The sequence below is a fragment of the Mytilus edulis genome, chromosome 8 (assembly GCF_963676685.1).
Source record: "Mytilus edulis chromosome 8, xbMytEdul2.2, whole genome shotgun sequence".
Taxonomy (NCBI): Eukaryota; Metazoa; Mollusca; class Bivalvia; order Mytilida; family Mytilidae; genus Mytilus; species Mytilus edulis.
Genome location: NC_092351.1, coordinates 75,986,633 through 76,274,990, shown reverse-complemented (window position 1 = coordinate 76,274,990; position 288,358 = coordinate 75,986,633). Strand labels below are relative to the sequence as shown.

The 288,358-nt window shown below is 32.7% G+C and overlaps 11 protein-coding genes and 1 long non-coding RNA gene across 45 annotated transcripts in view; 5 read left to right on the top strand and 7 right to left on the bottom strand.

Annotated features, from left to right (window-relative positions):
• Positions 1 to 2,861: 2,861 nt before the first annotated feature.
• LOC139486275 (uncharacterized) lies at positions 2,862 to 4,698 on the bottom strand. The gene is made up of 3 exons (XR_011655536.1): positions 4,563 to 4,698; positions 3,643 to 3,774; positions 2,862 to 2,989 (listed from the first exon to the last, which is right to left on the bottom strand). It is a non-coding gene; the product is annotated as an uncharacterized lncRNA (long non-coding RNA).
• Positions 4,699 to 13,194: 8,496 nt separating this feature from the next.
• On the bottom strand, positions 13,195 to 17,867 carry LOC139487112 (complement C1q-like protein 4). Its single transcript, XM_071272106.1, has 3 exons — positions 17,673 to 17,867; positions 16,371 to 16,442; positions 13,195 to 13,886 (listed from the first exon to the last, which is right to left on the bottom strand). Exons 1-3 carry the CDS (start codon positions 17,815 to 17,817, stop codon positions 13,501 to 13,503), a joined length of 603 nt encoding a protein of 200 aa, XP_071128207.1. The 5' UTR covers positions 17,818 to 17,867; the 3' UTR covers positions 13,195 to 13,500.
• A 2,271-nt stretch (positions 17,868 to 20,138) lies between these two features.
• LOC139486309 (complement C1q-like protein 4) lies at positions 20,139 to 23,090 on the bottom strand. Of its 2 annotated transcripts, none has more exons than XM_071271157.1 (3): positions 22,914 to 23,090; positions 22,036 to 22,119; positions 20,139 to 20,623 (listed from the first exon to the last, which is right to left on the bottom strand). In XM_071271157.1, the coding sequence occupies exons 1-3, from the start codon at positions 23,041 to 23,043 to the stop codon at positions 20,229 to 20,231; spliced, it is 609 nt and encodes a 202-aa protein (XP_071127258.1). In that variant the 5' UTR covers positions 23,044 to 23,090; the 3' UTR covers positions 20,139 to 20,228. The 2 variants fall into 2 exon arrangements, with proteins under 2 accessions (XP_071127258.1, XP_071127259.1); XM_071271158.1 differs by having other exon boundaries at positions 20,139 to 20,620.
• A 2,021-nt stretch (positions 23,091 to 25,111) lies between these two features.
• LOC139486308 (tubulin beta chain-like) lies at positions 25,112 to 35,784 on the bottom strand. The gene is made up of 7 exons (XM_071271156.1): positions 35,507 to 35,784; positions 28,980 to 29,088; positions 28,161 to 28,271; positions 27,384 to 27,836; positions 26,866 to 27,108; positions 25,968 to 26,153; positions 25,112 to 25,483 (listed from the first exon to the last, which is right to left on the bottom strand). The coding sequence occupies exons 1-7, from the start codon at positions 35,561 to 35,563 to the stop codon at positions 25,302 to 25,304; spliced, it is 1,341 nt and encodes a 446-aa protein (XP_071127257.1). The 5' UTR covers positions 35,564 to 35,784; the 3' UTR covers positions 25,112 to 25,301.
• Positions 35,785 to 49,777: 13,993 nt separating this feature from the next.
• On the top strand, positions 49,778 to 52,120 carry LOC139484360 (uncharacterized). The gene has a single exon (XM_071268097.1). The coding sequence runs from the start codon at positions 49,778 to 49,780 to the stop codon at positions 52,118 to 52,120; it is 2,343 nt and encodes a 780-aa protein (XP_071124198.1).
• Positions 52,121 to 52,437: 317 nt separating this feature from the next.
• LOC139486304 (phosphoglycerate kinase 1-like) lies at positions 52,438 to 69,433 on the top strand. The gene is made up of 12 exons (XM_071271148.1): positions 52,438 to 52,615; positions 55,661 to 55,711; positions 57,350 to 57,502; positions 58,261 to 58,405; positions 59,126 to 59,229; positions 61,403 to 61,522; positions 61,876 to 61,990; positions 62,951 to 63,130; positions 65,291 to 65,367; positions 66,182 to 66,282; positions 68,284 to 68,382; positions 68,851 to 69,433. Exons 1-12 carry the CDS (start codon positions 52,554 to 52,556, stop codon positions 68,889 to 68,891), a joined length of 1,248 nt encoding a protein of 415 aa, XP_071127249.1. The 5' UTR covers positions 52,438 to 52,553; the 3' UTR covers positions 68,892 to 69,433.
• A 16,629-nt stretch (positions 69,434 to 86,062) lies between these two features.
• Positions 86,063 to 101,266, top strand: LOC139486306 (uncharacterized). The gene is made up of 4 exons (XM_071271152.1): positions 86,063 to 86,312; positions 97,795 to 97,864; positions 100,211 to 100,256; positions 100,907 to 101,266. The coding sequence occupies exons 1-4, from the start codon at positions 86,159 to 86,161 to the stop codon at positions 101,162 to 101,164; spliced, it is 528 nt and encodes a 175-aa protein (XP_071127253.1). The 5' UTR covers positions 86,063 to 86,158; the 3' UTR covers positions 101,165 to 101,266.
• Positions 101,267 to 103,034: 1,768 nt separating this feature from the next.
• LOC139486305 (uncharacterized G-patch domain protein DDB_G0278987-like) lies at positions 103,035 to 130,950 on the bottom strand. 2 transcript variants are annotated; one of them, XM_071271151.1, is made up of 2 exons: positions 130,946 to 130,950; positions 103,035 to 103,862 (listed from the first exon to the last, which is right to left on the bottom strand). In XM_071271151.1, the coding sequence occupies exon 2, from the start codon at positions 103,836 to 103,838 to the stop codon at positions 103,221 to 103,223; it is 618 nt and encodes a 205-aa protein (XP_071127252.1). In that variant the 5' UTR covers positions 103,839 to 103,862; positions 130,946 to 130,950; the 3' UTR covers positions 103,035 to 103,220. The 2 variants fall into 2 exon arrangements, with proteins under 2 accessions (XP_071127252.1, XP_071127250.1); XM_071271149.1 differs by lacking the exon at positions 130,946 to 130,950 and adding an exon at positions 110,372 to 110,483.
• On the bottom strand, positions 120,346 to 135,266 carry LOC139486307 (trafficking protein particle complex subunit 2-like). Of its 3 annotated transcripts, none has more exons than XM_071271155.1 (5): positions 135,248 to 135,266; positions 127,254 to 127,387; positions 125,755 to 125,902; positions 123,843 to 123,928; positions 120,346 to 120,472 (listed from the first exon to the last, which is right to left on the bottom strand). In XM_071271155.1, exons 2-5 carry the CDS (start codon positions 127,347 to 127,349, stop codon positions 120,374 to 120,376), a joined length of 429 nt encoding a protein of 142 aa, XP_071127256.1. In that variant the 5' UTR covers positions 127,350 to 127,387; positions 135,248 to 135,266; the 3' UTR covers positions 120,346 to 120,373. The 3 variants fall into 3 exon arrangements, with proteins under 3 accessions (XP_071127256.1, XP_071127254.1, XP_071127255.1); XM_071271153.1 differs by lacking the exon at positions 135,248 to 135,266 and adding an exon at positions 129,109 to 129,202; XM_071271154.1 differs by lacking the exon at positions 135,248 to 135,266 and adding an exon at positions 129,083 to 129,154.
• Positions 129,369 to 184,894, top strand: LOC139486302 (pericentriolar material 1 protein-like). 29 transcript variants are annotated; one of them, XM_071271130.1, is made up of 38 exons: positions 129,369 to 129,491; positions 131,978 to 132,143; positions 135,096 to 135,332; positions 137,582 to 137,767; positions 138,312 to 138,410; positions 139,978 to 140,073; positions 140,992 to 141,111; positions 142,415 to 142,549; positions 144,484 to 144,579; positions 145,303 to 145,390; positions 146,096 to 146,277; positions 147,080 to 147,296; positions 148,275 to 148,410; positions 149,139 to 149,294; positions 149,520 to 149,678; positions 150,297 to 150,503; positions 151,338 to 151,458; positions 151,884 to 152,007; positions 152,461 to 152,638; positions 153,857 to 153,981; positions 154,725 to 154,880; positions 155,775 to 155,839; positions 156,263 to 156,401; positions 159,200 to 159,719; positions 160,993 to 161,054; positions 162,027 to 162,207; positions 163,178 to 163,412; positions 163,783 to 163,887; positions 168,010 to 168,201; positions 170,579 to 170,740; positions 172,814 to 173,046; positions 173,464 to 173,617; positions 174,216 to 174,380; positions 174,905 to 175,038; positions 177,629 to 177,863; positions 178,833 to 178,892; positions 179,500 to 179,620; positions 182,166 to 184,894. In XM_071271130.1, the coding sequence occupies exons 2-38, from the start codon at positions 131,994 to 131,996 to the stop codon at positions 182,183 to 182,185; spliced, it is 5,751 nt and encodes a 1,916-aa protein (XP_071127231.1). In that variant the 5' UTR covers positions 129,369 to 129,491; positions 131,978 to 131,993; the 3' UTR covers positions 182,186 to 184,894. The 29 variants fall into 29 exon arrangements, with proteins under 29 accessions (XP_071127231.1, XP_071127232.1, XP_071127227.1 ...); XM_071271131.1 differs by having other exon boundaries at positions 179,500 to 179,636; XM_071271126.1 differs by having other exon boundaries at positions 170,579 to 170,752.
• Positions 184,895 to 191,551: 6,657 nt separating this feature from the next.
• LOC139486301 (uncharacterized) lies at positions 191,552 to 256,775 on the bottom strand. Of its 2 annotated transcripts, XM_071271116.1 has the most exons (11): positions 245,918 to 246,114; positions 243,467 to 243,617; positions 214,574 to 215,232; positions 212,567 to 212,828; positions 211,268 to 211,774; positions 209,621 to 209,727; positions 199,780 to 201,027; positions 198,632 to 198,662; positions 196,633 to 196,905; positions 194,705 to 194,732; positions 191,552 to 191,935 (listed from the first exon to the last, which is right to left on the bottom strand). In XM_071271116.1, exons 1-9 carry the CDS (start codon positions 246,017 to 246,019, stop codon positions 196,790 to 196,792), a joined length of 3,183 nt encoding a protein of 1,060 aa, XP_071127217.1. In that variant the 5' UTR covers positions 246,020 to 246,114; the 3' UTR covers positions 191,552 to 191,935; positions 194,705 to 194,732; positions 196,633 to 196,789. The 2 variants fall into 2 exon arrangements, with proteins under 2 accessions (XP_071127217.1, XP_071127216.1); XM_071271115.1 differs by lacking the exons at positions 191,552 to 191,935; positions 194,705 to 194,732; positions 196,633 to 196,905; positions 198,632 to 198,662 and adding exons at positions 249,389 to 249,700; positions 250,192 to 250,284; positions 256,482 to 256,775 and having other exon boundaries at positions 199,624 to 201,027; positions 245,918 to 246,121.
• A 14,451-nt stretch (positions 256,776 to 271,226) lies between these two features.
• LOC139486300 (protein mono-ADP-ribosyltransferase PARP15-like) overlaps positions 271,227 to 288,358 on the top strand; it is an 18,137-nt gene continuing 1,005 nt past the window's right edge. The window contains exons 1-10 of the mRNA XM_071271113.1: positions 271,227 to 271,307; positions 273,023 to 273,126; positions 276,434 to 276,507; positions 277,181 to 277,408; positions 278,793 to 279,014; positions 279,550 to 279,595; positions 280,572 to 280,654; positions 282,495 to 282,731; positions 283,437 to 283,661; positions 287,393 to 288,050. Coding sequence (XP_071127214.1) covers positions 273,030 to 273,126; positions 276,434 to 276,507; positions 277,181 to 277,408; positions 278,793 to 279,014; positions 279,550 to 279,595; positions 280,572 to 280,654; positions 282,495 to 282,731; positions 283,437 to 283,661; positions 287,393 to 288,050 — 1,870 coding nt within the window. The 5' untranslated portion in view covers positions 271,227 to 271,307; positions 273,023 to 273,029. The remainder of the gene's footprint in view (positions 271,308 to 273,022; positions 273,127 to 276,433; positions 276,508 to 277,180; positions 277,409 to 278,792; positions 279,015 to 279,549; positions 279,596 to 280,571; positions 280,655 to 282,494; positions 282,732 to 283,436; positions 283,662 to 287,392; positions 288,051 to 288,358) is intronic.

Below are 288,358 nucleotides of genomic sequence, written 5' to 3'. Positions count from 1 at the left end.
TACATATGATATAACATCACTATATACCAATCTCAGATTTGAAGAAATCACAGAAGCATTACAAAAAGCGCTTGATGAACATGACAAAATTGAATATTCTATAACAAAACCTACCAACAATTTTTTGATTGAAATAACAAAACTCATCCTTTCCAATAATGAATTTACCTTTCATGGAAAGTCATATCGCCAAATCATTGGAGCATCATTGGAGCATCAATGGGAGCAACAGCTTCCCCTGAAATATGTGACATTGCTATTTACAATCACATAAACTCAATCCTTAAAAACTCTCCAATCTCTGAAAAAATAATTTTTCATAAAAGAATGAGAGATGATGGACTTCTAATGGTGAAAGCAAAAGAGTCTGAAATTGACTTTGTGTTTGAAAATGCAAATAAACAACATGACCTGCTAAAGTTCACTTACGAATGCAATAAACAGTCCATAAAATTTCTAGACCTAGAAATCTTCAAGGGCGAACGCTTCAAAAATATTGGTGTTTTAGACCTGAAATGTTTTACAAAGAAAACTGAAAAATTCCAATATCTTCATAAAAACTCAAACCATCCCATCTCAAACTTTAAATCTTTTATTAAAGGCGAAGGCATTCGCATACTTAGAAACAACAACAATGAAAGTGAATTTCAAACCAGAAAAAATCTCTTTATTGAAAAACTGTTAATAAGAGGATATAAACGGAAATTGGTAGAACAAATTCTATCAAAAATCAAATTCCAAGACAGGCAAATTAAATTAAAGAAAAAGAACAAAGTTGAAAATAAATACAATGTATCATTCATTACAAATTATCATCCTCAAGCAGAAAAACTTCAAAAAGTATTCAGGAAATACTGGCATCTTATTAAAACAGATTCTACAATAGGTGCTAAATTCCATAAAAACCTATCAATAGGTTTCAAAAGAAACAGAAACATTGGTGAATTAGTTAAACGAACTATAAAATAATTTATCTAAACCTCACAGTTCCTACTAAACATTTAACTGTGCGGAACTAATTAATGACCATCATGTAAACAACACATGTAAAATGATATTCTTCTGAGGACAAATTCGTACTCTGAAACGCTTAATTAATTAATTCAACATTGGTTGAAAAAGTTAAGAAAAACAAAAAACAAATCAAAAAGTGGAATTATTAAAAACACAATTCAGAAACGGTTTAAAATATTTAGAATTAAAAAAAAATCAATAAATAAATAAATTAAAGTAAAATAGTAATAAAAAAGAAATAAATCAAAAATCAAAAATAAACAAATCAAAACAAATCAAAACAAAAACAATAGGGGTGGTCTCTGATGAAGGTTTCCCTGGAATAAAAACATTTCCGAAATAACCCGAAACATTGCGTACATAGCACAGTATCAATGTAAGGCCAGAGATATGATTCGCACCTAAATGGGTGGATATTGGATCAATTTCTATGAAATTAAGGCCAGAGATATGATTCGCACCTAAATGGGTGGATATTGGATCAATTTCTATGAAACATCCCAACTTTAGTCTTGGTAGATAGGCTAAACACGCGTGCTTGACATATCAGTTCCAGCAATTTAGCTTTGAAGTAATTGTATTTGTGACTGTTAGTGTATTATGTATTACACAAACGGTGGTACATTATTTTTTTAATTATCAATCTGATGGTCATTTTGGTCGGAAAGATAAAAAAAAAAAAGAGAGAGAGAGAGGAAAGATACCACAGGGATATAAAAACTCAAACGACTTTTAAATCTCTCTGGGCTACCATTGCCTCGTTTAAAATATGTTTGCTGATCCCAGACATTTGTTGAGCAATTCAGTTGTAGAAATTTAACAAATAACACTTATCCAATTACATAATTTTATGAACGTCCTATGACGTTGCTCTGTACTTATACATCCCGTCATTGTGTTATTGTATTATGTTAAGTTTGTGTATTCTTGTCTTTCATTTTTACTTATATGCTTTATCTGTGATAAGTATTATAGCACAATGTTAACTGCTGCATTATTGACATTTTTACCTAATATTACGTACTAAGTTAAGTTTTGCTTCTTGTACTGCACACAAGAATTAACTTAAGGATATAACTTGTACTATCAACCATACACATGTGACTTCACGATATAACTTGTTTTATCCTTCATACAATGGAAGTGACGTCAGAATTTAACTTGTACTATCCATCATACACAAGACGTGACATCAGAATATAACTTGTTCTATCTACTTGTTCTATCTACTATACACAAGAAGTGACAAAAGGATATAACTCATACTATCCATCATACACATGAGACTTCACGATATAACTTGTTTTATCCTTTATACAATGGAAGTGACATCAGGATTTAACTTGTACTATCCATCATACACAAGACGTGACGTCAGAATATAACTCGTTATATCTACCATACACAAGAAGTGACTTAAGGCATAACTTGTACATCAGACAGGCTTCAGCTATCTTTTTTTTATCGCGTTTTTGAATTGAAAAAGATAGCTGAAGCCTGTCTGATGTACAAGTTATGCCTTAAGTCACTTCTTGTGTATGGTAGATATAACGAGTTATATTCTGACGTCACGTCTTGTGTATGATGGATAGTACAAGTTAAATCCTGATGTCACTTCCATATATATCTATCGTTCTACGAAAAAAATAGGTATGTTTCCACAAAAACTATTCTAAATAAAACACATGCAGAAATTTCAGTGAAAAACTAAATAAAAAATATGCGTTTTTTGATAAATTATTTCGAAATTGATTATGTATGTCTACAGTACTATTTTTCAATCAATTGCACTTTAAAATACATGTTCGTTTACATTTTTATCATTAGTTGTTATAGCCATATAACTTACATGGTGGCGGTGTCGTTACCGGAGTAGGTGTACAACAAAATCTGTTACCACAGCAGCCGTTTGTATCTTTGGTACCATCACAGGTTTCCCCTTCACTCATACATGTAGAGCCATCAGGACATGTGTCTAGGAATAAAATAGAACACGATGAAAAGTAGTCTTACAGCAGAGAATGATTAGAGATGAAACAAAACATTACTTTATCTAAATTCATATTTTGGAGAAACAGAGATATCAAAATTACAGAAAAAGAAAATGAAGAAAATAACAAGATTTAGCAAAAACATCAGTCATCTAAAGCTATACTCAAATTAAAAGATTGAAAACAAAAGCTAAATCATAAACTGAGATGTACTCAATTGTAACACATAGAATATCAAGTCCCTATCTATATGGAACACTGTTTAAGTGGTATTTTTAATTTTGATGAAATACTTTAAAATAAGTCATAATTTGTGACGAGCGGCTTTGTTAATATAGAATGAAATTATCAGAATGGTATATTTTAAAATGAGGAATAAGACAGTTATTTTCCGGTCTGTCAGTTGATTGATATAGTCGAGCGTTTATTGCAGCAGTTTTTATGGACTGTTTTGCAATCATCTTTTGAAAATTTGGACGATATAGAATATCTTCAATATGAATAGTCTTTACGCGTATGTACACAGCTTTTTTGTCTGACATTTGTATTAATGGCAAGCATAAAGACCCTGACAATAGTTATGGCAGTCGGTTAAATTTACGACGATGATAATAACTGAAATAAATTCGTTACTTACCTGTACATTTACAACATGCCTTCCCACACTTGCACCTAACAGATAGTTTTTCCACCTCGCCTCCTGAGGAAGGACATGTATTCGAGTCTGAACAATATCCGCCTTGTTTGGTACATCCAAAGTTTCGTTTGCCTATAATTTTATAAGAAATAAGTTTGAAAATCGATATAAGCACGATATGAAAAAGGTCTACTTTTCTTCAAACCCTATACTACAAAAATCTTTAACAGATATTATATATAATTGTTTAACATATCAACTTTTTTAACTATATATTCAGGATAACGACGAGAAGAAAGTCGACGAAAAATCAAACAACAATCCAAAATGCACAAATCATTTCACAGAAAAATAAGAATTGAAAAGCACAAATCCACAAGTCATCAAATAAAACAAGATCAATAAATTTTAAATATCGTCCAGTGCTTCACATTTCTGTTGAAAATGTAAATACTGCAATGTGCTTGTGTTTTCGCCCCCAAAAAAGGATGATGATAAATAGTTAATCTCAATAAATCAATTTGACGTTTCAGAATCTAATGCATCAATTTATCATAAAAGGAAACACATGCCTGCTTATAATGAAACGTGTATGGGCTTTTCCTAATTTGAGAAGACCGTACGGTGACCTATAGTTATACATATATATCTTTGTCGTTGGTTTTTCATAAAGATGTCTCATTAACAATCATACTATATCTTCTTTTTTATTTCAAAGGAGTATGTGGTGTACTTATGTGAAACATTTGTGTACTTCATATTTGTTTTTAAAAACCGTGTCATACTTGATATAAATTAACCATTATGCTTGTTTTTTCAATTCATTTCCAATACAATTTATTTAACCTCTGTCCACTTTGACAATCATTTTTCATATTAATTTATAATTATTACAAACTCATAAAAAAATAAACACTTACCATGCTTACATTGAATAATTGATATTGCCAGAACCAAAACGAGTAGAACAGTTTTTAGCATGTTTGCTATCTAAGAGGTAATTCAGAGATAGCATGAAACAACGACGATGATAGCTTTAAATCGGGTCGGGTCAATGGACCAATGAAGAAATGGTGTTGCATTATGGGAGGTGCATTGTTGTGGGTTTTTGATTGGCCCATATGAAGTTAACGTGGGAGTTCTATGATACTGACGAATGTGTTTAACAACCCCCAAATACGTACGTTTGTCTTTGACTTCTAAAGAAAAAGTAATATAGCATGTAAATATACTTATAATAGCAACATAATCATGTCCTAAAAAAACCATTACCGTGCTTGAATTAGTTTTGTTTTTAAGCAACAGATGTTAGTTCTTAAAAAAGGCCCATATGAGGTTAACGTGGGAGTTCCATGATACTGACGAATGTGTTTAACAACCCCTAAATACGTACGTTTGTCTTTGACTTCTAAAGAAAGAGTAATATAGCATGTAAATATACTTATAATAGCAACATAATCATGTCCTTAAAAAAACCATTACCGTGCTTGAATTAGTTTTGTTTTAAGCAACAGATGTTATTGCTAAAAAAACAACTATGAAAAGTCAATCTATTTCATTTTACATGTACAAGTATGGTTAGATATACTTGTTATATCATACTAAATTTATTAAGTGAAAAATTCAACGAATAAACAAAATAGGCATGGTGATATGTTAGCAGATGTATAAATAAATTAATTAAAATGAAACGGCACACGGAAAAGGGTAAGTGCAATTCGCCGTTTCAGAATCTAATGAATCCTGGGTAATATTTTCAAAAAATTGTTCACCAAAACGTCGTAATTGGTTAAAAATATCATAAACAATGGAACTTGAACCAATGACGTGACATTATTTAATTGGGGTACGAACAATGAACTTACCCATGTTCCTTTAGTTTCTGAAAAGCCGAATAGGTCAGTTCTAGTAAAATATGAGTTGAGAATAAATTTAAAAACTCAAAGCTCTTTGACTGAAATTGTTTATGATGTCTTTATCTAAATTTTAATCAAACTGTTCGCTATTTATATTCGTAGCGTAGTCTAAATTGTATAAATATAAAATTTATATTCGTGCCTAATGACCCTCTCTGGCCGGGTGGTCTAAGTAATTCAACACCGACGTTGTACCTCAAGTTCGCACGCCGCACGTTGCATATCTGCTCGACTCAAATCTTAACAGACAAAGATTGTCAGTATTTTCTGTCGATGGTCGATGGTTCTCTCTGGGCACTCCGGCTTCCTCCATCAATACAAAGCGACCGCCAACAAATAACCGTCAGTGCTGGAAGTGGCGTTAAACACTCATCAATCAATCAATTCATGTGCCTCAGTAGAAAAACATCATAAATCAATACAATAATAAAAATTATTTACAGTCTATCCGTGTTGTTTATTCTTTAGTTTTCTATGATGTGTCATGTGTACTATTGTTTGTCTGTTTGTCTTTTTTCATTTTTAGCCGTGGCGTTGTCAGTTTATTTTCGATTTATGAGTTTGACTGTCCCTCTGGTATCTTTCGTCCTTCTTTTTTAATTATATATTGATAATAAATGTATAAACAAACTCATTTAGTTCATTTTGTGTTCACGCAATAGTGAATCTAAGTCTGTGATTACATTGAATATCTGTATAACATGTTTTTAGAATACGTATTTTTAAAATGAATTTCGATAAAAGATTTATTCTAACTAGTCGGTACAATCGAGATTGCAAATTTGTTTAGCCATTATGAGCTCTTCTGTGATAATAACTATGAAGGTTGTAGACATATATATTTAAGCAGAAATCATTTCACATAGTATTCAAATACTTGAACTGCATGCACTACATCTTAGTTTTTGATTTATTTTCAAATAAAAGTTTTGTCACTACTTAAGATACTAAATCAAAATTCTAAATCCAATATTTCTTATCCACGAGTCCGGTTAGGCAACAACAAGCGTTAGATCTCAATCTACCTCTATGTAACAGACGAAAGTCGCCATTTTGAAGTTAAAAACAATTTTGATTTGTGATTTCTTTGATGATCAACGAATAAATACATCGTTCTGCCAGAACAATCTTTATCATGTTCATAACTTGATAACCATTTATCCCACTGGGTCGATGCCACTGTAAGTGAGCGTTTCGTTCCCGAGGGTATCACCAACGCAGTGGTCAGCACTTCGGTGTTGACATAAATATCAATTATATGGTCATTTTTTATAAATTTTCTGTTACAAATTTTTTTTTAAAACTGAGGATTTTCTGATCCCAGGAATATATTAACTTAGCCGTATTTGGCACAACTTTTTGAAATTTTTGGTCCTCAATGCTCTCAAACTTTGTACCTTTTTTGCTTTAAAACTATTTTGATCTGAGCGTCACTGATAAGTCTTATATAGACAAAACGCGCGTCTGGCGTATCAAGTTATAAGCCTGGTATCTTTGATAACTATTCATAAACAAACCCAAAGAACAATCGTTATTTAAATCACGATGACAGGAAACCCGATTTCTTTTAATACAAAACAGTTTTTATTCTAAATATCTATGTTCAAATTTTTCATTCTACGTTCTGGTTCAAAATGAAACTGCTCATTTTAAATCGAATCATTATCTTATAATGTTTAGGATACTTGTATATTGATATGATATATATAGCGGGACGGCTACAGTGCAGGCGATTTGGTGTCACGATATCTTAGTAGCATGGGTTCGAATCCGGGCGAGGGAAGAACAAACAATTTGCGAAAGCAAATTTACAGATCTAACATTGTTGGGTTGATGTTTAGACGAGTTATATATAGATAGATATACTCATTTTATATCAACTCTTCGCTTCAAAGAGTTTTTATATGTTTCTTCTTTAAAGAAGAAGCAAACATCATTATTACTAAGGAAGATAAACTCTTCGCTTGCTATGACCAATTTTGAAGTTCATGACCGTTTGCAATCTGGTAGTTTTGATACAATGAAGTCTTATTTGATTCCTTTCCTTTGTATTTGTTATATTTAAGTTATGTTCTTCTCATATATTACATGATGGTATAATACTAAACCCCTAATGAGAGGGATTGTGCTCATATGATGAAGACATAATCTATCAATTATTTTAATTGAGGTCTGGAACTTGCATGTCAGTAACTGCTAGTAGTCCTTTGTTAATTTACGTACCATTTTCATTTTGTTTAAGTTCATTATTACCTATTCTTACATAGGGCTCGGACTTGGTTTAAACTAAGTTTTACTATGCGTATTGTTGTGAGTTTTTTTTTTTACATTGGCTGAGGTATAAGTGGGTTGAGATCTCAAAAAACATATTTAAAAAACGCCGTATATTTACGTCTGTTCTAAGTCCGGAGCCTTTGGTCTTTGTAAGTCTTGTTTTTAATTTGAGTTTCTTTTATATATTTTTGGAGGTAAGTATGACGTCCATTATCACTGAACTAGTATACATTTTTGTTTAGGGGCCAGCTGAAGCACGCCTCCGGGTGCGAAATTTTCACGCTGCATTGAAGACTCATTGGTGGCCGTCGGCTGGTATTTCTCTTTGGTCGGGTTGTTTTCTGTTTTACACATTCCCAATTTCCATTCTCAATTTTATTGTGATGAAACAAGGTCAAAACATACACACCATATTTATTTTTGAAATGAGGCAGGATTGGAGATATTTTAACTTTAGTCATATTATGTATCAAATCGTAAACAGATTCAAAAATAAAAAGTAAGGCATAACATAGCTGTGTCTATTTTGTTGTAAAATTTCAAATAGATAAAAATCATTGCTAAATTTTTTTCAGGCAATATTGGAATTATCTATAACTCTATTTGTTATGCCCCCGCGACAAAATGTCGAGGGGCAGATTAATTTGCCCCTGTCCGTCCGTTTGCAGTCCGATGTAGACATTATTTGTCCGGCAATCTCCTCCTACAGTTTTGAAGGTAAAACTTCAATATTTTGTAGGATGTTTAAACACATAATGAAGTTGTGTATGGCCACACTATTAACTTTTTTTCAAATATTCTGAAAATGACCGGTTTTACTTGATACAAGCTGCATAAAAATATCATGATTTGTCTGTCTAACTCTTACAGCCTGCAGTTCTTGAGATACAGCTAACATATTTTGTAGAAAGTTCTTACACGTAAAGGAGATGCATGACCATAGTTAAATGATTTCTGAAAATGACTAGAAGTTTGACTTAGTAAGTTTTTGTTTACGAACTGCATAACGAGATAATGTTTTGTCAGGCTATCTCCTCCTACAGTTACATCATCATACATAGTGTTGAATTCATAATTCATATGGTCAGGCTGGGCATCATTTATGTCTTACAGAACGCGTAACAATTTCAAGTGGAATGTCAACATCATTGTATGTCAAATCTAAAATTTGAGGTACTATATTCTTGTATATTGCAGAACAGAAAGGGGACAATGTCCATATCTAATTGTTTGTAGCTTAATTTTATTCCTATTTGTGTTCAAATTGAACGAATTCGTTTGGTCTTCATGCTTAAATAAGGCAGCTCACTTAAACTTATTTCTCCTCTTTTCTGTTGTTTGGTGTCTCGTCAAACATTGTGCAATACTTACAACTCCAATCATATACTAAAACATAGGGACATAAAGTAAACTATAAAAGACGTTTTGACATCCGTAAACACATTTCGAAATCAAGATAAAACGACACCTCCATAAAACACATTTTTACCTTTCAGCTTTCGTGATGATGATGATGATGATGATGATGATGATGATAAGAGTTTTTAATGACCTTGAATGGCTATACAGCCCTCGCACGATCGGTTTCAGCTTTCAGACCTCATGATGAGACTTTTTTGCCTTTTTCAAATTTGATTGATACTAAAAAGTTGCTAAAACATGGCTTGAACGTTAAAGCTGAACGTAAATACCACGTGATCTATTTACATGTCTTTTAGTTTCCTTTAATGTTAGAGATCAAACGGTTACCATCTACAAACAAATATATGCTCTTTAGATCTTAATTGAAAAAAAAAACATTACGTTTGGTTTATTTTTTGTTGCGCATGAACTGATTATGGGGCATGGATGGATACCCTATGTCCTTTGTTTTACTATTACAAGTATTCTGTTTTCTTTACATATTAAGAGATGAAGTGATCATCTTCAATTGTCATCATCTACAAACACAACCTGTGCTACTAAGATCTTCATTGCGGAAAACAAAATATGTATACATAACTTAACAATGCAACATGTTTGTATTTATCATGCATGTGTATATATTTAAACATTATCAAGTTTGTTGCATTTTTTTTTTATTGCGAACATAATTTTATCTAAATATTAATCTATTTAATACTGAAGATAAATAAAAAGCAAAATGTGTAATACAGATAAGCGTCGAATTGTATTTATCCAAAAAATACCCTGATACTAAATTTCCTAAACAGTGCTAAATTTCTTTTAAGCAGAGTGTCAAAATGCTTGTTGCCTGAGTGTCATGTTATTATAATGTGTGCTCGTCCTTTTTTCTTGAATGTGTCATCATCGAATGAAACTGGACACCAAAGTTGTAATTTTTATGAGCAGCCCGGTGGTCAGTCCTACAAGAACAGGGTATGTTTGTTTGATATTTAGTTGCTTAACATCCAGTGTGAAATATTTCATGTCTGTTCCAAACGATTATATAGATATAAGAAGATGTGATATTAGTGCCAATAAGACAACTCTTAATTAAGGTCCCAAATTCTAAAAAGTAAAACAGTTTAGGTCAAATTACGACCATCAACACAGAACACTGGCTAACATCGAACAGCAAGCTATAAAGGGCTAAACAGTAACTAGTGTGAAATCATTAAACAGTAACACACACATTCAATTTACTCCAAGACAGAAATTGACTAGTTTTAGTTTAAACATATTTATTTATAGTGGATTGGGAAACAAGTTTTGCAACTTATAGTAATCCCTTTGACGTTTGACGTTGACGCGTCACACAATAACTTTTTATTTTAAAAAAAAGTTACCTTAAGCTCATTTAAAAGACAATGAAAGAGGGACGAAAGATACCAGAGGGACAGTCAAACTCATAAATCGGAAATAAAAGAGGGACGAAAGATACCAAAGGGACAGTCAAACTCATAAATCTAAAACAAACTGACAATGCCATGGCTAAAAATGAAAAAGACAAACAGAAAAACAATAGTACACATGACACAACATAGAAAACTAAAGAATAAACAACACGAACCCCACCAAAAACTAGGGGTGATCTCATGTGCTCCGGAAGGGTAAGCAGATCCTGCTCCACATGTGGCACCCGTCGTGTTGCTTATGTGATTACAAATCCGGTAAATAGTCTAATTCGGTAGGTCACATTCATGAAAGGGAAGGAGATTGTAGTTACGACGTAAGGAACATATCCGATATCATTTGTGAAACGGTTATTCCATAACGGTCAACTCGTGATGGCGTCCGTAAAATTTACGAAGAGATGATTTCGACTTCACCATTTGGAACTCTTAATTCAATAGCTTCCCTGTGAGCAACAACCCTCTATCAAGAAAATCATGAAAGGAAATGTAAGCACGGGAATTTTGTATCAATTGGACAATATTTACACCGTATGCAGGTATTGCTGGAATGTTGCTATTTAGAAATGGAAAGTTCACAATTGGAAAGCTTTTTTGTCGTAAAGCTTTGTTTTCAATCGACCCTCATTGTCAATTTTCTAGATATAAGTCAAAATATGAGGCCGACTTAACTGTATCTGTTGTATCCTTTATCTCTAGTTCAATGAGGTAGATGCGTCTGACATAGTCACCAAATTTTGAATTATTTTGTGAAAGAACACCATCTATATAGCGGAAAGTAGAGTTAAAGGATATTGCTAACTTCTTATTTTTCTTCCTAAGAAGTTCCTGTATGAAGTCAGCCTCATTATTATAAAGAAACAAGTCGGCAGGAAGAGGGGCACAATTCGTTCCCATTGGAATGACGATAGTCTGTTAAAAACAAGTCCTCCGAACGTAACAAATATGTTGTCAATCTATAAATCAAGCATCTTGATAATGTCAGTATTAGATAATTTTTTTGTTTTAATCAGAGTGATCCTTTACAAAGTCGGATTTATCCCTTCCAAAGACAAGATACTTGTATCTTTGTTGGCCATTCTTTTTAATGAAACAAATACCAACTCTTTCAATTTGTCTTTTAGTTTGGAATGAGGAATACTTGTTTAAAGTGTAAAAAAGTCAAATGTTTTACTACTTTTACAAAATAAAAGATCTTTGGAATTTTGAAGTATCCACATCTGACATCTGATTCACACCACCTCTAGAATAGTCACTTTCACAATAACTTTGAAGCCCGTCTTTGATTGCTGATAAAATGGATGTTAATAATTTAGAAAGAGGTTTCGTGGAGCATTTGGATGACCCAGCAATATACCGTTGTTTGTAGGGACACTTAAGCTATATATTGTCATTTTAATATCCTGTGTTGTTTGTCGTTGAAGTAAGATGTTCGTTGTAGGTCTGCGGTTTGTATGTTGTGTCGATTATTATATTTTTTGGTTGTGCGTTTCTCTGTTATGAATGTTCTTATATTTGTGTGTGTATTTGTGTGTGCTGTATTTCTGTCATGTAGTGTGTTAGTGATATTTTTAACACTGTCATAAAGCGGGAGTTTGCCATGCCATTAAACCAGGTTTAACCCATCATTTTTTCTTTACGGTTGTTATCAAATAGATCGTTTCTATATGTGGTGACGTTTGTTTTTGTTACCCTTCAGTGTTCCTGTTGTTACTTACCTCTATATAGTTGATGTGCTTCCCTCAGTTTTAGTTTGTAACACGGGTATTTTTTCTATCAATAGATTTAAAACTTTTGAACACCGCTATACTATTGTTGCCTTTTACTACATTATTAAAATTATTAAGAACGGCAAATGACTATTTCAGTAACATCAACATATTTTAACTCTTCTATGGTTTTTTGTTTTTTTCTTTCTTAAAGTATATTTTTGTTGATCATATAGTATAGGTACCAATGCATACGATCCTACTGCAAAATGTTGTTTCTAAGAAAATATCATAACTATTTTATATGTAAACTCGTCATAGATACCAAGATTAAATTTTGTATTTCACCAGACGCGCGTTTCGTCTCAGAAGACTCATCAATGACATTGCCTTTTGAAAATATAGTTTTTAAAACAATTGCATGAATTAGTTTGAAATATGTCGTCACGAAGAGAAGTTCCTTTTTTACAGTTTATTTCTTTATTGTTCTAATGACAATTCGTCACACCTAAGACTTACATGATTAAAACAGAGTCTTGGTCCCAGTCTACATAATATATTCAAAACTATTTTTAATTAGTTATTGCATTCTACACATTTTTAAATCTTACATTTTCATATGAGTATCATATGAGTATCATTTTATAAATCATATCATGTAGATTCCATGATTATTCAGCGATTTTGAATAATCACTTAATTTATTATTACTTTATATAATTTTATAATCCATTAAAATCTAAGGAATCATTCTACAAATTCCCAGAAATGATTTTTAAGATTATCAATAATGCAAAATTTCTCTCTTTTGGTAGAAATGTATCAAATTAATCATAGATGTATTACCTGCTGTGGAATTTTGTTTAGCAGTGATGATGCATTACAATGTATCCGCGTCAATAAGGTGTATTGTATGAACAAGACAAATTGCAGTTACAAATAAACGCCAAGCTGTCTTAATTTCTAGTAATTGATTATTTATTTTAGTTTCCAATCAGATTGTTTCTTTAACTCACTAACATCTGATACACAAAGTACAAATGTAATTTTATCAAGTATTACAATGATTTATATTTCTGAAACAGAAACCACAGTGTCACTTATTTATAATGAAATAAGAAAGCCAGAAAAAGAAGAATAATCATTTGCATTCAGATGTTCTGATGCGGAACCAAGATGTCGGACCCAAACTTGATCACCGACGCTCAAGTAGATAACAACATTCAGTGTGGAGGATGCGTAGCCAGGAACGGGAGCTAAAAGTTGTCCCAAATTCTGACCATTCTTGACCATTTCGCAATGAACACCATAATTATCCATTGAATATATAGTTGTTGAGAATTGATACAATCCAGAAACCGGAGCTGTAAAATGTCCCTGAAGCGAGTCGTAACCATTTCCGTGATTTTCATGAACATGCTCAAACTCTATAGTCTGCTGCGCTCCTAGGGTCCCACTTGGTTTCCTCCTCGCATAGAACCCAATTCCATCTGTAAAAAATAATATGTTAAGTTCGTTTCGTTCTTTTCCTAAAACAAAATAATATGTTGTTAAGTTCGTTCCGTTCTTTTTTGTTCTTTTCCTTAAACAATGTTATGGATCTCTGAACATAGTTCATCCTCCCATTGATTGTAATGCATTTTTAATAGTAAAAAAAGCAAAAGTAAAATTGAATTAAAAAAAAATTGCACCGCATCAAACATGAAATGCATTTAACTGCCATTATTATTTGAATAAAATATGTTCGTCCCAGGACAATCCATCAGTGCTTTTTCTTTTGAGAGCCATAATAACATGCCAATGGTAGGATTTGAATCTTGAATAAATGACGAAGGCTTATTTCTACCCTACTTTGATTTTGGTCAAAACACTGCTGGCACTTGCAAACATTTCTTTTCCACATGTTTTAATTATGTCAATATATATGCAACTAAAAGGACTACGTAAATGGGTCCTACTAAAATGCGCTCCCGGGTGAAGAAAAAGCGCCCGGGGAAAAGAAAAAGCGCAAGGGGAAGACAAAATAGCGCCCGGGGAAAAGAAAAGCGCCCGGGGAAGAAAATTAGTGCCCGGAGAATTATATAGATATGTTATTGGCATGAGACAACTTTGTGTCCGGCGATGAAATAAGTTATGCACATTGATTTTTTTTTTAATTTTAGACAAGTAATTTGAAAATTAAAATAATAGACATTTGTAATAAAACACAAAAACAAGTATAAATGTTTCAATTTTAACAATAATATATGAATATTTCGAAAGACAGATAATAATTGATCAAAGTTTATGCGAAAGATTTTAAATGTAAGACATCAAAATACATGTTTTTTCAAAAACGATATCAAAATGAAAAATGTAAAAAAAATTAAATTACACAGATAAATATTAATCTAATCAAAATTAAAAGAGTTACACATAATAAATCAGCAAATAAAGCAGAACTATACATGTACCGTAGGTAAAGGGGCACTTGCTACGAGATATATGAAAAACCTAATATATTATTTTTTTGGCTCACTTAGTAATGAAATACAAATAATGAAATAATAATTCCTTTTTAGTAGCCAATAAGGTTCAATTTTGTCAAAATAAACACAAAAAAACTTGATTATTACTTATTCACTTGCAAGTGAATAACTCGTCCTCATTGAATACTATAGATACATAGAATACATAGAATATTTCAACAGCACGTGTTTGTTTAATCTATTTATATCTATATTCAGGGGCGGATGCAGGAATTTTCGAAAGGGGGGGGTGCTAACCCAGGGCAAAGGGGGGGTGCAGGGGGTGCAAAACATATGTCCCGATACAAATGCATTGATCGGCAAAAATAAAGGGGGTGCGCACCCCCGGAACCCCCCCCCCCCCCCCCTGGATCCGCCACTGATATTTATGTTTGCATCGCTTATATGGTCATCGGATGACTATAGAGGTCAACTCGATAAATTATTAGATGGCGTATAGACTAAAATTCACATGAAACGAAGCTACGTATTGTCATGCCTGTGCCTTGTTTATTGTTTTATTTAGACTTTTTAATAGTTTGGATATATGTTTTACATAGTTATAAATCAAATATGAGAATTCTATTAGAATCTGTGAACATGAATTTGACAGCTAGTGCCCCTTTAAAACAATAGGATAAAAAGCAGGAGTTTGGTTTAAATTTAATACTAAGCATTAAAACCCTGATAAGCATTGCCATTAAAACAGTTGTAGTTTTATAAAAAGATATCATATATTTTCATCAGCATCTGCATAAAAAAAAAGGTGTTCACCATGCAGTTGCTAAAATATTAGACCTCAGGCACTGATTATTTTTAAGTAACAAAGTAAACGTTTTGATCGAAGACAATATCATTCATGATTACTCTATATACTCTCATTTATATTTATTAACTTATTTATATACAATTTTAAAATCTAAAATGCAAAAGTGCAACAACCAGTACTTTATATGTAGCGCGATTGTACATATCCCAATTTATATAACGGACAAAAGAAGCACTGATTTTTTTTTTATGGAGAAAATTTATTGTTATATAATATAATCATTTTATTCTCACGGGCTAATTTTTCTTCCCCGGGCGCTTTTTCTTTTCCCCGGGAGCTTTTTCTTTTCCCGTGCGCTCTCGGGCGCTTTTAAGTAGGACCGAATTATATAGTAAACATTTCAAGGAAAACAATAGTCAGAATACTAAGAAAGAAATACCCCATATAATAATTGGGAATTATATTCCTAGACCGCAAACAAACAGAATTAATTGTGGTCTGATGCCTTATGTGTATTAAGTTTTATTTCAGCCTTCTAATTAATTTCTCATGTATTTCTAATTCATCTATGCAATGGGGAGCATAGATTTAACCTACATGAAGAAATATTTTCGAGACTCAAGTTCTTTTTCTAGTTTGGTTATGTTTACTAGAGAATTGGTTTGCTGGGGGTCATTATTAAGAATATATTTACTTACCTGATAGTTGTCTTTTATTCTTAGCGGAATCAAGTTCCCTTTTCAAATTCATATTTTCAGCTTCTAAATTCTCTATAAATATATTAAAAAAAAAAAGAAGATGTAAATTTATTAAAGACATATTATATAAAATAGTCTTTCAGGTTTATATTCCTTATTGGGCAATTGTCACTGTTAGGACTACTTAAAAAGCTTTTCGACACAGTGTTTGACTACGAATCGATGGAACCTGAATATCCCACGAAATATAAAACTAGAAATAAGATTATTTTCATATAATTCACCTTGTTGGTATATTTTAATGAATCATTTTATGTAAAATGATACAAATGGAAAACATAAATAAAATTCATTATCTCTATAACTTTATATTAGAGCAATGAACTCAGATCCAAATAAGACACCGTGTCTTAACTTTAAATCTAATGTATCTGTTTAATCTTTATATGTCCGCTATCTATAATGATCGACCGATTAACTATTATTATCATCTATAAACTGTGATTATATACTTACTAGTTATAAATTCATATTTTCAAAAATAGATTTGATTTATCTCCCCTTGGCCTGAGTTGATACAATGTATACGAATGTATGAACTAGAACCAAAAAAAATTAGTTGTAATTCTTTTAATCTAAACTGAAGTAATAAAAATTTGAAAAGCAATAACAATAATTCAGTATTGTTTTGTAATATTAAACATGAACTATATTAATGATTATCTCGTTTTTGTTCATTTTTCTAATTTCTAACATTTAAAAGAATTTCAAATATGTTGATCTGCTTATACAATGGTTTTCTGGAATCAATAGTTCTTCAAGTGGGGAATTGTATGGTCAAATAAAAAAAACATATTTGCAGTACAAGCCTATCTTCTACGATTCGGATTTTCCTATCGAAGGTCGGTGGTTTGATGCTACTGTCCTACAATTGAGAGGTTTAGCGCTATAAAACCAGGTTCAACCCACCATTTTCTACATTTGAAAATGCATGTTCCAAGTCAGGAATATGACAGTTGTTGTCCATTCGTTTGATGTGTTTTATCATTTGATTTTGCCATTTGATTAGGAACCTTTCGTTCTGAATTTTCCTCGGAGATAAGTATTTTTGTGATTTTACTTTTTTCTTAGACAAAATTGTGTATACCTAATTATCACATTCAATTTACTCCAAGGCAGAAATTGACTCGTTTACTGTCATATATTGCAACATAAAGGTCAATAGGAAAGTATTTTAGTAAAAACATCACGCTGTTGCATATATAAAACTCTTTATAACCGATAAAAAAAAATACAACATACCATATTTAGAATGAAGATCATTAAAGTCATGCCTTAAAGTGCCGAGTTCTTTCATAATAAAGTCCACTTTAGACGTTTCTGATGACTCTCCATTTACAATTTCAACGGAATAGCTCACTGTTAAAATAATCCATAAAAACATCATATCCAGGTTTGATTCCTCCTTTAATCCACAGGTCTTTTATTGCGGTTATTCTTATCACGTCTTTGACATAGTTATTCATTATCTATTTACGCTTCCGAAATTGGCATATATATATATATATTAATGTGACGTCTGTTAAAATTCATATCTTTTTTGGACATTAGGAGCTTTACCTATGGTATAAAGACACTTCCGTTGTTGAAGACCATATTCATGTGGACCTATATATATATTGTATCGTTTTCTTTAATTTGCGTCGTTGGGCTTCTGTTTCGTTGAAATGTACCCCGTGCCTCCTCTAATTCATAGTAAAAACACATACAGAGTTCAAGGCAAGTTAAAAGTACATTGTTATGCGTTTACTTTTCTACATTGGCTAGAGGTATAGGGGAGGGTTGAGATCACAAAAAAACATGTTTAACCCCACCGCATGTTTGCCCCTGTCCCAAGTCAGGAGTCTCTGGCCTTTGTTAGTCTTGTATTACTTTTTACTTTAGTTTCTTGCGTATAATTTGGAGTTAAGTATGGCGTTCATTATCCTTGAACTAGTACTAGTATATATTTTTATTATGGGGCCAGCTGAAGGACGCCTCCGGGTGCAGGAATTTCTCGCTGCATTGATGACCTATTGGTGACCTTCTGCTGTTGTCTGTTATATGGTCGGGTTGTCTCTTTAACACATTCCCCATTTCATTCTCAACTTTATATACTGCGAATTAAATTACTTAAAATTACTTACATCAACAAATTTATGTATTCTATATATCCTCCTCAGGATTTGATGATAGTGGGAAAGGGGGTTGGCTCCGCAAAAACGAATAAGGGGGTCACATTTTGACAAATAATTTGCTGAAATTTTACTTTATTTATAACATACGACTTTTAGGGGGTTGGGGCGCCAACGTCTGAATCCGCGCCTGCTCTCTAAGTATCGAATGTGCTATCAAATGTACCACGTTGACGCGTCACACAATAACTTTTTATTTTAAAATATACGAAATGAATATCTGTCCTTACCTCCAGGTTTAAATAAAAAATAGGCATTTTTTAAATGATTTTTGAGATTTTAAATCTTACACGAATTCCAATTATATTAATTAGATCGTTGGTTTCCTTGTTTGAATGGTATTACACTAGTCATTTTTCGGGCCCTTTATAGCTTACTGTTCAGTGTGAGCCAAGACTCTGTGTTGAAGATCGTACTTTGACCTATAATGGTTTATTCATATAGATTGTGACTTGGATGGAGAGTTGTCTCATTGGCACTCATACAACATCTTATATCTATATATGTATCTATCAACACTTCAATTAGTAAATTAAATGATGTCCATTGTCCAACGAATATCTTTTTTCTTCATTATAGCGGTAAATTCATTCAATTCAGACTTGATCAGACCAAAATAACCGTTTCAGACTGATATCTTGCTATTAGTGTTATTCATGAAAACCACACGTAGTTTTAGCGGAAACGCGGTCATATGCAAAGTGGTGGGTCGACTTGGTTTTGAAAAAGAAAACAATTATAGGTCAAGACATAAAAATTGTATATGACGATCAGAAGGCAACTTTTTATACCCCCATTTTTAAGGTGGACCGGATATGAAAAAAATGAGTCCGCCCGATAATTCTTCCGTCACACTTTTATATCAGCTATCTCTCCTGAACCTTTTTTAAGAATCTTACTAAAAATGTTCTTTTGAACCTGACATTTCGTATTTTCGTCCGAATAATTTGTGTGATAAGCAATCCCCTTTAGCTAATTCCTACGATTAAATGAAATACTCTCAAAAATTTCACTACAAAATCTGTTTTTTCCCGATTTTTGTTTTGTGTATAATTTTTCCATGGTTAATGTTTGTCAATATATTTGTTTGTTTCTATAGTGACTTTAAGATGATAACAAATTTAAAGAATCAAATCGGCGCAAATGAAAGATTGAAACTTTTTAAAATCGGCACAAATGTTGAAAATCTATTTTTGACGGGTTTTTTTTACCTAATATACATGTCTGTTTATTTTGTTCACGTATCGTTGTCATTATAATTGAATCTGATGCGATTGTCATACAAGTAATAGTTTAGCTGGCACTAAAACCAGGTATAACCTGCCATTTTCTACAAAAGAAAATGCCTGTACCAAATTAGGAATATGACAGTTGTTATCCATTCGTTTGATGTGTTTGAGCTTTTGATATTGCCATTTGCGACAAGATAATATAAGAAAATTTATTCTGATTTGACATAAGTTAAATATGCAACACAAGATCTAATTAGCTTTTCACCGAATATAAAAATAAAAAAAACCTGTGCGAAAAATAGTGCTGTTTTGGATTTTATATACGTATATATCCTATATCTTTAAATATCAGCATATTCTGACTGTTTTACTGTCCTCCTTTATAATACTTTTTATACTGAAATAAGAAATCCTGAAAAAGTTGAATAATCGCTTGCAAATAGCTGCTGTGGTGTTGCGGTAAAATGTCGAACCCAAACCATGTCGCCGACATTTAAATAAATGACCACGTTTAGTGTAGATGTTGAGTAATGACGAGCTGCGACAAGTTGACCAATATTCTGACCATTCTTGACCATTTCACAGTGAATGCCGTTATCGCTGCCAGCTAAAATTGTCGTTGAGAATTCATACAATCCCGAAATAGGCGCTATAAAGTGTCCGTGACGGGGGTCGTAACCGTTTCCGTGATTTTCGTGGACATGATCAAATTCTATAGTCTGTTGGACTCCTAGGACTCCATTTTGCCTTCTTCTTGCGTAGAACCCAATGGTTGTTTCGCTTCCTGCTGAAAAATAATTATTGATTATTGGTGTTAAACGCCACTTTCAGCACTATTGTCTGATTTGTCACTATTATCAATATATCAATAATAAGTCATTTTTATAAATTACCTGTTTACAAAACTTTTAACTTTTCGAAAAACTAAGGATTTTCTTATCCCAGGCATTAGCCGTATTTGGCACAACTTTTTGGAACTTTGAATCCTCAATGCTCTTCAACTTTGTACTTGTTTGGCTTTATAAATATTTTGATATGAGCATCACTGATAAGTCTTATGTAGTAGACGAAACACGCGTCTGGCGTACTAAATTATAATCCTGGTACCTTTGATAACTATTAAGACGGCCATATTTTGTTCTGAAGGAAGTCGGGGTGCCCTGAGAGAACCACCAACATCTGCGGGAAAACTGACTAACAACCTCAGTGTGAACCCATACATAAAGTTGATTTTAGATATAAGAAGATTTGGTATGAGTACCAATGAGAAAACTCTCCATCCAAGTCACAATTTATAAAAGTAAACCATTTTATGTCAAGGTACTGTAGCCTTCATCACGGAGCCTTGGCTCACACCGAACAGCAAGCTATAAAGAGCCCCAAACATTACTAGTGTAAAACCATTCAAACGGGAAAACCAACGGTATAATCTAAAACGAGAAACATTTATGAACCACATCAACAAATGACAACTGCAGTACTGAACGTCAGATTTCTGACTTTTTAAATGTTTCAATGGTACCAAACGGCCTTCTTTCTTATCTGAAACAATAGTGTAACATCACAACATAGAAAGACACACTTGTTCGATTTCTAAATCATTCTTTCATTTTTGGAATTCACATCAGTTGCTTACATTACAGGACTCTTATTTGAAAATAATAGCACATTTCCTTATTTCTATTCTGTATTATTACTTTTTGTCAACTTTTAACTGTTCTGTCTATGCGAGAGGTTCTATAAACGCTATTACAACGACAGATACAATAGGATTATAATCTGAGTAGGAGGCTAGGTGCGTCATTTCTCCATTTCTGTATTCTGTATTTTTTTTATGTCGTTTTCTCTATTCTTTGTATCTTTGACCCATAATCTCTTTTTGTATTTTAGCATCGCTTTATTCTCTATTCTTTGTTTTTGTTTTATTTGCACATTTTTCTGTAGGTTTAGTCCATTTCTCGATTCTGTAAACTAAATACATTTTGAAATCGTGAACGATACTTCCATACACTGTTGTATCTGTCGTACCAATTTCAATCAATGCGGTTACTTTTTATGTATCTTGTACTAACGACATCCAAACCATGCAGGTACAAAAGTTGTTTTATATATATTGCTCATGATTGTGAGTTTCATGGGAAAAGGGCGGATCACGTGGACGAATTCATACATTTTCAGATAAAGATTCTATTTATTTACCATTAGTATTTCCAAGCAGCAGTCGTTTACTTTTAACTGAAGCAAGTTCCCTTTTCAAATTGGTATTTTCTGCTTCTAATCTTTCTGAAAATTTAACATATATATAGTGTAATAAAAGATGTGAGCGTAGCATTTGTCAATGCTCTTCAACTATTTAATATTTGTTTGGCTTTACAAATATTTTGATAAGAGCGTCACTGATGAGTCTTATGTAGAAGAAACGCCCGTCTGGCGTACTAAACTATAATTCTGGTACCTTGAATAACTTTTTTATATGTCTTACAAAAACAGCTGTTTGACAAATATTTGATTCTTCATAAAAAAAAACACTGATGAGTCTTATGTAGAAGACATGCGCGTCTGGCGTACTAAATTATAATTCTGGTACCTTGAATAACTTTTTTATATGTCTTACAAAAACAGCTGTTTTACAAATATTTGATTCTTCATAAAAAACATGTTTTTGCAAAATATCTTAGCTTATATCTAATATAACGAGGCGTTATGCGGTTTGTGCAGATTTTTAAATACTTAATGCAAAATATTATACTAATGAATAATAGTCTGATTTTATCTGAAGATTCGTATTTAGCGCATTTATAACTATTTTTCTTATTTCCTAACTCGGGATCAGAAGGCGAGAAAGTGTTCTTCTCAAACCTTTCATTTTCCAGATGTTTTAGCGGGTATCAGGAGTCATGACACCTTATGAAGCCACATAATTATATGATAAACACATTAACGTTTTACAAACATCCGTTCAAACGTTGGTTAACTTGACCACTCCTTTTCAAAATCCTGGATCCGCACCTGGAACCTGTGATTTGAGAACATTTCCGGTAGATCATCGGCAAAAAATTTATACAAAAACTGCTTACCATATTTCACTTGAAAATCATGCCTTAAACTGTCAAGTTCTTTCATAACAAAGTCAAATTTAGATGTTTCTGAAGGCAAAGAAGTGGCAACGAAGCAGCACACTGTCAAAATACTCCAGAATAACAGCATAATTTTTATTCAGGACTGGTTCCTATTGTACACAGGCCTGTTATGACAATAAATCTTATCACTTCTTTGACATAGTTATTTATTATCTATTCGCTTCCAAGTTGGTATATACTTTGACGTCTGCTAAATTTATTCACAAAGAGAGGCAAAAGATAGCAAATGGACTGTCATGCTACTCTCTTGTGGAGAGTTGTCTTATTGGCAATCATACCTCATCTTCTTTTTTAAATTCAAACTCATAAGTGGAAAATGAATAAATAACGCCACGACTCAAAAAGAAAAAAAGAATAACTGACAAACAATGGTACACTAAACGCAACAAAGAAAACTAAAGACTGAACAACATGAACCCAACAAAAACTGGGAATATTCTCAGGTACACCAGAAGGGCAAACAGTTCCTGCTCAACTTTTAAATATAACTAGACAGACGTTTATATAATAAGAACAATGAAACAAATGTAGAATACGCGTCATGAGACAGAAGTAGGATAAGTGCAATGAGGCAGACGTAGAATAAGCGTCACGAGACAGATTTGTGTTACTCTTAATATGCTTGTATTATTTGCCGCTTGGTGTTAAGCGTAAATAAACTGGAGACCGTTAATAGTTTTTCGATGCTCAAATATAACAAACCTTATTAGAAGATACGAATCTAGTTAAAAAGTGGTGTCACTGCACTCCTCCCTGAAGTAACTGTATTATAACAAAGTCAATGTAGGAGTTCCTTTAAGATGTAATGGTGTCTGGTAGACACAAATGATGCCCTCGCAGATCAGTGTTATTTTAAAATGAAAAAATCTAAGCATGGAGCAGAAAGGTTCACTATATGGTTCACTATATGAGGAGTTGTCTCATTGGCAATCATACCACATCTTCTTTTTTATGTAAGTATTCTAAAAATTATCAAATAAAATTGAGAAAGGAAATGGGGAATGTGTCAAAGCAACAACAACCCGACCATAGAGCAGACAACAGCCGAAGGGTCTTCAATTTAGCGAGAAACTCCCGCACCCGTAGGCGTCCTTCAGTTGGCCCCTTAAAAATGTATACTAGTACAGTGATAATGGACGTCATACTAAACTCCGAATTATACATATGAAACTAAAAAAGTTCAACTATCTCCAAAAAGAGCAATTATTTACAAAAAAATCACAACTCTGACCATAATATGCAAACCTTCGATTTATGTACAAACAGTTCAACTATGAAAAACATTTAAAAACAAAACAGTGAACAAAATTTTATTTTTAGTATGATTTTAAAGATGTTAATCCTTGAAATGTTTTCGTATGATAAAAAGGTATCATTTACAAGAATTAGTTGAGTTGATCAACTTTTCGACAAAGAATATGGCTATGCAAATGATAGTGATATTATACCCATAGCAACAGATAAAAACCGAATCATGACTTTCCGGATACCTTTTAAAAAAATAATTTTCGAACTAAATCCTCCTTTCGGCTTCGAAAATGTTTGCCTCGGTCAGGAGTGTATATACATAATACATATACTTTTTTTTTAAATGCGTACATGTAGATAATGAGGTTTTATCATCACGTGGTTATATCATTTGATGTACATTAAAGTAGGAAATGTCGTGATATCTGATTTCAAAGAAAACTTCACAAATAAACAGAAAACATAATAAAATTGGTAAAAAGACAGATAGACAATCACAATCATGTGTGATTCTTGGAAAGATGGAAACATGACTTTTGATTTGATCACACAGATTAATCGGCCATCATCGGGTGAATCCGCTATCATGTTAGATGATGGTACGGAATCGGCCGAGTTGTGACGAATGCCACTCAGTTCTTCCTTTCTTATTTTTTTAGTCCTGTCTAACGTATTTGAAATACTGCGGATTCATTATAATTCGTGGAATACCAATTTTCGTGGATTGAGAGTGTATAGGTTCATTAAATTTACATTCAACCAAGTACACATTTTCTATATGCTGTTTGTATGCAAATTTGGTGGAAAACACGAAATTCACAGTCAAAATCGAAAATAAAGTGCATTAGGAATAGGATAATATATTGATTACAAAGATAAACAAAGAATGTTATCGTGTAACTTTATTCAGCAGAAAATGTCAAAATTTTATACCCAATATTGCCCTGACGTCCTGCTTAATAAAATAAATAAATGCTTCCTAAGTTGTATACATTATTAAATGTGTTGGAACTGATTGTCAACGAATTTCTCGTTTATGGACGGAATTTATAAATAATTTAATTGTCAATTTATCCCTTATTGTGCTTCTTCTTCGCCTTCTTCTTCCTCGAACTCTCCTTCCTCTTCCGCTGTTGCATCTTGGTATTGCTGATATTCGGATACCAAGTCGTTCATGTTGGATTCTGCTTCTGTGAACTCCATTTCGTCCATACCCTCACCAGTGTACCAATGCAAGAAAGCTTTACGACGGAACATGGCTGAAAATGAAACCAGTAAATAATAAATAATGTAATGATTGGTGAAAAGTTCTAAAAAATGAAAATTGTTATATTCCTATGTTGGGTCTTCAGGTTATCGGGACTGCTCACAATTAATCTCTGATGTCGGAAAAGTGGAACATATTTGAGCTATTATTGATTAGGTTATTTGTCGTCTGCCATTGCAGTAGCATGGTCATGTAATAAAAATTGATTTGAAGAATAGTTTATTCGTCAACTCGTTACCTGCCTTACTAGTATGCTGACTTACACCTTTTACAATTAGTTTGCATCTAAAATATGCATTTTCCTATATGAGCAAGTCTTCCGTTTTCACGTGTGCAAATATTTGTTGTTGGTTTTTTTTATTGCGATCAGTATGTTTTTCTCCTTCTTTTAATGCAGCCTTTCTTCAATATCTCTTTAAAATTGGTAAGTAAATAACGATAGTTACATGGTTACCGCAATATTTTCTTAGACTTACCAGTAAACTGTTCTGAGACACGCTTGAATAATTCCTGAATGGCTGTTGTGTTTCCAACGAATGTGGCAGACATCTTAAGACCACGTGGTGGAATATCACAAACTGCTGTCTTGACGTTGTTTGGAATCCATTCAACGAAGTAACTGCTGTTCTTGTTTTGTACATTCAACATTTGTTCATCAACCTCTGTAATAAATATTCTATATGTCAGAGAAGTATTTATTAGCCTTATGGTTTTGCTAAAGATGGTGTGTCTTATGTATTTCAAAGGAAAACCAATTCAGTTTCGCGGATACTTTATTTCGCGTATATGTCTTTCTAGTCGACTTTGCAGCGACTGGTCTGGTTTTTGCGAATTTTTCTTACATATTTACTTATTAGAAACGGTTTTCCATGTATTCGCGACGAATATTATTATATTATTATTAATATTATATTCATGTTATTGTCTACTTGCGAATGTCGCGAAAATAAATCGCTCGAAAAAAATAGTTGGTGTACATTATTTTTTCACGAAATACATTTCAGGTGTATTAAATGATAAGCCTGGTATCTTAGGTGGGTTTCTTTTTATAATTTTTCTATGCTATATTGTTGTTTTCTAAATAACCAGTAAGAAATATGTCCTGCATAATCAAGACGTTTGCGATTCTAACATCATGATTAAATCTGAAAAGGATACGTATGCATGCACAATACTAAACAAGTAAACACATCTTATTCAATTCGCCGTTTCAGAATTTTATGCATTCATATTTCCACAAAGAGTACACCAAAAACATTGTGATTGGTTTAAAACGTTCTAGATAAACAATGGAAATTAAACCAATGACGTGAAGTAATTTTCATTTCGGTGTATAAACAATGAGATTAATCATAGTTCTTTTGATTCAATTACCTTTCATTGACATTCTTCCTCTGAAGAGGGCACTGACTGTGAGGTATCTGCCGTGACGTGGATCGCATGCTGCCATCATGTTCTTGGCATCAAAGATCTGTTGGGTAAGTTCCGGTACTGTTAGTGCACGGTACTGTTGGCTACCACGAGATGTTAAAGGTGCAAATCCGGGCATGAAGAAGTGAAGACGAGGGAAGGGTACCATATTGACGGCTATTTTCCTGAGATCGGCATTAAGTTGACCTGAAATAGGGAAAGATTTAAATTCAAAGGTTTATTTTTCAGTAAACAAAGTAAAAGTTTAAAGTAGTTATGTTTCTGTTTACCAAAATTTGGAACTAAGTTTAGAAGGTAAATGATCATCGTGACTGATTTGAAAAATTTGATGCTATTTATATGTAACACTATTTCGTTTTTCGTGAAATTATTTTTAAGTTCTGAAATAATATGTGTTAATTAAAGATGATTTCATGAATTTGTTGTTTAATAATAACAAAACTAATCATAAAGCAATGTACCTGGGAATCTAAGACAAGTTGTTACACCAGACATGGTTGCGGAGATGAGATGGTTAAGATCACCATATGTTGGTGTTGTTAGTTTCAATGTACGGAAGCAGATGTCATACAGAGCCTCGTTATCGATACAGTATGTTTCGTCTGTGTTTTCGACCAACTGATGTACGGAGAGGGTTGCATTGTAAGGTTCTACGACAGTGTCTGATACTTTGGGTGATGGTACAACGGAGAAAGTGTTCATTATTCTGTCTGGGTATTCCTCACGGATTTTGCTAATCAATAGTGTTCCCATTCCAGCGCCAGTGCCGCCACCTAGTGAGTGAGTAAGTTGGAATCCCTGAACACAGTCACAGCTTTCTGCCTCTTTACGTACAACATCTAGAGCAGAGTCAATAAGTTCAGCGCCTTCTGTGTAATGTCCTTTTGCCCAATTGTTACCTGCACCGCTCTGTCCTGTAAAAGAAGTTTTACTGTTAAAAACTGTTATTTTTAATTAGAACCCAGAGAACTCTTTTTGTCATAAAATTTTTTGTCAAACATCCAAACATTCTATCCACACTGATCTGTGTCCACACTTGTTAAAATTAGAAAATACTTATTCTAACTGAAATCATGTTTTTGTTTGGATTTGAACAAAAGCAAACATATTAATCCATTATAAAGGTTTTCAGTTATTTAACTGTGATTGAATAAATACCATTGAAATGAAAAGATGAAATACCAAAATTTCTAATTTTCCAAATTTCAACAGTGTAATTTAAGGGTTGTATATCTTACCGAACACAAAATTGTCTGGTCTGAAGATTTGTCCAAAAGGTCCTGATCTGACGGAGTCCATAGTTCCTGGTTCCAAATCAATAAGAATACTTCTGGGTACATATTTGCCTCCTGTAAAAGAAAACAAATATACATGTACCAAATGCGACATACCGACCGGCTAAGTTTTCAACGTATGTGATTCTTTTGCTTGATTCCTGATTTGAATAGAGGTTAAGTTGTGTGTAGACAGGAGTAAGTTAAATTAAAAAAAAAACGTTTCATAGCACTGTCTCGGACTTTTTAAAAAGAGAAAACACTATGAATTCAGAGGCGGATTTAGGGGGGGCAGGGGGCCCGGGCCCCCCCCTTTTTGGGAAAAAAATTTGGTTGCTTATATAGGGAATCATTGAAGCGTGACAGGAGCGAGCCCCCTCTTAGGTCAGTCAGTGGGCCCCCACTTATGTAAATTTCTGTATCCGCCACTGATGATCGGAGCTGCTATAAATACGTTCTATAGACCAACATGGTTTCTTTTATAGGGCAAGGATTTAAGATTAAACATATCCTAAATTAAATGTCAATGTTACATCATTATGATTATCATTGATGTTGTTGTATGTTGACATTGTTGTTGTTGTATGTTGACATTGTTGTTGTTGTTTTTGTTGATGTTGTTGTTTGAAACAGTTGGATTATCGCCCTTTTATTTCAAAATTTTATCTACTTTTTTTTCATTTTGAAATACATGTAAAATACGCAAATAATAGCTAAAAGACGAAATTGTAAATGCTTAAACACAAACTGGATGTTAAAAAAAAATCTACAAATAAAACTTACCTGTAGCCTCGTTATAATATACATTGATTCTTTCTAACTGTAAATCTGAGTCACCATGATATGTTCCTGTGGGGTCTATTCCATGTTCGTCTGATATTACTTCCCAAAACTGAAGAAAAATGAAAAAAGAATAAAGTTAAAGTCTGAAATATTTAAACATGTGTGTCCTGTAATAAACTTGAAAATGGAAATGGTGAATATGTCAAAGAGACAATAACTCGATGAATGATTTTAAAAAAAAACAGCCGAAGGCCACCAATGGTCGTAAACACATAAAAAAACGCACCCGGAGGTGGGCCTAAGCTGGCTCCATTACAAAAATGTGTACCAGTTCAGTGAAAAATAATGAATGATAAATATGAAGGGCGTTTTTATGATTTTTCTACTTGCATGTCCTGATACAATTTTATTTTAGAGTATTTTAAAATTTCAAGGGATAAGATTAATGTTTCATTTTGGACTTTATATTTCAAAAATTTCCATCGTTCAATACTAATTTTGTTTTAAATAAAAGTCTTAAAGGTTTTGAAACGTGTATTTTGAGTATTTTTAATGCTTTGAAACAAATGAGTAGAATATTTGATATGCTTTTCGCTTCGGTTATAAATCTATGGATTGCGCTTCATGTACAAAGTCGGGAATGAGACAATTGATTTCCGTTCTTTTGATAAAAGACTTTCCATTGGAGTCGGTATTTTTTCTATTTTCCATTTTCCTTCGTGCTTCTGTCTAAAGGTGCACATCACCGTTTTACATTATGATAAAAACATAATATCAAAATATAGGTAAAGATTTTGAATTGTATTAAAATTTAATGCTAATTGGCTCCTAATCTTAAAGGTCGTCAATTTGATGACGAATATCCTATAATATTGATAAATGCATTTATTTTAAATGAATTGAAATTTGATATCATGTACAATCTTTGCCCTTACATGTCCTGCCATTGTATGTTTTTAATGTTTTTGGTACAATATAAGATAGTTAGTCATATCAGGTGTCCAAGTATATGTCATGGAATATTTTAAATTGTCAGGTATATTTTAATTTGTCATCGAGTGAAGGAAATAAATGTTAAATTAAATTGGGGGGATTTTTTTATGGATAGATTTCTTAAATTCCTTTGCTGATCTCAGCATAAATTTACAATTATATGAGGGTTTGGATGGGGATAAATGAATAAAGAAAAATCCCCTAAAAAAATGAAGATTAGAGAATAACGGGCAAAAAAAAATGAAGATTATAGAAAAAGGGGTTAATTTTTAGAAGATTAGAGAAAAAAAGGGTTATTTTTCTAAAGATTAGAGAAAAAAGGGGTGAAAGTTAAATGTTTACAGAATAACAGAACCCCCCATCCCGGCAGACCCTCTTATATAACATTTTGGATTACTATCATATTTAGTACTTCAATATTATCTATAGATTTTTTTCAACTATTCATCAGTACCAAATATGAAATCAATGTAAAAGTAAACTAATCTTTTAAAACACAGTAAACAATGAATGTTTTATTATGAAGTGTTCATTTCAAACTTTGTCAAATGCAACTTTCGATCAAAGCTTGATGTTCCTTTATGAATAAGTTATCACCAAGAGATAAAGGGTACGAAATTTTATTGTCCAATTGATTTATTGATTTTTGGTTGTTGAACGTCAGTGGAAAATATTTCATTAATGTTCATGAAGATATTCTTGGACACATTTTGTGTCTGATGCATGAAAATATAATGCTTATATAAAATGAATGAGACGACAACAGAAGGACTCATCAAAACTAAAAAACGTTAAGTGTTCAAAAGACAGGCTTAAGCAACTCCGAACTCTCAGGTAACGAGAGCATTAATTTAAATACAATCAAAGAATTAAAGTCAACCAAAGAATTAAAAATATCTGCCATAACATCATAAGCAGATGCATTAATCGCAACCTTATTTCGCCTCTCTCTAAATGTTTTTTCAAGAAAACAATTTTTTGAAGAAAAGCAATAACAGACAGGCGTAAAGAAGAGAAATTGGTGAGCAATATAATTTTCAACGAAACTTGATTGACGCGTTGTTTTATTAACTATTACAATAATGTATTGTATTTCGTAGAGATACTCTTAAAATTCATCATTATATGTTCAAATCGCTTAAGAAACTTTCAGTCGGTATTTGAGCGAACCGGCATTGTTTACGGAGATTAAAGTTTATTATACTTGTATATCCGTTGCTATGTATATTTCTATTTCTCACGTTGATTTAAACCTTAAATCTTTTCAATCACCCAATACCCTACTATCTGTATATTTGTACTTAATAAAAATGCACCCCAAGCATACAAACTGATCTGTTATCTTATTATAAGCAAACAATAAAAAATTAAAGAGCGTCTTTGACGGTCTATCACTATATATCAGTTGTCGTTGTTTGCTGACCCCTTATCACGTGATCTGACACGCCATTGTTTGCTTTGTTTACCTATATGCATCATCCATCTACCGCTTAAATTCAGAGACAGGTAAAAACATGCAATTCCTGACGCAGCCGATAGATGATTTCAAAAATAGACAATTTAATGCAACATTCATGGTGCGCGTGTCGCTAGACGAACTAAAAGTTGGATGCTCGTCCTTTACCTAGTACACTTCTGAGTAGTGCGTTCTGATTTCTGATGCGTTTATCACCTTACACTTTCAAACCACTCAGTGATTCTTATGTACTTTTCTGTTGTATAGAACATGTGTTTTGCAAATTTTTTATTTTCATTTTTGGTACCCAAACGCCGCGAATCAGAAGAAAAGAAAAAGAAATTCTATTTTTCAAGTCAAATTAAAAACTGACGTCATCAATCTCAGTCATCAATAGCAATTTTATTTTATTTTTCTTCCCTTTTAACAAAATTGAAAGAAGTAATAATTTTCTTACTTAAACATTTAGATACGTTTAAAGTGTCCAAATAAGTTCTCACACCTAGTAATCATTAAATACACCTTCAAATTATATGTATTATCATTAAGCTTTGGTTCTATTAAACAGAAAGTGGCGTATATTAGATTGTGACAGATCCGTAATCTCTGGTCTTTATGTTATTCCCTGGTCTTTATGTTATTCATACCCACCTGGACAGAAAATGGCCGGCCTTTTGAACTGTCAAATTAAGGATTTATGTCTCTTAATGGGTATTATAGATTAATGACATTTTTTAAAGAAAATATGCAACAAATATTAAACTGATAACCGCCCTTTGAAAGGAAAGATTGCAATCTATGGACTAGATCATTTTTTACCAATGTTTGTGAACGCGAATATTTAAGCTGAAACAATAAAGAAACATTTAAGACTTTCTACGTTACATTTTAATCAATACTAGTTTTTGAATTTTCTATCTTTCTTTTGTAGAAGATAACGCTTCCTCTAGCAAACGCTATCGGAAATGGATATCACTACTGGATATGGTATCCGTATTTATTACATACGGATGTGTGTTTCTTCAAACTATACCAAAAGCATTCTGACGAATGTTATTCCGGAAGAGCGCTTAGCATTGGATTCGTGCGTAAAGGAATGTTCAGAATATTTTATGTTACAGAAGAAAGATTTAAATACTGGGTGTTATCAAATGCAAATGACATCAACCCATACGTATAGTAGATACATGATACAAAAAAAAACATATCGCCTTCTTAAAACAAATGCGACCCTCCATTTCCTATTCTTAGTATATCTTGAAATCAAAAAGCTAGATGATTACTTGGATTCAAAATCAATTTCAATTGCTAAGTATTTCGTCACCTTATTATTGTCTTTTTTTTTATTTCAGAATATATATACAGGTTTTCTCTAAAGCTGTCTTTATTCAATTATTTAAAAATGTATGAATTGTTCTTTGCGCAAATCGTTGAAACAGAACTAATAAAGCGAGTAGGTTTACCCACAAACTTGGTATTTAAAATCCCATTCAAACGGTTACAAATCTCTATTCAAATGATTCGTTACTGTATCTAGATGTCCGATGATAACGGTATAGTTTTGTACAATTGTTGCTACGAGGTTGGAATGAACCCGTATCAGACCAAAATATCAACACCTAGTTTTTGTTTGTGTCCATGATGAAGAAAAAAAGATTTATTGGTTTTATTGTGTAGATAATGTACAAAAAATAACATGTCATGAATTAACAAAATATGGCACACAAAATAAAACGGACAAAGTTGCTTATATTTGAACTTTGAACTTTGGTGGCTAGTTGTCTCATTCGCAATCGCTATTTTATTTAAAAAGAAAACGCGTGTTATTAACGGAAGAACGCAGGCTTTCAAATTGTTTTAAGTATTCCAGATAAAGGTAATTTAAGAAAACTAAGTCAGACGGACGAAATTTACAGTGCTTGTTTCAAAGACGTATGGTCCTCCTATAAGTAATATTAATGCTCCGTCTTATACATTGCGTTGTTTAAAAATAACCAAGTTGGTCTTGTTCTTTCGTTCTAATTAAAGTCAGTAGTAAATTATTCTTTGAGTAAATATGAATAACATTTGTGGACGCACGAAACAAGGACATATACATTCCATGTATTTATCTAAATGCTCATTTAAATACATTGCGTTGTTTTAACTATAAGTAGGTCTTGTTATTCCGTTCTAATAAAAGTCAGCAGTAAATTATTTACTGTAAATCTATTGGCAAAAAATAAACAAAGAGTATCAATGTATCGTACATTCTTTCACCCATGAAACTACTATTTTATTTACTTGACACATACTGTACCAATAAGATAAGGAATTTGTGTTTAAATTGGTTTTAAATTTAATCTCAATTATTAAACATTGGCTTTCCTTTTTAATTCATCTCAGATAATATTGTGAAAGCTTAAAATCTTCTGTTGTATTAGTTTCTTTTAGTATTGTTTCAAACGTGCTTGTCGGAGGTTTCAGTTATCAAATATATAGACCTCTAACCCTATCAGGATTTTATAAGATCTTTGAGAATTCTGATCTGTCATTCTTGTTTGTTTACAACTTATTTACGTCTAGATAGAACTCATTCGGATCTGATGATCGAGTTCGGAACAGCTATAGACAAGTCATCCTTTTACGAAGATTTGATCATTTAACAATACATTGCATGTGACAAAACATAATAAAAATTCATTTAGAACTTGAAACAACACCCATTCAAGCTCGAACTATTAAGCGTTAGCGTAAAACAAAGAATTGCTTTCGTTTAGTTGGTATTCTTATCTAAATGTGTTCCTACTGTAACAAATATCAGGACACAAATGCATTTGCTGAAGGATGAACATGTAATTTTAATTCAGGGAGGTTCTTAAATTGAAATGCTAGACTTGACAAATTAAAAAACTCAATCTCCTGAAGCAATGATTATACTTTTGATTGGTTTTGTCTATTTTCCCGTTTTATTTGAAGTTCTTCATATCTTTCTACATTTCTAGTCCTCCAAACTCCTGGATGTAGTTCATGGTCTCATGATTAACCAAGGACGGAGTACATGGCGTTTAAATAAACTATTGACAAAAACTCTTTCGTAAAAACGAACGACTATAAACAAAATCTACTTTTGTTGAAAATAAATTTCTTAATTAATTTTCAATGATATATTTAAACCATTTGTAAATTATTCTATCTCTATAGCGATAAGTCGCAACACAAAATGATGCACTCTGATATTTTATCGATTTGTGAATTTTCAATGGTGTAATTATACTGCTTGTAAACGTTCAACTCGAATTCACTTCAAATCATTCATAATACATGTCTATTTAACTTCTCTTCGTTAAAGATTTAAAAGGGGTGAAATTTGATATACTAATTTAGATCAATGCAGTTGACAATAGCATTTAAATAGATGCATTCCACTGGGTACAGGGGTAAAGAAAAACAATACAAATTTATCATTCGTCGTTACCAAGGGAAGATATTATTGCTTAAAGATTACAAAAGTATTTTTGTTTACTTATCTGTTTCATTGCACAACTGTTTATTTTTCGTTTGATCAAAAAGAGAAAGGCGAAATTTAAAAAAAGAAAAAGATAAGTTTCATCACCGCTTCAAGTTATGCATATAAAACGGACAAATCAATATCAGAAACTGTATTATTTAGCTGTAAATTCTAGAGTTTTATCTTATTATTTATTTGTCTGATTGTCCTTTTGTCTTTTTTCTAATTTATAAGTTATCTAATTCATTATACTGAAAAATGATTTCTTAATGTTAAAACTTTGCATATTTAATCAGTCACTAGTAACTGTTTAACGTAGAAGATGCTTTATCGGGCAGAAATATAGATTTCAATGATTGTATTTGTGATTGAAATTGATGAACTAATATTCAATTAAAATACTAATGTTAAGATCGCATTACGTATTTTCTAAGTGTTTTTTTTATATATATATCTAAGGATTTCAAACTACTATATTAGCATCCTTTAGAAAAGACAGTCCACAATAATGTCAACAGAAAACAAACTTACTTGACAAAGAAAAATAAATTTACTTCTAATTTAATAAACTTATTAGATGTACTGTACCTTAGCACCAATTTGGTTACCACACTGACCAGCTTGCATATGAACAATTTCCCTCATTTTGTCTGTAATTTATTTGTGGTTACGGAAAATATCCTTCAATATAGGCTCTTAGCCCTTCGTTTCAGTTCTATGTGTATCTTACAAACTAAAATTTTAATTTATCAATTTATATTAAAATCAGGGTTGCTTTACTGTTATTCCTCCGCGAACTAGTCCTCCCTTAAAACAATATTTGTATTGTTACTCGGACCACGTGTCTTTGTTGAATTTGTTATCATTAAATAAAATTTAAATGGTTCCTGTATAAAAGATATAACGGGTGTTTTGTTTGACAAAGACAAATGATGGACGAAAGATTTGACAAGAATAATCAGGTTGCAAACAATACACCCTGTCAACACATCATCAAATTTACCCGGTAACGAACAATTCACTTCTCAACATGACAAACGGTTTCTGTGTATATTCCGTCGTCACATAAAATACTTATAATATACTTTAGTTATATAAGTAATTTGAAACTTGAATTCTTTCTTAATATTGATATAGGTATGGTTTACTTTTGGAAACGCTACTTTTTTTGGGGTGTCTTTTATACAAGTGCAAAAGGTCTGATGACGGGTAGATACAAATAAGATATACATTTGTGTAGTTGTGAACAGTTCAATTTCGCACGTTATATAAATAAACTCATCATCGATGCAAAGATTAAAATATGGTACACCAGACTCATCAGTTACGCTCGATCCAAAAAATTTAAACTGGCCAAATATAGTTTGAAGTTAAAGAGCATTTAGTACCTAAAAAAATCACTATATGACTAAAATAGTCATTGACGAACTCTGAGACTAAGTTTTCTATAACAGTACAGATAGTTTTAATTATACCATTTTTCTATAGATCATTTAAATTACCAGAATTATGCGTTCCCTTGTATAGTGTCTCGTGGCTTGATCTGATATAAAGCAAAGGCGAACAAAAAATAAAGGTTTCCAAAATAAGGGCAAAAGAAATAAATTATACAAAAACGAAGAGACAAACAATAGTACATAACTTTTTTTTTATATTTTTTCTGTTTGTTAAGGCGATGGATAACTGATAGAAATATGTATTTCATAAATTTTTGTTTGGTATCAAGATCATAATCGCCTTTGGTATAAGGAAGTTGTGAATACTTTTAACTAATAGAAAAACAAAGGAAATGGGGTATCTATCCACGACACAAAATCAGTACAACCACAAGAAGCAAAAGAAGAGCGCTTTTATTGCAGTTCTTCATCCCAATGATACAGTGAGGCCTTCAACAAGACTATAAACAATCAGATTTCAGAACCAAACTCCAAGCGAAGCATTACATTTTAAAAGAAATAACCAGACAACCACTGACGATTAATGCTTTTGAATGTGGATATATGATTGAATGGAAACCCCCTTTATCCTGGGTTGGACCCCCTTTTAAAATATAGCTGGATCCGCTACTGCTTTGTTGTGTCAGGTGCTTTTTGTTCCTATTTTATCCAAGAATAAAGGTTTAAGCCAGTTAACGGGTTAAAACAATGTACAAAGAGATAAGGTAGTACACGGCATCCACAAGAGAAATGACAAATGTATGGTGGCGGAAAAGATGTTTTTGGTGTATGCTTCCACTGTTTAACGTATTGCTTCACGACGACGAGAAACTAGTTTTTTAAGTTCTTGCTTTACTGTAGGAATACGATGTTTAGAATTATATGGCTACAAATGTTTTGTAAATATTGCAATGTACATTTGCCAATTTCAATACATGCAGGGGTGGCTTTATAAATATTTTGTTTCCTTACACACAAATTTGGCAAGTAGTTCGTACAAAAATTGATGTTTTCTTCAAACTTGACCAAACATGTGAACTTTATGAATCAGGGTATAGAATGTAGCCATCTAAAACTGGTTATCAAATCATCAAAATGACTGGTACCTATTCAAACGTTGGGGGTAGTTGCTGTGGCGATCTAGCTACAACAAAATGTTTAAAACAAATAAATTGTATACAGTAACGATTTGACAATGTCTATCTTTATTCGCCATCCTACAGTCCTTGCATTAAAACAAATAGTTGGAATTTAACACTTTATCGCGATGCATCTCCATTTATCCTTTAATAAAAGAATCATGGCACTGTGTATTAAACCCTACTCATCGATGCTTCACACCTTTTGTGTTCTATGTATACACTTTATGTGCTCCTTTGTATTCTATGTATACACTTTATGTGCGTACTAATTATCTTTATGTAAAGTTTAACTAGCACCTTTAAGTAAATTCTTATCTAGTTTTGTAAATAAATTATCAAATTGTCCAGCTAACATGTAAATACAAATAAAAATTATTTGCTGTTAACATAACTAATAAACAAACACACTGACACGATTCTAAAGCTGTTGATGGCACTTAAGATGAAAATCAAACTTCATGAAGATATGATTAAAATTAAAATTGTCAAAATAAGAATTTCTGCTTCGTTAGCCAATTGTGACTAACGCATTTAGATCGGTACTGATCGACTTAATGGTAGAGGTTATGATAAAACTGTTGTAACTTTTTCGATGAACTACCTTTTCTATTTTAACTATAATATAGAACTCACTCTGTGTTTTTGTTAGATGTATTTCTATTTGTATCCATTTAATGACGGTCAAACCTTTTCAACTAATTTTTATAATTCGTTCTTATGTTGTACTGTTACACCACTGTTTAAGGTTAGGGGAAGGTTGTGATCCCGCAACATGTTTAACCCCTCCACATTCTGTATGTATGTGTCTGTCCCAAGTCAGGAGCCCGTAATTCAGTGGTTGTCTTTTGCTGATGTGTTACAAATTTGTTTTTCGTTCATTTTTTTGTACATACATTAGGCCGTTAGTTTTCTCGTTTGAATTGTTTTACATTAGTCATTTCGGGGCATTTTATAGCTGACTATACGGTATGGCATTTGCTCATTGTAGAAGGCCGTATGGTACCTATAGTTGTTGATTTCTCTCGGTTAGTTGGTCTGTTGTGGAGAGTTGTCTAGCTCATTGGCAATCATACCACAAGTTCTTTTTTTTTCTATAATACAGAGTAACTCAGAAGTATTGTTTTACAAGTCGACCTAAAAATGACAGAAAAAGCTAAAATCATAAACGTAACAATATAATTCAAAGAGTCACCTGAGATCATCTTATTTTCAGAAGCTTAAATGATCTTTATAAATTACTCCTTGTATATATTTTCGTTTTTTTTTATATATATATATAAGCTTTGTATTTTTAAATGGTTTGTACAAGCACTGGGTCGATATTACTGCGGGTGCGTGGACGGATTGGGGATATCAGACACACACCCCTTTCCCCTTTTGCATACATGACCGCCGCCAGATTTAGGAAGTTTTTGTTTTAACTGCATGTTTAATTCTACAGTCAAAACGCGCGTATAACGTACTAAATTAGTGGCATTATTAACCTACAGAGTACACAGAGTATTATTCGCTCAACACGGCCCTTGTTTCAATATTGATTTTGAAGATTCCACCTTAAAATACTAACTTTTACGGTAACTATGGAAATTTGTATGATACATGACATAAAGAGTACTCTCGTGTATTATAGAAAAGAAAAGAGTGAGAATAATTAAAATAACCTGAAGCTAAACTAAAATAAAACGATGGAATACTCTCCTGCTTTGCATCTTTGTATAGAAAACAGAGGCGGATTTAGGGGGAGGGGCCCGGGCCCCCCTTTTTCAGAAAAATTTTGGTTGGTTATATAAGGAATCACTGAAGCGTGACGGAATCGGCCCCACCCCCACAGGCAGTCAGTGGGCCCCCTCTTATGAACATTTCTAGACCCGCCACTGGAAAAAAATTGGAAAACTGACCATGCAAATGAATATTAAAGTGGCTACTTCAGAGTCAAGTTAAATGCATCGAGTTCTATCTCAAAATAATTTTTAACTTTTCAAAATATAATATATTTTATTAGATCACACAGAGTGAAACATGCAAGTCAATTGAAGAGAAGTAGAAATACATGTATGCGATTAGAGATCCATTACTGAAATTGATATGGCGTGTCGATAAACTTTTTATTTGATGAAATAAGCATCTAAATAACTTTGATCAAAAAGGTGAAGTGTCAAGTCACACATCCCCAACCACGCAAACATATCAGATTTAACTCTTAAATTCTTTGTAAATGTAATCTTGATAATAAATGAAGTATTAAGTAATTATATACTGATAACACCATCTTAAAGCCCAAATATTTTCCCGTTATCGTTCGCTGTTGAAGACTTTGCATTGGATACTTATTTATTTCTCTATTGTTGATTTTTAATGTATTTATTTTCACGGTTTCAGAAAATTTGGTATGAATGTCATCATAGACACATACACAACGAAAATTGGAAAAATTATTTTCCTAACACCACTTTTATTGCACCAGATGCGCATCTCGACAAGTATCTTCAGTGATTTTCGAGGCCATTATATTGAATATCTAAATGCTAACACAAATGTTGAAGATAAGATTGAAACCAAAAATGACCTAACGTGTAGACAAATCCGGACAAGAAATCAGAGCTTTGCATGAGGGAGATATATTTTAAGCCAAATATGAAATGTGTGATGATATGGTATAGTTCAACAACTTGTCATAATGTTTTACCCAATTTGTTCACTAAATGTATATATGGCAAGTTACAAAAACTAGGAAAAAGTTCAGAACACTAGCGTTTAACATATCAACCAAGTAAAAGACATAAGGCAACCACATGAAATCCAAATAACTGCTTAGATGGGCGCGTCGACAGAGTAAGAGGTTTTTCTTGCTATGTATGCATTTGTTTATGTGTTACATATTTGTTTTTCGTTCATTTTTTTACATAAATAAGGCCGTTAGTTTTCTCGTTTGAATTGTTTTACGTTGTCTTATCGGGGCCTTTTATAGCTGACTATGCGGTAAGGACTTTGTTCATTGTTGAAAGCCGTACAGTGACCTATAGTTGTTTATGTCTGTTTCATTTTGGTCTTTTGTGGATAGTTGTCTCATTGGCAATCATACCACATCTTCTTTTTTATAAGTGGTTTCTCTTGCTATGTATGCATGCTATGCTTCTCTGGAGTATTTCAGCTAATTTTACATACAAGCTATCTGTTAAGTAAGTATTTGACACATCGAAAAATCCTGATCCTGTTTGAACAAAAGTGAATTGAAAATATTTGTTGGACGGACGGACGGACGGGAGGACTAAAAAGGTGAAATCGTATCATATACATATAATTGATATGCACTTCTTGCTACTACGATGTGAAAATAAGACTGAGCAGTTATAAGTCTGATTTATTATCATTATGTAACAAGCTTAAAATCCAACAATCTCTTTTTTTCAGTTTTACGTCACCTCTATATGTTTCTTTTTATTTGACAACAATTACCTATGGCGACTTAATAGTCAAACACTGACGAAAATAATACATTCCTCTGTTATATATTGTTCTGGACCTCAGTACATGCATTAGTGTGTAACCTTAACATAAAGTACTCGGCAACGCCGCGTTTCGTGATTTCCCCTACTTAACACTGCACATTAATCGTAAAACAACTTAATCACGTCAAAAAAGTACTCTTTTACACAATTTAAAAATCTCACAAGATAAATATCATTCATTTCATTTAGCCAAAGGGGTACATCACTTAAAACCTGTATAGATAAATTAACATTCGTTTTATTTTACCAAAGCGGTCTGTTTGATTAGCCAATGTCCCACTCATCAATTGATAGGCAACAATGGTATGATTTAAATAATAATTTTCCTTTCATTTAATCACTAACACTTCTGTGCATTAAATCAATATTGAAAATAAAATGCGTTATCTACAGAAGGGGTCTATCACCAAGCGATATGTCCTTGACATTGCAACCTGCAAAACTTATGACGCTTCATGTTCATTTGTCTATTCGTATAGTCTCGATCATCCATTAATCTTGTTCAAAATATATTGTTATGCCCCATTTATGGGCATTATGTTTTCTGGTCTGTGTGTCCAATCGTACGTCCCTCCGTCCGTTCGTTCGTTCTTTCGTTTTCAGGAGGGGTCTATCACCAAGCTTTATGGCTGTCCTTGACAATGATACGTTAGTACTGCCTATATATGTTGATTTCTATTGCTTACTTTTGTAAAGATTTTTGCTTGCAAGATATTAGCTGAATAGATAAGAAGATGTAGTAATGAGACAACTCTCCATCCAAGTCACAATTTATAAGAGTATACCATTATAAGTCAAAATACGGGCTCACATCGAACAGCAAGATATAAAGGGCCCCCAAATGACTAGTGTAAAACCATTCAAACAGGAAAACCAACTGTCTAATCTATATAAAAAAAAGTTTTTTTCCGGAGATTTTTGGTTGTGTAGTTTTGTCCTGTAATATTTTCGTTTCAGCATTAAAAGAAGAGTCGAAAGATACGAAAGTGGCATTTAAACTTATAAATAGTGGAAAGATACCAATATGACGAAGGGGTCATCAAAATTAATAACAAGTCATAGACTCTGATACCAGATATACAAAAGGGGGGAACCATTTATAATTGACAACACGGTAAGAGCTTCATTCCTTTTTGAAAGCAGTACAGTGACCTATAGTTGTTAACTTCTGTGTCATTTGGTCTCTTGTGAAGAGTTGTCTCATAGGCAATTACACAATATCTACTTTTTCTTATATCATCATAGATATCAGGATTAAAATTGTGTACGCCAGACTACAAAAGACTCACAACTGGCACTCGAATAAAAATGCTATTCAAAACTTTAAGGTATAAAGTTGGAAGAGCATTATGAACCAAACTTTTATTTATCAATCCAATTTTCCTTAATCATTTCATCTTTTTTCATTACTCACTTATTGCCTCTATTGTGTGGATTCAAAAAAAAAGGAAAGTTGGGTGTAATATACTTAAACATAATCGTACTATATGATCATATATCAAATGTGGATGTATTATAATATGGACCATGATTTGTCAAATATATAAAGTTCATAAATGTCATATGGGATTTTTTTTCCCAATATTACGGCTTCAGATCGGTACTCTCCTAAACAAGATCAAAAGTGTAACTTGTCTGTTAAATTGGCAAGTAAAATTCAAGTGGAATTAGCACATCTTTGTGTAATCTAAAATGAGGCTCTTATAATTCTCAATAATATCTGAGCCTTTATTGACAAACTGTCAAAATTTTAGATTCTCTTTAGGAATTTAGAGTCTTCTTCGTTTGTCATATTCTTTTTTGAGATTTAAATCTTTATACAAAATAAATAATTATGAACATAAAACAAACTAAATTGAAGTAAATATTAAGAAGTATATCAACTTAGTGGTGATAGTATAATTTATTGAAGATTGTTTGAAGTGGGTTCATCAAATACTGTTATGTCAAACAGATTATAGTGTAGACTTGTCTCGTTCAGAATTACTTTGAATTTCATTTGTAGTGATCACATTGTTGCCCTTTTTATCACATAGTTGCCCTCTCTATATCTCTTAATTATTTGAGACGTTGAGTTGTAGTCTCGTTTAAAAATTGGTAGTTATCAAATAGTCCGTTTCCATGTATGTTGGTGTTTGTTTTTGAACTATTTTTTAAGATTGTCATATCAGAGGGAGGTTTGATAAAACATAAAACCAGGTTCAATTCCCACCATTTTTTAGCTCATCTCATCACACTTTGCGTCCGGCGTCTGTCGTCGTCCGTCGTCGTCGTAGTCTGTCGTCGTTAACTTTTACAAAAATCTTCTCCTCTGAAACTACTGGGCCAAATTCAACCATACTTGGCCACAATCAATATTGGGGTATTTAGTTTAGAAAAAAATGTCCGGTGACCCGGCTAACCAGCCAAGATGGCCGCCATGGCTAAAAATAGAACATACGGGTAAAATGTAGACCTTTTCACCATCGTATGTGACGTCATTTTCATAATTTAATGCGTTGAGGCCTGGACTGAGTCGGGTGTGTCTATTCTGTGTTGGTCATTCATTATATATTCGTGTTTGTTTTATGTAATGAGTTAATACTTCAGTTTCATTATGTATATCTGTTATATTCATTTGATAAAATTTACTGTTTGCAATAGCACTAATTGTTCTAAATAATAAGGATGTTCCTATCCAAAGCATAAAAACTTAGCCGTATTTGACACAACCTTTTTCTACTTTTGATCTTCAGTGCTGTACAACTTTGTACTTTTTTTCGCTTTTCGATCTTTTATATCTTGGCGTCACTGGTGAGTCTTGTGTGGACGAGGCGAGTTTTTGGCGTATTAAATTTTAAACCTGATGCTTTTTGTTATTCATTAATCATGTGTTTCTTTGTCTAATACGTTTTCTTATTTATTTGTATTGTAGTCCTGTAATATTATGTTGTCATTTCTATGTTATATTTAACATTGCCATTAAAGTGCGAGGTTTGGCATGCCACAAAACCAGGTTCAACCCACCATTTTTTCCTTTAAAAATGTCCTGTACCAAGTCAGGAATATGGCCATTGTTATATTATAGTTCGTTTCTGTGTGTGTTACAATTTAACGTTGCGTCGTTTGTTTTCTCTTATTTTTTAGTGTAAATTGACATTGCGATAAGACGTGTCACGGTACTTGTCTATCCCAAATTCATGTATTTGGTTTTGATGTTATATTTGTTATTCTCGTGGGATTTTGTCTGATGATTGGTCCGTTTCTGTGTGTGTTAGTTTCATTGTAGTGATGTGTCGTTGTTCTCCTCTTATATTTATGCGTTTCCCTCAGTTTTAGTTTGTAACCCCGATTTTGTTTTTTGTCCATGGATTTATGAGTTTGAACAGCGGTATACTACTGTTGCCTTTATTTGGCTTATATCTCTGAAACCAAAGTATTAAGAGCAAATCTGACCCGAAGTAAAATTGTTTATCAGGTTAACATCTATCTGCCCTGAAATTTTTAGATGAATCGGACAACCCGTTGTTGAGTTGCTGTCCCTGAATTGGTAATTTTAAGGAAATTTTGCCATTTTCGGTTATTATCTTGAATATTGTTATAGATAGAGATAAACTGTAAACAGCAATAATGTTCAGCAAAGTAATATCTACAAAAAAATCAACATGACCCCATGGTCAGTTGACCCCTTTACGAGTTATTGCCCTTTTTAGTGAATTTTTAACCATTTTTAGTAATTTTTTGTAATCTTTTACAATTATCTTCTCCTCTGAAACTACTGGGCAAAATTTAACCATACTTGGCTACAATTATCATTGGTATCTAGTTTTAAAAATGTGTCCGATTACCTGGCCAACCAACCAAGATGGCTGTCATGGCTAAAAATAGAACATAGGGGTAAAATGTAGATTTTGGCTTATATCTATGGAACTAAAGCATATAGAGCAAACTGAAATAGGATCAAATTGTTCGTTAGGTCAAGGTCTATCTGCCCTGAAATTTTCAGACCAATCAGGCAACCTGTTGTTGGGTTGCTGCCCTTAAATTGGTAATTTTAAGAAAAAAATTGCAGCTTTTGGTTAAAATATCTTTAATATTATTATAGATAGAGATAAACTGTAAACAGCAATAATGTACAGCAAAGTAAAACCTACAAATAAGTCTCCATAATCAAAATGGTCAATTGACCTCTTAAGGAGTTTTGTAAATTTTGTAAATTTTTACAAACGCATTTTATCTACTGGGTTAGATTCATAGGTTCATTAGATAGAGATAATTGTAAGCAGAAAGAATGTTCAGTAAGGTACATATAAGATCTACAAACGTATCACCATCACCAAAACTTAATTTTGTCATGAATCCATCTGTTTCCTTCGTTTATGATATGCGATATGCGCAAAGACCAAGGTGAGCGACACATGCTCTTTAGAGCCTCTTGTTTTCTTATAATGTCCTGTATCTAGTTAGGAATATGGCAGTTGTTATCAATAATTCGTTTCTATGTATGTTGGCGTTTGTTTTTGTACCTGTTCAGTGTTTCTGCTGTTCCTTTGTTTTCCTCTTATAGTTGATGTGTTTCCCTCGGTTTTGGTTTGTGACCAGGATTTGTTTTCGCTTAATCGATTTACCACTATTAAACAGCGGTATACTATTGTTGCCTTTATTTGACGTATACCATATCTTGAATTTTATTCATATACATTTCGCAACAATTTGATAGAAAGAAAAAAGTATTTTAACTGCGTTATATTTGTGAAATGAGACGATATATCAGGCAAGTAAAGTCTGACCTCTGTATAATTGAAAAACATGATCTTTAGTAAACGCGGTCGATATTTAACTGGACAATTTTGACAAAAAACATGGTGCCAATTTTACGTGACGGCGACTATAGATAACCATGGGACAATATTCTATACAGTAAAAAAACAAACAACTTTCAAGCTCATCACATGAGCATCATATGACATAAAACATTAAAATGAGGTCCCGATGATGTGTAGAGGCAAGTTCGGATTTAACGAAGTGAAATTATTACATTAGTATAAAATCCAATTTGATTGTGATTTTTATTGGTCATCGACATTTGTTGCTTATTTTTTCTGTTCTCTTTTAGAAGTATGGTGGGTTACATTCCACGACAAGCCCCGGCTAAACCACAACCCCGTACTCTAGTATTAGTGTATGAGTCGACATCATGCATCAAAGGCGGGTGTGTACTGGTCATGAACCACAAGAACAATGTATCATCTCACAAATATAAGTAACGTTCCTGAAATTCTATGGAGGATATTGCAACTTCTTTGTGGTGTATTTAGCGACAGTATATATGACTGTTAGCCAGGTGTATATAGAATACAATTGCAATAGCGGTGAATATATTTTGAAAGTGCTTTCCAAATCAAGTTGTGTATCTATTTCTTCTTTGAGGGTGCAGGTTTTTTTACGACTGGTTGTCTAAGTAGGTAAAGAGGGAATGGACATTCTGAAATTTTTGTTATATTTTGCGTTCTCCAGCTAAGAGAGGATATATATATATATATATATAACTCGTCTAAACATCAACCCAACAATGTTAGATCTGTAAATTTGCTTTCGCAAATTTTTGGTTCTTCCCTCGCCGGGATTCGAACCCATGCTACTGTGATATCGTGACAGCAAATCGCCTGCACTATATACGGAGTCAAGAAGAAGTGTTTATAAGTTACAATGATTTTATTATTGAAGAAAGCGAGACAATAAATGTTTCTTGTTAAATATATTCGCACAGAACTTTACAAGATGAAAATACACTGAAAAGCGTAAAATCAAGACACTATGGCCTCAACTATTTTGTTTACTATTTTTATCATGTTTATATACACTGTATCTAAGATCGAGCAGTGATTTAGTTTGGTAAAACAAACACCACGGTAGGCCTATATACACTGGTCCACAAAACGCAACTTTCACTCGGATCATCCGGGGATCATTTACTATATTTGATAATACTCTTTCAATTCGACGTATCAGTGTATGTTCATTTCTTTGTTATTGTCATGTATATTTCCTTATGTCAATTCCATAAATGTCTTTCTAATATTTGCTAACAGTCTTTTTCATGAGTTTAATGACTAATCAGTGGGATTATGTGTAACAAAAAGCGAATTATATTTTATCAAATAAGTAATATAAGATACTTGAAAAACATCTGATCAAACACTTTCAAGAGACGCTACTGAATTTAACAACTAAATTAGGATTTTTAAAACTCTTAAAGAATTTCGTTGTTTTAGGTCAAAATACGGGTATAAACTAAAAACAAGTCCTTTCCGATTTGCCAACTCTAAACCAACCAAAGTCGAGATAAATACAAAAAAATGTTCAGTTAAATATGTCACACACATTGAAGTCTTCAAAGAATAAACAGAATTAAATAAAATATGCACAAGCAATATATATAAATCTGCACAATAATTGTTTGTTTCAAAATGTAAGAGAGATAACTTTACATTTTCGGCGAACAAAATGAACAAAAATAAAAGTACTCACGTACTGTTAACTCGAATAAAGCCAAGATCAGATGACTGACGAACAAATCATTTAGAGTTCCATCTCCCTGTAGCTTACTAGAAGAAAGCAACATTTAAAACAATACCGTACTTAACATGATTCGATTCAGTCAGTTGAATAAGTACTTTGTACACAAAGAGTAGAAAGGGGCAACTGGTTTGTGCGTGTATTTTATACAATGTAAATTATAGCAATATCTTTATTTGTCTGTAAGAATTGTTCTTTAGAACATCACAGAAGCACATTATAGTTCGCTTAGACGAATTTGTAGTGTATCCTTGAACTTTTAAAAAGGGTGAGTGGTTACATGTAAAGAGGGAAGGAAGAGTGAGCCTTACTTATGCTATTCTGCTTTTAAAGACGTGTTTAGGCTACATGCGATAAACTGAAATATTGTCCTCATTCTGGAATTATGTTTGGAGAAGGTTCATTGTTAAAATTGTCTGTATATAAACAATATTTCACAAATGAATACTATGAAATTTTGTCCTGGTAAAGGGAGACTATTTTTGTGTGTATAGATACAATATTTTATAGACATATTATCATGAAATTTTGTCTCATCAATAGGAGGTTATCAATGGAAATTAAATACAAGTATTGAATAAGGATATTAAAATTCTTCTGGAACTCTAAAACACCGTTGAAAAAGATCTGCTGATATAGTATATTCAAGTACTATTAGAGTTAGTACATCAACACGTCTGGATGTTCTGTACATTACCGTTAATATATCGATACAGTATAATGTTCAGCGTACAATGTAATATATTAACAATTGATTAATTATCTATGCAAAGGACAATTTACGATAAGGCCTGTTTTTGGCCCCCTATTTTCTCATTTTTCAAATTCTGTTTTGGAAGGCTACTTATTATGTTAAAACATTCCCTAAGGTTTAAAGTTTGTTTGGATAATTATAGAACTTCAAAACCACTAATTTTTGCAACCGTGAGTGAGGCGAGGGGGGTTAACTTTCTGTTATTCAAATATTGTAATAATTATTCATTTTGCAGGAGATTTTACAACAAATTTTTATTTTTTTAGTGACCCAGGATTTTTTTTTATTCCAATGTCATGAGAACTGTTTTTGCTGTCTAAATCGCCATATTTTTGTCCGGGTCACGTAGGCGCACGCTATCAAATTTTAAGAAATGATGGCCAAAAATCGTTATTTTCCCTTCTTTTGACGTTTTTGATGCCTTTTTACCCGCTAACCTCATCCATTTTCTGAAACTTTAATGGTTTTGAAGTTCATCAAAACAAACTTCAAACCTAAGGGAATATTTTAACGTGATAAGTAGCTTTCAAAAACAAAATTTAGAAAATGAGAAAATAGGGGGACCAAAACGTGCCGTATCGTACCTTGTCCTTTGAACTTTTATCAAATTAAATTTTTTTAAATAATTTGTGATAAGAAGTACAAGCTTTACAAAATGATTCCAGTTATAAATTCGATCTAAAATATGCCTTCTGCATGCTCACGTATACTATGTTTTAATATAATTTCTTAAAGAAATATTTCCATGGATTTTCTTTCACAGTGAACTTATTCGTCCCCCAAGAATATGTGCAGTATTGTCATGGACAGAATTTCATAGTGAAATATTGTCCAGAAGGAGGTGACAAAATTTCATTAACAAAAAAATGTTGTCCTGGACAATATTTCATTGTAAAATAGTGTCTGTAGATAAAATGTTATCTGAAATTCTGTCCAAGTCCACAATTAAAAATATTTTGGTTTGCCCAAACCCTACCCAAGGTTGAGACAGTGGGTAGGTAGGTAGTCTTTTTCTTTTTTTTCTTTTTTGTTTAAGAAATTGAAGTATCCGATGTTTATAAGTCTTCATGCCTATCTGATTAAAAAAAAACTTCTTCAAATCAGGACAATAAAAGAATTTGAGTAGGCAGCTTTTTTCTGGGTAGGTGAACTTTCAGTAGATCCCCTCCCCTTTTTATCGAAGTTCGCCTCAGTGAAATATGATCTGACCTAAGAACAGAACATATTGCTAAATTAAAAACAAATTTATAAACCTGTTTTCTTTCATCTATCACTTTCAGCTGAACGGACACATCTGTCGGGAATTTAGCGCGAATATATACATGTTAACGTTGCTACCTGACTTATGTATTTATGACGTTACTTATATAGCAATGGCTAGTTTAGAATAAACACGATCTATACACAACGCATTTTATCTACTTTACACAACATTTATGGTGCCGTGACTGTCGGAAACAATGGAATCGAAGTTAAAAGCAGTACGTAGAGGACACAGAGGGCAAGTTACAAAGTTATTCAAGAAATTCGATGAGATTGAAAAGAATTCGGACTTAGACAAAGACGATGTGAAACTAATTTCGGATGCAGTTGAACAGAAACAGAAGACTATCGTGGATTTGAATGAAAAGATACTGGATTTAACGTCGGAGGAGGATGTAGAGGAGGAAATTCAAGAGTCTGATGAGTATATGTTTAATTTAGAGTCCAAACTTCGGAAAATTAGAAAAATATATTCTGATTCTATTTCTCAAAATGTCGCATCAACGTCTCTAGATCCAAATGCAAATAGTTTTATGCCATCTTACCCCACAAATTCATCGCTTACCAATGCCAATGTTATACGCAGCAATGAAACTGAAATTAATGTACAGCCAACCAATTTTGATAACTTCCGCTCTATGCAAAATACCCATCGTGACTTGCAGTCTACAAATAACTTGTACAACCAAGGCTTTTCTTCAGTATCAAATAGCAGTCAAAATCACAGATTACCTAAACTTGATTTACCGCACTTTGATGGGGAAATTTTACAATGGCAAACATTTTGGGATTCCTATGAATCAACTATTCATTTCAACAGTACTTTGACCGAGATACAGAAATTTAGTTACTTGAAGGCCCAACTCCATGGCCATGCCGCCCAAACTATTGAAGGTTTCGCACTGACAAATGCCAATTACACCACTGCCGTTAATTTGCTCAAAGAGCGTTTTGGATCGCCTCAAAAGATTATTCATGCCTACATGAAAGCTTTAATGGATCTTCCTTCACCGTCAAATGATTTAAACAGCCTAAGGAGGTACGGAGACCACCTAGAAACGTACGTAAGAGGTCTTGAATGTTTGGGTCAAACACAAGAAATGTATGGCGCGCTATTAGTACCTATAATTATTAGTAAACTACCAGTAGAAACGAGAAAAAGTATTGCCCGTGAATATGATAGCGATCATATAACTCTAAACAACCTCAGAAAAGCCATCACAAAAGAAGCGAGAATTCTTGAAGCGGGACAATTTACCGACCGCGAAGGTTTACATACTACCGCAACATTTCTGACCGAAGCTCGCAATAAAACTCAGCGAAATTTCAATACAAACAATCCACGTTTCAATGACAAAAAACGTCCTTGCATCTACTGCACTGGTATACATTTTCCGGGAGATTGCACGATAATTTCTGACGTGAATGAAAGACTGAACATCGTAAAGCAAAAGAAAAAATGTTTCAACTGTCTAGGAAACCACGGTGTTGCCGAGTGTAAATCGCGTAACCGATGTAAGAAATGTAACAAGAAACATCACACCAGTATTTGCGGGGAACAAGCTACAGATGGAAAAGGACAGGACAGCAAGGAAAAATCAACCGTTGTAAGCTTGGTAAAAACAGGAGAACCAGAAACTGCAGTAATGTATACCTCACAACACACAAGCGTTTTATTGAAAACCGCTATCGCACCAATATCATACGGGAAACAGATCACAGAAGCTAGTATTTTATTTGACGAAGGTGCCCAACGTTCATTCATCACTCAGAGCATAGCAGACAAATTACAGATAAGACCAAGCGGAAGGGACATAATTGAACTGTCAGCTTTTGGAGACAAGGAGAAGAATATACGCCATTTGGATACAGCAAACGTTCAACTACATACTGACAAAGGTGATATTTTAAGCATTAATGCATTGATTGTTCCAGATATTGCAGTCCCACTTCAAAACCAGACGAAATACTTTACACGCAATTTGCCATACTTGAAAAATTTAAAGCTCGCACATCCGGTAAATAACGATGATAGCTTTGAAATTTCACTCTTGATAGGAGCCGATTATTATTGGGATATAGTTCAAGATCACGTGATTAGAGGGAATGGACCTACAGCCGTAGCATCAAAAATTGGTTACTTGTTATCTGGACCGGTAATAAGAAACGGAGAGAAATCCTTGACTTCATCAGTTCTTCTGAATGTTACTTCACACCATGCAGAGGAAAGCGAGATCGAGAAATTCTGGAATCTAGAATCGTTAGGAATACGTTTACCACAACAGGACGATGAGGAGAGTTTTGTAAAGACTTATCAACAAGACTGTATCAAATTTGAAAACGAACGTTATTCTGCCAAGTTGCCATGGAAACTGGATCATCCGGATCGCCCTATACTGTACCCGCTCGAAATCCGAACAAACATTAACAATTTAGATGACAAAAATGATGATACTTCAACAGAGAGATTGACACGAGTTCTACCAAAACGAGAGACATCTGTTCGAGCTCGACTACCCAAAAGTGATAGACTTCGTTAAAAGTGAATTTAATAAGTGAATTATTTGAATTTGTTTTAGAAAGACATTTTAATTATTTAATTTTCAGAAATATCTATTCGATTGACATTTAAAGTAATTAATAATTTCATATTTTAACTTTTGCCGGCCCCGAGAATGTCGGGAATTTAGCGCGAATATATACATGTTAACGTTGCTACCTGACTTATGTATTTATGACGTTACTTATATAGCAATGGCTAGTTTAGAATAAACACGATCTATACACAACGCATTTTATCTACTTTACACAACAACATCAGCTCTCAATACACGCTTTTTAAAAGCAACTTGTTTCTGACGGGAAAAAGTAGAGTTGTCTTTCTTGCACTGAATCTTTAATTTGGAAGGTTTCGCCGGCTTACAAGAAAGAAAAAGGAAAGATTGTTTGTCAACCTTACTGAGAAATACTAAAATGGCATTGAACAAACTCGCTATAGATGCATTGGACCTTAAAGATAAACGTGTGTTGATGCGGTAAGCGTTTACAAAATTAATTGTTATGCACAGATCATTCAATGGGAAATGACCTGTCCTTGACATTTGTCAAAGTGAAAGTCGAAGAAATTACAAATTTTCCGCGAACGTCGGTGAAAACGTATAAAATATACGTATTTTGTAAACAATTATGAGTCTAATATGAGACAAAGTTCAAACTGTCATAAAGGCTGAATTGGCTTGCTTTGATGTGACTGTCAAGCCAAATCGTTTTAGAAATATACCCCCCCCCCTTTTGTGGGAAAACTTGGGTTGATTTTTTAGGGACTCACTTAGGGACGATAAGAGCAGGCCCCCTCAATGGCAGTCATTGCCTTTTGATCCCTAACCCTTATGAAAATTTCTGTATCTGCCACATATAATTCATTTTGTACACTGGCGGATCAAGAAATTTTCATAAGTGGGGGCTCACTGACTGTCTAAGAGGGGGCCCACTCCATTAACACATCAGTGATTCCCTATATAAGCATCCAAATCCCCCCCCCCCTTGCCCCCCTAAATCCACCTCTGTTGTAATGGGGCCACAATTAAAAATATTTTGGTTTGTCTAAACCCTACCCAAAGTTTGAGACAGTCTTCTTTATATACAGAAAAACATCAACTGGTTGATAGGTAGTATGGGTAGGTAGGTAGGCATTTTCTTTTTTGTTTTTTTCAAAAAGAGAAATTGAAGTATCAGGTGTTTATTAGTCTTCATGTCTATCTGCTTAGAAAAAAAACTTCTTCAAATCAGGACAATAAAATAATTTGAGTAGGCAGCTTTTTTCTGGGTAGGTAGCATTTGGGCAAACAAACCTATTCTTTTTTATGGCCTGGGGGACTAGTAAAATGATGCTTGGTCTCAATTGTTTTCATCCATGAAGTTCGTAAGTTTCTGCAGAGGTTATCCATATCCACATCATTTATTTTTAATTTTAAAGTTTTTTTTTCTTTCAAAGTGAGGCTTGAAGCTACATGTACTGATGTAGCTTATGAACTTTTGACAAACAGTGCAGTAATTGGGGTTGAAAAATTATGTTACAGCTAACTAGCCCAGGACTTATTGACAGCAGGATTTTACTAGCCCTGTTCGAAGAACTGCTAGCCCATCAAAACTGACCTGCTAGCCATGTATGCCTTACAAATCAGAGTTTGCTGCATAATACAGGGTGGGTGTCATGTTTTGAAGGGGACATTATACACTGTATTTAACTAGTTCATTTTTATCCGTTGTAGTACTATGGGTCTTTAAGGGGGCTCGCGGGTCTAAATCAATTTTTTTATTTAATATAGGATTTCTCTATATTTTTCTATAAATGAACTTTATCTTATACCTAATAGAAAAATAAAAAAAAAGTAATGGGGTCACCGTTCATTTAAGCTCCCAATCTGCCTTCGAAAGAAGCATACATTTTTGTTAATGTCCCTTTTTTCTGTTGAGTTAATAGCAGAAATAGCGGTAATATCGAAATTAAAAAAATAACTAAATTGCAGAAAACATGTTCATTTGTTTTATCGTGTGAAACAAGTGGTTTAATTATTATATTTGTTGTCCACACATATAAGGGAGACCTTTTATTGGCGTGCTCGGGAAAACACTGGCAATATTCGCAGAACATGGTCTCAGATTTTTCATCCTGCCGCCACAGCCGACCTTGTCCAGGGGAATCTTTCTGTCCATGTCACTAGATATGTTCTTTCCGCTTTTCCCGATCGTATTTTACATTTTTTTCTGGATGAATTTTCAGCCACATTAGTACCCCTTCATCTACCGATTTTTGCTTTGAAATTGACCAAGTTCCTGGTGTGCCCGTTCTAAAATATTTTGAAATATTTTGCTGTATTGTTTCGTGTTCAACAGTTGTCCGACAAGACCAATACATAATAACCGGCATCGTTAATTGAAAATCTCGACAGAAGCAATGTTCAATACCCCCTGTACTGAAAAATCGATATTGAAAGTGTGAGATATTGCTATCAATAGATGATACCTGGCCACCCTGAGTCATTTGTTTTATTTTTAAAACATGTAACTGTACAACAGGGCCTAGCTGCTATCAATATATATATATGTAGCCGCTAGGCTAGCTAAACTTTCAATAATCATAAATCTGCGTAGCCCTAAGTAGCCGCTACGATATTGAACACATCCCTAGACCTGTACAAACCAGTTCAAATGCTTTGAATCCCAGATGACGTAATTGAATCTGATTGGCTAAGATAGAATAGGGATGAAGGGATTTCCACTATCTATTTTGGAAACGCCAAGAATTTTTGTTACGAGTCCGTCGGGCATATTAGGTTAAAAGTTTTGATTGCCCGAGGCGTAAATGCTCTAGTCCCGGGCGTCGGGCTAGTTGATTTTTTAACCCCTGAGTAATTGCAGTGAGGAACACCTGTGAATTCTATTTGCTCTAGACTATTTATAAACCACTTGAAAGGAAGCAAGACAGCTCTCCCCAACTTTCTCTAAACTCTCTCCACTTCCTACAAACTCCAATATTAAAATGAAAAAGAGTGTAATCTTGCTGTATATAGGCCAACTCACCCTACTAGTTATAAGTTTAATACTGATGAAATCTTACAAAGCCAATCAATTGACCTTGAAGCTACTACATGTATTTTGGTAAGGGGATATTCAATGTGACTTGTTTGTATAGTACATTTAATTGCTTTATGACACAGTCACTGTCATGAAAGTCTATTAAAAGAATCATGTACATCCTAAAAAAATCTAAATTACAATGCAAGCCTATATTTCATGCATTTGGTTTCTTGTACACCTGTATTGTTCTAGAACCCATGTTAAAAACCTCAATTGTTTCTCTAAATAATTAGAGAGTTGTTTACCCGAAATTGTTGTCCACATTAAGTAGTCCTTAAACAGACAGACACAAATTAATTTTGTAGGTCATATTGAGAAAGTTCTACTGTTTAAGCCATACATTATACAAAATGTTAATTATTTTAATGAGTCATTTGCAGCCTAGAGAAATGTAAAAAAGGTAGAGCATTAATTTAACTCATTATGATTTATTTTTACAGTGTTGATTTTAATGTTCCATTGAAAGAAGGAAAAGTTACAAACACACAGAGGTAATATATCATTATAAAAGATGTAGAAAGAGTGTTCAAAATGTTGCCACTACAGTAAAAGCAAGATGATTTTACTTAAGGTGATACCCAACACTTTCACTAAAATTAATTTGGTTGTTTAATTTTAATAAAATTTTGACAAAGTATTTAATTTGACCCTTTGACAAAAATATAAAAATTTCAAAAATTTTGAACCAACCCTTTTGTCAGAAAAATTACACTGGTTATATAGCAGTTTGACAAACACCAATTTTGATCATTGAGAAGCTAAATATTCCATTAACAACACAACGTAATTAAACATGTTAAAACGTTTAGCTTACTTTACAGAGTTATCTCCATGTAGTGTTAGGTACCACCTTAATGTTAAGATTTTACATAATTATCACATTGGTACTTTGGTGAATGTGGATTATAATATATCAAGCAATTTACAATATGTATACCCAAACTACAACTGTATAGAGATAATTATATTTATTTCAATACAATTACATAAATAAATAATATAAAATAAAACAATAAAGACAACAACACCCATCAATTATCGCATATAACAGTTTATTCTGGTCGACATGTTTCGCCAACAAGGGTGGCATCTTCAGGACAATATTATACATGAAATCAAACAGTGAAGTACAAATTTTGCGGTTGTGTTGTTCGCCGAAAGTAACATAACAATAGATATAAATAGAAAGTGAAAGTAAAATAAGAATCTAGTATAGTTAAAAGTGAAAGTTGGTCAATAAAGTTATTAACAATGTGGTTAGCTGCTATTCTTACATGTCTATGTAGTTGTTCTCATGGAGGTTTCTAGTGGTAATATTGTAGAAATGATGAAAGTAGATCATAAAATGTCACTTCATTTCCAAATTGGACAAAATCCCACTGGCCATCCCATACCAATTCAACTGGCTTTGCTCCGAGGGAGGTACTGCTTCTAATTGCGTCGGTAATAGGGTAAGTGTATGATCGCTGCAATTTTGGGAATTGTAAATCTAGGTAGATTCGTTCATAAAGTTTACTTGCTTATAAAGTGTCCGTGGATCAAGCTTTTCTTTATAAATATGTTTTTATGGTTTATGTTGTTCATTTTATTTCTGGTTCCTTCCTTTTTTTACTACGTAAAATGCCTAGTATTCCGAATTATTTTGAATTTGTGTACTTATGTATGGTATGTTGATTTTCAGTGATGGACTGCTTCTTATTTGTATGTTTCTGTGGTTGCTACTGTTTCCAAATCTCTAACATTAAATAATGTACAAAAGTAGATAAAGGAATTCACAATTGATCAATCTTAAAAATTCAATTTGTTATTGACCTCCTTATTACATGTAATTAGTTTACATAGTTCATTTAGTTCTGTGCATTTATTTGGAATTCATTAAATCATGAAAAACTTCAACGTTGGTCAATTTCTATTATGAAATGAAATACATTGTAACCTACAGTTATCAAAAGCTGAACAATTAAAAAGCACAACACATTGTTTTTATGAAGTTTAAAAATACTTCTTCTGGTGTAGATCAATGTAATTCAAGGGTATTTATACACTTATAAAACTTGCAAACTTCAATTAAAACAGTCATACTCTTCATTCTCTTGACAATTGTGACATTATTTATTATTTACATGTAGAATAACAGCGGCTTTACCAACTATAAAATATGCCCTGGACAATGGTGCTAAGTCTGTTGTATTGATGAGCCATCTTGGGCGACCTGACGGCAGAAAACAAGACAAATATTCTATGGCACCTGTCAAGGGAGAATTAGACAAACTTCTTTCGAAGTAAGTATTAGATATATGATAAATTTTGTTGTTGGTTTGCTGTCCCTTTGCAAAAGTTGTAAGTGTGAGATGAGTCTGGTTGTAAGATTGCTGTTGGAAAAATAAGTAATTAAATTTCATAGGAAGGGAGAGGGAATGGTGCCAGTAGACATGTTTAATCCAACTCCATTATGTATGTGACTGTCCAAAATCAGGAGCCTTAAATTCAGTGGATGTCGTTTGCTGCTAGAAATCATACTTGTTTTTGGTTTGTTGTTTTGTGCTTAAATTAGGCTTTTTTGAATTGTTTTACTTTGTTCATTTTTTAGCCTTTTAAAGCTTGCATAATGTATGGATTTTGCTTATTGCTAAAGCACATACACTTACCTATACCAGTAGTTGTAAACTTCATTGGTCTGTGTGGGATTTGCTATCGTAACAGATCTTTTTATATTTATGAGGAAAAATTGTAAATTAGCTACAAATAGTAAAAAGATTATAAATACCAGTACAATGTAATGTGTTGATTAAAAGATATAAGTTCATCACATAATGTATAATGCATATGAAAAGTAGGTTTACCTGTAGATTATTCTATATATATACATTTATATATATATTTGACTGATTTCCCATTTTATCTTTAAGTGAATTTGAGTTGTCTCCCTTTCTTTTTCAGACCAGTGACATTTTTCTATCAGACTGTTGGACCAAAGATTGACTCAGGGACAGTGTTATTATTTGTTTATAAATTTAAATTATTTCCCTTTCTTTTACAGACCCGTAACATTTTTATCAGACTGTGTTGGACCAGAGGTTGAGGCAGCTTGTGCCAGCCCTGCCCCAGGGACAGTGTTGTTACTTGAGAATCTCAGATTTCATGTGGAAGAAGAAGGAAAAGGAGTAGATTCTGAAGGGAACAAGGTATACACAGTCAAATAGTATTATAAAATTTCTTTAATACTGAGGATTACTTTTATTTAATAAACATGTGGTCCGTTTGATCTCAGTTCTTCATTGGTCAAAATTCAATTATGCTGTCAAACTTTCTTGTTATCCTCTGAATTATGTACTGTGACATCTGGACAGTTAAATTTTAAATATTTAAAACGCTTGGCATGCCTTGCGTTTTAAATTAGAAAAATTTCAACTGTCTCATGAGGATTATCCATTGTGACTGTTAGTTTTACCCCAAAAATACTTGGTAGTCTAAAAAGTAAAAACAAATTTTTTTTTTATAAATTTTTAAACCAAATTTAAGACAAATTAAGACAGGATTTTTATGATAGTAAAAGATTTTTTGCATACAGAAGTAAAGAAACACACAAGAAACTATTGAGAAAAAACCTGCTCCCAATGCAAGAGAGATAACTCATGTTAAACTAAACAAAACATTTTAACATTTGTATAGTAGGAAGGGGCGTGTAAATAACTCTTGTTAATCTGAACAAAACTTTGTTACATTTGTGAAAAGAGGGGGGAACAACTTATCTTTTCATTCATTCATTTAAAACAGTATATATATATTCAATTAATATTTGGTGCATTTTATTTTAGAATATAGAATGGGAATCTTTGCATGTCCATTTATACAGTTTCTGTTTTATTGTGGGTAACTCAGTGTTTTCCATTATTTATTTATAGATAAAAGCAGACAAGGCAGCAGTAGACGCATTCAGAGCCTCATTATCAAAGTTGGGAGATGTTTATGTAAATGATGCTTTTGGTACTGCCCACAGAGCACATAGGTAAGAAGGGCAAAACAGTAAGTCTTAGGCTGTGTTCACATTGACCTAAACTCAGTAGTGTGTTAGTGTAACTCACACGTAAACAAAACACAATTACGTTCCCATTGATAAAACTCAACGTTTACATGCAGTGTAAATCATGTTTTGTCTACATGCAGTTGATAGTCAATGTAGGCCTTGTGTAGGTTAAGTTGTACACAAAACTAGATATTTAGAACATTATTTTTACCATATCTAAGGGAGAAACGATTTTTTGATAAAATTGATATTTAGAACAATTATTAATGAAGTTCTTTACAATATTTGTCTAAACTTGATATATAATTTAATTTGTTATAAAAAAAACTTTAGGTAGCTTTATTAACCCCTTATCAAGACTCAAAGTATCATCATTGCCGAACACATAATTCATTTGAAAAGGTCTTACCAAATCTACTGGATGTACACCTAAATATTTGCCACTGGTCTGTACTCAAACAACGATTCACTCATTAATGCATTATTATTGTTTGTCTAGTATCTCGGATCAATTAAAATACTGGTCTGTACTTAAACAACGTTTCACTGATATATGCATTGCTGAAAAAAGTGAGGTAATTTGTTTTGTCTGTCTTTTATCTCAGATCCTTTAAAATACACTTAGAAATAATAATAAAAAAAGCATTACCCCCTCTCTTTGCCAAATACTCCTTGGAAAAAAAACCATTGAAACAAAAACAAATAATAGAAATGTATGATCATCGACTGGACGTACACAGAAATATTTGCCACTGGTCTTTACTCAAACAACGATTCACTCATAAATGCATGACTGAAAAAAGTGAGGTAAATTGTTTTGTTTGTCTAGTATCTCAGATCCGTTTAGATACGCTTAGAAATAATAATAAAACAACATTACCCCTCCCTTTGCTTAATACTCCTTAGAGAAGAAATACCATTTGAATCAAGCAGAAAAGATAGAAATGTAGCATGTGTAGTGATCCTTAACATCTCAATCCTTTTTCTTCGTCTGTAAGCAGGCTGCTGCAGCATACTTGTCTAATCCGTAGTCGAGACATCTTTAGTATCTTTAAACTACTGCAAATCATCAAAATTGCTATTATAAAGGAGCAACCACTTAAGTTAAAAAAAGGGGGGTTAAATTTTTTTTCTGAGTCAGAATTATTTTCACGCGAATGCTTTTATTCAGTTTTTTCAATGCTAGCAATCAAACTTTTTTTTTCAATATTTTAAAGCAATTTATTGAATTATCTGTAATGACCAAAATTAGCTGGACATGGTTACGGATTTTTCAAATTTCAACATGAAATTGAAGGACCTCATAAAACACTATAATAAATGGGAAAATTCTTGATTCAGAATATTATTTTTCCATCTGTATGATTAGAATTTCCTTTTTTTTTATCGAATTCGGTGACAGAATATTCAAGGAAAAATCCATCCCCCCCTTTTTTTAAAGTCAAATGGTTGTTCCCTAACTGCTAGAAAAGTTGTCCGAAAAACTTGCATTCAGTTCTACGTAATGAACATTTAAATGACATATAGTTTAAAAGTGTGAACATATCTTATGTACAGGTAATTAAACAAGGTAGATGTGAACAAATTTAATGTGAAACCAGTGTACATTACATTAAACTAATTGTACATGGTGTTTGGTGTGAACACGGCCTTACAAGGATTAACTCATATATGTTTATATTTTAATTATTTTATGTCCCCACCATAGGCAACTTGGGCAATAAGTGTTTCATCTTTACCTTCATCTTTCCCTTTCATTTTTGTTGAACACTTTTACTCAAGTTTGCTTCTGACATACAAGTTATATGAAAATTATACACAATGCTATTAAACCAAAAATGGTGTCCGTCTGTCATTTCTTTTTTTGTTTCCTTGCACTGACTTATGTTTTCATCATGTAAATTTAATCAAACTTTTACATAATGCTAAAAACAAAAACTTGCAGACAGAGTTCAAATTTGGGAAGTGAGTCACTTAACCTTTTAGAGTTCTCCCTCTTTAAACTTGAAAAATTGTATTTTTATCCGTTTCTGCACTCAAACAGAGTTATTTTAATACCGGTGGTAAAATTAAAGATAAAATACTTGAACAAGCAAAAGGAACTCAGAAAATGAATAGTTTTTGTAAAATTATTATTTTTTTTATTCCATTACAGTTCTATGGTTGGATGTCAGTTAGCACAGAGAGCATCAGGATTCTTGTTGAAGAAAGAGTTGACTTACTTCGCCAAGGCATTAGTCAGTCCTGAGAGACCATTCCTAGCTATTCTTGGAGGGTAAGTCTAGAGAGACCATTCCTAGCTATTCTTGGAGGGTAAGTCTAGAGAGACCATTCCCAGCTATTCTTGAAGGGGAAATTCTTAGAGACCTTTCCTAGCTATTCTCGGAGGGTAAGTCTAGAGAGCCCATTTCTAGCTATTCTTGGAGGGTAAGTCTAGAGAGACCATACCTAGCTATTCTGGGGGGGGGGGGGGGGGCGGTAAACCAGAGAGAACAACTCAAAAAGTTGAACCAAGGACTCAAGATTACAAAATAAATTTTCAAAGGGGAAAGGGGGAATTGTTTAGAATTTTCATTAATTCAAATTATTTTAACTTCTTGAGTTATGAAGATATATCTTGTTTTTCAGAGCCAAGGTAGCAGATAAGATTCAGTTGATAGAAAACATGTTGGATACAGTAAACGAGATGATCATCGGAGGAGGCATGGCTTTTACCTTTCTCAAAGTCCTCAATAATATGGAGGTATGATAAAGTATAAATATCTAACACATTTTTATCGAGTATGTGACATTTATGTTTTGAAAATTAGTCATAGATTTTGCAGTTGTTTGTATTAATATTTAGAATCAGTTTGTGATTACTGTTTTTCAGACAACAATAACTTTGTCAACCCTTCATGTATTTTTATTTTATTAAGGACAGCAGCTTGCTTATGACTAAGGCCATAAAAAAAGAATAGGTCTGTTTGCCCAAACCCTACCTACCCAGAAAAAAGATGCCTACTCAAATTCTTTTATTGTCCTGATTTGAAAAAGTTTTTTTTTAATCAGATAGGCATGAAGACAAATAAACATTGGATACTTCAATTTCTTTAAAAAAGAATAAAAAAAAAAATGCCTACCTACCTATCCACTGTCTCAACCTTGAGTAGGGTTTGGGCAAACCAAAATATTTGCAATTGTGGCCTAAAATACAGCACATAGCAAAATTTTATTTTAAAATATTTATTTTCATTTTCCCATATTTTACTGATAAATGGACAGATGCCAAACCCTTACAAATTTATATGCAAGATATAAAAATAAACTCATAGTAGATACAAGGCTTTAAAAAAATGTACACCAGAAGGGAGTTTTATATATAAAGACTCATCAGTGACACTCTATTCAAAAAAGTTTAAAAGGTCAAATAAAGTACTATTTTGAGTAAGAATGATGGATGAGGAGGCATGGCATTAACTTTTTTTCATAATTCTGTTTTAACTGTCTGTACAGAATTTAAAAATTGTGAAAATTCAAAGGCTGGGCAAAATAATTACTCAGAAAAAAAAATTTGTGTTTGGGCCAGATTTTCCCAAGACTAAACTTAAATGGAAAGATTGAATAAGGCACAAATCTGAAGCATGCACAGTGCAATTAAAAAAATTAAAAAAAGGCATGTATTACAGGCAACTCTGAAATGATATTATTGACCTTATTTTAGATTGGTTCCTCCCTGTATGATGAGGAAGGTGCTAAGATTGTACAAAAACTAGTAGATAAAGCCAAGGCTAACAATGTTACCATTACCTTACCAGTAGATGTAGTAACAGGGGACAAGTTTGCTGAAAATGCTGCTGTGGGATCAGCCACAGTAGAATCTGGTATCCCTGCAGGAAGTATGGTAAGGTTTAAGAAGGGATGGTCACAGTAGAATCTTGTATCCATGCTAGATGTATGGTAACAGTTTAGTTAAGTTCCAATAGGACAGGTCACACTAAAATCTGGTATAAGTTAACTTAATGAAGGTATGGTTATGTTTGATGAAATTCCTGTTTATGCAGAACATACTTGTTTTGTGCAGACTTCAAACCATTTTTATGGCCCTGCAACAAAGTTGTCGGTGCCATATAGTTTTACTCTTGTCCGTCATCCCGTCATTCCGAAATTCCGTAATTCCGTCATTCTGTCATTCCGCAACAAACCATTATACAGAGTTTTTTTCTAAATGCCTTCAGATATTGGGCTGATTTCTTGTGTGTGAGTTAACCATCATGAGTTAGGGATCAAGTTTAAGATTTGTTCCGCTCCACTAATTTTTGCCGAAATTACGGGCTTTGGACTTTGAGAAATTGTTGAAAATCACAGTTATACCAGGGCTTCCAAAAAACATTTGAGCCAGCCGGACATTTTATATCTGATCCCGATTTTAATCCCTTAAGACTAAGTCACAATTATGGTAATCAGATGGCCATTCCAATGATAATGACATTAGATTAAAAAACGATTTTAAACTTTACTTTGTTTTGTATGTTTGGATGTAAACTGTTAAATTGGCAGTGCATCATTCAAAGTGTGCACTTCAGCGTGCTCATATCTGCCATAGACTCTTTATTTGTGCAAAATGACATGTCAAAAACTTCATTTTCGTTTTGAAAATCACGTTTTTCTAAAACCGGATGTTGACTTGACAATGGTAAAACATGGACCGTAAACGGATACGTAAAATCCGTGTACGTTTGCAAAGCATGACTGAGTGAAGAAGCTCTTTCCACGTTATTTCTTCAACAAAATGCTTGAAATGAACGTTAAGATACAGGTATCAATGATAATTTTAGCATTTTGAAGAAATAAAGGGTGCATAATTAAATTTCTCACCTTTGCAAATGCGCACACGCGTTCTAGTTCATTCGACGTATTTCTGACGATTTTTCATTTAAACCTTTTAATTTTTTTGTATCAAATCATGTAGTTAAACTAATTTCTTATAATTTTAATCTTTGGACTAAATCAATGAGCTACAAACCACTGAAATGTAAGAAAATAGTTGTGAATAGACCGATCAATTTATACGATGTCCGGTACTGAACATAGTTTACCTGTCAACTGAACAGGTAGATATCACCTGTCCAACAACTAATTAGCCTTGATTAAAATTAGAAAGTATTGAAGTAGGGGTTGTTTTGATAGTAATTAATCATCATGTCACTTTTATGACCGGAAATGTGTAGATGTTAAAGGCAAAAGGTTGGGTCAAAAAGATCGTGACTTATGTTAAAATGACCGAAAAAGCCTTGAAAACTAAAATGTATATGACCGTTTCATGCTTTGCCCAGCCGGACTTTTACCGGACATTAATCAAATGTCCGGAATATATGACCGTTTTGGAAGCCCTGAGTTATACGTACTTTTTTTCTAAACGCCTTCAGATATGGGGCTGATTTTTGGTAAGAGAGTTAACTATGATGAGTTACGGATCAAGTTTAAGTTTCGTTACCCTCCACTAATTTTTTACCAAAATTACCAGCTTTGGACTTTGAGAAATTGTTGAAAATCACAGTTATACACACTTTTTTCTAAACACTTTCAGATATTTGGCTGATTTTTGGTATGTGAGTTAACCATGATGAGTTATAGGTCAAGCTTTAGTTTGGTTCCGCTCCGCTAATTTTCGCTGAAATTTCGGGCTTTGGACTTTGATAAATTATTGAAAATCACAGTTATACGGATTTTTTCTCTATTCCCCTCCAGATTTTGAGCTGATTTTTGATATATGAGACTACCTATATGTTTTTGTCCACATGTGTTTATATTTTTCAACTTTTTGGACGGGGCCATTCCTGTCGCTTTGACACATCTACTTTTTACTTTTTTTATCCATACTCACACTTATACTTTAAAATGCAGTAGTTGAAGTTTATTTTGCAAGGTCTTGAAATGACTGCAGCAAGTTTTTTTTTTTTATTTATATTTATACAGTAGATTGGGTTTACTTGATACTTACCTGACCAACATATAAATAGATTTCTACATCAATAAAATAAAGTGAATTTCTTTGTTTTAGGGACTTGATGTTGGAGAGAAATCTATAGCAATGTTCTCTGAAGTGATAGGTAGAGCAAAAACAATTGTATGGAATGGGTATGTATTGTTTCAATTAACTATAACCTTTACTGAATATTTTTATGCCCCACCTACGATAGTAGAGGGGCATTATGTTTTCTGGTCTGTGCGTCCGTTCGTCCGTCTGTCTGTCTGTCTGTCTGTCTGTCTGTCCGTTCGTTCGTTCGTCTGTCTGTCCCGCTTCAGGTTGAAGTTTTTGGTCAAGGTAGTTTTTGATGAAGTTGAAGTCCAATCAACTTGAAACTTAGTACACATGTTCCCTATGATATGATCTTTCTAATTTTAATGCCAAATTAGAGTTTTTACCCCAATGTCACGGTCCACTGAACATGGAAAATAATAGTGCGAGTGGGGCATTCGTGTACTGGGGACACATTCTTGTTTTTAATCAATTACTTTAAAGAGATTATTTAAAACATTTTGTTTTACCTTGCTTGCAAGTTTTTCTTGTTCTTGACAAAGAGGAGTTCAAGATTAGGGTTATTTCTTCATGTTAATTGGTGTGTGTGTAGTATTTACTATGTATAAGATTTTGGAACATTTCTTGCTTGAAATTAAATTTGATTATAGAGCGTCAAATGTGTGTGATCTTAAAATACTATTGTATTATTAATATTCTATTTGATTGACTAAAACATACATAAAGTTAGTATCTAGGAAAGGTGCTTTGTAAATTTGGTGATCACCTTGAGAGATACTATTTATTAAAATTTCACTTATATTAAATTTTCAAAAAAGTATTTGACACCAAACCATAATTGAGGTTAAAAGTGCCTTTACCAGGTCCCAAGTTCATAAAACTTGGAAAATAATATGTTTGTTTTCATTTCAGACCACCGGGTGTATTTGAGTTTCCCAACTTTAGTAAAGGTACCAAATCTATGATGGATGCTGTTGTCAAGGCAACACAAGGGGGAGCCACAAGTATCATTGGTAAGATCACCTAAGAAAATCTAGTACTATTGTCAATGTGATAGGTGTGCAAATATAACCAAATCTTTATATAATATTAAAGGGAATTAATTTGCTGAAAATTATCTGCCCCTTTTAAGAATATGACTTTTATACATAGATTAGGGCTATTCAATTAAAATGTATGTGGGAGGGTAGGAAGGGACTTTCAAAATATCCCTACAACCAAGATCCATGTTTTCGATAATTTTGCATATTGGTTATAGACAAATACTGAAGAAAGACACATGACCCACATTCAATAATTAAACTTGCCTTGTTTCCCTCCCACATACATTTTAATGGAGTAGCCCTAATTTAGACATTACATGTACTGCAATATATATTTATTGAAACCAAAAATTGGACTGTGTCAGGTTCTCAATTAAAAAAACTTGGGTTCCTATTTTTAGTAGTGATTTTTTTCATAAAATGTTTCCATTCACATTATTTATGCATTCAACTTTACCACCGGTCAGGAATTTGCAATAATAAATGCATGCATTAATTTCTGAATATACAATATTTGAGTGTCCCTTATAAACAGAACTCTGTAACAATTTTATTTTCTCTGCTTTTTCAAATATTGTTTCCCAATATTGATTTTTCATTTTGAAAATGATATGAATTTGAAAATATAAATTAAGAAATAATTCCTTCATGTCATGCTCTATGCTCATTTTAACATGGGTAGGCATTATATTTGTCGATATTTTACACTGAATGTTATTCAAATATAATGCCTACCCATGTTAAAATGAGCATAGAGATTAGAGCATGACATGAAGGAATTATTTCGATTCTAATAGGACAAATACAGTATTTTTATAGGTCTAAGCGTACGAAATTACTGTAAAAATGTTTGGCTGTTCCCGTTTCCTCCTCGAGTAGTCTGTGCAATGCATTTCATATTTGATAATTTTAAAAACTACGAGCAGGATAAATATATGTTATTTCATAAAAATATATTATAAAAGTTTATGTTAAATGCCTAAATGTATATATTTTAAAGGATAACGATGGAAATAACGTTAATTTTAACTATAAGTTTGTGCGCATGTGTCAAACCTATTTTGTGCTCATTAGAAGACAGCTTTGTTTACAAAGCGTAATAAGGACGTCATATTAGAATTATATAATAGAATTGTATTGATATCATAAAATATGAAATTCAGGAAATTGAAATAATTTCCAATTTAACTTAAAATTGAATGAGTTTGGAAGTCAGAGAGTTTTTTTTAATAAGATTTTTATAATAATTGCAGCTTATCTTGAGTCATCACTTTATGAAGTTATTCTTTAAAACTTTGTTATTTCAAGATTATTTATAATCTAATAAAAATTTGAAACAAATATAGCATACAAGCTTTTTCAGTGAAATTATTACATTCGTTAAAAGACAATGACAAAAAAAATTGAATTACTTCCCTTTGATTAACATCTCCTGCACAAACAGTTTGAATTAAATGCTGATTCTCAAATAAGAAATGTAAAATGGTATAGTGATGCAATATTAGTTTCATTAATTCATCTTTTTATATTCAAATGTAATTATTTTTACAATATTTCAGATTAAGCTTTGTGATACTTCTAATTACCTCCCTTATATTGTATAAATTTTGAAATCAGATTTAAAACTACAAATATTTTTATAAACCCAAAATATATTTCAAATTCAGAGGTACAGATCAAAGCTAAGCAGGATAGATTTAATGTCCCAATAATGGGCATTTTGTTTTTTGGTCTGTTTGTCTGTTGTTTAGGTTAAAGTTTTTGGTCAAGGTAGTTTTTGATGAAGTTGGGAGTCCAATAAACTTGAAACTTAGAACATATCTTCCCTATTGTATGATCTTTCTAATTTTAATGCTACATTAGAAGTTAATGCCAATTTCATGAAGAGTGCTAGTATGGCATCTATGTACTATGGACTTATTCTTGTCTTTTACAAATAATTGTAAGCAAATATTTTGTATCTTTTTTCAGGCGGTGGTGACACTGCTACATGTGCAGCTAAATACAACACAGAAGATAAAGTCAGTCATGTTAGTACTGGAGGGGGAGCTAGCTTAGAATTGTTAGAAGGTGAGATTAAAAGTGATTTCAAATTTAAGATTCTGAAGTTTTTAAATTTGAAAAAAAGCTACAAACTGATGAAAATAACCAAATAATTGCATTTGAAAAAAATAGAATCATAATCCAACAGACTGAACGTGAATAAAATACAAATAACTGCAAAACCTCAATTTAAACACAAACTGCTTAAGATAAAAGCCTTGATCAAAAGGAATTATTTGCACATTCAGATATCAATATAAGATACTCTGAAAGGCAAGTATATCCTGTTGCATATTTTTGAACGGAAATAGAATTATAGATGTAATAAGTTTTGAATATACCTTAAAAAATGTAAAGTAATCTGATATTTATTGTGAGATAACACAATTGATATGGAGTAACAATTGATATGGAGTAAAATGAAAACAAATTTAATTGTTTTTTTTATGATCCATGATGTATTAAAGACTAAATAACTTAACGTCTTTTTTGCAGGTAAAGTTTTACCAGGTGTAGCAGCATTATCAGACGCATAATAGAAGTGAACAAATCCTATATAGAAACTTTAAACTAATTTGTGTACTTTGTAAATCTGTATTGATGGTAGGGATGATTTTAAAGTAAAACATGATAAGTGCTAAGAAAAAGATATAGTTTTCATATTTATTTCACATTCTCCAGTATTTTTGTTATTTTTTTTGTTGTTATGATATGATTTTTTCAATTCCTCATACATGAGTTTTGTTTCTTTTTTTCCTATTCTATTGTAATTCTTTCTTAAGTTCTGTTTCATCTGTGATAAAAAAAAAAAAAAAAAAAGTTTAGAAACTTTTCCTATTTTCACTCGCTATATTTAATTCAATGAGAAATTTTTGTTTTTGTTTTTCAAAACAGTTTATTTATTACTTTAACCATTTTTAATATCCCATCAAAATTCAAAGTTTATTCAATCATAGTCAAACTTAACAATACAAGAAATATTTACGAAGAAGATTGTTATTTATTAACTGCTTGTTATCCATTAACATATATTAGCTGTGCTTGTTGAAAAAAAAGTTAATAAAACTGACATTTTTTTTTGTTCTATTGTTCAACTTTATTAATCCCTCATGAGTCAGTTTATTCTCATGATTGTTATGATTGGCCTACATTTTCCTGTCTGTATTTTTTTGAATTACTGAGGGTATCAATTTTCGGGTATTGAGCAAAATCTGTTCATTGAAAGTTTGAATTCATGGTTTACTAATGCTTGTACGGTTGTACCAAAAATTTCCAATAAAATAAAATGAAATGAACCAGTCTATTTGGTTGAAGTTGTTAGGATAGTTTGTTTTTATCTAGCTTGATGGAGTCAAAAAGCATGACATAGGTATGCTGTTTCCGGCGACGGCAGCATCAACAATGTATTAGAGTGTGATTAGGTCTAGTTTATGGTGAACCACTAGTATTGTCAAAGATATTTGGTATGCAGTTGTATGAGTACTGGCACATCTCATTACCATGGAGATTATTTGGCCCCACCCCCTTAGTTATGGTCTACCGACTTTGAAATTTCGCTTATTTTTCATGTATTAGTTTGTGATTAGGTCAGTTTATGAGGAACCAATAGTGATAAGTAAATGGTATTTGGTATGCCGTTGTATAATCATTGAAATCTCATTTCCATGGATATTATTTTGCCCCATCCCCTCAGTCATGGTCTATAAACTTTGAAATGTTTGCTTAGTTTTCATATATTAGATTGTGATTAGGGCAGTTTATGGGGAACCACTAGTGGTAAGTAAATGATAATTGGTATGCAGTTGCATAAACATGGAGATTATTTGGCCCCTCCCCCTCAGTCATGGTCTATTGACTTTGAAACTTTTGCTTAGTTTTCATGTTCTAGTTTGTGATTAGGTCGGTTGATGGAGAAGCACTAGTGCTTCACAAGTGAAAAACTTGTCAATGATATATGGTATGCAGTTGTATTAGAATTGGCACCTCTCATTTCCATGGAGATTATTTGACACCAACCCCTCAGTTATTGTTTATTGCTTAGTTTACATGTACCATATTAGTTTGTGTTTAGGTTTGTTTAAAGGGTTATGTATAGTCAATGGTATTTGGTATGCAGTTTTATTAGCATTGGCACATATCATTTCCATGGAGATGTTTTAGCCATTTACCTTCAGTTATGGTTCTTTGACTTTGAATATTTGCAAAACTTACAGTTTTTAAAAAGTGTTGCTATTTTATTTTCAACATTTGCATTATCAAAATTACAAAAGAGCAAGACATATCCCTGTGATAACAGTTTATTATATAAACTTGAAACGTTTGTTCACTGTTTGTTATGAAGTAAACTGTTTCATAAACTTGAGAATGGAAATATATATGCCATATGTCTGTTTTGAGCAATATTGGATGGCTGCCTGAATATTGAAATAAGCTTTAGGCATATCTAGATATAAGAAGATGTGGTATGAATGACAATGAGTAAACTCCCCATCAAAGTCACAATTTGTAAAAGTAAGCCATTATAGGTCAAAGTATTTTCTTTAACACGGAGCATTGACTCACAACGAACACCAAGCTACATGTATAAAGGCCGCAAAATTAACTAACTTAATTAGAAAAAACCAACAGTCTAATCTATATAAAAAACATGAAACACCTATGAGTATGGACCACAAACAAACGACAACCACTGAACGTCAGGTTTCTGACTTAGGACAGCTGCAAACAAATGCAGTGGGTTTAAATGTTATAAAATATCTCTTGAAATGGCTTAACTCAATCAAAAGACATATTAACACAAGTGAACATACCCTGTTGAATAAATTTGATCTATGACACAACTATATACAAAATAAATAAAATAACCTTGAACCAAATGCCGCCAAATAGAATAATGTACACAAGTAGGACTGTTTCCATATACATGTATAAAAGCACCTCTTATGCCACTCGTCTTCATTACTGATACATTAACTAATTGATTAATTGGTGTTTCAGCACTATTAGTTATTTTATAGCAATCAGTTTTCATTGGTGGAGGCAACCTGAGAGAACCACTGATGTTTTGCAGGAAAATGAATCATCTTTAAAAAATAGCAGTGGAAAGCACCTCCCAGATGCTTGGTTTAGACTCCCAATATTATTATTGACGGGGTAACTTAACTACTTGGATCACTCGGCTACTCTTTATCATTACAGACATTTTCAAAACATATGTAGCCTAAGACCTCAAATTAATGATTCATTATTTATTGTTATGTTCATTTTTAAGATGTCATGACAAAATAGAAGATACATGTTAAAAAGGAAACACATGTCAAAATAGTATTAGGTAAAAATGAGTTGTGACAACAATTTCAATAGAATATAAGAATGTTTCAATGATCCCCAATTTTAAACAAATTTTATTTCACTCGGAAGATAATGAGTCTACAATATTTGTTTGGGGGGTAAATGTTTTGATAATATATATCTATGTATTTTATATTTTGATATTTTTAAATACTATGCATGAAAACACCATTTTAGGGCAGACATTTCAATACGGACATAACTCCTGGAATGAAAAATTATCACTTTTGTTTGAATTCATCCAAGACGGTGCTGATATTTGTCTACTCCTAAACTCCTTTTCTCCTTATTACAATACATGTAACTGCCTGGTGGTTGTTTCTGGATCCCTGGAGACTCAAGTCTTTGTTTTTGTTTTGTTTTTATTTAAAACGATGCGCTGATTGGTTCTTGTGCATTTATATTGCCTCGTCTTAGTCAGATAACCATTCATGTCAAAAGGGGTCTGTTGTCAACTAATATAAACTTTTCAAAGATCTTCTCTCAATCTATACTACATCAATTTTTATACAGCCAAATTTGGCAGGAGTGATCTTTAAAGCGTGTAGATTATAGCCCATTATCCAACATGTCTAAAATGGAACAAAAAAGTCAACTGCAATAAAAGTCTTTTAAAAAATCTTTAAAATCTTAAAAGACACAGAAAATCTGTTGGAATAGCAGTACATGTACTTTCCATTTTTAGTAATTTTGAATAGCTATAAAAATGTCTATAAAGCTAAGCTTTCATATAGTTTGTCTTTCGAAAAGTCTTCTTTATTCTTAAAAATCAGACATTATTTGAATTTAAACAACTTATATTCACTAAAATATATGTAAAATAATAATAAAATGCAAGGACTTATAAGGTGTCAGACCACCAATTACTCCCTCCAATTTAGAACGTATGTAAAAATAGTCCTACTTTGACACAAAATAGTGCTTTTGATGTCATTGTTTACTTAAACTAACCAACAAATTTGCAGAAATGAAACTTTTGGTGAAAGGGAAATATATTTAGACCATTTTGAGCCAAAATTCACTTGTCTATGAGTTTGCATTAAAAATTCAGGATTAATGCGCTACATAGTACACTAATTTAAGATTTCCAGAAAACCGGGAGTTATTTTGGTAGTACCTGTCTTTTCAAAATCAGAAATTTGTTACAAGACTTTAAACATTGGTTGAAAATTGGCATGTAGGAAGGTGATACATGTACAATTCAGGATATACCTGGTTTCCTTGAAGTTAAACTTAAGGTAAAATATTTAGAAAGCTGTGAAAATTGCAAAATTTGGTTGAACAGATAGGGATTTTTAATTGGTGGTCTGACACCTATAACTAACATAGTCCTTGTACGGTGTTTTTTTTCAATGGGAGATAACCTAACACATTCTTCAAATAAAGACTTTTTGAAAAAAAAAATGATTATCTCCCATGGAAACGTATTGAGATTTCATATTGTATATATATATAGGGTCATAGTCATAAACATGATATAGAAGTCATTTTATTTTTTAAAAGAAATTCGTCTTTGGGCGTTTTTCAATAATAGCTTGAATTTCAGACCTAAAAATGGAAAATCAACTTGTCTAAAATTTACTTTCAAGAGTTATTTTGAACACAGGGACTCGGTTAGCAGATTAAAATTTTGTAAATCAATGTTTTTAATTTATTTTGTATTATTTTCTGTCTATTTGTATTACTATATTAACGTATTTAACGTTGCCATCACTATTTGGGCGTATGACATTTGCGCCGATTTTGAAAATTTTCATTCTTTCATTTGCGCCGATTTCATTTTTTCATTTGCGCCGATTTTATTTTTTCTCCTAATTGGATTTACAGGTAAGTTACAGGTAAGTTAATACTTTTACATGGGCTGAGCACAGAGTATAAAGACAAATTTAGTGACATTGGTAAATGGCTATCCCATTTTTTCGGGTTACCATTCCTTCCCCCAAATGAAATCAATGACTGTTTTACGTTTGACAATATGTCTGACTTTCCTTCTGATGAAAAATCTCTTACATTCTTAGCCTACAGACTAAGTACATATATATGCACACTGGAATGCTATCCATCTCATTTCCGAGCAGCTGCACCCCAACTTATATGTTTTTACAGATTTTATCAAGAAAATCCAGGCCGTAACGTATGATTTGAATGTATTCCGTTTTAATGGATTTGAATCCTTCATTTGAGCATTTACACAGTGCTTTTTTCTTAGGTTTTTACTTCTTGATTTCAAAGTATGTAAATATATAGCTTTTATATTGATTTGTCTTGCTCGAAACCCTACTTCCACCTCCCCGTAGTGAGCAGAGGACAACAGTTATATACATGTTACGATTGACAATTCATAACAGTTGTACAACTGGCTTACGGACGAGGTTGATAAATGGTAAATAAAAGAGGGACGAAAGATTCCAGAGTGATAGTCAAACTCATAAATCGACAATAAACTGACGACGCCATGGCTAAAAATGAAAAGGACAAACAGACAAACATTAGTACACATAACACAACATAGAAAACTAAAGAATAAACAACTATAACATGACTGGGATAGAGAGTTGTCTCATTGGCACTCATACCGCATCTTCTTATATCTTTTCACCTGTAATTTACCTGTAAAATAATCGGCGCAAATGAAAAAAAAATCGGCGCAAATGAAAGAAAAAATCGGCGCAAATGAAATGCAGATCGGCGCAAATGCAAAACGCCGCACTATTTCTTTGTTTTCTGGCAATGTGCAGTTTACTATCCATATACTGAAAAAACCTAAATAGGTTTTTTCAGTATATGGATATGGATAGTAAGCTACACATTGCCAGAAAACAAAGAAATAGTGATGGCAACGTTAAATACGTTAATATAGTAATACAAATAGACAGGAAATAATAAAAAATAAATTAAAAACATTGATTTACAAAATTTTAATCTGCTATTAATAAACCGAGTCCCTGTGATTTTGAATACCTCTATTATAGACCTGTTTGTAAACAAAAAGTGCAATCTAAAATACTCTTTAAAATAATATTATTTTCATAATTTATGTACTGTTTCGTAGGGGACATTTGTCCACTACGAAACTGCTTCTAAACACACACCTTATTGCTATTTTAAATGTCTCCATTCCAGTTTGTTTTACTTTATCAGAGACATATAATACAATTGTATTATATGTCTCTGACTTTATATACTAGAAAGATCTCATTTTTAGCTCACCTGGCCTAAATGCCAAGTGAGCTTTTCTCATCACTTGGCGTCCGTCGTCCGTCGTCGTCGCCCGTCGTCGTCAGTAACTTTTACAAAAATCTTCTCCTCTGAAACTACTGGACCAAATTTAATCAAAAAATCTGACATGGGGTTAATTTGTTTATTAATTCAAGATCTAGCTGCCCTGAAATTTTCAGACAAATTGGACAATCGGTTGTTGGGTTGCTGTCCCTGAATTGGCAATAATTTTAAGGAAAATTTGCAGTTTTTGGTTAATATCTTGAATATTATTATAGATAGAGATAAACTGTAAACAGCAATAATGATCAGCAAAGTAAGATCTACACATAAGTCAACATGACCGAAATGGTCAGTTGACCTCTTAAGGAGATATTGCCCTTTATAGTAATTTTTTACCAATTTTTCGTAAATTTTTGTAATCTTTTACTCAGGAATCAATATCTTATCAATCCCTCTAAAAATAGACTTCTTTGCTTAAACATGTTCAATCTAAATTCAATGTAGTGACTGCACAAAAAATTACTTGTAAAAATCAAACACATTTTTTTTAAAGTGGCTGGGACAAGAATTCACATTTTATTGAAAAACTCCCTTTTATGTGTGTGAAGAAAAAAGTGACAAGAGGTTAAAGGGCGATGCCACTCTCCAACATCATAGTTTTTCTGTCGTCTCTCAAACTTTATAAAAAAAAAATCCGACAACCCTATGAGTCTTATCGTATAAAAAGGGACAAGTTCACAGCAATATGATAACGTTCGAAACAAATTCTGTCAACGGAAATCTCAATTTGAAGCGATAAAGACATGCACGTATTTTTATTAAGGAAATAAACCAGTCAAACTTCTTCTTTTGTAGAACTCGTCAAAAGTGCTAAAGAAAGACGAGGACCACCTCCGGGTGCGGGATTTTCTCGCTGCATTGAAGACCCCTTGATGGCCTTCGCCGGCTGTCATCTACTCTTTTGGTCGGGTTGTTGTCTCTTTCATATGTTCCCCATTTCAGACCACTCTCAATTTTAGATTGTATGATTATACAATATATGATTATGAATCGTTTTACATTGTCATTTCGAGGCCTTTTATAGCTGACTATGCGGTATGGGCTTTGCTCATTGTTGAAGGCCGTACGATGACCTATAGTTGTTAACTTCTGTGTCATTTTGGCCCACAGTCTCTTGTGGACAGTTGTCTCATTGGCAATCATATCACATCTTCTTTTTTATATTAACCCCACCACATTATGTATGTATGATGTCGTTTGTTGCTGTGTCCGGTTCATTTTTTAATGTATACATTAATTAGCCGTTATTTTCCTCGTTTGAATAGTTTTACATTTTTGATTGTTGGGCCTTTTATAGCTGATAATGGAATGTGAGCTTTGCTCATTGTTGAAGGCCGTACGGTGATTTATAGCTGTGAATTTCGCGGTCAGTGTCATTTTGTATCTTGTGGAGTATTATCTCATTGGAAATCATACTACATCTTTATAATTATGACAGTTCAATTGATATAAGGTCAATGACAGTTACAAAATACATTTTAATAAAATCATTGGTTTAATGTAAAACAAAAAACTTGAAAAAGAAAGTATGTCATTCATGAGTTTTATCTTTATTAATTATTCAAACGGTAAAAAAAACTTTGCAACTATAGACCACGGAAAGTCGATCCCAACCCCCGCCAATTTTGAAGACAGAAATAACGAAGACATATAAATAAAGACCGGCTATAAAATGAAGTTATAAAATCAATCTCATTCATGAACTGTAATATGAGCACATATTAGAATGATCTTTAACGAACTAACAAATGCGAAAATTATATAACATGCACCCAGATAACTTACAAACCGTATTAGATAATACAGTTTTAAAAATAGTTTCTATTTTCTTTTCTTTGTGTCAGTCGTATAGAATACTATTATGATCTTAGTACTTGCCTACTAATATAAACGTCTTTCACTATTCATTTCCGTATTTTGGTCCGTTTTCAACCAATGTTTTTTAAAGTCAAATATTCCATAAGTAATTTTGACTTACTGGTATATACATTGTATATAAATGTGATAATTTAATTATATTATTAAATTAAAGGGGGTTCGGTTTACATCAAAGCGTTTAATCATCTGTACGATCAAAATATAATTTTTGGTCTAGTTTTTTTTTAATGAAACGAGACCAAACAAGCAACTTTTTTGTATGTTTTTTAATTTTTTATTTAAATCACATCTTACTGGGGAGCAATGTGGTCTGTATTTTTTTTTTAGGTCAAATATTTCAAAACCTGTTTATTATTTGAATTGTAATTAATGTACACAAGTTGGTGACCTGATATGTTAGAAATTATTTGAAATATTCACAAAAACTATTTGAGGACTCATTTTAAAATAATATATGTTTATCTTATAAAGACGACGACTTTGTTATGCTTATTTTGCCCTTTCTGTCGGAAGTGTTTTGTTTTTACTTTGCATGCTGTATTTTTCTAAAGCTTTGAGCACCAACTTTATTCATGTATATTAGCATCATGTATACATGTTTTTTTTTCTTTTACAAATTGTGACATGGATGGAGATTTGTCTCATTGGCACTCATACCACATTTTCTTTTATCTAGAGTAATATGGTTACGATAGGCGAGAAACAAGTTTGTTTGTCGTGTTAAAAGCAAGCATTTCATTTGGGGGGGGGGGGGGGATGTCAAACGAGTGGTGTGCTCTTTAGTCCTGGATGTGCAAACTAAAAGCTCCCTTGTTGCATGTGTTTGAACGTTTTTCGCTATTGCATGAATGTGCATGTGACTATAATTACAGTTTGTATAAAGTAGTCTCAGGTGTGTCTTTTGTTTCGTTTTAATATCAAACATATCCAGGGGCGGATCCAGCCATTTTAAAAAGGGGGGGTTCCTAACCCAGGACAAAGGGGGTGGGTTCTAATTACATGTCCCCATTCAAATGCATTGATCGTCCAAAAAAAGGGGGGTTCCAACCCCCGGAACCCCCCCTCTGGATCCGCGCCTGATATCATTCTTTTTCTTTCTTTCTTGTTTGAGTCAACTTGATTGTGTGCAAGTGTCTTTTGTTTATCTTGTAAATTCATTCAATCATTAAAAAAAGAAAACTCAATTGATATATATATATATATATATATATATACTGCAATAAAAAAAATATGTATATTTGTATACATATATGCAAACTAACCATACCTAAGTACATTGAAGTTATTTTTATAATGAAATTTGAAAATTTTCACACACTGTTTGCATTCAATAAACATTTAAATGTTTTATTATCGGAAACTTTGGTCCAATATTATGCCGCGGAAAATTAACGTTTTATGAGGTTATATATTATAACGATTTTATCAATGAAAAATTGTCAAGTTTGGTGCACATATTACACTTAATGAATGAGATCGATTTTATAACTTCTTTTTATAGTCGGTCTTTATATGTCTTCGGTATTTCTGTCTTCCCAATTGATGGAGGTTGGGTTCGACTTTCCGTGTTCTAGTCGCAAAGTTTTTGACCGTTTGAATAATTAAATAAAAATAACAATCATGAATGACATACTTTCTTTCATATTAAACCATGGAAATAATATATTTGACAATACTTCCATGTTTAAACCAACGATTTGATTATTTTATAAATGATCATCAAGTAAGTACAATAATTTATCTTTTTTTTAAAAGTTGAAATCAGATATGATGCGAGTTTTTTACAAATGCAATACCATGCAGAACTGGATCTTTAGTGGCCTTCACATATGTGTTACCCAATTATGCACGTGGGATATTTTGTGGCCTTCAAATATGTGTTACCCAAACGGGATCTTTTGTGGCCTTCCCATATTATGTGTGTTACCCAACCATGCATGATCTCTTGTAGCCTTCACAAATATGTGTTACCAAAACGGTTTCTCACATTGTGGAGATTATGTTAATTTCCTACCAGAGGGTGGATCCAGCTCCAGGGAAAGGTTTTAATGATACAGTGAGCGAAGTTTGTTTGCCGATTTAAAACACCCTTTATAAAGTGCAGCTCTTACATTTGTTTTATTGAGTGTTTCACGAAAATCGTTGATACAAATCAAATTTTCATAATCGACAGTGAATATACTTTTAGGTAATGGTACATGTAGGTAGATCATGTTTTAATAAATTGCGTGTGAAGGCGTGAACTATAATTATCATTATAGTAAAGGAGTAGGTCCGGTAAGGGTCGATTTTGGCCTCAAATTTCAGGTTCATCTAACGAACGTTTTTGACACTTTTTTTTATCGTGGACTTAAGACAAGGAATTACTTTTTTATGTTATGTCACATGCTATAAATATATTGTGTAATGGCAATAAAGATTTGAATTGAATTTAATTTAATGCAATAAGTACACCGAGATACAAAGGTTTCTAAATAACTAAAATGGAAATATGTGCACCCTAAAAGCTCTATAAAAAAGGTATCATATACACGCAAATTACTAATTTTGATACTCGAAAATTAGATAATATAAGAGAATAACTATCAACAATCGATTGACTCGTAAAGTCCAGTGACAAATATTACATTATTTAAAATAATTTAATGGCAATGAGGAGATACCAAAAGATTAATAAAACAAGAATGTATCCCCAGTACACGGATGTCCCATCCTCCCTATCATTTTCTATGTTCACTGGACCGAGAAAATGGGGAAATATCTCTAATTAGGCATTAAAATTAGAAAAATCATATCATTGAGAACATGTGTTATAAGATTCAAGTTGATTGAACTTTAACTTCATCAAAAACTACCTCGACCAAACACTTTAACCTGAAGCGGGACAGACGAACGAACGAATGGACGGACGCACGGACTAGAAAACATAATGCCCATAAATGCGGCATAAAAATACATCTTGTTATCAAATATAAGTAAAAAGGGGGAATCTGCGTTGTAAAAATAAATGGATCTGTAACAAATTATTGTTCGACCGACACTTTACGTTCAGTGACAAATTTGACATGTACTTTACATTTTGAATTCAGAATCTTCACATGCTATCAATGGCATCATGTGTTGCTTATTTCTATACTCAGGGCGTCCAGGATTCGTGGAAAGACGAAACGTACATGTGGATAATGGCAGATACATTACCGAGCATAGCGAGACAAAAACCCCAAAATCGATCAGAAGGAGAGGGCGTACTCTACATCCGATTTTTTTTAGACTGAGTCATATTTGTATTGTTCTAGATCTACTGGAGAACATCGAGGGTGGGTATTTATACAAGTTTTGTTATCATAAATATTTGTATACAAAGTCCTATAAAATCCGGTGTTTTCGTTTAATATTATAATTATACTTTTTCGATTTTACTCTATATTTTGTGATACTTTTTATAATGTTTTCCCGCAAACAATTCCTTTTAATTTTGACTCGAGTCTGGTGATTGGGTTCGTTTTATAAATCGACGCTCCATTATTGTTTGAAGGCTCTCTTAGTTCAGCTACAAAAGCTATGTTCCCCTACAATTCTATTTTTTCAATTTCTTGTAGAGACTTTGTGTCACGAAATAATGGACATCATTGAATTGTCGTCAGTACACGGATTTAACAATTCCTACAATTCTGAAATTGTTAAATCCGACCCCAGGAAATGAAACAGGTGATACATAATAATAATTATAATATTATTTAAAGTGGTTTTACTTCATTTGAACGGCAATATTTTTTAAAGTTTTTTCTCCACAATTAAAAGCAGGATATTATAAGTACCGGGCCACGTCCACTTGTATGTTTGTCCATCTGATGAGTTAAGCCTTTTTCAACTGATTTTTATAGTTCGTTCTTATGTTGTACTGTTATACCACTGTCCCAGGTTAGGGGGAGGGTTGGGATCCCGCTAACATGTTTAACCCCGCCACATTATTTATGTATGTGTCTGTCCCAAGTCAGGAGCCTGTAATTCAGTGGTTGTCGTTTGTTTATGTGTTACATATTTGATTTTCGTTCATTTTTTTACATAAATAAGGCCGTTAGTTTTCTCGTTTGAATTGTTTTAAATTGTCTTATCGGGTCCTTTTATAGCTGACTATGCGGTATGGGCTTTGCTCATTGTTGAAGGCCGTACGGTGACCTATAGTTGTTAATGTCTGTGTCATTTTGGTCTTTGTGGATAGTTGTCTCATTGGCAATCATACCACATCTTCTTTTTTATATTAAATCATGTTGTTTTTCAGAAATAAATTCATAATAATTATAATTCCTGGAAAAGTATGTATGAGTAGGGTTTCCACCCACACTTACATATAAAGTAATTTATTGTTACCTGGGTCAACTATTTGAGATTTTGTGCACTTTTTACTATACATACCGGAAGTACATCTATTTTGGGTAAGAGAGGCGTAACAGTAAGTTTTCAAAGTGCATATATATATATATAAATTATCAATTATGAAAATGTTCGTAATGGTTCTACCATAAAATTGCAACAAAAACAGTGGAGAAAAAACTTTAAAAAATATTGCCGTTCAAATGAAGTAAAACCACTTTAAATAATAATATAATTATTATTATGTATCACCTGTTATATTTCCTGGGGTCGGAAAGTATAGAGGTAACAAAAAATTGGCACACTACCGACTACTTAAAGTCATATGAAACGAGTGGCCGGTAAAAATTATGCTAATCCAGGTCTTGAACCAATGCATACAAATATCATAAACTTAGTCTTCTGTGCACGATTTTATCATATTTTTTTTTCGCATTAATTTCGAATAATTGTCTTTTTTTTTCAATTGGCCAGTGTTGTGAAAATATAGCAGGTAGTTAAAATTCGTGTTTTAAAGCCGAAGTTTAACGATTGTCGCCCGTTGGTGAACAATTAACAAAGAAGCATGGATATTGAACACGTGTTTAACATGCATGTACAATCAGATAATAGATTATTTCAGTGACCGATCCATGTGTATTGCGACCAGCGGAAAGGGTCACACTAAGGTCACTTTGCATACGGAAAATGTGTCGGCGAATTGCTTCCTGGAAGCAAGAAATTCAAAAATAAACTTCTGATAATTGTGGAAAAATTCATGAATTTTCATCAGAAAAAAAGTATATGTACATAAGTTCAATAATAAAAACTATCCATTTTGTTAAAAAAAAACCCAACATATGCATCATTTTTTTTTAATTTGAGGTTTCATATGGCTTTAAAGTCTTTTGTAATAAATATAGTTAAATGTAGTCGCACTATCTGGGCATGAATAAATAGTAGACTGTATAGGGTTCTGGATAGTTTTATTATTCAATGAAGCATCAAAAGAAACCCTGTAATATAATATTACATTTAATAACAATGTATATAAATCAATTCTTTTAAAACATGTATTATATCAATCTGATAAATTTACGTAATATGTACATGTGTACTCAAAATAATTAACCAATTTACTGTAAAATACGTCACAGTTCATGAAATTACCAAAATGTGCAATTAACCTTATCTAATCAAAATATAACTTTCTGTGACATCCGAAACAGAATTTAACTTGTCAGAAAAGCAAAATAGAAACATAGTTTCTCATTTAACAAAACATTATAATATACGAATTAGCCGTTAAAACTATAAACAAACAGTCTAAGCAAAATAAGCATTAATTAAGCCAATACCAAAAAGCAGTTAACTAATAAAGCCAAGCTAAGCTAAACAAAGCAAAATAACTAAGCTAATAAAATAATAAGCAACTACAAATGAACACTCATTCTTACCTCGTATGAGGTACAAAGGTTATGCCTCTACGTATATCTACATCATATGCAGAACTCTGTCAAATACCTGTATAACAAATACTAAATTATAGTTACTATGCACAGACTTATAAAGTACTTAAAATCTATCTATCGGAGACAAAAATATTATAAAGACTCGGAAAAGTATTTATCAAGTTAACATTTTACTCATTTACTCTCGGACTCATTCTGCTCAAATATTCGGCATTCAATACGTTTATATTTACTCTATTTATTTCCAGGCTTAAATTATGTAGCTCAAATGTAAACCAATCATGTGCCTGTCATAAAAGTTACGTTAACCTTTTAAATAGTTTACAACATTCATTCACCAATCACACGATACACATTCTTACTACGAATTCATGCTAAAATGGAAAGTTACTCATGCGTGAAATACTGATTAATCCGGTAATAAAATTACAATGAAAGTAAGATAAAGACAGAATATCCAAAGAGATAAGTAAGCAAACTGACCTGAAATAATCGTGGAATTCCTCCAATACAAATAGTACAAAATATGAAACAGCAAATAAAGTATATGAAACGTCTGTTCGGTTTGAACATCAATCCACAATTAAATATAGACTCAATAGAAATAAACCGCCAAAAGATATATAACCAATGAAATAGCAGAAAGTGTGCGGTCAAATCAAGCGTAAAACACTGACCATCAGAATAGTAGAAGTGAGTAACAATCAAGGCCGAACTAGTCAATCGTCAAAGTCCGTGAATATAAAATACGAATAGCACAACTCATAATTAATTACAATCCGTAATTAATCTATTTGAAAACGAAAACACAAATATGAATTAGGAATTAAATCATCTTTATTAAAAGCAAATTCAAATCGGAAATAAAATATACATTACAAAATCATAACGGTATTTATTCAATCGTGAATAAATACACGCTAGCACATATAGTTCCTATTTGTTTTTATATGAACAAATATGTGTATTTGACAAATACAAAGAAACTCAACATTCATAACATTGCACCATTGGCATTATAATATACACAAAAGTATTAGTCCAAAGTTCTTAATTACAACTTCTTCAAGAAGAAAATCAATTTATTTACTTGAGATATGGATGAACGGCTAAGATGATACCTTGCCTGTTCACAATCAGAAAAAATCCTTAACGTTTATAATTAAATAACTCATACTTTTTTTAACGTTGAGTCAAGCCAGAAGAGTGTTTGATTAACAAAAACTTATACAACAGCTGGTCAAACAAAAAAGAACCTCAAGTATTCTATTAGCCAAAGTTACACAATAATGTTTAAAAATAGCCACAGTTACACAATAAGTTTAAACCAGGGACTTTCTGTAATAATATCGAGAGACATCATAGACTTTGTAATATGTGTGATAAACAAGTAATTGAAGATGAATATCATTTTATTTTAGTATGTGAAAAGTATAATGAACTTCGAAAGAAATTTATCAAACCTTATTATTGGAGAAAACCTTCTAATTTTAAACTCATACAACTGCTATCTGTTCATTATGTAAAGGAACTTAACAATTTAGGGAAGTTTTTGTCTAATTGTTTCAATGTAAATATATTTCACTGATGTAATTGAATATTTGTAATATTTATATTCTATAAGCTGTATTGCTTACGAATAAAAAGATTATTATTATTCTATACTAGAAGTCCCTGTTTAAATATAGCTATACAATGTATAATAACAATCTTCTGGGTAATCCACTGGATTTTGTTATGAAGTTTTCATTTCAACAATTTCCTTGCGATTTTCTTATACTCTCTTTTATCTACCAACAAAAGTGCATCTTCTAGCTGTATTCCAGACCCATTGGTGACCTTAGGCTGTTGTCTGCTCTTTTGTCGAGTTGTTGTCTCTTTTACATATTCCCCATTTTCATTCTCGTCTATATATAGACATTGGTGGTTTTTTGTGTCTTCTTGTAGAAGAAAAAGATTCGTTTATACCAATCACCATACATCGGGAGAATCCGCTAGCCTGGGGTCCTGGCTTATCTTGTGCGCACAGCTTAGCTAGATATCGGACCGGAATACCAGGCTAGAGAATCCGCTCGTTACGCTATTCTACGGAAACTACTGAAGTTGATTGGAGAGTCGATCATATTTACGATTGGTCAGAAGGATACAAAGATATTTGGGAATGGTGCACGAGTCTATAGGAAAGAATTATAGTTGATGTTTCAACTAGAAATAGATAGAAGACACATACATTATAAATTGTCGATCGTTTGAATATAAAACGCGATGCCCTTGACCCCGATACATATTTTTTTATTATGTGGCTGAGTGGTCTAAGTAACTCCTATTGTTATCACTAGCCAGTCAACACTGAGGTTGTGAGTTTGAACCCCGCTCCTGCGGATGCACTCGACTCCAATCTTACTAGGATTGTCAGTTTTCCAATCAAAGCCTCGGTGGTTTTCTCAGGACAGTACCGGGCTTCATCCACCAATCATTGAAAATCTGACCGCCACGAAATAGCCTAAATAAGGTGCTCAAAATTGGTGTTAAAACACCAAAAATCAAATCAATCAAATCATAATTATTTATCAATAATGATATTAAAAAAAACGCGACCAAAAGAATTTTCATCCTTTGCGATTAAAAAAAAACGCGAAGAAAAGAATTTTCATCCTTTGCGTAACTCTTGTATACATTTAACACAAACCATCTGTCCTACCCAACCCATGATATCTGCAGGGAAAAAAAAGAAGAAATGAAAAACCCCACTTGCAGCATTTTTTAATTATTTGTTTTTAATTTTCTAGCTCTTTTATTAGCCATGAGTGCACATGTGAAAGCGATGCAAATGAAAATAAGTCAATATTGATTAGAATATTAACCATATCATGATTGATAATCGATTTAAAAATAAAAATATGCGGAATCTAAAGGATTTAATAGTTAAAGGCGAATATTATTTCCTCGGTCGCTGGTTCAAAAACATATATTATTTAATTCTATTGCAATTTGTCCTACTTTCAAATAAACAAAATAAGTAACATTACTAATATTGAACTTTTTCCAGTGATCTGTGACTATAAATACAGCAGCAATTAGTTATATACTATTATATTATATTTTTGTATTTACAATTCTTGTTCTTTTTCTCTTTTTGTATTATGTTTTACTTATTCACTTTAGTCTCGTTTAAAATAAATAAAACAAAAATGTTTAGAACGGGAATACTTAAAATAATCTTAATAATTTTCAACCTTCTAACCGTGACCTACTTTTCCCTACGAGATTGTCAGGGCAACCTACATTCATTACGTATATTATATGATGGATTCCCACAGTTGTGTCACCTGTACACGTGACACAAATACACCACTAGTGTTCAAATAAATGTTATCTCTTGGCCTACTTATTGTAAGGTTCATAAGTCTAAATCGGATCCCGAATAAAAAGTCGAATTGATTTGTAAAAAGTGATTGGCACAAAACATGGCCGGATCAGATTTAAAGAAATACGTTCTTCCAACATGGATTTTAAATTGGTTTTATTTAACTGCAATTGTGTGCACCTGGGATGCATCTTTTATTTTATGTCGACCTCATAGTTTACCGGGTGGTGCATGGAATGCACTCTGGTACTTATGTAAGTAAAGAATTATTTTTTTTAATTCATTTATTTGTTTATTTATTTCTATGCATTTATTACAAATCATTTGCACGTGATTATTTCGTTTATTTATTTATTTATGTGTTTATTTATTTATTTATTTCTATGTTACAAGATTGATCGTTTATATAAATATACAGTGTTAATTTCCATTGTTTAACCCAAGTGTACATTTTAGATAAATAAATTGAATGAAAACTACGGTTCCTTATTTGTGCATTGGGATTAAAAATTCGTATGTATCATTAGTTTCATTTGTTTACAACTCGGTCTTGTATTGTTCTGGACGTACTATTGCAAATATTCAATAATTTTATGACTGTATCATGTGTTTCTATAAGTTTACCATAGTACTATCATATTGTTGGGTTAAAAATTAATGGTTAACCCTAGTTTTTAGTGTTTTAATGTCTAATCCTACCGTTTTGATTACCTTGACGTCAAGTCAGGAGTCTCTGGTTTTTGTTAGTCTTGTATGTTTTTAATTGTAAGTTTATTTTATGATTTGGAGTTTGAACTGGTACACATTTTGTTAAGGGCCATCTGAAGCCCGCCTCTGGGCGAGGGATTTTCTCGCGCTTTGTTGAAGATATTAAAAAGAAGATGTGGTATGATTGCCAATGAGACAACTATCCACAAAAGACCAAAATGACACAGACATTAACAACTATAGGTCACCGTACCGTACGGCCTTCAACAATGAGCAAAGCCCATACCGCATAGTCAGCTATGAGGACCCATTAGAGGCCTTTGACTGCTTTCTGCTCTTTTGACATGGTAACTGTCTCTTTTACACAGTTCCACATTTCCATTCTCAATTTTTAAGAATGTTTGGTTAAGAGGAAACTAAATCGTTTAATTTTCGAGAATATCAAGTAAGCAAATTTTTTGCTTCAGTAGCATCGTGTGCTGCCAGTTGTGATAAATAATGCAAAACGTTTCATTCATTTTACCTTAGATTTCATTTCATGGACATGTAGGTATGGATAGTCTGCTTTTACATCATAAAAATTCACACAGAAGGTATACGCATATCAATAAACTGAACTCAATGCTAAGAACCTTTAAAGTACACTTAGACAGAGAGCTCAATTTAGTGAAACACTTTGTTAAGTTGGTCACATTTAACTTGAAATATCACTGTCTGTTACCAAACTGCACCGAGATCCTGAAAAAAAATATGTGCAATTTAAGTCTATTAAAAGAAGAATTCAATGGAAGTAAATAAGCTGATTACTGAAATAAATGTAGAATATGTCTATTTACCACAGATGCCCCTGCTGGTGAAAAAAATTAGTAAACTTCCACATATAGATGCAGGATTCGCCTTTATTTGACCGTTTTGTGACCATAAGCATTGTGAATAAGTTTCAAAGCAATTGGTTGAAGCAAATTAAAGTTAATGAACGGAAACAATAGATTTAGCAGTTTTCCTATCTTAAGGCTCCGGGTTGACATTTTTATCATTGGTACTTGTACCACAACTTTTTACATCTAAAAACTCATGAACAGTGACGCCATCGGGACCCAATATCGAACTTAATAGATCTGTGTTATGGGGTAATGTGAATCGCGTATAAGGTTCCTAACATTTGATTGAGTCAGACTTATTTAAGAGAAAGGAAACGAAAGAGTCAGCACTTCTTATGTTTTTAAAGGGACATGATAACTCTTGAACGGTAAAAGTGACACTTAAAAATTTCAAATTTGATTTTGTGTTGAGGTGGGGATCCCCCTTACATGTTCAACCCCGCCTTATTCGGTATGTATGTGCCTGTGGTAAGTCAGGAGCCTGTAATTCAATGAATGTCGTTTTTTATATGTTATATACTTGTTTTTCGATCATTTTTTGTACATAAATTTGTTCGTTTATTTTCTCGTTTGAATATTGTTTTACAATGTCATTTCAGTGCCTTTTATTGCTGACTATATGCGGTATTGACTTTTCTCATTGTTGAAAGCTGTATATGACCTATAGTTGTTAGTGTTTGTGTCATCTGGTCTTTTGTGGAGAGTTCTTATTGGCACTCATGCCAAATAAGGGGGGGGGGGGGGGTTTGGATCCCGCTAACATGTTTAACCTCGCCTTATTTTATATGCACGTGCCTATCTTATTTTTCGTTTATTATTTGTACATAAATTAGACCGTTTGTTTTCTCGTTTGAATTGTTTTACATTGTCATGTCGGTGCCTTTAATAGGTGACTTTGCGGTATGAACCTTGCCCATTGTTGAAGACCGTGTGGTGACCTAGGCTACATTGTATAATTGTTAATTTATGTGTCATTTAGTCTCTTGTGGAGAGTTCTCATTGGCACACATGCACCAGCTTTATTTATATATTGTGTATAAGTTTTGTAGTATTTGGTTGAGGCAAACTAAAGTTAGAAGAGCGGAACCCGTTTTTAATGACGTTCGGGACAGACGGACTAATGTAACTTTTTATGCCCCTAAAGCATGGCGCCAACACAGAAGTTCTGACTATTGTGCTGGTGATACACATCCCACTAGCACTGTCATTAACACATGAACACATAATTTTATTATAAAATATTCAATCATACTTTTGATTTCATTATTTTTGGCCGAATGATTATATGCATGCCCTTCACAATGAGTGAATGAGTATCAAATTTGACAAATTTATTGTACATAATTATACATTTTATTATATTTTATAACTTTTTTTCCAACTAATTAAAGCTTACCAACTTATTGATCATCACGTTCCTTTATATGTCTTTTAACATTCTGTTTTGAACCAAAATGATTTGTTACATATACCTCACATGTATTTCTTTCAAATCTGACATGAGTAAAAAGCAATTAAATAAAATTCAGTCGAACTTGATAATAAATGTGCAATCAAATATATATGCAAGTCGTCAACTGGTCAAGTGGTCGTTAGCCATATAAAGACTATAAACAACATGTCCTAATTGGGTGATTTTAAAACTTCTAGCATAGGCGGATCAAGGGGAGGGGGACCTTTCGTTGGAAAAATTGCCCCCTTAGGACAAGTTCTGGATCCGCCACTGTCTAGGCATATTTACGTAAATCAGTGATTAGTAAAGGGGAAAAAAAACAAAACAAAACGACTGAATTAAACAAAAGGATGTTCGATGTACTGTATACTTCGGTTTGTTTTAAAAATCTATACGATGCTTTATTTTTATCTAGTTTTCTTATCAAAATAATTAAAATGAGAAGATAAATACCTTATAGCTTCCTTTACCGTCGATGCTAAAAATGTTAATGTTATAAAATAATTTTAGCGTCTTTGACCTACTTTACCTTTTTATTCGGAGACTTGCGGTTATCTTCCTTTGTGTTCAACGGGAACATTAGAATGATCTAGAATAGAACCCAGATGGAACCAAGAAGTTGGGTTGCCTTAACCAAACAACCCGGATGTTGAACCAGTTACCATGGTTTCGAACCAAAGAACCAAGGTTCAGAACCAGAAAACCCAGATGGAACCAAGGTTTAGAACCAGAATGCCCGGATATAACCTAATTGCATTCGGAATTCTCATGACTTTTTATACCTTCAATGTATTTTCCAAATCATTTATTTATTTAGTATATTTATATATAATTTTACATGATTATTTCGTTTATAAAAAAAAAATATATATCTAATATTCATATATACATATATGCAATGAGTAAATATATTTGTACACTTTTTTTTTCTTGTATTATATATATGGACACATAATTTACATATATATTTTTTACGGGACAAAACGTGATATCTGATAAGTATAATTATATGAAACAAACAACACAAGCACCCATACATTTTGTATTTCAAAAGAACGCAGATAATTTAAATAGAAATGAAAGTTATGTAAAAGTGTATAAGTAAATATTAAAACTTATTTTGGATGTTATAATATTCAAGAGGTGGCCGCGGGACTACGGACGGTGTCCGGGATAATTCTTATTTTTAATTGGAAAGATTTTTTTAAGAGGCGGCAGCGGGTCTACGATGCCAGGGGAAAATCCTTATTTTTCTTATTTTTATTCGGTAAGAATTTTTCTTTGAAGAGGCGGCAGCAGGTCTCCGATGCCAGGGAAATCCTTATTGGGAGGACCTGTAAGAATATCATATGCAAATTGGATTTAGTACATATCAAGATGAAAAGTTATAAGAAAATGTACATAAGAAAATATCACATGCAAATATTAAAATTAAAAACAACAATCAGCTTGACTTGAGAATACAAGGTTTCTTTACTGAGTTATAAATTGCGTAGAATGGCTGCTTTTTATTTATTTTTGTTTTTCAGTTTTTTTGTAAACAACTGATTTTATGTTCGAGGACATTTACTAAGTTGTCATGCTGCATCTTGTATATCAAGAATTGTGTGTTTTTATGATCCCTTCATTGCCGTGGTCCTAAAGGAGGGTCGTATTGGGGGTATACAGGATAGAATATCAGTTGGTAATTCTTCATTTGCGAAACAAAACACAAAGTTTGGTCGTAGCTAAAACATAGACAAAACAAACATAAGCAAAACTCGACAATAATAGAGGACAAAAATATGAAAACTATTGAAAAGTAGATAAAGAAAATAAAGAATTGAAAATAATAGAGCGCATAATGATAATAACAAAGAATAGTGGGCAGCTTAGATAAAAAGGATAGAAAAAATGGCTAAAAAGATAATATATATTTTCAGAAATTAAGGACCCTCTTAAAAAAGGACTCTAAAGGACGGTCAGAATGTAACTATGTTCGGGTTGCTTGTCTTCTTTTCACTCAACAGTCTACTTTTATTCTGGATATCTTATACAAATTTTTATCCTTATCCTTTTATCTTGACCACAAACCAGGAAGTAATTAAAACTAAGTCCTCTGTATAAACTCGGTTATAAGTACACATGTTTTAAAACTAAATACCTGTATTTTACAGTTGTTATTTATTTTGTAACTTTGTTTCTGTAGAAACTTACACGGAGGACGAAACACTCGCCCCCACTGTATGTCCTTTTAAATGTTAATCAATATTGTCAGATAACATTACTGTTAAGTTCTTAATCAATTTTCGAATTTGCATTTGAAAATTATCATGTCAAGTACGTGTAGGGTTTTTTAAAAGGTCATGCCTTATTAAATCATATCCCTCATTTAATAATGTAAATAAATTAAACATGAAAAAATAAGAAATACTATTTATTTACATTTATTTGTGATGCCGTTCCGTGCAATTCTTTAATTATTTTAATTTCATCCTGAATTAACATGAAATGATTGCCACTGGACATATGAAACAAACTTATTAAACATGAACAATAAAATGAAGAGATATTAATGTTTTTTTTGGTTTTTTTTACTTTACAATGTTTGTTTTACTGTTTTATTTCTTTCTTTATTGTACTTTCGTCTGAATTAGCATGAAATAATTGCCACTGGACATATTTTAAAAACAAACTCATTCAACATGAAAAAATAAAATGAAGAAATATTAATGTTATTTTTTTTTACTTTTCTATGTTTGTGTTGTTGTTTAGTTTCATTCTTTATTGTACTTTCGTCTGAATTAACATGAAATACTTGCCACTGGACATATTAAACAAACAATAATCAATCAATAAATCTACCTTGTTTAAACAATCAAACCATTTTCGGTAGCTCAAGGCAAGAATTTATATATAAGGATATTACTATATACAAATCCTTGCTCAAGGTCAAGACATTCTCCCAATTTCATTCAAAATGTATTTTTCATTCCTTGTTTATCAATCACACTGGTAATTTTATAGAAATTAAATAATTGTTGACAAGGCCAAAATATTAAGGTTGACATCAATACACTATTGTATGTTTATGTAACGATAAATTTTTAATGTCCTTTAAATTCTCCAACCTAGATTTTTTTATCGCTTTATTATTTAATAATTAATTACTAAACTCTAGATCATATTTGAAACCGCAACTGTAGCGGTTATGCATATTAAAACTTTTTTTATAAAGTTTGAATCTTATGCATCTTTTTACTATCTTTTGGTTTGTAGATAAATTTGAAAACTTACTGCTAGCGAGTTGCTGCTAGCTTGAGTCTATCAGAATTACTTAGCCAAATCACAGCGACTCGGTTAGCAGCTTAACATTTTTGTGTGTCAATGTTTTTCAAATGGTTTCAGGGGTGGATCCAGCCATTTTAAAAAGGGGGGTTACCAACCCAGAGTAAAGGGGGGGGGGGGGGGGTTCCAGCTATATGCTCCCATTCAAATGCATTGATCTGCCAAAAAAAATAAGCTAGATATATTTATCCTACTCACAGAATTCTTTGTTGTTACTTTCTAGAGGTGTGGCTGAGACGAAGGTTTTATATATGTTACAGTGAATTTGTATAATCAAAGATTATGTAGAATCCCTGAAATTTTCAGGGATTATGTAGAATCACTGGCTTGTTTAGGGATTATATATAATCATTAAAATTTTCAGGGATTATGTATAATCATTAGAAAAAACGTTAGAGATTATACATAATAACTGAAATGAAGAAATAGTTTTATTTATAAAGAAAATGAATAAAAGTCAAATAATTTATTCTATAAAATCATATCAAAACATCATATTATAAACATAAATTGTAAAATGTTAAGCTCAATATATCAAAATGATAACCCCATTTTTATTAAATTTGTTAGGCACAATATATTAAAATGTTAAACACAATATATCAAAATAATATGCTTCACATCTGTTTCTATCACAATATCCACATTTAAAAAAACCCTTTCCTTCACATATGGAAGCAAATTTTTCGACACACCTATGAAAAATAAAGTGTTCAGTATAAAACCATCTCAAGGTATCCAGAAAAAAAGGAAATTAGCAACCTCAAACCCGTTCGAGCAAAATACCATGTTTTGTGGCCAGGCAATATATATTCTTTTTCAGACTTTTTGTGAACAATTGCCAATTATTAACTTTTTTGGGTTTCCCTTTCCTTTTTTTCCCTGCGGAATTGTTATGAGAATATTACACCAAATTCCAGCTTCCTTTAAAATTTTGTTCTATTGATCAATCCTTAGTTCTGCCTCATGACATTTAGATGCGTAAGTTCTCTCAGTTTGAATTTTCTTGTTCATTTGACAAAAAAAATAAACAAAAAATACAAAACAGATGTTCCATAATCTTCTTTACCACAAATAACAAGCTCTGTGGATTTACAAATATAACATGAATATCCATTTGACGCTGGCCTTTAAGCAACAAACAATACATGTAAAGATATCGCTATAAAGGGAATGTTGATTATTAATAATTTTGAAGTCTTCAACTTTATCTCAAACTTTGTGTTGGTTATATCTTTAAAATTATCCTCTGAGTTTTAAACCAAAACTATTCCATCTGGCAAGGAATATGAAAGAAAAAAATAATAATTTGTCATTAATATTATTTATTTTGTAACAAACAAAGGATCCTTAAATTATTGATAATCCCTGAAATCATATTAGGGAATATGTAGAATAATTATTAAAATGTTCAGTGATTATGTAAAATCACTGGTCATTTTCAGGGATTATATATAATTACTAATGATTTCAGTGATTCTACATATTCACTGAAAAATCAGGGATTCTACATAATCCCTGATTATACATATTCACTGTAACATATATATACTTCTATATATATACGAATATATGAAAACTGTTGTTTCTTATTTGTGTTTGTAACTATGTATACTGTATTGTTTATTATATTTGTAAAAGAATAATATTATAATGATATTATATTATGCTCCTTGTGAGCTCATTTAATGGAAATAAAGCATCTTTCATATGAATAAAAAAAAGGTAGGTAAACACTAAAGGACAATCACAGGCCACTGTACGGTCTTCAACAATGAGCATACCCCATTCAGTTTAATATGGGATAAAAGGTCCCAGCCTCAGTCCCAGCCTGATAAAATTTGAAAAAATATGAATCAATTCAAAAGTATAAAACACCAACAACCTGGTTGATGCCGGCTAAAACCTGATTCATCGGAAAACACTATATATAAGATAACACAGAGGTCAACTTACCACAATCTCTGAAATAATTACTCCAGACTTTAAACACACACGTTAAGAATGAGATAGGGTCCAACATGTATGTGTCGGTGTGCTTACCATGTATGACAAGTACATGTGTACCGAACTTATAAGTACATGTGTACCACACATTTTTTTTAAATAACACTATCGTTATATCATATCGTTTCCTTTAAATTATGATAATAGAATCTTGATATCTCTAAATATATCTATGCTTCTATTTATTCTGTTTTAGAGCAAGGTCAGGTCGGTTTTGTAATAAGATAAGATAAGAATTTTATTAATCTAATCAAGAACCCATAAAGGGCATCATTTTACAACACAATATGATTGGGAAAAGCAATAATATATTTTGGGTCTTGCCAAATTTTCAAATCCGGTCAATAAGGCAGGAGAATTATTTGTTTAATAAAACCAAATACTTGCATACTTTGTAAATATAATATGTCTTGCAGTTTATTGTCTGTTTCGACACCAAAATGAATATCGCTCAACAAGTCTACCTCTAATAAACTAAATGTGAGAAAACAATGTAGGCATCTCAATCAAATGGAAATTAACGACATTCGTATAAATTTCTACTTAATCATCGCAATTTTCTTGATAAAAACAAATCCGAAATATTTGTTTGGGTTCATTTTTTGGTTCATTGTTATTAAGCTTAGGCAATGCAAATGCTACTATGCAGCGACAGGCAGGCAAAGGGGGGAAAACATTAATTTGGCTAAGTGGGAAAAACGGGAGAGACAATTGAATTGTAATTTGATTCATTAGATACCCCCAAAAAAATGTTTTATGTATTGTAATATCGGAAATACACCCGAATGATTCATAGGTACTTTAAGGACACATAAATGACATTTTTCAGCTTAAAGAACTTTCATAAGTGGGGGCCCACTGACTGACCTAAGAGGGGGCCCGCTCCAGTCACGCTTCAGTGATTCGTTATATAAGCAACCAAATTTTTCCCCAAAAAGGGGGGGGCGGGCCCCCTGGGCCCCCCTAAATCCGCCTCTGCTGCTAATACATGAGATATGAAAAATGACATGTAATAATCTGATATTATTGCACGCTAACTTTTGGTTACTTTCTGTGGGAAATATTATATTGCTATGCAATAATTATAACAGTGATAATAATATACATGTACTTTAAAAAGTTTCGCCATTGAGCGCATTTTTTCAGTCTCATTAATACTGATTTCCTACTAATAGTATAGAGTGAAATATGATTATTGATTGTGTTTTTTCCCTCTATTATATAAAATATATAATACGAAATAATTGTGATAATTTTCAGTACAACATCGTTTTTCTTCAATGTTAATGACGTTGTTTTATTAATCTATTTGAAAATAGTATTAATTATCAGAAAAATGTGAAAATGACGTCTGTGTTTTCTTCTTTCTATTAATTATTCGCCTACACTACGTACATTCTATTATAAAATCTTTATTGAAAAATTACACCCATATGGGTCAAGCAATACACACAAACAATATACATTTTAAATACAATGCAATACAATGAAATACAATACAATATAATAGAACATATATTCTAAAAGTTCAATTATAAATTTATGTATAAAACACAATCATGAGCTTGTCTGACATGGGTCTGACCCCCTCAGTTCTTAAGACTGCTTATAGAAATAGAAGTTACAAAAACCGGCGAATGTTCATTTATTTGTTTAACACATACTGTGGCGAGACTTTAATATTAGCCATACAGGTCAAGTTCAAGTTCTTACCCACTTACGGATATTTATTACATTGTTATGTGTAATTGACCAAAATGGTCAAGGATTAACCCGGTAGGTCAGTTCATGAGAAGTCAAGTTCAAGTTCAACGTCAACAAAGTCATGTGACTATTATGAAAGAGATTTTATTATTATGAGGGCCTGAACGGGTTTTACATAATAAAGAATACTGTGGATTCATTTATTTTCGTGGGTATCAATGTTCGTGGATGGAGAAAAACTTGCAGTTTCGTGGATATTTGATTTCGTGGTTTAGCAATCTCTGTATACAAAGCCTATATATATGAGCGAAAAAAAATATAAAGGGGGAAAATAGGTGCCAATAAATTCAAATTCAAATTCAAATATATTTTATTGCTAATCAAAGCGCCCACAAGGAGCAGAACAATCAACATTAATTACATACAAATGATTACAAGTGATTCAATATGATTAAGACACAATGTTATAAAAAAAAAACCAAACAAAAAAACACAAAAAACAACCAAACCAAAAAATATTTATTAAGACAAGTACAAGAATACAACAAGCACAGTGTTTAAAAAAACAAAGAATTGTGAATAAAGGTAATAAAAATGAGAGAGAAATTGACGTATTGAAAAACTAAAGAATTTATTAATAAAAAAATCCCCCAAGGCCCTCTTAATAATAGGTTCAAATATAGTAGGAGTTATGAATGATATGACCACGGTGTCTAGTAGGTACAATAACATGCGACTTTGGGGGCCAATATTGTCTATTCTTGGTTTTTATTTTTTGTTCAATATTTCCATTTACTTATAGCAGAAAAATATATACATTAAAAATTAAAATTCAATGACAAGTCATATGTCGTATAGCAAGGATTCAGGGGCGGATTCACGCGGGGGCTTAGCGGACGTGCCCCCCTAAAATTTGCAAAGCATGGGTTGTCCTCAGTTTTAAAATAACGAATATTTCGATAAAAAGTTGCCCCACCCCCACCCCAAACGACACATTACTAATTCTTGGTTAAGATATACATACATGGCATATATTAACATGAATAAAGAATATATTTATTTATTTTTGGAAAAGGGGGCGGGAGGGCGGGAGAACAATTGCATCCATTGTCGTAAATTGTAAGTGTGGTATATATTATATGACGATTTTGTTTTGATTTCAATTTTTGTTTCCTTTCAATGTTTTAATAAAAAAATTACATAAATTTTATCCGAATTAATAATGTGCGTATCAGTTCAAATAAAATCATATTGTGTTGGGTTGCGTTTTTAGATGTCATTCTGCACTTCGAGAGCACTTAATTAGAACAATGTATATTCTTATTTCTATTCTTATATTCTTATAGTGCACTTATGGTAACATTTCGGTCGCATGAGTAAACTTACTCAGCCGAGTGGCGGATAAAACAAACGGAGGGAAAAAAAGGGGGGGGGGTGCGAGGGTTAAAATACAAAATATCATAATTCTTTCTTCAAGAGAACAACTGTGCGTTGATTATACAACCTAGGTAAGAGTGAACACCAAAAATTGCAGTAAGTATTATTGAACAAATATAGGAAGAAAATTGATTACCATAATGGCAACTTTTGGTGCATGTACACTTTAAAAAAAATTGTACCCATAATGCATTTCATTTGATAACTATTTTTTTTCAGATAAATATTACATAGTAGTAGACAGACGATACATGGATGAAGAGGATTCCTTTTCTAGAGGAATAAGTTTGTAGGTATTTTATAGACAGTTTGCAGGAACGAGCATACGTCAATCTCTTAATCCTAAACTGTTCCAGTTGTTTTTCTACATTTCTTTTTTTTCTTCTTCATGTACTCTTAATTTTAAATTAATATATATGGATTGAATTGCTGCTGCTTAAATAAATTACAATTGCAATTTTGTAATAAAGCACATGGGATTTTGATAGATTATTGCATTTTTATACACAGAGGGAAAAAAAAACTCACTACAAAAAAGTAGAAGCCACTGTACGTCAATAAGACAGCAACCAAACGATCTAAAAAAAAAACAGTAACAAAAAATTCATCTCGTGGTCAACAAAGAGTCCCAGTCGACAAAATGTCAACCATTAAAATAGGTTCAGAGTCGAGTAAAACCATAGATTAAATATAGCGTGCATATTCAAAATGAATGAAGCCTCTCAAGTAGAAAAAAACAATAATTAACCATTAACAATGAGCAACACGACGGCTGTCTCGTGTGGACAAGGGTCTGTTTATACTCCCGGAGTAAATGAAATCAACCCCGGTTTTTAGGTTCGGGTAGCTCATTCTTTAAAGTAATTTTGGTAGTTTTTAATGGAGTTTCCACTTCGCCACGGCTATCTTTGAGCGACCCTTATCATCCTGAGAACGGGTGTTTTATATAAATATAAAACCGGGCCGAAGGTAACTGGCATTTTTTGACGAAGTAGAAACAACAGAGTGTTGCGGGGCAGAGGGCTAATAAACTCACTTTGGAACTGCCGTGTAAAGGAATGCCTAATGTTGGAATGGAACCCACGTACGCATGTACGCCCAAGTCTCGTTTTCTATGTACTTTCAATGTTTCAGTAGTTATTATATTTGCCATAATGATATAGTTTCTCCTCGACTTATATACTTTTCAATACTATTTGATATGTCCCGCCTGTTTTTTTTACAGAAGCTAGATTTAAAACGGGTAATTGAGTGTTGAAATAACATTTTCAAGAAGTTTGGTGTGGCATTATTGACAAAAACATCAAAACTGCAAAATTAAACCTTCGTGACTCGCAAAAAAAGCTGGTATTTCATCACATGCCCCCTTTAAAGATTGCCTGAATCCCCGGTCTGAAACTGCCACCACTCAGAATCCGCCAATGCCAGATAAATCATAAACCCTGTGACGAATAAGCTTCAATTCATTTAAATGAACAATATTTCAAAATTAGCATTTAATGAAAGAGAGATAACTTTAGTACAAATCTCGTTTTTTTTTATTTTACTTTTAAATCATCTATCTGTTCCTAAATTAGTGAAGCGGGATGTAAGGTAGTAAGAAAGTAAGTTATTGGAATATCAGTTTCCTCAATTACAACGTGATCACAGAACATTAAAAAAAACCAACTGCTGCACAGCGAATAACCCATTTTAGTTTTTATAAACCCAGATTACTTAAGACTAAAAGAGTTGTCTCCAATGTTGCTTGCAAATTGATGGGAAGCAATTAACGCAATTTTTTCTATTTTGCTCCGATTCCTGGCTAGCGTGCAATTAGATTATGTCGAATTGTATCTGAGGAAATTGTTTATCATATTGCATGACAGTCGAACACCAAAACCTATCAGATATCGAAAGAATTTAGCAGAATCTCACCAGTAACCTTATCAGATATTAAATACCAAGTTGGTCATACAGTTTGATATATTCCCATTTCATCAAACCTCATGGGTCGGTAGTGTACACAATATATATATACCCCACTTTTGAACGTCAATGTTGATTCGATGATAAAACAACAAATCTTGGCGGGGTGACAGTAGGCGTGAAAAGAAACACACACCATCCCGGCAACATCCAGAAACTAGGAGAAAACAACCAATTACAGGTGACAAAAGGCCTTAAAAATAGCATACTGCGTACCACAACAAGCCAAACACTTTCCCTTGATCCTATATATGTGTGGTGGTATGTCCTCAGTCATTTGTTAGACACTCACCAAAGTGAACTCGTAATGATAATCATAAAGCATGGGGGTCTGGATTGGGGGGGGGGGGGTGTCTGTTATTCTGTAAACATTTAATTTTCACCCCTTTTTTCTCTAATCTTCAAAAAATTAGACCACGTATTTCTCTAATCTTCATTTTTTTTGCCCGTTATTCTCTAATCTTCATTTTTAAGGGCATTATTCTTTAATCATTTAACCCCATCCAAACCCTCAAGCATCCGTGATAGGTTATAGTTGGCTCCCGTTGACTACTAACCTACTTGATAAAAAAAAACTCAAATAAACAATCAAAACAAAAATCAAAACAAAACAAACAGACCGACAGAAAAAACCTTCTATTTTGATATTTTCTTTTTACTGTTTCAGATTAAATGTTGTAGAAGTGGTTCTTTCTGTAGTAGTTATATTTTTGGTATGTTTATATAGTGATGTTGAAACAAAAACCCACGAAATATGTGTTGACAGCTCCCATTATGAAAACAAACTAATTTTCTGTATCTGCATGTTGCTTGTACAACCTCAGTGTTGACTGGCTAGTGATTACAGTAGTAACTACTTAGACCACACGGCCACCGATGCCCCTATGTAACAAGGAAGCACACTGGAAAACTGAAAGGCAAGAATACAAAAATTAACAATAGCACAATGACGGGATGTATAAGTACAGACCCACATCATATGTATCAAAGAAAAACAAAAAGGCATATAATAGACAATTGTTAAAGCACATTAGCAAAATTTAAAGACGAGAATACATTATAATTTGGTGTCTCATTGGCTATCATATCACATATTTTAATTATTATATACAATACACATCAATAAAGGTGTAAATAAATATACGAGCATGACATTATAAATGCTTAACGTATATCCATAAATGATTATGGTAAAAAAAATCACCAAAAAAAAAGCGGTTTGCTTCCATGACACATCGTTTGCAGATGAAAATTATGAATGAAAAAGTTAAAATTTTCCGATGAAAAGCTGTATAATTTTTGATTTTGTTAAACCGCACGAGTGGAATACCACTATAAAGCATAAAATTGATCTTTTTTTTAGCATTATCAAAAGAGCAAGCACACACGGTTGATGGCGTTCACCGTATCAGTGATGACTTTCTGGAAGACCGTACTGTATTTTGTAATGTTTACAGAATATTGCGGAGCAGGACCATTGCGGGTACAAAATACTATAATGCAAGAAATATTTATATACCTTATTCCAAACGGTATATGGGTTGTCGTTCCTTTTCTTGTTATGATTCAATTATGGAGTCTTTTAGCAACAGACAACACACAGGGTTCAAAGTTTAATTAATTTTATTGTAGAAATTGGTTTTTAATGAAGAAGATACTTTTTCGTACTTATGTTGCCAGTATATGTAATTATTGTTTTATAGATAAATGTTATGTGAATCAATTGTGTATTTTTTATTCTTTTACCATTTTCTTTCTTCTTTATGATTTTGTCTTTTTACTCTATTTTCTTATATTTCAGCACCCGTATTTCTCAATTCAATATTTTTAAACATCTTTTTCTCTATTCTTTATATTTTTGGGGCCGATCGGATCATCCAGCTATTTTTAAAAGGGAGTTCCAACCCAGGAACCCCCACCCCCTATCTGGATCCGCCAATATTTTTTTTGTATCCAGTTAACTGTATTATAAGCATATTATAGTAATCTTTTCCATAAACCCCATCTAGACAGGCTTATTTTACAGACTTGGCAAAATTCGAGTTTCCAAAATGATGCACGACATTTAACCAAAATCAAAACTCAATTAGACTAATTCTGTATATTGTATACTATTTCCGATTAGAAAATAATGTATTTGGTTAAACTAGGAATGTCCTTCGATTCATTTTATTTTATTTTAATAAACTCGTCATATATACCAGTATTTAAAAAAAAAGTCTCATACGTGACGCTACGCTAGAATCAAAAAAGTTAAAGCTAAATATAGAACGAAGTGGAAGAGTATTCAGGACCTAATTCTCCGAAAGGTTTTGCCTAATACAGTATATTAAGGAAAAGTTGGTCCTCAACAGAAACATGTATCGATAAAACCCTTTTATTCTGTGAAATATGCAAAGTTGTGGATAAGTCCTTAATCATATTAGATAAACTTTAAAAAATTTAGTATAGCATTTACCAAACCTTTGAATTTGTATATTTAAAGTAAAAATTCAGGGAAGTCTCTCAGGTCAAGGTCAACGTCATATGACAGACGGAAACTTCGTAGCATAAGGCATATGTACACAAGGTTTGAAGCCCCAGGTCTTTAAAGCTCTGAAATATAAGCTTTATACAAATCATTTAAACCACCACCGCCCCCGCCTGATTGTAATTCATATGTCCCGTATTGATTTATACATATAAAAATAAGATTTGGTATGACTGCTAATGAGACAACTCTCCACTAGAGATCAAATGACACAGAAATTAACAACAATGCATTGACAATGAACTATTTTGAAAATCCTGAAAGTAATATATAACTTAATTGGACTCCCAAATTTTATGTGGATAATGTGTTGGCTTGAATGTATATTATTGATAGCTTTGGATCAGTCACGGTCAACTCATTTTAATAACAAGCTATCTCTTCCATTCTAGTCTAGTCAATTTAGTGAACAACCTGTAACTAATTGCAACACAAAGTTTTTCTCTGAAAAACAAGTCTGTTACTATCTTTGAACAACATACTAAAACTATACAAAAATATATTTTGCGGAAAGTGGTTTAATTCACGAAAATATTTTGTAGTAAAAGTAAGGTAATAAGAGTTACTTCCCCTTATTTGCCTTATTCTAGCTGGAACATTTTTGTGTTTTCATTAGTTCATTCTCAAGTAACTTGTTTTCATTATAAAACGTAATCATACGAGTAAGATCATTTTGGTGTTTGCATAACGTCCAGTGACATATATATGATTACGAAGGAACACATATTGATAATGATTAAGAAGGAACATATGTTGATTATGATTAAGAAGGAACATATGTTGATTGTGATTTAAAAGAAGGAACAAGTGTTGATTAAGATGGAAAATGTGCTGATCATGACTAAGAAGGACCACATGTTCATGACTAAGAAGGACCACATGTTGATTATGATTAAGAAGGAACACATGTTGGCCATGAAAAAGATGGAACATATGTTGATTATGATTAAGAAGGAACACATGTTGTTTCATGATAATGAATACTAGTATCGTCTTTAAATACTTCATAACATTAGAGTTATTAGAACTATAAATAAATATACAAAAATTTCAATTAAATTTTGCCTTTTACAAAGAATAAATAAACATGAATATATCAGTTTTAAATAGCACTTCTAATGTGAATAGAATTTATATCGAAAATCGATCATCTTATGGGTTCCACTGCTTTGTCATCAATGTCAGCATCATTTTTCTCTTCGTCAGCTTTGTTCTCCTTGTCTTCTTTGTCATCATTGTCATCGTCGTCATCGTCACTATCGTCGCTTTCGTCGCTATCATCGCTGTCGTCGCTATCATCGCTGTCGCTACTGTCGCTACTTGAACTATCTGAATCCGAATCGCTTGCTTTAAAGTCATTACCGTCTTCATCAATCCATTTCTCGTATAATTTTCCAATAAATGACTTTTTTTTGGCCACTCTTAATGTAGCCTCGGTATCTACAATAACGTTTTGTCCCAGTCTCAAGGCATGATTCTCGCAAATGATCAAATCATCAGCTGTAGTTAGAGTTACGTACACTCTGTTTTTAGCAGTATGTGGATGGAATGGAATTGAACGTCCTGGTGGTATTCTAGTATACCCCTTAAGTATCGTGCTGTTATCATATTTAGTGTATTCATTTGTCTTCCCACCGACGCCAACGTATCCTAATCTGACGCTGCCGCCGACCTCTCTTTTTGTTCCAGCAATGGCTAATGCATCACCTTTAACTTGCGCAAATACTATATCCGAATACGCATTAGAAACGTATGTGTTTGTCATCTTTGAACATTCAATGGCTTGAACCTGAAATGTTATATTCATTCGTTAATCAATAATCTTCACACATCTTTATTTATTATTTTTCATGTAGATAAATATTTTTTTGGGGTGGGGCTTTATTCGGCCTCTTATCGATATATTTGTTTTTCTGTCTATAAACTCTATCCAGGATTCTGTATTTTATCAATAGAATTGAAGTTTGTCCTAGTATCATACATATTTACACAGTATATAAACAACAATAAAAACAAAAACATGAATGGTTTTAAAAAAACATGATCTTCCCAAGGATAACTGAGGAATAGAACCATTGTCACCATTGTTCTTCCTTCGACCGTCAGTTAAACCCATGCCAAAGTGCGGCGTCCCGTTTGGCTTCTCGCAATCGGGATGTATCAAGTATGCAGTCACGTCCGGCCAGAATGAGAACGTTCAATCCGATGCCTCGTGTACAGAGAGTGCAAAACTCTTTGCACGTTAGGAACACTTGCAACAATTGATTGCTCCGAAGTGACCTGTTGCAATGCAAAATGTCGGACCAATCCAAATATGCATGAAATATTTGCCGCTGTATGTTAATCGACCAATAATCAATTTATCATATAACTGATCAAACTGGATCTTTAGACATATGTGTGGTGCCAGGGCGATGTCCCAATATTTTAAGATTGTTTATAGAATCATATTCGAAACAGTGTGGTCCTGGCCATTGATTGACAACCTAAATTATCCCATTGACTGGGACAGATTAGGTGAACGTTTGTCTGTAACGACCATTGCTCACTTCTTGCTTATCATAGAATTTAAACTGTGGGGTCACCAAAGGTTCTTAACGCCTTTAATAATAAAATAATTCGAAAAATTATTCAGGAATAACCTTTATGTTTTGATTTATATTATTGATATAAATCAACACATCGTAATATTCCGGATTCGTTTTTCGATTTTTTTATTTAGGTGTTGAGAACCTTTGGTGACCCCACAGATTCAGTGTCTTTAACAAGTACATAGTGAGCAGTGATTGTTACCGACAAACGTTCACCTAATCTGTCCCAGTCAATGGGATAATTTAGGTCGTCAATCAATGACCAGGACCACACTGTTTCGAATATGATTCTAAATGATCTGCCAGAAACGTTTTCATTATGTTATGATCTAAATGACAACATAATTGATTGTCTTATGTATGCAGATGACATTGTTTTTTTCTCTCTGAAAAACAAGATGGGTTACAAGAGAAAAGGAATAGGTTACAATTATATTGCTCAAAATGGTGCCGGCGGTTTTAATGGGCACTAGCTGTCAATTAATGTTCACCAATATTATTCTCATTTTCTATTTATAACCATGTAAAACACAAACTATAAAAAAAAAGTCCAAAATAAACAGTTTACAGGGCATGGACTCTATAGTATGTAGCATCGTTTCGTGTGTATTTCAATGTTGACATTGATTACCTTTAACGAACTGAACAAGCACAATTCGTGCGTTATCCGTCTTTAGCTGAGGGGTTAAATTGAAGTTCACATGAATAGATTCAATGAGGTCGAATTGTTCAATTGCAAGTGAACAATTCATCACCAATGTGAATTAGCTTAATTTGATAAAATTGAACCATACTGGCTGCTAAAAAAGATTTATTATTTCATTATTTCACTTTCATTAATGATTGATAAAAAAAATCCTTTGTTTGATTTTGTAGATATTAGTATCTCGTAGCTAGTGTCCCTTTAAATAAAACAAAAGTTTCGATTTTTAACAAACCTGGAAAACATGTTGATGGTCCAGTGTATTTAAAGCGCAACAACTTGAAAGTGTAAAATGTAATATTGATTGATTGTTGGTTGCTTAACGTCCAGTGGCAAATATTTCATGCATATTCAAGACGAGAACAAATTCACAATAAATACAATAGATAGGTCTTGTCATAATAGATGCCATTTGGGATGATGGTCGGGGAAATTTGGACTGCCACTGGAAAATGAGGGTATATTGGATAGGGACAGAATTTCGGCCTTGTAACAGGCCACCTACGGGCCCCTCAAAGAGTTGTTGCAAGGGCTCTTAACGTGCAAAGAGCGTAAAATGTAATAAGTACCTAGGAATTACTTCTGTATCTAGTGGCAAATTTACGCAGTGTAAAGATGACCTAGAAAAATCTATGAAGCTTGTTTTTGATTACAACAATGCCTATTATCATCAAATCCTTGGGTCTCAACTTTAATGCACCTTTATGACCATACGCTATATAGGCGAGTGTAATATTTGAAAAAGACGTCTAGTTAAGGACTTTAATGCACCCACCTAACACACGGCTAATTTCTTTTTTAAATGAAAGAATAATGATTTAACTTTGATTTTTGCCCGGTCGTCACAAAATCGTACGGTGCAGTTTTTGTAAAATTGACGTTTATTTCAGAAATTAGTTGAAAATTATAAAATTACGACATGTTTTTCAAGCAAAAGAAATTAGTCGTATCTCTTCTTTTAGACAGAATAATTAAGTGAATTAGATTCTTAAAATAATGAAAAACAATATTTACAACTAAAACTCCGCATGCTTTTGCATTCCTTCTAAATATTTGACATTTTGTACGAAAATTTTCATAATCCTGACCTTTTCGGATCTAAAATTATTTTTTTTATTAAATGCCTTTGCACTCTATCCATTTTAGAACACACCAAAATACTCATCAGTTATCGTTTTTTCATTCAAGATCAAGACTTTATCTCAACATTTCTTAAAATCACAAATTTCTGTAATTTTATGATGTTGGGTAAAATCACTATAGTTTCCGGAATCCTTTATCTATTTCGTTATCGTTTTTTTACTGAATATATTAGTCGATTTCCGTGTACTTAATAGTGCTATTAGAGTACGATAAATCATATTTAAACGGTTCTATTTCTATCTTGAACTTCAGTGTAGCTTAAATAGATATAAAATCGTCCGAAATTAAGATCAAATCAAAGTAAAACATAGTTTTTGAGTTCTGTAGAATTCACCCATTTCTAAATAAGGAATCGTATCGGAAAATTGTAGAAAATCTTCCGAGTCGTGTCAAATTTTCACAGTCCAGTTCACAATGAAACCCTTCCTATGCTAAAGAGCAAAAACTATCTATTGATTGACACAGATGCATAGTCTGTCATGTATCTACTCCATAGAAACTATGTAGTTAAACACTTAAATGAAGATACAGTTGTATTGCCGCAGTGGGGAAACGAAAACATGAAGTTTACAGAAGACTGGTCGATGAATATGGGTCAATATGAAAAAAATGAAAACATCCCATTTGAAAATACAAAATATCATAAAAGTTGCTATGAATATTTCAAAGTAAGCACAACCTATCATCTTCTGTTTTGTCTGTACAAAGACTTTGTACTACATGTACCAATTCTACCGACCAGTCTCTTCTCATATATATCAACGAGGGCAATAGATCTACAACTCATTCTGATTTGTCTGTTTGTATATTTTGCAAATGTTTAAAGCCTATAAGCAAGTTACACAACTTCATAAGGTATCCTCTGAGTAGCAAACTCAAGTTTTATTGAGTGTTAAAATACATATATCTCCTACAATATATCGAAAAAAGAAGATGTGGTATGATTGACAATGAGACAACTATCCACAAAAGACCAAAATGACACAAACATTAACAACTATAGGTCACCGTACGGCCTTCGACAATGAGCAAAGCCCATACCGCATAGTCAGCTATAAAAGGCCCCGATAAGACAATGTAAAACAATTCAAACGAGAAAACTAACGGCCTTATTTATGTAAAAAAAAAAAAAAAGAACGAAAAACAAATATGTAACATATAAACAAACGACAACCACTGAATTACAGGCTCCTGACTTGGGACAGGCACATACATAAATAATGTGGCGGGGTTAAACATGTTAGCGGGATCCCAACCCTCCCCCTAACCTGGGACAGTGGTATAACAGTACAACATAAGAACGAACTATAAAAATCAGTTGAAAAGGCTCAACTCATCAGATGGACAAAAATACAAATGGACGTAATGATCTGATTTACAAAATAACTCATAATTTTACTATTAAATTTTTATACCATCGAGCTTGCATCGCTAAATATTTGCTACAAAATTTGAAGTCAGAAAGTAAAGAGCTATTTTATTCTGAAAATAAAACAGCTTTTACTAACATTTCGACGATTAAAGATGACGTGCCTGTACACAAGGAAGTATTCTGGTTAACAACTTTAATTACTTGCTCAGTTAACCGGGCTTAATTTATGCCCGAGGATCGCCGCCGAGAAAACTACATAACATATTGTCAGCTTCAACAATACTAAAAATACATGTATATGATCAATTTATAGTTACAATGTACATTTATACAGCCTCAACAAGGCCAAGGTACATCCAATATTGTATACAGTAGCTCTATACTTTTGTCTTATTCTTTTTAACTCTTTTTCATTTAGATTTATCATTACAAATGCACCGTATTTATGGACACACCTTTGATAACTATTAACAAGTTTGACTGATCAACAGATTAGAAAAATTGAAAATGGGGCATACATTCTACATGGCATTATTTTTCTTCTGGGGGTCAAAATTTTATCCAAGACAATGTCGACCTAACTACAGAAACAATAAAAGTTCTCCATTTGACTTTGGTTGGTTAAAAGGCAACATCGGTCCGGTATGATGTTATCCAACTTTCTACCAGATTTGATCTGTTCACGCAGGGGGAGGGTTGAGATTGCAAAAACATGTTTAACCCCGCCGCAATTTTGCGCCTGTCCCAAGTCAGGAGCCTCTGGCCTTTCTTATTTTTGTATAATTTTTTGTTTTAATTTCTTGAGTATATTTCGAAGCTTAGTATGACGTCCACTATCATTTCAAACTAGTACATTTTTGTTTAGGGGCCAGCTGAAGAACGCCTCCGGGTTTGGGAGTTTCTTGCTGCATTGATGACCCATTGGTGGTCTTCGGCCGTTGCCTGCTTTTTGAACGGGTTGGTGTCTCTTTGACAAATCCCTCATGTCCATTTCCAATTTTTAATTCAATCTGTATATAGTAGATCTTGTGTCCGCTTTGAGCAAAACCTCTGCTGTACTGGTATATGCCCATGCCAAGGGAGTTGTTTTTGTATGGATATTTTGACCGATATGAATGATTAGATTACAAGTTAAAATGAAGCTATAATATTCCGATATCGCAATATTCCGACACCTAAATGGTCCTACATCCCATTGGTCCGACGTTTCGATCATTTAGGTTATACGCTAACGGGATTTTAACATAAGAAAGCCAAATAAAAGGTTCAATATTAGGATAACCTTGTCCTCCGTTTGAAGCGGTGAAACAAGATATAAACAAGTATTACGTAGTGCCAAAGTAGCCGAAGGTCATCACTAGCGTAATTTAAAAAAAGTACAAACTCCTTTGTCAAGTGTTGTTTAATTAATAAGATATCTCAAGATACACGGCGGCCGACTAAAGTAAAATCAAACACAGTTTGACGTACAATGAGTGGTCATTTTTTCCTTGTGATGTTTAATATTAAAATTGTCAATTTGTTGATATAAATATACTAGTAGCACTTTACTCATTTTAGTAATGTTAGTTAGTACTCTTATCATATCTGATTTAGTGATGTAAATGAAATTGCGGTATGATCCAGACTCAACATATTGCACTACAATAATAACAAAAAATCCGCCCTATGGTTGTCTGATCTTGAAGCGGTTCGTAGGCTTTCAAACTAACAGGAGACCATACGCTTCCTCAATTTTAATGTACAGCTCATCATGGGACTTTCTAAACAATTAAAAATACGTCATATGTTAAATTTCCCCTTGCTTCAAATATTTTGTTTCGGATTATTTATATCAAATTTGCAGATATATGTTTGTAAATACGTGCAATCAAATGATACGGAGGTGTTATAAGATTTAGATAATACAAGGGCGACTACAGATACATTTGTGTGACTTAATGGTTGATTTTCAAAGACTCCGAGAGAAAACGTCACGTAACATGCGTTACCTTTAAAATCAACCAAAATTAATTAACACTATGATAGAAATATATTTTCCCAACAGTAATACAGCATTCCTATAAAATTGTTTCATTTTTGCATTTGTTTTGACTTGATTTTTCTACTGGAAGTATCCGTGAATTGAAATTGCACCCATGACCTTTGACCTCGAGTTAAAAAAAAATGCACCATAATTTCTTTTGACGACCGGGATATTTAGAAAGTACACATTCTTAGCTTTCCAGTGATATATAATTTAGCCGTGTGTTAGGTAGGTGCATTAAAAATGTAAATTTGGCTCTCATATCACTCGCCTAATATGTCAGATGGTGGATTATACCTCAACTGAGGTATAAATCACCAATTAATGATTATTTCTGACCTGATCAACTGTTGTGGATGAACAATTGATAAATAAAGCGGTTTCCACTATGGTATTTTGTATGCGAAAAAAATTAGGGTTTTTCAGTCATAGGATGTATACAACTTCTAAGTGAATTACTTACTGTTGTGTTATCGTCTGGTCTTTAGAATACGTTTCTGTTTACAAAACGAAAAAGATCTATCACAAAAACTTCTCAGTGTGAAGACAAGTCATTGGTCAGTCTTAAATGAGGCCTGTATAGGGTTTTAATTGTCATTTGAATAAAAAGTAATTATTCTGAAAAGTTGAAGTACAGTAAATTAATATGAAATACCTCTTAGTTTTATAAAACCAGCATATAGTTTGTTTTTAATCCCAACAGATGTGCTATAATTTAATATCTAAATTATGCTGTTGTCTTTTAATCGGTCCGTAACACTTTTTTTGTAAGATTATATAAGGTATCTGGTATTTGTATATATCAGTCTGAGTACTGTTTATCTATTATAGTCAAATAAGTTTAATATGAATTTTGAAGTCCTTCTTTTCGCAAAGAACTGATACATTTAGTATTATCAATACATATATCCGGGGAAGGAGGGCATAATTCCTGAAAACCGAATATTTATTGCCGAGCAGCGCGAAACGATGATTGCTTTAGATTGATTGATTGATTGATTGTTGGTTGCTTAACGTCACTGTCAAATATTCCATGCATGTTCAGGACGAGAACAAGTTACCAATAATACAATAGGTAGGTCTTGTAATAATAGAGGCCATCCGGGATGATGGTCGGGGAAATTTTGACTGCCACTGGAAAATGAGGGTATGTTGGATAGGGACAGAAATATTGTCTTGCAAGAGGTCACTTCGGTCCTTTTTGTGCAACAGTGCTTATTCTTAACATGCATGCAAAGAGCGTGGCACTCTCATTACACGAGGCATCGGATAAATCGCAGTGGGATGTACGCTCCTACATCCCCTGAATCCAACACTTCAAATGACGCACAATAAAATTGAGAATGGAAATGTGGAATGTGTCAAAGAGACAACAACCCGACAACCGAATGCATTTTTCTTATTTTTGACGAAAATACTTTACTTGATTATTCTTCACAACCTTAGTTGTTTAACTTTTGCAATTGGGTTCTTAATAAAAAAAAAACCTTTAATATTTATGACTTAATCTAGACAGAAAAAGCTAATGTACCAAATTCTATCAATTAGTGACGGTGTGAAATGTATGGCCGGTACAGTTAGCACCTTTATTAAAGTTTTCCGATACCTAAAAGCTTATTACTGGTAGATGCAATCGATGCAGATCCGAAATAGAATAAGGAGATGCGATATATTTGCATATGAGATACACTGAACACTATCCGCCAATTATTTTATCATCCTAGTCTTGTGAACATGCATGGACATTGGTAAATGGTAACACATTTGAAATTAAAACATCCATCAAATGGACCATTATATAAAAAAGAATAAATCAGGACAGAATATTAAAACTCAGTATACAGAAATACAGAGGATTTAAGCAACCGTAGGTTACAATACAGCCTTCGACAATGGGCAAATCACATATCCAGTGTCGTATTATTATCGAGACAAAAAGTAACAAGGTTTTGCAATTTCAACAATAAGAATATATATAAAAAAATTGTTAATATTCTAATATACATTATGTTTACTGTATATTTGTTCAGTGGCGGATGCAGGAATTTTCGAAAGGGGGGGTGCTAGCCCAGGGCAAAGGGGGGGTGCAGGGGGGTGCAAACATATGTCCCGATTCAAATGCATTGATCGGCCAAAATAAAGGGGGGGTGCGGACCCCCGGAACCCCCCCTCTGGATCCGCCACTGTTGTTAGTTGATAACCGCACGGTAACATTTTCAATGTTCAGATGTTCTACAAAACACATTTACACTTTTTCAAATAAAATACTTTCTGTGCGCCCCTCCAATATGTTAAATTATTAACAAATAAAATCATACAGATATAATAGGAAAAACGGCTAAGTAATGAGACAGCAGACCATTAATGCAACAAATTGAGAAGTCAATGTTAGGTTAACATACGGTCTCAAACAATATCTGTATGTTCTTACAATATACCTAGCTCATAAGGAACCTTTTCCTTATTTCTTTGTCTTTGAGGGACTGGATATAATCGTGTGGGGTTTTCAATTATTAGTTAAAGCATGTTTGCATTTGATTTATTTGTAACTGAAATAAGTTATAAATGTTATTACAAAATAAACCCCTCTACATTCTTTTGTTTCCTCTAGCGTCGAACTTGCAACCAATACAAGGGCTCGGTCAATGTATTTATCCTTGTGGATGTGCTTTAAGTCGAAACCTGTTTAGTCGATGTTAGGGCATTGTTTAAGAAATACCTTAATATTAATGTACATCTATAAAGCTGTATATAAACTGTACATCTGTGAAGCTGTATATAAACTGTACATTTTTAAAGCTGTATAAAAACTGCTCATTTTTAAAAACTATGTATAAGCTTTACATGTAGATTCAACCACTGCACCTCAGTGTGCGATACGATATCTATCAACAGTTTATCAGATGTACAGTTTATATAAAGTGACAGCTGTACAGTTAATATACAGCTTAACAAATGTACAGTTTGTATATACAAAATGTAGTTTTAAAGATGTACATTTGATATACACCTTTACAGATGTACATTTGATATGCATCTTTAGAACTGTACATAAAGATTACTTGTACTAAAGTAGCTGTGTAAATATAAATCAACATGCAGACATCTTACACATTCAGGCATCAAAATTCAATACGTTATGGTTATATTCTTTACAAAGCACAATCAGATGCTCCACAGGGACCGCAGAGGTCGAACCCTGAACAGTTGGGACAAGTATGGACACAACATTCAAGCTTGATACAGCTCTGAATTTGGGTTGTGATTAAATAGTTGACACAGAATAGGTTTCAGACACAGAATGAATGTGGTCTAAGAACTAAAAAAAAAAATTAAAATTGGACATTTACCTATTATGGTCCAATATCCAAAATCTAAATACATGATTAGATTAAGCATATCAAAGAACCCAAGGAATTAAATTTTGGACCCTTTAGACCTCAATGTGGACCCAAATATAAACTAGAGGCTCTAAAGAGCCGGTATCGCTCACCTTGGTCTATGTTCATGTTAAACAAAGGACACAGATGGATTCATGATAAAATTATGTGTTGGTGATGGTGATGTGTTTGTAGATTTTACTTACTGAACATTATTGCTGCTTATGTAACAAAAAATTTGTTCCGGCGTGACATTTGTTCCGCTGGAACAAATTTCATAGGAAAAATGTTCCACCGGAACTTATGTCACAGAAAATATGTTCCAGCCCTATAAAATTTGTTCCGGAACTAATATTTTAACCAAGTGTGAAAAAAGTACCGGAACAAAAATCACAGCACCCTGAGTTTTGTTCCAATATTAAAATTTAAAAAAAAAGTGAAATAAGTTCTTGTGATATTAGCTTTGAACGAAGGTATTTTAAAGAAATCAATGGAAGTGTTCTGCTCGAAACTATTTCACAGAAAATAAGTACTGTGCTTGCATGGGGTACATTTGCAATTGAAGGCATGACTGTAGGATGAAGAAATAAAAGCGATGATAATGTATCCTAATTCATATCTATGTTTTATCGTTTACAATGTATGTCATGGGTATTTGAGACCTCCTAGTTTTCTGTTGATCTGTCATGGGTGTTCTATAATCATACATGAACTTAGCTATGGTCATTGCACAGTTTTAAAAGAGTGTGTCTTTTGTTTCTTTATGTCTTTTAATATAACTGATCAGTCACTTTGTCCTTTTTAAAAAAATGTTCATCTTTAACTATAATACATATGTACCTTTTTTTTCGGAATGACTTTTATTATTATTTCTTATTCTACTCTTTCCTGGTTCATAAGTGTCATTTTTAGTATTATTGATTGAGTATGTTATTAAACTTTTGCTTTACTCCACATGATCCAAATTGGATGTTTAGGCCAAATAAAAAAGTATGTGTGGTTCCAGTTACATCTGAAAAAAAGTTAGGGTAGGTAGGTAGGGATTTTTTTTTATTTTATGTTTTTTTTTTACATTGAGTCTATGGGAGCATCATTCTGACTTTAACAGTGCTTAATGAAAAATGACAATAAAATCTTTAGGGTAGGCTATTTTTAAGCCGAAAAAGTAGGGACGGTAGGGTTACTGGAACCACACATATATTTTTATTTGGCCTTACACTTTTTATTTATTACATTATCAATATAATACATGTTTTTTATAATGACTTTAAACTCACTGATGACAAGTGCTCAGTATATAAGATAACTTGTTTAACCAGTGGAACATATTTCACAGACAAGGAACTTATTTCACCAGGTGAGGAACAAATCTCATAAATCCAGAACTTATTACACCAGGTAAGGAACAAATCTCACAAACATGGAACTTATTTCACTAGATGAGGAACAAATTTTACCAACCAAGAACTTATTTCACCAGGTAAAGTGTGGAACTTATTTCATAGAGATGGAACAAATTATATAGAAATTGTCTGTAAAAAAAGTTCACCCAGAACATATTTCCTGTGAAATTAGTTCCACTGGAACTTTTTTCACAGGAACAAATTTTGGCTCACACTTACAATTATCTCTATATATAATGAACTTGGCCCAGTAGTTACAATGGTAAATATTTTTGTAAAAGATAACAATAATTTACGAAAAATTGTTAAAAAAAAATTCTATAAAGGACAATAACTCCTTAAGGGGTCAACTGACCACTTTGGTCGTTCGACTTATTTGTAGATCTTACTTTGCTGAACATTAGTGCTGTTTACAGTTTATCTCTATCTATAATTATATTCAAGATAATAACCAAAAACGGCAAAATTTCCTTAAAATTACCAATTCAGGGGAAGCAACCTAGCATAGAGTTATCTGATTCACCAGAAAATGTCAGTGCATATAGATCTTGACCTGATAAACAATTTACCCACTATCACTGTGCTTAAACGGCTGTGGGTAATTTAAGTTACCCACAGCCCAAGATGGAGCCGCCTTGCGTCGGTTAGATACTTTTCTTCTATAGAATAACAATACCACGAATGCATCAATTAAACAACTGAATTTAAAAGTTGTAATAATCGTTTAGGGAAACCCCTTAACTGGAAAGGTGATTAAATTCTACAAAATAAACGATCACAGCACAATTTTAAAAAACACTTAGGCTGTCCGTAACTTCAAAACAACTTGTCCGTAACTTTTTTCATCATACCAATAGAGATGTCCGTAACTTTCAAAGAATCGACATACGCGGATGTAATGTTTAAACTGATGATAGAGATTGCATCGAATACATATTCACAAAACGAAGTAGATGTCTAGTATGATATAATTCATTGTATCGATGGAAGACAAAATTGGGAAAAATATGAAAAAAATCACGATAAATCCGCAAAACTCGGGTCTCATTTTGTATAACGTCGGGGTAACCGAATCGCCTAGTTCGGAGGGTTGTTTCCGATCATAGCAGATAATCTGTTGAAACATCATTGTTCGTTTTTATTTTTGAACAAGTAGACTACACAAGTATTTTTTACACATACATGTAGCATGTATACACTTACTGGTTTTCTGCCAGCAACGACAAGGGTAGCGTGAATCCGGGGTTTTGGAGGGGAACCCAAATTGCCCAGGCATGCAGTTGATAGACTATACGAGACTTAAGTGAACAAACTTTTCCCGTCTTTTTGAAAAAGCCAAAAACACTTTTCTCTCATCCTCACAAAAACAAATCCCATCAGCATTGACAGTAAAATAAAAGGGGTGTCAATCTGGACACACTGGGACGTTGCGCACGGTGATATTGCGGCACCCTGGCCGATCTACAGTAAATGGGAAAACTTAAAAAAAGGACATTTTGTATAAATGAATAAACCTAGTTTTACAGCTAGCTGTATATTTCATTTGTATGCAAGTTGCATTAAATTTTATTAAACTGAATAAAACTAAAAGACACAATAGGTAAAAGTCAGTGACAATAAAAGGAAAAGAGTAGTCAACATAGTGTAACAATTCGACATAGTATATAAAAATATAAATAACTACGTAGGACAACAGGGTAATTTAATAGTCTAACAACCCCTGATAACATACAAAGAGAGAAAAAAACCATACCTGATAACATACAAAGAGAGAAAAAAAAAACATACTGGGAAACATATTCAAAAAATCATAACACTATAACTAACTGGTGGGATGTATAAATACCGAGCCGCGTCAAAGAGTATTTATCAAAATACACATAGAAAGAAACAGGGGTGAAGGTAAACCGCAAACATATTATTAAACTCAAAACATTAAAGAGTATGGAAAAGCCTTGGTCTGACAAGCGAAAAACGTCGATAAGACGCACATTTGTAAATAAAAGTTCAAACCATAACCAGGATGGAGTACCACAAACCCCACATAAAACTTCTGTGGTGTAAGTATGATGCGTTAATAAAATCACATTTGGTGGTGAATGAGTAGTATAAACGGCCGCGAAGGTTACAAGTATGATGTTAATTGTCTTCTAATTCTTCATGAAAAACGTCGCAAAAGGTACATTTTGTATGAATTAAATATCAACGAGTTTAGAGTCCGCCATCTTGGGCTGTGGGTAACTTAAGTTATCCACAGCCGTTTAAGCACAGTGACTATCAGATTTGCTCTAAACGCTTTGGTATCAGAGATAAAAGCCAAAATTTACATTTACCCCTATGTTCTATTTTTAGCCATGGCGGCCATCTCGGTTAGTTGGCCGGATCACCGGACACATTTTTTAAAACTAAATCCCCCAATGATGATTGTGGCAAGGTTTGGTTAGATTTGGTTCAGTAGTTTCAGAGGAGAAGATTTTTGTAAAAGTTAACGACGACGACTGACGATGACGACGTCAGACGACAGACGCCAAGTGATGAGAAAAGCTCACTTGGCACTTTGGGCCAGGAAACTAAAAATCTAAATACATGATTAGAATCAGCATATCAAAGAATCCAATATATTCAATTTTTGTGGAAATCAAACAAAAGTTTTAAACCCTGATTTGGACGAACTTGAAAACTGGGCCCAGTATATCTAAGTACATGTTTACATTAAGAATATCAAAAAACTCCAACAATTCAATTTTTGTTAAAATCAAACTAAGTTTTATTTTGGACCCTAATGTAGACCAATTTGAAAATGGAATAAAAACTTAAGAATCTAAATATACGGTTAGATCTGGCATATCAAAGAACCCCAATAATTCAATTTTTGATGAAATCAAACAAAGTTTAGTTTTGGACCCTTTTGGCCCCTAATTCCTAAACTGTTGGGACCAAAACTCTTAAAATCAGTCCCAACCTTCCTTTTGTGGTCATAAACCTTGTGTCATCCTATACTTAATGGAAAAATTAAATAAAAATATGGGGTCACTGTTCACAATTTGCCTTTGAAAGAAGCATACATTTTTGTTAAGATACTTTTTTTTCTGTTGAACTAAGTAATAGAAGAAAAAAAGGTAAAATTGAAATAAAAAAAGAACTAAATTACAGAAATCGCTAAAATTTTCAATAGTTTAGTTTAAGTACACTTCATTTGAAAAAAATAATAAAAAATATAGTTCACTGATGAGTTAAAAAAGTGAAATCAATTTTATCCAGAAAAATGGTATTTTTTTCACCAAAGGGATATAATTTGGAGGTTTTTCAAAGATATAAACATTTTAAAAGTCATTTGGGGCCAAAATGCATTGATTTGTTTGGTTGATTTTTGTACCATATCATAAAGTAACAACTAATAGTGTAAAAAATAAAATTTGTAATGAAAAAACAAATGTTTCAATTTTTGCTGATTTTTTTGTACCCTCAAGCCTTCTTAAATTTCATAGATTAATTACGGATGTAACTATAATATTTGTGTCTAGGTTACATTGCATTATTGTTACACTAAAGACAGCAATGTACACTAGATATATTTAACTTAAACCTTCTATAGGTTAATTGCTTTAGTTTTTTTATATGTACTAGATAGTACAAGTAATAATGATGATAATAATAATGTTATTATTCAACAAATAGTTTTTAAATAGATGTACCGGTATGCATTAATTGTTGTGATGTTCTTAAAGATACTAAAATTGAAAATGGAATCGGTCTACCCTGAGACTACTATAACACATTGTGTTATAGTAGTCTCAGCTCTACCCAACCATGTATTCCGGCAATTAGTCTCCAATGTAACAATAATTATTTTATTATTGTTACATTTCAATGTAACCATAGCCAGTGCCCATAATCTTTCAATCGGTTTAATTTAGGTCTGGAGCTGGCATGTCAGTAACTGCTAATAGTCCTTAGTTAAATTATTTATCATTGACATTTTGCTTAGTTTCTTCTGTTTCCTACTCTGACATAGACTCAGACTTCTTTTCAACTGAGTGTATTGCTATTTGTTTTTTTATAGTACATTTACATTGGCTAGAGGTTGAGATCTCACAAGACATGTTCGACCCGCTACATTTTTGCCTCTGTCCCAAGTCACGAGCCTTGTTACTCTTGTATGTTTTTTTAATTTTAGTTAATTTATATATGTTTTTGGAGTTTAGTTTGATGTCCATTTTCACTGAACTAGTACACAATTTTATTAAGGGGCCAGCTGAGGGCCACCACTGGGTGTGGGATTTTCTTGCTGCATTGAAGACCAATTGGTGGTATTCAACTGCTCTTTGGTTGGGTTGTTGTCTTTTTGGCATATTCACCACTTCCATTCTCAATTTCCCTAAATATAGTTAATATATAACTTATACCGGTATAATATGACCAACAAACCATGAAAATTAAGTCATGGCCAAATGAACCCTGCCAGAAAGACAAGTACACCTCATAATCATTGCATACACCAAATATTGTTTACCCATTGCTTTTTGTATTTTAAAAAACTAGACCAAAACACAAAAACCTTAATATTGACCAAAGAACCATGAAAATGAGCCAATGTCAGATAAAATCTGCTAGTAGGACATGTACAATTTACAATAGATATAAGAAGATGTGATGTTGAATTTGGAATTTGATCTAATCAAAATCAATAAAATAAGGGGGGAGATGTTAAACAATTTCAGAAAGACACCATAACCATAGATAGCATTGCATGGTATCAAAGAGTCTGTTCAGCTCAGTGTCAAAAACATTTCTTCAGGAATGCTGACAACTCTTACACCAAAATGTTTTCAAGTACGTTTTAAATAATCTGGTTTAGTGTGTTGGTCTAGTGAAAAGCATTGTTGTTGTCTCCAGGGAGGAGCTTGTAATTAATCGTATATCATTAATTGTTGTCTGTTATTTTTTATTTGAATTGTTTCCAGTTTTGTCATGGCAGGGCTTTTTATTGCTGACAACATGGTATGGGTTTTTCTCACTGTTGAAGGATAATTACCAACAGCTGATTAAATCCACTTCAGCTAAACTCTTTTGGATAGTTTTCTCATTGGTCATCATACTACATCTAATTTTATATTTATTATCGTATCACAAGATCCAAAGGAAATGTTCTTAACTCATTACCATAATCCAAAAAAAATATCATTGCTATTGCGAAGAATGAAAAATCATAAAAACTAGAGTAACTCCACAAAACATAAGATTGAGCAACATGAACCCCAATAAAAAAAGGTATTAAACACAGTAGGGTAAGCATTTGCTAGCTGCACCCATCGTTTGGCTTATAGTAAGCTTAAGGTGGTACATAACACTAAAGGGAGATAATCTGTAGATCGGCTTAAAGCTTTTATCACTTTCTATTGTAAAGGAAATATTAAGCTTCTCAATGACCAAAATTTATGTTTAGTTGGCTTGCTTTATTTTGTTTGTAAAAAAATTTGCTTAAACATAGTAATTATAAGTGACATCTGCGAGCAATATACATACCGTAGGTTAAACCTGAAAACATTATGTTTAGATTCATAAAAACCAGGAAAAAATTCAATCAAATCTAAGTAAAGGTAAACATGTTCAACACCACCTATTTATATTCTTTAAAGATGTCAATTTTAATTACATTAATACATTGACTAAATGTTTGTGTTAAACTTGTAAATATTTCCTTCCAAAGAACTGAGTTTTCTTCTCAAAGGCTGGAGATACTATGGGTTTGTTGATTTCATAAAATGGATTCATGGAAAACTGTAAAATAAAGAAAAGAAGATTGTAGTATGAAAAATAGCAAATACTATTCATCGAGTCCATGTGACAGCAATTCAACAAAACAAAACACACAAAATACACTAGAAATTTACAATTAAGGGGAGCTAACTCTATAATTAACTATCAACTGTGTTTCAAAATTCCTCTAAATTGCTTTCAAGATTCTTACAAAAACTGGCACTTAATTAACAAAGAACATTAAAATATCGCATCCACAAATAAACATTGATCATTAATGTAAAAAAAATTGGGGTTGTCATATTGTAGCCGACATTTGGCACAATCTAAATTCATGGATTTTTGATAAGGTTCTTATCGAAATTCAACTTAATTTGAAAATTTTCATTTTTGGCCTCTATGAAAATTATAAACTGAATTTTATTAAGAATAAAGTTATATTACTGACGAAATACTTTATTCACAGATGTAAGATGCAAGATATAAAACCTAATATAAAAGGTCTTCAAAATTACATAAAAGAAAACTTGATTTTAGAGAAACATATTTCTTCAAAATACTAAAGTATGGAAGAACACAACTTGTACTGGAACCCCTGGGCTAAGGTTTTTGATTAAATTGATACATGTATTTCTCTAATTTTTGTGCTATTTTCACATTTCCTGACCGGTGTGAGAAAAATATTTCTCCTCACTAGTGAAAAATCTGTTCTCGGCAAATGATTAGTCGAAATTTAATTATGACGTCTAAATGTTTTGTTTTCTTCTGAATTTTCCTATTGTGACGTCATGAAAAAAGGCGACCATGCCTGATGACGTCGCATATAAAGAACACAAGTTTCTGAAAATCTTTTAAAAAGGAGGATAAAATTCATTAGAGAAACAGATTCCTACACTATAACTCGTGTATTACGATATTTCTCCACTCTCGACAGTTAAATTTAGTTATTTAAAGAGCTCGGCAAGCCTCGCGCTTTAAATAATAAAATTTAACTGTCTCGAGTGGAGAAATATCGTAATACACTTGTTGCAGTGTAGGAATCTATATGTATATGAGCATTTGAAATTATTTGTACACTGTTATACCATACCATATGTATGCTCATATATTTCTCGCACTACTGTTACTATATGAATGAAAATGTTATTACTATACTTAATCCATAGATTTCTAAGTGTTAGTTCACAGAATGCTTGTTATGCTTATTTATTTCATTTGCTTGCTTATTGTGCCACAAGATAAATATATGTTGATACTTGTAAATTCATGAAGAAAAAAAAGAAATTAGAAAAAAAAAAAAAAAAAATTAATGTAAAAAAAGAGAATATGCTATGAAGTTATTCTGTCAATTTTTCGTATCAATTTAATAAAACTGTTGGATATTTTGGGCTGACAAACTTCTTAAGGTGGTACCTAACACTACAGGGAGATAAAAGGAGCTGTCTCTGAACAAGTACCAGTACTCTCTGGTGTTCCTCAAGGAACAGTCCTTGGACCCCTACTGTTCCTGGCCTACATAAACGACATGCCAGAAACAGCAACATCGTCAGAGACCAAACTTTTTGCAGACGACAGCCTCCTCTATCGAACTATCAGTAACCAAGCAGAAAGTGACCTACTACAAAAAGATCTCACATCATTAGAGGATTGGGAAGATAAGTGGCAAATGAGCTTCAATGCAAAAAAATGCATTGTAATTAGAATACAACCCAAGAACCGTCCTGTAATACCAACTAATTACAAATTACACGGACACACACTGGACACCGTTGAAGCTAGTAAATACCTGGGAGTTACTATCAGCAATAATCTAACCTGGGACAGACACATCGACAACATAGTGGGAAAAGGAAACAAAACACTAGGCTTCATACGACGTAACCTAAAAGATTGCACTAAACCGGTCAAAGCAGCAGCATATTCAACAATAGTAAGACCTTCAGTTGAGTATGCTAGCACAGTATGGGATCCTACGAAACAGGCTAAAATAAAAGCAATCGAGCAGGTACAGAAAAGAGCAGCTAGATTTGTTAACAACAACTAAACAGACCGCACACCTGGCTGTGTAACAAAAATGGTAACATCTTTGAAATGGGAAAGCCTTGAAGACCGCAGGAAACAAAATAGGCTATGCATGCTATTCAAAATCCAACATGATCTGATAGACATAGATAGGCACCAATATCTAATGCCAAATGATAGCCGGACCAGAGGTAAAAACCGCTTCTTCCAAGAAAGGGCCACAACAGACGCCTTCGGACAATCATTTTTTCCAAGGACCATTAGAGACTGGAACCAACTGCCAACATCCGCAACATCAGCTGACACAGTTGATGGATTCAGAGCTGCCCTGAAGGCATGCTCTGTGAAAATTGAGACAGTAACATCCTGTAAATAGTTTTATTTGTATATATATAGAGAACGTTTTATCCTGTAAATAGCCAAGAGAAAACTTTCTGTGTTGTCTGACATTGCGTTAGTTTTCGCGGGACCTCATACATTCAAGATTTGAATTCGGTTCCTTACCTGGAAGAAGAAGAAGAAGAACTCTGTAAAGTCAGCTAAACGTTTTAATTACATTGTGTAGTAAAAGGAATATTAAGTTTCTCAATGATCAAAATTGGTGTTTCTCAAATTGCTATATAACCAGTGTAATTTTTCTGACAAAACAGTTGGTTCAAAAATTTTTAAATTTTTATATTTTAATTAAAGTCTCATGGTAAATACTTTGACAAAATTTTATGAAAATTAAACGAGCCAAATTAATTTTAGTGAAAGTGTTGGGTACCACCTTAATATGTGAAAAATTACGTTTTTTTAATATGGGACCCTCAAAAATTTCCTATATGTATTTAGATGTAGTGAAAAAAAACTTTAACTAGGTGCATAGTTCAGTTTTCTTTCTATCTGATATCAGTGCTACTCATTATTAACCTCAGACTTACAGATAATTACAATGTTAGTTCAATGTCCTGGATCTATCATGAAAATAGTGATTGATTGGTGTTTAAAGTACATCAGTTTTTGTTGGTGGAAGAAGTAGAATTGCCCAGAGAGAACCACTGTTTTTTGCCAAAAACTGACAACCCTAGTCAATTATAGTTTGAGTTAAACACACCTGCCATTTATGGAGTTTGAACTGACAACCTCAGTATTGACAGGCTAGTGATACAGTAGTTGGACTATTCAGCCACAGGGATCCTTTGAAAATAAAGAAATGACATATTCCCTCCTAGCCTTGGACACTGGGGACCATTTAAAAAAGTTTGGACAAATACCAGCATGGACAAATGGAAATGTCAAATTCCCCTGTCTAGCCCCTTTTTTTAGTCATTAGTGAATCTGATGGTACACCTTGCACTTTGAATGGCAGTACCGGTATTACTCTTACCTTTATATATGTCTCGTAAATTTCATTGAAGAAATTCTTTATACCATCTTCATTTTTAACTTCATGAAGCATTACAAACCTCATTCCTGATACACAGTTAAGGAAACAATACTAGTTAAGGGGGCTCGCAGGTCTAAATCAAATTTTTTATTTAATATAAGATTTCACAATTTTTTTCTATAAATAAACTTTTTCTTATACCTAATAGAAAAATAAAATAAAAAAGAGGGGTCACCGATCATTTACGCTCACAATCTGCCTTCAAAAGAATCGTACTTTTTTTCTGTTGAACTAATAGGAGAAAAAGAGGTAATATCGAAATAAAAAAAGAACTTTATTACAGAAATCGCTTAAATTTTACAATTTTTTAGTTAATGTATAGCTTATTTAAAAACAATAATAAAAAATATAGGTCACCGATGAGTAAAAAAGATGTTTCAATTTTAATGCAAAATAATAGCATTTTTGCACCAAAGGGAGATAATTTGGAGCTTTTTCAATGATATAAACATTTTAAAAGTCTTCTGGGGCCAAACCGAATCGATTTTTTTGGTTAATTTTTGTATCATATCAAAAAGTAATAACTAATTGTGTAATAAATAAAATTTGTTATAAAAAAAGTTGTTTTTTTGCTGAAATTTTTGTACCCGCGATCCTCCTTAAAGCCATTTCAAAGAACCTCTTGACATGCTTGAGTTGTAGTGTAAATAAAATTATTACATTGCTTTTTTTTTAGTGTCTCACAGAAAGCTTATAATGAGCAGTGTTTTGATGACAACAGACAAATGAAATTATGGATTTATAAATAATAAAGACAACTATAGCGATAGCTTATAATGCAGTATGGGTTATGATCATTGTTAAAGGTAGAACTGTCACTTATATGATTGATTGATTGTTTGTGTTTAACGACACTTTTAAGAACCACTTTTGGGCTTTTTCGAGGTCGCCAGTTTTTATTAGTGGAGGAAGCCTGAGTGCCTGGAGAAAACCAACGACCTTCAATAGGTGACACATATGCCTGTTTGTTAACTTCTATATCATTCAGTCTCTGGTGGAGAGTTGTCTCCCTTGCAATCGTACCTTATTTTCCTTTTTTCCATTCAAACACTCATTTACAGCCACATAGTCAAAAGAACTCAAGAAAAAAAAAACTATAACTTTCCATAAGTAAAACAAAATGTATATGCCTATGGGAGATAACTCTACATCCAAAACTAATTCACCTGTACAAGTATTTATACAAAAACACTTGTGAAATATCAATGAGGGGTGGTAAAGGGTTATTTTCGTGCAACGTGATCGCCGTTTTTTATTTCACGTTCAACGTGTTTTTACTTTTTTATTTGATGTTCAGTCGTTCAAGACGGGGGCCTCGTTCAACGTGTTCTGCTTATTTAATTTTACGTGCATCGTGATTTTCAAAGTCTTATTTGCGTGCTCGGTATTTTTCAAATAAAATTCAAACACTTGGCAGGGATCTTCAAGAAATACTATTTTAAAAGCCGTAAACCAATTATATCATAAATGTGTATACTAAATCGGGAATATCAAGTAAAACAAAGAGTTAATATATACAAGAAGACAGTGACTCAGTCACAAAAGGTTTAAATAAAAGTATTTATTTTTCGTGCAACGTTCATTACATAAATTATTTCACGTTCAACGTGAATTATGTCTTATTTCACGTTTTTTTCGTGCAAGCACCACCCTTTGCCACCCTCATCAATGAAAGTGAAATTTATGTTAACTTTAGTTAGGTTAGTTTCCCTCATACATTTCTAATCAATCTTCCAGAATTCAAAATTATTGCAGATTTAAATATTAAAGTCCTTGTTTGCACATGTGTTATCTTTCAAATTTATGAATTATTATTTACATCATTATTATCGTTAATATATTTGAAGGATACGACTAGCTGTTACGAATGCTGAGACAAACCACTCATTGAACTTGTCAACAATCTTGAGATACATGTTATTTGTTGCCCACATCTGTTCGTCTACCAAATCTAAGGACTCATGGGCTACAAACTGGTTTAAGTGTCGATGATCATCTTTCTGAAAAAATATATAATAAATCATGTTTATCTATTTTAAGTGTCGATGGTCAACCTACAGCCAAGAAATCACCTCTGTTGAAATTCTGCAAACATCCCATAGAGCAAACTACATGGATGATTAATATTGTCCATATGGTATATGTCCCTGTTCTAAGCGACATGTACACAAAGGTCATTGTCCTCATCTTCGCTAGCGAAGATGCATTGTCCTATGATCTTTCTAAAATATGATACTTCCAAAATGACTGATCTGTAGTTAGGTGGTCAATCACTGTTTTGAAATATTCAAATGATTGAAAAATTGATTTAAGGGAAAATAACACTAAAGGGAGATAACTCTGTAAAAGCTTCTCAATGATTAAAATTTTGTTTGTCAAAATGCTATATGTCCAATGAAATTTTTCCAATACAATGTGTGGTTCAAGTTTTTGAAATTTTGATCAAATGATCAAGCTTAATATTTTTTTTCAAAATTTAATTAAAATTAAATGAGAAAAAATTATTTTAATCAGGGCCTTTGTACACTATAAGACTTGATCTTCTTTCTGTAAAATATATAAATCTCACTCTGCATGTAATACAATTGGAAGGAACAAATGCATCTACTTATTATTGTACATATACATGATATGAATAACTCTATTTACTACAAATTCTTCAAGAGGAGATGAAAAATCTTCAGTTCATTTACATAACACATTTATGGGGGGATTAAAAAATGGTTCGTCATGTTTAACCCTGCCAGATTCATTACATGTATGTGTCCGTCCCCAATCTGTAGCCTCTTATTAAGTGATTGTTATTGGTTCCTGTCTATCATTTGTTTTAATTTTTTTATATAAATGAGGAACATGTATTTTTTTGTAGGTAGTTTTCACTTTTAAAATTTTATTGTTCTATCCTTTTATAGATTACTATAGGTACAAATGAATGTGTTTTGCTCATTATTGAAGGCTATATGATGTTGAAATCATTGGCAAGAATACTACCATTTGCTGATATGCAAATCAAAACATAAAGCATGCTATGTATGTGCCTGTCCCAAGTCAGGAGCCTGTAATTCAGTGGTCGTCGTTTCTTTATGGGTTACATATTTGTTTTTCATTCATTTTTTTATATAAATATGGCCATTAGTTTTCTCGTTTAAATTGTTTTACATTTTCATTTCGCAGCCTTTTATAGACTATGCAGCATTGTTGAAAGCTGTACAGTGACCTATAGTTGTTAATTTCTGTGTCATTTTGGTCGTGGACAGTTGTCTCATTGGCAATCATATCACATCTTCTTTTTTATATGATTTATAAGAATAATACCTATCATATGTATACTAAAAAGTAATGTCGACAAACCTTTGGTTCACTACTTCTACTTCCAGGAGAAAACTCCATTTCAAATATTGGGTTGTCATGGTGACCAACTATCACAAAATAATAATTCCCAGCCATCTTTTATTTGCCTTCATTTACTTTTTAAATCTCAAGTTCTGGAAAAAAAGATTAGTGAATATTCATTAGTACATGGGCATACATGTATACTACATGTATGTAGTTCATATAATTTGAAAAGCAGGCAAATCAATTGATTATTAATTTTCACAATGCATGTGATTGTGGTAAGTTTACTCTGAAGTTTCTCTCTATATTCTATAGCTAGTATTAATGGCATGGTAATGAGTGTTAATGTACCAACTCAATAAGCCAGCTTGTTCCCTGCAAATAACTCTGGCTGCTGTTAACGGATTTACCATTAGCAGCAGACCACATGACTTTGTCAAGTAGAGTGACCATGGTGACCAGAATCAAGACTATTGAATCTAAAGAGCAGTATTTGTGGATTTCAATTGGAAAATGATGAACAGACTGGTTGCTGTACAGTACGTCTTTCTATGTTGTGATGTTACACTATTTTTTTCAGGTAAGGGTGAAGGTTGCTACAGAGGGACAAAAGATACCAGAGGGAGAGTCAAACTCATAGATAGAAAATATACTAACAACACCATGGCTAAAAATAAAAAGACTAACAGACAAATAATGGTACAGAAGACAAAACATAGAAAACTATAGACTAAGCAACACGAACCCCAGCAAAAACTGGGGGTGTCAGGTGATCTCAGATGCTCCAGAAGGGTAAGCAGATCCTCCTCCACATTTGGCACCCAAAATGTTGCTTACGTTATTACAAATTGCAATTGGTACCTATTAAAATGTTTATACCCGCTGCATTTGTGGCTGTCATTGGTTGATGTGGTTCATATGTATTAAGTGTTTCTAGTTTCTCATTTGTGATATAGAATAGATAAGATCATCGATTTTCCTGTTTTGAATGGTTTTTTTCATTAGTTTTTGGGGCCCTTTAGGCTAAGCTTGCTGTTGAATTCTTAGTGTAAGCCATGGGCCAAGGCTCCGTGTTCAAGACTGTACTTTGACTTACAAAAAATGTATAATGGTTTACTTCAATAAATTGTAACTTGGAGTCTTGGATGGAAAGTTGTCTCATTGGCATTTGTATCACATCTTAATTATTTGTATACCTGGGGTTGAAGTCATAAAACTTTGCTCAGTGCTCGGAGCACAAAAATCATGCTCGAAACATGAAATCAAGCATTTTGATTGGTTGATTCTCGAGTCTGAGTACAAAAATCGTGCTCGAAAGTTTTATGACCGTAAGGCCTGGTATGTATACATGTACATGGATTCCACATACATGTATATGGACAAACAAGGTCTGCAGATTTAGTCCCTTAATTGCTTATTTTGAGGTTCTTTTTTTCAAATATTCATAATGTTAGCTTTTCTGTCATTTCCTAGAATGGGGGCTTACTGTTTGCCCTGAGAGTCTGTTGGCCCTTGGTTTGTCCTCCTTACTTTTATTTAAGGAATTGTATTACTGTAATATTTTTTCTGTCCATGAAGAAATAGCATCATAAATGTGGTGCACACTGAATAACCCGTGTAGCAGTACAGTACAAAAACTGTTTGGGCTAACAAGATAATGGTTTAAGTTGCTATCAAAAGACTCACAATTGTAAGATGAATCTCCTTGTTTATATATTCTTTTATGCAAATGCCCCTCCCCCTTTTCAGCAATATTGCAGTTTATCAATATGACAATCATTTAAAATTAACTTAAATTTGTAAACATAAGAATGAATTGATTTCATCGTTACATATATTGATACCTTGTCTTGTAACGTGTTATTTTTACCTGAAGAGAATTGTTTACAAATTTTTCATGTTTGTTTGTGGATGTCAAAATGAAAATCGATAAGTCTAGAGTAATACAGAAAGAAAGATCCGAGAACATCCGGAAAAAACAAAACATAGTCCCGTCTTTATGCTATTATAAATAGACATATCTTGGATAAATGTTCATAAACTGATACAATTCAAAATACTTAGTAAAATATTATTTATATAATTGGCTTATCAAATAATGAATTTCTTCAATAAAAATAATATTTAAGTAAATTATTGCGCGGCGTCAAAATGGCTGCCATGACATTTTTGTAGACGCAGAGAACTTTCATTTTGTACCTGTATCTGCATGACTCAGAAATATTTATGAACTAAATTGCACGAGCATTTAAAGTAAATCACATACAAGATATATCAGTACACCATTCAATTTCTCAACTGTTGACATGCAGTGAAAAAATATAAAAACATAACTTTCATCATTCATGTGCAGACTCATCTGCATGCCAAAGGCATGTTTCCCCAACTTTTTACAAAGCACAAGTCTTAACAGTTTTAATCTTGGTGATCAACCTGCCAGAATTTGAAAGTTTCACCGAACTCCTCTGACTATTTTTAGCCAAACTTAGGTACCCAGCTCAAATTTGATAGCCTGGCTGGGCATCAAGCATTGTCAAGTTCTTGCCAAACCTGGTACTAACTGAATATTTTCCCTGATTTTACATTATCGTGTTGTCCAAACATAAGATCTATCAAATTTTGTGGTAGTAAGATGCATATTTTTAGAGAAGGCAAACATTGGCAAAGATCAATATGATTCAATTATAAATAAAAACTGGAAAAAAAGAAGGTTTATACAACGCTCTTTTCTTAAAAATTTGAAATAAAGAAACATTTCAGTGTTTATTGCATGATCCCAAAAGTTTAAAATATTCAGAGCTCTTGTCCATGGTGTCAAATTGGGGACATTTCAACTAATTCTTATGCAATGAATGACATGCAAAAATCATAATTCCTCACACAATTCATAAAGAATATGCCATTTCACAAATTATGTCATGTTCATTATTGTTCAGTGTTCATGGGCCAGGTTGAAGCCCGCCTCCCAGTGTAGGGTTTACTCGCTGAATTGAACACCTATTGCTCTTTGGTCAGGTTGTCTCTCTGACACATTGAATGATTTTCCTTCTCTATTCTATGTTCTGAGTTATTACAAATGTACAGTGTTCTCCCCAGGCCGATATGACGCTGCGGTACCGCAGCGCCTTCATAATATTTTCGAAGATCCCGCAGCGTCTTAATTGTCCGCTGTCCCTTAATACTTGATCCCGCAGCGTGTTAATTTTCACATTTTCATTATAAATGTTGGTTAAAATTGTCAAGTTGCTCATCACCGCTGAGAGGTCGGTCAGTGTTACGCAATAAGTTTTACCTGAGCCACGCTTATCTCAGTCTTATCGGACTATGTTATCATGTAATAGCGTACATGATCATCAAGAAGATAGATATTTGTAGAAGAAAATTAAAAACAGTGCAGAAATTGAAGAAATATGAATAGATCGCAAATACATTGTATTTACGCATTGTGTATGTGATCACTTGACCATTTAAATAACGAATTTTTTCATTGGTCGAGAAGAAGAATCTATTTTAACACGACCAATGAACGTGATGAATACACGTGATAAATTTGAATACACATTGCTAAAGATATTTACGATGAAAATTATGAATGAGAGTATTTGTAATTGAAAAAAATAAAATAAACTTTGATTAAAGATAAAGAGAAGTGATTTATTTTAATAGAAAGTGAAAAAATGTTATTTGCAAGGTAAATTGTCTCAAACTGTTGTGTTTTTAGAAATAAAATGATCATTGAACCTCGATCGTAAAATTCTGTTCGTCGGGAAATATGTGACAATCAACACGGGTACGGAATTGCTGCAGCTTCTATATAATGTCACTAGTTGATAATTTCAATGGTCTTAACTTTAAAAAAAACTTGCAAAGTTTCGTTTATATCTACCTGCAAGAGATAGGATTTAACAATAATACCACACGGAAGCGTAATGTAAAACTACGGAAACTTGTCAGCTGTTCATTTACATATTTTTATTTTAAAAAGTTGTATACCAAATATGATCAAATATCTTAACCATATTCGTTTTTTTTTAAATTCTGAATGAACATGTTCTCTGCAAATAACAAAAGGGTGACTTCTAAGCAAAAGGCAGATGATGGAAGTAGAAGTTTTTTTTCTCAGCCTAATGACTTAAAGGGGAATACACCTTCCTCTTCACTGTCAGTATAAGCAGATGTCATTGCTTCTCCTAATCCCAACATAGCTAAAGTTTTAGCAAGTGATAACAGCAAGCACCATGTTTCTGGTTTCAATGACAATTAAGTGGCTGACTGAGTTTTCATGGCTTACAAATGTTAAAGGGGGTATAAGCAAAAGAGGATAAAGACAAAATTGAGGAACAGACTGTCCAACAAAATAACACTATCTTGAAACATTATCCCTAGAAGGAGCAGAGATGAATATTTATATTTTGACTTATAAATAACTTTTGTGTTTAAAATCAATTTATTTCATATATATATATACATATATTCTTGTAATTCATTATTAAATACTCTGCATTATCAAACACATAACACAAAGCATTATAATTCATATTGCATGTCATGGATTAATGACTGATTGCTTCAGATCACAAAAGTTCACTCTAAAAAAAGAGTTACGCGCGCTTAAATTTTGCGCCTTAAAAAAATCCTGGGGAGAACACTGATGTATGATTTATATTTACCCTGTCCTACTCAAAATTCACAAATGACTCAAATTATTATGAAATACAGAATTTTGTGGTTCATTTCAGTTACCCAAAGAAATAAATGGCTTCAGGGGGAGGCAATCCGTTCAGAAAGCCATCAGCCACAGATCCAAGACAAAAGAGTACATGGCAGAGAACAGCTAGTGCCTCGGACAAAGATGATAACATTAGCCTGAACAGTTTACCTAATGATCTTAGACCAAATAACTGGGTTAGTATCACAGATAATTTGGTTGTAAAAAACAAAATGACCATGACAGAGGGGTTGGGGTAGTACTTCTTAATCGTAAGCTTTCAAAGATCAGAAAGACAGAAATTGTACAGAGATTTTATTACAAATGTTCTTAAACATGTTAAAAGTTTTAAAAGTAAAATATTTATAGTTATGATATTGTAAATATTGTAAATAATATTAATCTACTATTTGTCCTGAATTATTAGTCTTAGGCATTTTTATTCACTGTGTTTATCGTCGATTCATTATTATCCCTTTCAACGCTATACACGGCATATGCCGCGATGACATACGCCGTCCGCCACTGCTATTCGCTGCATATGCCGCGATGACAACGGATTTTTCATAAGGACTCTTAAACCATTCGGTTTTCATTCGGGTCCTCTCTAATTTTTCCTTGTATGAATCGAGGATATGCAAGGTCTCATTTGCGCTTGAAATCCCGGCAATTTTTATTGTAAAATCATGCAGTAGAAGGAAAATTGAAGGAAAATAAAAAAAAATATTTTGACAATTGCAAATGGCGGAAATCGGAAACGAAGCTGTAAATATGGAAATATTTCAGCATTTCTATGGCGAAACTGATGACGAGGATTAGTGAAAAGGTTTCTTGTTATCTCAATGTGTTTATTACATTCAATTCGTGTGGGAAATATGATTTGATCGATCATTACGAGACGTAGAAAAAGGGGGGAAACGGAGGTTGACTGAAAATTTTGAGGACGGAGCCACTGATTTGTGCCATGATTACATAATACGTTGTGTATGGTGCAATACGCTACGGAATCGAGCAATTGGTGTCTTCTTTATTATATGGCAGATAAAAAAACAAAATAGATGAAGACAAAAAGTAGTTTTTATTCAAAATTCAACACAAATGTAACAAATTACACCTTTTACCTGTTAATTACCTGAAAATGCAGGTAACCTGATAAAAATTTTACTGAAATAACTGCCTAACATTACAGTTCATACTCTCCTGAGCATTTTTCATGCAATAACTTTTTCTGTATCTCTTGTAATAAAAAAGATACAGCAGTCTGAAAAGGAATATACTGTTCTAATGAATGAACACAAAAAAAATGCAGCAGCAGCAGCCATTTTTCTATTTTTTTGTGTAGCGTTGAAAGGGTTATTTGTTGGATACAGATAATAATGTATCATGGATTTTGTGGGTGTCAATTATATATTGCATCTATGAAAATATGTTTTATTCTTGTTTGGTTTGCAGTGTTATGCTTAACATTTATCATTTACTGATGTTGCATACCTAACTAAAAATCTTACTTTTATGTTTTGCACCGCTACAGAGTGTTTGGATTTGAATCCAGGTTTAAAAGAAATTATATCAATTAAAGCCTGTTGAGATTAAAGGCTTGTTATACATGTATGTTAACTGAAAATGCTTCAGTGGCATTTCAATTTTCATTAGTTTTAACTTCTTGTGAGAGGGGTATTCCAAATGGTTAATATATTTTAAAGAATTTTATGGAAAAAATCCAGACCATTTGTGTAATCTAATGAAATTACATGGTGATTTCACTGAACAGTGATAGGTTTTAACACAGGACTCTTTTGAAAGATAAGTCTTTTCTCAGATTAAATTTTCATCATCAACTTTATCATCACCTCATTATCAACAACATCAACATTGTCACCAACATTATCATCAAAACATCAACTGTATCATTGTCTATATACAATTCACAGCTCTATATGGTGTTTGTTCACCAGTTTTATTCAAATAATATTTATACATGCGCACATACACCATGTACACACGTAGTAAGTTATATTTAGAACTGTAGCTCCTAGATCTGTATAATGTAGACCATTCTTCTTACTAAATTCTTAGTTCCTACTCAATTATTTTCTGTTTCATTTTCAATTTGATGATTTATTGTAAAGTTCAAAGATATTAGGTTTTAAAGTTGTTACCCTATACCAGATTTATAAAACTAGACAAAAGTTGTTCTAGAATCCCTTGGTTTGCAGATTTTGGGTCTAAATTTTAATTTTTTATATATACAAAAATGTAGTAGGCTGTGTTTTATATGGTTAATATAAAATAGTCGAGTGTACGCTCACAGTTGACCAGAAATGAAAATAACAGCAGTTGGCAATGTGCAAGAATACTTATGATGGGAAATGGTGAAAAACTGTCACATGGAGTAACTCAAATCCTTTTGTAACTGTCCACAGTGGGCAAAACATCTTGATTATGTGTATCATTTTGCTTTTCACACAAGACAGCTAGCTGCTGACATGCACAATCATTTGATATTATAAGCATATCATACATATAGCTAGGGATTCAACATTTTTAAAATGATGAAAACTTTTAGGTGAACTTGGGTTGGAAGAGCAATTACAATGGAAAAGAAAAGTACACCCAACATATGCATTGTTGTTGGTGTATAATTCTTAGCCTTTTTTTTAAATTTTTTTTTAATATTAGCCCAATTTATATTAGATAAAATGATTAATAATGAAAAGAGAAATTCTTAATGAATCTCTTTGCATATAATTTACTGCAAATCAGAGCTTTCAAAAGAATAATAAACATGATAAAGGCCAATAAATATATATAAACGTGTTTACTGCCTCCTGGCATAAAAAATAGAAAAGGTAGGAAGATAAAATGATTTTTCTATCAATGAAAAAGACATTGACAGGGCTGAACAAAAAATGTGGGTATTTTGACTGGGCATACCGTTAAATGTTCCATAAAATGTGTAAGGGCATGCATGAAAATTAAGGCTAGATAAGGAGGCAGGAAACCATTTTTTTATATTTTTGTCCTGACGTTTTTGCCTGATGAAAGAAGAAAAAACAAATGGTTTTTTAATGGGTATTTTCTTCTTCAAATAACAAGTTATATAAACTTTTGAAAGCTTTGGTAAATTGAAATATCTTTAAAATATGTAGGACTTTTCTGATTGGAAGCCTAGTAGAACATTTGATAATTCTAAACGAAGGAAAAAGGGAAACCCAGAGAGAGAAAGGGAGCAGTCATTGTCTCAGGACTCGCCACCGCCATCGGAACAGCAACACAGAACGCCCTCTACATATCCTCGTACCCGCATCACTCCTAGCACTCCTACATCACAAAGGGTAGCCCTAGAAACCCTTAAACAACAGCTAACTTTTAGTGACAACGAGGAAGTAAGTACTTTCATTTTGAAAGTCAGATATAAATAACTCAGGGGTTTTCCAATTTTTAATAAGGTTAATATTTTCTACAATTTTATTTGCATGAAAGATTTTTTTTATATCTTGATTATCTTTTCTGAAATGACATACAGCATTCTAATTTTTACACTTTATGAATAAGACTTAGGAAATGTACATGTACTGGTGGTGTAGAAATGAATGAGACGTCGACCCAATGACACAAGTAGCCAAATTATAAGTAGGTGCATCATTGTATGTAAATTATCATTTCAGTTTTCTAAAAAGTATCATTTGTTGTAACAGAAGTCGAACCAATTTCCCCTGAATTTATATCACACCTGGGCAATGATAAAGAAAAATATACCAGGACTTTAAGGAGTTTGAAATAACATTATTATTCAAATTAAAGTCTCTGAATTGACACATGTATCAAAGTTTTCTTCTTTCATTGTCTTTCTTACAAGAATTAAGCTATACGATTAAATTTGATACATTTTTTCATGAATTATCTCACTTATTTCTCACTGTAGCCTGTTTGCCTTAATATTTCATCTCTCATTCTTAATATAAGCTTTTAATTTTATTTTAAACACTTATTATTATTGTTTTCTACATGTATTTTCTCCTTTCATGCCGACTAATGCTAACAGTTGTAGTGTGTTTAATTGCTATTTTGCTGCATTTTATCTAATCATATTTTTATAGTATTTCTACTACACATTTACGTACTACCATTAGATTTATTATTTATACTAGTCATTGATTTATGAAGTATTTGTACTAAATTATAGGTTTTAAAACTCTTAGTACTTAGTCATCATCTTAGGCTCAGTCATAAGAGGCAAGATACCAACTGCCTTTGTACTGCTAGCAATCATTGACAAATCATTAAGCATCAACTATATATAAAAAAAAGAAGATGTGGTATGATAGCCAATGAGACAACTCTCCACCATGTCCACAAGAGACGAAATGACACAGAAATTAACATCTATAGGTCACTGTACGGCCTTCAATACATGTTTCTTTGAATTGCATTCAATTTCCACTTAGTTTTTAAAGAAGTTTGAATATAATGTATCTTTGAGTTTAAAAAAGTCAGTAAACCAACTCAAACTTGTATTTTGAGTTTCGTTTCTCTTTGATATGATATTCTTTATTTGCGAAACAAACAAAAACAGTTTTGGTCATAGCAAATACATAGACAAAACAAACACAAGAAAAACCCGACAATAAATAGAATACATTGTACATGTTAATAACAGTTAACATGGTTATTGGTATGAGTAATTTGATGCTTATTGGTAAAATATGATTATGATAATGGAACCATTTTAGAAAAAAACAAAACATAATTGTGATAGATTGCTGTTTCATAAACCTCCAATTGCATTTTGTAGAAATTCCTAATCTTAACTTTACCTATCTTAAATAAATTTCTTTTTTAATGTACAGTATAGTATACATCTTCTTGCTATAGATGCAAAATCTGACAAAAATTTGAAATTGATCTGATTTACAATTATTTTTGGTTTGATAAATAGACCTAGGAAGATTTTTCACCAATGATATGTATGGATTGATTGATTGGACACAAACAAGTTTTTTAAGATGGATGACAGTAAACATGAAAACGAAAGGATATGGGGTATCCTATCCATCCATGACACAAAATCAGTACATGAAGTTAATTAATATACACAAATAGCAAAGGAACAGGCAACATTTTAAACCTCACTAGTATAAATGAAAGAATAAATGCAACAGAGTAGACTAAAAGCAGAATTTTTTTCATGGAGGATTCAATATCGTTTTTTTCGTGCAGGATTCTATTTCTTTTTTTTGTGGAGGATTCAATTTCGTTTTTTTCGTGGAAAGAAAATAAACCCCCACGAAAATCTAACTTTTATATAATATCACTTTTATATTATATAATATCAATTTTATATTATAAAATATAACTTTTATATAATATCACTTCCATTTTTTCGAAACTACAAAATTAAATCCCCATGAAATTTTTGGTAGAGAGTAGGAGACAAAACCACGAAATTTAGTGTTTCTACAGTAGGTACCTGTATATGTCAATGAGACAGCAACTCAACACACACACACCAATGATTGTATGTATCTAATTTGTATTTGAGGATTCAAGTTAATAGTCTAATGGTTTATAATTATATTGCCTATATCTACTAGCACTACCTATACAATTTATGATCTTTTCTACTTTTTTTCAGGCTAGTCTTGATGGTGAGAGAAACAATGAAAGAAGTGTTCCAATCCGTCGTGGACGTCCTCCAAACTTCACAAGACAAGATACATCCAGTACTGAGGGGGCAGGGCCTAGAAATGATGTGTCACAACAGAGGGGTAGAAATATGGCCAGTCCAAATAATGTAGATGACTTCTTTTCTGAAGCTGGGGTATGATATCAGAAGTGTTAATAGATAAAAGAAGATGTGGTATGAGTGCCAATGAGACAACTCTCCATCCAAGTCACAATTTCTAAACAGTTCACCATAATAGGTCAAAGAACACAGAGCCTTGGCTCACACCGAACAGCAAGCTATAGAGGGCTCAGACACCTACTTAATCATGATAATATTTTCTGATACTTTTAATTTTACTTGAATAATCTTAATATTTTCATCCCACATTTGCCCAGTAGAAATAAACCAAATGATGAAAAATTTGGTCAGCAGCTCCACTGTGATGAATTTTAGCAAGCTCTGATCTGTTAGAGTTCTTCTTCCTGCTTTCTGCAACATTTACAAGTCTAAACAAATGTAACTTCTTGTTTTGATATAAAAATAAATAGATGTGGTTTTATTGCCAATGAAACAACTATCAAACATATTTCAATGAAGTGGTTGTAAGCAGTTTATATAGGCAACCATACAGTCTTCAACAATGAAAAAAACAAACGCATACCGAATACTTGACTATAATTGTTACTTAATTTTCCAGCCCAACCAAGGAGAGATTGTAGGAAGATTGATGCAGATAAGAGACTATATAAAACAGGCTAATGTGATGATAGATGCACTGAACAAGTCTGGGAACCCGGTAAGTTTGGGGTATAATCAAATCCCATGTTACCTATTGTAACTAATCTTTGCTAGAAATGGAGGACTAATGGTTTACTCAATATGTGAGCCGAGTAAATGACAATGGTAATGGACAAGCATCAGTTGATTTGATTAAATGTTTACTTTATCTCACTGTATATACTGTTCAATTTTTTATTTGCATTTATTGTAATATTTAATTGTAAAAAAACCCAAAATAAGTGAGTTTAATGATTACGATTTGAAGAATAACTGGATACAAAGAATGCATTAAAAAATACAGAAGTTATTTTTGTGACAGTATTTAGTACTTTTGACATGTGGTTGAGTAAAAATCTCATTAAACCATAAAACTGACTGACAAAAAAAACAATTTAGAATTTTATCTGGGAAAGCCCGATAAATCTGATTAGTTGCGTAAGGACTAAATGTTTACTGGACCAAATTTACTTCTAGCAAAAAATTTGAGGACTTCAAAATCACTGTGATTGTTGCATTTTATGCTATTTTAGACTGAACACAGAAAAATGGGTAAATTAGCCCAAGTGGTTGCCTCATTGAAGGAACAAGAGAAAAATTTGCTTGATAATCTAGAAGAACGCTGGGTTAGTGATGCGTTTTAATATATTATTTACTGTAATAGAAGTTTTATGCTGGAATTTGAACAAGTGATACCAAAAAGTTCAAACAAAGTGACTTGGTGAAAAATCACTCTTGCTGGTGGTTTTTCACAGTGAAGGCTTGTGATTGTGGGTGAATCACTCTAAAATACCTCCCTGCATAGATCAAGAATTCGGACATTTGTATGTTCAAATTCCAGCATTAAATTACATGGTTATATGTAGAAATTGTCAGTGTGGTCCTCAGAAATACTATCATTTGTACCATGCATATTTTCTCTTGCCTCAGGCCACAATTAAAAACATTTTGGTTTGCCCAAACCCTACCCAAAGGTTGAGACAGTGGGTAGGTAGGTAGGCATTTTCTTTTTTTTTTTTTGAAAAAGAGAAATTGAAGTATCGGGTGTTTATTAGTTTTCATGCCTATCTGATTAAAAAAAAACTTCTTCAAATCAGGACAATAAAAGATTTTGAGTAGGCAGCTTTTTTCTGGGTATGTAGCGTTTGGGCAAACAAATCTATTCTTTTTTATGGCCTCAGCCAAAGATTTCATAAGCTGATACTCTTTAATGCTCATTCAGTATTTGTTCAGCTTGTTTGTTGTATTCACTTGCCACAAAGACTTGCAAGAAATAGTTTACAGTACTATCATAAAAACCTGATAATCAGTACAAGGACAGTGGTGGATCCAGAACTTTTCATAAGGGGGGGCCCGCTGACTGACCTAAGGGGGGGCCCGCTCCAGTCATGCTTCAGTGATCCCCTATATAATCAACCAAATTTTCCCCGCGAAAGGGGGGGCCGGGGCCCCCCAGGGCCCCCCCTGGATCCGCCTATGAAGTATATGACATTGTGTTTCTGAGGAGCCATACTGACAAATTTTACAATGTAATCCTTGGTTTAAGGTGTTAGCATGATTTGTGAATTTTGTTTTCCTTACTACAGCAAGCTCATAGGGAGGACCTAGGAAAATTAAGAAAACTTGCAGATAGCCTTCAAGAACAAGAAAATAGTTATTTGGGCCTTCTTCAGCAGGCCTTGGTAAGTAGGTTTTCCAGCAGGAATTTAGCCTAGTTCCTTTGTATACACACTCATATATCTATTCATATTCCTGGTGAGTACACAGAAGGCTTGTCTTTTAGGATTTTATCCTACATTTATGTATAATAGGGATGGAAAGTGCAAGGGCCTAGTAGCTCATTGTTTGAAGAAGTCGTGATTTTCCTCCATTGCTTCATCTGTAGTTGTGAGCTCAGTAAAATACAGGCTTGGAGACCACTTCCATTTAAAATAGAATCAATATGACAATCATACTAAAAAAACAGTAAATTTTATTGCTGATATATGTTTCTTGATTGATTCATTGAAGGTTTTGACAATAGTAAATTAACCTGCACACTCCTATAATTATGCATATTTAGATTTATTCTTCTTATTAGATTACAAAATGTACATACTGCATGAAATATCATTTTAACATGCCCATTTGAATAGCATAAGGTATTTCCTATTATTGACACTGAAATTCAAAGGTGGAGTTCTTCATTAAAAAATAAACTTTTTTCCATGTTAAAAAAGGTAATTTTTTTTTAAACATATGTAATTATTTGAGTTGTCATTTTTGAGCAAATATTTCATGGGTATTCTATAAAGTATTGAAATAATATAAAAGTTACAAACTTACAAATATTTGTTATCATCACATACATTAAGTTTTTGAATGGACAACCCTCACCACCCCCCCCCCAAAAAAAAAATAAAAATAAAAAAAATAAATGTATATTAACAATGAACAAGAAGAGATTATGAGCCAAGACATGCACATTTATTAGCGTCTGTTTCGGTTTAAACATTTTTTTTTTCTCAATCAGCTGAATTGCATTAAGTACATTAGGAATTTACAGTGACACTCAGTTTATAAAAACGTACTTAAAGTATTAATGAGTTGTTTTATTTCAGACAATGAAGGTAGAAAATACTGCTGTGGACGGTAGAGATGATGTGCCCTGCCCTGATTCAGCAGAGGACAGACAGTCTGTTGACATAGATGTTAAATCAGAGTCTGACGAAACAGCTACAGTAAGTTCTAACTCTTGGAGGAGGATTTGTTTTGGATGGGGGAGGGACATGAAGAACAAATGGTTTGATTACTGTTCTGGCTCAATATTTGTCTTGATTGAACTCTGTTGGTTTTCAAGATGATAGTGGTTCTATGACTGCTGCAGTTTGATAATTTGTGTTTTGCACTAATCATTTTAATTTTTAAATGTTCTCTTTGATTTGTTTGGTTTTTGACTTATATTTAGTTCCATTACAACATACATGTAAATTATTTACATTTGAAAAAATTTAAACCTTAAATATAATCTTTGAAAAAATGTTTGGATCGAAATAGAAATTATTGAATTTGTCTCGGATATTAAAAATTAAAAATATAAAATTCTTTAGACAACAAAATAATAAATTAAAATTTATGAAAAAATGTTGTAATGGAATAATTACTTTAACATATTACTCTTTATATCTTTTTTTATTGTGCTTAATATTGTAATCTCTGATTGTGATTACGGGAATAAAAAAATACTGTAGTTACCAAATTCAACAACTAAAAATCAACTAGCATTTTATATTATGAAATATTCAATCAATCAACCATTTCCTGTCTGATGTTTTTATAGATAAACCCTTTTAATAAAAAAGTACACACTATGCATTTCTCAACTGAAATATTCAGTCAATCAACCATTTCCTGTCTGATGTTTTTATAGATAAACCCTTTTAATAAAAAAGTTCACACCGTGCATTTCTCAACAAGTTAACTTTATATAAGTTAATATTGGAAAAAATTCATTGGCCAAATTGATATTGCCATAAATGGTTATCTTTTTAAAAAGAATGTAGTTTACTGAATTTTATATTCTGCTATCAGTTTAGTCTTGACTTTTCCCTCATTTTGTTGATTATGAAACTTTATACAAATTTCTCACTAAACCAATCAAAATTTTACAATGGTCATTTCCTAGCAGTAGGGAATCATGAGTACATAGATAAAATGATACATTTCACAAACAAAAAAATATTTATGAAAATAGGTAAATTTCCCTCTGTTCTTTTCTGTAACAATCTTCCCCTTTGCTTAGTTTTGCAAGAGTTACTGTTCTTGTGGGCAAGTATTTCGATGAATAAATTCTGCAAAGTATCTTTTTAACAAAAAAATTTCTTATTGATGAACTCAAATTGAATAGAAATTTTTTCAATTGACTAAAATTTGCATTACACTATATTAGAATCTGCATTGAAATACTTGTTCTAAGAATGTAACTCTTACAAAAAGAGGTATGAAAAGAGCTCTTGTATGTACATGGATGAGTTTCCTTTTAAGGAGCGCAGTCCTAGTGCATCATCTCGGCCAAGAATTGAAGATAAACTTGGTATGTCTGAAGACGAGGATTTAGATGACGGCACTTCTCCATTCTCTAATGACAGAACACTAATACCAAGTCGAAACTATGACCAGGTATGACCCACCAGGGGTGTGGAAATATTTGTTATGAGCACTTGTCCCTGGGCAAGTAAAACTAAAAATTTAACTTGTCCGGAAATTTTTTTACTTGCCCTGATGATCCCAATAAATATTGAAGTATTTCTTGTTAGCTAATATATGATTCTTACTTAGCACTATTGTGCATCACAAACAAATGAAATCCATTTGTTTATATGTGTAAAAAATTTAGAAAAGTAGGAAATGGGTTAACATCAATGGGACAGAAACCTAACAGCAAACCAACCAATGAAATGACATGTAAAGAACAATTTTGCAGCAGTTTTGGAATAACAATTGTAGCCAGTAGGTACATAATGATTATAATTAATTTGAGGACAGTGATTGAAGAAATGTAAACTAAATAATAGATTAACTATTGATTTTGTGGTGTTTCTCTCAACTGACACTTGTTTTTTCTTGATTATTTATTTATTGTCTTGATGTGCAATTAAAGCGTCCCTTCCATTTGTCAGTTTGACAACAAATAATGTTGACCTTTCATCTATAGATAAGACAAAAACTTAATTTATCAATCTGAATCTCGATACAAAATTTAAAGAAATGACACTTCCAGTAAATGACAAAGCCAATGCAATGTTACGCGACTCTGGTTCGCCTACCTATTTTTATTTATTTTGGTAATTGATCTATTACCAGTATCATGTAATATTTATCGTCATGAACATTGATGTTTTCACTTGCTGAACATTGTTTTATTTTACATGAATTAAACATTTTTATACATTTTGAAATTAATTTTATGTTTTTGTTGGATTTGAACTTTGTCTTGTATATTTTTTTACTTGTCAACGGGCAACCAAGACAAAAATAATTACTTGTCCGGTTGTTCAAATGTACGAGTCGGGCGAGTCGGGCATAGCATTTCCACACCCCTGCCCACCAAATACTATTAGTATATGCAAATTGGATAGGGTTATAGGTTAAGGTAGTCCAACTTATTCAAGCACCACTGATGAGTAAAGTTGATGAAATATTTGTCTGGCGTACTAAATGAGTGGTATTTTTGAAAAGTTTGATATAGATAGTGTCTTTGTAGGATATGTTAAGTGTATAGGATTTACTTTAACATACTGCTATAATTTAACAAGAAGTTTGTTTTTTCTTCAATGGCAATAAAACAATCTAAAACATTGTATTAAGAATAAGTTGTTTTTTCTCTTTATTGATGCATTGATCGGATGAAGGGGAGAAAGTGAGAAGGCCATTTACAAATAATATAACAACTTTTTCCTTTACTCATAAAATTATAAAAACAATGGAATATTCCAGAGGATTAAGTCATTAATTCTTCTTCTGTGTCTCAGCCTGACGTGAATAGGAACACCTCTATATGGAATTTATTAAACTTGTGGTACTGGTTAATACTGAAATTGTTTGTTGTGAATAAACTAAACAAGCTCAATTAATTATATGCTGCAAATCTGTCAATGTTTTATGATAAACTGCTTTTGTTTTTTCTTTAATGTATTTTGTTGTATATGTTTTGTGGTTTTATTTATTTCTGTTTATTTTATCTGTTTAAATTAGGTTTAAACACTTGTTGAAACTAGCAGAAATAATGTTGTGGTCTTCACAATGTTCAATATTTGCTTGATATGTCTAAAACTTATTCTTTTAGGAATAAGTTAGAAGGTTAAAGATTCGAGTATGCTATTTATATTAAGGCAAGCTTATTTTCATTAGTGATCAATTATTAATTGACAAGTCATGAAAACAGTAAATTCCTGCTGGTGATTAATGGTTACAAAGACTAGCTAGTTTGTAATGATGCAATGAAAAGTATTAATATAGTTTTTCTGACTTCTTGTTCATCTAGTTATATAATTAGCAGTACAACTTTGGTCACCTAAACCTTATTTCATATAAATATTTACTCTACTTAAAAGGATAATGATGTTGATGAGGGTGATCCAGAAGGTGATTTAATGGCACTGCGACAGCAACAAGAATTACTCCAGAAACTATTACAACAGAAAGAACAAGTGAGAGATAACAAGAAATATCAATTTGCCTTGGTGTTGCAATGTATTAAGGAGATAACTGTATTTTAATCTCTAACAGCATTAATTGGTGATTTGATGGTCCCAAATTAAGTTTACAGGCAACACTCTTAGTGGTGCCAGAACCAACTATTTGCAACCATCAAATTACCAATTGATGTCGTTTGAGCTTTAAATACAATATATTTGTCTCCATTCTATTGAAAACTGACAGAAAACTAACATCAAATCATACATTAAAAATCTTGCACATACATTTTCATAACCATAATTGATGTCATGAAAATTGGTGAGGTTTCCAATCAAAATGAAGGCTTCAAAGATATTGCATTAGAATTTGGATTATTTGATTAATGGATTTCACCAGTGATTAAACCACACAGAAAACAATAGCTATTGTATTTATTCAATGAGCCACTAGAACTTAAAAAAGTTAAGATAGATTGACCAATAGGAGATAAGTCTGTGGAAAAGTTTCGTTTGGTTGGCAATACTTGATATAAAAGAACCATCACCAAAATAAATTGAAGATTCATATTTATATTAAACCTTGAATCAGTGCAACTTTTTTTCAATTATCTTTATTTATGATATTAGAATAATCTATTATTAAGATAGATTATCAGTGACAATATCAGTCCAATACAAATCAAACCAAGGGAGATAATGAAATAAGTTATATAAGAGTTATCTTTATATTTACAGATGACAGCATTAAAGGAAAGACAAAGATCTTTGATAGCTCTGCAGAAAGATGCTGAAGCCAAACTTAATGAAGCTAGAGCGTATGAAGGTAGGAGAGAAGGTGAAGATAATTTTATTACTCTTGGTGACACATTATTTTTTTAAAAAGTTTTGGGGAAAAAGTGATGAGGAGGGGTGTCAAAAGATCAACAGGTCAAGATGTATTTGATAGATATCTTTCAGATTAATCAGACAATTCCATTTGGAGTTTTTATTATGAAATTTCCCTGTTTTCTGTTATTATCTTGTAAGCAATTATAGAAAAAGCAAACAGGAAAAATTTCAGCAAAGTAAGATCTACTAATAAGTGTAAAGAGTTATTGCCCTTGAAAGATGACTTGTATAACAAAAAGTTTTGTACACAAACTATGATAGATATAGAGAGTAAATATTCATGAGTCATATGTTTAGCTAGTAGGACCTACATATAAGACAAATAACTAAACTTGTCTTTTCACCTATATCCTTTTAAAAAGAGTTATTGCCCATTATTTTACAAAAGATGATTTTACTCAATTTAAAAGTAGTGGCAGAAACCATGATAAATGGCACATATAAACATGCATTAATATACATTAAACAGCAAAAAAATCATTGATTCAAGATCTGTGCAAAAAATTCCAGGTGAGCCACCCAGGCTCTCAGGAACAGCTTGTTTGCTTTGTTTTCTTGCTGCTTGCAAAGATAAAGTAAGTTCTGGGTATGTTAATTTTACCATTCAAAATTTGAATAATCTCTAACCCTTTATTAACAGCCTCCATGAACAGTCTAGGAGGACAGCAGCCTCAACGTCAGAATCGGCCAGCTGCTGACAATATTTTTGCCAACATGGAGTCTGATGGTACACCTAGTTCTCTACAGGACATTAGACAACATTTTAACCTACTGAGGAACGAGCTGAAGGAGACAGTCAGTGCTGGTTCTAGAAAAGTGGAAGTATGAATAATGTATTAATTTTTAGCGGTTTTGGTTTACATATATTTTAAGCAATCAACAAAAAAGAGGGCATACAGTATAACCAGTGTTCAATATCAATATAGACAATGTAAATGGTAACAGTTAACACTTAGGGCTGTTCCATTATTCAAAATGTGTGGTCAGGATTCCGCAAGAAGCATTTTATGAAATTTGATGGGTGTCAGTGAGGTAGAAACAACAGATTAAAGATTGAATTCAGGTGGTAGATAACACTACAGGGAGATAACTCTGTGAGGTGGTAGATAACACTACAGGGAGATAACTCTGTCAGGTGGTAGATAACACTACAGGGAGATAACTCTGTAAAAATCAACTGAACCTCTTAATAACATTCTATTGTTTTGGAAATATTAAGCTTCTCAAAATTGGTGTTGGTCAAACTGCTATTTGTCCAACGAAAATTTACCGATAACGGATAAAGTTTTTTGAAATTCTTATATATTTTTGTCATATAGTCAAAGTGAACATTTTGTCAAAATTTTGTGAAAATTAAACGAGCCAAATTAATTTATGCGAAGGTTTTTGGTACCACCTTAAATCATAAGTTTTGTAGACAGTAACGTTCAATAAAATTTATTGGGTATTAACACACAAGAAAAATTCACTCTTGCAGATTTAAGAAAAATCATATAAGACTGCAGTACTGATGATTGTTTATTTAGTCTTAACATTGAAGAAAATGTACATTCTTGTAACTCAATGAATATTTAAGCCATTAATATTTAACCAATTATATAAATTTAAGTGATTTTCTTTTTAGAAAAAAGACGATAGGACTCGACAGAGTAATCCCGCTGTAGAAGCTGCGGCCAATGAAGCTGCAGCTGCATTAGATGACAATCGTTCACAGTTACAGAACAAACTAGAGGAGTTACACGAGAAAAAACAGAAGATGGATCAATTACTACAGGAGTTACAAATCCTACGATCGGAAAGGGTAGAAGATATCATGAACAATGGACTACAGGATAATAATAGTAAGTACTTAAATTGAGGGCAGCTGATTTAGATTGTTATACTGTATATATGGCCATATGGGTTGTTTTTGCATTAAGTTTTGTTAAATTATTTTCCTTTTGGATAGTTTTAACTTTGCCTGTGTTTAAAATTCATGTTTTATGGGATTTTTCAATGTATTGAAACAGTGAAATGTTCACATAGAATAAATTTATCTGAAACAAGAAAATTCACTAATACTTGTGTATGGAATGTCTTTGTTATATTCTGTATCTAAGACAGAAAATTGCTAAAAAGTATTTGTATATTTTTATGCCCCACCTACGATAGTAGAGGGGCATTATGTTTTCTGGTCTGTGCGTCCGTTCGTCCGTCTGTCCCGCTCCAGGTTAAAGTTTTTGGTCAAGGTAGTTTTTGATGAAGTTGAAGTCCAATCGACTTCACACTTAGTACACATGTTCCCTATGATATGATCTTTCTAATTTTAATGCCAAATTAAAGTTTTTACCCCAATTTCACGGTCCACTGAACATGGAAAATGATGGTGCGAGTGGGGCATTCGTGTACTGAGGACACATTCTTGTTAATGAAGTATTATTATTATCTTATCTGAACTTATTTGAATATTCCTTTGATATTTTTTATTTGTTCTTGTAATTTCTAAAACTGTTAGAAATGTGTTTTGATTTATTTTTTGGGTCACAATCTTGAAAATATCATGTTTTCACTGAGTCAGGTTCTGGATTACTATAGATATTACTTTACCTGAAATTTGGCATCTACAATTTGTCATTTAACAAGTTCTTTGACACTTATTTTGATGAAATAAATAAGTAAGCAGTGACATTAGCTTAATATATTTGAATACATTTTGTTTCGATTTTGCTGACCAGGAAACTACAGTCATAAGCTGTGTAATTTCCATATAATGGCCCAGATATGCCATTGGATGATTGTTTATATTAGACCCTGTTTTAAGTTTTGATTTCCTATTTAAGGTACCAGTGCAGCTGTACCTAGAACAAACTCCCAGATGAAAATATCTTCCTCTGAAGCTGCATCACAACATGCTGAAGCCACTGAACATGATGCTGAAGATGTCCTCAAAATGTTGGAGGCTGAAGAAAAATTTAGGTAAGGACACATCAAATTAAATTGAAAATAAAGTTTCAGACCTATTCTGGTCTTGTTTTTTATCGTTTTTTTTTCTTTCAAAATCTTGATCATGTAGACTGTAATTTGCATTTCAAAATTTCAATTAAATGATGTGGGGTCAATGTTCTTTCAAGAAGAATACAATATTTTGCTAATCTAAAGTAATAACGGGCAGCAATTCCATCTTTAACATTTAAGTTTGAAGTTCTTGTGGAAATTGTGGAAGTATTGCAGTACAGCAATTTGTGTTTATATTAATCTAAGGAAAGAAAAAAAAAAACATGAATTTGTAGCTATAGTCTCCTAGATATGTGTTGTTATTATAGAAAGTGACAATATTTCTTCATAAGGTAGGAGTGAAAAGAAGTATTAGATTGTGGATGTTAATCAATTGCTATAAATAAAGTTTTACACAGATTTGAATAAGGGCTATTCCAGAAAAAAATGTATGGGGGGGTTGGAAGGCACATTATATCAATAATACATGGGTGATGGGTATCAGAGCAACTTTTCACACTATAATGCACTATAATTCTCAATTACAATTGTCTGGGTGGCGGGTGCTGACAAAAACTGCCTTCCAACCCCCCCCCATACATTTTTTTCTGGAATAGCCCTAAGAATTTTTTTATCTTTATTTATATCATATTGATCATCTTTGAGTATCAACACTAAAATAATGATATCGTAACTTGACTTTTCTTCAGGAAATTGAAAGAGGTGAAAGAGAGATTGAATCAGCTGAAATCATTGATGTCGTACTACCAGACAGCTGAGGAAGATGGGAATGAAAATGATGAGAGAGCGGCTTATCAAGGTCGTCTAGAGCAAGGGTCAATACCTGTCAACAATGAACAGTTAACGTGAGTCAAGAAATTAAAAGATTGAAATGTTTTGAAAATCATGAAACAGCTCTTGTCAGTATAATTTTTAAAACAGTTTCTAGATAATATATGTTTTTACATTTCACAGCAGCATCATAAATGACTGCTGACATTTTTCAATTCTACTCTTACACTTATTTTTGTACTTTTGTATGGTTTACTCTGGATATGGTGTGGAGATTTAATTACTGTATTTAATTTCAGTGAGGTACCAGTAGAAATAATTCGTGCTGGACGTGCTGTGGAGACAAGATCTGATGATGATAATGAATCTGAAAGTAGCTCTGCTGAGGAGGGGACAGAATCTCATCTCTCTAGTCTTGGTCCCTGGGGCGATGACCCAGAAATACAGGAGAAAGTCAAGTATGTATAGGAAACAAATGGACATATCTGCATCTTTGAAATATTCATTATACTAGTAGATTATGAAGGTTTCTGTCAAGGAGACAACATTCAAACAACACTAAAAATAAAAGGCATATTTAGTGTTCTAAATCAGACTGGTTCATAAATAAAGTCGACCTACAAGTCTCCCCAAATTATTAGAAAGCTATTTTCAAATTTTACAGAGACTTTCTGAAGTAAGCCTTTAACACAAAATTCCCTACTTACATATTATTGCAATGACAGTTTTAACTATGAATATAAATAAAGAAGATGTAAAATGAACTCAATTAGACAGCAACCCAAATGATATGAAACCAAATAAATCCATTATTATGCATATTGGCCGACCTTGCAAGGTCTGTATAGCCAGTCAAGATCGGTAAAAACTTACGTTTGTCACTGTTAAGCATTCTTACAGCTGTTCTAGAATTAAACACAGAGAGGTGGTAGGTAGGTTCATTTTGTAGACATCAAACATTTTAATATTCTTCCAAAAATTCTGAGGAAAAGGCAACCATCTTTATGAAATTATATTGCTTCCTATACCCCTACCAAATAGATATTTGAACATCCATTATTGTCTCTATATTGTAGGAAATTAAAGGCAGCAAAAGACAAACTAAAACAGTTACAAGATCTGGTGTCCATGGTACAACATTCTCCTGACGCTGCCCAGCTGTCGTTACCAGATAACTTAATGGAGCTGGCAGGAAGTCTAGATGACGGGGAGTATGCAGAGGTGATGGACAAAGGGACAGAACTCAGTGAGGGAGAAATAGCAAATGATCAGGAGGAAGAAAGGTAAGGGCAAATAGTGTTTCATATCAGTCTTTACAAACTTTTAAATCCACAGTCTGAACTTCAGTTATACAAAAAAATTAGTTTGATTCTGTTGGCAAAAGATTTTAGACGTGTGAAAGCTATTTTACAAGCTTTGACTGGTGAGCTTGTCGTTTATTGTGAAGATTATATTATGATTACCTTGAATAAGTCATTCCCTCATTGTGATGGACTTGCAAGGGATCAAACTCTTTAAACAGTAAAAACATGTAATAATTCCAGGAATTTGATTGGAGCTCTCTTTTTCGAATGAACCAATGAGCTGATTACTTTATGTTATTGAGACAGGTAAATCCTGAGCTTATCTAAAAGATTAATTGACAATTTTCATGCGTTTATGTATCAACATTATTTGACCACTCAATTATTCAAGTCTATATTATGGATGTTCACTATTAGAACTGTTATGCCCCTGCCAGCCAAATAATTATCAGAATTTCAGAATCAGAATTATCCACTTTTAAGTTTAGGGCTATTCCGGGAAAAAATGTATGGGGGGGTTAAAAGGCAGTTTTTGTCAGCACCCACCACTCAGACAATTGTAATTGAGAATTATAGTGTGAAAAGTTGCTCTGATACCCATCACCCATGTAATATTAATATAATGTACCTTCCAACCCCCCATACATTTTTTTCTGGAATAGCCCTTAAGACAGTCAGGATCAACAAAAATTACATTCATCAATTCTCTTCATATCTGTAAATTAGAATATCATTGCCATGGAGTGGAGTGAAGTGATTGAATTTACATTAGATATGCTTTGCCTTAGTTTAATCAAATATATAACATTTCAGAGATACATTTTATGCAGCTAAGATGCAGGAACAGATGGATGAGTTAGATGAACTGAAATCTGAACGTCAGAGGTTACTGAACATACAACAAGAATTACAGACGTTAAATGCTAGATTTCCTGTAAGTTTGATGTAATATCTGATTGAGAACTAGATTGAAAAACAAGCTCTTCTAGGGACTCCTTAACATATGACATTAACATGTTAAGTTAATGAATAAATTTAACATAGACTTTAAAAAAGATTTTCCCTTCATACACTATTCTCCAAATGAAAGATCACTTTCTATATTTAAAACACTCAACATTTCTTTGCCATTTCAAATAAAAAGCCAAAAAAAAACAACCCAAAAACAACATGTCAGAAAAAGTATTTTCAAATAAATTGAAAAATTAATTGTGAACTTTGTTTTAAAATGATTAGAATAAAATAAAATAATTGAGATGCAAAGTCACCTTATTTAAAAAAAACTCTTCAGCACCTGCAGTAATGGAAAATAATTAATTGAGTACATTTATCTATGAATAATTTAAATCTCTATTCCAGTCAGAGGTTGCAGAAGGAGACCAGGAAAGAGATGCAGAACCAACTCATAAAAGACACAAACAATCTAAACAGATTCCTGATGAACCTGAGGTGGAGGGTAGTGATAGGGCACCTGTAGTCACATGTAAGTGTAGTACCTGTGACATGATAGTAATTGTATCACACCAATTGCTGTCTAGATGCACTTCTTTTTGCAAACTTTACTCAAATCAGGGGTATGAGAGAGGCATTGGTTTAGCTCATCTAAATGTTACATGTCAAAAGATTGCAGTGTAGTACTAGTTGTTACTCGTGGGGGCTCCTCTCACTTTTATTGGGGATATCTGTCTTTATAAGATAATAAATTGCTTCTTTGTCTGAGGATTAGTGAAAACATGTAAAGAGGTCATATTTTTCTTTGGATACCTCATCCTGTTGATTTCTGTTGATTGCAACTGCATAATGTGAACTAGATAGATTTGGTATGATTGTCAACAAAAGACCAAATAACAAAGAAGCTAGTAACTTAAGCTAAGTATATTTTACAATTTGGAAGAATGTACAACTGTGTTAAAATTATTTCTCAATGTAATTTCAGTTTCCTCAAATGATGAAGTTTATGACAAGATGAGAAGACAGAGGATGCTGAGAGAAGAACTACGACAGAAAAAGAGAGAAGTAGAAGCTATTATGAAGAAAGATGGCTCAAGGAAAAATTATGGAAAAAATCAGGACGCTCAGAGTGACACAGTTTCTTTCTCAACAGATGCATTTGGGTAAATACTGCCATACTGTTGTATTATGTGTATTTATATTAACCCTTTCGCCGATGAGTCCCGGTTTACCGGGATTCACGCTTCAGACAGCTGACGAGGAGTCCCGTTTTACCGGGATCGGAATACCTCTTTTATATTTCCCGCTCATAACCGTGCAAACATGAGTTATCTTTCTTTGACGAATACCCGGATGAAAGTGTAAACATGGCGCTTCCGGTTGTTGAAAACCGTGTCAAAATCAGAGGAAATTTATGGAATTTACGAGAATTTGAAATGAGGGAACATTTTTTTTGAAAGAATATGGAAGAATTGAAGTCAAACTAGTATACTTTTTTGACATAAAATGTCGTTTTTTGTACAAAACACTTGGAATGGACATCGTTCAGTGTGAGGAATTTGTACAACCTCGTAAAATTTTTCAAAATTTTGCCGTTTTGGGTTAAAAAATTATGATTTGGGGTCAAAGAGCAGAATTTTGAGAATTTCACCTAGATAATGCCGAAAATTTGAAAATTTGGTTATTTTATGATGAAAAAATTATCAAAACATGAACAAAACTGTGAACATAATGTTAGTGAATGAAATAAATACACAAATAACTACAAACAAGTTTTTATTGACATTTATTATGAAGATCTCCCACTTAAGTAATAGTAGCCAGGGAAGCCATCGTCTCAGAGTAGCTTCAATCTGGGCAGCAATCGGTGAAAGGGTTAAGATTGTCTTATTTTCTTCAGATTCAAAATTTAATAGTGTTATGAAATTATTTATTAGAATTTCCATTTTTTAAGTTAAATTGTAGTGGGGATAGTGAAGAAGTATTATTAAAAGTAGGACAGAAGTTTATGTGGTAGATTCCTAACAACACGAAAAAAATGAAGAACAGAGAAATACTTTATCTCAGTAAATGTAATGGTAGAATCTATATTTCTCTCATTTATGTCACTTTACAGAAATAACCAAAGATTGGGTGTTATTGATTCAGGTCTGTCATATTTGTTTTCCCAAATTATTTTGTTATAAATTAGGCCATTAATTTTCTCATTTTGAATTTAATAAATCATATTTTTCATGTGGGGGCTTTTTTTAGCCAACTATATGGTATAGGTGTACTTTCATTGTTGTACAGGCTGTAAAGTGTATCTGTGGTATAAAACTACTTATTTTTACAAAGAAAATAATGATATCATTTAAAGTGTATATTTTTTATATTTACAGTGGAGCTGCTAGTGCTGATGCCACCATGGCAACCTGGGGAGGGTCCACAGTAGACAACATGGAGAGCATCACAGAGGATGGTGTAGACGGGAACCAGGCTAGTGATAATGATGAAGTGGATGATGGTAAGTAGAACAGGGACATGGTCAAAAGGTTTCAGTAGACAACATGTCAAAAGTATGAATAGAAGAGGGGTAAAAAGCTAGAAATGAAGATGTTAGATAAAGTTTTGTAGTAGGGGACAGTATAGAAGAATTAAACATGCTTGAGTGAAAGACTAGAATTTATTGGCAAACAAAAATAAATGAACAAGTAACGAACAATTTATCACAACTTGCAGTCAGCCTTTGGTATGAGATATTTTTGTGATTTATTATGGCAACTTAATTTTGATATCCAGTACACCCAAGACAAGACAAATGGTAGATTTTAATATTTCTTACATAAAACTTCCCTCAATCCTTTAACCTTGAATAACCTATTCACCTTATGGCAGGTATTTAAGGTGGTACCCAACACTTTAACTAAAATTAATTTGGCTCGTTTAATTTTCTTAAAATTTTGACAAAGTATTTACTTTAACCCTTTTACAAATATAAAAATTAAAAAAAATTTGAACCAACCGTTTTATCAGAAAAATTACACTGGTTATATAGCAGTTTGACAAACACTTATTTTGATCATTGAGAAGCTTAATATTCCCTTAACAACACAACGTAATTAAAACGTTTAGCTGATTTTACAGTTATCTCCCTGTAGTGTTAGGTACCACCTTATGGTTAGCAGAAAATACTGATCTTGTTGGAATGGAAACGAATTTTGTTTTGTCAGAACTATTTAAAGCATGGGATGACTGACATATTTGTAGGATATCCCAGTGATGGTATTGTACAGGTGGAAGAAGAAGAGGAGGAATTTGACAATGAAACTTACACAATAGAAAATGATGTACGTCAGCGAAGAATGGCTAGAGCAGGCAAAACCAAACAGAGGACTTATCCCCGGTCTCGTACTGAACCTAAAGGTAGGTGCTAAACTGTCCTAGGATGTAAAATGTAGGTCAAGGACATATAAAGGCAGTGAAAGAATCTAAATTACAGCTGAACGATTTTTGTCAAATTCACCTTTCCATGGTTAAGAGTGAACATTGAAAGAGCAAAAAAACAGGTCTGGACACTTTTCCTTTAAAGTAGACTTACCATTAATATTTCTTTACTTTTAAAAATTCCAATTGGGAACATATTTCTATTATTTAAATATTTCTATTCTACAAAAATCCAAGCATGAAGTATCTCTTAAAAAAGAGCTCAATTTTTAAAATCATCAAGTTTTTATAAACCAAATCTGAAGTTCAGTTTATCTGAGCAGAAGTGTGCTTCCCCATGCAGAAAGAAGTTTTCAATGTGTCAACATTTTGTCTGTTTAATTGCATTGAATGTCAGTCAAATATCAGAGTTCCTGAAATCTACGGCAACATTTAAGTTGGTACCTAACACCTTGACTAAAATTAATTCGGCTCGTTTAATTTTCATAAAATTTTGAAAAATATTGACTTTGACCCTTTGACAAAAATATCAAAATTTAAAAAAACTTGAACCAGACACATTTGAAAAAAATGGTTGGATTTATAGCAGTTTGACAAACTCTCATTTTGATTATTGAGAAGCTTAATATTTTCTTAACAATAGAATTTGGTTAAAACGTTCAGCTGGTTTTACAGAGTTATCTCCCTGTAGTGTTATGTACTACCTTAATAACTAATTTCCAGAGAAAAATTAAACCACAGCAAACATGAGTAAAACAGGATCAACACTGCAATCCTGCTTGTTTGTTTTTGCTCAGAACCAACAAGACTGCTTGTTTTCAAGAAAATTGAGTTTTTTGTAATTTCAATCAAAATTTATTTTCAATATTTCAGGTGGGGCTCGTCCAAAGCAAAGAAATTTTTCAAAGAAACAAAAGAAAAGCAGACAAAGACAAGAGGTTTGTAGGGTGAGATCGATGTTGAATTAAGTTTTTTTAGGAATTGACTTTAACAGATTTTAGTCTATAAAGGGATTTTTTTTATCAATTTTGTAAAATGCAGTTGACAGAATTCTAATTGAAATGACAGAAAATAGACATGATGAAGTGTTTTTTTTCATAAGAGCCTATATGCCCATAACATGTAGTTCAAGTACACAAAGTTACCCAGAATAATGGAAAAGAAAGGTTGGTGTTAATAGTTCTCAAAACACAAAATGAGAGTACTGAACATGCTTGTAAAAACCAAAGGGCAGGAACACAAAAAAAAAAAGTAAAAAAAAAAAACCAACTCAATTCTCAAATTCAAACTAAAATTTTATAACAACTTGTTTGATTTATGATTTTGATATAAAAAGAAATGATGTTCCCATTTGATTTCAGAATTTCCGATCAGCAGAGGATATTATTCAGGATGATGAGCCAGCATCCCTACAACAACAGATTGACAGACTAACAAACTTATGTCAGTCTCTGTTACAGAGAGACACACCTGGTCCCATAATGCAACAGTCTCCTGCAGGTAAGTTACTGAACTATTAAAATAGAATAACTTACCATTAAATGTCTGTAGGAGGAGAGAGAGGTATATGTCAACAAAACACAAAAAATTAACAAACATCGATTCAGCAGAGATCATGAAAAATTGGTTCAAGTGAAAACCAGACCTCATGATATTCAGCCGAACTCCGCCTATGACACTGCAATGATGCACTCTGTGTTATATTATCAGGCTATGGGTACCAGCAGAACCCAGACATTCTTATTTTTATATTCTCTATACTGTTGATTCATTCATTTTCGTGGGTATCAAATTTCGTGGATTGCTGAAAACTTGCATTTTCGTGGATATTTGTTTTTCGTGGTTTTGCCAATTCCTGTATACAGAGCCTATTGAAAAATATGTTATTCGTTAAACATTTGAATTCGTGGTTCACCTCTAACCGTGAAACCAACGAAAATTGGTATCCAACAAATAATAATGAAACCACAGTCAATCATGTAGTAAGTCCCCTTGGTTTTTTTCAGGCTATGGGTACAAGCAGAATCAAGACCTATCTTGTAGTATCTCATGTAGTATAGCTCTCTTTTTTTTCAGGCTATGGGTACCAGCAGAATCAAGACATATCTTGTAGTATCTCATGTAGTATAGCTCTCTTGTTTTTTTTCAGGCTATGGGTACAAGCAGAATCAAGACCTATCTTGTAGTATCTCATGTAGTATAGCTCTCTTTTTTTTCAGGCTATGGGTACAAGCAGAATCAAGACCTATCTTGTAGTATCTCATGTAGTATAGCTCTCTTTTTTTTCAGGCTATGGGTACAAGCAGAATCAAGACCTATCTTGTAGTATCTCATGTAGTATAGCTCTCTTTTTTTTCAGGCTATGGGTACCAGCAGAATCAAGACATATCTTGTAGTATCTCATGTTGTATAGCTCTATTGTTTTTTTTCAGGCTATGGTACAAGCAGAATCAAGACCTATCTTGTAGTATCTCATGTAGTATAACTCTCTTGTTTTTTTTTCAGGCTATGGGTACAAGCAGAATCAAGACCTATCTTGTAGTATCTCATGTAGTATAGCTCTCTTGTTTTTTTTTTCAGGCTATGGGTACAAGCAGAATCAAGACCTATCTTGTAGTATCTCATGTAGTATAGCTCTCTTGTTTTTTTTCAGGTTATGGGTACAAGCAGAATCAAGACCTATCTTGTAGTATCTCATGTAGTATAGCTCTCTTGTTTTTTTTCAGGCTATGGGTACAAGCAGAATCAAGACCTATCTTGTAGTATCTCATGTAGTATAGCTCTCTTGTTTTTTTTCAGGCTATGGGTACAAGCAGAATCAAGACCTATCTTGTAGTATCTCATGTAGTATAGCTCTCTTGTTTTTTTTCAGGTTATGGGTACAAGCAGAATCAAGACCTATCTTGTAGTATCTCATGTAGTAAGTCCCCTTGCTTTTTTTCAGGCTATGGGTACAAGCAGAATCAAGACCTATCTTGTAGTATCTCATGTAGTATAGCTCTCTTGTTTTTTTTCAGGCTATGGGTACAAGCAGAATCAAGACCTATCTTGTAGTATCTCATGTTGTATAGCTCTCTTGTTTTTTTTCAGGCTATGGGTACAAGCAGAATCAAGACCTATCTTGTAGTATCTCATGTAGTATAGCTCTCTTGTTTTTTTTCAGGTTATGGGTACAAGCAGAATCAAGACCTATCTTGTAGTATCTCATGTAGTAAGTCCCCTTGCTTTTTTTCAGGCTATGGGTACAAGCAGAATCAAGACCTATCTTGTAGTATCTCATGTAGTATAGCTCTATTGTTTTTTTTCAGGCTATGGTACAAGCAGAATCAAGACCTATCTTGTAGTATCTCATGTAGTATAGCTCTCTTGTTTTTTTTCAGGCTATGGGTACAAGCAGAATCAAGACCTATCTTGTAGTATCTCATGTAGTATAGCTCTTGTTTTTTTTCAGGCTATGGTACAAGCAGAATCAAGACCTATCTTGTAGTATCTCATGTAGTATAGCTCTCTTGTTTTTTTCAGGCTATGGGTACAAGCAGAATCAAGACCTATCTTGTAGTATCTCATGTAGTATAGCTCTCTTGGTTTTTTTCAGGCAATGGGTACAAGCAGAATCAAGACCTATCTTGTAGTATCTCATGTTGTATAGCTCTCTTGTTTTTTTTTTCAGGCTATGGGTACAAGCAGAATCAAGACCTATCTTGTAGTATCTCATGTAGTATAGCTCTCTTGTTATATTTTCAGGCTATGGGTACCAGCAGAATCAAGACCTATCTTGTAGTATCTCGTGTAGTATAGCTCTCTTGTTTTTTTTCAGGTTATGGGTACCAGCAGAATCAAGACCTATCTTGTAGTATCTCGTGTAGTATAGCTCTCTTGTTTTTTTTCAGGTTATGGGTACCAGCAGAATCAAGACTTTGATCTTGTAATGAGCTGGTCTTTGTTATATTTTCAGGCTATGGGTACCAGCAGAATCAAGACCTATCTTGTAGTATCTCATGTAGTATAGCTCTCTTGTTATATTTTCAGGTTATGGGTACCAGCAGAATCAAGACCTATCTTGTAGTATCTCATGTAGTATAGCTCTCTTGTTTTTTTTTCAGGCTATGGGTACCAGCAGAATCAAGACTTTGATCTTGTAATGAGCTGCTCTTTGTTACATTTTCAGGCTATGGGTACCAGTAGAATCAAGACTTTGATCTTGTAATGAGCTGCTCTTTGTTACATTTTCAGGCTATGGGTACCAGTAGAATCAAGACTTTGATCTTGTAATGAGCTGCTCTTTGTTACATTTTCAGGCTATGGGTACCAGCAGAATCCAGACATACAACAACAATTCCAACAGCAGCAAAGTTTGATGATGAATCAGTGTCTACAACAAATGTGTATGCAACAGATGGAATTACAGAATCTCCAACGGCAACTCAACATCTTCACCGACCCCTACGGTGGCGACATGCGGCTACGATCTTTACAGTCTCTTCCTACAGACAGTCGTAACATGTCGCCTAATCTTGAATCTCGACAGCAACCTTTTAGTGTTCAAGTTCCTCAATTCCCTAGTAGTTACTATGGCAATAGGCAAAGTAATGATAGCTCTCCTCAAATGAACAATGAAGGCTTGTTGGTGAATCGGTCAACGTACGGTCAGGGTAGTGGGAAGAAAGCGTCTAGTGGTAGGAGTAAGAACAATTATGAACAATATTATTCTTCTGAGAAAAAGGAAAAGTCACAGAAAAATGTACAAGAAAGAAGTCAAGAATTCCAAGATACACCAATGCCATTGTTAAATTTTGATGAACAAAGAAATAGACGAAAGTAAGTGTTGTTGTCTGATAGTAGGAAAAATCTTGAAATCGGTAAATTTTTCTGAATTTGGCAACTCAATATGCAAATGATACATATACTACATGTACATGAATGTATTTGTTTTTGTGGGTACTAATTTCTTGGATTAAAGAAAACTTAGATGTTGTGGATATTTAATTTTGTGGTTTTGTTGAAGTCTGCATTAGGGGGTCAGACTTTGGTTCAGGGAGATTACTCTTTAAATCAGTTAAGCGTTTGTAAAAGTCAAGTTCATCAATGTATTTTAAGCATTTACATGAAACAGATTGAAAATAGTCTATGTAACCTAGAAGCTTAGAATATATTTTTGAAAATGGTTGACACAAACGTACTGATGATTTTAAGAGTTATTTCCCTTAAACTCTTAAGAAAATGTGTTATTCGTTTAAACTTTAATTTCTGTACCCACAAAATCCACAAAAAGTCAGAAACCAATGAATAATAATAAGGAATCCACAGTATTATAGATTTAAAAAAGATCTTTTTAACATTAGAGTAAAAAGAAAATTCTGGTTCACTGATCTAGCCATTCATCTATCATGTCTATTTGTTTGTTCATTTGTACTGAGTATCATATATATTTTGGTTTGCTAACCATGTCATCAGGTACTGTTCACTTTTCAAAGGACATTATAAATTTGAGAGCGGAAAAGGGAAATGTGTCGAAGGCCACTAATGGGACTTCAACACATCGAGAAAATCCTGCACTTGGAGGCAGGCCCCCTAAACAAACATATATTAGTTCAGTGAAAATTAATGCCATAATTAACTCCTAAACGTATCTTATAGTGAGTTATTTTTGCAGGTGTAAAATTTCACGATTTTCATTAAATAAAGTGTATGAAATATTTGGACGGTCATTATTTTGGTGGATTCAAAACTTTTTACTTGATTCCTTTGCAAGTGCAGTTTTAAATTTGCAAAATTTATTTTGGTGATTTCGTTCTATCCGCGAAAATATGTGAAAATTTACACCCCGTGAAAAATGACCCGCTGTACGGTATAAATGAACTAAAATTAGAGACTACCAGAGGCTCCTGACATGGACAGGAGGAAATATGCCACGGGGTTAAACATGTTTTGTGAGATCTCGGCCCTCCCCCATTACCTCTAGCCGATGAAGAATAAACAAACACATAGCATTACTCAGTTTTATAAAAGTCTGAGACATTTATGATCTGATGAAATATAACTGTGTGACACATGTTTTATCCTTTGTTACAGTATTTTTAATTATTTTTAGGATGAATGCAGGAAAAGATTGGTCAACAGCCTCATTAGCATCTGATAGTAAACACGGATCAGGTCAGTTGATTTTTAGCTCACCTGGCCCAAAGGACCAAGTGAGTTTTTCTCATCACTTGTCGTTCGTTGTCCGTTGTCCTTAACTTTTACAAAAATCTTCTTCTGAAACTAATGGGCCAAATTTAACCAAACTTGGCCACAATCATAATTGGGTTATCTAGTTTAGAAAATGTGTCCGGTGACCTGGCCAACCAACAAAGATGGCGGCCATGGCTTGTAAATTTTGTAATGTTTTACAAAAATATTCTCCTCTGAAACTAAAGGGCCAAATTTAACCAAACTTAGCCACAATCATTATTAGGGTTTCTAGTTTAAAAAATGTGTACGGTGACCCAGCCAACTAACCAAGATGGCCACCATGGCTAAAAATAGAAAATAGAGGTAAAATATAGATTTTGGCTTAAAACTCTGAAACCAAAGCATTTAGAGCAAATCTGACATGGTCTTATATTGTTTATCAAGTCAATATCTATATGCCCTGAAATTTTCAAATGAATTAGACAACTGGTTGTTGGGTTGCTGGATCCATCAGTGTCTTTTGTTTGTTATGCACATAGACCAAGGTGAGCGACACAGGCTCTTTAGAGCCTCCAGTTACATCACTACCTTACAGACTCTGGGTATTAAGGAACCCTCATGTCCATTTATCACATCATCTGTTCGTCAAACTTTTGGCTGCCAGATGAAAAGTAGGGAACTGCTTTTTGGAAATTAATTGAAATTTTAATGTATATTTTGGACAACTAAAGACAATTATGTTTAATTTTCTTGTTTTCACTTTTACTGTTCTAGAGTTATGCTACTTTTTTCTTGAAAAAATTGAAATTGGAAAAGTAAAATGGAGGAAATTTCTAGAGTAGATAAACAAATCATAGATACCAGGATTGAAATTTTGTATTTGTGCAAGACACACTTTCGTCTACAAAAGGCTCATCGGTGAAACTTGAATAAAAGTCATTTTTTATTTTGTAGAGAGACCAGATAGAGAAGAAGAAGCCAGAAGACAAGGTCTGTCCTTGAGAGCTCGGCAGCTGCTAGAAGATATGTATAGACCAGGCCTTAGTGCTGGAATCAGTGGGGCAGGCTTCAGGGAAAATATCAGCATTGCTAGTACTATGTCACAAGCACAGGAGAGTCCTGGTAAAGATACTAGGTAAGAACTAAGTGCTGGCATAAGTGAGACATGTTTCAGATCTAGAGAAAATAGGATATCTGTATTTAGTTAAATATCTTCATTCATAGTTCATCTTTACCCAATTTATTCTCTTGTGAAAACCTTATTATCTCACAAATAGAGTTGAATCGAAAATTACCTTTGAATTCAAACTTAATTTTCTTCAATTGACTTTTTAACAGAGTTCTTTAAATCTTTCTTTTCAAGGTGGTCTGGAAGAAAATATGCTGGTCTTCACTATAATTTTCTCTTGTAAAATACCAAAAATGTGTTGGTCCTTTGAAAAACAAAGGTTTGGACCTCCAATTTTTGAGAACTCTGTTTTTAGTCATGACCATAGCTGTGGTTGATCAGAACTAGAATGAAAGGGGTTTACTCAATACAACTTCATAAATAACTTTATTTAATCATCAAACGCAGTTTAAAAAATTTCTTAAAATACAGGTTTGAGTTTGATGGTTTTGGCATTTCCCCTCATATATACCTTAGCAAAACAACATAAACTTTTGTTTATTTATTTCTGATAAATCAATGGATAACACTTTTTATGCCCCACCTACGATAGTAGAGGGGCATTATGTTTTCTGGTCTGTGCGTCCGTTCGTCCGTCTGTTCGTTCGTCCGTTCGTCCGTCTGTCCCGCTTCAGGTTAAAGTTTTTGGTCGAGGTAGTTTTTGATGAAGTTGAAGTCCAATCGACTTCAAACTTGGTACACATGTTCCCTATGATATGATCTTTCTAATTTTAATGCCAAATTAGAGATTTTACCCCAATTTCACGGTCCACTGAACATAGAAAATGATAGTGCGAGTGGGGCATTCGTGTACTGAGGACACATTCTTGTTTTCTTTATTACATAAAATCAGACGATTGAGTAGACCTGTTCTAGTTTTGCATATTTTATTCAATATGAGTCAATGATAAAAAAAAATCGTCTTTATTTATTTCAGAGATTCAGAAGATGGAGTAGATTTATCCTTATTTGAAGCACTGAGAGAGGGTATATATGCTGAAGTAGCTACTTTGATATCACAGAATGAAAACCGACCACACTTCCTCATAGAATTGTTTCGAGAATTACAGAAATTAAACACAGATTACCTAAGACAAAGAGCGTTGTATGCCATCAGAGATGTGGGGTCAAAGTTCCTCACAGAACAAAATAATGATACATCGGTTTCTGCAGTAAGTAATTAAAGAAGTATTTCATCTTTAATGAATAGGAACATTTAGAATAAAGTTGGATAAATGAGAGAAAATGCATGTGAAGGTTGAGACTGTCAATTATATATACCATTTTCATGAAAATATGATCAGTTCAATGAAGAGTTAACATTTATAATCTGTTAAGAATGCTGCAACAAGATCGATGATTGCATTATCATTTGACCATGAAATTTCAGGTGTAGATCATCAATTTATACTTTTTTCATAAAAAAATTATCGATTTCTGTGGACTTAAATGTACAAATTTTACCAATACTGCATGTTTTCTTGTTTGATGAATAGTCTAAGATTTGTTTTTACATTCAATTCTTGTATATTTTAATTACAGCCAGCTCCAGCCTGGATAAACACAGATGCTATCAATCAAGTATCTGATACAGACGACTCTACACCCAGTGAAAGTATTGTTACAACAGATATGGATGAAATTGCGGTAAATTAAATAATCTTATTTATTTTTTTTCTTCGACTGATTTATTACATTGTGCAGAAAATTCTGTTTTGATCACTAAATAGTGATTATCAACTAAACCAAGTGTTATTTAGACCATCCAGTATTTTTGAAAATTCTGTCAATGGGAGATAACTCTGGTTCTATTTGATTGAAACAAAATTTAGTGATTGTATTTTCCTTAACCCTTTCGCGGCGAGTGTATCCTTGAGGATACACAATGCGCAGGGCGGATGTATCCTTGAGGATACACGATGCGCAGGGCGAGTGTATCTTTCAGGATACATAAATATTGTCCCAATAAAAGCCGCAGTTTTACGCTATTTGCCGTTCTTAACAGTTGAAATCAATGTTTCATTTAAAATCTACGATATCTGAGGGTATTATTTCAGTTCTTCAACAGCATTAAAAACATCGTGAAAGGTAAATAAATCAAATCGGAAAATTTTATTTTCTAAAATTAGAACCGGAAACACGTTTTGAGGTCATGTGGGGTTTCAAAATGGCTCCTCTCGATAACGAGGAGTGGAAGTACAGCTGTTTTCTGTGTTTTGATGAAGCCCTTTATAATTCTTAGGTAGTTTTAACTATATAATAAAAATAAATGGTTCAATATGTCTTCAATAAATATGATAGCGATCTTTTTAAAGCCTTTGCTTCCCACAAAAATCGGAACTAGACAAGTAAGTTTTTTCGCGTTCATGGCTTTGCTACAAAAACAATTCTCGATTTCGAGGGAACAGAAATATGGCTTTGAAAAGCTGGTACTCGGTTGACACATACACTTTGATTGAGTATCGGGTGAAATAAGCGGATAGGGCTGTGAATGTACGGGAGAACAATGCACGAAATTGAAAGTAGTTTGGAAAGTGAAACTTCGTCTGCTACTATTGCAGTGTGAAAATGTCGTCAGACAAAACTGATGTAGAATTTGCATGTTCAGTGAAACCAGAGACATATTGTATTATATGTCTCTGGTGAAACTGATGTAATTAATGCCGGACACGAGGTCTTACTTAATGAGGAAAGGTTACGAAATGGTCAGAATTGGCAGGGGAAAGATGACAGTGAGGGCTATAATGAGGAAGCCATAGGGGAGCAGGAGGTTAATATTAATTGGTGAGGAGATGGTGGTGATTGGTGGCACAAACATTACAATGAGATTAGTAGTGTTGAAAAAGGTCTACACATATATTTGCCCCTTGTGGGAATACTGGGCTAAGTCATGTCATGGGTGCTGAAAAGGAGGTGTCAGATTTCGGGCAACTTTATATGGACAATCCTTTTCTTGAATGCATTTAAATCAACAAAACTGATAACTTTAAGCTTTCCACTGATTTTTATAGGTGCTGTTATGCCACTATCCCAGATAAGGGGGAAAGGTTGAGCGCTCACAAACATGTTTAACCCTGCCACACTAATCTTATGTGCCTGTCCCAAATCAGGAGCATGTAGTTAACTGGTTGTTGTTGGTTCATGCCTGTCATTTTCATTTAAGATTAATTGTTTTGTAATCAAGTACATGTAGCTATACATATAGGCAGTTAGTTTTCTCAGTCGAATTGTTTAATATTTCCCATGTCTGGCGGGCCTTTTATAGCTGACATTACATTATGCGTTTTTCTCATTGATGAAGGCCATATGGTTGCCTATAATTGCTTACATCCACTGTATTTGAACTTTGGTGGATAGTTGTCTTATTGGCAATCATACCTTATCTCCCTATTTTCATATTCACTACAAAGGCAAAGGCAAAATGACAACAAAATGCCTTGGAGCTACAAATAAGAAATGAAAGCATTTCTTGGTCTTGCATACCATTTACTAAGTTGTATTGGTTAACAGATCCAATAATGGTCACCTCAATATTTTCTTGTACAATGATTAGGGACAGGTATACCCATATTTTATGGTACCTTCATTTCTCTGACCATCATGTTGATCCTTTCGGTAATATTAAACCTGTTGTTTCATTAGTTGAAACTCTGAAGAACAAAACAAATGTATCAATCTTGTTAATATAATATATATATTTTGGTCATGTTAAATGTTGGCCAGTTCGCAAGATAAGAGGTTAAACTACCCCTCTGCCATTGTTGACTACACTTCAAATGTGGTGGCTGACCAATACATCTAGTATTATTGTTATTATCAAAAAAAAATGCAATGGCTCAAAAAGTATGTTTCATTTTAGTTGGGACAGGTAAATTTGTAATACCTTCATATTTACCATTCATCCAACCTAAAATTTCTTCAGTTTTCTTGTTTGCTGGTAAAAAGGATTGATAAATAGATATTTTGTGCTGGGGTGAGCAGGGGAAGGCCATTACTAGACATAAGTTTACACACATGCCTTCAAACTGGAACAAAAAAGAGAGAAGTCAAGTTTGATGTATTTAATTTGTTCTTGTTGTTTGTTAAAATTTTATTGTTGAACGTTCATACTTTAGTTATCAAATTCTCTTAGTTAATTGTAATACTGATTATATAAATGGGAAGATATTGCTTAATTTTTTATCAAAATCTAAAGTTTTGTGACTTGATATGGGAAAAATGAAACTGCACTGAATTATCAAGAAAGGATGAAACATATGACAGATATGTGTTCATGTGTAATGAGAGTAGAAATTCATTGTGTAAGTGATTATTCTTCGCATGATTACAATGTACATGTATATATATGATAACTAAAGTATCTATCATAATTAAAATAGTAATTTAATATATTTTATATACTTAGTGATTAAAAGTTTTTCAAATTACACAATCAGAAAATCTAGAACAAAGCTGTTGCATATTGGTAATAGAGGAAGTTGAAAAAACACCAAACCTTTGAAAAATAGACCAACTACAAAAGTACTTGTATATATGGTTGACCCTGGTAAATTAATTAGTCTATTTTTTTTTATCGACTTATAAAAGATAATGACTATATTCTGCTTTTTTATTCTTCTAAAATAGGCAGCATAGACAGAAAAATATTTTTTTTAGCAGATTTTTTTTTTTTTTTTTTTTTTTTATAAAGTATTGTAATGTTTACCAGGGAAAATGAAACATATCTTGTTTGTTTAATAACACTCTTTAATACCAGTGTTTACAATATCAACAACGTATCCGTGGTAATCGTATATAATCGTATCATGATCTATCACTTTGAAAACGAGTAGTCGTTCGTCGATTGACAGAGTTGTCTTTTCATCAATACAAATGGCGGTCGGAAACGAAAAGTCAAACGGTCAATTTATGAGAGATAAAAAGCTTCGGTTTTGCTATACATGATGTTTAAATGACAAAAACGGGTGATAAGATAAATAAGAAGACTCGGTAATAATGATTTGCTGAATATTATCCGTTTAAACACATTTTTAACGTAAACAAGTACATCCGAATGTCGACATTTTGGCAACATTGAGCTAACAAGGTAACAAAAATCGATCTTCCAAGCATTGTAAAGACATTATTCTTTGTTTTAATTTTAATTCACTAGGAAAATCTTGTACAGAGCAACCTTTTGAACTTCTGTATCACTTGTTTAGGCGATCCGAGACTGCGTTCTCGAGTTACAGCACGTTTTTCAATATGCAACTTTTCTTGAAGTGCCGGTCACGAAATTAATTCAGGCTGGGGAATCTGAGCGTGCAAATTTGCCTCGGCCACAGAAACCCGCGGAAAAAATAAAATCAGTAGTGAAAGTGTTAAATATATGTAATAATTCTAATTAAAACGAACATTTTACATTATTAGTAGTTGTCAACTGAACCAAGTGTTATTTAGATCATACAGTTTTTTTTTTTTGAAAATTCTGCCAATGGGAGATAACTCTTGTTATATTTAATTGAAAAAAAATTGAGTGATTGCATTTTCCTTAGAAATATGTATTTATTCTAATTAAAATGAACATTTTACATTGTAAGTGGAGTCTAAATATTGTGCATCCAATGCCCCAAAAGTTAATTCTTGAATAGCACTCATCTTTACAGTTTTTAATCCAATAAAGGAGAATAACTCATGGTCAGTTTATCAAGAAATGAATGATTGTCTCAGAATAATTTTGGCTTTAATGTTGATAATACTTTAAATCATTTACATGTATCCCTGTTACAGGATGTTCCCCAGGGACGACGGACACAGTTACAGAATAACATGTTATTACGGGGAGGATCTATAGCTAATGATGCCTTTGATTACATAGAGAACGCTGACAATGACAGCTCCCTGTCAACACCGTCAAACAGTTACTGGGAGAACCCATTTGCACAGGATTCCCTTGGTGATACTGCTATTAACTTAAATAAAGTAAGTCAATTGAATAAAGGTTATTCATATTTCTGTCTATCTGCAAATTCATTCCTAAAATTACTGTTTTACTAACAGTAATGATAAGTGACCAGTTAGGCCAAAAAAAAAATAGGTATGTTTCCGGTCGCCCGACCGACCCTAATTTTTTGGCGCCGACCCTAACTTTTTTTTCCCAGAAAAAAAAAAAAAAAAAAAAAATCCGGATTTTTTTCTTTTTTTTCCGGAAACGGTTTTTGTTTAGTATAGCCTTTGAATGGCATCTTTTAAACGTATGATTTCAAATAAAATTTTAATACAGTAAGCATTTGTGTGATACAGATTGAAGTCAAACAACGGCATGGCTTCTGCTATGGCCATCAGTCAAAGTGTGTTATCAATAACAATCGATGAGTGTCCACACAGGAACGAGAAAAAAAGTATAATAGCCCCATTTTCTAATTCTACCACCTTTATTGATATATTCAATCAATCAGTATCATGACTTTGGATTAAAGAACAATGAATTTACTGTGACTGGAAAAAACCATGAAATATCTCCCACATTGACAGTTGGGGAAGTTGTGCAGCTTTTTAATGTGAGGGACTTTAAATTCAAGTGTGTTGTTCCAGAATCTGACACTTTTGAACTTTTGAATACACAAAAAACAACCGAAGCAGGCCAGTAAAAAAAAAAAAAAAAAAAAAAAAAATGCCTACCTACCGACAGGGATGGGGTAATTAAAAATGTAATGGTAATTAAGTGTAATGCATTACAATTTTCCATGTAATTGAATGTAATGTGTAATTGAGCATTTTTTTAATTACATGTAATGGTAATTTAATTAATTACATTGAAAAAAGCATGTAATGCTCAATTACTTTTGAATTACATTTCAATTACATGTACCTTTTATGGTGTTACAGTTAAGGATTTGTGTTTAATAATATAAATTGTAAAAGAGAGTCAAAAAATGTTGTGTAATACCCGATTCCATAAATCACTACATCACCTGCTTAAACGAATGATAAAGAACTATTTTTGAATTTTGAAACTTAAATGTACTGTGAGATCATTTAATAGCAATTCATTAATTTGTATCAATGTTTTTTTCACAAAAATCCATATGATAAATTATTGTACAAGTTATAAGTGATTTTGTGCCCGTTTTTGTACAAATTGTAATTTGTACAAGCACTTTTTGTACAAATCACAATTTGTACAAAGTCAAAATACAAATTATAATTTGTACAAAATGATAACTTGTACACAACATATACATTGTTTGTACTGAAAATTATTTTCAATATTGTGACGAGCACACTTTTTAATATTTTTAAAGTAAAATAAATTTTTTTTTTAAATTCATCTATAATTTCTTTATTCATGTTATGTTTAATTCAAATGAGTTCATTTCTGAGATGTCAAAATACCCCTTGATGTATTGGCAAGTTAATAGGAACAAATTCCCTCTCCTATCAATATAATGATCTTCTAATCATAAAATTTCCATGTCCTGATCAAGTAATATCTTGCACAACATTAGCTCCTGCCGAAAGACTATTTACAATTGCTGTTTTCAGACTAGATATTCAGACTATTTGACCAAACATTAAAATAACTATATTAAATGTTTATCAAATGCAAGGCTTTAACTATGCTTACTTGAATATTTTACACATGCATTATATAAACATGTAAAATATTGTTAAAAAATATCATGATGAAATGTAATGTGTAATTTAATTAATTACTTTAGTAAAGTAATTGTAATTTAATTAATTACATTTCAAAAACTGTGTAATGTGTAATTAGTGTAATTGACCATTTTTGCAATGTAATGTGTAATTTAATTAATTACATTCCAATGTAATTGACCCCAAGTCTGCCTACCGACCCTAATTTTTTGGGGCATGCAACAGGAAACACACCTATTTTTTTTTTTGGCCTTAAGACTTATCTGATATTTTTTATGAGGAAAGGGTTGCTGCACAGAAAAATAAAGTAGTAAAAGCTTTCTTCTGGAAAAAAAAGAAAAAAAGTAAAAAAAAAGTTAATAATTTAAATGAAAAAACAAGAACACTCACAGTTACTGAAAGCTAGTTCAAAGCCATTACAACTATTAAACAACTTGTGTTTCCCCATATAACAAATTTAGAGTAAAGATGTTGTAGATAGTCTGAGAAATGCATGAACTTTTGCAGTGCTTAATACAATAAGAATCAACAGTTGGATATAGAGTTGTCTCATTGGCACTCGTACCACATATTCTTGTATCTAGTTGACCAAATGTAGAATCATGAGTTCGCAATATATATTCAGTTATGTTTTACTTTCCATTTGTACATGTATGTATTTTATCACATCATATTAAATTAATATATTTTCAATCTACAGGCATTACAAAAAATGAGAGAATGTGAAAAGAAGATGGCGTCAGAGGAGGCCAAGGTGAAGAGTTTAGAGAGTGCACGACAGAATCGTGAGCTGTCAGAACAATACAGTAGCTCTGCTGTTGACCAAGGAAGTGATAAAGAAAGTTCAGTATCATCATTATCAGTAAGTCAACAGGTAACCAGGGGTAATATTCTAGGCATGTTGCACTCTCACTGTTACTCACCAGTTTGAAGTTAACAGACAGCATGCACAGCTTTTTACTCTGCCACATTAATTATTTTAACAGGTAATCACTTACTGTTCATTTATTTTCCTGGGTACCTAAGTGTGGATAAAAGAAAAGAAAAAATCTTGGATTTCTGCATACTAGAATATATAAAATTTGTACTTGTTGAACATTTTATTTTGTGATTCACCTGCATCCACAAAAATTCCTATCCTACAAATGAAAATACCGATAGCTCCACAATAGTTAAGGTGGTACCCAACACTTTAACTAAAATTAAATTGGCTTGTTTAATTTTCATAAAATCTTTACAAAGTATTTACTTTGACCCTTTTACAAAAATATAAAAATTTGAAAAAATTTGAACCAACCGTTTTATCAGAAAAATTACACTGGTTATATAGCAGTTTGACAAACACTTATTTTGATCATTGAGAAGCTTAATACTCCCTTAACAACACAACGTAATTAAAACGTTTAGCTGATTTTACAGAGTTATCTCCCTGTAGTGTTAGGTACCACCTTAAATGCATGTAACAATAAAACATCTAACTTATCTTTCATTTTACATTCACATACTCATTCTGATATTGTCAACTTTCCCTTTATTGTTGGAAATTTTCCATTACTTAGAAAAAAAAATAGGAAACCTCCCTGTGAAGACTTCAGTTTTGAAGTTCCAATTTCCCACATATGAGGATTGTCTCCATTTTGCTGCTTCTTTGAATATTATTTATTTTGAATAATTTTGCCTGGTTGAAAAAGAGAAATGCAAATATTTTTAAAAGAAATATAACATCTACCTTAAAAAGAAAAATTAAATATTTTTAATAAAAACAGTTATATATTAGTTTAGAAAAAAAGCTTCCTGAATCTCAAGTAATAGAAATTTCCTCAAAGGGACAAAACCCAGTCATGAGGTTTGACAAGCTGACACATTTCCATTCTTTTCACTGCACAAATATAAATGATCTACACTCTCTAGGCTTGCATTACCTCACTCACAGTTAAGAGACAACCAGTCTATATTTTAGACATTTTGTAGCAAATGAAGAGTTAACAGGAAACCAGTTTGGATATTGACAGTGGCGGATCCAGAACTTTTCCTAAGGGGGGGCCCGCTCCAGTCATGCTTCAATGATTCCCTATATAATCAACCAAATTTTTCCCATGAAAGGGGGGGGGGGGGCCCGGGCCCCCCAGGGCCCCCCCCTGGATCCGCCTATGATTGGGCATTCTCTGTCATTTTATAGGGTTATCAAGCACCCATTCTGTGCATTTCAGACATTCTCAACCTTTAAAAGATTTAACAGACAACCAGTGCACATTTTGATATTCTTTGCTATGTTAAAAGTTCAAGTAAACCATTTTGTTAATTTTTTTCATGTTCCATTCTCTTCAGATTTGCATGTGAATAAATGTGCTGCAAGAAACACATTTAAAATTCTCTCTTCACCAGGAGGATATTTGAACTGTAAATTCAAAAACTTTTATGATGTTTTTATTGTTTCGAAAACTGGATTCACAAAACATAAAAACCCTTTTAATTTTATTTGATAGCATAATTTGTATGCTCTGAAATCTAAATACTGATTCTAGCATTTTTATTTATTATTGTTGCAGAATCGCAAAATAATAAATACAAGCACAACTATTTTAATTTATAGCATTTTAAATTTAAACGGAGAACATTGACTTTGTTCATAGTGATAAATTTACTTGTCCATGTACTGAAGGCATTTTCCTAATAATTTACAGTACTGTGGATTCATTATTATTCGTTGGATACCAATTTTCGTGGATTTCGTGGGTACAAGTGAACCACGAATTCAAATGTTCAACGAATAACATATTTCAATAGGCTTTGTATACAGAGATTGGAAAAACCACGAAATCAAATATCCACGATTATGCAAGTTTTCAGCAATCCACGAAAATTGGTACCCACGAAAATAAATGAATCCACAGTATCTGTTCTTATAATTGAACTCCAGAATTTATCTTTACAGCCCAAAATAGACACCCAGCAGGTGGATCGCCAGATTAAAAGCATTATGACAGAAATCATACCCGTGATCAAACAACACATGGATAACGTGTGCTCCTCAGAACTACTAACATATATCAAGAGATTAGTTCTATCATTGACACGACAACGTGATGGGAGTCAGTACTCCAGGTTCTACCATACCCAGTTGGGATCATCACTGCAGGATACTCTGTCAAAGTTTGAAGGCAGGAAGTAAGTTACTTTTTTATTGATAGAATTGACATGATTTTTAAGTACATTGTAAGTTGTTGATTTGTAGATGTTATATTACTTTATATCATTTTCGCATAAATGTTGATTTGTTCGACCTTTATATCTTTATTGTAGTGACATGGATTATTCAACCAATGGAATCACCCATAGGAAAAAAATAAACATTTAATCTTGTCATTATTATATAAGGTTTGTGTTTGCATGAGAATAGTTTTAACAAATTGTTGTTTTTGCCATGGATTCTGTATTCTTGAAAATTTTATACTATGGAATGGTATTCTTAAATATTCTGCATGACTTTGTCAGAATTTTTTTTCAATGAATTAGCTTCTTTCATTTTGATTCAAATGACATTTGTGTGTGTCCACCTTTTAATCATTTGAACATATATTACAGAATGAGAGATTGCGGTGAAGATTTGTTAGTAGACATGTCAGAAGTTTTATTTAATGAGTTGGCTTTCTTCAAATTGATGCAAGGAATTGTGGATGTTCCCTCAACATCTGACCAATCACAGCAGACTTCTCCATTCAAATCATCAGGGACACAGGTATATTTTGTTCTCAAATCCCTCAGTTTGTTTTTATCCGTCACTACTGTTTCAGACCTGTAAAATTCCTGATTTGTAGAAGATTTTCTCTCTAGAGAGTTATTTGATCTGATACCTGAATACTCACAATTTTGTACACTAAATATCTCAAGACAGGCAATCTGAGGATTAAAACATGCAGCACATATACTTTTTTAAAATATATTTTAAATAATTTAGGAGTTTAATTTTCATAAAATTTTGAAAGTATTTACTTTGAACCTTTGACAAAAATATAAAAAATTCCTGAAATTTGAACCAAGCAATTTATCAGAAAAATTACACTGGTTATTTAGCAGTTTGACAAACACTAATTTTAATCATTGAGCAGCTTAATATTCCCTTAACAACACAACGTTATTAGAATGTTTAGATGATTTTACCGAGTTATCTCCCTGTAGTGTTATGTACCACCTTAACTCTTCAGACTTTTAAAATGCCCTGTTACAAAACAGTGGAAAACATTTCGCTATTGACCAAATTCATTGCATGTTTGATAATAGTATTACCAAACAAGTATGAATTTATTTTGTATGAAGTCATATTTTTCTATTTTTAGACACAAGAAGTTGAACAGGATGATGATGAGGAGGATGATGATGAAGAAGAAGAAACAGATCAGACTCAGGAATCAGATACAGAAACTACTTCCTCTACTGCTGAGGAACAAGCCATCAATACCTCTATCAAGATGGCTGAAAATGAGGAGGAGGAGTTAGGCAAGGTCAGACTTCAAGTTATCTCAGATTTACAAAGTTTTAAATCATAACCTGATTGAGATTCAATGACTTGGGCTTTGTCATTTTCTTAGATGTGATTACTTCCCTTTGAATAATTTTTAATAGGTGTTCTAGTTAATTTGTCACAGAGGACAATGAATTGAAGTTTAATTGTTGACATGTTTGAATAAAAGATTTAACCACACCATTGTGTTGATTAACATGTTCGATATACATGTAACAGGTAGCTTTATTCTAAGCTTTAGTAGTTGCAAAAGTCAGTGAGCATACAAATGTAAATTATCCATTGTCACCTTTGTTGTTTTAATGATTATCAAATACAGATTTTTTTACACTAATGAGAAAGCATTCCAAAGACAAAATCATTTGATTTACTGTCCAACATGTATGGCAATCACTGCTGTACTTATGTTTAATTCACAATCAGTATCTATACAATATGTCAAACTTTAAATTGTCCAGACAATAAAAAATTAAATTAAATGAGTGAATTTTGTGTTGTATACAGAGCAGAGATGACGACTTTGCTAATGAGGTACAAGTAAAAGATTCTGAAGACAAAGACGAAGACACTGAATCTCCATATAAAAGATCTCCAGTACAGATAGAGCTGGCTGTGTCAGAAACTAAACCATTCACAAGGTACTGGGTCACTGTTAATAGAGATCGCTATGTCAGTAACAAAACAAATCATAAGTTACTCTATCCCTGACAAAATAGAGCTGGTTGCCTCAAGTCGAACCAATTCCAATGTACTGTTATTGTCAGGGTTTCGACCCTTCTTTTCAAAGCAGGAAAGAAAAAATTTGGACATGAGATAACACAAAACAACAAGAAGCGAGATGTTAGGAAAATCTAGAATTTTGACAACTGTTTTTATACGACCCCAAAAAAAATTTTGGTTCGTATAATGGTATGATGTCGTCGTCGTCCGAAGACACTTTGGTTTCGGGATAATAACTTTAGTTTAAGTGAATAGATCTTAATGAAATTTTTTCAGAAGGTTCAATACCACAAAAGGAAGGTTGGGATTTATTTTGGGGATGATGGTCCGAACCGTTTAGGAATTAGTTGCCCAAAAGGGGCCAAAACAAGCATTTTTCTAGTTTCAGGATAATAACTTGTTTACCAGTATTTCAATTGTTCTGAAAGTATACTGCAATGTTTAAAGTCACAAGTAGAAGGTTTGGATTCATTAAAGGGGTTATGGGGCCAAAGTTTAGGAATTACGGGCCAAAAAGGGGCCAAAACAAGCATTTTCTAGTTTCCAGACAATACCTTGTGTGTAATTGCATGGATCTCTCTGAAATTGTACCACAATGTACCATATAACAAAGGGGAGGCTGGGATTAAGTTTTGGGTCAATTGCCCAAAATATGTAGGAATTAAGGGCCAAAAAGAAGCATGTTTCTAGTTTCCAAACAATCATGACAATAACTTGTGTTCAAGTGTATGGATCTCTCTGAAATCGTACTACAAGGTTCAATATTACAAAGGAAAGCATGGGATTGAGTTTAAGGGTTATTGCTTCAAGGGGGGGGGGGGGGGGGGTTTCAATAAGAAATATTCAATTGCACAGTATTGTGCAATAGATGTGTTAGATCATTAATTTTGTGGCAAAAACCTATATTATGTCAAAAATTTGATCACAATCAAAATTCAGACAGTATCAAGCTTGAATATTGTGACCAAATTTGCCCCAACTGTTCAGGGTTCGACCACTGGTGTCGTATAAAGCTGCACCCTGCGGAGCACCTGGTTCTAACATCAAGAAAGGTTCAGTTATGTTGGTGAGAGATAGCCATTTCAAGACATTTTGCATCAAGTCACATCAAGTCACATCAGGAACTGGCTGGAAAGTTGAACATTCTAAAATGAACAGCACAGGAAGAAAAGACATGAATACACACACTCAAGCCTCTGCTGTTGTATTGCAACAATTGAAAAAAAAAATGGGGAATTTGAAGACTGTTTTGATTAGTGTTGTCAAATCGTACACTTTTGACTAACCGGTTACTCGGATAATCGTTCGACCGATTAACCGGTTAACCGGTAGTTTGAGTTGGTGTTTGCAAGACTTATCAAAAGTACCCTACACATATATATAAGATGTGGTATGAGTGTCAATTTGACAACCTTTCATCCAAGTCACAAATTTACGCTTTTAGAATTGAAGTTTGTCCTCTGGCATTATCAGGCTTGTCTGTGAGGTTTCCTGGCGAAGTTTGACTTTTAATAATCAACTACACCGTATCAACTATAGCGTTTGTACCAACTTCAGATTGAAAAATAATATAAAAAAACTTCTTGATCTCGTAGAATTGAATATGTCTGAAACTAATTATTCTTTCCTTTTCACTTGTTGTCTCCGAAAATGATGTGGAGTGTTTCATTTTGAGTGATTTATTATAAAAAAAGAAGATGTGGTATGATTGCCAATGAGACAATTCTCCACAAGAGTTCAAAATGACACAGATATTAACAACTATAGGTCACTGTACGGCCGTTTCTTTACTTTGTTTGCATGTTACTCGTACTATCACGTATACATTGAGTACATTCACATTGGTTTGCATTTCAAAACTTTTGAGTTAACATTTCGTTTAAAGTAAGACTAAGCCTTGCACGACGGAGGTTGCACATTTAGATGTATGTTTACACAATATTAGATTAGAAACGAAATAATGAAGTAAATCGTAAAATTTAATCCCATTACTGATTTAGAGTTACTGCTAAAAAAACATGTATACTAATTATGTTTCTTTAAGATCCTGCCCCGAGCTGAGAGACAAGTTCTAATTAATTTTATGTTTATAGGATTAACAATAGCAATCAATTTACTTGACAACTGATCTGTCAAATTAATTACCACGACGACATTTTTAAAATAAAACCTAACTTTTTAATGATTTCAATTCAAATTTATATAAAATCTATCAAAATTTAAAAAAAAGTCTGGTTAACTGGTTAGCGTTTTTGGTATTCGGTATTTGGTCGTTCGACCGGTTAACCGGTTAACCGTTGACAACACTAGTTTTGATACAACATTCTATTTCTGTTCATCAAGAAGGTAAAAAACCCACAAAAGTTACATCAACAGAAAATAGATTTTTCTGCACTATGTAAGATTTAAAAGTAAAAGAAATGAATGTGTAAAATGCTTTCCTTTGTTAGGGTAATGTGATTAAATTTGAATGTTGTTCATAAAAATCTTTATTAAATCTATTTATAGAATCGGCAGTGATGAAGATGACGAGGATGCATCAGAATCCCAGAGCGCTGATGATCCATCAGAGACTGCCGTGTCGAGGGACGCCATGATGGAAAGGTCACTTGACAATGATGACGGGACCACTGACGGAATGCCTGATGAAGATTCTTTTGTCAAGATCAGTAAGGAAGACGCAGACCAAGGAGCTAATACATCAAAAGACAGCAAGTCATCAGAGACGCAGTGTAATGGAGAGGTTAGTTATTATAAATGATACTTGCTCAAAACAAAAAAGGAAATGTACAGTCTTGGTAATAAACTTTTAAATTGTTAGGCCCAAAACTCAATTTTTGGAAATTTTAAGTTAGATTCTGTTGGCCTATAGAGATGATTTTTACAGGCCTGAGAGCAAATTTACAAGCCTGGACTGTTGGGCATGTGGTTCAGAGTGAATACTGGATGTAGGGTTCATGTCAAACAAGGAGGACAAATACTGTGAATGGATTATTTTGTTGGTGTTGATTGTAGGGGATTGACCAAAAATGGTGTTGCCATTGATACTTAAGGTGGTACCTAACACTACAGGGAGATAACTCTGTAAAATCAGCTCAACGTTTTAATCACTTTGTGTTGTAAAGGGAATACTGTAAATTCAGAAATTATTGCGTGCATTTATTATTGCGATTTTGTCATTTAAGACTTAAATGCGATTTTAATTTTTACGATTTTGAGAAAAATCCTGTTAAATTCATATAAAATATTTCAAAATGCGAGTTTAAATTATTGCGTTTACAACTCCGTCGCATTTTTCGCAATAATAAAAACCTCGCATTAATTTCTGAATTTACAGTATTAAGCTTCTCAATGATCAAAATTGGTGTTTGTCAAACTACTATATAACCAGTGTAATTTTTCTGACAAAACGGTTGGTTCAAAATTTTTGAAATTTTTATATTTTTGTTAAAGGGTCAAAGTTAAGACATTGTCAAAATTTTATGAAAATTTAACGAGCCAAATTAATTTTAGTGAAAGTGTTGGGTACCACCTTAATTTCATAGTTTTGACATTTAATTGGAAATTTGTTACTTTTGTGGCTATCAAGCTGAAAATTTAATATAACCAACTGATGGTTTAGTCTGTTATTAAAAAATATGTTAAAACTTCATTCAGCATAAATGTACTTCCAATAAAATATGAAAATGCTCAAATTTCATTTTTATTTCAGGTTTTAATGAATGGAGAAATTTCAATTGATGACCTTCCACCATCACTAGATATCTGTCAGGTACTATACTTTAGTTAATTCACTATTACTTTAGAAAAAAAGAAAAGTATAACAAAAAGAAACTCAATTATCCTTATCAGTCTGTAAGTTAGCTTGATTAAGTGTTAATATAACAACTTCATAATAGTGAAATCTATAAAAGATGTAGATGACCATAGAAATATCACTTTAAATTTGATGATTTTGACCTAGATAAATGACTTTGTTGACTCAAAAATTAACATTTGTTTTTCGGATAGTTAAAAGAACATGTTGCGTTATTTCCCAATAAACCGTGGATTCATTAACTTCCCTGATTACCAATTTTCTTGGATGAAGGAATTGTATTTTAGTGATTATTTGATTTTGTGGTTGGCAAACAAACATTCATATTTGATCATTGGCACTTCTTTGAACATCTTAATTTGTAGTTTAGAAATTGGTGTCAGACTAAATATAAAGAAAATCTAGATGGACAAAAAGTAAACAAATAAAAATCAAATGTTAAAATTTAAAGTCAGGCAGGGGTCTTATCAGTGTGAAATACAAACAACAGCACATGCCATGGCAACCAAGGAAAAGACAACTTTGAGTTAAAAGTCATTAATTGTTTTTTGTTTTTTTTCAGGGTGGTATTCAACAACTAGTTCAACAAGAACAGGTAAATAACTCTGGTACTGCTGCTGTTCTGGCTACCATGGAAACAGAACAGGAACTGGCAGGGGATGGACTGTTTCTTAAAGAACCAGGTACATAATTTTCAAGGTAAAGACACTCAAAATGCTCTACCAGGAAGGTTTGTTTGAAACCGTCCAGAAAATTTCAAGGTCTTTTAGACATCAGGCTACATTTCCATTCTCAAATAAAAAGAAGTGTGAATAGGCAAACTTAAGCCTTATTAAAACGTGTTAAAATTAAATGATTTAAATAATTATATACTGTGGATTCTGTATTAATCGTTTTGTGGGTAAAGGTTTGATTTAATTTTTAGCTCACCTGACCTGAAAACAAAATGGCCAACATGGCTAAAATTTGAACATAGTGGTAAAATGCAGTTTTTGCTTCATATCTTTTAAACTAAGACATTTAGGGCAAATCTTTCAAGATTTAAATGTCCATCAGAATAAGATCTATCCCCTCACAAATTTTCAGATGAATCCTACAACCCTTTGTTGTGTTGCTGCCCTAAAATTGGTAATTTTAAGGAAATTTTGCAGTTTTTGGTTATTATCTTAAATACTATTATAGATAAAGATAAACTGTAAACAGCAATAATGTTCAGCAAAGTAAGATCTACAAACAAGTCAACATGACCAAAATTGTCAGAGAACCCCTTAAGGGCATACGATACAGTTTTGATCCTGTATTTACAGTTTGATGAAAATTTCCATATTTTGCCTGATTAAAGGGGCACTAGCTTCTAGATATATAAAAAATCTAAAGTTTTATTTTTTTCTGTTCAATCAATAATGAAAGTGAAATAGTGAAATAAAAATTCACTTTTTGCAGCTAAAAAGGTTCAATTTTGTCAAATTCGCTAAGAAACATTGACAATAAATTATTCACTTGCAAGTGAATGAGTCGACCTCTTTAAATCCGTATTCATGTGAACTTCAATTTAACCCCTAGCTAGAGATTGACAACGCATGTATTTTATGTGTACTGGTTATTTAAAAAAAAAGAATGTCAACAATGAAAGTGAAACTACGGTAAATCCTATACGGTTAAAAACAATGAGAAACATCTATTTTTTATCTATAAAATAAAATCAAACAGACCTATAAAAATCCAATTGCACGTGTTGGTTTAATCTATTCATAACTTTATTTATATTTACATCACTTATATGGTCATCTGAGGTCAAATCGATAGTTAATTAGATGGCGTCTGGACTAAAAAACACACGAAACGAACCTATATATTATCTACCCCATGCTCTGTAAACTGTTTATTTTAGACGTTTGATAGTTGGATAAATGTTTTACATTGTTATAAATCAAAACATGAGAATTTGAGTCAAATCGGTGACCACGAATTTGACAGCTAGTACCCCTTTAAATCAAATATGTAATAAAAAATATACCTTCATGTGCTACTTTTTGAGTTAAAGGAGGTTGAAATTTGGTATATTTGCTCAAAATTCAGATTTGTGGCCGTATTTTCTTTCGAAAGAAATCCATAACTTTTTTGTTTTAAAAGATAAACACAAATTGTTTTTTGTTAAATAATTTGTTATTTCTGTAATTTATAAGTATCCTAAAAACTTATGCATTTTTTATTCAGAAATAACGCATATTTATTAAATGGTCATGAATTGAGAAAAAAACGTAATTTTTTGCTGCATATTTATAAACATTAAAAAAATTGCACTATTTACAGTTTTATAAAATTTGGTTTCCATAATCTCCCTGCAAAATGAAACAAAATGTCGTTTTAAAAAATAGGGGTCCATGCACTCGTTTTCAAATTAAGTCAGTCTGAATGATAAAGATCAGTCGAAAAATGCATCTTTTCCCAATATGTCACAGTTTGACGTCGCAAAAATAACATTTTACGTTAGCAACGTCATTACCTCCCCTGTAACTGTATCGTATACCCTTAAGGAGTTATTGTCCTTTATAGTCAATATTGAACAACTTTTCGTCATTTTTGTAACTTTTACAGAAATCTTCTTTTCTAAAACTATGGACCAAATTTAACCAAACTTGGACACAATCATTACTAGGGTATCTATTTAAAAAAAGTGTCTAATGACCCCGCCTACCAACCAAGATGGTCGACATCAGTAAATACAGTAACAGGGGAGCGACACAGGCTCTTGAGAGCCTCTAGTTTTTTTATTCAGAACACATTTTTTCTGTGCATACTATGGCAAAACCATAAAATCTAATATCCAAGAAGATACAAAACTGATTTTCCACAAAAATAAATGAATCCACAGTAGCATAAATTTGGCTTTCAGAAATTTTTATCCACCTGGAATTTTTATAAACTTGCCACCAAACACAGATGAAGTTCAAAGTTGGGTTTCACCATTTTTGAGCTATGTAAAAATGAATAAAAAAATCATTGCTTATATTTGCTGTTTTTACACTAAAAATTTAGTTTGTCTAAGTCAAATGTAATGAAACTCTTACAAAAGCTTATGACCTACAAAGACAAATAAAGAATGAATTTGTGTGCCTTATTACACAGAGTTGTGTTACTTATTATTAAATGGAAAAATTGCTAAATTTTCTATTTCTGCACTTTCCCTTTTCCTTTCAATTTCTGATTAAATAATTTGTTTTGCAGATGAGTTGAAGATGGAATAATACAGAGATACAGATGATATATATTTATATTCCTTAGAATGTGTGATATAGACCAGGAAAACGAACCATATCAGACAGCTGTTAAATTATGTTAATTATATAGTTACTGAATTCCATTTTAATATGTACAATTAAAGTAATGTGATAGGTTCATACATGTACAAGTCAATTTGTTAGGAATAATTTATCTATGAGGATTTGCTCTAAAAATGAATCTTGGTAGTGATTTTTGTGAAGGTTCCTTGCGTGTCTGTACACATATTTCACGCATCCAATTTGATTTGTTTTAAAATCTTTCTTGGGAGCAATTCTTCCAAATGGATGTTATTGAATTTACCAGAGAAATCTTTATTTAGATTTAGTAAATATTGTAATCAGGGCTATTCCAGAAAAAGAAAAACAATAAGTGGGGAGGGGGAGGGATGGGGTAGGTTCCTTTTTATGGTCATCACCTCTACAAATGCATTTTACTTTGCTTACAATTTATAATTTTTGACCTTTCTCTACCCATTTATACATTTCAAGTGACATGCAATCAAGCATATATTTTTTTCAGGGAATAGCCCTAATTCATTGGTTGTTTTTAGATTTAAGGATAGACGCTTACAGCTGAACTAATTGAGTGTGTACTTAAAACATGAAAGTTAAGTTAACTTGACATTTGTAAGATGGAACTACAATGTCTAAAAAGATTGCTATTGTACATAACGAGGCAGATTTCTTGGTCATTCTGTTGTAACATATTCTGTGATTTGAACGACTTGTAAAAACTTTTGTTACTCTTTAAGCAAGTAAAAAATATAATTTTTTTGGATGGTTTATCTTGCAAATAGGTCACTTTAACCTCATTGTTCTGTGCACATACTTGAGTAAATTAGCTGTAATGATGAAAAATCAAAATATGTCCCGTATGTATCTATCTCATGACTTTGATTGTACATTTTATACATAAGTGCTTTATAGATTTCAAGAGGTAGGGCTTCTGAGGGCTCCATAGAAAAAAATATATTGTCATAAGGAACTCTTGCTGTTAAAAGACGTAGACATATTCTAATGACATCTATTGTACATCTTATACATACGTGCTTTGTAAGTTTATACTGCATTCATGGGACTCTTGCTGTTTATAGACATATTCATATTATAATTACATCTCTTGTACAACTTATACATAAGTGCTTTGTAAGTCTGTACAGTATTCATTTTCTTATTACATCTAAGATGTTAGAATTGATATAGATTTTTTACTTGAAAAAATGGTTGTATGGGAACAAATTTGCAAAAATTGTTGCCCATTTATGTATGTGCAAGAGTTGTCTCTTTTGTCTGTATCATTGCATTTAGTGATAATTGGCAAAACAAGTGTTTAAATTTGTAATTTTTAGGCTACGGAACATTTCTAGTTTAAAGAATAGTTATTTGTAATGTTTGAACAAATAAAATCAACATTGTCAAGTTAGTTAAAGTTTCTAGAAATATTAAAACAAGTAAAAAATTAAATGTTAATAGTTAATGTTAACAAACATTGTCTACAAGCTTTCAAAAAGAGTTTTTTTGTAGTGAAATTCATTAACAAGATATTGACATTATCAAATAGAATATTAAGACATGTACCAAAAAAGTATATATCAAATGCTGTTCTAAGAAATTGTTTGAGTAAACTTTTGCTGACTATGAAATGTTTTTGAATACCATTTTTGTCTCATAGTGAAGGCAAATTGATTGAAATTTAATTTTTCTAGAGAAAAAAAATGTTATATTGTATGAGAAATGATGTTAGAATATTTTTATTTGTTCAATGCTGTGAGGTCAGATTTACATGGACAGCCTTGTTCACACTAAGCATCAGAATGAGATGTCAAGTAACAATCAGATCAATTGAAATTGATTTTAGGTTGAGAATGTATATCTAAAACCATATTTTCAGTAGCTACAAAGATGGTTGATAATTTAGTGAAGTTGGACCTAATAATTGAATGTTGTTGGTTGGAAATTTTATTTAGGTTGAGATTTGGTGTGAATTCAAATGAGAGTGTTAACAGAAATATGGTGGTATTATTTGGTAAAAAGAAAAAGAAAAAAGGAATCAACAAAACTAATTGAACCAATTTGGGCGGTATAATACCACCCCAAACCAACCTCCCACCAATTAAAATAGATAAATAAAAAAAACTTTCCAGACAACTATTCTAGGTACAAACACAAAATTTGATGGAGTAAAGATTCAAATCTCTACCTTTGAGTTTCTACACTGAAACATATAGTAAAAAAAAATTGGATGTCATTTGGGGAATGAATAAGTAAGAAAATCTAATTATTTCTTGTACATGTATGAAATTAAATAATGCCTTGAAATATTATAAAGTTTTTGTTTAAGTTGTTTTCATTGTATTATTTCACTTGAAGATAGTGCATATGTTCCGAATATTTCTTTCCACCTTTTTGATATGGGAAATGTTTTACATTTAGGAAACGGTGATTATTGACATTGTTAATCTCTTAAATCAATGATTAATCAAAGTTAATCAAATTGTTGTAAACACAAATTGTTATATGTGTATGACCAATGTTATTTATATACACGAACCACATTTATAATCAATGTATAGTTTATTTTTTACATTGTGAGATCAGAATTTTAAAAGTTTTGTGTTATAGTTTGTTGTGATTATACATTGAGCTTCATTAAAAAGTTTCACTACAGAAAAATTAGTTTATTTCTACTTAATATTGTCACATATCATATCCATTGATATACACTTAATCGCTATTTATTCCATTCCGGATAAGTTCTAAAATTACTCAACTTTTTCATTCAGTTGAAACTATCTGGGACCCTGTTTAAACAATGCACCATGCAAGGTACTTTTTAATGGGACCTGTTTAAACTACCGTAAATACACCATACAAAATATTTTTTTACTTCAATTTTAATTTCGAAAAAAGTGGATCATATTCTATCAAACATTTTTAATGGTCGCTTTCTAAAATTTTTCCTCCCTCAGCTCACTACTTATGACCTCTATTTTCGGCGGCATGACCCAAACAGGAAGTTGTGTAAATGACTGTTTTTCCCGGATTGGACTAAATAGCGATAAGGTGTATTCTCTGGCACTTCATTGATCAGTTAATAGTTAGGTCAGTTAAACGGGAAGCATTTAAAAGTAAAATGTAATGGCAAAAGCAAAAAACAAACAAATATAAGACAAATGTACACAAAACACAACATAGAAAACAAAACTTTGGTCAACATGATCTCGACCAAAACAAGGGTTATCTCATGTGTTCTGGAAGTGTAAGCAGATCCTGCTGCACATATTACACCTGATGTGTTGCTTATGTAAGTACATACCCGTTGATGAGTCTAATTCTTTAGTTTGGGATTGTGGTAACATCAATTTAACATATCCATTATTGTATATGACAGATATTCTATAATGCTCAACTAACCTGTAATGGCGTCAATAAATTTAGAAGAGATGATTTCAACTTCATTACTGTCAGCTCTATTCAATAGCTTCCTTTTAAGCAGCAACCATCTATCAATGAAACTATGATAGAAATGCAAGCTCTGTTTCAGCAGGGTGATATAAACTCCATGTACAGGTCCTGCTGGAATGTTGCTACATAAAAATGGAATGTTCAATTAGGAGGTTGAACCGACTCTCATTGTTGATTCCTAGATGTAAGTCAAAATATGAGGTAGACTAAACTGTATCTGTTGTATCTTTTATTTCATGTTAGATGGGACATTCGAGTGTGAGTTGCAGAAGACAAAGATGTGTTCAGAACTGTCTGCTCTACTTTAATTGTACATGCCATTTTTAACGGCATTGTATATTGATTTTTCTGCACCATGCATTAGTTCAAAAATACACCAGATGGTGGACTGAATTGCAAATGAAAAACACTGATGCATTCAACATAGTCGGAAGACTTTGAAGTATTTAATTAAAGGATAATGTTAGCTATTGTTCTATCATGAGAAGCTTATATATGAAGACAGCCTCGTGAAAAGAGGAACAAGTGGAGAAGATGAGCACACTTTGCTCCCATGGGAATGGCAATTGATTGTTAAAAAACATCTAAACGTAACAAATATGTTGTAAATCGAGAAATGAAACACCTTGATAATGTCAGTTTCAGAGATTTTTTTTTTAATTATTTGTAGAAATTACTATTGATCTCCCTAAGATAAGTTATTCGTATCTACTTTGGGCATTCTTTTGTGAAGCAGGAACAATTCTTAAAATTTGTCTTTAGGTTTGGAATGGGGAATACTTGTATATAGGATAAAACAAGAATCTAGGATGGTATGTACTCGCAGCAGATATTTCGAATTTTAAGTATTCACATCTGATTCACCCCTAGAGTAGGAAGTTTCAAAATTACTTTAGAGTAAAATCTGTGCCTTGGTAAGGCTCAGCTCTGATAATCAATTTTCTTTTATTGATAAGTTTATTGAATATTCAACTCATAAATATTTTGTATTAACACCCCATATGTCATTTACACGTTAATTAGTAAACGTTGCATAATATCATGAATTCAACTTAAAATTTAAATTAAAGTTTCCAAAAATATTTTGTTTAAGCAATTCCTCTCTCGTCACATATACTAGTACCTTTTTGTTAATCCTGATTTGAGACAAAGAGATTGCTGTAATTGTAATATTCCGACATTTGGATTTAGCCAACTTCTTTATATAATTTCAATTCAAATATTATTGCCAAATAAACTTTAAACATTAAGTTTGTGACATACAAAATAAGTAAACAATATAACTATAATTCATACATATATATATACACAATCATTCAATTACAGTAAATATTCCAGTGTCCCCTGTCCTCAGTTCTAATGACCTTTTGATGTCGGACCCCAATTTATTTACTTGTGATGGTGTTTATGGATTGAGTATAGAAATCAACTTTTCTTCATCAGATAAATCTTGAAGAGAAAAATTAAATTCCAAATTGTTAAAAAAGTTGTTTCTAAATTCCATATTTAATTTACAATCTAATATAAAATGTTTTTCGTTTTCTAATGTTTTACATATAAGGCATAATCTCTGCTCTCTAGGAATATTATAATTTCTGCCTTTTTCTATATTTAAATTATGGTCACTAATTCTTAGTTTTGTTATTAATTTTCTATAAGTAAAGTTTGATGTTCTTAAATAGTCTTCAAAACATAAATTTTGTTTAAGGTTCTTATATAGATAAAGTTTACTTTTTTCATCGATGTTTTGCATCTTATTATGTATCAAATTTTCAAAGTAGTTTTTAGAGCTTGTTTTTATATAAACTTTAAATGAATTATTTTTTTTGTCTGAACTTGTATTTCGTTGAATTTGTGCTATATCTAAATTAAGTTCACCTAAAATATTTTTACAAAGGTAAACCAGGAGTATACTCCTTCTGAGTCTAAATTCTTACTAAGAGTGTAAGCTTCTTTCAAAAGAGGATTTAACTTACATCATTCAAATCTCTTTAAATATAATAAAGTTTGTGATTAATATTAAATTCTATAGGAAAAGAGGGACGAAAGATATCAAAGGGACAGTCAAACTCGTAAATCTAAAATAAACTGACAACGCCAAGGCTAAAAATGAAATAGACAAACAGACAAACAATAGTACACATGACACAGCATAGAAAACTAAAGAATAAACAACACGAACCCCACCAAAAACTAGGGGTGATCTCAGGTGCTCCGGAAGGGTAAGCAGATCCTGCTCCACATGTGGCACCCGTCGTGTTGTTTTTGTGATAACAAATCCGATAAATAGTCTAATTCGGTAGGTCACATTCATGAAAGGGATTGTAATTACGACGTAAGGAACATATCCGATATCATTTGTGAAACGGTTATTCCATAACGGTCATCCAACTCGTGATGGCGTCCGTAAAATTTACGAAGGGATGATTTCAACTTCACCATTTGGAAGTCTTGGTTTTACAGCTTCCATGTGAGCAGCAACCCTCTATCAAGAAAATCATGATAAGAAATGCAAACTAAGGAATATCGTATTAATTGGGAGATATATATCCCGTATGCAGGTGCTGCTGGAATGGTGCTACTAAGAAATGGAAAGTTCATAATTGGAAAGCTGAAATCATCTCTTTTGTCGTAAAGTTTTGTTTTCAACCGACCCTCATTGTCAATTTCTAGATGTAAGTCAAGATATGAGGCCGACTTAACTGTAACTGTAGTATCTTTTATCTTTTATAGGAAGTTTCCCCAATTCAGCTCTAGTTGCAAGATTAGATGCATTCTTTCTAGTTCCTAGTAGAAATTTCCAAAATTGCAAGTGTAATTTTTCAATTGGACTTTTTTTTGCAAAACTTAAAATATTTACTTCTTTTCCAGAATTTAAAGCTTTATTTTGTTTTATATATATTGTATTACCAATGTGTTTTCAAATGATCGGGAGGAGCTTACTTTTTAATTAGCGTAATGGCAGTCTATTTGAGGATGTGTGTGATATGGATGATTGCCGTTATGTTATCTACTGATTTCTAGTCACCTATCAGTATCATCAAAACATTATAGAATAACCAATAACCACATATTTTTAAACTGCTGTCGATATAGTTTTACTTTCATATCCACTAATTCCAAAATGTGACATTTTTTGCATGTTCTTGAACTCGCCTTAACAAGAAAATCAACGACTGTGTCGCATTATTTATTTAGCGAATACACATGTTATGTTTACATATTTCAACCGGATCAATGACCGTAACTGGACACTTCATTGATGAGTTTATCCCAAAACACCTGTTTGTAGATGGACTTGTCTATAATGAGTCAACGGGTAAAACTCCGTCCAGACAAGTGAAATAAATCAAGTAATAGCATGTACAAATGAAAAAGTATACACACAATTTATTGTCTAACTAAAAAAACCAATATTTGCCTATTGCATGATGAATCCAGTTCTTCAAATTTGGTTGAAATTCAGAAGGAAAATAGGATAAGCTTCAGATTATTCTGGATTTCCTCTTTGTAAAGTGTCGTTGAGCTATATGATGAGTTTCCAAGTGAATTGTTTTATAATAATTACTTTATAAAGCAGTTTATATAACGTGATTTACACACAAGACCGATGTTTTTTTTTTGTGGGGACCTATTACTGAGTTATTTTTCTATATTGGCTAGAGGTTTAGGGGGAAGGTTGAGATATCACAAAACATGTTTAACCCTGCCTCATTTTTACGCCTGTCCCGCGTCAGAAGCCCCTGTTGGGCTTATATGATTTTTAAATTTTGGTTCATTTATGTATTTCTGAGTTTAGTATGACGTCCGTTAAACTGAATTGGTGCACATTTTTTTTAGTAAGGGACCAGCTGAAGCAAGACTCCGGGTGCGGGATTTTCACGCTTTGTTGAAGACCCATTTGTAGCCTATGCTGTTTTCTGATCTTTAGTGGGGTTGTTGTCTCTTTGACACATTCCTCATTTTCATTTTACAATAATATAATTGGTTTAGAAGATTAGACAGATGCCTATAAGGGTCTCTGAAGATCGACGAAGCTTGTGCATTAATAGACCATTCATATTTTTATTCTAATTTGTGTAAACCACCTTTCAGCCATAACCCATGGCCATTCGAGAAAAAAGTATCTGTGCGTCTTCATTTTTGCGTTTAACACATTTTTTGGCATACTCCTAGACTGAATTAATCCGTATTTTAAAGTTGATCTTCAAACTGATAAATTTAAGCTCACGTTATTTTTGGGCTTTGCAAAGCACATTTCACATATAAGTGTTATTAGCAATTTTCATGGTAGGTAATAATGCGGCAAGTCGGATTACACAAGTCGTCGATGTTAAGATCGTGTTAAAATTCCAGTATCAATTGATTTTGTATAGGTAAAAGATAAAATAGGTATATACTGATCTCTGAAATTAGGAGGAATTTTCGAGTAGGCACTGGCTACGGTTACATGGAAATGTAACAATAATTATTCATGGACAATTATTGTTACATTGGAGACTAATTGCCAGAATACAGGGTTGGGTAAGGAACCTATTCATTGCAAATTGAACGATAATAGTTGCAAACGATGACCATGACTGCTTCTACGTCGAAAAGCAGAGTCTAAAATATTCGTCACTTTCTCTAAGCTACAAAAGACAAGAAGATATAATACCAGTACCACCAATTTTGATATTCCAATCATATAGTGTCACAGTTTGCATCCCCGAATCAAGTATTTTTCCTTTTGTCTTTTATTTGAAAATACCAAGGTTATGTGAGAACGAGCCTCGCTCGTATCTAGGTGTATTAGCTCCGATTACAAGGATTGCTAATTATCAGGTCGAAAGTTGATGTTTATACCCGTTTAAAGAATTGGGAAAGATATCAAAGTCATTATCAAACTCCTATGTCGAAAAGAAAATGACAATGCAAAAGCAGATGAAAAGAGAAACGATCAAAAGACAAATAGCAAACAAATATTGAAAACTAATGACTGAAGAACAAGAACAACATAAAAAATAAAAACGTTGAAATTTCACCCTTTGAGCCTTTCGATGTCTTCTATAGGCCTCTTGTTGGAATAAAAAATAGTATTGTTAGGCATTCATCACTTGGATCTTACAATAGTTATCAAAGGTACCAGGATAACAACACATTCTTTTGTTGACAATATAATGGAATTTGATGCGACTGTCATACAAGTGAGAGGTTTAGCTAGCCATAAAACCAGGTTCAATCCACCATCTTCTTTATAAGAAAATGCCTGTATCAAGTCAGGAATATGACAGTTGTTATCCATTCGTTTGATGTGTTTGAACTTTTGATTTTGCCATTTGATTGGGGACTTTCCTTTTTTGAATTTTCCTCGGAGTTCAGTATCTTTTTGATTTTACTTTTTACCTTTTCTAGAGACTATGGATATCTGATACATATAATTCTGCTTACCCAAGAATAATCGTTTTTCATTCTACGCATTAACACTGACAAACAAAAAGTAAAGATAATCTTTTTGTTTTAAGTCTGTTCGGAAATATTTATTATATGCAGTAAAAATGTTTACAAGTTCCAGCAATAGGCGAACTATCTATGTTGTATCGTTTATTTTGTTTTTACTTTGTTTCCTTTTCAAATTGTAATTTTCCAAACAAGATTCCTTTGCCGACAACCTAACGATTTCATCGCTGACGAAACAGCATATGCTATATACATTCGTATGTGCCTCTACCAGCAGGATTATAATGTTTCCATTTAGTATTACATAATCATAAGTACTAGAGATAATTGATCAATGTTAATTTACATGAGCGAACTATGATTAAAATTAGCTATGTCTGCTTTTTATGAAGATAACACAATTTTTGTAAACATAAGGATCAAATATGGGTTATATAATTTGTTTATGAGTGCTGGACAGAATTATTTACAATAACATTCAATGTTTATGATATATGAAATTGACATATTTGCTGCATGCCTATTTGTATTGGTCCTGCAGAAAAATAAGCCCTCCACACTCTACTCGCTGAAGTGCCATAATAAGTCTATGAATTGTTGGCTTCTCATTTCGTTGGCATTTCCATTTATTCAGTATGTCATAAAGCTGACCATACATATCTTTTGGAAATCTGTACATGGTTTCTTCAATACTGTTGAAGCTAATACCTAGTTCAATACCGAGCTGAATAACACAGTTTCCTAGGCGGTGAGACAATTCTTCTAAAACTTCATCTGATGGGGTTAATCGCAATCGACCTTCAGCAATGCCTGTGATTTATATATACAGATTATTTTTATATAATGTATTGTTAATATGAATCAAAAGAAACAATTTTATCAAACTATTTCTAGGTATGTATTATAATGCTTACATGTTATCAAAAAATGAAATTTTCGCTGCATTATTAAACGCAAGCTGTATAAAGTAATTATTGTATGAAATTACGTGTTTAATCAAATCTAGAGAAACCAGAAATAGTAAAAAAAATAATATTTCTAATAAACATGTGTTAAAAAAAATCTAATTAATAAAACATAACGCTATATTAAGTTATGATATCAGGTACTTACAATTGACTTTATCAGCTCTGGTTTCGTCAAATTTTAATATGGTATGAACACGTACAAATTGTAAAATAACAGTATCTTAAACTTATTTTTGGTACAATTATACTATTTATTTATAATCATATTACAAAAGAATTGATCTATGAAAACTCAGTACCAAATAAGTGGCTCATAGGTTGATGTAAAAAAAAAAGCCGCATTAGTTATCATTTAAACATGTTTTATGTATGATTATTCCGTGGTGTAAAAGAAACAGAGTCTGAGAAGTCATTACAATAAACATGTATAAAGCTGCAAATCTGTCTAAACAATAAAGGTATTACCACAAACAGTCAATTTTGAATTAAAATATTACAACCTTCGTTCATGTAAAAAAAACCATAGTTTGGGAACCGGGAGATAATTATTAAATGGATTGACTCTAAAGCGCATTATAGATTTCTAGTTACGATCTACATCTCCACAACCTTTGTGATTTCAAAACAAATTCGACATGTAATTGAATATAAACCAAAAGCATCTAAACCTATCATTCGTTAAAATTTCTGTCCGTATTCAAAAACCATGTAATCGAATGTTCCGATTTATATCAATTCCGTTGTCCATTCACTTTATATCTTTTATCAGATTGTTGTAGATCAAATCGCCCTTTTTATATATTTATTTAAATTTGCTTTACCTATTGATAATTATATACCTAAATAGAGTTATTTTTCTTTCAAAACAATAGGTTATTCTGTTTCAGAATCAACCCGGACGATACCGGACGATACTGTGTGAGGTCATTATTTTCCTTGATAAAAATACAATCTATAATTTACTTCAAAATTATATTCGTCTGATAGTTTTTTGTTGCCGATATGGGAATTTATTTTTTAAAGTTCAATCGGTGTAAGAGAAATGGTCATTGCCCGCATTTTAATTTTAGAAACAAATAACGTGAAGTTTTGTTAATTTATCGCTACAATACAGAAACATTATCATATATGTGAAATGAATTTTAATGTAGACTTTTATAAAAAGCCAGATTAAACATATTCGTGTATAAAATTTTGAGAATTTAATTGATTAATGAATGGCTATTGTTTATTTTGAATTTATTGAACCATAAAATTAATTTTTGATTCTTCACATTGAATAATCCGCGAAGCGGATTATGTAAAATGTGAAGAGTCAAAAATTAATTTTATGGTTCATTAAATTCAAAATAAATTATTGCCATTCATTATAAATAAATTTCTATCACAAATAAAGCTCGAAGAGCTTATTATATAATTTATTTATATTAACAATAACAACGTACACACATGTTGGCGTATGAATACACAACGTCAGAGTGGGCGTGTCGCCATAAAAATTGACAACATTGAAAATAAAACTAATAATTTTAACCAATCAGAAGACAGTAAATACATCAAATTTATTTATTTCACAATGAATAGATTGATTGATATTTGATTATTTGCTTAACTTCCAGAGACAAATATTGCATGCATGTTCAGGACGATACACACTGAATAGAAATCCTACTGTGACCTAGCTACATGTATATATATTCGTCTTCGTGTCAGTTCTTTACTTTTTAAAATTTATGTATACCTTTTACTCTATCAGATAATCAACTAATAAGATATTCTTATATTTTATTGACTAACATTCACGTTACTCACAAAAGGGTCGGGTGTGGAGGGTATATAGTTATATCCTGATTATCTGTTAACAAATTTGATTTTCAAAAGACAATCTTTCTGAATATTTCATTCGATTCAATTAAAATTGTTGAAAAAAATAACCAATATTCCGACAGCCATTCTACGATAGAAATGTCATTACAAATAGAAAAAAAACAAAACTCCCTCCCCCTTTTCCATAAACTAAGTTGGTACAATATATTACTTACAATTTGTCTTGTATTTGTCATACACCGTAGGATGGTAACAATTAATTTGTGTCTTTCTTCATGCAGTTACAGTAATATTTTTATTTATTGCGTATGGATAATAATTTTTAAGGTTTATATATCTTGATTAATTAGTGAGTTTTATTTCACATTCTAAATGAGCTGTAGAGCGTATTAAAACCTGAACGCATTAGAAAGGAATATCCCACTTTAGTGTGGTCGGTAAAATATGATATTAAATTTTACAAATCTTTATAAAAAATTATTTTTCATTAAATTTGGACGGTATATAAGTCAGATAATGCATATTTTAAGGTTTTTCTTGTCGTAGAACACACCTCGAGGTGTCAATATTGCAGACAGAAAGACCTCCCTACGGTCGGATTTTCATCTGATCAATCCTGACACCCCTCGGGGTGTTCCTCGACAAGAAAAACCTTAATCATTATCTATAAAGTATACCTATTAGTATGTTTAAGTTATTCTCCTGCTGAAATGTACATATATGGTAAAACGTATGTACCTGTCTACTTATACTTTGTTTTTAATAGTATTTAAGGTTTACTCACCACACACATTGCTGTCCCCTCTGACAATCTGAAATATTGCAAATACTATATTGAGGTCACACCTAATCAATATTTTGTTAGGTTGATATAGGTATACAAGCGAGTCGAGGAATAATTTTTTTTATAAATAAGTTCAATTCGTTTGAAATATATAAAAATTATGTTTTATTAGATATGGTTTATTTGAAATAAACATCAGCCCAATATATACGTTAATAATCTCAAAACACTAAAATCAAGATTATTATAATTAATTAATGACTTATCTGGCATATTGGTCTAAAATAGTTATCCAAGGTACCAGGATTACAATTTAGTACGCCAGACAGCAGTGACGAATGTGCATTCACGCCCACATTATCGGAGGTTAGGTATTACACCCATAAACGGGTCAAACCAGGCCAGCCTTAAACACTGGCATTTCTTATATTCAGCTATAAGCGTGCCATTTTGGAATCAGAGCAAAGACGGATGAACTTGGAGGTTGCACTTTGTAAATTTAGCTTTTCACAAGCCACGCCTCTTTTGGGGAGATATAAAATACTAATAGATATCGTATCTGTTAAAGTACTGTTCCCAGTTGTAATCTATGTGTTTAATCTTATAAAGGCATAACCTGGAAATGTTACCAGTATAAAAACATGGTAGCGCCTACATTTTAATTCTTTGGAGGTCCAAAGTGGAAATAGGAGTTGTATAGAATTTTAGTATAACACATGTATAAGTTTAAACTCTTAGAAGTTCAGGGCATATACATGTTCAAAATATGCCTTACAGCCCTATATTTTGTCTTTTGAATAAATAGTAGTGCATAACAAGTTTACGTTCTTGGATACTATTTTTCACAAAACTTCATAGTAAAAGCGACACATTTTTAGCCGCAAAGGGAGTTCCTATGGGAAATTACATTTTTCTTTTACAGAATTGCAACCTGGAGTGAAAATAATGTAGGACTACAAGTTTTCGAAAGAACTGTTATCTTTTGAACTGGAACAATAACTGTCAAAAACAAGGTCAGCGCTTCATTTTAATAGAAAGCAGTTTTCATGGGCATTACATAATTTAGATAATAAATAGGGCCTTCTTTTACTTTAAAGGTTCCTATACTTTAGAGTTAAGGTTCATTTATGGTTATGGTTAGGTGTTAGGGGATGTTTTAGGTTAGGGTTCGGTTTTAGGGTTAGGGCTAGTGTTAGGTTTGGTTATGGTTTAGGGTAAGGTTTAGGGTTAAGAATAGTTAGGGTAAAAAAACGTTTCCCAAACAGCCTTACACCTGCATTAAGCAATGTTGGGTTTAAAAAGAAAATTGGTACTGTTAATGTTATGACTGCCATTTGGTTTATACGTTTGCTAAAGGCCTGTTAGACCAGTCCAGTAGCCATATTAATTTTGGTACTGACATGATATTATAACACTAAAAGTAACTGTCACAAAATTTAGGAAATTATCTTGAATTAAGGAACACATCTCCCTCATGCAAAGTTCTGGCCAGGCTTTGACTAATTATCCTTTTAGTTTATGAGCTCTTCACTCTGTTACTAGAGTTTAGATTCTCAAATGTTTTGGCGCGAACATGACTGAAGAAACATTTATTGTCGAAATGCACATTAGGAGCTGAATATCTTAGTTTCAGACAGCAAATTTACTAAATCATTTATGTATGAAAGAAACTTGATCATAATCCCTGTGTACTCTTATTTATTTAAAAATCATTTGACAAAGGTCTTATGAAGAGCTTCCATAGCTATCAAAAAGAATTCTTATTCTGATGCGAAAAAAATTAATTTGTAAAAAGGAAGTATGAAGGGTTGCTTTCTATTCCTTTTTCTATATAAATACTTTACCGACATATATCTATTGCATTACAAACTGTTAATAATGAAAAAGAATTAAAGTATAACAGATTTTCAAATTATCATTAGTTTTACCTGACAAGGACATTGGGGTCGATTTATATTATGTAGAGCATCTAACAAATCATGTAGTCTGCGTGGTGTAGTTTTCTTCCTCCACTTGTACAATGCCATTAATTTTCTGCACATTATATCGTTCTGCATAAAACGATGTTCAATCTCTTCCCATTCGTCACTTGTCATACCAAGATAAATGAAGAACTGGTAAAACATTGATACCTAGTTGTTTAGCTATTCGCACTAGGTGTTGGTCAGTTGGTTCAACGTCTAAAGTTTTCTTAGCAAGGTCTATAAAATACAATCTCAAATGACTTGATGATATGAACTACCAATCTGTGAATCTGTTTTGATTTTATCATATAAAGAGAAGATTTAGTTAAATGCATATATTTTTCCTTCAAAATTTAGGAAGAGACAAGACTATTTTGTTCTGACAAATACAGTGCAAACAATCTTGTTGAGAGCATCTTTTGATGTTTGATAACGATGGTTTTGCTTTAAGAACTGCAAAAAGGATGTTTTTATTGTATACAAACTTATCGGTTCAACTTTTTTTGCGTAGAAAATATTTTTAGAATGATGTCAGATATATGTTTATGCAACAGAAACAAATCAACACAAAAACCAATATATTTAAATAAAGGGCAATAAATATACTGATTAAAAAATCAACAGATTTATATACAACATAAAACTTAAAACCAAGACCAATTCCAGTAAAAAAGTAAATGAACCAAACATTGTCTAACTAAGATCTGCAAAGTTCAAAAACAGGCAGTTATACACGACAACCTTTATATTCAAAATCAATTTATCAATAGATATGATTTTATAAAGTTTAATTTACTGAATCAATAATTAAAGCGGAGTACATATTAGATACATAATTGATACACAATTGATTGTTGGGTTACAAGTTAATTAACGTTTATCCTACATCTTTTTTGAGAGGCTTCGGAGGCCGAGTTATTAAAGTAGTCCAACTACTTATCACAAGCCTCTCATTATTGATGTTGTGAGTTCGAATTCCGTACACTTTAATAACTCGGCCACCGCAGCCTCTCAGGAAAGGTGTAGGATAAACGTTAATTAACCTGTAATCCAACAATATGAAAAAAAGGTAGACACAAAGAGATCGACATGCAGATTTCAATAATGAAAAGTTTTTTTTATTACAAGTTTAGCTTTTAAGTACACCAATAAAAAAGCCCACAAGGTTACATCATATAAAAAAAACATCAATAATAACATTAACGGACCAAGTTTCCTGCACCAGATGCGTATTTCGACAATACATGTCTCTTCAGTGATGCTCGTGGCCAAACTATTAGAAATCCAAAGCTTATATAAAAGATGAAGAGCTGTAATCCAAAAGGTCCAAAAAGTATAGCCAAATCCGTGAAAGGAATCAGAGCTTTGCATGAGGGAGATACATTCCTTAATTTATAATAATTTCTAACATTTTGTAACAGCAAAACATATAACACAATGCGAAAGACAACGAGACATATGATGCAAGATAAAGGTATCAGAGCCTGCGAGTACTCTTATATCGGTTCTTTGCGTCTTCGTTTTGATTTTAAAGTCGTTCATCGTATCGTTTTTACTTTTCTAGCCCTTCGTAAATTGATTTTAATAGTGTATTCTCATTTTGGGCTGTTGAATCACTGATCCGGGATAGGGGAAGGCTTTGGCGATTGCAAACATGATCAACACCCCCACATTCAGTATGTGTCTATCCCAAGTCGAGAGCCTGGAATTAAGTTTTTTGTCCGTCGCTAACTAATTTGTTTCTTGTTTGATTTGTACATGTTTGCATTTTGCAGCCTGTTATTTAGTAAGGATTTGGTCATTTGTTGAATTATGCACAGTTGACATAAATTTGCTAACATCTACGTCATCTAGTCTCTGCTTGAAATATGTCTCATTGTTAATCTTCCAAGATTTTACAACATCGTTATTTTCTTTATTCCAAACAATAATTGATATATATTTATATAATTAAAACACTTACCAATACATTTCGTATCGCATGATTTGATGTGCTGTAATGAACAATATATATATATATATATATTGAAATCACTAATGATACGCTATATCTGAAGTTTACAAATCATAGAAAAATTGTATGGATATGAAAATGCGAAAATTCACAAAAATAAGCAAATATCAATATGTAATATTTAGAATATTTCGTATTGAAGACAAAGTAATTGCTGAAAATTTTCACGAATGCAATCAGAATTTTCAAACCGTTATGAAAGTATCTGTGTCACAGATAAAAACGGATGCGCTTTAATCATAGTATGCATAATCTCGTATTGTTCTCATCAATTTCAAGTTCACTGAACGAGACATTTCAACTAGTTTATACTTAAATTTTGGTATCTATGATGAATTCATTTGCAACCACTGGGTCGATGTTACTGCTGGTGCTGACATGGATTATCATTGATATGATCATATTCATAATTTAACTGTTCAAAAAAACTTCTACCTCAAGATTAAATTACCTAAGATGTATTTTGCAAAACTTTTAGGAATTTTGGTCCTCAATGCTCTTCAACCTCGTACTTTATTTGGCGTTTTAAACTTTTTTAAGATTCGGGCGTCACTGATGAGTCTGTTGTAGACGAAACGCGCGTCTGGTGTAAATACTAAATTTAAATCCTGGTACCTATGTTGAGGTTATTGTAGTTTTTTTTGCAATGTTTTATAAACTCTAACTTATCTACTTGTCATTTCTCTTTATAATGTAAATAATTGATAGGTCTGCCTTCGGTTTAATTTGGTTATGCTTTTAGGATTTCCCATCCAGAAGATCTGTTTACCTGTCATTGTATCCTAATTTTGTTGGTGTTGCACTTTTTTGTTTATCATTGGTGTAAATGTGAATGGTTTAACAACATTTTATTTGATAATATCAGACAACACATGTTTGATGTTTTCGATTCTTTACTTGAATCTAAAAAAATACTTTTTAACTATGGACATATAAAAACCTTTTTCTTCTTCTTTCTGCAAATACATTGTTTATGAGACCTATGACGATTATTTGAAATAAATGACCTTAAGTTTATCGTTTATTTTAACAAATTGATAAGAAAAAGTTATTTAAAAAATCTGAACTCTGATAATTTGTATGAATATTATTCTTACTCTATCATTTTGTCTATTAAAAACCCAGTCTAAACAATATCTGGTTTCGTGCTTTTGTTTATTTTTGCAGCGCCATGACTGAGATTTTTCTGCTTGGGGTAGTGGCAATAAACAAACATCGTTATTGCACCATTCTCCAACCTCTATCTCAAAAAGGCTAAGCACATTTAAATTTGCTGTTAACCTTCCAAAACAGTCATGATAAAACAGTAGAACTCTTTCCAATGCTAACGTAAAGCATTCTTGGATGCTGGCTGCTACATCGGGGGGTATAAAATGTTTTGAATATTTGTTACTAAGAAATAATGTCACCCTCTGACCTTTGATGTGAATAAGAAGTTCGTTTCCTTCGTCCACACAAAGAATAGCTGATTGATGAAAAAGACAATTGCGCCCCTCTATTTGTTTAAGTGGCCATGTGGAGACTGCTGCCCCTATCAGTTTGAAGGTCAAAGCCGAAGGAATAATGCTCTCCGTCAACTGATATGCTAAGCATATTGTTTTTTGTTCTTCAAACTTCAGGAACTTCATTGGTATTTCACTTTTCACAAGGCATGGCACCAAATATGTTTCTTCCTTTGGATCATATTTGTCGTCATGTTTTGGTTCAACGAGAATATCGAGATGAACTAGAACCTGAACAATGTATTCTTTCTGTTCAATGGAAGGCAGCATTTCCTTAAATTGTGGTTGTGACCACAGTTCGAAAAGTTGTCTCCTATTAACCGTTCCCGTATTAACCATTGTTTCAAGAATTCGTCTCAGTCCAAGTTCCCTTGGCCAAAACATTTCGTCGGTGACGAAAGACCGCAAAATATTGACCATTGCTGTAGGTTGTACAACTATGAACTTTTGTAGACCAGGTTGATCAAAATACATAATTTTCCCAAGAGAATGCTGCAGTTTTAAAAACTGGTCAAGAAGGAACTCACTAAGCATGAATTCAACATTTGATTTATTTAACTCTTGAATCATATCTTTTGTGATAAGGTAAATGTCCTTCTTACGCAGCTCAGAAATTTGATATTCAAGTGGTACCCATGCGACTGGCATTCGTTGTCCCCATGTTGGTTGCTGGAATGCAATCTCAACTAGAGCATCTTTAAGAATACCTATTTCTTCATCTCTCTGATTTGTTGCATCGATGAAAAAAAGTCGATCGTAAATTATATGTTTCTTTTGGTTGTGTGTTTCAAAAAGCGCTGTCAATTCTGATATGTACTTTCTTTTTCCGTCCTTGATTTCATTCTGAAAAATAGTACAATGTAGACACTTTTTGGTATGATTCGCTAGGACGAAGTTTTGAAAAAACTGGTATATTTCGTTTGAAACTTTTGGCAATATTGAATTATACATATAAATGAAGATATACAGTATACCCAAGGAACCAGCTGAAGCCCGACTTCGGGTGCGAAATTGCCACACTGTGTTGACCATTGACCGTTTTCTGCTATTTGGTCGTGTTGTCTCTTTAATACATTCCCCGCTTCCATCTCGATTTAATGTGTAAGATTGTCATTATGACAATTCTCCACCAGAGTCCGCATGTAGTAAAATGTTACCAACTTTATGTCACTGTACGTCCTTCAACATTGAGCAAACCTTTTACCGCATAACTGCCTATAAAAGGCACAAAAAGGCATATGTGAACCTGCTGAAGTTTTTTGCACCCGTCCCAAGTCAGGACCTGATGTTCAGTGGTTGTCGTTTGTTGATATGGTTCATAAGTGTTTCTTGTTTCACGTTTCTTTATATAGATTAGACCGTTGGCTTTCCTGTTTGAATGGTTTCACACTTATCAATTTTTATAACCTTTATAGCTTGCTGGTCGGTGAGAGCCACGACTTCGCGTTAAAGACGGTATTTTGACCTATTATGGTTTACTTTATAAATTATGACTTGGATATGGCATTCATACCACATCTTTTTATATCTATATATGTAAACATGTACAAACATTTTAAGACAAACAAATATGACGAACAGAAAAACACTATAAAACCACTGAAGTATATGCCCTTGATTCCTGACAGAAGCAGTGAGAAAGTGACAGGGTTAAAAGGGTCTATAAAAGTAAACCGTTATAGTCAATTTACGGTTTTCAACGCAGAGCCTAGACTCACACCGAACAGCAAGCTATAAAGGGTCCCCATAAGTACTAGTGTAAAACCATTCAAACGGGAAAACCAACGGTCTAAATTATATAAAAAACGAGAAACGAGAAACACTTATGAGCCACAATTAACAGAAGACATCCACTGAAAATCAGATTCCTGACTTAGGAAAGATGCAAACAACTGCAGAGGGATTACACGTTTTAATGGAACCAAACCTTCTTCCTTTTTCTGAAACAATAGTACAACATTACAACATAGAAAAACACACTATAAAATATTAATTGGAATGGCTCAACTCAATTAAAAAAACGTAGTGACACAAATTAACACACATGAACGAATACATTCGATCTAGTGATATATACAATGTTAATACATAGTTGATAAAAATAAGGGACGATTAAATAATTAAAGTAAAAGTATAAAACCGCTGTGAAATGTTAAACAATTTTAGAAAAACATCAACTCTGAAACAAATGACACCATATAAAACACAGGTAAATGAAAATAATTTTGTTGTTAAAAACACTTCGTCTATTTAATCGTCCGTTTAGGAATACCAAGAAATTTCTTGTATGTCAATAAACTTATCTTAAACTTCATGTTCATAGTACGAATGAGTGACAATTTGTAGTAATTCCAAACAATCTGTATATAGACCAGATACATGTTAACATTAACATTAAATAACAAAAAAAGTATCAACATGTCAAATTAACAAGAAAGTACGATTTGAGAGTACTTGCAGTTACTGACAGCTAGTTAAAAGCCAAAACAATTAATTATAAAAAATCATGCACCAGAGACTAAATTTAACTAAAACACATCCCATGGATTTAGTATTTTAACGTCATGGACAGTCAAAAAAGACATGACTTGTGCAATGCTAAAAATAAATGTATCGACAGAGAGTATGATATTTAGGGAGTTTATTTCTTTAAAAATAAAAATGAACGTGGGTGTGTACAATATTACTGTAAAATGTAGGATGTGAAATACAACCAAATTTACAAATCAAATCTCGGTAGTATATTTAGAGAACTCTAGATTGTTTATTTAACGAAAAAACATTATCCAGATAATGGTAGGTATTGTTGAATGTATCAACCAAATGTAACAATGACTTGTCTTTACTGATTTTGGTCATAAACAGTGAGATTCATAGCAATACAGACAAAAAAATCTGCTATTTAAGGGGTACAATTAATGCCCATAGGAATACCTACTACCTATCGATATACTTTATCGCCGAAACGTACATATATGTTATCTAGGAGAAAATTTAAAACTTCAATGAGATCTTCACATTTACAGTAAGTGTATCTAGCATACTTTCCTCTTTCGTTACAGAAAAAGACTTTAAACGAGTTACAGAAATAAATTTGCAATGAGATTTTTAAAAAGACCATTTTACTAAGTATGTATAGCCAGTCAAGGTCGTTAATAACTTCCATTTGTTGATCGATACTAACCTAACAACTGTCAGAAACACACACTAACAAAATCATAAAGTACAGAGTTGAGAGTACTCACAGCCAATTGATGTTAGCTTAACTGCCTGTAAAAACGTTTAAATCAAGAAAGCATCTGTCCAAGACAAAGATCAATCTATGCACATCCAACTTACGACGGATTTAGTGCAAAGAAATCTTTTACTGTCGGAAAATAATATAATTTTTGCAATGTCAAAATATTGGTATCGACACATTGTAATACCATGAATATACACATGAGTATAAGAAAATATTTAGTTTGGTTTCGATATATTAATTAAGAAATAATTGATGCAAGCTATATTTTATTGTAGTTTTAACATTTTTTATATTCGTGATCATATTTGCCCGAGCGATAGTGAGGGCTACAATAACACGAATATAATGCCTACCCATGTTAAAACTACAATAAAGTATAGCTTGCATCAATTATTTCGATTCTGATAAGGACAATTAAGGTAATATCTATGTCCGATGTATATAGTTCAAACTCTTTTAGGTCATTTTTTAGTAACAATAAACAAAAAAAACTATGTCAATTGGACATGCTTTGATACTATATCTGCCCTTGAATTTTTACTAGATAAAATTTTTGTTCGCTTTGGAGATTCCGTATATCGTCAGGTTATCGGAATTCCAATGGGGACTAACTGTGCACCACTTATTGCGGACCTGTTTTTATATTGCTATGAGTTACAATATATGACAAAATTCAGCAAAGACCCATCGAAACAACATCTGATACACAAATTTAATAATACTTCTAGATATTTGGATGATATTTTAGTTCTCAATAATGACGACTTCAGTATGTATACTACAGAAATTTATCCTGTTGAATTTACTTTAAATAAAGATAATACTAACAATGACCACTGCCCTTTCCTCGATCTTGATATATATATATCATTAACGGAAAGCTTAATACAAAAATTTATGATAGAAAAGATGATTTCTCATTTCCTAGTGTTAATTATCCATTTTTAGATGGTGACGTTCCCTTGTCACCATCTTACGATGTTTATATATCTCAACTTGTACGATTCGCTCGTTTATGTAACAATGTTTTAGATTTTAACGAGAGAAATTTATGTATTACTGAAAAATTATGACACCAGGGTTTTCGATATCACAAACTAGTCAAAACATTTACTAAATTTTATCATCGGTATAAGGACATCATTCGTAAATATAGCTCAACATGCAGACTTCTTATACGTTCAGGTATTTCACATCCAATATTTTATGGAAATATTCTTTATAAAGCACAAAAATGTCAGTATTTACCTCAGAAGCTAACAAAACCTTTAAATAGACTTATTAAGAAGGGATATAGTTACGATACTGTTGTCAGGTCATTAAAGATTGCATATTTTGGCGTTAATATTGATTCACTTATAGGGTCTTTGCATCGGAACTAAACACATTTTTTATTAATAAACCAGTTGTTGGCATGACACGGGTTATGTTCTTCTCATATATGTGAGATGGTATGATACTAAACCCCTCACGGGGAGTATTGTGCCTGATATTCATATGACGAAGACATAATTTTTCAATCAGTTTAATTGAAGTCCGGAGCTGGCATGTCAGTTAACTGCTAGTAGTCTGATGCTATTTATGTATTATTGTCTTTTTGTTTATTTTCTTTGGTTACATCTTCTGACATCAGACTCGGACTTCTCTTGAACTGAATTTTAATGTGCGTATTGTTAAGCGTTTACTTTTCTGCATTGGCTAGAGGTATGGGGGGGGGGGTGTTGAGATCTCACAAACATGTTTAACCCCGCCGCATTTTTGTGCCTGTCCCAAGTCAGGACCCTCTGGCCTTTGTTAGTCTTGTATTATTTTAACTTTTAGTTTCTTGTGTACAATTTGGAGTTTAGTATGGTGTTCATTATCACTGAACCAGTATATATTTTTTTAGGGGCCAGCTGAAGGACACCTCCGGGTGCGAGAATTTCTCGTTGCATTGAAGACCTGTTGGTGACCTTCTGCTGTTGTCTGCTCTATGGTCGGGTTGTTGTCTCTTTGGCACATTCCCCATTTCCATTCTCAATTTTATCCTCCATGATCCTCCCTTTTTTGTTTGTAAACAAGCAAACGACTGCTAGCATGAACGGTTGTCGTATGTCAGGTCCAATATATCAATTTATATTTTCAATATATTACAGTCATAATAAATGAATTAGTTACAACATGTGCATCTTTTAAGAGTTTGGAAGTGTTTTAATTTAATGAAATAAATTAAATGTAAACAAATTTTATTGGATTTAGAGCATGGGTTTATACACAAAGCGTAAGAAGCACGTCATATTAGAATAAGTAAATAAATATTTTTATCGATAAAAACATTTACGGAATCGGTGAATTAACAAAAACAAGAATGTGTCCTCAGTACACGAATGCCCCACTCGCACTATCATTTTCCATGTTCAGTGGACCGTGAAATTGGGGTAAAAACTCTAATTTGGCATTAAAATTAGAAAGATCATATCATAGGGGACATGTGTACTAAGTTTGAAGTCGATTGGACTTAAACTTCATCAAAAACTACCTTGATCAAAAACTTTAACCTGAAGCGGGACAGACGGACGGACGAACGAACGGACAGACGGACGGACGAACGGACAGACGGACGGACGCACAGACCAGAAAACATAATGCCCCTCTACTATCGTAGGTGGGGCATAACAAAAAGGATATGCTATGTCGTTTTTAAAACTATTTAAGTTTTCTGCAGGTACTGCTTTCTACAATATGAGAAATGTTTTTCTTAAAATTTTCCTTGTACTTATATGAGCAAAATGACGTGTGCCTCATGATCATGCATAGCGAAATCAGCTTATCCTGCTACAGCACCTGAATCCACCCAGGTTTTGGTGGGGTTCGTGTTACTCAGTCTTTATTTTTCGAAGTTTTGTTTTGTATACTTTTCATTGTGATGTCTTTTGTGGTTTTTTTTTCTTTTTTGATTTGTCAAGTTATTTTTCGACTCGAAAATTCCAATATCCTTTTGGTATGTTTTCCCTCCTTTTTGTGCTGACCAATTCCTTGACTAAATAATTTACCAGTAATACATAGGTTACGTTCATTGATCTCATTTTGCCATGATAGATTCTAAACAAAATGTTACTTTAAAAATACTGCATGTTCCATTTGTGGCAAAAAAATAAAAAACATTACTATTCATATGTTTCCGAAATGCTGATTTACTTTGCTTTTTTATTTATTTTGTCTAGACATTTAAATTAAACCCATCTCATATTGTTAATGGGATACTATTCAAAAGGCGACACGGATGAACAGCAACAACAGCGGCTTACACACTTTAAGTTTATCTCAAGTTTAAAAACGGGGGAGGGGGGTATGGGTGTTGACATCTGAAAACAAAGCTGGAAATCCTGTTGCAGTGGTCGAGGTTTAAAGCTTAATTTTATTCGTTTTTTTAACCGGGGGTTGATTGTGTTGGATAAATGTATCCTCAAATGTTATAGACACGAGACTATTTAGCCATGGGTATATTCTAAAGATAAACATTGTGTTGCTGAAGACTGAACGTTGCTCTTTTGATATCATAAATTTAAACCATATTTACAAGTTGTTTAACAACTGATAATGCTATTGTCTAAAGCAAAACTTTCTTGATTTGTTTTTGAAACAAGGAAATTAGATTCATGTAAAAACCACAAGTTTAGTTTATCTGGTAGCATCAACCAAGCAAAGTAGCATATGCTTCCTCTTTATTGATTTTTTTATTTGAAGAAAAACAAAATGAAATAACTAAATTATCATTATTAATTTTATTCACCATTTTTATCTACTCAAAAATATTCAAATAATGCATTGACAATTAAGTGTTGATGAGAACTGTTGTCCTCTAATTGACTTTTTTTTAATTTTTGTCCGTTGGTTGCTCCCTCATTGTCGATTCCAACATGTCCGCCATTCAGTTCAAAAATGGAGACAAACAAATGAAATGTCAAAATAATGTTAACAACAAAAAAAAAATCTTATGCTTTAGATCCGCATTTCGAAAGTTGGTCTCTCTCTTATTCGAACTTAAAAACTTTTGAAGACCAAAATTCTAATAAAGAAGTCAATCTGAAGAGATGACTATTAGTGATACCCATGATATGTTGATAGAAACACGACAAAAAGACACACATAATTCTACAAAAAGCAAGAGTGGTTTCATGTGCTACAGAAGGGTAAGCAGATCCTGTTGATCATGTGGCAGCAATCGTGTAACTTATCATAAGTGTCGTGTCATTCGCCGAAGTCACAATCGAGGAAAAGATAACGGGACTATGTCAGCAAAAATGGAATCATTTTCATAGGCATCAGTGACTTAAGATATTTAACACCTGTCAACTTATCAATAAGGGACTCCGTAATACTTTAGAAGGGATGATCTGAAAGTTTTATACTTGGGGCCTTGGCGGAATATCCTGTTCAACATTTCAGTTTTACACAGAATACTCCAAATAAAATTTGCAACAAAAAGGGCGAATTTTCTTTCCACATTGTTAATTGTCCCTTTTTGGATGATGATTTTCCTTTGACACCATCTTATGGTGCGTATTATTAACAACTCAATCGATATGCCCTTGTCTGTGATGGTTTTGGTTTCAAGTAATGCAATCTATGTGTGTGTTGCATTGTCGTTTTTTTTTGTTCACTTCAGTGTTTCTGTTGTTTCGTTATTTTCCTCTTATAGTTGATGTGATTCCCTCGGTTTTAATTTGTAACCCGGATTTGTTTTTGTATCAATCGATTTATGACTTTCGAAGAGTGTTGCCTTTATCAAGTCAGAGATTTCGATCCCACAAATTACTTAAAACCTTTACTAAATATTTCAATAGATACAAACATTTGGTTTGAAAGTTTGGCACTACCTGTATAAATCTTATTCTAACAAATCAATATTTCTTACGAAGATTTTGTTTACTGATCCCAGACATTCAGATACGACCCGGGTAAACTGATCGATTCTAAAAATAAATTCTAAATGTCCAGTAGAACTTCTGTTAGGCGGAACAAAACTATACGTTGACACCATAAGGTCATGTTTTTTTTTATCTGACAGTTGAATACGTTTTTCCCCGCAATGCTGATTGAAACTTGATATTGGTTTCGAACTAGCTATCAGTAACGACGAGTAGTTAGTGTTTTTATGTTGTTGTGGAGATTTATAAATACCCTGCCACGCCCGGTCTGTGTTTATTTTACTTGTTTTTTCTGTTTGGGTCGATCTGATGAGTTAAGATCTTTTCAACTGATATCAATAGTGTGTTTATATGTTGTACTGTTACACCAATGTCCAGAGTTAGACACCAACAAACATATTTCATCCCGCCACATTCTGTATGTGTTTGTCCGAAGCATAGAGCATGCATTTCGTTTATTTTTTTTTTACATAAATCAGACCGTTAGTTTTCTTGTTTGTATTGTTTTACATGTGTCAATTCGGGTCCTTCTATACCTAACTATTAGGTATGAGTTAACTCAGTCTTATAGGCCGTACAGTGACAAAAAGTGGTTAACTTCTATATAATTTGGTCTCTGGTGGAAAAGTTTCCTATTAGCAATTATCATGTAACGTAAAAGTATCTTTTATAGAGATACAAATTTTCGGATCCATATGGTTTCCATTACGAAAAACCCAATACAAATCAATTGTATAATCAACTGATTACGTTGAAACTATATCTTGCAATAGAAAAGGTCTTTTCCACTTTTGCTTTAAATCCACGTGTTAACATAATAAAGCCATATGTGCATTAGGTTGAAAGCAATTTTATTAAAAAAAAACCCGGAAGTACCATGTGTAAACCGGAAACAGTTATTTATTGTTCTTATTTGATGTACAAGTATAAGGAACTTCGATGTCAACTAGTTAATGATAACGGAGTGAAATTTTTTTTTTAAACCGGAATTAAAAAATTATCTATCTTTTTTCAAACAAAAGCGTATAGAAAACACTTTTTCTCAGTATCAGTACTTTATCATTTGACATGTTTGAAACTGGAAATTACATTTAAAATAAGATTTAAAAATTGTTATATCAAAATATATCATTTTGATGGAAACAATTGGTTTTTTGATTCTATATAATTTTGGAACAACGCTTTAAATTACTGAATACATAACGCAAAACAAACAGAATAAATCGTTTATATGTTCTAATCTTGACATTATATTATAAATAGGTGCATTTTTGTAACTCACCGGACGTAACTGGTCACTATGCGTTGCGACAAACAGTATCATAGGCATTTTGTCGTCACCGTCTCCGCAGTAGAACAGAATAGAATTTACCCAATGAACAAGAATTTCTGAAATATGAAACAAATTGACAATGTTTTATCAACCCTACGGAATGATATTCGCCGATGCCGACGACCGAGGGTGAATGTCATAAATATCTAGGGTTGTTTTTTATTGTATATACTGAAACACAGTATATATAAATTGTTGTCCAATTTGAATTTTATAGTATTGCTCAAGATACTTTAAAACCTGCTCCTTGTTGGTTTTACATAATCATTTTTCACAAAGTTGTGGGTTGCTACTAGTATTTTGAAATTGTATTTTGAAGATTTCGTAGGCTGTTGATCATACTTGTAGTGAAAAGAATGTAACCATGACTTTTTTCTCGTGAACATTTTTAATGTTTGTTCACAAGTTGTTTTATGTTTCAATTGTAATATTGAATAACAGGATGCTGCAAACCTATATCAAAAGAATATTTGTGTATTGTGTCATGGAGCGTTGTATAGAAAATAGATGTTTTATGTTCGATTAAAACCGTGAAAAAGAACGTGAGTGTCAGTCTTTCTAAGAATCAGGCAATGTAGAAGTATTTAAAAACATGAAAAAAAACTAACCATCCAATGTTGAGCTTACCCTCATCGTGAGATGGAAATGGTAGATATCTCGTTTGAATGTGTCCGGTAATTCGAAAAAAATCGGGATAACTTTTTGTTAGAATGATAGCAAATAACGGAATAAGTTATTCTAAAGTTTTAATTTCTAGTGAATTTCAGCCCAATTATATCTTTTCCTACCAGAACAGAAAAACAATGCGAATGTTATATTCGTTTACAAGTATCTATGATGAGTTTATTTACTACCACTGGGTCGATGCCACTGCTGGTGGAGATTTATTTCCCCGAGGGTATCACCAGCCCAGTAGTCAGCACTTGTGCTGACATGAATTATCATTGATATGGTCATATTTATAAATTTACTGTTCTCAAAATTTAGAATTTTTGAAAAACTAAGGCTTTTCTACCTCAGGCATAGATTACCTTAGCTGTATTTGGCAAAACTTTTAGGAACTTTGGTCCTCAATGCTCTTCAACGTCGTACTTTATTTGTCCTTTTTAACTTTTTTGGATTCAAGCGTCGAAGACGAAAGCGTTGTAGACGAAACGCGCGTCTGGCGTATATACAAAATTAAGTCCTGGTATCTATGATGAGTTTATTTATATACTTTGAACATAAATCAATACAAAATGAGTGGGGTTTTTGTTTGTCATGTCTGATTCTTTGGCAGATTGGCACTATTGTTTACAACCGAAGGGAGTGTGTAGTATTATTGTCTAACTGAAACAACTGTGTGTTGTACTGTTTTAAAAAGATAAGCTGTGTTGCAAAAAAATAGATCTTGGGTAATTATGCTCATAAACTAGCAATGGCGTGCTTTGTAGTTCAACTTTATGTGAATATACTATGACGTTATATTCTAACATACCTGAAATGAAATCTATACAGTGCTAGTTGTTGGATATTTTTTCGATCTTATTATACATTAGGAACGTAAAATTATCATTAAAATTATTCTTTCTTCACTGCCTAACGATTAGCATTTACCTTTTGCAGTTACGTTGCCTTGCTTATATTCCTTAAGTTTAGTATGTAGCCCATATCTTCCATCAAACATTAGGACAAATGTTCCCTTGTGTTGAATGAATAACTGATGTGTCATATCAAATGATCTTTGTCCACCAAAATCAACAAGGTCGGATGGAGCTACTCTTATTTGGTATGTGCCATCTCTTATCGCATTTAAAACATCACTTTGAATAGAAGAAGCTGTTTTCAGAGAAATATTGGGAATGTTAAACCTTCCCTTTTGCTCTGATTCTAATTTCAAGGAATGTCGCCCAATCCGATGCGAGAGACTCTCAGTGGCTGCTGGTGTATTATCGACTGGTTCAATGGCTATTTTAGAAAAAGCATGATGGTCAGGTGTCGATGCACTACTTACTCTGGCACGAATGGGGAAACTTCTCGCTAAATTCGATTCACTTTTATCTTTCTTCCTAGCTTCTAAGTTTGGTTTTCCTAATAACAGCTTTGTCACAATATTTCTGTCAGCTATTTTTAAACAATGAATATAAAGATAAAGAAAAAAAAAAGGAAAACTAATCGAAGAATTAAAATCGAGAAAAATATTCAATAAATGACAGAACAACACATTAATTAACGAATGCGCTACTTAATTATCAGTGTTGTTTGGTCAAGAGTTGAATATTTCTTGATACTTGAATTCTTTGATTAGTTATTCCTTGTATTACATATAAAGCAAATGTAGTTTTTTTTTGAAATTAAAAACTATTTTTTTTCTATGCATTTACAAGATGTTTTGGTCCGACGTTTTCGAAGTTTTTACAACGCCTACTATTTTATGACGTCAGGGTAGTGAAATATTGAAATTATCGTTTTTTTTTTATTTTACTGGGAAATTCATCGCAACCAATGCAATACATTGAAAAAGCCCTTATTGTATTTATAGCATCCAAAGCACCTTTCTTCATCGGCCTTAATTAGAAACGTTTAATGTTGATCTTAAAACTCTTGTTAAAGGCATAATATAAGTTGGTAAGAAGAACAAGAATAGTCAAATTCACAAAAGGTAAAATTTCCCAAAAGGCGTTTGAAGTTCAAGGTTAAAAAAGTTTATCATAAATCAAGTGAGTAAACTGCGAAAATAGGATAAATCTCTTCCGTCCGAAACGCCTTTCCGGAGGAACTATCATCAGGAACGCTCAAAATGAAACATTTGAAAGACAGTGGTGTATAAATATGTAAAAAAAACTAGGCAATTGATAGAAGCAAGAAAATTATAATAATATTGCGCATTTACCTAACGTAAAAACTATTACTTACATTTCTCAATTGGGATCATTTTTTTGTCTTCCAGATGTATTCCATTTCGTCCAAAGTGTATAACCAGACCATCGGTCGAGTTCCACCTTTTTGGAACTTCGTCACCAATCAGAATGCTTGCCAATGAACTCTTACCAATATTGCAACATCCTGCCAAATAAACACGATTTTCATACGAGGCATAATCTCCTTTTGATATTAGGTCTTCGAACTCCTTTGAATTCATCTTGCTGAGTCTTCTCATCAAAGGATCTTTGACTGGCTAGACATAGATATATATATATTTTTTTAACAAAATGCGTTGAACATGAAATTGAATAATTGTAATAATTATACCTCACATTATACAGTAATCATTTTAATGGCTTATACGGAATCACGCGTCAAAGTAAGATTGCAAGAGCGACAAATAACCAAACAAATTGAAGCCTCCATCGAACAGCCCTATTATTTCCGGGTGAATTACCCCGACAAATTGAAACCTCCGTTGAACAACCTTATTATTCCCCTGTGAACATCCCTGTCGTACCCTTAAATAGTGTGATTACCCTTTAAAGAAGAGTTGCAAAGTCTTGATCGCAACCTTCACACTTTCAAAGAGAAGATGTAGCCTGATACACGAAGAAAACACAGTAGAAACAAACAATAATAATTGAACATTACTAAGTTAACTAAAGACTGAGTAACACGAAACCCATCACAACCCAGTGATAATTGCATCTACTCTAAAAGGGTCATCAGTTATTGCTATAAATGTGGTACCCGTCTGATACTATTGGCTAGCCCTCGGGGCTCACTTGATATTCCGTAAATATAATTAAAATATGCTCATTTGTTACATTTATCGATTATGTATTATCAAATAATGGATTGCTTATTCTTATCACGTATTTACAAAATCTTACCAAATGCGTCAGAAATCGGTTTCGTAAATGTTGTCATTTTATCGGTATATTTAACATAGCCACAAAACCACGTTCAACACCCCATTTTTTCTTACAATGTCCTGTACCAATCCAGAAATATAGCAGTTGTTATCTAATAGTTTCTATGTATGTTGATAGTATTTTTTTTTCACTCTAGTGTTCTGTTGTTTCGTTGTTTTCCTCTTTATACACATGTACATGTAATAATTGATGTGTTTGTCTCGGTTATAGTTTGTAACCCGGATTTGTTTTCTATCAATTGATTTATGACTTTTAAACAGCGGTATATTACTGTTGCCTTAATACATTACTGTCTTAATTATCATTTGCTCTGACTTATCGTTAAATTAGAAATTGAAAAAGTAAAACAAAGAATCAAAAAGATCTTTTTGGTAGTCAAAACAGAAGATAGAGATACAATCCTTCAGTGCGGATTCAACAACCTTGAACCAGATCAAAGATAAAATGAAATGCTTTCTCAGTAAGGTCACATTCCTCTCAAGATAAAAAAGCTGGTATGAACAAATGTATTCATATTTTAATGTCTTAAACTGAAAATTGCGTAATAAGAAAATAATAAATAAAATGTGAAATACATAAATTCCAAGCATATTTAGATTTTTGGGGATTATAAGTTTATATTTGTTTACATTATCAACAGGACTTGATACACGCATAGATAAGGAAATGACATCACGTATCTGTGCATCAACAACAAGCATCACAGTCATATTCGTTTGCTTTTATTTATTCAATAAATGCACGCGACCTTATTATACAACCTAACTATCACAATGTTTGGTGCGTAGAAAAAAATGTTAATTATCAATTAGTTCCACATTGTCAATCATAATAAAAGAAAAAAGATTGCTAGGACATAATGCCAACACAAATAAAAAACAAATATTTCATGTTTTACTGACTTGATCAGATCGAATAGTGGCTAGCCCTTGGGGGCTCACTTAATATTCAAGCTGAAAAAGATCGAATATTTTGTTTTAACAAAACTGTCATTATTCTGTTCTTCTTAGAACCTTTTGAATTATCAGAAAAAAAAATCAACTACAAATTTAAAACTTACATGTGATATATTTTGATTTTCCGCAGTACGAATAGTTGCTACGTTTAAAGGGAATCCAAACAAAACAGCACCCTTCATTACAGCAGTTCCAGCTTCCTCCGGAATGAACAAAAACTTGCTGTGTCCAAACCTTTCTCGTAAAGCATATTGTACCAATTCACAGTCAGAAAATCCACCGGCAATCATTATAATGCTTATGTTTGAAACCTCTGGGTCATTCATTATGTTTAAAATATGACTCATTAGTTTCCAAATTGGTGGATAGAATAGACTTTTAAATGTTTCGGCAGAAATGCATAGTCTCTGTCTATTGAATATCACATTTTCTCCATGATTAGATTGTTCTATCGCATCTACAAATTGCATATGTTTTTCTTCTACTAAATGAACTAATGTTCTGGGGAGTGTAATAAAAATGTCTGAAGTTTGCTTACATCCTATGCCTCGTTTCTGTACTTGAAATTCGTAAAATAAAGAGATGTAATCCTCAAGAAAATCAGTCATTAGTCTTTCAATTATTTCTTTCCCACATATTTCACATAAAAACACATAAAAAGCTTCATCAATAGCTGTCCCTCCCCATGGGCATCCAGTTAGGGTCACTAGTTCCTCTATAGTCCCATTTTGGTTATTTCTATGACAGGTAATATTAACAGTTCCTGCATTAAAAACAATATACATTTACTGACTGCAAATAGTGAAAAATAGCATGTAACATAATTTTACAGTTAATTTAAGACATAATAAAAAAAAAAGAGAAGGAGAGAAATCAACTCTCCACCAGACACAAAATGCCATGGAAGTTTAAAACTCTTCGTAAAATCTTGCTCTGGTTAGTGTGTTTTTTAATGTTCAATACACAGATACAGAGTATAGTGTTTTAATACTCAGTCTGTTGTTTTTGTTTTCGTTTCTTTTTACCATTATGCTGAATGTGTTTCTTCAACAAGTGATTTTTATTTGCATCTTTGTGTACCTTATTTTTAATGTATAGGTAAGATTTACCAAAATGCAAAGTTATTTGAAAAATAAAAGAACGACTGCAACATACAAGAAACCCTTTTTCAATCTCTAGTTTCTTTATAGTATTTCTAGTTTTCACGTGTTTTCCTGATCAGATACGTCAACATGAATTAAGCGTGTTAATAAAATTCGCATGGCATTTAACAGATTACAGTTAAAAGAAACAAAGGGATATTCATGTATGAACGCATTTGATAAAAAAACTAAGAAAGCAACGAAAGGATTGTATATCAAGAAAGCATGACACCGACATCAACAACTATAAGTCTTCTAACGACCTTTATCAATGAGCAAAATCCTTGCAACTTTTTATCCATTAACTCCCAAAAGTATATGAGAGTACACAAAGTGACTGAAAACTAGTTCAAAGTCAAGATCAACAATGATCAAATTCACACATCTATGATTAAAACATCAATCAGTCAACATCCAATATTCAATGAATTTAGTGTAAATACGTCATCTACAGACAGAGAAAAACATAACATTGTGCAATGCCAAGAAATAAGACTCGACATATTGCAGAGCAATGAATGTGCACATGTATATAAAAGTTATATTTTGATTTTAATTTGCTGATAACAAAATCAAAATGTGTACCAATAAAAACAGTATGCCAAGATCTTATTACACAGTTACTGTGTTTAATTGGAAACCTTTCAGATTAATTTCATTTAAAGGATTAATAAGTTTAGCATAATCATATCTTACTTCCGAGTTCAGAAAACCACACCTCCTTAAAAATTAAGATATGCTAGCCCGTTTGAATTAATGTTTACAGGTAAAGTCAAACTGCCAAATCAATTGTTGATCAAAATTCTTGAAATAACAATTTACCAGTAATACATAGATGACGTTCATTAAAAAGGTCAGGACAGGCATGCGCATAGCGAACGAATTGTGATATATAAACACAGCTAGCTAGTGCCAAAAGAAACATCCCCGTCCAAAAAAGGAGAATTAACAATTATAGTGAACAAAAAATTATCCTTTTTTTTGTAAAAGTTTCCATGGAAGACTGACACATCTAAATCTAGGAAAAGACTGTTATTACCGTTTATATTTGATCTATTAAAGGTTAATTCCTTGGGTTAAATGTTAGTCGTATATATCAGTCGGGGCACTTAGCGAACTCCATAATATTATGGAATTGGCTAAATTTGACTGCTTTATGAAAATCCATAATATTATGAGATTAAATAATATTTCCAGTTATATTATGCGTATCCATAATTTTGAATATTATTGAATTTCATAATTATGCATGAAAAAATTAAATTTGATGTGTCCGAAAAACAATGTTTTGGGTACTGCTAACAAGTTCCGTAATTTATTAATCTTAAAATGCTATTTTTATGATCATCTATTGATTATATTCATCCGACAATCGTCGCCTTTCTCGCGTCATATTTAAAATGCTTTCGTCTTCAATGTCTTTTATCTAGGACAGTATTTTGTACAAGGGAGACAAATCGTGTCGTCTTATAAGCCATATTTTTCTTAAATGTATTATCGTTCCTTAAACAATGAGTGTTTTAGAAAATAAATGTAGAAAATAAGTGTGTCAGTTGACCTCGTTTTCAATACATTAGTTTTATCAAGGGGAAATGTTACAAAAAAATAGTACACATCCTTCAGACGTCTTTATAAATTATAAATGACTATGTACACAATAGGTATAGAAACACATTACTTTCACGTGTTTATATGTCTTGATTTGACGAAATTTAATTAATGGTCAGATCCACAAAAACTCATTACATGCAATTGTTATTGTTTCAAATTCAGTTTATGTTGCAGACCGTTTTAATGTTGCTTATGTGTATTTGTGTATATTGGGTAAGGTGGGTACATTAATTCGAATACACATGCATACAACGTATTTTTTCTGTCACCATCAAATTTGAAATGTTTCTTTTTAAATCCTTAAAAATTAAAATTGTGTCTGTAAAAGAAAAGTCTCTTGTGTTGTCTTACATGTAAATAAAATTACATCTTAGAATAAAAATCGAGACATCAAGACAGAATTAAAAAAAAAATCATAATCTATAAACATAGGCAGGTAGAAATTAGATATTCATTTTGATGTATTACCAATACATATTTATTTCGACGTCGGTCAATATTTGATGATAGATACACCTGAGTATTTAAAACAGCACTATGACATGTATGATTGTTATTTTCCTACATAACACGTTGCATATCAAAATTCAGTTATTGTCCATTTGACTTCTATATATCTGCAGAAAAAAATTCTTAAAAAATTAAGATAACATATTGGTTCTTGAGAACCACAAAATTAATTTATATACAAGTATAAAAACAGCAAAAGAAATAAATTGTAAATATTAAACTATTTCAAAGCGAAGCAAGGTCATGTAATACAATATTATTTAGTTCAGCAGTATGATTAATTGGTAAGAAACAGATGACATAATTTACGTTTGATATGAAAATTTATACACATTGCAGAATGAACTCATAATATTAATGCCTAGTTGAAATTATATCACAACATACTAATGGGAGTGCAACCTGTCAAAATAATCTTTTGGAAATAAATATATAAGTACTGTATGAAATGTGGATGATGACTTATGCATGACGACATTTATAATAGACTTTTATTTTTGTTTGTTAATATATAATATTAAAATCGAAAAAAAAAAATTCTATTTCTATTTATCCAAATTTATTCGTTGACTTCTTTGCACATTATACTAGTCAAAACACGAAGTTTGTTAGTCAAAATATAATATAGAATAATATAAATAAATATATTAAATATTTATAATATAGAGATTTGAACACTCCAAACAAATATCAATCACTACGTGTTAATCGCAATTCATTGAATGGTAAATCAGTTGATTCAAACAATAAAATATAATATAAAAGCTACGAGAAATGTTGTATAAAGGTTTAAAAATTGTTCTATTATCTCGGCTAATATTCTAAAACTATAACACCTGTATTCCTTAATTTCCGAATTAAGTAGTATTTTTTTATTGAGAGTAATGACTTATTGCTCCGGATTCACAATAATATGTCCGAGTAGGACGTCATGTCTAATTACATAAAATTGAGATCGAAATAGGGAATATATGTAAAAGAGACAACACTCCAACCAGAGAGCAGACAACAGACTGACACTTTGTGAACTAGCAAGACTTGAATCCTGGTCAACATTTAAGACTAGTAAAAAGCCGGGTTGATATGGTATTATCGTGATTTGTCGTAAGGAAGCTGTTTTTCTCCAATTTAAGTTTAGACGAGTAAATTCATATAAGATATATGACGTCCCATTGAATTGCTTTAAACTAATACAATAATATATTACATATATGAATGTTACTTCCTATTAAGTTTACAAAAATGTCGCGCTTACAAAATACTAAAACAATATAACCACTCTCTGTGAAAGATGGGCGACAGATTCCAGAGGGACAGTCAAACTTATAGATCGAAAATAAACTGACAAGGCTATGGCTAAAAAAGAAAAGACAAACATTCAAATAATAGAACCCAATACACAACACAGAAAGGTAAAAACTGAGCAACACGAACCCCAAGGTGCTCCGGAAGGGTATGCTGATCCTGATCCACATGTGGCACCCGTCGTGTTGCTCATGTTATTACAAACCCGGTAAATACTTTAATTCGATATGTCATATACGTGAAAAGGAAAGGGGATTTTAGTTATGAAATAAGGAACATATCCGATATCATCTGTAAAACGGTTAATCCATAACTATCATTTATCATCTACAAAATACCACATTTAATAAACATACTCTATCGACACCATTCAAACTCTCGTCATCTTTGAAAAACTAAAGCTAATGATTGAAGAGTTTTGAAGAAGGCTTATTTTCTTTGGTAAAGTGCTAGTTACATTACACCATAACGAATATTATGGTACACCATAATTTAAGATATATTATAAAAATCAATAATATTATAAGATAGCATAATGTGTGGATTAATATTATGAAATCAAATAATTTTGGAAATGCTTATAATGCATCAAGATATTAAAAAATCGATCATATTGTGATAACGATTTTATTGGAATATGTTTTTGTTTCGGTAGACATGTCCAACATTTGGTGCTTTCATAAGATAAACACTGGCAATGTTTTGAATTTGACATAGGTAACAATTTATTTAAAAATAAACTATTTATCCGCTATTTCATTTACTTTAAAAAAAAATCATAACTAAAAAACAGGCAAAGGATACCCAGAGGACATAAAAACACACAAGTCGAAAATAAACTGACAAAGCCATGGCTAAAAAAGAAAACAAAAAAACACTCTGAAAACAGTAAACATTACAGAAGAATAAAAAAACGTAGACAATTTCATCTAACCTTTACAACATACCCAATTTAATAACCATACTCTATCGATGTACTCTTCGATTCTATTGTATAAGTGCATTAATTTTAAAGCAATGTACTGATTCGTTCATTCAAATAAAGCAGTCAATATAAAAGTTTCGACACCATTCAAACTCTGGTTCATGGACATTTTTATAAAACTTAAGCTTATGATCGAAGAGATTTGCAGAAGGCTTATTCTCTTTGGTAAAGTGCTACCCAAAGTATTTTTTCGTGAAAGCAGCATACCATCCGTATATACATTGGACATCCGTTCTGTCCGGACATCTTTTTTTTTTCATCCGTTAGGCGTCCGTTCGTGCTATCCGGTAAGGTGTGACCGAAGCACGAACGGACGTCTAACGAATGAAAATAAAAGTTGTCCGTTGACAGAATTGTTATCCGTTGGGAGTCCGTTGATGTACTGACCGAATACAGCGGACGTGTAACAGATGCCTTACGGACACATACCGGATATGCAAAGTACGAGAAACGGAAACGTACCGGACAGAACGGATGTCGAACGTACATCCCACGGAAGAGTACCGCATAAAACGCACACCTAACGGAAGCGTACCGGATAAAACGGATGGACAATATATACGGAAAAATAAAAGGCAACAATAATAATACATGTACATCGCATAAATATTCAAAATGTTTAGGTGTAACTGTTTTTGGTTTATTCTTCAAAATACCGCATAAGGTCAGCGTCTGAAATAAGAGCTGCTTGATTGTGAAGAATCGCCCTTACTTTAAGGTTGATTATGAATAATAAGAATTCATGAACCTTAAGAAATCTGACATACCAATAATTGTCATTTCTGACGAAAATTTCAATTGGCATATATCCGTTTCAGATCCGTTGATCATCCGTTTTATCCGTTATACGTCCGGTAGAAGTCCGATCTCATTCGTTCAACATCCGTTTTATCCGTTATACGTCCGGTAGAAGTCCGTTGGTGAGTTTATCATCCAGACCACCAACAGATGTATAACGGACACGTAACGTATACAAAATGGAAACGAAACGGACGAGTACCGTACAAAATGGACGGCTTACGGACGTTCAACGGACGTTCAACGGACATTTTATCCGTTGGACGTCCGTTCAACGTTTTGAATATGCTAAAAATTTTCGACCGGACAGAACGGACGTCGACGGATAAAACGTACGCTTAACGGACATGCAACGGATATGGACGGACGTCTTACGAATAAGAACGGACGTCTAACGGACATGAACGGATGGAAAAAAGGTTTTCCGTTAGGCGTGCGTTCGAGATATCCGGTAAGATGTGACCGAGGCTTTTCTTGCATCCTTATTTGCAACACACTATAAAACACGATTTTACATTTCTAGCGATAGACTTTACATCTACAGCGCTTGAATTTACATCTTCAGTGCTGCACTTTATACGGATTTGGCTATACTTTTTGGACCTTTTGTATTATAGCTCTTCATCTTTTTTTTTATAAGCTTTGGATTTCAAATATTTTGGCCACGAGCATCACTGAAGAGACATGTATTGTCGAATTGCGCATCTGGTGCAAGAAAATTGATACCGTTAATTTTATTACTACCACTGGGTCGATGCCTCTGGTGATGGACTATTAGTCCCCGAGGGTATCACTAGCCCAATAGCCAGTACTTCGGTACTGGCATGAAAATACGGATTTTTTATGTGTTATTAAAATTTGCTATTACAAAATGATAGAAATTGTTATAAATTAAGGAATGTATCTCCCTCATGCAAAGCTCTGATTCCTTTCACAGATTTGGCTATAATTTTTGGACCTTTTGGGTTATAGCTCTTCATCTTTTTTATAAGCTTTGGATTTCAAATATTTTGGCCACGAGCATCACTGAAGAGACATGTATTGTCGAAATGCGCATCTTGTGCAAGAAAATTGATACCGTTAATTTTATTATATCTTCAGCGCTGGACTTTACATTTCCAGCGCTTGACTTTACATCTCAAGCGCTAGACTTTATATCTCCAGCGCTTGACTTTACATCTAGATCTCCAGCGCTTAACTTTACCTCTCCAGCGCTTGATTTTACATCTTCAGCGCCAGACTTTACCTCTCCAGCGCTTGATTTTACATCTCCAGCGCTTAACTTTACATCTTGAGCACTAGACTTTGCATATCTCTAGCGCTAGATATTACACATCTCCAGCGCGAGACTTTACATCCCCAACGCTATACTTTACATCTACAGCGCTTGACTTTACATATCCAGCTCTAGACTTTAGATCTCCAGCGCTGGACTTTACATCTCCAGCGCTGGAGTCTACATTTCCAGCGCTTGACTTTACATCTCCAGCGCTATACTTTATATCTCCAGCGCTTGACTTTACATCTAGATCTCCAGCGCTTAACTTTACATCTCAAGCGCTTGATAGTACATCTTCAGCGCTAGACTTTACATCACCAACGCTTGGTTTTACATCTGCAGCGCTTGACTTTACATCTCCAGCGCTAGACTTTGCATATCTCCAGCGCTAGATTTTACACATCTCCAGTGCTAGACTTTACATCCCCAGCGCTAGACTTTACATCTTCAGCGCTTGACTTTACATATTCAGCGCTAGACTTTAGATCTCCAGCGCTGGACTTTACATCTCCAGCGCTAGACATTACATCTTCAGCGCTGAACTTTACATATCCAGCGCTAGACTTTACATCTCTATCGCTAGACTCTATATCTCCAGCGCTAGACTTTACACATCATCAGCGCAGGACTTTAAAAGACACTTTATAATCTGTGTGAGACCAACAGGGCTTCGTACTTTAGAGCCTCTAGTTATTTATTATAAAGAAATCGCATGTATAGGCGCACCTGTATTCTGGTTGATATTCGCATGTGTTACGGAGAATATATCTCCCAATTGAGACTATATTCCGCGCTTGTATGACAGTTATGAATATTTTTATATTTTTCTCATAGTATTTGTTATATATGATATATTTTATAACAATTGCATTAGGATTTTTTGTAATTTCACATTTAAATTTGCAAAAGTATCATCTCCTCTAAAGCAGTGACATCGAATGTTTTCTTATAACTAATTTTTTTTATCCAATATTTACAACATTTATTATAATTTCACAACATTGTTTTCGCTGTATATGTAATAAAAGCGAACTGTTTACGTCTGCAACATTAGACAGAAAATTTCACACTAAGTTAACCTGATTCCCAGAGATGATAAAAACAATGTAATTAAATATCCACCAGCTGCATTTGCAGACGACTATTATTTGAACTCTTAATGACTAGACTGACCTACTGAAGGTGTCATAACATTTAGGAATCCCGTAAAGATTAACGTTCAACTTTCTACACTGTAATAAACTATTTAAAAAATACTGTTATTTTTAAAAGAAATTGTAACTTTGTTTCAACATAATTCATATTGTACTGAAAAATAACGATTAGATTAATTTAACTTGCAAAATTATAAGTAAAACTATAAAAACGAGTTCTACTCTACCTAAATTCAATCATACTCCTTAAAACTATTTAAAACTATTAACTATTGTTTTTCAATAATTTAAAACTATTTAAGTTAAGATATCTAATCGGGTCCTACTAAAAAGCGTCGGGAGCGCCCGGATGAAGAAAAAGCGCCCGTGGAAAAAAAATTAGCGCCCGGGGAAAATATATAGAGATGAATGTTTCAATTTTAACAATAATATATGAATACTATTTCGAAAAGCTAATAATGGATCACAGTTTATGCTGAAGATTTATAAATCGTTAAACACCGACAGATACGTTTCTCAAATTTCCCAGATAAATATTAATTTTATAAAATTAAAAGAGTTGCACATTATTTAAGAACGGTAAAAGTAATTGAACAAGTGTTCACCATGCAGTTGCGAATATTAGACCTCGGGAACTGAATTTTTTTAAACTAACTAAATATACGTTTTGATCGAGGACAATATCGTTCATGATTCTTCTATATACTTATATTTACCAACTTATATACAATTTTTAAATCTAAAATGTAAAAGTGCAACAACACTATCTAAACACTTTAGATTTAGCATCGTTAATATCCCCATTTATACGGGTGAAACACGCAATGTTTTTTTTTCATTCAGGAAATCACTTATTCTCCCGGGCCTTTTTTTCTTCCTCGGGCGCTTTTTCTTTTCTCGGGCGCTCTCGGGCGTTCCCAAGCGCTTTTTAGTAGGACAGATCTTATCGTATTATTTATTTATCGTAGGACATGTAGAAAAAAATCCGTCCTTTCGGATAAGTAGTTTTATACATATCACCCCAAGGTTATCCTAGTAACGTGTCGAGTAACGAGTAGCAGCATGAAAACAAATAAATGGTGGTGTCAAACTGTCAAATCCAATGTATCTGTGTTTTCCCCCCAAAATGTTTTTATACGGAGCACTCGGGGGAGGACAAGATAACTTCTTTAACACCGAAAAATATATTAGAAAAAAAAATGAATAAATGATATGTTTTAGAAATTGTAATCACAATGACTGACATGCTTGAAATCCTAAATTGGATGCGCAGTTGCTTATTATTTTCTTTTCTTCAATTTTACCCCACCCCCCTTTTTTTTAAGAAATGAATATATTTCATAGATTAGACTACATCCATTTTTTTGGGGTAAAATATGGTTCTTTAACTCCCAACATTGGTAGAGCCTTCAAACACCAAACCCTGGATCAGTGCATTTAGTCTGTTATGATTATGGCAGAAGACATGCAGAGAAATGACTAATGACCAGTGCATTATAGGATTTACATTTTTCCTTTTGGTCAATCATCTTGCAGGGTCCAAACGAGTTCACCTGTATGTGTGCCATTTGTTTTCTTAATTTCTTTATCAGCTATTGACTTGGTATCTTCTTATCAAATAATGTGTGTGAAATTTAAATCTCATTTAGATACATGTATACATGTTAGTTTCTTACCCTTTTTACTTAAAAAAAAAGCCATTTGCCAATGTAATAAAAAGAATAACGAATCAAAGAATTCAAATAGGCTGCGCGCATTAGCAAATTCATGTGTTGTTCGGTCACTCGTTGAATATTTTTCTTTTTGGATTCTTCGATAATTTATTCTATAAATCTCATTTTAATTTCAATTGTACGTACACGTACTTATGTATATATGTTTGTTAACTGGAAAATATTTCTCGGTCTTAAAATCAATTATACGTCGTATACTTTTCTATGTTAAACTTATATAGTTAGGCACTTTTGTTGTATGTTTATATCATTCGGTTTTTTTAGACATTTATTTCTTCCATTAGTTCACTGTTGTAGCCTAAACATATATTCAAAAGGCTAAGTCTAAGAAATCAAGTTGAACCCCATCATGCGTTGAAACATCAATATATATAGTCTTAGGTCTCTACTTTTTATATTTTGTTGTAAGAGATGTATAAATACTCTGTCACGTCCGGTCTATGTTTAAGTTAGTTTTTTTTCTGTTTGTATCGATCTGATGAGACAAGCCATTTTCAACTGGCTTCTATAGTTTGTTTATATGTTAGAAGGTTGAGCGCTCACAAACATGTTTAAACCCGCCACATTAGGTATGCACCTGTCTTTTGTATAGAACCTGCAATTTAGTGGTTGTAATGGTTCATGTCATTAATTTTTGTTTTTCCCAATTGATTTGTGAATTATGCCGTTATTTTTCTCAATTTATTTGTTTCACTTTTTATTTATGTCTTGGCCTTTCATAATCGACTTTAAGGTATCGTCATTGTTGAAAGTCGTACCGTTACCTCTTATTGCTAACATCTACTAAATATGAACTTTGGTGGAAAGTTGTCTCATTGGCAATCATACAACATCGCCTTATATTTATAATCTTAGGAAAGGTATAGGAAATAGTAAGGAAATTGGAAATATTTATGCACGCCATTTAATAAAATTCATGCTAGTGCTTTATTACAGAAAATAACATGCAAAACATTAAACGTTTGAAGTTGTAAATTGTGTTAAAGCTTGCGGAAGAATATCTCAAAAACGTTTTACGACACTCCCGATAAGGATCGGTAACTCTGTTTTTTTGCGGGAAAATATGAATGGCTTCTCATATCTAATCTTTCAGAAAAATCGATTTCTTACAAAAGAGTGTCCACCATGCACTTACACTGCACTATTAAAAGCATAGTAGAATATATTGATATACAAATGGATGAAATATAAAAAAAGAAGATGTGCATGGTATGATTGCCAATGAGACAACTATCCACAAAAGACCAAAATGACACAAACATTAACAACTATAGGTCACCGTAAGGCCTTCAACAATGAGCAAAGCCCATACCCCGTAGTCAGCTATAAAAGGCCCCGATAAGACAATGTAAAACAATTCAAACGAGAAAACTAACGGCCTTATTTATGTTTAAAAAATGAACGAAAAACAAATTTGTAACACTTGAAAAAATTTCTTACAAAAGAGTGTCCACCATGCACTTACACTGCACTATTAAAAGCATAGTAGAATATATTGATATACAAATGGATGAAATATAAAAAAAAAAAGAAGATGTGCATGGTATGATTGCCAATGAGACAACTATCCACAGAAGACCAAAATGACACAAACATTAACAACTATAGGTCACCGTAAGGCCTTCAACAATGAGCAAAGCCCATACCGCGTAGTCAGCTATAAAAGGCCCCGATAAGACAATGTAAAACAATTCAAACGAGAAAACTAACGGCCTTATTTATGTTTAAAAAATGAACGAAAAACAAATTTGTAACACTTGAACAAACGACAATCACTGAATTACAGGCTCCTGACTTGGGACAATAATGTGGAAATTATATATACAGCCCTTGGATGGTGTTAACTTTCCAAAAAATTGTATAGTGTACTGGTGTAATGGTGTAAGGTGTATGGTGCTGTGGTGTATGGTGTAAGGGGAATGGTGTAATGGTGTTTGAGGAATGGTGTGATTGTCTAACTAGCGATCGGGAATGGTGTGAATGATGGTGTACGACATCTCATTGGTTGAAACGAATTTCTTTTTATTTTATTTTTTCGAGTTGTAAACATACTCAATAATAATAATCTTAATATTTGAAATATAATTGCATTATGGGTAATTTCGGATCGTGTAGATAGAATGGGGAATGGTGCATGGTGTAATGTGTAAGGTGTATGGTGCGAAGGTGTAACGTGTATGGTGTAATGGTACAAGATGTATGGTGTAATGCTGTAAGGTGTATGGTGTAATGGTGTATGGTGTTAGTGGGAAGTTTACACCATCCAAGGACTGTACATGTAACTGTTATATTAATAATAAAATAACAACAAACCAGTACATACTCTGTGACGTTTATTATAATCTGAGGCAGGCATTACCTGTAAATGGGGACGAAGTCTGTATGAATTATTATTTTGTAACTTAAATATTTGTTCAAAAAAAAAGAAACGGAAATACCGTAACGTTTCCGATTTTGGTTCTGTTGTTAGGGATTTTAGTTATGACGTTATTTAAATTATGACGTCATATACAATGTAAACAAAGAAACGCTATCATCAGGTAACGTTTTTTCATATCAAGGAATTATGTAAAATGAAATTGGTATTGCGCGTTCCTTCCTATTTTTATACTAGACTGATAAATATATATTTTACTCAAAGATTCATGCAAACGAGACCGGAAAAAGGAAGTACATAGTACATTTCTGCGCAGGTCCGGGATTTCAAAACACGACAAAAAAAAATTTGAACGATTTTGAGTTCATTAGTACAATGAAAAATTCGGGAAATTTTCCCGTATTTTTTTTTTATTGAATTTTCTACTGTTATTGGGGACTACGTCCCCATAATATGAGGCAGGCATTACCTGTGAATGGGGACGAAGTTTGTTTAAATTATTTTTTTTGTATTTTAAATTTTTGTTAAAAAAAAAGATACGGAAATACCGTAACGTTTCCGATTTTGGTTCTGTTGTTCGGGATTTTAGTTGTGACGTTATTTAAATTATGACGTCATATGCAATGTAAGCAAAGAAACGCTATCATCAGGTAACGTTTTTTCATATCAAGGAATTATTAAAAATGAAATTGGTATTGCGCGTTCCTTCCTATTTAATACTAGACTGATAAATATATATTTTACTCAAAGTTTCATACAAACGAGACCGGAAAAAGGAAGTGCATTGTACATTTCTGCGCCGGTCAGGGATTTCAAAACACGACAAAAAAAATTTGAACGATTTTGAGTTCATTAGTATACAATGAAAAATTCGGGAAATTTTCCCGAATTTTTTTTTTTATTGAATTTTCTACTGTTATTGGGGACTTCGTCCCCATATTAGTATAAGAGTCCCAAGTAAACTGATTTGTATCTCAACAATATCATAGTTATTACGGTGCGGTTGAATTTCCTGTAATTTATTCATCATCCACGCAAGAACTTGTCTCAGAAAAAAAATACTCTGTACATTAAACTCAGTTTCAGGTATAGCAAATGTACAGAGGTGTGATCTTTTTCTGTGACATCTGCTTTTGACCATCCACAAGAACTTGAGTCATCCGATGTTTAGTACTTCAGTACTTTGATTAAGTTGGAAGTTTTCAGTTCAAAATCGATTCATGAATTTTTTTGGTGAAAATAAGATTTTTGAAATATCAATTATTGCAACAACAGAAATCGCGTATTTGTCTTCAATAGTTTTAATAAGAACATAACACTTTGTAAATATAGGACCAATTGGCCTATTATTTTCCTTATTACAGTGTATTCAATTTAATGATATACATTGCCTTGTATTGTTTCTTGTGTTCGTCCGGAACCATTCATGAACTATTTGCCACTGGAGTCCAATCAAATCGTTTCCTTTGTTGACTAGTATATATAAATCGATTGAAGCTTGTTTATATCAAGTGACTAATTACATGTAATATTTTTTTTATAAACTGTAGTATCAAAGCTCCTCTATGCACACAAGACGTAATTTATTATTAATTATGGACTTCTTCCAGTAGTTATTTTATATCTATGTTAATCTTTGGTACACCATTCTTACATGTCAGTCCTCTCCCACCATAACATCACTCGATTTTGGTTAATAAGTTGAAAAGTTAAATTTCGTTTATTGTAAGTGTAATGTATAAAGAAAACAAAGACGGGTTCAAACAGAAAGGTTTTGAAATCAAAGATAACTGTGCACCTTAAGATCAGCATGGGTTTATTAGTCGTCAATACGTGTACTTAAAGTCCAGTCTAAAAATAAGCATACTAGGTACTTTGATTCAAGGACGAAACCACGATGTCTAGTCTTACTAAAAAATATAATCAATATTCAAACTCTACTTATGAAGATTAGAACAGATTATACCCATGTCATATCTTTTACCAATTCAATTCAAATATTTATTGTCATATAAACTCTGAACAATAAGTTTGTGACAAAAAATATAAACATACACAAAATACATTTAACAAACAAAACCATGAAAACAAAAAAAGCAAAAAAGCAAAACAATCTATCTATATGATATATAAATATATATTTTATAAATAAATCAAGAGTCCCCTGTCCTCAGTTCTAATGCCTGTTTAAAATAGGACCCTAAGCTTTCTACTTCTTTTGAGGTTGATGGACAAAGAAGATATGTATTTTTTTCATTTTCTTGCCAGGACATAAAATCTGGCATATGTTTAATTACATTTCCTATAAAGTTCTCTCTTAGTTTAGCAATTTTTTTGCAGTATAAAATAAAATGGGCTTCATCCTCCATTGTATTACAGAATGTGCATAGTCTTTTTTCTCTAGGTATTTTTAAATGTCTACCTTTTTCTATCATTAAATTATGATCGCTAATTCTCATTTTTGTTATGTTACTTCTCTTTTCAAAAGATTTACAGTTTAAGTAGTTTTCCATTTCTAAATTTTGCTTTAAACTTTTATATAAATACAATTTACTTTTTTTATTTATTTTTTCAAATTTTTGTTCAAATATATTTGTGTAGAAATTTAAGAATTGATGTTTTAAGGTTTTTTTTAACAACTTTACCACTTAATCATAAAAGAATCGCGTCTTGTCATTGCCAGTGGCGATCTATGATAGGGCGTGTGCAACATGTTCACCCCCTCCTTTCATCGAAATAGACAGAAAATAGTATGGTTCTCACAGTTATATGTATCTAAAGGATAAAGTAGTCCTTCACCTAGCTCCTCTCGCCAGTATGAATTGCCTTTTTGGGATTTACACTCCCTTTTCACATTTCATGGATTCTCCCTGATTGTACTAACTATTGAACAGAAATGAGTTAAATCAGTCTAGAAAATACTTAAGGTGGTATGGGAGTCTAAATAAAAATGATAGAATTTGTTCGTTACTTTGCCAAAACGTAGTATCTATTGATACATGTCGAAAAATATAATAAAAATGATAAGTCAACGCGCATTTTCTCAAGCTACAGGACGGGACAAAATGACACATTTTGTATGGATTATACAGGAAAAAACACCATTTTGTGATTAGAAACTAAACAAAATGATAGAATTATTAAATACTTCAGGAACATATAGATTTCAGACACTGCTTTGAGAATATCAAACGAAAAGATAGGGTCACCGTACTTTTTTCCGTCTAAAATACAAAATACGAAAATTCCATGAATCCTTCAGAAAATGCACTGTTTTAGAGATACCTCCCCCTAAAATGCCAATTAAAAAAACCTAAAATCAAGCCAAAATAGTTAACATTTGCAATAATATTAATATTTATAAGTTCTATTCTTATAAATTGGCTCTTATAAATGAAAATTCACATTAAATATCTGCATTCCTGCATCAAATTTTGCTATCTTGATGGAAAATCTAGATCTTTGGTTCTCTGTTTTTTACAATCCAAGATGGAGGAAGACACTAATACCACCTTAAGACTAGATCATCTTTTATTTAAATTTTCTCAACTTGTAATTTTTTTAAGAAAAATATGTATTAGGTTTTCAATCAAGTTAGTATTATCACAACTGCATGTGACCATGATGACTCTGTGTACTTTTGAAAATATTACAATTACTGTTACACAGTAGCATATCAGATTCCTAACCATATATATAATTATCTATAGATGAAGGCTATTCATTGGGGAACCGTCGTGTAATGCATTAAATTTTTGCTCGCGTAATTAACATAATTTAAAGAAAGATGTGATATTGTAATCAATGAGTCAATTTTTCACAACAGACCAAGTGACACAAAAATTACCAACTTAAGGTCACCGTACGACCTTCACTAATAAAAAAAAAATACCAAACTGCAAAATCAGTTACAAAGACTCGAAATGATAGGTAAAACAATACAAACAAGTTAACAAACAGCCTGACTTATGGTTTAATTGGTGAACGACAAAAAATGAATTATACTTCATATGAAAATGCAATATTTTGATGGCTGATACGAGGGTGTTAATTTACTCTATCACATGGCCGAGAGAGTGACAATTTTTTTTTAATGTTACCTTTTCGTCTAGAAAATCGATAGTTTAAAGGACAATGGGTTGACTATACATCAAGTAAATAAAAATACGGCTAAAGTTCCGCTACGTTTTGACTCAGATTTTATCATTTGACTGTCAATCCCCCCCACCCACCCAAAAAAAAACAAAAACAAGACCGTTCCTGTTTGTATATGGTTTAACACTAGTAATTTTTAAGACACTTTATAGCTTGTTGTCCGGTGTTAGCTAAGGCTCCGTGTTGAAGGTCGTACCTTGACCTATAATGGTTTACTTTTATAAATTGATACTTGGATAGAGAGTTGTCTCATTGGCACTAGCACATGCCACATCTTCCTATATATATGTATACTATATAAATAGAAAAACTGATTACCAAAAACAAGATGAATAAAAAATATCAAACAAGAATTACAAATACATCATTTAGTGAAATATTCCATGTGGAACACCTAATAAAATTATTATTTAGCGAAACAATATTGGGAGGAACATATATAAATTTGCATATAGGAAAACACATCAACTTAACATTGAATACAATGTTTCTTTGAGGATTTTATATTAAATGGTCTTCAAGTGAAATATGCCAATTTTCACCATTGAAGTGTTCTGTTAGGGGAACATAGAAATATTACACTAAGAACACATTTACATTGTACAAGTTACAGTTTGGTAAATAATTATCTAGGGAACCCACACACCTTTTAAAAGACACATATTTATGGTAAACACATACATGTATCACTTAAAAATGAAGCGATCCCACATAACCCGTTATTTCCTGAGAGACGGACAGAGATAAAGGAACATGGGAAGGGAAGCGGGGGTTAGCGGGCGGGCAGTTGGGGTCAAGGGATTAGGAACTGGATGAAGAGAAGAGGTAAAAGATGTGATATTCTGGTGAAAATGATTTGACGGATTTTCGTATAGGGGTTAAGAAAATTGAAAGTAGGAATCATCCCTCTTTTCTGTAACGCCAAACGTATTTTTTATAAATAATTTAACTACCGAAAATAGCAGATTTTATATAAACATGTACATACATGTATGTTATAAACATAAACATGTTTACCCCCGCCACATTTTTGCGCCTGTCCCAAGTCAGCTGCCTCTGGCCTTTGTTAGTCTTGTATTATTTTTAATTTTAGTTTCTTGTGTACAATTTGGAGTTTAGTATGGTGTTCATTATCACTGAACTAGTATATATTTATTTAATAGGGACCAGGACCAGGACCAGGTGCGGGAATTTCTCGCTACGTTGAAGACATGTTGGTGACCTTCTGCTGTTGTCTTTTCTATGGTCGGGTAGTTGTCTCTTTGATAAATTCCCCATTTCCTTTCTCAATTTTATGACTTCCTCAAGTTTTATAAACAAAATGGAAAACAATTTTCATGCAAGTAACTTTTGTAGATTTGTAAATTAAAATTTTACTACAGTTTGGGGATTCCGGAGTGGAGGTGGGTGAGGTTCTAGGGGTTGAACCCCCCTTTTTTTTCTTAACTATTATTGCATTTGAATTGGGACATATGTTGGACCCCCCTTTTTTTAAATGGCTGGATCCGCCTCTCAAGTATACGTTATGTTAGGTTTCATTGCAAATTTATTGTGTAGCATTTTAAAACAACATATTTTATACAACCTTGAAAATATATATCAAAGTTCACCAATATTTACCGCAGATAGAAAAAGGCGCGTTGTTGAAACAATCAAATGTGATTATCAAACAAGATAGGAATGTTAAAGTTAGGCTTGTTGCTAATTAGAATAAACAGGCTGGGAGTTCCGATAATAAATCTCAGACAAACGCTCCAACTAAACTGTCAACAATTGAGATTTCCTGTCGAAATAATTATCCGCTATATAAAGAAGAAATGCATGTGTTGGACGTTATAAAATGCGAGTTTCATTTTAGTATTATAATACTAGTGTAGCCAGGTGTAGGGTGAGGCTGTATAAAGAACTAGCTTTATACATTTTTTTTTCTAAAACATTATTATATTACCACATACTTTTAACTGATTCGCTGTAATTGATTGTTATTTTCTTTACGTCCAGTCACAAATATTTCGAACATGTTCAAGACAAGAACAGATAAATCATAAGTACAACATGTAGGTCCTTTATGCAACTGTATGGAGTTTAAACATCACGATTTTAATTGTTGTGAAATAATTCTGACTCTGACCATTTAGATATTGACAAATATAATGTCTATCAATATTAGAATAGTATAAAGCATGACATTATTCTCATTGGAAACTTTAGAACTTAAAATTGGGAATGAAAATTGGGAATGTGTCAAAGAGACAGTAACCCGTCCAAAGAGCAGAAAACAGCACAGGGCCACCAATTGTTCGACACAGTGAGGAAATCCCACAAGTGAGGTTTTGCTTGCATCTAAACAGTATGTTTGTATCCAAGTTCAGCAAATATGAAATTTAATAAAAAAAATAATCTCCGAAACATATAAAGGAACCAAAATAAGTAGTAAAAAAAACCCATACTAAACTAACATAGGCGAGAGAATCCCGACTTAGAATAGCCGCACAAATGCGGCATGTATATATATAATGGCAGTCAGCAGGGTTAAAGAACATCAGTTGTTCGACCTGTTAGTCAAATGCGTTTTGTTTAAATATACTTTTTCACTATTTTGGTCTTTTGGAAAATGTTGTTTGTGCTGTTTTTAGACCCTTCTACAACGAAATTTGGTTTACATGCACGAGTATAATAATTGCGGTTTTTATCCAACGCAATCATAGGTTTGAACGTAGTTTTCAATTTAGACTCGTATAAATATATATAATTATATATATAAAACTCGTCTTAACATCAACCCAACAATGTTAGATCTGTAAACTTGCTTTCGCAAATTTTTTGTTCTTCCCTCGCCGGGACACCCAATCGCCTGCACTTTTGCCGTCCTGCTAGACCTCAATTTATATATAACTTGTTTAGTGAAATCTTACCCCCCCCCCCCCCCATGTATACATCTATCCTATGTGGAATCAACAAACACACAGCAATATGCAAAGTAAAAAGAAGTCCGGAACCGATCTTAGAATAGGTAACACAAGAATATTTTAAGACACGTTCGAAAGGCGGCTATTGTGATTGTGTCAGCTCGACAGGGACACATTCAAATGTCTGAATGTTGCAAAACTGCACGAAAAACGTATCGCATGTAACACACCCACGAAGAGGCTGCCCAACGGAAATAAACCCTAGTACTGAAATGTTGCAAAACTACAAAAAGACAAAGAGTACACAAAACAACATTAAATACTGAGTAACAAAACACCTACAAAACAAACAACAGAAAAGTAAACAGATGAATGCATCTCTCACAAAAAATTAATTGTTTAGCTCTACCATGATTTATTCTGAAAGTTATAGATTTTTTTGGGGGAAAAAGATCGTGGATTAAGACTTGTGCCTGATCAAACATATAAATTTAAAATCAGTATTTGCTGCTTGACAGGTGTAAAAGAAAATCTTGTCTGCCAGGAGTCAGAATAATGGATTCGAGTAGAAACTTTGCAATTTCGAACTTTATTCGATCGTCACTGATGAGCCTTTTGTAGACGAAACGCGCGTCTGGCTCAAATACAAAATTTAAATCCTTGTATCTACGATGAGTTTATTAGGCTTACTGTGAGTACTCTCATATTTGTACTTAGTGTCTATTTGGTTTTGTTTGGGATGTACAAGTACCCAGACACGTCCACGTGTAATTTCATGTAGTATTTGTATCTTAAATCATCTGTCGAGTTAAGACTTTCAACTGATTTTTATAGATCGTTCTTATGTTGTACTATTACACCACTGTTTCATGTAAGGGAGTGGGTTGCGATCACGCAAACATGTTTGACCCCGCCACATCCAGTATGTATGTGTCTCTCCCAAATCTGGAGCCTGTAATTCAGTGGCTGTCGTTTGTTTCTGTTACATATTTATTTTTCGTTCATTTTTTGGTACATAAATTAGGCCGTTATTTTTCTCGTTTAAATTGTTTTATATTATCATTTTGGGGTCTTTTATAGCTGACTTTGCGGTATGTTGACCTATAGTTATTAATTTCTGTGCCATTTTTGGTCGTTTGTGAAGAGTTGATGCATTGGCAATCATACCATTTCTTCTTTTTTCTATATTTGCCTTGTGAACTAGCCCGCTTAATAAACTGACCCAGTGCGTCATTGTAGTACAAAGTTTTGAAAATTTTCAAACCTCATATATCAATTGCCTTCATAAGACGGCATGCTGGACTCAGTCGTATCTTGGACTGTTCGCATTCGGGATGCAATCTGGACTCAATCGGCAAAAAAACAGCAATCATGGTCAATCTTTCTAGATCATGCCCGTTCCACATGACACTGTCCAGAAAATAGTTATCAAAGACACAAGGATTATAGTTTTTTAAGGCAGACGCGCGTTTCGTCTACATAAGACTGATCAGTGACGTTAAGTTCCAAAATAGTTATTAAGCCAAACAAGTACAAAGAAGAAGAGCATTGAGGACCAACAATTCCAAAAAGTTGTGCCAAATACGGCTAAGGTGATCAATTCCTGGGATAATGAAATTCTTAGTCACAGATCAATGTTACGATTTTGATCATCGCGATACTAGAGAATTTGTCACGACATAATAACGATTGTAATTCGACTAGACAAAATTGATTGAGACTTCCCGAATGTTAAGGGACGCACCTTACTGTCGGGGTGCTTGTCCAAACTCTCCGATCCGTAGGAGTCCGAGTGTTACGAACGTATACTACAGCGTTCAGGCAATAACAGGACATTCCATATCATTGAGGATAGTAATCCGACTTTTTAACTTTTCGAGTCTAAGCGCAGTCTGATCTCAAACGGGAGCAATAATCGTCCTGTGTAAACCCCGCTTTAAAGATCATAGAACGATTCTAGCACGCTCATGCCGTCCTAATCACGCACGTCTTACGACCTTACTACGTTCATATTACCACCATTTTTAATTATAGCCATGCTCGGGCTCATTTTCATTGTCAAATAAAGCATGTAAAAGCTCTCCAGGTTTTATTCGTCTGTATATAATTTGGACCTAATGTCGCTAGTCTCCAACAGCTCAGCCATGCTTGACACATTTGTATCATCCCACTATTAATTGTTCAATAAAATATCTTCATTTGATCTTGATAGATCAGCAATATACGTTGTGATAGGTTAATCCGACATCTCATCTGGATCAGGATTCGTATCAGAGGCCCCACTGACTCTACCTCTATCCATAGCATGCACAAATACAAAACATTGTAGATTTTGGTGGCCTGTCTGTGTTGTTATCGAGAATTTTACGTATAAATGAAAATAAGGAGGAATGGAACAGTATATTTATATTGACTCCGACAACATGATATTGACGTTATTATATTACCGAGAGCGTAGTAAAATCGCCATATGAACATGGTAAGATCGTAGAATGATCGTGATAAAATCGTTCTTTAATCGCAGAAGAAACGTGCTAAGATCGTTTTTTAATCGGATAAAGTGTGATATAATCGTAGTAAGAACGTGATGAGCGTAGCAAGATCGTGATTATCGTAGTGAGGTCGCAGAACAAGCGTGGTGAAAACGGGGTATATTCTTGGCGGAATCGTTGTAGAAAAGTAATGAGGTCGTAGTAGCATCGTGAACTCATCCAAAATTTACATTTTCATGCCGCCCATACCGCGACCTCAACACGATCTGAATACTTTTTAGATCGTGCTGAGCGTGGTGCGATCGTGGTCTAGTGTGACTTGTTCATAAAATAACAGCGGGCAAGCTGAAGAGATGCCGTGCATTCACATTGATACATGTATACATTGTATATTTAGTATTGACCATTTACTGAAATAACTATCTATTCTGTCTTTTTGGAACATTACCATTGAACTTTCATTGTAATTCTTTTGCACTATTGCGGAAGTTATATAATATAAAACATCGTAAAGCTTAACTTATAGCTGTTTTGATTTTAGCCAGTGGCTTTATCTCCGAAATCTAAAAATAACAGGAAAGACGAAAACACCTGTTATATTTACCTGAATGTGTGATCTTGGATTGGGTTTTAAATAAAAAGACACTTTTCTATTATTACTGTTACTATTACAAAATAGAAAAGAAATGAATTTCATCTTCAAATTGGTTGCAGTTAATCTTTCTTCTATATATATTGGCATTCTACATTTCTAAGATATCTTCCTTTTTCTATTAATAAATTATGATCTCTTATTCTAGTTTTGTTATTAGTTTTCTAAATTAAAATTTTGAGTAAGTTAAATATTTTTCATTTGTATTATTTAGTCTTACAAGATTATAAATAGTGAGTTTGCTGTTATCCTTCATATCTTATCATTTACTTTCTTTTCATAAAAATCCTTCAATTTTAATTTTATTTGTTCTCTAATAGTTTTATTTATCTTATGAGAGGAATATTTCTTGAAAGTGTCTAAATCCATACCAGTTTCTTCTGATACATTTTTTACAAATGAGAATAAATTCGCACAGAGTCTAAGCTTTGAGACAAAAAAAATGATTCCTTTACAAGAGGATAAATGGCATGAGAATATAAACGTATACCATACAATATAGATTGAAAATTAATATGTAGTTCCAGGGGAAGTCTCTCAAGACCAGCTCTTAGATATAGGAAGATGTGGTGTGCAGTGCCAATGAGACAACTCTCCATCCAAATAACAATTTAAAAAAAAAGTAAACCATTATAGGTCAATGTACGGCCTTCAACACGGAGCCTTGGCTCACACCGATCAACAAGCTATAAAGGGCTCAAAATTACTAGTGTAAAACCATTCAAACGGGAAAACCAACGGTATAAATTTGATGAAACTATGCTTAAGCCACGTGTATATTTACAAAATTGTAAGTGTGACTTTTTAAAAGGTGGTTTGACATGAAGTGAATCAAATTATCAAAGGGTATCAAATAGTTGCAGGGGCGGATCCAGCCATTTTAAAAAAGGGGGAGGGGGTCCTAACCCAGGACAAAGGGGGGGGGGGGTCCAATTACATGTCCCCATTCAAATGCATTGTTCGTCCAACAAACCCCCGGACCCCCTCCCCTCTCTGGATCCGCACCTGAGTTGCCACTGACACATTGAGTCTTTTTAGTTTCATGCTCTCTTAATCAACTCAAGATCCAGAAAACTAGTAAATGGTACATATAAGACTGTACTTTGACCTTCAATGGTTTATCTTTAAAAATTATGACTTTAATGGAGAGTTGTCTCATTGGCAATCATATGTTATCTCCTTATATCTATAAAGGTCATGATACGACTTTCAACTATGAGTAAAATTCGTGCAGCATAGTCTGCTATATGAAAGGCCCCGAAATTACAAATGATAAAACAATTCAAACGAGATGCATTATGATTAGTTTGGTTTTTTTTCAATCCAAGAAAATATGTATAACTGTGTATATAAAATGTACAAATTGCCAATATCTCCTTTTAAGCTCACCAGGCCAAAAGTGACAAAGTGCGATTATTTATTAAACTTTTCTCATCAATTGTCGACCTTCGTCCGTCATTGTCGTCTGATAGCTTTTACAAAGATATTCCACTCTGAATCTGCTGGGCCAAATAAAACCAATTTCGGCCTAAATCATTATTAGGGTATGTAGATAAAAAATTCATTCCGATGCATATGACCACGCTTGTGCACCGAGATGGCAGTCATCGCTAAAAACAGAACATCGGGGTAAAATGCAGTTTTTGGCGTATAAATCTCTGAAACTAAAGCATTTATAGCAAATCTTATGTTCGTTCAGTCAAAAGTTATCTGCCAATGCAGTAGACAACCCGTTGTTGTGTTGTTTCCCCTTGAACTGATAGTTGAAAGAAAATTTTGCAGTTTTTGGCTATCATCCTGAATATTACCATGCATGAAGAAAAACTGTTGACAGCAAACTTTTTCAGCAAAACAAGGTCTACAAAAAGTAGTTATTGCCTTTTACAGTTAATTTCCCACAATTTGTCTTACATTTCGGTAATCCTTTGCCAAAATATTCTCCTCTGAAACTACTTGTCCAAATTAAAACAAACTTTGCATAAACAATCCCTAGGGTATCTAGTTCAAAAAAATGTACCCATTGACCAAACATCAACCAAGATGGCAGAATGGCTAAATAGTAAATAAGCGGGGATGCAGTGTTTGATTTATATCTCTGAAACTTAAGCATTTAGTCCTAAATAAGATATAAATGAGAGAAACTGAACAGACTTAAATGACCGCCAATATAAGATAAAAAAAAAAAACATATCTGTTTTTGTCATTTTATAATACTTTTCTCGTCTACAATGTTGAAGTATGTCTTTGTCTAATATGATATAGACCAAGATGAGCAACACAGGCTATTTTGAGCCTCCTGTTATTATTAAACTGGCGTTTTTTTGTGTTGTTTTAACTCGCACAATATTCCGGGACAGTAGTGAAAATAGAGGTAATTCGAATCTTTCATTACAGTGCAGACAATGAATGAATAAATAAAATTGAAAGACTTTGTCTAGCTGCAATTGAAAGACTTTGTCTAGCTGCAATATTCCTTTTTTCCTCTTTCAGTATGCAATGCTAAAAACTCGACATGAAATATTAGTTAGGACTTCGATATGGGGAAAATATCACTCACCTTAAGTTCAAGAAAAACAATTTTCACTGTGTAAGTGATTCTTGATGTTGAAAGATTTCAGAAATCATGAACTAAACTTTATCTTATAAAAAATATGTTGTATGATTGCCAAAGAGACAACTCTCCACAAGAGACCAAATGACATAGAAAGTAACAATTATAGGTCACCGTACGGTCTTCAACAATGAGTAAAACCCATACCACATAGTCAGCTATAATAGGTTCCGAAATGACAAATATAAAACAATGCAAAACTAAATTACGTACAAAAATGAACGAAAAACAAATATGTAATACATCAACAAACGACAACCACTGAATTACATGATCCCTACTTGGGACAGCTTGTTTGTAGTTCTTTTGTGTGATGAATGCAATAATATTGAAGGTCGACTTGTTACTCATTTTTTTCCTGCAGGAAATATTAATTCTCTACCGTATTATTAGAATGAAATTAAACAAAAACTCCTAGAAAAGTTTAATAAATAAATTGAACATATGAACAATACTGCTTATGTTAAAAGAAAGATTACAATACATGTATTGCAATATAATTAAATGTGTCATGTCATGTTCAAACCGACCCGTCAGTTTCGTGCTGGCATAGACATCTTTCGTATGAGTGATATTTTTCGAGGCAATTAATAAGAACTATTTCATTAGCGGATCCAGGGGGAGGGGGTCCGAGTGTTTGAACCCTCCTCTTTTTGGCCGATCAATGCATTTGAATGGGAACATATAGTTGGACCCCCCCCCTTTTGTCCTGATTTGGGACCCCCCCCCCCCTCCCCCCTTAAAGCTTTTAATATGGCTAGATCCGCCCCTGTATTATATGTCAGAGGAAAGACTGTGGTGCTCGCGGAGTCATATTAAGTTTTGTTGACTATTTAAATCTACATGTACATTAGCACGTAAACAAAATACAGCGCTGCTTCCCAGTTTAGTTGAATATGCCATAACATTAGTCATATAATTTAAACAAACGCGAGAAGAAAAGAGTTCTAGTATTTCACAAGCTTTTAGCATTGATTATAAATTTAATTTAAATTCCAGCAACCTTTCACGTTGAAGTCCGTGAAAGTTAGAACATACGAAAAAAAAAAATCAAACGAATTTAACATTCAAACAAACTCATAAATTTGTTGCGAGTGTTTTTCTATTATATAGACTTTTTCAGATGATTAATTTAGTTTTATTTTATTTTGTGTCGTCGATTAGTTTGTTTTCCTTCAGAAGCATATTAACAATTAAAGTTGTAACAAAAATAATAATTTATAACTAATATCTACGCTTGTGTATTATGATGCGTTGTCTGTTTTCAAAGTTGGCGATTATAAATCTCTAAACTTTTATCACAAAATATTATATATTAAAGTGGCAAGTGCAATTTGAGGGATCAGCGTACCAATGTGACCTCTAGCTTAAGAGAAATGTCTAATCGTTGAACTATCATTAGTTATAATGAGGTTTCCTGATGCACTTGAGCCATTAAAAATCAAATACCTTGTTACTGTAGCTTACAGTACACAGATGTATTAGTATCGTATTTCACTTCATTGATAAAACACAATATTTTGTAGCTTAGACGATTTATAATTACACAGTTTATATATCTCTGCAGATTATAATGAATTTATAGCACACATATGGAAACAGATACGCATACGTCAATGTGATTGCATCAACAATTTGTCAATAGTTGTATTTATGTCCTGCAATTATACTATCTAATATTTTTCGATAATTAAAATACGAATCGAATATTTCCGCTTAGCTCTCATTTAAAATTCTCCCAAACAGAGGTATGCCATGAACAAGATCAGTTTTCAAAATCTTACACTTTAAGCTAATCTAAGTCATTCCCTCTCCATTTATACCGTCAGAGCATATATTTTCATCAGCAGGACTGTTAGTTACAAATAAAGTTGAGAATTAGCCTCATCCCAGGCACAGTTGTCAAGATACTACTTTTAGATCAGACAAATTCAATGCACCTTATGTCGATCCTCAGAAAATTATTAAAGTCATCAGTGATCATCAGTTAGTTCAAACATCACCCCTCTGTTGATTATTTTAAAAATGTGTTTTTTACGGTCCCTTAATACTGTTGTTTGAGTAATAATTTTTCTATAGATATCACTTTATTACTGGATTAGATAATTGTCAGTTTACATAATAAAATAAGAACATGTATGTCATGTATTAAATAAGCTTTTAATTATGATTTATATGGTATATAATTCATATTATCTAGTCTATAATGTTGAGGGTTTTACGTTTATAAGTCCTTAAATTCTTTATTGAAAAGCACTTTACGCCCATATGAGCCCTCAGTATGAGCCAATGGCTTAAAACATTATACATAATATACAGTTTACATATATATAAAACAATGAAAAGACAACGACCCACAATACATAAAATGGATATAATTTTGTGTTTCCATTTTGTAAATGTTTTACCGAGCGAGTACTCTTCACCGAGGTAACTTCCCTTCATATTATTATATATTTTTTTCCATTGTAGTTAAGAAAACAATAAATAGATTTCATTTGTCTCCCTTGTTTTTTTTTAGAGAATCAGTTTCAAAATATAGTTATCTCCCATCTTAAATTTAGCCTGTTAGTCAAAGGGAGACAACTTTAATTTTCCACAAAAATTACGGAATTCCATAATATTATGGAGTTCGCTAAGTGCCCCGACTGTATATAGAGAAATTTTAAATATCAAATAAAATAAAAATAATAGAAATAAATCATCAAATAAATGAAATTTAAACGGATCTCTACTGAGTTTGATAAAAAACGATGATTCATAATAGTACAGGACATGTCTGCTGTCATAGCGCAATTGATGTCCAAAGGTTTACCTAAAAAATCATGAAAATATCTATAGACTGTATGGCTGAAACGTACATAATGTTATCAAGTAGTAAATTAACATCTTAAATTATCTGTTCACTCTTCTAGGAAAATACTGAACTCCTCGGAAAATTCAAAGCGCAAAATCCCTAATCAAATGGCAAAATCAAAAGCTCAAACATATCAACTGTCATGTTCCTGACTTGGTACAAGCATTTTCTTAATATGTAGAAAAAGGTGGATTAAACCTGGTATTATAGCTAGCTAAACATATATTACTACCAATGCACAATTGTCATACAGGTTTTATCAAAATTTACCCAATTAATGTTTACATATTACTTTGACTGTAATCTGTGTTCTGATGGAATAAAGACTCCATGAACAGAAATGCGAATTCCTCAAACTCATGAAACAATGCACATCTTTTCTTAGCGTGTTTGTGTAGCTACCAACACACTGCCTTTGTATAATTACCCCCAAGATCAATGATTATATATTTCTCTCCTTTTCTGATCTCTTCTGCTAATTGCGGGTAGAGCCCTGAATAAGATATCCACTGTTGAATAAATAATGAGGTTGCCACGGGTTCAGAGATAATTCCAATTTGTCCATCTGTAAGACCAGCCTAAATAAAAGAAAAAAAAGTACAAAATTCATCAGGTAGCAAGGTATAAAAAATCTAATCTTTTTCGAGTGATTTAATCTTTGAATTAATTGGGCATGTAAAACTAGACACGCCCTGTTAGAATCAGGAGATAAAAATAGGATCTGGAAAAATCCGCGGGCATAATGCCATTGTTACCATTTTAGAGAATCAAAGGGCTTTTTGCCTCATTTAATATTTCCGGTCAATAAAATTTGAGTGAATTACTAACCTGTCCGAAATCGGAAAATGTTGGCAGCAATAGGAATTTATTTTAACAATGAGTCCATTTCTCATTTATCAATATTTATACTGGCAGTTATTGATTGTCTATTCGTGTTGTTTTGTTTTTTATATTCGTCTACAGTGGGGACAAAGTAAAGTAGATCATGGTTTATTTCTTGGACTTATCAGCTTACATGATTTTTTTGAAATAGTGAATATTAATTCAAACTCTACTAAATGTACTAATTCAATTCAATATGACTTAAATTTAAATATTATATACTTTCATCATAAAGTTCGTTTCATATCTTTTAACTTTTTTCTACATACACTCTTTTTTAATTGTACCTAATTAAATTATGTCAAAAGGATATTAAAGGGTATATCTATCGAAAAGAAATATGTTCTACAGAAAACCCTTTACAAACGAAGCTGGACGTTCTTTGTCTATATGCAGGACCTTGCTATTGTATAGATTGTTGATTTCTACGGATCAAATACCACTGGATGTTAAGCAATAACATGAAATTCAATCAGGGAAACATTTTTATTTTCTCGTGAGTGAAACTTCTTTTTGACACCTTTTATCTATTTTTTTCTCTCTCTAATGTTAAACAATATACTCCCGATATCAAGATGATATAATCACGATCAACGAAATATTGTCAACGAAAAATATGACAAGGAGTAACTGTTAATGTAGAAAAACTAACCGTAAAACTATTATTTACACTATTTTTCAACTATTTACACCACTATTCATTCGCCGAAACATTCTGAATTATTTTTGGTTGCATCATAATTAAAGTTATATCAGCATATCAAACTCTATGTATTTGAAAGGTGTATTGATAAAAGGTTGAAATAACACTATTTACTATTTATATAGAATCATGTGAATTGATGTTTTATGTGATGAACGACGCGATATCATAAGCATTCAGAAAAGTTTTAAATAATATGCGGGGTGAGTTCAATTTGATATAATAGCACTTATATCTAAATCTAAGTATTTCAGATCACTCAACTAATATTGGTTTCATTTTCGGTATTTTTCTTGGTTTTTATTGCACTGTCTATTTGAATTGTTCTTCTGACTTTTAGTGCTGTTTAATAGGTTAAGGTAGTTCCTTCAAATTAGTTACGCTTGAAACGTAGCTAATATTCTATTAGGCAAGACATTAACTTATTATTGACCTTTGAACGTATGAAATTGCTCCCTTATGCAAAGTTTACTTTTGAATTAAACTGTTATGACGAAAGGAAAAGGAAGAATATAGTTTTTTTTGTTTATTTTTGGAGTTTTGTCTTCAGTTATTGCAATTCTTACTTTTTACTATTTGACGTGACACCAATCAGGAAATACATAGTTATGTTTTAATACAGTAATGACAAGTTCATTCAAATGAGATACTAAAGATGCCAAAAAGACGTCCTAACTAACAAATTGACGTCAAACGACAACGACATTGAAAATAACGAAAAACATAGAAAAGACAATTACAGTCTATAAACATCACACATAAAACTAAAGATATATTGACATCAAATTAACAAAAATTAGGTGTGATCTCAGGTCTTGCAAAATGACAAGAAACTGTGCATAAAACATGACGTCCGTACTGTTGATCATCTTAGTACCAATTATGTAATAACTCTAAATCAGCGGCGACATCACTTGCAAAGAAAATGTATTTGACGGCTGTTTGTTCAGTTAATGTAGTTTAAGACACGCCTACATGAAAATATTTGTTGATCTAATGTTTGTTCACCGAACTACAATTTTTGAGGATCATAGTAGAGCACGATTTTCAAGAATTCTAAATAATTAAAAAAAAGATCCCTTGTTGAACATGTTTGTTCCATCATTACGTTAATAACTACTGTTAATTACAGGATAATTACAGGGTAAAGCACAATTTTGTGTTATATTTCTGAAACAGTGATTCACGACTTTCCATACGCAGAATGCCGATTAATTTCTTTCTAGGAAAACTTGATTCTTACCAATAAAAAGAATTTCAGAGTAATCAAAATTGAAATTGGAATAATATTACCATATTGGCTGCAACTCGCATCATTTGCCTTCCATGTACATCCCATTTAGCTGGTACAGTCAATACAAAATACACATCATCATCATCAATTAGTTCGTTCATTATTTCGTGTATTTTGTGTAGTGATATGTATATGAAGTATCCAATAGTACAGCTTAATAATTTCAAAGAGTCAAAAGGTTTACCACTGATATCAGTTATTTTCTACAAAAGAGTACATGAATGATATGAATTAGAGCAGGACATTTTGAGACTTTTAGGTAATAGATTTTAAGGTTCAATTTATTGGGTGCTTGCTCTTAATACAATGTAATAAGAGCGACAAAATACCAATGAAATATTCAAATACAAAGGTAGACGATCCAATGATCAGTTAGTCGGCACGACATGTATAAATAAATGGCGAGCTTGGCGCATCCGACAAGAAACTAGACATTTCTGAAAACAACTACGTCTTAGACTCTGCTAAAGTAGTTAAGGATGTTTGCTTGTCATGTTTTGGAAATTTTGTCAGATTTTCGAAATCTTCTGGTGTTATCCATTTGAATGCCTTAAAATATTTGGCCCATGGACCCCCATTTTTCTTTTTATAAATCATTTACATGTATAATAAAGATCTTTTAGAGTACATACAATCTAACTCTCTTTCATCTTGTAACAGTATTAAAACATTTGACTTTTCTACTCTTTACACTAGTATTCCACATTCCAAACTAAAAGACAAATTGAAAGAGTTGGTATTGCTTTGCTTCGTAAAAAAGAATGGCCAACGTAGATACAAGTATCTTGTCTTAGGGAGGGATAAATCCTATTTTGTAAAGGATCACTCTGGTTCGAACAAAAATTCTCTCACACTGATATTATCAAGATGCTTGATTTCTTGATTGACAACATATTTGTTACGTTCGGAGGACGTGTTTTTCAACAGATTGTCGGCATTCCAATGGGAACAAACTGTGCCCCTCTACTTGCCGACTTGTTTCTTTATTATTATGAGACTGACTTCATGCAGGAACTTCTTAGGAAGAAAGATAAGAAGTTAGCAATATCCTTTAACTCTACTTTTCGCTATATAGATGACGTTCTTTCACTAAATAATTCAAAATTTGGTGACTATGTGGAACGCATCTGTTCAAACAATATATATAGGCATATTTGAACCTTTTACAGATATCCTTGTGCTTGCATTTCCTATCATGATTTTCTTGATAGAGGGTTGCTGCTCACAAGGAAGCTATTAAACCAAGAGTTCCAAATGGTGAAGTTGAAATCATACCTTCGTAAATTTTACGGACGCCATCATGAGTTGGTTGACCGTTATGGAATAACCGTTTCACAAATGATATCGGATATGTTCCTTACGTCGTAACTACAATCCCCTTCCCTTTCATGAATGTGACCTACCGAATAAGACTATTTACTGGATTTGTTATCACATAAGCAACACGACGGGTGCCGCATGTGGAGCAGGATCTGCTTACCCTTCAGAAGCACCGGAGATCACCCCTAGTTTTTTTGGTGGGGTTCGTGTTGTTTATTCTTTAGTTTTCTATGTTGTGTCGTGTGTGCTGTTGTTTGTTTGTCTTTTTCATTTTTAGCCATGGAGTTGTCAGTTTGTTTTAGATTTATGAGTTTGACTGTCCCTTTGGTATCTTTCGTCCCTCTTTTATAAGCGATTTGTAAAAGTCTTATAAAATCTTATCTATTTTTAATAGTTTTTGAGAATTTTAACTGGTCAATTATAAAGCTATGAAAAATCAAGAGAGAACATTTTCCCGACAAAATTCAAATAGCTAATATCTCGAAAACAAGCACATTGATCCTTTGACACTGAGCAGCGAACTTCCTTAAAACCTTTTAAACTCTGAAAGCAGTTACTTCTTTAACTTTGCTTAAGTAGTTAAACTGACGAGTCTTTAATTAGATGAAACGCGCGTCTAGTTATTACACATAAGAAGCTTTGTATCTTTGATATCTTAATAATGTGATCTCTGTTCAATTGGTGAGGTACTTCCTGTCAAAAGGTTTAAAATATACATAGAGGGTATTGAAAACCCGATTTGCAACTCACACATCAATATATAGACAAGCGAAGATTGGCTTTACGATAATAATCAGATCGTAAGGAGCTCTGATCGAAATTCCTTTCCACATGACGAAACGGTCGACTGGTTTCACATACGCATAGTATCTGTTATATATAAGGATTAACTCCTATCGAAATCGATTAGATGTTTATTATTCGTGAAATGAACATAAGAAGATGTGGTATCATTGCCAATGACCAAATACCAAACGACAGAAGTTAACAACTATAGGTCACCGTATGACCTTCAAAAAACAACAAGCAAAACAGATAGGCATAGTCAGCAATAAAATAACGCAAAATGAGAAATGATAACATGTTAGCGAGCACCCAATCCTCTCCCTATTATAGGACAGTGGTGTAACAGTAAAAGAGAAGGGAAATGTGCCAATGGGACATGCAAACTCACAAGTCGAACAAAACTTAACCCTAACCCAAAGTGACAACGACATGGCTAAAAAAGAAAAAAAGACAAACATAAAAACAGCAGAACACAAAATACAACACAGACAACTATTGACTGAGTAACAATAACACCACACGCAACTGTGGATGATCTCAGGTTAAATTTAAAAGTAATAGAATGGGTGCATTGCAAGGATACATGTATCAACTATATTCGCGATTCAAGATTTTTTTTTATCTAAGTCTGTCTCTGAACACATCACAAAATGTTACATTAATCGAAAACGGGTATCATTGAAGATTTTATTAACTGAAGACTGTTAATGAAAACATTATAACTGATTAAATGTACACAATTATTTCTAGAATTCTGAAACATTTTATTTCAATAAAAAGAGTTCTGTACTCAACAAACGGATGGCATTTCAGAAAACAACTGTCAGTTGAGAAAAATCTTGTTCACGAATGACAACAAATATGTTCGTAGTTTCATAACTTCAATGTTTATCAACAGATATATACTTACATGAGAAACAACTTTGGTACCTTTAGTGGATCTGCTTACTCTTCCAAGGCATCTGAGATAACTCAATCTTAAGTTTTTATTTCTGTGTGTTGTTAACTGTTGATGTGTTTTTATATGACATTTTTTAATTTATGATCGGTTAATATGTTAAGATGTACCTTTAGTAACATTGAAGCTAAATCAACAAATGAGATCATGAGGTATACAATCGACAGTCGAACAATTGACAAATGTCCCTGTTGTGAGCTCGACTCTTAAAATTTGTAAATTTCTTCCATAATTTTGCTTGTGGATAATTATTTAAGGATAACATCCATTAAATATCTGTGTTTCACTAAAGAATAATGGTATAAACATATTGATGATGACAAGAATTATCAAATCTTGAAATAATCAACGCTATTTAAATAACTCAGAAAACAAAATTAACGCTTAAACAATTTCAAATAAATACCTGGCAATACGGATTGATTTTAAAATCATTAAAAAAGTAATAATCGTTGTGTTTATCATCACCAATTAGCTCAGAGAATCTGTTTTGAGCATCGTATCCAAAGGCTACGAGATCTGCATTACTTTGCAATAGAATGGCGGTTGGACATTTCCATTTCAAATTTCTATTTCCATACCACTCGGCAATGTGAAATTTGGGAGGATTTTGCTGAATTTCATCTCGGGAAGCAAACGCATATCCAGAGAATGTCGATCCAATATCGATACCAACAACAAACTGACTGCTTCCACGGTGTTGCATACCTTAATTTACCTATTATAATCATTAATAATATACATGTATGTGATAAGTGATTAAAAGACAAAAGCACTAAGGGAAAGTCATGTTATCCAAATATATATTGGTGAAAATACAAAATGTATCAAACATGTAGACTGTACTTTTGCAATAAAGGTATCAAATCAAAAATAAAAGACTGGTGACCATTGAAGTACACAATTTGTTGAATTTGGATGTAGACTTTTTTTCACCAAATGGACGGCATTACTCTGGGAACGATAAAAAACGCCAAATCATTAATTTCACATTCAGATATATTAATGTTCTTTCTATTAACAATCCAAACTTTTTCTGATTGTTTTTCATTCATCCTCTAAAATAAAATTAATAAAAAACCAAAAGTCATGACCTTCTCCGCCATATTTTAAGACTTATATCTCGAATTTGACATGAGCGGTTATTTACGTACAAAAATCTATGAACAATCGAGACAATATAATTTTTTAAATTATCAATTTCTTTACCTTAGTAGCCTTCTCTTGTAACAACATTCATTCTGTATCAAACTTCACTACATAATACTTGTCTCATGTACGTCATTCCATGATAATGTATGCCTTTGAAAAACCATATAAAGGAAATAGCATACAATGAAAATATAAAGAATACAAAACTCATAATCAAGTGCAAAGCTACACGACAACGCATGAACATTCAAAAACACATATGCATATATTATACACAACTATATACTTCACACAACATAATACCAAAAAGAAAAACAAAACCTAGTCCCATCAATCTTATATATCTTATAAATAATTAACAAGGAGGGACTAATTGAATAAATCAAAATTTACCACGTGATTAAATGAAAACCGTTCGATTTGGCGTTGTTTTGGCGGGAAACTGACCACACAATAGGTACGACACCTATACATCATATAGACAAGAGAAAATAATTTCACTCCAACTCACTACGTTCAACCGTATGACATTATATATTCAACAACTTCACCTACGTATGGGATATATATTTATCAACTCATTCGGTATTCATGCGCTTACAGCTGCTAAGCAGACTTCATAAAACGTCCCCAGCGTCTATGCAGAAAATTGATTGAAAAAAGTTCATGGAAGAATACCAATACCTTGTTGAACAATATTCCATATCAACTTCACAAATAAAGCATGATGGTATTGAAGTTTATATTTTAGGTATTGACGTTGTTTATCATCTTAATTACGTGTTGAGGTGTTCTTGTATTTGTCTTTGTGAATTATCAACCTTTAGTGTTTAGTCCATTTTTCAGTAATATCCTTTTGCGTGGATCGGTTTTTATGCATCCTGCTAATGCGGTGTTGTTCTGTGTTAATTTTTGTATTTTTGTTTTTTATTTATGCTTATGTGCTGTGTCAATAAACAAAGGCTTTACTTACATAACAAAACATCTCCTTGCCTCATTTGAAATATTTATCAATTGGTTGACAGCGGAGGCGCTCCGTGTAAAGCCAGTCTCTATATTACTTATAATTTCATTAATATTATTGAATTCGTTTGGTAATTTTGCATCTAGTCATAAAAATTTGACAGTGAAGAAAAACACATATAGAATTTATTTGCTTTTTAAGATTCATCAAATGACACATTATCATTTCTGAAAACCGGACACTTGTTTAACTGTCGTCCGCTAATCAGAAGAAGATAGATTGCTTTTTTTTTATCAAATTATTATTAAAACTTGTCTTAGATTTTCTAATTATGCACGCGAGTTCATTGTTTTTTCCCTTGAATTTCATCCATACTGATTGGATATTAAACTTTTGGTCTTTTCATGACCTTTTTTCTTCCTGATCTTTTTCTTTATATCAGTTGTGAGCCATCTTGAGGTTATTTTTTTCTTAATGTTATAATTTATTTAGAATAAATTTTCAGCGGCTTCTATAATTGTTTTTTTTTCAGTTACTGTTGTGATTTTTCAATGTTGTCCGAATTTGTTATTGAATCCAATTCTTTTTTCAATAAAGTTTTCGATAATAATCAAAGCGGTAGTACAACTAAATTTCACTTTTAAACATCTGTGGACGACATTTTTGGAAATTGAAAAGACTATTAAGGGGACAAAGTAACCTTATTTGGTCTGATGATAGCGGACTGACTCCGCAGTAGAGTATTGTGGGAAAATTGTTAGTCACCTGATTCAGAAAAGTGAGTGGGTTCATCTATCGATTGTGATTAAGTTGTGCTAAAAAAGTAGATTTTTTAAAGTTTGTACGATTAATATGTTGTTTTGTTTAAATCGCCAGTGACAAATATATATTCAATTGTATTGATCATTGGACGTCATATCTCGAGAATTTTCTAATATTTGACGACAGGTTTCAGAATTGCTATATATGGGGTTATAAAAAGATTCCAAGTAATGATTTATTTTCATTAAATTTGAAATCTAGCAATACTACTTCCAAATTGTAAATGTATATGTCAGTTCGGCGGAATTTTTTATGTGAAACTCTGTCGCGACGATTTGGGTCGGGATAACTTAGAAGTTTGATTGACTCGTCTTTATGATTAATGTCTGACCATGTTTCAATAACAGCTAAAATATCAAATCCAGAGTATTTGGCTTGTATAAGATCAATTTTCGGAACAAGACTTTGTATATTCAAGTGCAGAATTGAAGCTGATTTTGAGAAAAGCTCGCCAAATCCTATATATGAGACAAGACTACGGATTTATTTTGTCAATTGGACCGGGATTTAATTCAATACCTGCCATTATGAGCAAAAGAAAGAAATACACACAAGTAAATTAAATTCACTTTCATATTATCTTCAGATGACAGAAAAAGTGACTATTGAGGGGGCAGATGAATAATTTCATGATCTTATACATGAAAATTCATCTGCTGTTAAAACTGATTTAAAGAACTACAATGATAGGTCTGGGTATATTTGCTGTATACAAACAGTTCATGTAGCCACGAATTTTCATCATTGTGTCTCGCATTCCCACGTGATCAAAATAACAGTTTGAATTTTGAAAATAAACATGATAATTCAATTTGGCAGTTTTCTCAATTTTCTCGATTCTAATAAAACTGAAAGATGGAAATACGTTATAGTTATACTTTCTATTATTCATTCGTGGCTGGTCTCGGAGGCGTAGATTGCGTTATTCCCCATCATTGACGAAGACATTTCTAACGATAAACAAATACTGTTTTCAGCATAAAATTGCCCCATGTCCACCCTTGTAAATTTAAAACTTGACCAATGTCCCTTAAATATAAAGCAAAATACGATAATCATTACACAGCGGAGAGAAACCCAACCGTTTCTTTTTAAGTTTTAATGCAAATAATCAGTAGTTCATTTTCAATGACCTGATACTATTTTACTAATTTATTTAAGGAATGACTGTAATATTATTTCTGTCTATGAAGAAATAACATAAAAAATTTGGTGCACACTGAATAACGCGCGTAGTTCTAAATTCCATTTTAAACCGTAGAAAACCATGAAAAAAAACGTTGATGACGTCACGGTCACATGACTAAATTATGTCTATGGGCTGATAACAAAATAACGTCAGCCAATCAGAAGACGCGTTTCAACCAAAATTAAATAGTGAGAAGAAGGGGGGAACATAGTTTTACGCATGCATGCCTATTGTGATCCATTGCGCTGCATGAAAACTAATGCATCTACATTTGTTGTATTCGCTAGCTTCTTTAAATAAATAAGCGGAAAACTTATTTTCTCTGTTTGTTGAACAATCAGCGTCCCTGGTTTTAGAGTCCAAACATGTTTTGACGGGGTAATTAAGACACAGTGTTCGATATATATATATATAATACACTGTCCGCCAAAAGTTATTAGCAACATCTATATCTTTTTTAACTATTTGCGAAAAAATATTATTTATGTTTGATGTCATTAATTGCCTTTGAAATTTGTTTACATACACTAAGAAAATTCAGTATGAGCAAAAAGATTGAACTTTGATAAACCCATTAAGCAACTTTTTATTAAAGGTCATCTGCAATTTTACAAATACCCTCATGCGTACAGTTGCGATTGACCTCCATCAAGTTATTGTATAATATGGCAAGGCGTAAGCTATCTGTGGCTAAACGTTGGTAAGCAATTGGCATGTCACTAGAGTTTTCATCTGTTGTATTTCGCAAGGAGTTAAACCGTTTACAAAATGTATATATTTTAAATAAAAATCTTTATAAACTTATACTGTTTCTAACATGTTGTAAGATGCATTTGAAAGGATAAAATAACTATTCATTATTGTGGTCCTTTTAAATCAACATAATAGTTAAAATTCCAAACAATTGTTTACTATAGAAACTTAGTACTCAATCTTTTAACTATTCTATTCGAGCGTCACTTAAAATCTTTTTATGCCTGGCTAGTGTACAAGTTTAAAAAATGCATATTGTTAGCAGCCTAAAATCGTTAAATCAAATATTAATTCAAACTTTAATACAGATTTTATTATCAAGCTGTACGGACCTTTAAACATATTATTAAATCTGTCAACGGATAGAAGCGTGTATTGGTGTCTTTAGAAATCTTTATATATGCCACTCAGAATTTAAAAGTATACTATTTTGACTGTCTCCTTTTAATGAATCCATTAATTATGTAATGATGTAAAAATAATCTGTAAATATATGTGGTTGAGTCTTTGTCAGAACTTTGGTCGAGTATGGTTCAGACTATGAACATAGGTCATAATGTGGTCGAGTATTGATCGAGTACATGTCAAGAATGTATCAGACTTGTCGGGTAATATTTTTCAATAACAAAGATATGGTATAGCACAATTAAGTAGCGAGTTCGGTTAAGCATGGGTCGAGTTATATCGATTAAAACTGAAACACATTTCGACTAGTTGAGTAAAAATAAGTTTTTTTAAATGCACAATCAAAACCATAATAAATCTCAATTTGATTGCCACCTTGATTATCTTTGATAGCTGTATATCAAGATTCAGATATCTACACTACAGCAACACATTACTTGTGTTCCTTTAGAAGTTAAATGGTACATTTTGGGGCCTGTTTGGTTACATATTTATAATATGACTGTCTAGAGCGACGATAGTTGACTCGCACGGAATGCGTTTAGATTTTTTACGTGTTTTAGGCAAACTTAAATGTGTTGTTCCAATGGGGACTAACTGTGCACCACTTATTGCAGACCTGTTTTTGTATTGCTATGAGTTACAATTTATGACAAAAATAAGCAAAGACCCATCGAAACAACATCTGATAAACAAATTTAATAATACTTTTAGATATTTGGATGATATTGTGGCTCTCAATAATGACGACTTCAGTATGTATATTAAAGAAATTTATCCTGTTGAACTTACTTTAAATAAAGCTAATACTAACAATGACCACTGCCCTTTCCTCGATCTTGATATCTATATCACTAACGGAAAGCTGAATACTAAAATTTATGATAAAAGAGATGATTTGTCATTTCCTATCGTTAATTATCCATTTTTAGATGGTGACGCTCCCTTGTCACCATCTTACGATGTTTATATATCTCAACTTGTACGATTCGCTCGTGTATGTAACAATGTTTAAGATTTTAACGAGAGAAATTTATTTATTACTGAAAAATTATTACACCAGGGTTTTCGATATCACAAACTAGTCAAAACATTTACTAAATTTTATCATCGGTATAAGGACATCATTCGTAAATATAGCTCAACATGCAGACTTCTTACACGTTCAGGCATTTCACATCCAATTTTTTATGGAAATGTTCTTTATAAAGCACAAAGGTGTCAGTATTCACCTAAAAAACTAACAAAACCTTTGAATAGACTTATTAAGAAGGGATATAGTTACGATACTGTTGTCAGGTCATTAAAGATTGCATATTTTGGCGATAATATTGATTCACTTATAAGGTCTTTGCATCGGAACTAAACACATTTATTCAAAAACCAGTTGTTGGCATGACACGGGTTATGTTCTTCTCATATATGTTATGATGGTATGATCCTAAACCCCTAACGGGAAGGATTGTGCCTGATGTTCATATGATGAAACCATAATCTTTTAGTCAATGTAATTGAAGTCCGGAGCTGGCATGTCAGTAAACTGCTAGTAGCCTGTTGTTATTTATGTATTATTGTCTTTTTGTTTATTTTCTTTGGTTACATCTTCTGACATCAGACTCGGACTTCTCTTGAACTGAATTGTAATGTGCGTATTGTTATGCGTTTATTTTTATACATTGGCTAGAGGTATAGGGGGAGGGTTGAGATCTCACAGACATGTTTAACCCCGCCGCAATTTTGCGCCTGTCCCAAGTCAGGAGCCTCTTGCCTTTGTTAGTCTTGTATTATTTTAATTTTAGTTTCTTGTGTACAATTTGGAAATTAGTATGGCGTTCATTATCACTGAACTAGTATATATTTGTTTAGGGGCCAGCTGAAGGACGCCTCCGGGTGCGGGAATTTCTCGCTTCATTGAAGACCTGTTGGTGACCTTCTGCTGTTTTTTTTCTATGGTCGGGTTGTTGTCTCTTTGGCACATTCCCCATTTCCATTCTCAATTTTATTTGGTGCAACCAATTTTTATGCGAAAAAATAAAAATAAGTAGAAGGAAACTTAGCAAGACAAACTTACGTTATTATTAAAATTGAGAAAGATCTGAGAGTAACAAATTGAAAATTTCATAGAATGTTTTTAAACATTGTTTAACAAATATATATATATACAAATAGAACACTCATTACAATGTTGCATACGCTTCTTATTCGGTCTCTTACCTTTAAAGGTGATATACAACTCTTCTGGCTCGTATTATAACAGAGATGGTTGTACCACAACGTTTAAGTCACCAAATTGTTGATTTGTTATACAAAAACAAAAGTATTGTAATTCTTATACTTGCCTACACAAGTATATATATCTCAACTAAATCGATTTGTTGTTTTATGTTTCGTATTCCTCTGTAGTTATATCAATCATGTCAATAGCTTACTAATTATATATATTTATTATTAATAGTGATAACATTAAACTCAAAATCGTTTTGTTCCTTTTAGCGTCACTAACAATTCAATATCAAGAATCTTTAAATATTAGTTCCAGTTGAATACCCTCGTCTGACTAATAGAATTAACTACACGTAATTGTTTAACATTGAATTGGCAAATAACCATATTCTGTTTACGGAAAATGTCTTTGTCATTTTGTTTTAAATATATATGATGTTATGCATTTTGCTTGACAAATTATTTCATTTAAATATATTGACTTTAAAACTATTACATTTAAACCAGTGACGGATCCATCGAGACAGAGGTGTCCGGGGTCCCTTTGTCGATCAATTATTTTGAATGGGGACATGTTGTTGGAATCCCCCTCCTCTTACTCTAGATGTGAACCCCTTTAAAAAATGGCTAGATCAGCATCTGCTTAATATCTATTCTTTAAACGTATTAGTAACTTTTAAATAGAGGAGTTGACTTTTCATTTGTTTAAAATGCATGCCGAACCGTTGGCAAACGCAGCAAGAAAAATATGTTTTTTTTTCAATTGGAAAAAAAAATGTCTCACTTGATATCTTCTTTTGTATAAGTCAAACATAAAAGTGTTTGAAATGTATTTATCAAGTTATTCCTAAAGTTTCAGCATTAGTTTTGTATATTCACTTAACCGATAAGGAATTGTATAATATTTCTGAGAATTTACAAAAGTACAGATTCAAAAATATTGAAACATTTGATAAATTTTATGATTCAATTGAGGTAAGAAATCACTTTGTTAATCAATTGAACAAAAAATAAATTAAAGCTGATGCAGCAGAATCACTAAATTAGTTAAAAGTTTAAAATCCAAAAAAATGCTGATCTGAAAATTTCAAACGGAAAGATCATAATCAAATGGCATAATCAAAAGCTTAAATACATCGAACATATGGATAACAACTGTCATATTCCTGACTTGGTACAGGCGTTACCTTTTTACTTTTCAAAAATAGGTGTGTTATCATCTTAATCCCCTTAAAAACAAACAAATATGTAAACACCCATTTACCATGGCACAATAATACAATGACGGGATGTATAGGTACAGATCCTAGTCATAAAAACAAAGACATATAGACAAAGCATATTAGCTGAAAAGAAACATATGAATACAAAAATTCTCATACAACAATAACACATCGACGAGATGAATAAGCACAATACCACGTCATTTGTAACAACGAAACACTATATAATATATAGACACAGTATATTAGTAACAATGAAAGACAAGAATGCAAAATATTATCATAGAACAATGACACAATGACGAAATGTACAAGTAAAGAGTCACAACAAAAAAATGTAACAATATCACGATATCATTTGTGAAACGGTTATTCCATAACGGTCAACCAACTTGTAATGGCGTCCGTTAAATTTACGAAGAGATGATTTCAACTTCACCATTTGGAACTCTTAATTTAATAGCTTCCTTGTGAACAACAACCCTCTATCAAAAAAATCATGATATGAAACGCAAGCACGGGAATATCGTATCAATTGTTGCTTCTTAGAAATGGAAAGTTCACACTTGGAAAGCTGAAACATCTCTTTTTTCGTAAAGTTTTGTTTTCAATCCACCCTCATTGTCAATTTCTAGATGTAAGTCAACATATGAGGCTGACTTAACTGTATCTGTTGTATCCTTTATTTCAAGGTCATTGGAATATATGCATTCGACATAGTCAACAAATTTAGAATTATTTAGTGAAAGAACATCATTTATATAGCAGAAAGTAGAGTTAAAGGATATTGCTTACTTCTTATCTTTCTTCCTTAAAGTTCCTGTATGAAACCATCCTCATAATAATAAAGAAACAAGTCGACAAAACGAATTCGTTCCCATTGGAATGCCGATAGTCTGTTGAAAAACACGTCCTCCGTACGTAACAAATATGTTGTCAATCAAGAAATCAAGCAGTTTGATAATGTCAGTTTCAGAAATGTTTTTGCTTGAATCAGAGTGATCCTTACGAAAGTAGGATTTATCCCTTCCTAAGACAAGATACTTGTATTTTCTTTGGCCATTCTTTTTTATGAAACAAAGCAATATCAACTCTTTCAATTTGTTTTTTAGTTTGGAATGTGGAATACTTGTATAAAGTGCAGAGAAGTCAAATGTTTTAATACTATTACAAGACTAAAGAGAGTTAGATTGTATGTACCCTAAAGATCTTTGGAATTTTTAAGTATCCACATCTGATTCACGCCACCTCTAGAAAAGGCAGTTTCACAATAACTTTGATGCCCGTCTTTGATTGCTGATAAAATAGATGTTAATAATTAAAAAAGAGGTTTCGTGGAGCACGTGGACGACCCAGCAATATACTGTTGTTTGTAAGAACACTTATGCAGTTTTGGTATCCAATACAGTGATGGAAGATCCAGTTCATCTCTTTGGTTGGAATTCCAAAGGAACATAGAACAGACGTACGATTATCCAGTATTTCCTCTTTGGTAAGTGTTGTGAGGCTATATTTTGGGTTTCCAGGTGAATTGTCAGTACCTAATTCGTTTATCAAGCAGTTAATGTAATCAGTTTCACTCACAAAAACGATGTTGTTTGGGCCTTTATCTACGGGGACAACAACATATTTGTCATTTGTGAAGAGTTGATACACATTTCACATCCTCTTTGTCTCTGAAAACGGACTTTGGTTGATCAATCACATTTGTTTGATGTGTTTTGAGCTTTTGCTTTTGCAATTTCATAAAGACATTTTACGTTTTTATTTTTCGCGGGGTTCAGTATTTTTGCTGTTCTTTTACACAGTTTTCAATTTACGAATGCGACGTTTTATTAGAGACCTAATTGTTTTGGACCATTCTGACAACATGGACAAGTTGTCAATTTCAACTTCTCTTCGTTTAACCCTTGCTGTGGCGTAGTCCTTAATAAAATTCATAATTATTTTGACGTTATGATTCCAAATGATGTGTTGTGTTCTCTTAACTATGGAGGTGAGATGTGTCACATGTCAGAGTTTTTTAAGGTATTTTTTTTTAAATCAACGTCCTGCAATTCTTGTTCATAGTTAAAACATGGTTTTTGGTGTAACTGTAAGATACAAAAGGAACAGACTATATTTAAAATAGATAGACATTGTATATATGACCTTCTTGTGATGTAGAATGTTGCTGATGTTGACAATTTCTCTATTGGTAAATCGATCAGAAAGGAATTTTCTCTTTTCCTTATGTAAAGGTTCCTATCTTACTAATTTAAAAAGACGGAAAAGAGCTGCGACACAAATTATACTGAAAAGACTGTTTTTTTGAAAAATGTATTGAGGCATCCTTTGTCAAGTGCATAATATCTCAATAATTTAAGAAAAGTAATAGGCGGTGAAAAAAATTTAACACTAATGTAATTTTGCCCAAGCGAATGATGAAGATATGAAAGAAGTTTAGAAATAAGTTGTTGATTCATCCTTTTAAACAAAGTTTGTCGAGTTTCATCAACATAAAGTAGTCCACACTAAGAACATTCAATTACATTCATGACCATGTCCGTGCAACAGACCAGAGGCTCAAAAGATTTTTCCTTTTTAATTTTACAAGAAGATATGATATAATTCACTTGTAGCAGGTGTCTTTAAAAAGTCGAAAATATTAATAAAACCTGGTTTTAATTGATGAAAAATATCTGAGTTTTTAAATTAGTAATTAACGTTTGGCTGAATATACGTCAAATCAATGGTATCCCGTAGGGTATTCCGAGGATCAGTGTTCCGTGCAGCAAAGGTTTGTTCAAATTTTAGTTCAAAGTTGAAACTATAACTTCTTCATTGTACATTTGTATCCTTCAGGTTTACGAATGTATCACTCTTTCAATTACAAATTAAAGTACATTTCTATTCTTTTTTATTATTTTTTTTGTTCTAATGTATAACCACGGTACCACTGCATTTGCAAAACAATATATTTGGTTTGATAATCGTTTGCCATTATTCCATTGAAATGAAAGCTTCAATTACTTTGGCCACAAATTGAATATAGTAATTTACATGCTTGGTTTCACTTAGTGGTATAGGTAACATTATTTTCAGTATGTTAGCCTCTTCCTAGACCAAATTAAATTAACAATAAATTATGTTGGACAAGGTGTGGATATTTTGAAAACAGTAGATATGAACAAAATATGTATGTTGTCGAACTGGAGAATAACTTTGACAAAGCAGAAGAAAACCGAACTTTTCAAGCGTAAATACGTTACAAATAAGTTATGAATATGTATACAGGACTACTGATAGTGTCAGAAGTTATTTATAATTACATTTCTATATTTTCGAAGAATGATATTCTATTTTTGTTTAAATTGCTAGTCCTTATTAAACAAACCTATGTAAAAAAAATCACTTGTTTATTCATTAACAAAAACAACTGTTCAATATGTGAAAACAAAAAAAGTTACAGGACTGCTGGAACATTTTAATATGTATTGTTTTAAAAATCTGTTTTCCATGATATTGTACTTCTTTTAGTATTTCTCAATAAATATGTATATCTACTCATTTCTAAATTCAACACCAGTAAACTAATATTTTGTCTCTTTGTCAGTCTTACCAGAAGGGTAAGGAGATTCTTCTCCGCATGTGGCACCCGTCGTGTTGATTATGTTATTACAAACCCGGTTAAAAGTGTAATTCGGCAGGTCAAATTCATTAAAAGGAAAGACGACTGTAGTTACGACGTAATAACATCTCCGATATCATCTGTGTATCAAACGATATCGATAATCTAGTCTCCATGGATAGAAATTATACATGCAGCAGGTTTCACTATGGGGGGGGGGGGGGGGGGGATAGTCAACTTCAGATTTGTAACAATGCTCTCAAAAAATCATATTTTTGAAAATAATTGCTTCGTAAGTTAATGCAAGTTATATGTGATGATCTATGTTACTAAGCCTTTGTGTTGACATGCATAATAATATAGTCATTTTATTAAATTTCCTGTTTACAAAACTGAAATTTTCGAAAAACTAAGGATTTTCTTATCCCAGGTATAGCTTACCTCAGCCGTATTTGGCACAACTTTTTGGAATTTTGGATACTCAATGCTTTTCAACTTTGTACTTGTTTGGCTTTATAAATATTTTGATATGAGCGTCACTGATGAGTTTTATGTAGACGAAACGCGCGTCTGGCGTACTAAAATATAATCCTGGTACCTTTGATAACTATTTGTGTTTCAAAACATAAAATCGCTTTTGCATTTTGATGGCCATTTTTCTTTTACCTTCCTACATTAAAGTTTTATACATCTAGAAGATGTCAGGTCTTTAAACTGGTAAGTCTGTACACAGAGTAGTTTTTGAGGTGAAAATACGACCGTATTTGTCAATTTGTTATGATGAACCTTAAGGCTTGTGTATCCTTGTGTTGATTCAATGCTAAACATATAATTGTTTTTATAAAAAATCCACAGATTTTCTCCTTAAACTCTTATATATTGCAATTCAGTGATTGATAGATAGAGGATCATTGCGTGCAGTGCTAGAAATGATTTCGTTAAAAAAGTTTATAAATTTAGATGTTGGTAAAACAAATATAAATATAGACCAATTTAAGTACACCTTCTAGGGTGCATTTGACTTTAGTAACACAGCACGAGGTATTTTGGATTTTATAGATTGTTTAAGACTTTTTGAGATCAACAACTACTAGCACATCATAGAAAAGTAAGTGAGTAATCTATGTTTGAAATTTTATAACGAAAATCTTGGTTTTAAAGTCTGGAATTTCTTTAAAAATGTCGTTTTATTTGCCACAAAATCCCCTTTTTCTATTAAATGCAATGAAACAATAAATAGTCATGCATTGCACGCAGCTTACTCTTAGTATATGTACAAAATGGTCTATCTAAATTATTCATTTTTTTCTGCTGTTTTGATACAATTGCAGATTGAAAGTTTTTTCTTAATTTAATGGCTACGTACAGAAGAAGTCATCAACCTTAACGTTCTTTTGATTATGTCTTTGTCCAGTTGTTCAGAGCATTGAGCTGATTTTGTAATCCATCAACAGTGTCCGAAACAAGTCCTTGATTGTCAGCGTATAGCAAGCAGCTGATCGTATCGTCACCGACTTATGCGCTACAAGGTTAATGAATACGTTAAGGAGTAGTACCAATTCATCAATTAACAATACAAAAAAGTGGGACCGAAGGGCAGATATTGGTCTTCAATGCAGCGAAAAACGTCCGCACCCGCACTTTTTACATATTTCCATAAACACTGACAACTAATATTTTATTCAAGAATATTGTATGATTCACTGATTCAAATGTCTTACTGAAGTCAACAAAGCATAAACAATGTCTATGTTCTGCAGTTTTCTGTTTCTCAGTATTGTATAGTGAAAAGATATGGTCCAGACATGATAAAAGCCGCCTAGATCTCTGATATTCGTACTTTTTTTTTTATGGTTTTGCAATCAAAATCAACTTTTGTATTGTCACTAGAGAACAGTTTGGAATACTCCTCTTTCCATCGTTGTAAAATTCGGAGGAAACATAATACACTTACCAATAGTCCATGTTGACACTAACAATGTGTGTCGATGTTTTTCCTTGACCTGGTTTACTGATACCATGTAAAAAATTTCCCCCGACTGATTGTTATGTCTGTTTGTTTTGTTCACACATCGTCGTCAATATAATGCAAAAAAAAACAACTGTGATATATGACTGATCCTACTCGCCTTTTGTTGGGCGAATACATCCAATCTAAGCAACACGACAGGTGCCTCATGTGGATCTGCTTACCATTCCTGGGCACCTGGGATCACCCCCAGTTATTGGCGGAATTCGTGTTGCTTAGTCTTTAGTTTTCTATTTTTGGTCTTGTGTGCTAGTTTTTGTCTGTTTGTCTTTTTATTTTGTAGCCATGACGTTGTCAGTTTATTTTCAACGCCAGTAAGCAGAGAAAACTATAACACATGTGATCGTTAGAAAGGCACATTTAATAATGATCGTGAGGCGGTAAACAGTAAAGGGAAATAATCCATCAATCATACATGTAAAATCATGACACATGGAGTAAGGGAGATAATACAAATCAATACTATGACAATCAATACAATACATTGGCGCAACTTCTTTTCTCCGTTAAATTCTCTCTCTCTTTGCAATTGTCAACTGATAATCTCTATTATTGTAAGAGCATGAATGAAAATAAATGTTATCAATATGCATAAACTAAACACAAAACTATCAATAAGAAACAAAATAATTTCTTTTCTCCTTTAAAGTCTCTATATCTTCATCGAATACATATTATTATATAAGTAGTTAAGCAAAAAATACTGTGTATATACATTGTAATAAACATAAAATGAGCAGTAAATGGAATACAGAAAGAAATATGACGTATATCTAAGTAAACAATTGACCCAAGTTGACGAGTGAGCATTAAATTTAAAAGGAAATGAAATCTTTAAACCGCGTTGGCGTTTTCAATTCGGAGCGCTTACGGAGAACGCGCTTGTTATCTTGTTCATTGTTCGAGTTACTTAGTGTCAAGTCATGTTCGAGACTATTGTCAGGTTGCCGGCTCGTCCAGATTTTCAACATGGTCGATATTTTCGCAAATAAGAATAGGCGGGGGCTCCGCGCGATCTGGTAGTAGGTCACGGATAGGCCCAGGAAGGCTATCTTCATCATGGTTATCTGAATGAGACTCCTGAGTGTACACGTTATAAGAATACTTTGGATTTTGCTGGACACCTATAGTGTTTAAAACTTTATAACATTCCGAAAGTTTCACTTTGTAAGACGAGGCGCGGAGTTGATTGCCTGAGAATTTTTTGATGAAACACCATTCGCCATCACGCGCTACAACAAGGTACCGATCTCGCGATTGGGTCTTTGACCTGTCGGTATAAAGGTAAACCAAATCCCCTATAGTAATATCAGGAGTCGGACTACCGGGTCGACTGCATTTAGAAATTTCGCCGAATCCGTGATTTTTATTTCGAGCCTCGTGATGTGCACAAATAAAGTTCATGTCGGAAATTGGCAATTGTTCATGAGTAAACTGGCTTTTTTGAATCCATAGTTCGCAGGAGGACAATCCACGCCGGCAAAGCCTACAATTAAGTCTCGTGGTAGCAATAACTAGTGTATTTTCAGATAGAGAAGAATGATCGCGTTCCTCGCGAAATAACCCGTCTTCGAGCTCAGCGATGGATTTATCGGCAACTGAATTTTTGTTCCGATTAACACGGCCAATTTCAATTGATATGTTGAGTTGCTTTAAATATGAATCGTCACATTCCCCGAAAACCCGGGGCCTGGTCAACTCGAACGACAACACTGGGACCGTTTAAAGGCTTTAAAGGTATCAATAAATGTATTAGCCCATCTCGCAAGCCCAGTTTTCCGTCTTTGATCAATCACGTACTAGTGTACGACGTTACAGTTTCTCTGACGACCAGTATGACGGTTGCCCTTAAGAACGTCGGCCACGTAAGATATGCCAACCAAGTCCGGTGGGTCTTCTGAAGACTGCTCGACGAAGCTCTTAGGAAACCGTTTTAAAGACGCGCATGTGTGACAGAAGTCACTAAACTGTTCGTCCGCCTTTGGCATATCTAAAGCGTAAAAGTGACGTTTTAAGACGAGGTTTAATTGGTGTTTTGACGGATTGTCCAACTTAATATGTAGAGCGGGGACGAGTCCGTCAAGAACGCTACGTGAAGCAATGATCAATTCGTTGGGTGGAGCAAGAGGATCACAACGCCGAACAACTAACAAACAGTCTTTGGCGCATGATGCAAGATTCAGGTAACGTTTGACGTCTTTGATGTTTGTCAGTTTGTTGGAGGGCCGAGTGCCTTGCTTTAAATGAGCCTGAGTGCGTCTAAGATCAGGGCATTCTGATTGAATATGGAATATGGAATATTTGCACGACCGGATAAATGATTGACGCTGTCCTGGTATCAGCTTAAAACGGAAAGAAACGATGTGACACGCGGACTGGCCGAAAATTCACCGCGACATAGTTTTTCAAATCCCTGTACGCATGGTTTACTGTCTGTCAACACATTAGCCTTTAGTTTTGAAAGGGACTGAAATGTTTGACGCTAGCGGGGAATGGAAAGCGCTTCGATTTCACACGGTAGCCACAACACTTGATTTTTACGTAACTTAGCACTGAAAAATCCTGCTAATGACACTTTACCGTCACGATTTATGTATAGGGTCGCTCCAATACCGCGTTTAGTGACGGATCCGTCGGTGACTATCCACAGTTGATCACTCGACCAATCGCTCGATCGCGAGAATGCAATCCGATTCTATTTCCGATGGGATGGCCAAGCTACTGAACTTGCTGATGGAGCCCGGATAAGAAAGGCCTGTGTTCTACTTACGCGAGTTTTACTATAGTTAGGTTCCTCGTTTGGGCTACCATACAGTTACCTTGTCGCGTATTACGATTTTATGTTTGCTATGGAAAATCGAAATGTCGTTCGATGACATGAAAGGAATACCGGCGAGTATATCAACGTCCAAGTCGTGCACTCCTAGGGCATCTAACTGTAACTCGATTCCTTCTCTCGAGAGAGTGAAATGACATTCACCTACTATATTTAACGGGGTAACACCGTCAGCTTGTAGAGCGGAATGGTTGCTTTTCTTGATTGTTACGCCGATGTAATCCGGAGAAGAAGCTTTTATCATACTCACCTCAGCACCCGTATCTAGTATTAGCTCAAGCGGGAAATGTTTATAAAATGCATTAACGTAAGGGGACTGTTTAGTGCTCACCCGCCTTAAAGCAGATACAACTATAAGCTTACTAGGACCTACACTATCATTTAAAATGAGACTTGTTCATTGTCAACATTGTCCTCAGACTCACTATCACCTACTTCTGTACAATAAGATTGCCTTACTCTGGACATATATTGTTGGTCTTCATCAGGTAAATATTTACAAGTACTTACAAAATGTTGGGACGGACGACCTGCTTGCTTACATAAAATAAAACACTTTATTTGACGATCAGTTCTTATACTACCTGTCTTTTTTGCACTTCTGTCAAAACGTTTGTCTTTTATTGACGCCCGTAAAACCTTGGCATCAGTGGCTGAATGAATTTTGTCAAGTAAACTATCAAGTGCCTGTGAAATTTCAGGTTTAAAAGAAGCTAATGTTTTGACCATGACTCAGTTCCATATCGCTGCTTCACTAGGTTGGGCAAGTCACGATTAATAAGTCTTAACCAAGTTAGTAAAATAAGGTTTTCCAAAGAAGGCGATAGTTCTTCGTCGGCTTCATGTACTTCTCTGTGGTGATGAGTATTGCCACCGGCACGAAGCATATTGTATTCAATAAAACTAGTCAATCGCTGAAATAAGTCCTCAGGACGCTCATCTGGTTCCAAAAAGATGCTATTAAAATCAAGAAAGTGTCCACCAGTAGACTGAAATCCGTACGTAGTGTAGACGAATTGACTGCCAAATAGAATTAATGGATGTCGAATTTTTAATTATAGTGTTTCTTGAAATAATCGGACAGTAATTTGCTATTTGCTCAAGCATAAGTTCCAAATGTGTGCACTTTTGGGCTGCTGTTCGTCGGTTAGCTTCGACAACCGCCTCGCCATCGTCAGCAATGCCACGTAAAAAGTAAAATCACAAAAATACTAAACTTAGAGGAAAATCAATTCGAAAAGTCCATTATAATCACATGGCAAAATCAAATAACAAAACGCATCAAAAACGAATGGACAAAAACTGTTATTTTCCTGACTTGGTAGAGGCATTTTCAAATGTAGAAAAGGGTGGATTAAACCTGGATTTATAGTGCTAACCCTCTCACTTAAATGACAGTCTCATCAAATTCCGTTATATTTACATTGATGCTTTAACTAAACAGACACAAAAAATAAACTAGTCAAAATATGGGTACATCAGTCATCATCGTATAACAATTTTTAAAGGAACAATTTAACAGAACACAACAAAAAAAACATCTATCTACAAACACATTCATTAAAGGATTGGCGTCAGCCATGTAAATCCATCTACAAGGGCCGCTGCGAAGTTTTGATCAAGGGACAAGGTATATTGTAAGTTGTGTCTCCATGCTTCAAACGATGTTATTGTTTCAACTTTTGAGAGTAACCATTGTTTTGGAGCCCGTGTGCCTGCCATTTTGTAAAGATCAGTTAAGTTCAACAATAGAAAATGTGGTCGTGTTAGTCAGAATAAATGACAAATTTTCCTGCTCACCGTTTACTTCTCGAGTGGAATAATGTCCAAATTGTTGAGTTATTTGAGATGTGGGTTTCTTAAACCGCTGCCGCCACGCCAGTAAGCAGAGAAAACTATAACACATGTGATCGTTAGAAAGGCACATTTAATAATGATCGTGAGGCGGTAAACAGTAAAGGGAAATAACCCATCAATCATACATGTATAATCATGACACATGGAGTAAGGAAGATAATACAAATCAATACATGTGACAATCAATACAAATTACATTGGCGCAAAGTAAGAGTTAGACTGTCCCTCTGGTATCTTTCGCTCCTCTTTTATTACTGGAGATCTAAACGTAATTCAACATGAAAAATTCAAAAGGAGTGTTCTCAGTGTTCCAAGTTTAGAGAACCTCAACAAGAAAAAGATGATCTGGACACTTAGTCAAAAAGGGTCAAAACAATCAGGTCTCTGATAAAACGGCGCATTCATAATTGGAAAAACGGTATGAATGATCGACCATAGTCTGTTTTCAGAGACAAAAAGGATCTGAAATGGCTATCATTACTTCATGATAAGTATGTTGTTGTTCCTGGGCATATCTTCAAATAATATTGTCTTTGTATGTAAAATCCTATTACTACATTTTGTACGAGTGTCTTGTAAAAGAATTAGGAATAACTGACAACTCAGGTAATCCCACATACAAAAACATATCATTTGTTGGGCTAAATCAATTTTCTCCATGTCAAGTTTTGAATAGGTATCAATTGTGCCAGTCTTTATATCTCGGATGATATCAATTGCGCCAATGAATGGAATTAAACAAGGTTACATTTACCTGTACATGTTTTACCCTTATCATAAATGTAACATGTAATATGAATAACCTATAAACTTAAGATTTAAATCAACACTCATCAAAATTGAGAACGATCTACAAGAAATAAATTGTCCGGCAACTGAATATTTTTTTTACATGTAAAGATGTATGATATATCGTTGAAGAAAGAAAGTTTGAAAGAGGAAACCTGTCATCGTTGTCGAAGGACACAGATTTAATCAGACATTTGCATACAATTAAAGAGAAACTAAATAGAGATGTACAGTTAAGTTGAGTGGACAATTAGATCGTTTACATGAAACTACTTCTCAGAAACTAGAAACACAGAATGATTTTGAAAACAGCATACAAACGAAAAGCAACTGATTTGTTAAAAAATAAATGTGAGCTCTTCAAATTGACGAAGAAGATCACCCTCAGTTTTTGGCGGGGTTCGTGTTGTTCAGTCTTTGGTTTTCTATGGTGTTTCTTGTGTACTATTATTTGTCTGTTCGTCTTTTTCATTTTTAGCCACGGCGATGTCAGTTTATTTTCGATTTATGACTGACTGTTCATCTGGTATCTTTCGTCATTCTTTTAGAAAAGAAAGATTTGGAATTTGTCAAAACATGAACATTGAAAGAAGGTAACTGCATCCATCACAACCAAACAAATCAAGCCGATTTCACAGAATTTGTCTTGTAACAAAAGAAGATGACTTTGTTTTGTGTAAAAATGATTAAAAATGATTAAAATTGCGCAATAACATGATTTTTTAATTGACGCAAATGATGCCTCTAGTTTTTGAAATGAAGTCGCGCAGAAGTAGCATTTGCGCAAATAAGTTGTGGCACAAATTAGATCATTTTTGGAGCAAAAAGATATCGTCTCATTTGACCAGGATGAGATTAAGGGGAATCACAAAATCAGTACAAACAACGGTACATTGCCTGCTCATCTGCATGTTCAACTAAAGAATTGTCCATTACATTCACAAAAGTTATGTCGGCAGTGAAATAGGACATTCAGAACTACTGTGAAACTGTTTACTTCAAACATATCAACCATATGTGGATTCTAAATAAACTATTTGTTTGACCTTTTGATTTTGGCATTTCATTAACGAATTTCCAATTTGAATTTTCCTCGGAGTTCAGTATTTTTTGGAATTTTGAAAGCTAATTAATATAATAGTCTATAAGATAAAATTAAAAAAATATATATTTGATATGCTTTTTTACCGAAAAGTTGACCGGAAGTCATTATAAGGGTGACTCTGGCAACACATTTTTGAACATTAAAACTTAAATTCACGAAAAAGCATATAACCCGGTCAAAATCTGTAAATTGATTCTAAAAGACAATTTAATTAAGGAATGACTGTAATATTTTTTTCTGTCTATGAAGAAATCACATAAAAAATTTGGTGCACACTGAATAACGCGCGTAGCGGATTATTTAACAGTGTGCACAACATTTTTTATGTTATTTCGAATAGACAGAAAAAATATTACAGTAATTTCTTATAATTTAATTCTAAATTCCATTTTAAACCGTAGAAAACCATGAAAAAACGTTGATGACGTCACGGTCACATGTCTAAATTATGTCTATGGGCTCATAACAAAATAACGTCAGCCAATCAGAAGACGCGTTACATCCAAAATTATATTATTGACAAATAATATGATATAAAGAAAAATATAAATACATTACGTAAAAAGGATAAAAAGTTGACCGGAAGTCACCCTTGTATATAAATGATGAAGTCAAATTTTCAACTTTGAACTGTAATTCACAAAAAAATAAAGAGCCCGGTCAGAATCAAGAATATGAAATTAAGTTTTAATGTTCAAAAATGTGTTGCAAGAGTCACGCTAAGAAAGACTTCCGGTCAACTTTTCGGTAAAAAAGCCTATTTAGATATATTATATTTTAATTTTATCTGATAGTCTATTATATTAGCTTTCAAAATCAGTTTTATTTATCAATCTAGCTTTAGAGGTTCCAGAGATATTAGTTATAATACACCCAATTTTTACTTCCGCGTTTTCATGGTTTTTGGAATTTTGGATCCTCAATGCTCTTCAACTTTGTAATTGTTTGGCTTTATAAATATTTTGATATGAGCGTCACTGATGAGTCTTATGAAGACGAAACGCGCGTCTGGCGTACTAAATTATAATCCTGGTACCTTTGATAACTATTTAGACCCTCCCGTATTTTTGGGATTTTACTTTTTCCGTATGAAATCGGGTCCTTGGTGTATTTTTTTTTTATAATTAAAATGAATAAGCAAACCAAAAGCATCCAAAAAAAATGAAAGATCGATGTCAAAAACATATAAAATACTCAAGATTAGAAGCGACTTAAAATAACTGCACGCGTTGATCTTGGTTCGAGTTCGGAGATGAATACCTGTTTTGTCATAAAATTTATATCCCGCAAAATATATAAATTATTATTAGCAACAGAAAAGTAAAAAGGAAGTTTTATATCCAGATGTAAGCAGGATTGCATAATATGGTATAACAGTACATTTCAGTTAGTCAGTATCTTTATACATTTCAGTAGCATTACAATCAGAAAGTTTATAAATGTTGTGATACAATTACAACTTTTGACTTTCACTTTCAAATCTTTACTTTCACTATTGATATAGAAACCATAGAGCCTTCGTTGGTCCACATCGTTTTCTTTCAACATTTTTTATTTGATCTTTTTGTCATACCACAGGTTTGTCATTGATAGTAGGGTCGAACTGGATAAATGAAAGGAAATTAAAAAAAACCACAGAAAAGGGATATATTAGACTGGGTAAGTCCAAATAATTATGACCTCTGGCAATGATATTTTAATTTTTTTCTGGGACACCATAGGAAGGCATCCCAGAAAAAAAATTAGAATAGCCTTGCCAGACGTCATAATTTTTTGGACTAATTAGAGGGTAGTTAGCTGTGGAACCGTAGCTCTTAGGTCCTTATGCTATTTTTTGACTATTTGCGGACCATTCTTAGGCCCTTATGCTATTTTTTGACTATTTGCGGACCATGACCATGTCCGCAAATAGTCAACAAATAGCATAAGGACCTAAGAGCTACGGTTCCGCAGCTAGAGGGTAGTAATGCCCTTTACCATCAGGCGTCAAACAGCCATTTGCGGCTATTGTTGAGGGGGGATAGGACCTTTATCGGGACTCCGGGATCGGGTGTTTTTAAGCTCGGGATTTCGGGATTTACCCCTTCGGGATCCGGGAATTCTTTATTTCGAATTTCGGGATCCGGGATTTTTATTTATTTAAATTCGGGACCTCGGGATTTCGTGTTTTTAAGCCCGGGATTTCGGGATCATGACCCCTCCTATCCCCCCTCATTGTTAGCATCAAATTGATTTAAATTTTACCATGATTCTTCAAAATATCCTTATTGTGATTCTTCAGAGGTCTGAAATAATTATCGTTACTGTTATTTTTGGAAAAAAAATAACATGATACGTCAAAATCATTCAATTTTTTTATCGTCTAAAAGAAAGTGTGTTTTTTATCCTCATGCACCAAAAATTACCGTTAACATCTTTTGGCAATACTTTTTACTGTTATTCATTATGAACCCGAAGGTACCCATTACCACCCTAATATCAAGCATCAAATATTTTCATCCTGGCATCATGCAGTAGCTGGTTCTTTTGGCACTGCTTGTGGAGAGAGTATTACCAGACCATATTCAATGCTTTGTCTTGTGTTGGACAACTGATATATTCACAATGATAAATTATCTGTTTTTAGGCCTATCCTATGGCATTATGTTGTTTTTTACTGTTCATCCTTTCCTTCTTCCATTCCAGTAGTCCAAATAATTATGACATCTGGTATGGCGGTCCAGAAAAAAATCAAAATAGCCTTGCCAGACGTGATAATTATTATTATATTGGACTACCATTCCATTAAAAATTTGTCTGTCCCGCTTCAGGTTAAAGGTTTTTCAGTCAGTGTAGTTTTTGATAACGTTGAAGTCAAATCAACTGGAAACTAATAGTTCACATTATGTTCCCTATGATGTGATCTTTTTAATTTTAATGCCAAATTAGAGTTTTGACCCAAATTTCAAGGTCAACTGAACATAGAAAACGATAGTGTTAGTAGGGCATCCTTGTACTTATACATGTTATATGGACACATTATTGTTGATACATGTTCTTATTATTTAGAAATGTTTAGATTGTTTCTCTTTTTTTTTGTACAGAAATAAAATGTCCGACAGTGATGATAGTTCTCAGGATATTTCCCTCACTTTCGATTCCAGTGAAGATGAAGATCCAGAGAGGGATACCAGTACATTCTTTGCAGGTATAACCAGTTAATGAGAAAGAAAATAAGAAGATGTGGTATGATGGGACAGGGGCATAACTTAACATGTACATGCTTTTTTTCGCCATATTACGTCCACTGGTATATAATTTATATTTGAAATGATTTACTTTTAGATATTACTTATATAAGATACCTTTGTAAAGATCTTTTTCATAGGTGTAAATTCATATATATTTTGATGTTACACATGTACATACAAAAATTTCTCACACATCTGGTTATTTTTCCTGAAGATGTCAGAAGCCATAACACTTAATATATCAGACTTCTTTCTCAGTCAATATACTAATATCATGCAGGTTAATATTTATCAATTATGGACTTTTGACGAGGTCAATACATTATATGGACCTGTTCACATTATATTGACCAATGAAAAAGTACGGGTGTCAATATAATCTAACAGGTCCATATATAACGTATTGACTGGGTGAAAGTCCTTAATTTCTATATTACGTACGTATTGAATAATGTATTTCGAAAATGACAATCAATGTTCTTTCTGTGTATTTTTAACCGGATTTTAGTGACAAAAATGTCGGTTATTGATTCGGGGATGTACGGCGGGCGAGCTGCCGGTCAAGCGGTTGGGTGGTCGGAAAAAATGGAGGTCAAGTACAATTTTTGACTTTTACCATTCAGGAGTTATGGTTCTTGAAAGATTGAAAAATGGCGTTTCCAGTCGTGTCTGTGCATTTACTCATGAACTGTTCAACCAAAGCTTTTCAAATTTTAATATGTTGTTACTGATGACAATAGAGGTCATGTTCAATAATGATGATCTTGACATTTACCGTTCAGGAGTAATGGTTCTTTAAAGATTGAAAAATGGCATTTCCATTCATGTTGTTGCATTTACTCATGAACCATTCAACCTAAGCTTTTCAAATTTTTATATGTTGATACTGATGACAAAATGGAGGTCAAATTTGATATTGACGATTTTCACTTTCACCGTTCATCAGTTGTTGTTCTTGTGATATTGCCAGGACACAAATAAATGTTAATAAATCCGGTTTGCTTTTGTTGTGACAGCCTCTTGTTTAATTGCATTTTGCAAGAATTTTAACATTTTTTTTTAAATCTTCATGGCTTGTTTCATTAATCAGCATTCTTGTATTCTTATCGTCTGCATGTAACATACAATTCTTGAAATCTCCTGATAAACTTGCAAAGGAGTAGATTCAGTAAGACCCTTTTTTGGCCCTAAAATATAGCAGTTTTACAAAATTGTGAAAATGTAATCGTTGAGCAATTTACTGGAAAGTAGAATGCTTTTGCTACATAAATATGGGCTGTTTTTGACAATACAATGCACATATTTCGGGTACTAGCATCAATAAGGCATGCTTAATTACTAAAATCTTCACAATTTTAGCATTTTAGTTTAATTTTACACGGTTTCCGTCTTAAATGAAAGTGGCCGCATTCGTGGTCATTCATGATATTGAAATGTTAGTTGTATTTGATGATAATACATAACATATATCAAGGTTGAAGATGAACACGGATGCGGCCACTTTCATTTTTTAATGACTAAATCAGTTAAAATCTTTCACATAAACTTATTGAATCAATTGAATAGACACTTAAGTGTTTAAAAAGTGACCAAAATCTTTCGTTAAAATGAATTTGAAATTTGAGGCCAAAATCGGCCCTTACCAGACCTACTCCTTTTCTTTTCTGATGTGACACTTCCTCCATGGTTGTTATGTGTGAAGTCATGATGTCATAAATCTAAATTTAGCAAGTTTTTATTATATTGTCCACCAATATACATATAAATAGAAACATAGTGTCAATATATACGTAAAAAAAGAAACAAGGCGTCAGATACTTAAAATAATCATTGAATCATTTGATCGTCATATTCAATGAAAACAGTAGACTGCTACACCATATGTAATATATCCTTGTATAATTTAATTTTGGATGTAACACGTCTTCTGATTGGCTGACGTTATTTTGTTATCAGACCATAGACATAATTTAGTCACGTGACCGTGACGTCATCAACATTTTTTCAAGGTTTTCTACGGTTTAAATTGTAATTTAGAATTAAATTATAAGAAATGACTGTAATATTTTTTCTGTCTATTCTAAATAACATAAAAAATGTGGTGCACACTGTTAAATAACCCCCTACGTGCGTTATTCAGTGTGCACCACATTTTTTATGTCATTTCTTCATAGACAGAAAAAATATTACAGTCATTCCTTAAATAAACATCACACAAAAGCTATAATTTTATGTTAAGGCTACTTGGCCAAAAATTGATCATTTTATCGGACTATTTTAGACGAATACACAATGCTTATTATCACAAAAATTAGATCAAGTTTATATTTTGGTAGCATCACTTTTACAATCATTGAGTTATGACCCTTTTTAACATTATATGCAAGGAAGGGCATCATCAAAATTTCCCATTTATTTTTATATGACTGCAAAAATATTTTGCGTTCATATTTATAATGCTATCATGTCTTTGTCAGAGTCCTTATTTTTTGTTGCAGAAAGCTCGACATAGGGATAGTGATCCAACGGCGTTAGCTAACTTCTTAAAAGCTTTATATTTTAAGGTGGAAGACCTGGATGCTTCATACTTTGTATGTAGACGCCTCATGTTTCGAACTTTCTGTCAGTCACATGTCCAATGTCCTTGACCTCATTTTTATGGTTCAGTGACTACTTGAAACAAAAGTTGTGATTTTTTGTAATGTTAAATTCTCTCTTATTATAATTAATATGATAACATGATAACTATATTTTGTATGTGCGTACCTTGCAAGGTCCTCATACCCATCAGACAGTTTTCACTTGACCTCGACCTCATTAAATGGATCAGTGAACAAGGTTAAGTTTTGGTGGTTAAGTCCATATCTCAGATACTATAAGCAATAGGTCTAGTATATTCGGTGTATGGAAGGACTGTAACTTGCAGGTGTCATCTAACCTTGAACTCATTTTCATGGTTCAGTGGTTATTGTTAAGTTTTTGTGTTTTGGTCTGTTTTTCTTATACTATATGCAATAGGTCTACTATATTTGGTGTATGGAATGATTGTAAGATGTATATGTCTAGCTGACAGTTGTCATCTGACCTTGACCTCATTTTCATGGTTGTTGTCTCTTTGACACATTCCCCGTTACCATTCTCAATATTTTACCATATATAAGCATTTAATTTTTTCTAGAGTACAAAAAAAAATGGAGTATGAGATAAATCTTGAGTGAATATTGATTGTGATAACGTCTAACTTTTTTAAAATTCTATTTATAGGTACAGTTAAAGTATCAATAACAGTTGGCAGAACAACAATATCAGTTATTGAGGGGGATATCTCTAATCAACAGGTGAGAACAATTACAAAATATGTAATGGATCTTAAAGATGTAACTCCCTCCCCTGTTTCAGAATGGTAATGATGTGGACTTGCCTTTGAGATTCATAAACAATTGGAAATTTGGCGGGAAATGATTTACTTTCAATTTTTTCATACATTTAACATTTCACTTTTTCTTTAACCAAAAAAATATGAAAATATATTGAGCATTTTAATTTATTTTCAAATATGACATTAACCTACATGTATGTGTAATTAAATGATGAAACGAAAAGCAGAGGTATGTGGGCAAATATTCTATTGGACCTAGATGGATAAAATAAGTTGAATATTTCAATAATCTGACAAAATGTGGATAAAAAATAGAAGTAGCAAACATTAACAGATGATAATTTTTCAATATGTACATTCATGCTTTATGCACCTGGATAAATTTACTCTTGTCAGCTATCCTGAAAGCCAAACGATTTGAAAGCCAAATATGTAAAAATGTTTAGCGTGGTGCCTCAAATCTTAGTTTTAGGAAAATCTGCATACAGATCTATGTATGAGATATCAGAGTGAAAGTTTAAATTTTGGTGAGACTTGACCATTTACATAATTTATAGTATAAATAAAATCCTTGCAATAATTTCTGAATTTATACTATTTATACTATTTTAAGTGACCATATTGAATTTCAGGTTGATGTTATTCTAAACAGCACATCAAAGAAGTTAGACATGAATGCTGGAAAAGCATCTAAAGCACTACTTACAGCTGCAGGGAACAGTTTACAGACAGAGTGTAAGGAGAAATATCCAACTGGGATACAGGCTGGTGAAGTAGCCATAACAGGGGGAGGTAACCTGAAATGTCAGCATGTCTTCCATACATCTTTATTGAAATGGAGTGACACAAATTCCAAACAGGTATGTATAGCGATAGGAGTAATGTAGAGTATACTCCAATGTGACAGCAATCCAACAATAGAACTTTACAGACAGAGTTTAAGCTAAAGTCTTATCAGACAGTTCATTTTAAGCTACAGTTTTCTACAGTGTTACTGTACAATTTTTCGAATTTTGATATGTTCCAAGTCTGTAATAAAAAAGTTCTCAGTAAATTTTACAGAATCTCATAATTAAAGATGTGTCCTGGTTACCTTATTCTGTGACAAAATTAATTTCAAATTGAGTTATGATCGAAAGATAATCACTTCTTTGAAATTTGCACTCTGTTAAAAGTGTTTAAGAAAAATTCTTCCATCAAAATTCTGATTTTTTTATTTGCATATTTTTTGAAAAATCTTAAAACTTGGATCTAAACAGCATGAACAGAAAATTGAAAGACTCCAATCATATATATACAGACATAAAGATGCAGAAAAATAAATTTTGGCTAGTCAATCCAATAATGAAAGGGTATCCAAGTTGATATATCTAAGCAGTAAATAAAATTGAGAATGGAAATGGGGAATGTGTCAAAGAGACAACAACCCGAAGGGCTATTTCAATTGAATAAGACTAAATGACCATGATGACTGTTTTGTTATATTTTGTTTTATTTTGTTTTCATTGTTCTTTTAATGCCCCATTTATGGGCATTATGTTTTCTGGTCTGTGCGTTCTTTCGTCCGTCCGTTTGTCCATCTGTCTGTTTGTCCATTCATCTGTCCCGCTTCAGGTTAAAGTTTCTGGTCGAGGTCATTTTTGATAAAGTTGAAAAGCAATCAACTTGAAATTTAGTACACATGTTCCCTATGATATTATCTTTCTTATTTTAATGCCATATTTTTTTATCCCATTTTCACGGTCCACTAAACATAGAAAATGATAATGCGGATGGGGCATCAGTGTTCTTGGGACACATTCTTGTTTGACAAGTTACACATACAGTCGTATTCTTAGTAGACAAGTCAATTATATATAGTCGCTACACAATAACCTAATGGGACAAGTGCAATAAGAAATGATTGACCAGGCCTGTAAAGGGAGATAATTTTATAAAACAAAAGTGAATTTTTTTCTTTATAATCTTTATAATCATTTATATTCAATTTGGTGATAAGATATTTTAAAGAGGAAAACCAAATGGTATTTATATTTTCTTCTGCAAGGAGATGTGACATAATAGCAAATGAGACAATTTTGCGTTAAAGACAAAAAGTGACGATTTGCAGTACATCTTTAAAATACTATGAGCAGTTAAAATTCTTATGATTTTCGCACATATCTATATGATGCAAAAATAGAAGTTTCAGTTATTCCCCTTGCAACTTGTAACATATTAATCACACATATTGAACATTTTCAGGTCCACAAATCATTCATACAGAAAAGTCTATCAGAGATGGACAATAGAGGTTTGACATCAATGGCTATACCAGGACTGACCACTGGATACCTGAGGTTCCCAAAGAGAGCAGCTGCTAAATCTAAATGTATCTACATCCAAGAATACTTGGAGCACCACACTGAGTCATCTATTACTGATATCAGATTTGTCATACACTCTTCTGACCAAAGGACATTGAATGTAGGTTTAATTTAAACTTTTAGATTATAGGCCCTCATGAGCAGATGTCATCAAATTAAATGGAAAAAAACATGTCTATTGAAACCACATAATAAATTTGAGCAAATCTTTATTAATGCATGATAACGTTTACTTTTAAAGATTCTAAATATTTTAAATTTTGGGTATTTTCTTGAAAACAATGTTTAGAAATTAAATTGATAGTAAAATTGTATAAATTATTATATTGGTCTTTAATAGTTTTCATATAAAAAAGAAAGATGTGGTATGATTACCTTTGTGACAACTCCCCACAAGAGACCAAATGAAATAGAAATTAACAACAGTTCGTCACCGTCACTGTACAGCTTTTTAATAATGAGTCAAATCTGTACTACACAGTCAGCAATTTAAGGCTACAAGATGCCATCTTAATTGGGTCCTCATGCTAATGTATTGACTAAACATTCCATACCAGTCTGTTTTAAAAATAACTTGGGGCCCCATGATATTGTCCTTGTTTAAAGTAATTTACAGATATTTTGGTACATTTCAGGCTTTTGTTGCTGAAGTAAAGAGATGGAGATCTTTTATCAATCAATGTAAGTATATCATACAGCTACAATGTACAAAGAATGTTATTAAAGATAGTGTTTTTCTTTTATTTCTGTAATATACTAGTTTTACATGATTTTCTTCATGTAAAATTTTACTGATATCATTCTTTGCCAGACTGAAACAAAAATCACACAGGAACAAGCCCTCACACTACAATGTAAATAAAATTGAGAATGGAAATGGGGAATGTGTCAAAGAGACAACAACCCGACCATAGAGCAGACAACAGCCGAAGGTCACAAACAGGTCTTCAATGCAGCGAGAAATTCCTGCACCCGGAGGTGTCCTTCAGCTGGCCCCTATACAAATATATATACTAGTTCAGTGATAATGAAAGCCATACTAAACTCCAAATTGTACACAAGAAACTTAAATAGTACAAGACTAACAAAGGCGGCTCCTGACATGGGACAGGTGCAAAAATGCGGGGGGGGGGGGGGGGGGGGGATTAAACATATTTTTTGAGATCTCAACCCTCCCCTTATACCTCTAGCCAATGCAGAAAAGTAAACGTATAACAATACCACATTAAAATTCAGTTCAAGAGAAGTCCGAGTCTGATGTCAGAAGAATGGAAATGTTTTAGTTTTAAAGACTATTCTAGTAGGAAACTATGAAGTTTTAGGATTTTCTGCACACTTTAAACGCAAACATTTTCGATTAACACATGCTATTAAAATACCAGTTAATTTGAATAACAACTTTCCCAATTGTTTATTTGTGATTTTGACTTATTTTAACACTTTTGGGGTGATATAGAAATATTTTCAAATTCTGCTTTATGATTAAAAAAATATAAGATTTTATGTTTACCTTCTTGAATTATAAATATTTTTTCCATTGGGGTAATCTAGACATCTTCTATATGTAATCTAGACATCTTCTATATGTATACTAGACATCTTCTATATGTATATGAAAAATCAAAAACCTTCTAAAAGAAACGTTTTTTTTTTTCAGCTGTCCTGTTCAGAGATGTATTTACTACGCAGATAGGAAGCACCAATGTCATGGTCAAAATAGACAAAATACAAGACCAAGATGTGAGTATTCAGACAGAAAATATATAAACATACTAAAGAAAATATGATAAGCCAAAACAAACTTGAATCATAACAGTTAAATCAAATGCACGATTTATGCTACTGAAAACCAATATTTTTTTCCCATAATTTTAAGGGTAATTTTTACTGTTGTCTGTCTAAGTTCATCTTTATCTCCCAAAGTTGGTTTCTATTCTCTAGCATTAGTTTGAAACATATACACAATGCTAATTACCACAAAACACAGATCAAGTGTGAATTTTTAAGACACTTTTAACGGTTCTAGAGATATGCTCCTTTACAAATGGAAAAAATGCTGAATTGTTTGTTTCTGTTCTTTTATATCAGTTTGCCACCAATCAATGAAATGCTATAATACTTATACATAATGCTTTTTACCAAAAGATACAGATCAAGTTTGAATTTTGATGAGGTCACTTTTGCAGATGTAGAGTTTAGATTGCCTCGACCATATGTTATAAAACTTATACACAATGCTAATATTACCACAAAACTCAGACCAAGTACACATTTGATTAACATCAATTTTACACTTCATAAAATTAGGCCAACTAAAATTAATTAGTAGATTTTCATCCAAATTTTTGAAAAACATGGAGCGGGTGGGAGGATTTTATTTTTAAAATTTTATTTCATATGAAACCCTTGTCACAAGTTCTTCATACCGCGGGGTATATGCTAGTGGAAAACAAGCTTGTATAATGTATATACATGTTGTATAAGGAATCTGACACTATTTTTTAAACTCTTAAATAAAAATCCCTGATTGGCAACCACTGTTATACATGTAATTGCCGCTTTAGATACCTATTTATAGTGTACATTAAAGGGAAGAGAAATGCTCTCTTCAGTTGGACTAGACCTACACCAAATTTATTTTGCTTTCTAAGCAATGGTTTGTAGTCCACATAAAATCAATAAAATGTATTGGTACAATTGTATACAACACAAGTATTATGAGTACAAAATAAAATGTAAACTCAGTGTGGAAAGTAATTATGTGATGTAAAACATGAACTTAACCAAAAAGTAGTTTTTTAATGACTAAATTGAGGGTATTGGGACAGTTACAGAGGGTGTTTGCTGTTTGTCAACAAAAACAACAGCCATGGGTAAATATAAGGGAATTAAAATGCGTGTTTGTCGACTTTTTTTTCTCAATATACGGTCATAAATCAAACAAATTCGTGCTTGTGTCAATTTCTTTAATCCAGTCATGTTTTTTGTACAATTTATTCTACGATTTTTGCGCTTTGGATATCATTTACAGTCCAAATTTCCTGACACAAAGTCATCGTATAAATAAAGAAAAAACACGGTTTTCGATTCACTTGTGACTACCGCAATTTTCGTTAAATGACAAGGCGTTTTACTCGTTACTCGAATATTTCATGCCCTTCTTGTTATCAATCTCTATTCTCAGTAGATGTTTTCATAATAGAGCAGCAGAATATGTCGACTCAATCATATCGTTATTAGATTACTCGGAGAAATACAAAAACGAAATTTGAAACAGGAAGTGTTGAATGAAACGAAATTATCGATGGTTCCTGGTAACGGACATGATAAAATCCAGAAATCGTATTTTTGTTAAATAAAAAAAATCGGGGCGGGACGATTTCAGAGGGGCGGGCGGGGATGAAAATCTAGCAATTAATTTTAATTGGCCTTATACACAAGCAGGGGCATCAACTGTGTCCTTAGGGACACATTCCTCATTTATTTTAACATTGATATAAAATGTAAAAAGTACATATATTAAGTTCTGTGATCAAATAAATCTTAAAATGTGTTTCCAAAATTTTACATTTTTTCACAGGTTGATGTGATTGTGAACAGTGTTAATTCTCAGCTGAAGTTAGATAAAGGTTCCCTGTCTCACACACTGGTATCTGTTGGTGGAAATTCCTTACAGACAGAATGCACAAATAAATACCCAAATGGTTTACAAGTAGGACAAGTTGCAGTGACATCTGGTGGCAATTTAAAGTGTAAAAAAGTCTACCATAGCTGTATAGGGGACTTTAAAAATCAGGACAAGTCTGAATCAAAAAAGGTAACAATAAGGACAAGACAAAATCCAACTGCTTACTAATAGTATATAAAATGGATTTTCAGATGCAGATCCGGGATTTTAAAAAGAAGAGCGGGAGTTAAGAATGAAACATGTTAAAAGTCTCATTGGCAATAACCAGATTGTGTAGCTCCATTAAAGTTTGGGCTAGGGGACCCCTGATATTAAGAGCTAAACCCCCAAAAAGTGAGAAAAAAAAACTACTGTGTAATATGTGTAATCCAGCACACTGTGGGACCTGAAAAACATTGTAATCAGTATGTCCTAATTGTTAATCATGTTTTTTTTTCTGCAAGGAAAGACATATTTTGGGACCATGAAAATTTGTCAGTTAAAGCAGGATTTTGGAATACTCAGGTGTCTGATTAGGCAGGTTACACTGTAGTAATAATATCAACTGTAAAATATTTTTTTAATAAATCAATCAAGATAAATTATAAGAGTTCAAAATACTTATGTAAGAAATGCTTTATCAGTTTATATTTTTCACTGTACATGTCTATTTGTCCATTCATTCAGTTTCATTCCAACTGTATATCTGTCTGTCACTCTTTCCTTCTGTTCATTTGTTCGTCAGCACTAATATAATTGAAACACCAATGAAACAAAATATGTACATTCACAGCATAAGAAAAAATTGTAAAAATGTTTTGTTTTTAGGTTAAATAAAAGTTGTTTTTCTTTCAGTCTATTCAAGAAATGGTGCAGACCTGTTTAGAGACAGCACATACCAACAGTATGACTTCAATTGCGTTTCCATGCCTAGGTACACGGTACAGACATTATCCAGCCAAATTGTCGGCGGAGGCAATGTTTGATGGTATACGAGACTTCACGGCTAACAACTTGACATCATCTGTGTCAGCTGTTATCATTGTAGTGTACGGTTCTAATTGTGAAAAAATTGCAAAGGTATTTATTCTTCATTGTAGTTATACCTTGCTCTAAAAAGGGGGGATATACATAAGAATTATCCGGTTTTCTACATATTGATACTGAAAAATATCAGCATCTAGCTATACAATCCGAACCTTTTTGGTGGGTACTTCTAATCTTTCCTAAACAGTATTCTGCTTTACAAAAGGAAGCTTAACCTCTCCTTACACATTGTGATATCACTGATAACTTTCGTCATGTTTATGTGTTTAAAAAATTTCAGGAAGACGAGATTTACAAATAAGTCAACATGACTTAAACCATCAGATGACTTTTTATTGGAGTTATTGTAGCCTTTTTTTCACTCACTTGGCTTCTGCTCATCCTTTGTTGTCCATTAACTTTTACAAAAAACTTTTCCTCTGATACTAAATAATACCAAATTTAGCCTCAATTATCCTTTGGGTATCTTGTTAAAGAAATGTATCTAATAGCCCTGCTGATCAACCAAGATGGCCACAATGGCTAATAATAGTACATAGGGGTAATATGCGGTTTTTATATACCTGTTTGACATATTATGGTATACCCTTGTCCGTCTGTCTGTCTGTCTGTCTGTCTGATGGACATTAACTCAAAAACGCTTTAACTAATATGCTTTTAACTTTTGTGAATAGCTTATATCTATTGATGTGAGCTCCATTTTGTTTTTTTTAAATTTCAGCCTTAATTTTTCAGATTTTTGGGTTTAATTCATTAAAAAAAATGGTGATTTTCCAGTTTTTGGGCAATATCTCAAAACAATTTCACCAATTTGCAAGAAACTTTGGTGAATGGTTTTTATCTATTGACATAACCTCCCTTTTGATTTTTATAAGTTTAAGACTTTACGTTCCCAAATTATGGGGTCTTATTCATTACAAAAAGGAAAATTTTACAGTTTTCTGACAATAACACAAAAATGCTTTCAGATTTTTTTATGAAACTTTCAAATTGGTAAATTGTTTATTTCTATTGTTTTAAGCTCCCTTTTAATTTTTATAAATTTAAGATTTTATGTTTCCAAGTTATACTTGTTATAAGATTTTTTTCATAAAAAAGGTGTGATATCAAGTTTTTGGACAATATCCTTAAAGTGCTTAGAGCAGTTTCCATTAAACTTTGATGACTGATTTGTATCTATTAGGATAACCTCCCTTTATTTTTTTATTATTATTTTATAGATTTCTGATATAAAATTGAGAAGTTCTTGAACTGTATTGAAAAAAGCAAAGGGTATATCATGTGCTCATGGTTCACCTGTTTATTGGCTTATACCTTTGAAATTAAAGCAATTAGAGCAAATATGAGAGGGGCATAACTTTTTATCAGGTCAACATCTATCTGTTTTAAAATTTTCAGAATTTTCAGACTCATCAGACAATCTATTGTTGGGTTGCTGCCCCATAGTTTGTAATTTTAAGGCAATTTTGCAGTTTTATGGCCCCCCCAAATCAACTTCAAGATTTTTGTCATGAAATCTTTTCTCTTCTTTATTGTAAGAGAGTGTCCTTTGTTTGATATGCACATAAACCAAGGTGAGCAACATAAGCTCTTTAGAGCCTTTAGTTCTGTTCTGCCCCAATTAGGCCAACTAAAATTAATTAGTAGATTTTCATCCAAATTTTTGAAAAAAATGGGGCGGGTGGGAGGATTTTATTTTTTAAATTTTATTTCATATGAAACCTTCTCGTCATGTGTTATTCATATATGCAAGTGTAATAATAAGCTTATATCATCTAAATATACCCATAAGGTATCGTGTATAAGACAATAACAATCAAAACTAAGGAGTAACCAAAGACTCATAAAACCAAAAGACATTTACATCAACAGTTACAAATAATAAGTAGGAAACAACACGAACTCCACTAAAAACCATGAGTGAAATCAGGTGCTCCGGAAGGGTAAGCATTTCCTGCACCGTATTCGGCACCCGTCATGTTATTTCTTTGTTCAGTTCGGTAATGATGAAAGGTTGTTATGAATGACGAAGAATATCACTTGAGATATGATTTCTGACACACTTTTGTCATAATGGCCAATCAGCTCATGATGGCAACCATAAAATTGCTTGAGTGATGACCTTTATTTGATTGATTCATAGCCCTGTCTTAGCAACTTTTGAGAAAGCAGTCTTTACTTGTTCAACAAAATCAACGTACTTTGAGCTATAGCTCTAGAGTAACGTACCAACTGAGACACATGCATATACTCCATATGCTGGTGCCACTTTTTTCAAATTCATAAATATATATCTCTGATTGGCAACCACTGTTCTACATGTAATTGCCGCTTTAAAAACCTATTTTATAGTAAACAGCAGAAATGTGGAGAAATGCTCTCTTCAGTTGGACTACCTTCATCAAATGTGTTTTTCTTTCTAAACAATGTTTTGTTGTCCTAATAAAATGAAGCAAGTGCATTGGTATGCAACATAAGTACGATAAGTACAGAATAAAATGAAAACTCAAACAGTGTTGAAATATTAAATAGGGTTGGTCCTTAATATGCAAGATGCAAATATAATTACAATGTAGAACATAAAGTTGTTTAATGACTCTATCGTAGGTATTGGGACAGAGGATGTTTTCTCTATTTCTAAAAAAACGAAATTAAGGCTAAATCTAAATATAAGAGCTTGCTATAAACTAATAAAAATTAAAAATGCGTATGTTTGTCGATTTTTTTAACTCAATATACGGTCATTAATCTAAAAAGTTCATGCTTGTGTCAATTTCTTTATTCCAGTCAAATGTGTTCCACGATTCTAACGCTTTTGGGTTTCATTCACAGTCCAAATTTCTTGACACAAAGTCGTTGCATAAATAAAATAAATCCAAAGTGTTTTACTCACAAACATTTGTGGCATACGGCGATTTGCGTTCTTGGACACAGCGTATTACTCGTAACCCGAATTTTTCTCGCCCTTTTCGTAATCAATCTTTATTCTCGGTAAATAATGTTGTCATCATAGATCAGCAGAATATATCGACTTAATCATTCAGTAAGACTATGCTAAGAAATACGAAAACCGAAATTTGAAACAGGAAGTTTTACATGAAACGAAATTATCGATGGTTACCGGTAACGGAAATGAACAAAATCCGGAAATCGTATTTTTTTCAAAAATAAAATAAATCGGGGCGGGAAGATTTCAGAGGGGCGGGCGGGGATGAAAATCTATCAATTAATTTTAATTGGCCTTATATTTTAGGAGTAATTTATTTTTGATGCTCATAATAAGGACCAGATTTAAGGATTTTCCATGAGGTTTAATGGCCCTTTTATGTATGTCTTTTATGGATTTGATTTGTTATTTGGTTGCCCTTTAGTTGTAAACCAATATTTTTCATCATACAATTATTTTTAAAGCCCAATCAACTTGAAACTGAGTACACATATTCTCTATGGTATTACATGTATCTTTCAAATTAAAAGACCAAATTAGATTGATGATCCCAATTTCACAGTTCACTGAACATAAAAAATGATAGTGCAAGTGGGGCATCTTAGTACAATGGAAACACACTTGTTTTTATAAGTGTTAAAAAATTAGAATTCATTCTTATTGCATTATGGTTTTAATATGAAGGACCTCTTTTAACTGCATTGTTTGTTTTAATGTTAAGCACCTACAGTAATTTTAATTTGATCATTTACTATATAATATTGTAAATCATAATATTAATGCTAGACATTTTTATGATTAAATATTTCTTTTTTAGGCTTTTGAAGCAGAAGGAAATTCCAATGCTTCAGGAGGCCAATCAACTGTTAGGGGTACAAAGGAGTTCTGTTCTAAGATGTATCAAACTGAATTATCTCCCCCTAAATCTTGGACCCATTACAGTTCATTAAAATCTGTCAAACAGTGGAAAAGCTGTAAACCTGAAGATGGGAAATATTTTAAACTAATTGAAATTCAATCAACTGACAATGTTTACCAAGCCATTGAAAGTTTAGTTCAGGACACATGGGAAAGTGGGAAAGTAGGTCATGGTCGTGATGCAGCAGGCCTCGGAAGTCACAAAATACTTGCTGTGAAGAAAATAGAAAGACTTGAAAATATAGATTTATGGGAATCATACGGCCATCTTAGGTCACAACTCTTTCACAAGGCATCTGATATTGACATATTTGATCCACTTGAAAACTTGCCAAATTCAAAAGGACCAATCAAAACATCAGAAAATATTCAGTCCGTCCTAGAAAATGAAATTTACCCAGAAGTCAATGAGGTTTACCTGTTTCATGGAACAAAAGCTGATAACTTTGATGCAGTGATGTCCAAAGGATTAGACTTCCGTATGGCTGGTGATAAGGCTATGTTTGGCAGTGGAACTTATATGGCTGAAAGCTCTACAAAAGCTGACCAATACACAGGTACTGTGCAAACTTTCTTTGATGTATCTAATCAATCCTAAGAAATTAAAAATCTATTTTTGAGATAATTTGAATGATAATAATCAAATTCATTCGTCAATTTCAGTGTTAAAAAAAACCCAAATTCATGCAACCCAATTATATGTTGTAATCCATGTCACTTTCAATTGCGTAATTGATAAATTATTGTTGAATTATTTGTCTTTTAAAGCACCCAACAAATTGATCTTTATTGGAATCCTTTAAAAATCTGGTTCAATGCTTGAGTTTTGTAAATCTAGTTCATATAATTTTCTCCCAACCAATAT

Excerpts from the sequence above, each read along its gene's own strand:
- LOC139484360 (XM_071268097.1), top strand. The coding sequence starts at position 49,778 with ATGGAATCGAAGTTAAAAGCAGTACGTAGAGGACACAGAGGGCAAGTT.
- LOC139486305 (XM_071271151.1), bottom strand. The coding sequence starts at position 103,838 with ATGACAAACACATACGTTTCTAATGCGTATTCGGATATAGTATTTGCG.
- LOC139486302 (XM_071271117.1), top strand. The coding sequence starts at position 131,994 with ATGGCTTCAGGGGGAGGCAATCCGTTCAGAAAGCCATCAGCCACAGAT. Across the intron at positions 145,403-146,095 it reads GTATGAAGGTAGGAGAGAAG|CCTCCATGAACAGTCTAGGA; the intron begins GTGAAGATAATT and ends CTTTATTAACAG. Across the intron at positions 146,278-147,079 it reads CTGGTTCTAGAAAAGTGGAA|AAAAAAGACGATAGGACTCG; the intron begins GTATGAATAATG and ends TTTTCTTTTTAG.
- LOC139486301 (XM_071271115.1), bottom strand. The coding sequence starts at position 249,688 with ATGCAACACCGTGGAAGCAGTCAGTTTGTTGTTGGTATCGATATTGGA. Across the intron at positions 243,618-245,917 it reads TGCGAGTTGCAGCCAATATG|GCTGGTCTTACAGATGGACA; the intron begins GTAATATTATTC and ends TCTTTTATTTAG. Across the intron at positions 209,728-211,267 it reads AGGCAACGTAACTGCAAAAG|AAATTCTTGTTCATTGGGTA; the intron begins GTAAATGCTAAT and ends TTCATATTTCAG.
- LOC139486304 (XM_071271148.1), top strand. The coding sequence starts at position 52,554 with ATGGCATTGAACAAACTCGCTATAGATGCATTGGACCTTAAAGATAAA. Across the intron at positions 52,616-55,660 it reads GATAAACGTGTGTTGATGCG|TGTTGATTTTAATGTTCCAT; the intron begins GTAAGCGTTTAC and ends TTATTTTTACAG. Across the intron at positions 58,406-59,125 it reads TAGATTCTGAAGGGAACAAG|ATAAAAGCAGACAAGGCAGC; the intron begins GTATACACAGTC and ends ATTTATTTATAG.
- LOC139486308 (XM_071271156.1), bottom strand. The coding sequence starts at position 35,563 with ATGAGGGAAATTGTTCATATGCAAGCTGGTCAGTGTGGTAACCAAATT. Across the intron at positions 26,154-26,865 it reads AGGAAGAATGTCAATGAAAG|AGGTTGATGAACAAATGTTG; the intron begins GTAATTGAATCA and ends TATTTATTACAG. Across the intron at positions 25,484-25,967 it reads TGTCTCAGAACAGTTTACTG|CCATGTTCCGTCGTAAAGCT; the intron begins GTAAGTCTAAGA and ends TTTCATTTTCAG.
- LOC139487112 (XM_071272106.1), bottom strand. The coding sequence starts at position 17,817 with ATGATGTTTTTATGGATTATTTTAACAGTGAGCTATTCCGTTGAAATT. Across the intron at positions 16,443-17,672 it reads TGATCTTCATTCTAAATATG|AGAATTTAGAAGCTGAAAAT; the intron begins GTATGTTGTATT and ends ATATATTTATAG. Across the intron at positions 13,887-16,370 it reads GAATAAAAGACAACTATCAG|ATGGAATTGGGTTCTATGCG; the intron begins GTAAGTAAATAT and ends TATTTTTTACAG.
- LOC139486309 (XM_071271157.1), bottom strand. The coding sequence starts at position 23,043 with ATGCTGTTATTCTGGAGTATTTTGACAGTGTGCTGCTTCGTTGCCACT. Across the intron at positions 22,120-22,913 it reads TGATTTTCAAGTGAAATATG|AAAGATTAGAAGCAGAAAAT; the intron begins GTAAGCAGTTTT and ends TTAAATTTTCAG. Across the intron at positions 20,624-22,035 it reads GCTGCTTGGAAATACTAATG|CAGGAAGCGAAACAACCATT; the intron begins GTAAATAAATAG and ends ATTATTTTTCAG.
- LOC139486306 (XM_071271152.1), top strand. The coding sequence starts at position 86,159 with ATGGCCGGATCAGATTTAAAGAAATACGTTCTTCCAACATGGATTTTA. Across the intron at positions 97,865-100,210 it reads TTTTCTAGAGGAATAAGTTT|ATTAAATGTTGTAGAAGTGG; the intron begins GTAGGTATTTTA and ends TTACTGTTTCAG. Across the intron at positions 100,257-100,906 it reads CTGTAGTAGTTATATTTTTG|CATTATCAAAAGAGCAAGCA; the intron begins GTATGTTTATAT and ends TCTTTTTTTTAG.
- LOC139486307 (XM_071271155.1), bottom strand. The coding sequence starts at position 127,349 with ATGGCTGGGAATTATTATTTTGTGATAGTTGGTCACCATGACAACCCA. Across the intron at positions 123,929-125,754 it reads AGCATTCGTAACAGCTAGTC|GAATGAGGTTTGTAATGCTT; the intron begins GTATCCTTCAAA and ends ACTGTGTATCAG. Across the intron at positions 120,473-123,842 it reads TTTACGAGACATATATAAAG|TTTTCCATGAATCCATTTTA; the intron begins GTAAGAGTAATA and ends TTTATTTTACAG.